This window comes from Pseudopipra pipra, chromosome 2, assembly GCF_036250125.1.
Source record: "Pseudopipra pipra isolate bDixPip1 chromosome 2, bDixPip1.hap1, whole genome shotgun sequence".
Lineage (NCBI taxonomy): Eukaryota > Metazoa > Chordata > Aves > Passeriformes > Pipridae > Pseudopipra > Pseudopipra pipra.
In genome coordinates this window covers 6,290,674-6,537,527 of record NC_087550.1, presented here as the reverse complement: position 1 = coordinate 6,537,527, position 246,854 = coordinate 6,290,674, and the positions used below count along the sequence as shown (strand labels likewise).

General features: G+C 39.5%; 5 long non-coding RNA genes across 5 annotated transcripts; 4 read left to right on the top strand and 1 right to left on the bottom strand.

Moving 5' to 3' along the window:
• The first annotated feature begins 3,550 nt into the window (after window positions 1-3,550).
• LOC135408651 (uncharacterized) lies at window positions 3,551-126,856 on the top strand. The gene is made up of 3 exons (XR_010427758.1): window positions 3,551-5,454; window positions 7,415-7,522; window positions 125,656-126,856. It is a non-coding gene; the product is annotated as an uncharacterized LOC135408651 (long non-coding RNA).
• Window positions 30,360-33,823, top strand: LOC135408661 (uncharacterized). Its single transcript, XR_010427766.1, has 2 exons — window positions 30,360-32,550; window positions 32,639-33,823. It is a non-coding gene; the product is annotated as an uncharacterized LOC135408661 (long non-coding RNA).
• LOC135408655 (uncharacterized) lies at window positions 61,654-112,443 on the top strand. Its single transcript, XR_010427764.1, has 4 exons — window positions 61,654-61,670; window positions 104,757-105,300; window positions 106,554-106,659; window positions 110,285-112,443. It is a non-coding gene; the product is annotated as an uncharacterized LOC135408655 (long non-coding RNA).
• Window positions 126,857-137,269: 10,413 nt separating the features above from the next.
• LOC135408643 (uncharacterized) lies at window positions 137,270-145,265 on the top strand. Its single transcript, XR_010427752.1, has 2 exons — window positions 137,270-137,495; window positions 139,686-145,265. It is a non-coding gene; the product is annotated as an uncharacterized LOC135408643 (long non-coding RNA).
• A 91-nt stretch (window positions 145,266-145,356) lies between these two features.
• Window positions 145,357-148,481, bottom strand: LOC135408635 (uncharacterized). Its single transcript, XR_010427741.1, has 3 exons — window positions 148,378-148,481; window positions 147,949-148,047; window positions 145,357-147,110 (listed from the first exon to the last, which is right to left on the bottom strand). It is a non-coding gene; the product is annotated as an uncharacterized LOC135408635 (long non-coding RNA).
• Between the last annotated feature and the right edge of the window lie 98,373 nt (window positions 148,482-246,854).

The window sequence follows — 246,854 nt, the reverse complement described above, 5'->3', positions numbered from 1 at the left end:
GCCTGTTCCAGTGCCTAACAAACCTTTCCATGAAGAAATTCTTCCTAATACCCAATCTAAACCATCCCTGGAGAAACATGATACTCAGAATTTCATCTCATTTGGCATTTAGAGAAAATACAAGCTGAATGCTCAGACTTGCAAGAATCCCTTGGGGTTTTTCACTGAACATGAGGCTTTTTTTCCCCCATAGTATTTTTCCCAATTAAACTGCCTTTGGCCCCTGACTGCCATACCAAAGTACTACACTAATTTGTGGAGCCAGATCAAGCTCTGTGTTCTTGCTTCAGATTAACCGTAAACTTTACTTCTGTTTTAGATCTGGTGTTTGTGTTGGAGCCTAATGCATCTGGATGCATTTGATTTTGATGGCAGATATGCCACTTCAGATAGAATATGATGACTGGGTAAAGCAGAAGTACTTCCTGAAAGGTTAGTTCAGTTGGAAATGATGCAGAGCAGAAGAAAAGTTCAGGTACACATGTCCTTGCAGGGCAGAAAGTGGAGTGCTGAAGTCAGAAAAAGCACTGAAGCTTTAATGTGAAAGAAACATCCACACAACAAAGAAAGTCTGTGGTCTCTAGGAAGTGCCTCATGAAATCTTTCAGTCTTAATCTGCTGGATGGCTGAGGAATCAGAGAGTCTGCTACAGAGCTCAGTATTTTTTTTCCCAGAGGAATGTGCTTGAATTAGATGTTCTCTCCCGATGTCCCCTCCGGCAAGGCAGTTCTGTCACTGCCACTGAGTTGCAAGTCAGGAAGGTCTCAGGATCACACTGAGAAGAACCCAAAATCAACACCCCATGTCTCCAAGTGCCAGCTGCCTACAAAATCTCACTAGCTACTGTGGCAGGAGTCACTATGTCCCTTTTGGCTTAGGTATGTGGCACTAGGTCCAGGGGGACACAAGTACTCTGTCCCCAGTGTTTCACTCCTGGCAATGCCAGACAGGTGGCCTATACCAGCCTTAGAAGTGCCCTGCAAACAAGTTTTGGAGCTGCAGACTAACCCATAGATGCAGCCAATAAGTACAGTAATTTGGACTAAGTTGTTGAGTTCCAGTTTGACTGCAGCTATTGAGTGATCTTCCTTCAATTCAGATTGTTCCCAAGATCCCTTTTCCTTTCATACCCTTAAAAAGTGATCACATTATTCTTGGGCTGTTGCATATGGGCTTGAATGGAATTTAAACTACCTGCCTGACAATGATGAATGAATCAACTCCAAATCCCTTGATATGGATCAGCTATATAGCATAACAATAATATTGTTGTTTAACATTTATATTGAAGTAATACCATGAGGAATCTCAGCCATTCAGGGACCTATTTCACTAGAAACTGAATAAAGCAAACAGCAAAATAACAAGACAAGACTGTCTAAAAGACAAGCTGTACCAGTTGAAGGAGACAAACAAAAAAGACAAGGAGCACAATGATATAAATGACAGTTGCGTCTTTACAGAGCTTTAAAAAAACCTGTGTGCTGCTTAATTTTCTTGCATAGTTGATCTGCCATGTTGTTTCTAGATCTTGCTCAGCTCTTTCCACTTTCATCTTCTTTACCTGTACTGTCAAATAAACTCTTAAAACTCAGTTTTTGCTAGCAAAGTTTAGAAAACATCGCAAAAAAGAAACTGCCCAGGAAATTCCCCATGACACTTTTCTATCACCTTTGGACCATACCCTTTAGTAGCTTTTCTGTACATATCCAAGCCTAGTTGAATGAATTTATCTATGCAAGATGTTTGTGAAGCTGTCTGTCAGATTCTTTACTTAGATCTAACTGTACTGAATCTGTTACATTTCCTCCCATTTCTCACTTTGTAATGCTTTGTAAATTGTAATTGGGCTTGTCTGGAAATATATATATAAATATTCATTTATTTTTAAACAGATCCATCCTTGCTGTTGTTTGTGGTCCCCTGTGTCCTACAGAGGAAAGATTTGAAATTGTTCATTAAAGTTGGTCTAATTAATTTCTCTGGAGACCAGTGCCACAAAGTTTAGTAAAAGAAAACTTAGTCCTCTTATTTCAAGAGAGTAGAGTATTCTCTTGACAGTTTCTGAAAGTCCCATTCTTCTAGTCCGGATGACTTGTAAATAATTATCTAACGTAATTTCTGTTACTTTGTGGGCCTCTGTTAAAATAAACAGGTCCATGTGCTAAATTTAAATGCCAAGGGAAACTGAGGCATATATGCTATAAATTGTAAGTTGTGATAATAAGTGTAGTGGTTTGAACTTTGTTTTCCCCCAGAGGCTAAGAAAAGTGGTAGACCCCAAGGGGTGGAAACCCCTGGAAGTTTTGAAGTTCTGCCCAATGGCCGCTCCTGCAAAAATGTAAACATATCACAAGCTCACCGGAAGAGATGAGTTGTACTTTGTTGTTGAAGAGAGGTGGCCATGTTGTAGAGCCACGAGGAAGGGGCTCTGAGCCCCACAGGGGGGCTTTGGCCCCCAGCCCCCAGCGGGGGCCTGCGGGGACCTGGAACAGCATAAAGCTGGGCTAGGTGCCTGTAGTTATGCCGGGAGATGTTTTCTCCATGGGCGCAGAGCAGCAGCCGGCACTGACCAGAGAAACGGTGGCAGAGAGCCAGAGATAAGACCTGAACCGGAGGAGCAGCAGAAACAACATGCAGCACCGCAGAGATGACTCCTGGAAAGGGAAAAAGAGAGCCAGCAGCTGAGAGACAGAGTTCTGGCGGTAAGACTGTACCAGCCCCCCAAAACTCCTTTGAGATCCCTCTGAGAAAAGAGGGAGATGGACTCCTATTTTGGAGAAAAGTTTTAGACATGCAGCACCGGAGAGAGAGAGAGGAGCTAAGAAGCTCAGAGCATCCCGGAGCTGGACCGGGACGGCCAGATGGAATGCGGGGGGAGTTGACCTTGGCTCCCCCCCCTCGCACTGCTGCCACGGTGGCAGCCTGAAGGCAGGGCACAGAGGCCCTGCAAGAAGGAGCTTGAGTCTCCTGGAGATACCAGACCGTCACGAAGACCCCCCTGTGTCTTCGTGATATGACGTGGTGATACGACCTTGTCTGGGGTTACGAAGCCCACAGAAGGCCCCCTCGTGAGTGCTGGCAGAAAGCCAGCTATCAGCTGCTGCATGTGGAGAAGACAGACAGAACCTGCTGCCTTAGAAGATGCTGCTGCTTAAGGACTGGAAGGGATCTGTCCTTCTTTCCCTCCTGGACTTTTATTTGGAGGAGAGAAGAGATCTGATCCTTGTAAATACTATATGTCATGGTAGAGATAGTTGTGATCGTGTGTATAATGTGATGTTATATTTATTTGTACAGTCATTGTAATATATTCCCTTTCCCCCACTTTGAGTCTGGTGTGTTTTGTCTGGAAAAACCCATCTCACATTAGGTTGAGATGTGGGAAGGGGGATGGAGCTAGGGAATTGGATTTTGGGGCTATCTCAAACCATGACAATAAGATAATTCCAAATGATAAATTATATGCTTTTAATCTTATTTTGATATGAAGAGGCTGAAACAAGACTGTACCTTGCCCAGAAATGGCACAGTAATTGGGGTAAGTACAGAATTACCTCATTTGTCCTGACTTAACATTATATCAAATTAGACAGAATTAATTTAAATCAGGGCAATGTTTGTCAAGGGGCTCAGAATAGCTGTCCTGGACTGCACAACAGGTACATCCTTGGCCATTTTAGCATCTCCCTGCAGGTAGGCTTCTGCAAACCACATTTCACACTTCTTTGGATATCCATCATCTTCCCGAGTCAGAATGATTTCTGGATTAGCTGGGGAAGAGTGCTGTGTCTCTGTCAAGTAACTGTAGGGTTGCTGCACAGCCAATTGTGTTCCTGTGCAATTCAAACAAAATTTTTATGGGAATGGAAAGAAGGATATTATGGTGCTGGATTACAGTGAGAGGAAAAAGCAAAAAAAAACTGGAAAAAAACTGAGCAGAGGAACACAAGCAAATAGTGAGAAAAATATATACATGTGCCTGTAAATTGCTAAAACTGGTTGCTGTTATTTTTTGATCAATATGTCAGAATGCATTTTGAAAAATCATGATATATGCTATTCTTGTGAAGACTGCAGTGTGGAAGAAAAACGAAATAATGGGAGAGGGGCATAAACTCCAAGAACAATTTTGTCTTTTAAAGCACATACCATATCCTACATGTCCAAGTCTGACAGTGTAGGCTTCTCAGAGATGCCTTTTGGCCATCATAAGCCTTAGACAGGAAAACAGGCAGTGGAGTTTGACAGAATGTGCAGAAAGGGGAAATTCTGTTATAGTTTATTGAGTGATTGATGATAATTTAAATCCAGTTCAGAAAAGCTGTTATGTTCTTGAATAATTTCTTGGCTAGTCTGTTAATAAAAATGCATTGTATAATGTTATTGCTGAATTTCAAATAAATTTAATAACAAACCTGCTTACTGAGGAAGAATAGAGGCTCCTCCAGAAGACGGATATATGATAGTAATTTTTATGGTAATGGACTAAGCCTTGCTAATATTTGCAAAAGAGAAAGAAACACTGCAAAATCTTTACTAATTTCAGGAGTGAGTTAAGAATTTAGGAGGCACTGTCCCAGGTTTGAAAAGAGATGACCAACTTTTCCCCAATGCCTCCCCCGCATCTGTTTTTTCCGGGGTGGGGGGCGGGACGGCGCGAAGCCGCAGGCGCTGGGCAGCGCCGGAGCAGGGGTGGGGGGAGCGCTCTCCGGACACGCGGCTGCCGCGGGGGACAGCAGGGGGAGTTCTTTGTTCAGGGGCATTTGGGGCTGGTCCGCGGGGAGCCCGATTTCGGCCGCCTCCTTTTCTTTTCCTGAGAGGAAGTTTTTTCCCCCCCACAGGACACCTCGCGGAGGACGACTGAGAGAGAGAGACTGACCCATCTCAGAGCGAGGTATTCTGTTTTCGGGACTGCCTGTGGGAGAAAGGACTCCTTCATGGCTGGCTGTGACACCATCGGCTGCTGGCTGCTGCGGGCGCACGGGGCTGCGAGCAGCTGTTGAACTGCCGGGACAGTCCTGCCTTCCCCCCTCCCCCACGCTCCGGATTGCTGCGGTTTTCTTCCCCCCCACCTGGGGAATTGGGACTTTGTTTTGTTTCCTCTGAAAGTTTTTGATTGCACTATTTCTTGTTTGTTCAGATTTTGTTAATAAAAAGCTGGTTTTTTCTTTTTTCACACTTCCACCTGAAGTTTTCTTAATTTCTAAGTTTCCCTGTTGATGCCTTCGTGGCAAAAGGCATTTGAGGTTAAGGACTGATGAAAATATATATCTGTGTGTATATTCTATGTGCATCTGTGTTTATGTGCTCCCATGCACATATATATGTATATAGACACATATATGTTTAAAAGGACAACCCTAAAAGGCTGGAGTCATGTGTTGGTGAACTCTCTGGCTAGGGTATAGTCTGTAATAGGAGGAACTACAAGGGAATAACCTGCATACTCAGGTAATATCATTTACTTGGTTTCTGCGGATGTGTTTTTAAGGGCACTGCTGTGCTTATGATAATTTTGGTTGTTTTTGCTTTGACAATGAATTTGTGGAACATGAATCTGTCTTGTCTGTCTTTCATCTCCCTTATTTTACCAATGTGCTGAAATATCCATAATATAAAAGTAATCAGAGAACCACAGGATCTGCAAGATAAAGTGGATGCTTACGTGTTTGTTTTGCCATCTGCTTTACTTTGGACAAAATACCTGTGTATTCAATCCAAAACAACAGTATGCATTTCTTTTATTATATGTGCATGCTGCCTTTCTCATATTTAATCACATCTTTGTTATTTTATTACAACTCTACAGATACGAATTAGGAAAAGTCCTCTAGGAAATTTTTAACACCTGTCTGCTGCCTTAAGTATTGTTTACAAAACTCAGAAAGCTGTGAAACTTTATTTTGTTGAAGAGATCTTTATTATTTTAAAGTGCTATACTGTCTTTGTGCTTCGATTTTTTGAGGAAGGTGTTGAAATCAAAGGGAATTCTGGCTGCTACTGCATCTAATTACTACAAGTTAAGTGACAGTTGTTGCAGCAACAGACAGGGAATTTTTTTTTTTTTAATTTTTTTTTTTTATGAAAATGTTTCCCTGTTGAAACCCAGTTGCTAGTGGCTAGTTTTAAAACTGATAATTTCATTTGGCTACAGTCCATCAACAACAAGGAAAACACCTGGCAAGCTGCTTCATCCCCACCAACTCTTGTTGAACTTCAGGCCTTCTCAGTAACTATCAGCAGGTATCAAGTCAGTGCTACCAATAAACTGGCATTAGAACTTCCACCTGCTAATAGCAGCTTATTGCTTTTCAGAGTTACATAAAAGGAAATGATCTGTTTAATTACAGTTGAAGAAATTTTGCAGTTCTGTGCTGCCTTGGATGGTGACAGTAATACTGGAATGTATTTAAGGACATGGCTACATGAACTGGTTGCTGTAGGAGTAAGTCAGAATGGCAGCTATTGTATCCTAACCTTTTGCTTGGAATAAGTGTGATACATCTTATTCTTAAGTGAAGGCAAGATAAAATTCAAAAATATGTGTAGGCAGTTGTAAGCATGGTTGTATCTATGGAATTTTTTCTTCTCATCGATCATTCCTTTCTCCCCTCAATCATTCCACTTTCTTGGGAATTCTTTGCTTGTTTGCTTCCCTCCCTGTGAGCGAACAGGCAGTGTATGCATCAGTTATCTTTTCCTAAATGAAGTTGTGTCAGGCCAATTAAGACTTTAATAAACACTACAAAGCCAGGGGAGGTTCAGCTGAAATTTTCCTTTCTTGAAGTGGTAGGACATTCAACTAATTTTCAAAGTGTTGTTCTGCCTTCTTCTGCCCTTGCTGTTGAAGAAGGCTGGTCCCTCACATCCAAGTCCCCCACCAGCTCTTGCACATACTGACCAAGGCCTTTCTTTATGACTGTAATATATCATTGCATCTGTGTTCTATAGACTGAAGAGCTGTAAGAGGGCCTGATACCACTTTCCAGAAGAAGAAGCATCTGGGTAAAACATTGCTGAACCCCCTGAGATGTCTGCAGACAAAAGAGCAAAGGAAGACCCTTTAATATTTGTTTCTCACTCCCTGTACCAGCCATTATAACACTGCTTTTTACTGTAACTGTGTAGTATACTTTTTTTACAATGGGTACTGTGGAGGTCTTATTGATTTTAACACCTGCCTAAACAACTGTTCATCTGGAGTTTTTCTTACATTAAGGAATGTTTATTCCAGAGATTTCCAGAGCGCTTTAAGCAAAATAAAAAGCTCAATTCAGCTTCAAATTTCCTTCATGTCATAGGAACATAAGAAGTTTCTTTCCCCATGCCTCCCTCCTTTTTTTTTCCCTTTTACTTAAGTAACTGGAACACACAGCAGGTGACCTGTCCTACTAAGTATATTTTCTTCTAGGTCAAAGAGGAAGTCTGTGGCAGACCTGAAAAAAGACTGAAGAGGTGCTTTTAGCAACAAATCAATCCTGTTCTGCTGTTCTTTGTGCAGCAATGAAGCTGGGGAAAGGTATGGCCAAGTAGCTGGCATTTTTATTTTATTAAGAGTGTGTTCTTCTGTTCTGATTTTTTTGTCTAACTTTTCAGGAACATATGGAACAAAAAAACCTGGGGGAGCAAAAGCCTTGCCTGGAATTCCCTTATGTGGGAAATGGGCTGCGTTAGTATTTCTGTCTTTCAGTCATGGATGTTTCTTTGTTTCATTTTCCAATTCTAACCCAGATACCTTGAATATTTTAGGAAATATTAGCTGGATTATGAAGCATCAGTAATGTACTATAGCCCCTGTGGAGATCTGTTTTGGATTTTTGGAGTATTTTGGAACAAGGAGTACAAATACCATGTCCTTAATTTTATTGTAAATGGAAGAAGTAATGCCCTACTGGAAGTTGATCTGGTTCCAATGCAACCACCACTTTCAGCAGAAAGGGATTTCATATCAATATGACAAGCTGCCTGAACTCCAATAGTTTTAATAGCTTGAAACATAAATATCTATCAAAATTAAGATTATCATTTTAAAAAGAAGTGTACTGCAGCAGCACTTTGCCTTTAATTACCTAGTGGAATGTTTAATGTGTGTGAATGTTTGGACCAGCAAGCTCATGAATGGCGTTGTAAGTAGAACAAGGAGATATATTATAGCCCTTGAACTGGGCACAGGTCAGTGAGTTAACAGTTCCCACAACAGGCTTCACCACATCATTACTTCCAGGTGGAGAAATGAGGACTCAAAGGGAGGAACTGTAAACTCAATTCATGTCAACTCTGTTTCAAGAACTCTCATTATTTATTTCTCCTCCAAACCTTGGCTGTGTTGGCAGCATTATGCAGCATTACTGTGGTGAACTGTTGAGAGGCAGTATCTCCTAAGACAATAAATCTTTAAGGGAAAAAGCAAAGCATTAATGCTATACATGCTGTTTGAGTGTGTGAAGCTTTGCTCTTTTTTATTCTGTTTTGCAGAAAACCTCTTGTTGGGAATGCTTATACAACTGGCATCCTGCTTTTAAAAAGAAAAGGCTTTTCTTAGCCCCTTTTTTGATGAAAAATAGGCAGAGTATGTTTCTGGTAGGGGACCAGAAGGAATGGTGTGGACAGAGGAATAAAAGGCCACAATAAACTTCATGATATCTTATGTTACGTTGTTTGTATGGCAACAGTTTCTAGTGAAACAGATTCAACACAAAACCATTACATGGTGCACATTTGCCTTTCTGAAGGTCATCAGGTTATGACAAATGAGATAAATAGTCTCAAATTTGCAGGGGTAGCTGTGTGCCTATAGCCTAATGAAGATTTTAATTGTTTTAGTCAGTATCAGCAGAACTAAGATATGCTATTCTGAAAAGTATCTGTATGAGTCATCTCTTGGATTGATGTTTTAGTACAAGCAGTTACGGAACTGCAAGTTTGCACATTCTGATGTGACTCATGTTGGGAAATCAGTTTTGTAACTCTTAATTTTTCATAGCATGTCCTCTCTCATATTAATGTTTCTTTTGTGGGGAAATTTCTAATTTTTCTTCATGGCCACATGCCCTCCCTCCTGATTCTGGAAGCAGCTTATAGCACACAGATACAAAACCTGAAGTCAGTCTTTGCGAGACTGTATCTGTTGAGCTTGACTCCTTACCTTTCTCTTTGAGTCTTGTGTGCCTTCATCCCAGTTGGGACATAACTCTTTCTTCAAGAGATTCAAGGAGAGAAAACTTGTTTATTCTGTTTGGATATTTTTGCCCTGCTATTACTGAAAATAGGGCAAGACTTTGGAGAAAACAGTATAGTACAAATCCAACTGGAGATTAAAGGAAATGAAGTGTCTGCCTGTCACTGTTGGTATAAAAATCCTACAGGTGTAAATTTGGAGCCTGCAGAAAACAAAGGCATGATATTTCCGGTACAGTTGGCATCTCCCACGTATTGTAGACACCTCCTATTGTGGCATTCTTTATGGCATAACTCACTGGTACAGACTTTGTTCTTCTTTTTGAGAATAGCTAAGACAGTTCTATTTAGTGTCAGTATCAGATAGACTAAAAAACAACTGGCATGGAAGAAAAAGCCCAGGATCCAGGGAAACAACAACAAAAAAAAGCTGCACTTTGATGCTGTTGACTCTTACACTGAGAGTTTTCTGCTTTCCTTTTTCTGTAAGGAAGAAAATAATAGCTGGGACTGTGTGGGATTTAGGGTTTAAACATGTTTTTCGGTGGAAATCATTTATTTTACCAAGCTAAAACTTGGGTACTCCAGGCTTGGCAGACAAATCCCACAAAGCCCCTGCCCACAGTCTGGGGACTGACCAGGGATCAGGATTTGGTCAAAGCCTCCAACCAGAGAGCTTCTGTTTGAAAAGATGAGTGGGAACCTCTCCTTAAAAACTTTTCTCTTAATGTATTTTTTAACCCCTCAGTAATTAGAAACAAAAACTCTTGCTGAAAGAAACCAACTGTCTCTGGAATTCACACTTTTAACAGCAGTTCCATTACTGAAGAACTCTTTTGGTGGTACCTTCGGTGTTGTGTTCCTCTCTGTGTGTGATGGGAAATGCCAATGGCCTGTTGTGACATGGGTCCTGATCTCCTTCGAAAGTGCTCCTGTTTGAAAAACTGGTGGAGAGACCAGCCTTTTTTTTCCAGAGGTTACTGGGATGCACTGAAAATTAATAAGGGAATATATGTGGGATTTATCAGGTAACTGATGCCTTAGAGTTTGCTATGCCACAGTGTGCTCTAGCTAGCATTTGCCTTGTACATTAAAATGTGAATATATTTAATGAGAACCAGCTGTCTGGAAAGCTCACTGTCAGAGAAGTCCTTTGTTCTGAGTGGTGTCACTGAACTCCATGGTCATCTTGCTTTCTGGTAGATTTTTCAGTATTAGCAATCTTTTGCCAATCTTATCTTTTATTGACTTTTATCTTGCATTCAGGTGTGTAGATTTTTCAGCACATATCTAGAACAGACTTCTTAGTGCATAGTTAGCATACTGGACTGTGCAGAGCACAGGTGGTTCTACAAGGAATCAAATTTAAAAGTTTGTAGTGCCTGGGACTTTAGAAACCCTGAAGAACAGTTTTTACTAATGGTGTCTGGGAGGCAAATGCACTTGCACTTTTTCTGTATTTTTTTGTTTCCAGCTTTGATAAAGGGACAGCAATGAAGGCAGGAAGGCTACCAAGAGTCTGAAGTGAACATGTACAGGGATGCTGGTGCATTACAATGTATTTTGGACACATGATTTCTCTTGCACACGGGAACATCTCTCTGCAAGGAGTGATAAGCCCTGGGTTTCTTTTCTGCGACACCGCCTGTAATTGCTAGGGAAAAAATAAGCTTAAATTTAAAGTTCCTAGAGCACCATTCAGTATCCACAGAGTGGATTTTCAGGACTGTTTTTAGCCTATTGCTTGCTGGGTTAGAATGCAAATAGCTGCGTGCACTCTGAAGATGCAGAAGTCCATACAGACAGAAGGCAGTCACGTACCAGGAGAAAAACTATGCCAACCCTCTGGTGCCTGTCCTCACTGAAGAGTTTTAAATTTTTTTTCCATCCTTACTTCCCAATGTTCAACCTATTTGCTGTTAAAGGTATTTCAAGCACATGGGCTTTTGGCTACTGCTGAGATTTTTATATTAATACAGTTAGATAATCTCCTTGTAAACACTGGTCCATCCAAAGTGAAACTAATGGGACTGGTGCTACTGTTTGCCAACAGACAGATTATCCCTCAAGTAAAGATCGATCTGAAGCAGTGGGGTAAAACTGACACACTTTTTCATAACAGAATAACCAGTTATTGGCTGGAGAGCAGCTCTGAAGTGAAATGCTCTCCTAAATTGTTTTTCCAAACCAGCTTATATTTCTTTTAATAATATTGACGAATGACATAATGAATTGGCAAAATGAGAAGAGCCCTGTTACTTGGCACTCTATCCTAAAGAGTAAGTTTGCAGCAACCTTCTGCACTATACTTGCCTGAAGAGATATATAGGAAAATCTTTACTTACCTTTTTCATTGTGAGAAGGATATGAGAGATTCCTTTTGTAAATTTCATGTTGGGACATAACTCTTTTTCAAGAGATTCGACGAGAGACAGCTTGTTTATTCTCTTTCAAAATTTTTGCCCTCCTATTACTAAAAGTAGGGCATATTTTAAAAGCTTTGTAATATTGGGTTGAGAATTATGGGGAGGCTGCCTCCCAGCTGCTCTATAGCATAATCTATACCTATGTGTCTAAACAAAGCAGGTCACTGACAAAATGCATCCTTTTGCACTCCTGATTTCACCTCTGCTATAAGTCTTCTTGGTAGGGCTAAAAAAATGATGTGACTATGTAACAACCCTAATACCAGTAAGTGCAGCAGTATTAGTGGGACTGAGCAGACATTCTGTTGTGTGGCCTGCAATCATATGAGATCTTGTAGCACTTGGGATATCAGTCTGGCACCTTTTGATTCCCACTGATCTTGCTCAGAACCTCCAGGTAGCACCAAGAGCCTCATTTCTTACAGACTGCCTCTCAAATTTGTTTTTATTTCGGCTTGACTACAGCCTTCTTATTACAAACAAACTCTTCAAATCTCTAGACTGAAATAATGCTGGGAAGAACAACTGCAAGAGAGTTTAGAGGTGGCAGTAGGGGGCCACATAAAGGCTCGGAGATCTATAAAAACAAGGTGAGGCCTTCAGATACCAAGAAAGTGGCAATCATACATCCTATGTGCTGGATTGCACCTAAATATGCAGCTCCTTGGTTTAGATTTCCTGCCATTAACCAGCTGCTTCAGTTCTGGCAGAAGAATTTTAGGTGTATTTTCTGCTGCAGACACAATGGGAAAGACTATCCCAAGGGAACACTGGCTTATCTCAGAGCAGGTAGAGGGCAATGTGAAGAGAACATCTGGAAATAATTCAGGATATTCCAGCTGTACTGGTGATTGTAACTAAAGCCCATCAATGTGCTTCCAGTTTGGTGCTGAAACATGAAATGCTTGTCTGGTTTTTGCAGCAGATTTAATTTCCTTTGCAGCTGAAGTGTAAGCATTATCTGAGGAAGCAATTATTTCTTTTTTTTTTTTTTAATGTTTCAGTTATAGTACAAGAATCAGTTTATATAAAAACTTTCCAGCTCATGTGAATTTATCTACAGAGTGATATTTATCTACAGGGTGATAATTCAGTCTTGGGGAGGAAAAATAATTGTGCTCTAAAATGTACAGTACTGACTTTAGGACACAGCATCAAAGACTTCATTAGTATTATGTACTGTTTCACAGCCTTTGGAGAGGATTGCATGGTTTTACAACATGTTTCCATATTTTTCAGGAGTTTAATACCAAATAGTTCTGCTCACTTTCTGCTTTAATATTCTGTGAGCTCACGCTTTAGACAACATTTATCCACCACCTCCCCTGTGTGTTTTGGCCCCTGCATACATCTAGATAATAAAACTCTTTTGAATAAGTTTCAAAGTCTGCTTTGAGAAAAAAACACACAACCTTTTGCAACCTCTGGACTATATGAAAAAGGAAGGAACTTTGACAAGTTATAATAGTCAAGATTAATTTTGAAGCAGTATGTGTGTTTACTGTCTCTTAAGGGAGCCTCTTGCTGCTTTGCATGCTACTTACTTGTTTCTGGAGCTGACGAAACACTGCTTAAAAGGATTAATTTGGCAGGCACTCTTGAGACTTTAAAAGGTAAACAACTGTTTCTTTTTTGTCATATGGCAATTAGGGTCCGGGAGATTAAAGAAGAGAAAGTAAATGCAGTTTTGACTTCTTCTGTAGACTGATGCCTTTGTGATCCTTTGAATGCTTAATGAGGTGCGTTGATGGTTCTGGAGTAGCAAAATCCAGATCAGATGAGATGTGAAAAATTAAAGAACAGTGAACTGCAAAGTAGGAGTTATGTGATGCCCAGAATTAGGTGTGTAAGGTTTCTTATGCTCAAGATTGATGTCCAGACTCTTTTGGCAAATTGTGTGTCCTTCAAATGCAGGGGATATACTGAAGGTGTCCAGATTACCTGGAGGTTTCTGCACTTGGCCTCTTCTAATACCATCTTTACCAAAACTTCTGTCTAATTCTGAGTTTTGGGCTAAAAAAGAGAGTCTTCCCAATAAAGTTGGCAAAATTGGTAAAAATAGCATTACCATGAATAGAATTGTGAATTTAGAGACATTGAAACAGGCAGAAGTGATATTAAAAGAAAAAAAATGTAATCTTTTAGCAGCCATTAAAGCCGATGGGACAGTTTCATTCTTAACTCAGATGACAAAAAGTAGCCACAAAGTAGGCTTTGTGTATGTTTTCCGCTAGTCTCCCATTTGGACAGAACATATATTACCTATCCTTAAGGGGGTGGCTCTCATGTCGCTTCAAATACATCTTCAGGGAATTAATTAAATTGTCTTTCTTTAAGTGGGTGGGAATTTAGAGGAGGTTTAATTTGAAATCAGAAATTAAAAATGTCTGAATTTAATTCAAAATGCTGTTTATGTGATATTATAGTTGAAGAAGCTGTCAGAGTGTTACCTGTGTGTAGTGGGAGGACAGCTCTTATTTTAATAATTTTCTTCCCCATTTTTCCTACTGCCCCAGTGCTGTTCCTACTGTTTTCAATCCCAAATCTATTGTTTTTTTTGGAGATTGGAGAGGGAAAGAGATAAATCTTTGAAGAAGCAGAGCAACAGAAATCCCTGTTTTGAACAAGACCCTGATATATTCCATAGGGAGCTCTTCATGCCTTTATTCTGGCACACCAATGTTTCTAAAGTGGCAGCCCTGGCTTTGGGTCCTGTAGATCCTCTTCATGACAAATTCAGGGAAAAATAAATGTGATTGCTTTTCTGACTAAGTTAAGAATTTTATCTATTCTGAATTGCTTCCTGTCCTGCTATATCAAACTGAACAAATTGAAGAGCAATTTAAAGACAGCCATACTTCACTTCCCAGACAGCTCATTTGTTTTCCAGAATGGCCAGTGGGGGAACATTAGCTCGTGCTGCAGACCCCTCTTGCTCTGGAGGTGCGCTGTCCCAATAGGGATACTTGTGGTGAGAATACTGGACATAGAGAAGTGCCTGGGCAAAAAGGGGGTGTATTTAGGATTACTGAGGGAGCAGCGGTGCTGCATATTATCTTGGGATGGTCCTGGTGATTGGGAGTTTGCTCAAGGCAAGAAAACTTCCCACCTGTTGACAGGAAGAGAAAGGAGGATCTGGGGAGCTAGAGAGTGTTTATCCTCTCTTCAGGAACTGGGAAGACTGTGGAGCAAATCTTGGAAGCCATTTCCAAACACATAAGCAGTGAGAAGGTGACTAGAAACAGCCAGTACAGGTTTGCCTTGGTAAATCAAGTCTGCCCTTAGTACCTCTTGCAATGAAGTGAGTTGTTCTCCAGTGGTTCCTAATTTGGTGAGATATGGGCTATTAGTTTTTTGCTTTTGTTTCTGCTTGACAGACCAAGCAACTGAGTTTAGAAATGAATGTTCATTTGCTTATTTATGTATGGTCTACACAGACTGATTTATCTCTACATTTGTAATTTTCCAATTATTAAGATTTACTTAGACCTCAATTTTCCTGTTGTCCCTTGTCCCCCCGCCCCTCCCAGTGACATTTGTTCTATATCATTGTGCTCTCTTAAAGGCAGGGGGGCACTGTTTTAAGCTGGTCTTTTTAACGTTATTGTGGGATTTTTTGGCTGTAGTGGTTTTGGGTTTGTTTGTTTGTTTGTGTTTTGTTTAGTTTGTTTGTTTTGGGGTTTGTGTGTGTGTTTTGCTTTGGTTTTTTTGTTTTTTACATAACAGAAGTGCTTTTGAAACAGCAACTTACAGAAGCAAATCTCAAAGTAAGAATGAAATGGCCACACACAACCTTCCTTATGTTCATCCATAAGGTTTTGGGTTTTTTTTTAATTCATTGTATTTTAAAGGAAAAAATTTGAAACCAAGTGTACAGCCATAATCTTACTGCTGGCTACATAAAAATGTCGTTGTACTGGATGAATGCTCTTGAGATTTCAGTGGCTGAAAGGTGAAATAAATAAATAAATAATAAATAATAAATAATAAATAATAAATAATAATAAATAAATAAATCCCCGCTTTATTATAGTGTCTCTTGAATGTCCACAAACTCAGTTATGTAAAATGTAAAAGACAAACACTTAATGAAAGAGGTTGCACCAAGTGTGAAGTTTCTTAGACCAAAGGAAATAGGCACTTGTAGAAACAGTTTTTGTTGTGCTCTGAAAAGAAATTTGAACGAATTCATAGCAAAGTTATTGTAAAGCTTGTGTGCGTGAAACTGTTTATTTTTCTCCTTGGCTGAACTTTCCTGGTTGAGTTATTCCTGGTTCTTTCAATTTACTTGCTCTTTCAGCACGTGAAGCCAGGGTTTGCTATTAGCACTTGTGACCCATGCAAAAATACAATGTTCCCCATTTCCCTGTACTTGAGCTGTGTAAGAACAACTGTGTCTGTGCTCTGAAATAAAAATGTAGAAGAGAAAAAGACAATGCAGCAGAGAAAAAAAAAAAGTCCACCTTTGCCTCTACCAAAGCATTGAGTGCTTTCTCCTGTCTTCCCATGATATGCTTTGCTTTAACTACCTTTCCCATTAATGTTTTCTGCATTACCTATTGGGAAAGTACACCAAAGGAAAGTCTTTCACACAGTGTGTGAAGCTCCAGAAACTCATTACAGGAGCAGCCCTGCAAGGCAGTGCTGGGAATCAAACTGTGAAATTGCAGTTCCTGAGGGGAGGTTTTACGCGGCAACGTGTTGCTGTAGTTTTCCAATGGACTGAGCCACCCAGTCATCACAAAAAATGATGCTAAATCCCAGCAACTGCCCTGTATTTATTTTGTTATTTATGCTCCAGGGGATGTAATCACAGAAGAAAATTCCTTAAGAGAAGTTTTACTGCAAAATTCAGCCTTAAGAGAGCAAGAACCTTTATTTCTGTGAACGGTAAATACAGAGATGTAGAAAGGATGGTTTGGGGTTGGTTTTTTTTCCCTTGTGGTTTCCTTGCCCCTGCTTTCCTTCCCCTAAATCTTTAGGAGTTTTTCAGACCAATGAAGAAAATAGTTCAAGTACATTGCAATTGAAGAAATTGTTACTTGGCTGCAATAAGTACAGGAACAGATTCTGCAAGTGATATACAGAGTTGAGGGGATTCTACTCCTACATGTTGTGTGGCAATCCAGGCAGGGTCATATAAAATATTGCAGATATGTGAAGATGAATCATGAACCGAACATGTAGAGCACATATTTCAAATTAGTTTATATATTAATTTTCAAAAAGTTGGCAAAAAATATGTATAATTCAGAAAATGCTGACTTCCAGATCATCCCATTGTGACTTTACCTTGGATCTGCAGCTTAATTCTGGGTGGATCTGCTGGTTTCAGTGGTGCTGTTAAGGAAAGCACAAAATTACTGGATAGTTTCGTATTTTTGTGTCCATCTCCTAGCAACAAAATGGCCACAATTGCAAAAATAGTCCATCTGAGGAGGCTTTAAACAGCATCCCAGGAAAAATGTTGAAGAATGGACATAGAATGTGAATAATGTTTATGAAATATTTGTGTTTGTGTCACTGTTTTTGAGTGGCCATGTATTTTTTTTCATTGATTTGGGTAAGCAACCCCAGTTGCATCTTTCATATAAGCATGTGTCAAAAAATTCTTCTTTTTCTAATTAATTTCACTACACTAGGGAATCTCAAATAAATGCTATATAGTTATTTTCTAGGACATCTGATGCTGTATTTGGAATTGTGAGCCTGAAGCAAAAAAAAACAGGGAAATTTTGATTTACCAATTCCTTCCATGTTGCAACAGGGATTACAAACCAATTGTCCAAATTTTTTGGATGCAGTCATGGTTAGGCAATCAATCTAATTTCTCTGTGTGTGTAAGTGTAATTGTGAATATATTCGGCAAAATGTTAATTGAATAATTGTTATTCATTGTACATGGAATAAAATAAACATGCAAAATAATGGAAAGGGGACTAAAGCTTCCTGAGAAATTGTACCTTCAAATATGAGGGTGTTTTAAAGAGATCCATAAAAGTATTTTCACAGAAGGAAGGGGAAGCAAAGTCGGTGAGGCTGTAAAAAAAAGCTTCTGTCTTCAGAGGCCAGTTGGATGACAAGGGCATTATAGGATTCTGGCAATGCAATTAAGACAGTTGTAAAAATCAAAATAGGAGACTTTTATTTGTAAATGTAATTAACTACCAGAGCTCACCAGTCCGGGGATGTGGCAGAGCTGGTGTCATTTGTCATCTTTAAATTCATCCATTTTGTGCAGAGAATAAGATTGTAATGACCTCTTCTGGTTTTGCGATCTGTAAGTTCCAGCTTAATACCATTGAAACACAGTGTGAAGGTGACAGGAGACCCCTGACAGGCTGTGGTCAAATATGGATTTTAAAAGTTGAATCTTTAAGAGAGGAAAATCTTTTTAATGGAATCCACATTACAGTGTTTGTGGTGAAAAGTAAAATTGCAAAGTGTTTTAATTTAGTTTAAATGTTACTATTTCCATGTATTTGAATTTATCTTGCAGATAGCTTTAACATGGAAATTGCAGTTATTAGTTTCAGAACCACAGGATGCAGTGAAATGTACTATATGTTCCACTGGTGACTGGGAAGCATTATTTAGGATGTGTTGCTAATGAATTATTTATGGGCTTTTGGGCCAAAACTGAATTAGTAGGAATGGCACGATGTGGACTAGTTTGGAAAGATGCTGTTTTGTGAATAAACCTGTAAGATGCAGGTATTTTGTTTCTGTCAGCTGGAAATGAAGCAGCTTGAAAGATTAATTAGGATTGTAGAAGATAAGGGGTTCTCTGCAGGAAGTGCATAACAGGCTTCCTTTTGGATATCAGGTGCTTTTGAAGTTCTTGATCGGAAGTAGATTTAAGCCTGTAATTGCTCGGGTTTTGAGGAGTTTCTTGGCTCGAGATTTCCTGCGTTTGTAGTGTTGGGGTGTGAAGATATTTTACCTCAGTTATTAGCCCAGTAAGACTGTGTTTAACAGTAGTTGCCAGGGATCTTCACCTTTAGGAATATGCACTGCAAGTACCAAATAGTTAGGTTTCCTCTGATTGTGCTCTTATACCACTGATGAGAGTAAAGAGAGAAGAAATAATGACTTAGAATCAAAGCCATGGTTTGCTTTTCTGTTATAGTTTGATTCCTGTGAAACTTCTCTTTCATTTCAAGAAGGGATGAAGCTGAACATTGCTTTGAGAAATGCAACCACTTAGTATTTTTTTATTTTCCTTTTAAGGGTTTGATTTTTTTTTTTCATACTAACTTTAGAGACCTGCATACTGTAAGGAAATTTGTAAGGAAATTACTGCAGACATGGCCCAAATCCTTGGAGGGAGGGGTTGACTGTGTCTGTCTTTCAGATGCCCACCCAGCTGTTTTCTGATTTCCTCTCCTCAGTAGGACAGGGAAAGAAAATAAGATTAAAAACTTGTGTGTTGAGACAAGATAGGGAGTTTACTTAGGAAGTAACATGTCAGTAGCAAAAGCAGTGTCAGCTTGGGGAAGTTTATTTTGTTTATAATCAAAAATAGATATGGGTGGTGAGAAACAAAGACAAACATAAACCATGTTACCCCATTCTCCTTCTTTCTAGGCTCAACTCCATGACTTCCAGACTCATCTCTCTAGGATTACATGGGGATTTGAACCCAAGTACTGGATCACATGCTCCCCTCTGTCCACTCTCTCCTTGCAGGACTCTTCCTCAGAGATTTTCTATTCTCACTGTAGTACGCACTTACTTTTCCTAAGTACACTTTCACAGAGTGCAACACCCTCTGACCAATTCCTTTTAGCTATTCCATATATGGAGGGTGTCACATTTAATACCAAATTCACTTATTTGAAGACAGCTGATGTTACACGGGATTTCTGATTTAGCAGAGTGATACAAAATGTATTGCCCAACAGCACATAAATGTGATTTACCCTTAGCAAAATACAGCAATTGCAATGTAGATTTCACTCATGCCACCAGTGCAATTTCCATTCCTGGTGTCCAGAATTTGTTCACTGTCAGGACAGAGGGCACCCCAGACACTTGCCTGTGCCTGTAGCTCTGCCTGTGTTAACTTCATAATACTTGTTTCATGAAAGCCTTGAATTTGTATGACATATTTTTTCAAACTTCTGTTTTGAAAAATATATATATTTAAAAAGGAAAACAGTAATGGATATAAGGCATAGATGTTCTATTAATTGCATTTTGAAAGTGTGTACAGTCTCTTAAGTGCTTGTTCCCTGTCTCACCTTCACTGCTAGTGATGCATCCCATGTGGATATGTGCTTTTTAGGCTGCTTTTCATATCTGCCAAAAAGGTTGTCAGGCCCTTTACTCCACTGCTGTCCCCCTGGGAGATCAGCAGAGTTTGTTTGCTCTGCTTCCTGGGAATATTCAGGCACTGTATTGCAGACATTGTTTTAACCTTGTAAATTGTCATGCTATAAATTGTATATGCCATGAAGTTACCTCTTGCTTGTCCAATGTCCAACACATATGATAAGGTTTTTATTTGGAAAGAATGTGCAAAGTCACCTGAGCTCTGGGTAACATCTATAAAAAGAGGGCATAGAGAGCTTCCTTTGTCAGTGCAGAAATGCCTGAAGGTGAACACACCAGCCTTTAAATAAAATGAAGGGGCCTTCATGCCTAAAGGGGCTGAAGAAAACACACCAGTTGCCTGACAGTCCTAAATGTGATGAAAATTTTCCACTGCAGGGGATATTATTGTAAATCTTTGCCTGACAGATTTACCTCCTGTAGCTTCCATAAAATCCACTGTTAATGGCACAACACCTATTAAGCTGAGGTATTTCTAGGTATACTATATCATCATATTTTACTGGAGAGTTTACATTATTTCTAGTATTTCAGTGCTTATATTCTGAGGTGATCCAGACTGAAAATATAGTAACTTTTTCTTCCTTCTCAAGGACAAGCTTTTATTTCTGAGCAACCATTCAGAAATGACATGCAAAATGTTGAAAATAATGAGGCTGAAAAATACTGTGCTCCAGAATGGATGAGATTTATTGAGATGTGTATGGCTACTTGAAGGAGGCATTAATAAGGTGCCAGGCAGGTTCTTATGTTTTGTTAGTTGCTTTTCTGCAGCCTTTTCTGTGGTTTTTTTTCCCCTCCCTTTGCATGTCTAAATAACTATTGGAGAATTGAGAGATTTTTATATGGACCACGTGATGAACATTTACATCAAACTAATGTGAGCAGTGAAGAGCTTGGAGGAACAAGAATCGTTTAGGATGATTAAGGTCATCTACATTATATGTGAAGAGAATCTGTGGCATCAGTCACCTGTGGAATTGGTGGTTAAACTGATCAAGCTTTTGCCTGAATTTAGCAGAAGAAGTAGTGGAATTCAAGTGATAATCTTGCAAGAAGTGAAGTCAGTGTCCTGGAGGCTGCTTCCCCAGAACTTTAGTGAGGAAACATCAGTGCTACTGAAAGAGTGACGTGACAGTGTCTTTCTTCAGAAGTTCCTAAACATCATGTGATAGAGTGGGAGTTTGGAAAAGCTTTTTTTATTTCTTTAGTACCAGACTTATAATGCAGCATTTCTTTCTAAGACTGCCAATATGATCCTAGATTTTCTTGTGATACTAATCCTGCATCCTGTGCCATATTCTGGTCCTACTGTACCAGAAAACTCTACTAGACAGAAATGGATCAACCATATGCCAACCAATTGCCACATGCTAACTGAGCTTGGTTGTTTCTCTCTGTTAAATAAAGTGTTATTCGGTGAATTAGCTTAAAATTAAATGTAACTTCCCTGGATTTGGTCTGGATTACCATTAAAGTGAAAAATACTATGACCTGTATCTGTATTTTTCACCCTCTCTTTTCCCTCAAATGGACTTTGTCCCATCCGAATTTGATTCATAAAAATTAGATCACAAAATATTTATTATAGTTTATTTCTTTTTCCTCATCTCTTCAGACTTGGAAAGAAAAGTTCTCCTGTACCATTTTAGCTGATCAGCTTTTTTTCTTGTTAAACAGCATTTGTTACTCTTTGTTGTTTTGTGGTTTTTCTTTCATTTTTTCAGACACAGTTCAGTTATCCTTCCAGTAGAATATGGAAAGAAACCCCATAAGAAAATGAGTGGATGTTGGAGAGCAGCAACAGCAACTTGGGGCAAAAGGAATTTTGTATTTAAAGAGCACAACAACCTTTTCCCAAATGCTCCAGTATAAAAAGTAAATGTTATCTTTTCTTTTCACAAAAACTGAGGTACACAGGCAACTTCTGTCATAAGGTTTCACTTCTCGATTCGAAAGGGAAAGCTCAGTGAGTGTAAAGAGTGTGTGTTCTGCAACAAGAGAAGCTTAAAGGTCAGCCTCAAGATGAATGTGGTATTCTCACCTGAGCATCAAGTGGCTTCTGCACAATTTAAGGTAAAAATCACATCCCACAGTGTTATGCAACAGCAGAGTGGGCTCTTGCTGGCCTCCAGAAGAAGCTGCTGGCAAAGGCAGTGAAGAAGAATTGACACCAAGATGTCACATCAAGGGAGAGATTTGCCAAATTTGGGTCTGAATTGGTCACCTGCCGAGTCTGGAGTTCTTGGAACATATGGAGACAGGGAGCACATTCCACAGTGCCAGCTAATGAAAATATGTAGTGTGAAATGAGCTAACATGGATGTCCCATATACTGGAGAGATTTATGTTATTCCCTTGGGGAATTTAATCATTCTAACAAATTGCAAGTTTAATTTGTAGCAATGACCTTGGGAAAGATTATTTGCTCTGCTCTTCTAATAAGGCAAATCTAGATACTTATGTGTTGCGGACGACGGGAAAGTATCACACGATCACAGTATTGATCATGACTAATCCAACTTTATTGCTGTAAACTCCATGCTTATAAAGGTTAATAATTAGGCTCATTAATATTCCAAATACAAGCTCATCATTGGCTCCTAATTACCTAAGTTACATTTGCGCAAATGCTGCCTCTTTCTCATGGCTATAGTTACTTTATTTACTATTTGCTACTTTCTCTACCTTTCCCATCCTGTTGCTCTAATTTTTCTATCACGTATGCAGTTTCTTAAACAATACAGCTTCACAGCAGACAATGCAGCCTTGCAGTTTCTTAAACAAAGCAGTTTCACAAACACACTGATCAGTGACCTTCTAATAGTTTTCTTGTTTTAGCGTGAGACCAGCGGTATAGAATCTTTAATGTGTCCTCTCTCTACCAACCAGGTTTCTGCAATATCTTCCACACTTATGGGGGTGTGTTTTAGGATTTCTTAATTTTTAAATCTATTGTTGATGGATTCCTTGATTCTGTGAGCTATTTCAAACCCATTCACAAAAGAGTATAGCAAATCAGGCAATTTTTTTTTTAAGAGAAATGTTATATTTCCTACTCTGATTTCCTACCTCCAATGGTAAATTTTTGGAAATTTGAAAATTGCTGACATAAAGTGGGGTAGGCAATAACTCTATTTCAACTGGTTTTAGGAGTGTACTGCACAGTATATGTCAAGAAAGTTAAAGGTAGTTAAGGACCAGTGACTAGAGCTGTCATCAATAGGTTGTCACTGTGTGAGGTGCTCCTAAACTAGAGAACAACATCTAATATTTACAATAACACAGTAAAACATCTAAACATCTAAAGTCAGACCTTTTACCTTATTTTGCTGTAAGAGATGTTTTCACCTCTTACTCTTTTTGTTGTTTTCACAGTGACTGGTTTGGTGAACAAAATGGCGGACTCTGTCTTGAACTCCTGGCGGGGCTGTCTTCATCGTCCTGAGAGGACATTTTTAGACTACTTGCCAGCCCCCCTGGAGAGTCTACAGCAAAGAAAAGTTACATTTCCCCACCTAGGCAGAGCCAGCCTGCCCAGATACCGATGGTCTGACCAATCGGCAGCGTGGAGGAGTCTGCCCAGAGGCAAGTCGGCCAATGAGCATCGACCAAGGGGTATTTAAGACCATGCCCAGCATCGCCAGGAGAGAGTTTTTTGTTGGTGGTCTTTTGTTTTGGTGGTCCAAGACAGCCAGAGTTCAGTTTTGTTTGGGCCCAGGACACGTGGTGTTCAAGATCCAGTCCACCAAGTTCCAGTGTTCCAGTCTGCTCTGGTCTTGGCCCCACTCCTCGCTCCATCGTGCCTGACTCCATCTCGCCTGCATCCGTTCCACCTCTCCCGCTTGCCTCCAGCTTGGTTGGGTTCAACTCAGGGTCCAGTGTTGGCTGCTGACCCCCGTACCCGCTTTCATCCATCTCTGGCCTGCCACTGTCCCGCCTGCCCATCCGCCCTGCTCACCACTTGCCTCCGTTCGACAGTCCTCCTGCTGACTGCCTGAGGTCATATGCACTGAGTTTTTTCCCCTCACTTGTGGTGGCAGTCCTTTTGTAATTTAATTTGGTAGCTTTTCACTTTCCTTATTTTTCCCCCTTCTCCTCCCCCCTTCCCTCTTTTTTAGCATTTACTTATTAATAAAAATAAAGTTCATTTTCTGTTTGAGACCTTAACATTTGGATTTAATGCCTTAATCTGGTCTTCGTAGTATCCATTTAAAGAACCTTATTGCAGCTGGTAACTGGACTGTAACAGTTGCTGAACTGGTCATTCTCTCTTTTGAATGAGTCAGGCAATTTTGTACATGCCCTCTGTGTTGTGGCAACTGAAATGGCTTCAGAAAAATGTGTGACACCCAGTAAGACACAATTTTCTTTGCTTCCTGACACCACTGATGGGGAAGCTGGAGCACAGGCTGCAGCTTTCTGACCCCATAGCCAATTCTTTGACCAGTTGCCTTATTGATTAGAGCATAAATACTGAGCAATAGCAGCTGCCCCTGAAGGGGCCTTCTGTCAAAAGGCAGTTGGCTGAGTGAAGCTGGATTGTGGCTGTAGCCTTGCCAGTTTATGACAAGCCTGGGATCTCGAGCTGGTTTTGAGCTGCACCTGCTCTGCTGTGGGGCTGGTGTCCAGAAACTCCCTTCCTAGGGAGGGTCTGCATAAAACCAACATCTGGTGCTGCAGCAGAACCTTGCTGCCTTTGTGGTGTTAGGATATACAAGAGCAGGAACACTAATTATGCAGCATTGAAGGGGAAGTCACTGCTTTTCTTATTTTTCAACCAATTTTTTTTGAGTGATATTTAAGATGCCAAGAGATATTCCTTCATAAGGAATAATGATTAGCTTTTTTTTGTCTGACAGAACTCCAAGTGCTCCCCAGCACGGAGGTCCACAGCCATGCCATCATTGTTATTTTGTGATTGCATTGGCAACAATTCTGCTGAATTTTACAAGGAGGGAGAGCGAAGTGTGGGTGGGAAACAATGTGTTCAGAATAGCTAGAAAGACATTGGCAAACTAGCACATAGTCTAGAGCTCCTCAGCTCAAATTGATGCTTTATTCACTAACTCATATTTCCCCTTTGCTCTCCATGCTCCTTTTACAGCCATTTTTGTGCAAGTTGCCTATTCTTTATGGCACTTATAATGCAAATTACTTGCTTAATATTGTATGTGTCTTTTGGTACCAAAAGACTGATTCAGTTCTAACCTTTCAGTAAATTAACTTCCCTGATCTCTGTATGAGTTTGCCTTCCCTGTGACACATACCTGGTTTGCTTTTCAATTAGGTTCTTTGTCATTCACATTATCTTTCCTTAAAATGTGTAGTTCAAATGTTTCCCAGAATCCTCTCAGTCCTTGTGATGAGAGATTCTTCTGAGGAGAGGTTAGCTCTGAGCAAAGCATGTCCTAGCAGCTCCAGAGCTGGGCTTACCTATTTGAACTTGAAATATTTTTAGTCTTAGCTGTACCATCCTTAGGGAAATAGTAAAAATGCCTATACTATCAATTAACTGGGAAACAGGTACCTATAACTTCACTGCTATGACTTATCTTCTTTAATGAAAGGAAGAGGAGAAGCAAGGAGAGGGAAAATGAAATATGTGTAAAGAGAAAAGGAAAGAGAGGAAATCCTTTTTCTTTCCAGTATGTGAGGCATGCTGTGTTTTATCTTTTTGTTTATGCTGCACTGCTGTCACCAAGAAGTTTATATTTTGAAAGAAGAAAATACTGCCTCTATGAAGTAGAAAAGCGTTTTCGGTTTTGTTTGTATTTTGTGTAGAATATCTCAGGTCAGATTCTTTTTCCTAGCTTATTTTTGATTTGTGCAATTTGCCTAATTTCTTTTTACTACAAATCAAAAGTTTATGGCAATTAAAAGGCAAATACTGATTGTCCTTTCAGGTAGAATTGCTGGTACCAGTAAGGAGACAACACTAGTGGATCGTGCTGTCAAAGGACTCAGCAAATCTGGGATTTAGTGCTTATACTGAAACAGATTTCTCTGTGACCTTGAATAGGTTGTTTACTTTCTCTGTGCTTCAGATCCCCACTTGTCAAACTGCTATAATAGTGTTTTCCTTTTTGGAAGGTTGTTGTGAGGATAAATGCAATTAGATAATGCAGGATGTCTGGGTGCTATTGAAGCGATGCCCCTAAAGAAAGCAAACAAAATTAGATTCAGGATTAATTCTTTCCACAGTTACCTATGTTTAAATTGATAGTTGCATTGCTGAATTTATTAAGATTAATAGTGCTTGACAGAAAATCAACACTTCCAAGATTTGCTTGCCCCAAAACTGAGGTAAAGAGCCTTGTCTATCCCTTCTCTATTTAACTACGGATATGATGCTGTACATCTTGTTCCTTCAGGAGCCAGGATGAATTTGGGATATGCAGTGGAAAAAACCAGCCTGGGCAGGAGAACCAACCTGCTACAACTTGCCACAGTTTGGTGGAACTTGACCATTGCTGTCTGACAGACTGTAAGTATTGAAAAAATAGTTTACTTTGCTTTTGAGGAAAATTATTCTATAGTGGGGCAAATGATTTATTTCTACTGTGGAATGTTTACTTGCATCTGTTAGAAAATAACAAGATTTATTTGCAGAGTTGGAATCCCTCAGGTATAGTATAAATATGAGAACATATAAATATATTTATGCTATTCTATCAGGATTTTAGCACCAAAAATCTTATTTCCTTGACTGTGAAAATAAGTGTTTTGGAAGAGAAATAAATCATTAATTTCTACTCTTGAGTCAAGAGTCAAAATATGTAGGATATTGGCCTAAGAGACAACTGATTCACTGTCCTTTGACATACCAATGCAATGGGACATCTCAAATGATATAGAAATATCTGATTTTGCAGAAAATACTGATTTTGCTGAATTCAGCCTTTGAGATGGCTGAAGATAAGACTTCTGACAGTTTAGGATTATAGTTAAAAAGATACTGCTGAAGCAATATTTTAAGTTCAGTTAATTCTACTGGTTAATATGTTGGACATGGGTTTTCCAAAACTCATGAGGCTCAAAAATTGTAGAACTCTGTTATGAGGAGTTTGGGGGTGTTTTTTAATATTTTGTATTTTAAGTTGTCCAGATAGTAAAGTTAATGCATGTAAAATATTTCAGCATTGTCAGATGAATTCTAGGAAAGCTTCTGAAAGGTGATATCTGGAATGTCATTTCATCTACTGCACATAGACCAAAAACCTGAGTTTAAGGGAATTCTTTTTATGTATGTACTGTGTGTAGCATGTATTGGTTTGCTCTTTGCTGTGCAGGTCAGGCTTTGATACAAAAGAGATGTTGAAGGTTCTGTTGTCCTTGCACAGCATTGATCCCACCAACCACAACCTAAGGTTGTCTAATTAGTTCTCACAAAATAAGAGGTAATATGACACCAGTGTTAACACTGGATTGATTCATATTTTGGGACAGACCAGATTTTTGGGAAAGCTAAGACTCACCTTGATCAAAGTCATCTCTCCTCTTTGTGCATCTTTCTACCTGCAGCATGAAACCTTTTTTATCCATGGAGACTTTAAGTTGTTTGAAACAGGGACTTTCTTCCCAAGGTGTCTGCAGATTCCCAGGTGTGGGTCTGCTCTTGTCTGGGAGTCTGTCACCGTAAGCAGAATACACAGACAGTGGATTGGTAGGTTTATAAATTTTAAGTTTTCCAAAACCAACTGGTCTGGCTTTCCTTAACAACTGAAGTCACAGAAGTCTCACAGCCTGCTTTGAGTCTAGGAACTGTGGAAAGGTGATCTTTAAAAAGAAACCAAGAAAAACCTCCTCAAAAAGCCCACAACAAAAGAGAACAAAACTTCCTTAAAACCTAAAAAAACCACTGATATTGATTCCAGAATTTGTAAAGAAAGAGAAGCAGCTTTAAACAGTAATTTGTTGTGATTGATTGTACTTACATCTTGAGATTTGAGTCTTATTTCTCATCTACATTTATCTGGTTTCAACTCAAAGCCTTGAACATTGTTCAGCCTTTTGTCTTTTAGACTGAAGATGACTGTGCTATCAGTTGAGGTAATAGTAACATAAAAGTTACCACAAGCATCTCTGCTTCTTTCTCTTTGAAAAGAAAAATAAATTGAATTAACCTATCCTCATTTTTTTAATGAATCTTTCTTTGCATGGCTCTCTGAACCTCTTCCAACTGTTCATCATCCTCTTGAAGGCTTGATGCCAACTGACCAATATGTAGGAAGCATAGGAACATAGGAACATAGGAAGCAGAGCATTAGAACCACTAGGTCACTAGGTATCCCGAATTTCTCCTTTGCCAGCTGTGTTAGCAGTGGCCCAGAAGAAAATTAAATAAAAAAGAATAAATAAAAAAAGAAAAGAAAACATTGTTACAGTTAATTAGAGCCACTGCAGAGATTTCCCTGGAAACACAACTGTTTGATTTTGTTTTTTAAAAGACTTAAAGAGGGTGTGAGTGTCAGCATCTTGCCAAAGCTACCAAAAAGTTGTAGCTGGGTTTCTTAGGCACAGAGAACAATTGTCTAAAGTTGTAGCTACAGGGTTTGCCTCTTTGTAAGAGTTATTCCACACAGCCTGGTTGCTTACAGAGTATTCTGAAGTCTGTGCAAACTGTTGCTTCCAAGTACAGCTGGATTAATGAACTGGGACAAGTGTATCCAAGTGAAATGAGAACTGATCCATCTACTCCCAGTTTATGTTTCACAGCAGTTAGAAAATGTTTGATTATAGCGATTCAATTGTTATATGCATATCTGGGTATTACAACTTAGCAACAGGATTGACACGAGCAGATGCTTGTTCAATTTTCAGGAGTGTAATTTCTCATTGCCCAGCTCTAGTTTTATATTTATTTAGATACAGCAACAGAAAATTAATTGTTGAATATCACTATTTCTTACTGCTATAAGGTCACAATGAGGATGATGATTGTTATTATTATTGCTACTACTACTATTACTATTATGAATACTACTATTATTATTACTACTACTATTATTATTACTACTACTATTATTATTATTATTACCCTGTTGAGCAAAAGTTTTCAATTGATTTCTTGTTTTCAAAGGATCAATTGATTAAAGCAGGTGTTTAAATCTCACTGATTTTGGAAATTTCAGTGGAATCTCAACATTTGGTAAATGTTCTTCTCGATGAAAGCACTTCCAGAAATCAGTTTTAAGTGTACATTTGTATTTTTTTTGTTCACAACACAGCCCAAATTACCTGCTGATGGAAATGAGTGAAAATTGTTAGGTTAAGCCCACTTATACCAGCAGGAAATCTGGTCTGGGATTTGCTACGATGAGCAAATATGTGTATTTGCTGGAGTTAATTTTACAAAGGGGGCCCCCTGGTGGTCTAGTGGTTAGGATGTGGCGCTCTCACCGCCGCGGCCCAGGTTCGATTCCCGGTCAGGGAACCCCTCCGGGCAGATGGAGCTCATCAGCCCTGTAAGGCCATCCATCTAAGAGAAGGTCACTCTAAACAAACCTACGTCCTGAGGACCTCGCTGCCACTGTCCGACCTCGCTCGACCCCAGCAGATGAACCTTAGGATTAAAGGGTGAGCTCAGTTCAGCACACACTGTGTCTCACCTAAAAAATCCACTGCACAGGCTCGAAGGATAATGACCTTTCCCAAATCTTCGTTCGTGAAGACTGGCCATACTACTACTTTTACAAAGCTGGCTGAGCATTGCTGCCCAAGGGTAGGGAAGCATAAATACCTCAACAGGGGTAGAGATGTTATTTGACCAGGCTCGTTCTTTCAAAAAAAATCCTCCAGAGGAAAGAGCATAAATTGAACAAATCTATGTATTTTGATATGGTATGCTTATTTTATAATCACACAGCTAATTTTGAGGATTGCATGTCAGGTAGCAAACACCACTGTTCAACACCTTGTGTATAGTCAACAGATAAGTCTGTTTGCTTGCAATTTTCTTCATGTATTTCCAAGAAGATGTGCAAATAATGAGCATGTTCTGTCATTACTTCACAACACAGGAGCACACCCATTTTTACCAGAATCAGTGTTTGGGAAATACTATTTGGCTAGCTCTAAAAATCAGTTTTACTATTTGAACAAAAATATAGCTTTTAGAAAAGATATACTGTATCATAAGGTAAGCATTTAGATTTTGTGTACATTTAGATTTAGGTATACTATATAGTATATCATTTGGAATTAGATATACTGTATAGTTTTCCACTTATGCAGCTTTGGCTTGAATATTCTTTTTTTTAAAGTTGATTCCTTCAAAGTACATGCCAGCAAGCAAAGATTTTCTTTCTGGCTCATCTGCCAATAAGCACATGGAACTATTTACAAAATGAAGGATCTGGATAAACAGTAGTTTCGTGGTAGCTACATAATTGTAATATCAGCTGCAAACAGTTAAAGGCAAGAATTTTGCTGGAAGTCTGTTTAGGAGATCCATGTGGTCATGTTGTGTTAGATTTTGGCCAGTTTCCTAGAAATCTATCACATGTAGATTTTAAACCTCAGCCATCCCTGGGTATGTCTGGTGCATGTACAAAAGAGAAATGCTTCTGTCTTCAGCAGCATTGAATTTTTTACTTATACATTGTAAAACTTTATGAAGCAGAGCTGTAGTACAACCCTGCAAGTGCACAGCCCATTGGTACTGTTGTAATCATTCAATTGAGAGGCCTGTATGGGCATTCAATAGGTAATGGACTGGATCAGTTCAGCTTGACTGTTGGGATTTTATTGTTCTCCCCACCTTGCTGACAGCTGCTTATTAGTGTGCAGAGCTTTGGGGAAGCCAGGAAATGATCTCTCCACTCTTTCCCTCATTGTGTGGATCAGTATTTTAGTGGATAGTGGAGGTCTTTACCCAACCTCTGAGGAGGATCACAGAACTGACTGGGAATGATTCAAGGCCTGGAGGGACGTGTATGGGGCCTGAAAAGATAATTACTCCACGGACTTTCCTGTTATCCCCCAGTTTTATACCAAGTTTAATGTACTCCCATGTTAATTCCCCTTGGTTTGTATTGTTCAGGGCTTGCCTGGACTTGCCCTCATGTTTTTCCCGCCAAAAGTTGTTTACTCCCTTGTTCTCCTCTGGTTTTCCCGCTCATCTCTCACTGATTGGCTGATGGATGCCGCAGTGCAGAGTGAGCTCCCATTGGTCCTTTCCCCTGGATACTCCAAAGTTCCACCCATCTTTCTCCTATTCCCCAATCCCATTCTGCCCTGAGTTGTCAATCCCATGCTCCGCCCCAGTTGTGGAACCTCCCCTTGCCCAAACCTTATATAAGTCCTTGTTTCCCCCAATAAACTGGCCATTGCACCCTGACCTTCTACTGTGTCAGAACCCTCTGTGCAGTGTCTCGTCCCTATTCCTTTTACCCTCGGACCGTGGCGATCCTCCATTGCCCTCCCTGCTCTGTGAAGTTCCAATTCTCGGGATTTTGCAGGTTCTGTCTCCCAGACCAAAGGTGTTGGAAAGCCCATCCTCTCACTTTGATTAATGCTGATAGGATTTGTGACTGTAGAGCACCATGCAGTGAGTTGAGATTCTATGCCAATGTGATTTTTTTATTCTTTCTTTTGTTGTTCTATATATTATCTTTCATAAGCAGAAAACAGAATTCATTCTGCATAGTTGAAGGAATCAACATCAGCAGGGGGGAAGAAGGTGTCTTCATCAAATTAAAGTCATTTACTGTCACATGCATATATAACCACTGCTCTGCACCATGAAATATGTTAATGGATGCATAGTCTGTCAGCTCTAGGCCATCAAATTAAATCAGGCCCAAGCTGGCAAAGATCAACAGTCTTTATTCTCTGTTGGTTGTACAGGACATGGTGTGGAACTAAATTATCAAGTTCATCCCTCTGTCTGCTGAGTGTGGTGCAGGCCACCGATTTAAGAGCATCAGGTTGGTTTACTTTCTGCACACGTCTTAATTGAGATGAAAAGCTTAAAGTCTGATCCCAAACCAAATGAGATCTCTTGAAGGATGATTTCTTTCATAGACTTTGAAGCAGCTGCAAGAAATGGGTGCAATCTGAGTAACCCTGTGAGTTGTATCCAGAGGGTGGCTCAGTCCTGATATTAAAGGGTGCTGATGTTGAAAACCTTTCATGTTTTTCTGTCAAAAACACTGAGGCACTTGATATGGATGATTGTACCATACTGTTACAGATTAGGAATTCAGGGGAATTTTTTTTCCCCTTCTCCACTCCAAGGGAAAGCTGAGTGAGCAGGGGGGGAAGGGAGGTCATTAGCTTTACAAAGGATGTACCCTGGCCCTGCTGATGGGCCATTTGGAGATGCTGGGGAGAGAGGAGGGGCTGGCTCTGTTCTGGGGGGAGAGGGGCAGACTGCATTGTTGGCTCTCGGAGTGAGACGGGGGTCTGCGTGCACGCGGGCATTTGGGGAGGGGGACTGGAGGTCTGGTTTTTCTGGCTGCTCATCCTGGTCAGCTCGACTTCTCATCCTGCTGGCTTCGACCTGGCTGGCTGTCCCGCTCCCCAAATCTGCTGTGTTTCATCGAAGAATTGTGTTGCCCACAGGAGAGAAGGGAGGAGTTTTGAGACGCTGTCACCTGGGATAGCGGTGAGTCCCGTGGGAGTGAACTGCCTTCTTCTCCTTTCTTCCCCACTGAAAGAAAGATCCCCCATTTCCTTTTTGGCCCCTCCCGCAGGCTGGGACCGCTCCCGCCGGACCCCTCTCCCCGCGTGGCGACCGCCGGAGCCCAATAGCGCCCCCTGCTGACCACGACTGGGTACTGCAGGTTCTACACCTTTCAGCGATCTAACAGTGCCCCCTGCAGGCAAGGCTGGGGTACAGCAAGCCCAACACCTCTAGCGATCCAACAGCGCCACCTGCAGGCAACAATTAGGACTGTGCTAAAGGACGGAGAAGTATTCCTTCAGACCTTCTTTGTTTTCCTAGGACTACTGTCTAATTTTTTTTGTGTTCTGTTACTGTTTTTTTGCCAACATACATATACCTTTTAATCAAGGGTTGTTATTTCTTCTGTTTTTCCACATTTTCCTCGAGTAAAGCCCCTTAATTTTGAATTTACAATTGCTGAGAGAGAGGAGTTTGGTCTACCTCATAACTCATCCTCTTTAGCAAACATTCCAGTCTCATCAGACTGAGACACATGCTCAAAGCCCTGCTCTACTGATAGTAAGCTTTTGTCCAGTGGTATGGTTTTTGGTTTTTTTTCTTCATTAGTAATAAGATACTTACCCTTGAAACAAAACATTATTCAAGAATAATTAAAAAGTTTTTGCTCTAGGCATGTGTTCAATTAAAAGTAATTTATCATTTCTTGCTAGAAAATGAGGAAATTCCAACCAATTATTAGACATTTCATAAGTTCTTACTTTATTGTACTCCCCTTAAATTGTCTTTACATGCAGAAAAGTAAATTGAAGCTAAAAAATATCCCAAAGCCTTTTCATTTCAAAGACTGGTCTTCCATGTCGGTTGTGATGTGCTGCTGTTATTCAAGAGGTAGATTAGGCAATCATCTTAATAAAGTGTGAATAAGATGAATGCAGAAATCTCACATGCTGCTGGGGCATACTTCACAAAGCAAAGTATTTGCTGTTACTATTAAGTAGGATATGAGTCAATAGAGTACCTGAACAGAAGGTGCTGTATATCATTGTTAGAAAATTTGGAGTAATTGCCTTTATTATTAAAATGGATGGCTTCCTCTATACCTAAATGCTCACTTCTTCTTTGCCTTTCTCATTCCCAGTGGTAAATGCAATCTGATTTATCGTTGTATACAAACACTGCAGAATTACATGGTCATGCAGGATATATTTACTGTGAAAGGGTGTAAATGATAGTAAAGGAGGAGGGAATTTGTCCTGTGGTTTTTGTTTTGTTCTTGAGGTTTTTTTGACATGTATTTCTTTCTAGATATATCAAATAACTGGGTAGTGTATGGGAGGGGCTAAGAGAACTTGTAAAATATCCATTATCCCACATTTTACTCCCTTTGGGAAGTAGGTACATTAAATAACTCTTCAAACTCAAATTCACTGGTACCTTACAACTGTTAGTGACTATTTTGGTCAGGTAGTCATACATGCAGCATCTGCAGCCTTCGGGGGACTGTGATACCTGGCTTCTGACCTGAAACTAGGAGTATTCAAGATAAAGAAAGTAAGCATCTACAGTCTCATTGTATCCTGAGTGAGATTTTCTCTTTTTAAGTATAATATGCTGTCTCACAGGTACACAGTGTCCTCAAGTTGGGTGTGCCACCCTGACTTTGTTACCAAGTGTGGAAAGTAAGACATTGCTGCACTTAAAACACGTTCAAGAGCGGTGTGTGTTTTGTAGGTGTCTGGCAGTGGCTGAAGCCCCAGTTCTCTGCAATTATCAACCAGAGAAGGTGTGATCTGTAGCAAATCAATCTCCAGAATGATGCAAGTCAGGCAGACAGTTTTTTTTAAGTTAGTTGAAAATGGATGTTAAAAGACATGGCTGACTCTAGTATTCTGTCCATTTTCCTAAGGCACGTTGCTTTTAACTTCAGCAAAATTCCTAGAAGTACAACCTATTAGTGTGACTTGTTATTTTGTTATAAAACTGCTCTTTTTGTTCTTTCTAGTAAAGTTTAAATTAATTCAATTAATTCAATTAATTATCTGGGAAATTTTGAGTATCCTTTCAGCAAATTTGTCATAGTGGTTTTTGTGCATGTATATATATATATATGTTTACATTTTGTCCTACATGTTTAACCTATTAAAATTTGCCTTTTAGAACAAGTGATGACAATCTTCCCTTTTGCATTATTCCTTCAGAATGGAAGCTCTACACAGGAATGGAAACTGTTTACATTCAGACTTGTTCTATGAGAAGTAAGAAAGAACATCCCATTGTGATCTGTAATTACTGCCTATAGCAATTTTTCCCCCTACTATTTTGCTTTTAAAAGAGCTGTTTCAATTTTTTTTTTCTCTTCAGTTTTTCTCTGCTTATTCCTTCCGTAATGTTCCCCAGTAGCCATTCCTGTTGTGCTAGGGAGGAAATGAAATCATGATGTGATGTTTCATCTGCTGCAGTGATGAAATTTTAACTCATTGCTTGTTAAAGTTTACATTTGATGTCTAGATTGCTTGTGTGAGGCTGTTATGTTCATATAGTATTTAGGGCATATTTTAGGTAGTTGTTGTATGGAATGGTCACATTTGAGAAAAAGTTTACTTTTATTCCAAGAGGGCATCTCATAAGTGATTGGAGGCTAAGAATCCTTGTACTTATCTCCCTTCTGTTTCACCTTTTCCAGCACTCTTCATATCAAACTCTGAGCTTGTATGGTTAGGCAAAACACTTGTATTGAACCAACCACCCAATTTTTTAGGATTTAGAATGAATTTCAATTCTGGTTATATCTGGTCACACCTGAAGAAACTTTATCAAATGGCTTTTATTTATTTGCAAAAATTCAGTATTGCTCAAGGTTTTAATATCAGACTAATGTTTGACTGGCCCAAGTAAAAATAGTGTGCTCATTTTTACTTCTGGGGCCTCTCTCCATGTCCACATGTTTATGGCAGGTGGAACAATCTTCTGTTTAAGACATCCATCTTCAGGACTTTTCTGACAAAATTGTTGGGAGGAAAAAGTTTATTGCCCACTGCTGTGTGTGGTTCTGAGACTACAACAACTTTGCAGAATTATTTCTGGTTTTGCTGAGGAGTCACAGGTCTTTCTGAGAAACATTAATGGCTGAGAGCTTTATTTCAGAGAATAGAAGAAATATGGAGCATAACATTCAGAGCCCACAAGAGCACTGGGTTGGATCACTGAAATCAATAATACTGCACAAGTCCAGTCATGAATCAGCATCAGATTCATCCCTGAGCCACAGTGCATGTGACTGATAGCACTTGCTTTCTCCCTTCCCTTTGCATCTTCCCTCCTTCCTACTATCTGTTCACCTCACATGAAGTAGCTGTAGGACTGACAATGAGAAATACATCACCATATATCATCTCTGAGATCTGATCATTAAACGTGTTAAGCCACTTGCATAGAACAAGTGCAGGGGATTGAAATTTTCCTTGTAATTTGATTTGATTTTTTTTTTGTCTGTCAAATCCCTGTAGTGCTTCCAATCTGTCTAAACTCAAGTGTGTGTCTCAACTTAAAATACTTTATTCACAGCTTTGTGCAGCAGTATAACTCAATATAACTCACCTACTGGAATGAGTTCAGCAGACAGCCACTAAAGTGTCTGGAGCAATTCTCCTGTTGGACTTGTGAAGCAGAGGGAGGGATGATTTTGGGGTCCATACAGTGGCAGCCCATATATCTCCATATAGTCTCCTACCTATATGGAGACTATAGAAAAGATGGAGCCAGGCTTCACAGTGGTGCCTGGTGGATACAGGAGAGGCAATGGATTTGACTTGAAACAAGAAGTTCAGAGAGGATATAAGGAGAAACTTTTTCCCCAGGAGGACAAAGAGGTGTTGGAGCAGTTGCCCAGAGTACTTGTGCAGTCTTCAGATCAAAATAAAGAAAGCCCTGAGCCACCTGGTCTGACCCTACGGCTGACCATGGTCTCAGCAGGAGTTTGGACTAGAGATCTCCAATCTGAATTATCCTATAAATCACTTCCCACTAGAAGAAAATAGCAGATTTATGCACTCAGCCTTGATTAAAAGGTTGAAATCTGGAATTAACGGATGGATGCTAAATAGGAGATAAAGTTTTATTGTTTAAATCACTTTATCTGACAATTCACAATTGCAACAAGCAACTATAATGATGTTGAAACAAAATAAACTTCTGTAGACAGTGTCTGCTTGACAGAGTAAGTAATATCTTTCTTGCTCTGTAGTCCCTGCAAATGTTCTCTGTCATTTGACCTTTCCACCAGTGCTTCTGTTTTCACCTCGTGCACCTCTCTCTGTGCCTTTAACACTTAAAGAACGGTACTTGCTTGTTGAACTTAATGCAGTCCAGCAACAATCTCTTCTCTGCAGAGTGCAAGTCACGAAATGTTAAAGCAGGGTGGAAAGGATGCAGCACAACAGTAGATGCCACAACAGCTTGACAGACTTCAAACCTTGAGGGCCTTGCTCCTCAAAGATTTTTTCCTTTTTAATTGGTAACAAGACTCAGTTAAAATGATATTAATTAAGAGCAGAGCAGGAATATGTTAATCTCTTGTAATCCTCATTACAGTCTCTATAGTGGAGATGAGGAGAGGAATGATGGCTGAATAATGGATGCTTTAGACTAAGATTCAGTTATGCATGGAGCTTGTAGATAAAACTTTCAAAATGGGAAATGCTTTCAAAGCTGTGTTCTCTTTGAAACCTGGCCTTCTGCTTAACTAGTCAAGCTACAGGAGAACAGTGCTAGTAACTCAAAATGGTATGTTCTAATTTAATTTTAATGATAAATCAGTGAAGAGCATTAACTCCTTAGAAATTCTGCTGGATCTTGTGCCATTAAAAGTTGATAAGGACTCTTAACTCTTCAAAGATGAAAAAATGCTGTGTGCAAAAGTGTATTCAGTGTTAAAAATAAAATAAGGAAGAAACTGTTATGTCATAGATAGCTCCGTATTGCTTTCCATGAAAGCAATCACTTTCTCAAACATACCTGGGCACATGGCTTAAAGACTGACCAATGTATTCATCCTTGGGAGGATGGACCTTTGCATTTATATACAAATTCTGGTTTGGATATCTGATATAGAATATGTTTTTGGTTAAACTCTTTAATAACAAAAGACATGTACAGAAAAGAAAGGAAATACCAAAGCCAGTTCATCTGGTACACATCTTTAATGCAATCAGTCAAAAAATATTTAACATTTACAAGCATTTTTGATAGAATGTTTTTTTGCCTCTCAATCTGAATTTACCTAAAAATACTGTTTGGAAGAAATGTCTCCATAGCAATGTTTTCTAAAGTGTTCAACAACAGTTGTGCAGTGTTTAATAACAGGAGGGAGCAGCATACTTTTATTTTAATGGCAACCTCATTCAAGCCTGAGGTTTTTAAGTGCTCCCACATAAAAAAATGTTAAATAACAGCACCAAAGAAGGCACTAATATTAGCAGGATTACTGGCAGTCTCCCCTTTTGCAGCAGAAATGTGTGCTGTTTTTCTTACTATCTGGTTGATTTTCCTCCCTAGCTTGTTTTGGAATAGTTCTTCCTCCTCATTGGTTACTAAGAAACTATGTGTTTTTATCACCCAGTAATAATTCATCTGAAAGAGGATTTCATTGTCACAGTGGTTGAAAGGATTCTTAATGGAGAACCTCTTCTTGGGCCAGCACTGAGACCAGCGGGAACATCAGTTTCTGCTGCTTCTAAATTTTGTTGCTGTGGGTACATCTTAGGAAACTTCTTTGCATGAGGACAACGTGTATGATAGACACAGCAGCATTCTGCTGGTGGTAGCTATCAGAGAGAGCTGTGCTTTTGCTTCACACTAGGACAGCTTTGCTTAAGCCTCACTGATGTTGTCTCATGTTAGGACAGACGATATCAGAACTACTCCTTTTAATCTCCCCTCACAGGTGGCAGATGTGACTGGGCTCTGCCAGAGAAACACAAGCACACAGGATGTTAAATTCTTTCTGTACCTCTAGTTATCCTTGCTGGTAGTACCTTCCAAAGGCAAGCTGTTGTGCTATGATGTGTGTAGCCATGGTTATTGGAAACAACTGTGACTGACTGACTGACACTGCTGAAGAAGGAGCTGTCTCTAAACACCTTCAGTTCAAAGGTTTAGGAAGAGGACTGGATCTGTGTCCTGGCCATTGCTTCTGTGAAGAAGGGTTTGGGACAATTTGGTTGTAAGAAACACAACCCAGAATTAAAATATAGACTCTGAAAATCCCCACTGCCCATTTGCCTCAATATTCTTGAATTAGAAGTGGTGATGTTCTGTTTGCAAATTAACTTCATATGTTTTTTTAAAAAGACTGTCAGATTTTGGTATTGGAGGCAGAACAACTTTTACAGCTGTGAACTATTCTGTCATGGTCTTGCCTTGGTGACACTTGTATCCTACAGTAAAACATGATGGGATACTGCATCTCTGGAGAGAGGGCCTGCCCTTCATAGGATGTAGTATTATGCTGGAAAATATGTCTACATTTCAGTTTTCATGTGAATCAGCCCACTTAAGCATATGTCTCAGTTTAAAGAGATTGGAGTGTTTTGCTAAGGAAGTTATGAGGTAGACCAAACTCTTCTCTCAGCAATTGTAAATCCGAAATTAAGAGGCTCCAATCAAGGAAGTATGGAAAAAGGCAGAAATAACAACCCTTTATTAAAGGATATATGTATATTGGCAAAACCAGTAACAGAACACAAAAACAACTAAGCAATAATACTGTACCCAAAAGTCCCCTTCAAAAAGGAAGCAGTCTGATACTTCTCTGTCCTCCAGCGTGATTCTAACCACGGCCAGCAGGGGGCGCTGTTGGATGACGGGAGGAGCAGAGCCTGCAGTGCTCGGTGTTGGCCAGCAGGGGGCGCTGTTGGGCTCTGGCGGTCACTGTGTGGGGGCCCGGGGTTGCAGGAGAAGCCGAAATGGAGGTTTCCCCCCCATCAAGGAGGGGAAGGGGAAGAAAGGAGAAAGAAAGGTGGTTTCTTTCCCACTAAACTCATGCTCTCTGCGGCTGGCTGTGGTCAGGACTCCCCCTTTGTTTGTGTGAGCACAAACTCTACGATGAAATCTGAGCAGATTTGGCTGGCGACAGAGCAGACCGTAGACAAACCGAGGCTGGAGAACAGACAGGTGACCAGATTGTGAGCAAAACGGCCTCAGAGCTTTTCCAACACACCTTGCCCCCGTTAAGGCACAAAGTGAAGTGTTCTCTGTTTATAAAGAGGAGAAGAAAAGCTCCTCCCCCTCCCAGCAGTTTTTAGATAGGCTATTAGCCGGGAATGCAGGTCTGCCAGCTATTTTTTTTTTATAGTCAATTACCCTTCCCCCTCCTCGTTCAACCTCCTTCTGTTATAGTGGGACAGGGGAAAGGAAAATTTCTGCTTGGATTTTTAGAACAAGTAAACCTATGACAGCATAATTGCAGTGTTTCAGCAGTCCCCATTATGGAAATGAAGAGCTTGCACAAGGTCACTGTATTCTCTTGCTGTACAAAAATTGGAGATTTTTTTTACAAGGCTTTCACTTTCATCTTGAATGTTCTTTGGAAATTTGGGATCAGGGAATAGTTGTCTTTATCTTCTAGGCTACAGAAATGTGACAGGCAGCATTAGAAGGGCATCAGCTGTGTCTTCAACTTTTCCAGCACCTATAAAACTTCGAAACAGATCTTAAATTCTAAGTGGTATAGCATAAAAGTGGAAAATGGTTTCATCACTGCTCTGGGTTTTGCTGATTGCCTGTCAGTGATTTTTGCTGCTGTTTTGATATCTGAATATTAAAGTTGCCATGAGAGAGGCACATGGTGTCTTATCTACTTAGCTGTTCTTGCATGCTGATCTCAGTATTTGTAATGGCAAGGAGCCAAAACTTTCAGATTTGATTTGGTCTTTGCTTTCTACTGCAGCAAACAAGTGGGTGGCTCTGATGAAGTGTCATGTTTTTAAAACTTGAGTGGGCAGCCAAAGAACAAGGTCCTAGGTATGCACATCAGAATAGATGATTTATATCCATATCTATCTATCTATACATGGATAAAATTTAACCTGTTATCTTCTTGGGGTAAATTCAACCAAGGCAACCTGAGGATATGACTTGGAACTGAAAGACACTGCATTGGAGCTGTGCTGTCTCCAGTCATGTGTCATTTAGCATTGGCTATTTCTGCAGGCTTCAAGAAAAGCTGTAAGTTTCCTGCCACAGGTAAAAACCAGATATACTGACAAGAGAACATTATACATCTAAACACACAGTAGATTACTTACATTTGAATGAAGCGGTTTAATAGCCACCATTTCCCTTTCCTTCTGGCTTGCCTCCTTCCACACAGAAGTCAGTGGCAAAGCTTATAAAGTAAATAGGGCCAGAATTTTGTCATGACTTCCAGACATATGCTCATGCTATAGAGTTTCAAGAACAAAAAATCTAAACCTTTCCCTTTTCTATATGAATTTTTACCTTCTAGAATTAGTCAGATGTAGCTTTCTCAGAAATCCCTGTTCAGTAGGAGAAAAAGGAGTGTAATGTCTGCCTGCTGCTTAAATTTCTGTAAGAATCTAATGTTTTTAAGCATCTATTGCCTTTGACATTATATTTTATAGATATTTTTCATGTGCAACTCCTGTTCTTTAACCCCTTCTTCCCCACTACTCCTACCCCAAAGGAGAGATTATGCATAACTCTTCTGCAGCAATCCAACAAAAGATTACATGCTCACAGAACAGCTTAGCAAAGCTCTGTTCTGAATTCCAGCTGTGGCCATGCCAGTAAAACGTGCTTTAAAACACTTCGTTAATAGTAGATGATGTCCTTAAAGTTTAAGTTAGTCAGTTGTGCTTCACTTAACAGTTGCATCTCATTAAATGATTTCATGGAATCAATCTTGTAAGGAAAGGGAGAGAGAGATCAGTGCAATTTTTGGAGAAGTAATTATCCTCTTTAAGTTGCAAAAAAAAAAGAGAGGTGGGGTGGATTAAGATCTCTATATGCTGCTGTGAGTCTGTGGTTCCTTTGAAGTAGCTGGAGTTGCAGCACTTCGGTTATAATTTCTGCTCTAAAAATCTATTTCAGCATTGGGGCTGCTCTGTTTCCACATGAGGATAAAACTTATTTCAGTTCCCTGAAGGTGATTTCCACTGTCTGGTGAATCTTGTGTGTGAGAATCTGCTCATTTATGTTGGTGTGCCCAACCTCACACATCCTTGTTGTTGTGTTTTCTCTTGTAGGAACCATGTGAACTCTGACTTGATGACATCAGAGATAAGACAAAAAAAAGACCCATCTTTGCTTTTCTGGAATACTGAGGAGTCTAACATTATTAAATAAAATAGGGAGTGGTTCTCTCATGTCATGGGGGAGCTTGACTTGGCCACAAAACCAAGGTCTCAGCACTCAGTGACATATAACCTAAAATTTAACTGCTAATAAAAGTGAGTGTAGGGGATAGCAGTTTCTATTTTATGACATAGATCACACACTCATACCAATGTAGGCTCCTGCACTCCACTCCAATTTAGATGGAGGGCAGGGGCTTGTGAAGTGAGATGCTGGCTCTGTTTGCACAGCTGCCATGCAGGGTCCCAGCTGCCAACCTGGCTCCTACACCTTGGCGAAGTACAGCCTTTTACACAGTGACAGATACCTGGGTTTAGACTTCCCCCACCAAAGATTGTCTCTTTTTGGCTTCTGGTCTCCCAACAACTGTGTGTTACAAAATGCCAGTATTTTGCAACAGGTAGATACGCTGATCACAGAATCACAGACTATTCTGCATTAGAAGGGACCCACAAGTCCAACCCTCAGCCCTGCACAGGCCCATCCCCAAGAGTCACACCATGTGCTTGAGGACATCATCCAAACACTCCTTGATCTCTGTCAGCCTTGGTGCTGTGCCCACTGCCCTGGGGAGCCTGGTCAGTGCCCAACCACCCCCTGGGGGAAGAATCTTTTTCTAATATCCAACCTACACCTCCACTGACACAACTTCAGGCCATTCCCTGGAGTCCTGTCCCTGGTCCCCACAGAGCAGAGCTCAGGGCCTGCCCTTCCTCTGCCCCTCCCCAGGAAGTTGTAACTACAGTGAGGTCTCCCCTCCAGTCTCCTCCAGCTGAACTCACCAAGTGCCCTCAGTGTCCTCCCACAGCTTCCCCTCAAGGCTCTTTCCCATCTTCATTGCCCTCCTTTGGACACTCTCTAATGGCTTCATATCTTTTTTTATATTGTGACTTCCAAAACCACCCTAATATTGCAGGTCAGGCCACCCCAGTGCAGAGCAGAGTGGGGCAATCCACTTTCTTGCCTGGCCAGTGATGCTGGGCCTGATGCCTCCCAGAACTCCCTTTCTTCTTTTCCAGTACACAGAGTATTATCAGAGCCAGGTAAATGCAGCCAAGATTTCATTTATTTGAGTGGTGCTTTTAGGTAGGCTTCACACTGTGATCTGCAAAATCTGAACACAAGTTGTGGTGATTTTTTTTTCTTTTTTTTTTTCTACTTGCTGACATTCCAGGCACAATTTTTGGCAGAGGGTGCTGCAGGAAAGCTTTCAGAGCAGGCAGGCCATTGGTAGCAATGGGAATCAGCTGCTGAGGCAAGAGGGGGCAGAGAGATTTTAATATGATGCTCATTTTCTCAGGACTAAATTGGCAGCTGTCTTTACTTTTGAAGTTTGTCTGATGTCTTCGAGAATCTAGGATTTTTTTTCCCTTCCTGTGGATGCTTTCCAAGGTATGTGCATGGAAGTCGTTATGTATCTTAAGTTTGATGAATTTGTGTCTCTGTAATTGATAGCTTCCCATTTTGAGGGCCCAAGGGCAATACAATAGTACAAAGATACCAAGTTTCTCTAAATAAAAGAAAATAAACTCAAATCATATCAAATCAGTGTTGGATTTTATATCTTCTTGTGTGCAGGTGGGAAATGTACATTTACATGTCTTGCTTGTATGACAACACTAATAATGTTTCCAAGACTGCTAAGAATGAACACTGATGTTAAAAACTAGGATTTTTAGGTGGTCAGTGTACTGTGTTCATTGTTCAGGTTCCATTGACATTTCATTTTTAGATTTTTAGGGGACTGTTGAGTTTTGGGCAAGTTTATTTTTCACTCTCTATTCAGAGTGTGGTGGACACTTTGTTCAGTGTTCTCCTTTCTTTATTTTTCCAATTTTTTTAAATATTCCTGCACGCACAAAGTAGCTGTTCATTTTAATACTTCACCTCGTATGTTTGTCATCTTATAGCAGTCATTTGTTTTGTAGAGCTGGAAACTGTGTTGGGGAAAGACATGACATGCTGACACTGTTTGGTTTGATCCCTGCAGTGCTGTGTGATGGAAGGACAATTCATGCTGCTTGGATTGGAAGAGTGACAAGAGCAGAACATCCTCTCTGTATATCAATTAGCAAAGGGAATACTCAGTCAGATAACAGCCCTGTCTCAAAGACTTGCTTTTCTGTTTGAGGTGGGATTTGTTTTACATAATCGCTGACATTATTTGAAACACAAAATTTCGCCACCTGTTAGCTTTTGCCTTGCAAGTGTGAGCTTGAAAACAGTTTGGCTGGATTTCTGACTCCTGGACCTTTGCTTTGTCTTGTATTTACACATAGGAGTTAAGATCTTTGGTCTGTAAAGCCTTCCCCGGTGAGATGAGTTAACTGCATCCCTGTAAGGACTTAAAAATTCACTTGGCAGTGCATTTTCTGTCCAGGTCATTCAGAGGAGAGACTACTTAGAATGTAGTGCCACCCACCCTGGGATTTCTCTGGGATGCTAAGCATGCTCTATAGAGCTTGTCTTTGAACCACAGGTGTTTGGTATGTGGCCTGTGTTTTGGCAGGTCAGAGCCAGAGGGATTTCTGAATCTTCTGCTGTTGAGAATTAATGGCATAATCCTTGCTTTTTAAGAAGGTGGAATTTACAGTCTTGTCAAGGCAGGGCACATAGAAGATGACTGCCTCCGTATAAGACCATGGTGTGCCAGGTTGGGATAAAAGGGTATTTGGGTGCATGACTGAGTGGTTTGCTTGCCATTGATACCTGGGCTCGGTAAGACCTGAGAGTCTTTCACTTCTGAACAGCACCAAGCCCTCACTGGAAGCAGCATCTTTTTATTTTAGAGGTTACTCTTTTTTCTGCTATTCCTATGCTCCTCTGTTGACCATAGAGAACTTGCACAACTATGTTATCCCCAAGGTCTGATCAGACTTTCCAAAAATGATTGGAGTAAGATTGCATGTCTCTAACAACCTGCTACCTGCTCTCTCTGTATCCCACTCCAGGGGTGCAGATAGAAGCCCTGCACCTTCTCAGTGGGCTTTAGGTGAGTGTCAAGAGTATCTAAATATATTTTGCTTTTAAAATACAGAGTTCTATTGGGAGTGTCATCTGTGTAGAGGGCAAGTAGAGACCAGAGCTGGTGGTAACTTATGGCCTAATATTCTCTTAAGAGAATTTTAGTTTTGACTAGACAGTGGGATGTGACTGAATCATTAGTAAGGGTTCTTGCTGGCAGTGAAAGCCTTTTATTTTGTAATGTTGTTGCTCCATTTTAGCTTTCCATCTAACCCACTGGAAAGCCTGTGTTCTTTGTTTCTTGGAGAGGCTTTTTCAGTTTGTCTTGTGTAATATGTTTATATAACCTGAGTAGCTGTGGCTGCTTCTGTATCTCACAGTCTTCAGTAAGGGAAAACATCCTGACAGTGTTTCTTGCACCATTGACTTAGTGTGTCACTGTCCAAGTCTTAAAAGAATTATTTTTCTCAGAAGAATTGTGAAAGAAATATAAGGAAAACAGATCCTCAGGTAGGGCTGGACTGTGTCTGTGGTGGCGAATCAGGACATCTGGGCTTTTTCAGCCTGGAGAAGAAATGACCTAGAGAGGACCCAAGAGCATCCTGCCCATACTGATAGGGAGGTTTTTAAAGGAGATGGAGCCAGACTCTTCACAGCAGCACATGGCAGGAGGGTGAGAGATGGGCAGAATTTGAAATGAGTGGTTCAGATATGAGAAAAAGCTATTCTGCCCTCAAGGACAGTGAGGTGGAGCACTTACCCAGAGTGTTTGTGCAGCCTTGGAGGGTTTAGACCTCTTTAGGTCAAGCCCTGAGCAATGTGATCTGATCCTACAGCTGACCCTTTTCTGATTGCTGTTGGTACCTCTTGAGGTCCCTCACAAAGTGAATTATCCAATGCTCTTCTTAGCCACAGACTTTCTAAAGGCAGCATAAAGAGGCCCATGCTTTATCTTGTGGTTTATCTGTCATATTTTTTATATTGATTCTGAATATATAGTTCTCTGCTTCCCAGTTAATTAAATGTTGTTAATAAATCAATAAGCCACTTGGATCCTGATTCGATTCAAGTCACATGAGCTGAGCTTTTCCTTTTTCTTGCAACAGTCACTTTCATCTTTATCACTGCATTTTTACTGAGTGATGGGACCCCAAGCGGTTTAGTACTTTTTGATGTTTCTATTCACACAGTTTTTTACAGTGAACATCCCCAAAACAGTACGAGGATGATAAGTTTTGGAAGATAAACTAGACTACTGAACTTTTAATGACAGGAAGGCTTGCACAGAATAGGAACAGTAGATGTCTGCAAACAAATCCACTTTTTTCCCCATTTTTGTCCTCATAGGAGGGAATCTTTCTCTCGGTTCAATTACCTAGTAGTGGCTCTCAAGTGCTGCAAATGTTACAATGTGAGGGCACAAGGGGACAGAACTTTCTTCCTGTTCTTCATAGGATTGTCCCAGTATAGATTGATGCTGTAGAGTCCAATTTAATGACTGTGTCTGATTCTGTTTTCTGCTTCTGTTGTCTCTCCTCTGGGCAAGTTTGACCCATCCCTTGAGCCAATTTACAAGTAAAAAAGAGACCTTTTTTCTGTGATGATCAGCTGTATTTCTCCTAAAGGACTATGACACCGAGATATATAATTCCTATACCATCTATCACAGCAGTGTTTCAGTTTTTATGAAACAGTTTTTTCTCAGGTTAGTTTTTTCCAAGAAAAAAACCCCACCTATTTTATTTTTAAGGGCATTTTAGAATGAAAAAATTTGTTCATAAAGATGTCTCCAATCCCCCACTAGGGAATTTTGAAAAGTTGAGTTTGCTGTTATTGCCCTGTGGTGAGGCTTTTTCATGCTATTTTAACTCTTTCACTTTAATTTTTGTGTGTCAATTTTTCTATTGGTTAGTGCAATGTGGGTTTTATTGCTTTGAAACTAGACTTTTGCTACAGTCTGAAACAGTTGATGTAAACTGAAATTATGTCCCCACTCAGTTAACAGCTGTAATTTTATTTTAGACTTTATATTACAAAATCTTTGCAGGGTTGCATAGGGAATGTTTATCTTCCAGGAGCTATGTTTTCATATGGATATGCCTTATATACTTGTAGTCAAAATAGTCCTTCATGAAGTCAAAATTAACGTAACATTTGGAGTAGTTTGTTTAGGCATTCACAGCTATAACATTTGCACAATACTCATATTCCAAAGTGAGGAATAGTGTAACTTCCTCTTGACCAAAATAACTTTTCTGATTTTTTCAATCTGAGTTGAGGGGCTTGCATAACTATCATCCACTAACATATAGTTGTACTTTAATACTTTCCTATTTTTAGTGGGTGAAATCACAGGTTAAAAGATTTACTGAATTTTTAATGGTGTTGAAAATCACAACACTGGTCTGCAAAAAGGGGTGAGCCTCAGGTTTGTTACTGCCATGGCTTCTGATTTTCAAGCCTTTAGGGCTAAAACATTTTCCATACTGAAACTGAGATTCCTGCATGGTCTGTACATGAGGAGAAAGAAAAACACTAAATTTTGTGAGTCTTTCAGTGAATACCTGAGTTGGTAGTGTTCTGTTCAGTGCAGATCATCTGTGCCAGCCTATTTAGCCTGAGGGTCAAACATACCATTTCAAAAAAGGGCACAGGGCTCTCAGTCAATACCTCATGGCCAACTGGCTGCCCTGCTATGCTCCCTGGGTCTGATCTTTCTCCCATTCATGTCACTAAGAAAATTCCCAACGACTTGAAGGTCAACCCCCTTATGTGGAGTTCTTTCTCATTCTAGCTAGAACACATATTGAGCCTCTTAAAAGTTTGAAAAGGATTTTGTTGGGGTTTGTTGATTTGTTTTGTCTGTGGTTGTGTTTTTTTTTTATTTTATTTTTATTTTTTTTTTTATTTTATTCCAACAACCGTGGTTAAGCAGGAATTCTTATATGCAAATCCATCAAAAGGGATTAATTTCCCTTTCAAGAGTGGAATACAAGAGATCTGCTCTGAATGCATCCTTTTCATAGGAAGGGCAAAACTGTAGCACAGGCCACTGCTCTGAAGTTAGAAGAACACAATACTGCAATTTTTTCATCTGTAAATGAATAACGGAGCTGAAAACATTTCACAGTAAGGTTTAGGAATGTAGATGACTAGAAAAAGATGTAAATATAAGATCATCAAGAAGTCTCCTTTGAGAGGTTGTCTCTGCAGTTTGCTAGGGATGTACATTCAGTCTGGTGGCCATGACTGTATCTTGCTGCCATTACACTTAAAAGTCTTCTTGCATAGTATAAAGAGGAGCCCTGCCTAAGGAGGAGCCCTGCCTAACCCTGCAGGGCCTGTTTTAATTCCTGAGCCAAGCAGCTACTTGTTTTTGGCTGTGGAGCTGCTTAGTGCGGAGGTGTTTCAGTCCGGGTTAACAGGGTGAGCATTTTCCATGGGCAGTTTGACAGCTCCCTATATCCCTATGTTCTGCTGTCTTTGCCCAGTTACTCTTCCCTCCTCCATACATTCTGCTTGAAAGTATTTTTATTATTTGTACCAATCCACCACTTTACTCACGTTATTGCACGTTGCCAACAAGCAGCACGCTGCCAAATGAGCTAGCTGCAAAGGAAAACATATGGAAAACCACATGAAAACAGGGGGAATAATCTGCAGACCACAGCTTTAACAACAGTACTGACAACATGTACTGTCACAAAGATTTTGTGAAGTAGCTGCTTTTACTGGGGAGTGATCAGCTTGGAATAAATTAAATTCTTGGAGCAGTGACCAGGCTCTTAGCATGCAGATGCCTTAATTTGCTCCTTTGTTTAGCTGAACAAAGCATAATGCCTGTCTACAGTTCACAAATCAGCAAGTTCATTGTATTAGGCTTTGAAGGAATTAGAAGAATTTCTTAATTCTTTTAGTATTAACATGCATTCTACTTAACAGAAAATGCCCTTTGAATATTCAGTTGATCTATCTTGAGATAGAACCCAGGTGATCACTGGAAATGCAGGAGTTAGAAAACTTAAGGTCCAAAGTACTCATATCCATATTTACTTTTCTTTTTCGGTGGAAAATAAATACCCAACTCATGGCAATCTGTAATGGCTTGAGAGCCCCAAAATCAATTCCCGAGTCCAAGCCCCCCTCCCACATCTCAGCCCAGTGTGAGATGGGTTTTCCAGACACCACACAAGACTCAAAATGGGGGGAAAGGTTTATATTACAATGACTGTACTCTGTACAAATGAATATTATAATACATTACACACACAATCTCAACTATCTCTACTATGATAAAGCAGTATTTACAATGGATCAAATCTCTTCTCTCTCCAAATAAAAGTCCAGGAGGGAAGAAGGAAGAGATCCTTTCCACTCTCAGAGCAGCAGTGTCTCTAGAGCAGCAGGCTATCTCTCTCTCTCTCCCATGCAGCAGCTGTAGCTGGATCTCTGCCAGTACACACGAGGGAGGCCTCCAAGCCCCTCTCGGCCCTTCAACTCCAGGTGAGGGTCTTTTCTTCCATGGGCTGCATTTACCAGGACAAAGGTCGCTTCACCACATCATATCAATGAAGTGCAGAAGCCTTTGTGACGGTCCTTATCTTCAGGGGATTCAAGCCCCCTTTGCAGAGCTCCCGTGCTCTGTCTCAAAGCAGTGGGGGGGTGAAGCCCTCCTCTGCGTTCCTTCGGCCGTCCCAGTCCAGCTCCAGGATGCCTGAGCTTCTCAGCTCTCTCTCTGCAGTGCATGCTGCATTTTAGGACTTCCATCCAGTAGGAGTCCACCCCCTCCACTTTAGGAGGGATCTCAAAAGGAGTTTGGGGATTTTGGTTTCAGTTCTTACCCAAACTCTGCCTCTGTAGAGCTTCATTCTGCTCTCTCTCTCTCCATTAGAGATCTCTGTGTCTTCCTTGGCTGCATGTTGTCTCTGCTGCTTCTCTCTTATCTCTTGGCTCTCTGCCCTCCGTACACTGCTGTTTCTGCTGCTCACAGTGAAGGAAAAAAAACCTCCCAATTTCTCAGCTACAGATACTTAGTCCAGTCTAACACTGTTCCAAGTCCCTGTAGCCCCCCAGCCGGGGACTGGGGGAACCCAGTCCCCAGTGGGCTCTGGGCCCCTCAGCTCGTGGCTTTCACAACATGGCCACTCTCCAACAACAACTACCACTACAACTATCCTTCTTTTCTGGTCTGGGTGATATGTTTATATTTTGCAGAAGTGCTCATTGGCTCAACCCCAAGGGAAACCCCCCCCTGGGGGTTTACCATTTTATAACTTCAGGGGGAAAACTTCCCCCCCCCCCCACAATCCCAGTTTTAGAAAGTCATGCAGCCTGCAGGCTGTTTAAATAAAAATCAATCTCTTTGTAGTCAAATTTAATGAGTTTCCAATTTATTCCTCTCTCCTCTTCTTCAACTGACATGGTCATTTAGAGATACACAGAAAGTGATGAAAATGCAATTCATGGCAGCTAAGTATTAGGTGGATTTTATTATTTTTTTTCTTTTTTTGCCTTTTTTTTTTTAAATGTTTGTTTGTCAGTCTATTTTTTTTTTGTTTCACTTTTTGATTGGAATTAGGATGCCCTGGATGTGACTTCTGTATAATAGCTTCAAAAATGTCTTTTCCATGACTACATTGGTACAAAGTATTGCTTACTGGCATCTATTCCCCTATTTTTAAATTAAAATTTAATTAAATAACCTCAGAAATTCTATTTCTGGTTTCTCTCCACCTATTAAGCTTGCTTAAAAGTTAGGTAAATGTAGCTGTGGGAAACACTATTACAGGTACTTTGTTGGCAAGATCAATTTACTAGAAACTGTCCAAGGCTGAATGGTCAATTTTATTTTTTTTTAAAGATCTATTAATCTTTTTTTTTTCTTCTTTTTTTATATTGATAAACAAAGAGTAGAAAAAACATCAACTTGCAATGCTTTTTTTTAATAATGGATGAAGAGTGAGCTAGGAATGTTGGAGTATATAACCTATCAACTGGTGGTTAATCAATGAATATCTTGTAGCCAAGTTTATTTTGTTTGCTCCACAAACCTGTAGGAGATGATGCTGTCAGAGACTGAAATGTTTGATGATTTATGCATTCTAGGAGACTTTTGCAGGCTTTTGACTTGCATTATACCTCTGATGAGCAATCCGGCCCCTCCCTCCAGTGCTGAAGGTGTGAAGCCCTGAAAAGGCAAGAGCTGAGCTTGCAGGCTTTTGACCTTTGATGAGCAATTGAAGGGGCAGGACCTCTGATGGCCCATAGGAGCCCATCCCCACCCCTGGCAGTCGGGAAAAGGGCGGGAACCAGGGCAGACACAGCAGCTCTTGTGCAGGGCCCAAGGAGAGATCGGAGGCTTGAGGCATGGCCCGTGGCACTGACCATGGATATAATAATTCATAACTTGTTGGAGTGTGGGGGCTTCCCTCCTTCACCTCCGGCGGATCAAGGCCACCACTTCAAGTGACAGACATGGAAGTTGCAACTACTAAGTTTCATCGCTGGACCCCGTGGGCGGTGACTATATACATCTGTCCACTCTCAGCTTTTCTTTCCCTTACTCTCCCTTGCTCTTATCCTGCCTTTCTCTCCCCTATGCATTTTCTTCCCCCCCCAAAGGTTATCTCTGTGTCACACTGTTGTATGACAGTACCCAAACTGCTAGCATGCCTGTTGATACAGAATTGTTAAAATAAACCTTGCCAGTATATGTTTTCAGACACCGATTATCCAGTGTCGTTTCACTCTAATCCACCCCAAGGGAATTATTGATAAAAACATGGGTTACCCCTCTCCCTTTTTCTGGGGCGGGTTGTAACAGATGCCTACTAAATTTTTCAGAAAGGAAAAATTTAAGTTGGACAACTTAGTGGCTAGGATGTTTTTTTTCAAATCCATCTTCAGCTAGACCTTCCTTAATGGCATGTTGGGACCTCCAACCATCTTCCCTGTAGTTTGTGTAATGCCTCTGTTTTACTCTGGAATTTCAGAACGAGAAAGACTTGTCTCTGAATTAACCAAATTAAAAATTATTTAGGAATTAATGCTTTAGCAAACGTTTTATTATGATTGAAGCCCAAATAAATTTACAACTTAGTGTTTCTTTAGTCATGTTTTTAGATAAAAGGTAATGCACTCAATAGAAGTTGAAATCATGAGGCTGCTCTTAAGCTTTGTACCTGCAGAAACTCAGTTGACTGGGGGTGTGGAGAGTGGATGGGAATGGAAAAATGGTGTGATGCAAAAAGGTAACAAAAGAAAATCTCTGATGTGCCAGTCATGGTGCCAGCTCAAAAAAAAGAAACAGCTTTAGTTGTCAAGTTGCTTTTCAATGCAAAGTTCAAACATTGGAGATAGCTGATAAAAATGGCTAAAACCCAATTATACAAGAGAAAATGGAGAAGTCATATTTGGCTGGCACTGAGAGTTTCATGCAGGTCAGTGCTCTGACCTTTCCAGTTTCCAGTGAACATCAGCAACCTAGATGTGGGAAATAAACTAATTGAATTTGCTGATGCCACCAAATAAAAAATTGAGGTCACTGCTGAACAGCAGGTAAAATTCAAAACTAATTTAGGTCTGCTGTTTAAGGGGTCTTAAAGAAAACAAATGAAATTGTGTGTCTACAAGTGGAATGCAATACACATTTAGCTTCAAAATAAATTCATGAATACGAATTAACGGGATTGAACTAGAGTGGGAGAAAATTGAAAATGACTTTGGAGTAATAGCTCATGCACAGTGCTGTCAGGCCATATGACAGGGTGGTGGTAAGCCTTGGAATGTCAAAGAGAAGATCTCTTAAACTTCTTTAGCATTTAAATAAGAGCATCAAGAGAATGAGTAAGATGCAGCACAGTGCAATGGTGACTAACCTTTCCTTCCTTGTCTGCTGGAAAGACTCTGTGAGCAGGACGTTGTCTAAGAACCTAAAGAATAAAGGAAAACCACCCTAGATATTCATTACTGGGGAAAAAGGAAAACCCCTGTATTTAATACACGGAGTTATGTGGAGGACAGTTCCTCCATGAGTCACTATTGGAGACACTCATGGAGGGACGGAGTGAAATTTATTCTCCCATTTATAAAGGTCCTAAACCGTGGAAACTGATTGCTTTAATTGAAGCCATCATCATTCTGCTCATACAGAAACCCTAGATTTTCAGTAATTTTCTATGAACAGTCATCTGAAAAATATTCTGTTTCTTGGAGACCTGAATGCTGCAGCACATCTGGTTTTATGCACCTAATATTTCCTTTATCTGCATTTTGTTGTGCAGTATCACAGCAGAGCAGAACTCTTGAGTTGAGTTCTGTTCTAAACAAGAGAAAACAACGTTCCTCTGCTCCTACTGCACTCTGACAACCTGTTTCTGTCAGAGCATGGCATGGCACGGCACTGGCACTTCTTAATATATGGTTGCTTGATTTGGGGGATTTTTTTGCAATAATGTGCTACAGTTTATAAAATTCACAAAACTTCTTTGGTTGCCTATCACTATGCCTTGCTCTCCTCATCAACACAATGACCTTTGCCATTGAATTAATTTTCATGTTAAAAGTAATTTAGATTTTTGCCCCTACTGCTTCAATTAGAAAGTTTTACCAGAATATAATTTCTCTAGGAGCTAGAAGTTTTCTTCAAGTGCTAGTGCAATTCTGGTAGCTTATTCTATTGTCAGAAATGTCTCAAGCTTATCTATTAAGTCAAACATTTATTTCTTCTTTTCCTTTCTATTTGCTTGTCCAGTGATATTTGCTTTAGTGCCTTTATCATCACAGCAGATACAAACTGCTCCCTTAACCTTCGTTATGGGAGTAAAGTTATAGGAGTAACTCCCTTATGGGAGTAAAAGAGAGATTAAATCTCCTTTCCACTCTGTTTCTTTGCACCTTTCTGGTTTCTTCTGTGAGCATGAGAGGTTGGGTGGCTGGAACTTCAGGCACTGCTGCAGGTGGGGTTCCCCAGTGTATTGTGCAACAGGCAATTTCTTTTCCTATCTCTGAGATAACCATGAGATAGTTGACAAGATGTCATTTGTTTGTCATCACTGCAGCAGATCAAACACTACAGGAAGAGCTGTGAAATGCTGAATCTTTTTCCATTTGACAAGTTACTGCTGTTTTGCTGAAGTTTGTGGTGACATCATGACCTTAAATAATTCTGTTTCAGTCCTTGTGATAATCCTGTCTGTTGTGTGCAATGTTGATCACGCAGCTTCATCTCACAAAATGCTTCTTGTTTTGGTGCCCAGGTCCCATGTTAGTGGAAAAATTAAAAAATACAATCTCTCCATCTCTCTCTCTGATGTTCACCACCTCTTACAGGTCTGGAATTCCTGGTATTCAGCATACAGGGTTTCTGAGCTTCCTGTATTTCTGGGGCAGATTTGCATCAATGGTTTAGGCTTACCAAGGATCACTTTTCCATGTGGTCTGCAAGCATTAAGACACAGTGGCTGTCTTTTGCCATTGTATCATAAAGAAGGAGGATGCAGGTCACTGAGCTTTAAGAAAGGAGGGAACTGATATCTATCATATCCTGTAGTACCTGCCAGCAATGCACTTTACAAACTGTCAGATTCAAAGATTATGTGGTGTTGTGAGAGGTAGCTGTGAATTTTCAGCATTGTTGTTTCCATGCAGAGCTTCAGAAGTATTTCAGTTGGAGCTTTTAGCAGAAGAAATATCACCGGCTGTACATCTTGTTCCTCACATCCCCAAATTTTCTTAATCTGAACAGTTTAAACTCAGATTGTGTATGCAATGTTCATCTCTTACCACAGTGAATGGAATCAAATGTTTGTGTTGCTGATGAACAACTCAGACGTGGCTGTTTTGAAATAAATTCTGTGGATCAAAGACATATAGAATAAGTAACAGGCTCTTAAACTCTGGTAATTCGTTAGCCCTTTGGGGTATGGTAGGGCTAATGAATTAACTGCCAGTAATTACCTTTGGCAAGCACAAAAGATTGGAGATGTTGTTCCGAAGTCTCACAGTTGAACCTTGGCTCCAGTCAGTGGCTCAGGGTCTTCTGTTTAATATGCGTCAGAATTGTCGCTGGGTATCTGTCGAAGGGGTCCCGGTCCAAGGGGGGAAGAAGACACACAACACACACGAGGATGGTGAGACAAAGGGATGTCTGCCTGCTCAACGCAGCAAGCAGCTTTTTTATTCAGTTCTCCCACCTCTACTTTCTCATACACAACACAAACATATTCTTACAACAACATCCAGGAATGCAGCACCTGCACTTAGCCACACAGCTCAAGGCTGTGTCCATGGGAACTATCTAATAGCTCCACTGCTCTCATGGGAAATGGCCCAACACTCTGCAACACTCCAAATCCTTCAAACTTCATTTGTGGGGCTGTGACTTTACCCCACACAGAATAATACATTACATTTTGGAAGCCTTTGCAGAATATCCTTTCCAGCTCTTAATTGCTTGTTTTATTTTAACCCCAGCTATGGAAAGGGTTTCATTGCTATTTCCTGAAACTACCTTAGGTTTCACCATTGTTTACATGATAGTTTAACCTTTACTTGAATTTTAAATGCCAGTGGTTCCATCTGACATGATCTCCAATGGCAATCTTTAAAGCGCAGTCTAGTCTTGCAGATATGAGGAAAAATTCTAATTTATAAACAAGAAAGTGTCTTTTGGTCATATAGGAGAATGAAAGTCAGTTATGTAGAGGAAGTAATTAAACTCAGCATGTCAGAGAAAATCTAGTTGCTCTCTGTCTGGTCTTTGCCAAAAATATTTCTCTTTATGATGCTTACTTGCTCTTTCCCCTCCATCTCCAGGTATTTCTATTTAGAGAGGCAAATCCGGAGGCTGACTGGCTTTTCCATCTCCAGAGTGAACAGTAAATTAATCCAAGTTTGTGTGTAACATGATAAGAGCCATTCACCAGCTATCTCTGATACATGATTTGTAAAATTAACTGTTCAGTCATATTTTATGAACTTTTACTTTGGACATTTGTCATGTTTATCCATAATAAGGGAATAATAGTAGGGAAGGCCTATCTTTCTACTCCTGTCCCATCTTCTCTATGCTCATTTGCAGTTGTGAACTGGGGAAACCCTCTCCTGGAGAAATGAGGGAGAGTTGCAGCAGGTACTGTGAAGCGAAATGAAACCAGAAACATCTTGCTCCTTTAGAAATAAAAAATTCAAACCCACCTAGGAGATGTAAAACCTAGGATGGAAAACCTAGAATGCTAGTTGCTATTGAGGGATTAAAGGCTTAAGAATCTTTCCTGTTGAATCAGTACATGGCATAGACATATGATTATAAAACAATCTAGGTAAAGCTGCTTTGATCTGTAACGAACTCTGGGATTATTTTACACGTGCCTTTCAATTTCTGCATCCTCCATTACCTCACTAATATATTATATAGATGTATTCAGTAATTTTGTTGACATAGTAAACCTGACCAAGATTGAGATGGGTAATGCAACACCCTCTACCTGTGCAGCCCTTCCTCTGCCCCAGGGCACAAGGAATTAGTGGATTCTCTATTTATATTATTCTTCGAGATACTTTGTGAGTTTGAAATGGACTGCTGGGTCAGCAAACTATGAGCCTGCAATAATACTTCCACGTAGAAGAGTATTAACTTTTCCAGGAATCTAAGAGTTGGTATTTTTTTCATTAAAACTACTTGGTTTGCTCTCTTTGACTGCTGACACTGCAGTGTTTACTCTATCCATTAAGTACAAGGGGAAGCTCAGCTGGTGTTTGTTAATATAATAAAGGGAAATAGTGCAACTATCCCTATCCATCACTCCTCCTCCTGGGACGGATCCACTAAGCATGAGTTTTATGAGTGATAATTTCTCTCTTGCAGGTAATTGTGTTCTAAAGTACCACTCACATGTAAGTTCCTGTAGTTCTTTTTCTGTGGATTATTATTCTTTTTTCTTAAGTGAAGTGTGCCATGCCCAGAGGTGTGAAATATGCAGTATGAAAGCAAATTAATGCTTAAACTGAGTGTTAAGATTAAAGTACCTCTTGCATTATGAACTGTTTTTTAATTCACCTCGGAACAGCTGCAAATGTAGTTTTACACAAATGCATTTGTTTTTTGCTGTAGAGCCAGTAAAAGTAATTTCATTCCAAATGTTCTTGGGCTACTATTAGGGAATGCTGCTTGCAAAGAATACTTTGAAGTACTAATAAAAAAAATGAGAGATGATAGTTTAAAGGATTAGATTGTGTGTGTGTTTATAGGTATTAATTCAGATTTGCTGCTGGGTGTAAATGTATTCCTTGCTAACCTTATGAGAACTGCATAAATTCCCTTTAAAATACATGGGCATTGCAAGATGAAAGATGTTTGCTGCTCAATATTTCCTTCTTGGAGAAGGTTCAGAACCTTTCAGTCAGAGTGGAATTTCTCAGGACTGTGTCCTATGCCTGTGCATAAACAGGGACACTTGGAGCCAGCAAAAATTCTACATCTGTATCTTAAGTGCAAAATATGTCCTTAGTGTTTGGGTTTTTCATTTGACCTACATAACTCTGAATTCTGAGATTCTAGACTGACATTTTTTGAGATAAAACCTGCCTTTTGTCTATAATAATGATCCAAGGCTTGTTCTCCATGAAGTTGCTTACACTGTCTCTATGACCTAAATGTCTACCTCGTATTAGCCTTATTAGCCACCAGTGTGCTTGTAACAAATATGGATAGAGCCTTTCCCAAATCTTCGTTCACGAAGCCTAGCTATGATGACCTAAATAGAGGCTCTGCAGATGGTCTCAAATCTGTGAGCTCACCCACACCCCTGCCCTGAGAAAATTGCTTAAAAACAATTGAAATAATTCTATGTGTTCAGTTCATGAGGAATTATGGAGTGGGGGAACCACATATAAGTGTATTCTATACATATAGTGTATACAATATAAGTGTATTCTATACATATAGAATACATATATGTATTCTATACATATAAGTGTATTCTATACTATTCTATTCTATTTTAGCTTTAACAGCTCATTTGGTTGGATTTTAGTTTTATTTTTCTTTATACTCGTCACTTTTTAAACTTTCTTCTGGCACTTTGTTCAATTGCTACTTTATACACACCAATTTATATATTAAGAAATTTTACATTCTTTGTCCAATTTCTGTGAGCAAATAAATGCTGTTGAGTTGATGCTTAAACCATTCTGGATGAGGCATTTGTCAAAGCTTTAATTATTTCAAGAATAACCTCTTTTGGCTCCATACACTCCAAAAGGCAAAGAGAGCTTGGGAAAAGCAGCTGTTTTTTCTCTTATATACCTCAAGATATAAGGGTAACAAAACTCAGCCTCAGTAGAAATCCTGTTTCTGAGGTCCAAGATAAAACCATGGGCAACAGAGTAGCTGTTAGTTTTGTATAGTGGTTGTTGTATAGTTTATTCTGTGAAAGCTGCACTGTTGCTGCTCCTCAGAAGTTTTCCAGGAGTTTCTTTGAAATTTTCTGTATTTCGTTCCTGCTATTTTTATCACTGATAATTGTGTAAAAGGCTACTAACAGGTTACACATGGCAGTTGCCTTTTTTTTTTTTTTTTAGGAATCTAGGGGTTTTATCCACTAAAAATGCTACATATGAATTTCCCCCCCTTTTTTTTCTCCAGTCTTATACGTGATATCTTTTATTTCAAATGCAGCTGAGCATGATCTTTTATTTTGAATCTACTCTGAGGAAGAATTTACTTTTAACAGGTCTAGCAAAGAAAATGATGAGGCATTCATTCAGCAAGCAGAGTATAAAATAGACATATTTCAACTCAAACCATTCTTTTTCAAGTCCAGTGTCAAAATTGAAACAGTGGTTTCTCTTACAGCAACCCATGTTTTCTTTTGCAGTCATAAATACCATTGCTTTGGAACCTTTTCAATTCTCCAACTCCATAAAAATGAAGAAAGGGGACAAGAGAAGAATTTTCCATTTAAACTGGTGTTGTATTCATAAAACAAATATGAATTGTAGTGCTCCTGGGTTATCTTATCAGTAATGTATCTCCTTCACACATTACAAAGCTCAAAAATATTTTAACTGTGTTCAAATAGATGTGAAAATGTTTCTAGATAAACAGAAAGGCCAATGTCAAATGTCCTCCTGCAGGTTGTAAATAATGAGTGAAAACATTATTTGCAAAATAAATATACAAAGTATGTAAAGTTTTCTCCTTGGCCTGTTTGAGGTGTTACCAAGAAAAATCAGAAATACTTACCAGGGAAAGTTATTTGATGTAACTGATGTTATTAAAACTTCAAGAATTCTTCTGATAACAATTATTCAAGTACTGGGGGATATGTAGTTTTTAAAATGTGGTATGGAGTAGGGTTTTTAGGAATGGTACTCTATTTTCAAGGGAATTTTGAGTTGTTGGTAGTTCTCCTGAAAAGAAACCAGTCAAACTGGATAGTACCAAGCCTTTGTAGGTCTAGACTGAAAAATTGTCTGAATATCTGTCAAAAATATGGTGGGTCTGTGTGTTAAGACATAGCAGTTATCTGCCCCTGGTGGAGTTCTCTAAGCAAGGTATCCAGTACATGATATTAGTGATGTTGTGTGATTAAAATTTAGTAACTCTAGATTTGCTTTGTTCTCTGAAAAAAATATAAACCTGATGAAGAAAGTTGGTAGGGCAAAATAATGTCTGCTTCAGGTTTTCTATAGTATTATGAATAGAATTATCTGCCTATAATTTTAGAATTGAACTGATGACACCAATTTAGTTCACTAGTCTAAATCAAATTCTTTCTCTGAAACACAAAAACAGTTTTTCAAAACAAAGATCAATCCAGATAGGTTAACTTTGTGTAAAATTCCACTTCAGAATCTTTCAGAATGTTTCATTGGTTCTTCCATTAAAATAAATAATACTGGTTTACAATTACACAGTTGCCTCTTCAGTTCAAAATAATCCTTTTGTTAAGAAGCATCTATTGGAATTACTAAAGAGGAATTTTAATTTAAGAAGATGCAGTTATTTAACCTATTTGCCTTGTGATCAGCCCTCCAAAGTCAAAGAGGCGAAAACAAAGGCCTGGGGATAGTGTATTTTTCTTCTTCCTTTAAAAATGTTTCAATTCTTTAGATACAATTTTGGTGTCTGTCAAAAGTCTTACAGGCAATGAACGTGATAAAAAATATATTTTTTTCCTATCTATATCCATTTTACCTCACTCTCAATTTGACTTAAGAATCAGCATGTCTAAAAAAACTGTGAAGGCACATATTTAAGTGTGGGCTGGTGACCCAGTGTCACCAGCTTTGCTCTGTTCTTCACTGGGATTCCAGGAAGCTGCTGTTTAATTAGGATGCTGGCTACAGAGTGAATCATAAATTAAGCTAATTCATTTCTGCAATGGTTTAAATTTCATGGAGTTTAAGGTTCTGCAAACCTTTCAGACTGTTTTTCAGATCTGAGAATTATTAAAGTAGTCTTTAAGCTTATGTTGGCTTTTTGTTTGTTGTTTGTGTGGGTTTTTTTCCTTTAATTCTTCCTTGGAATTAAAGCAGCTGTGAAGATGGATTTATATGCAGAAGGTGAGAATGACACACATGAGTGACCTTCCCTATATCAGAGAGATACTGTGGCTCATATTTGTTGCTGTCCCTCCAAAGGAACCTTAGACAAATTGCTGGGAACTCTTATTTCCAGACTGAAAATCAAGGGTCTGGTGCCATCTCTGCTCCCAGCATATCAAGCCTACCCTGCCCTGATGGTGGTGTGATCCTGTCACATCCTGCAAGCACAGAGAAATCGTTAGGAAAAGCAGACTGATTTAAGCCCAAAAGAGGATGAAATTAAGTCTATTTTCCCCCACCATAGTATGAATCCATCAATTCTTCCTTACCTATAAATTTATTTATACAATGACTAAAAACATGTGTTTCCAGGTGGTGAGCAGACTCATCTGTTTCCAATAAAAATATTCACAGGACTATTTGTCATGATAATATTCTGTGTCTTGTCACAACTGAGAGCTGCTAAGCTGAAGTTCTAGTTAGCTGTTAGACTCGTTCTTAGTAGGCAACTTCCTAGATGAAGGATCCAGGTCACTGCTTCTCAGTAACCCCACACTGGATGAAATGCATAGCTGGGCTATTTAAATGATGGGAATTGTTCTGTCTGTCAGTGATTTACAAGCCTGAAACAGTTGTCTGTCAACATAAATTTCCCAGAGTGAAAGTCTTTAATCTCTGTGCTTTTCCTCCACCACCTTTAAGCATTGAGGTCTATGGCCATACTTTTTATGCTTTTCAGTGTATTAACCTTCCCCTGTTCTTAATCTATCAGCAAATGGACTATAACTTCTGATAGGTGATGTACCTTACCTAGTACTTACTCATTAACTAATTTTATTTTCTTTTAATTATTTTTTTTCTTGATACTAATTTCTTTTTGTATGTACCATGCTCTTGTGACAATAATAAAGCTCTTTTACAGCTGGAGGAAATGTGAGGCACAGTTACCACGTTGCCTCTCTGTGAGAACACTTTGGGAAAAAGTATCTGGCTTATCTTTGAACCCTAAGATAGACTCCATTTCTTGTTTTGCTCCATGACAAGGAAGAAAACTTTTATTTAGGATTTTTGCCAACAGTTGGCTATTCAAAAGCAGAACTCCTGTGTGTCTGCCATGTGGGAGAGTTGCACTCCTGTGCACAACTTCTTTTTTTACTTGGTGTTAAGAGCTACACAAGCACAGATTTCCCTGGGTAAGAACCAAAACTAGAGAGGTGAAACTATCAGTTGGAGCAGTAACTACAGCCATGAGGTAGAAGGCATGATTGTCAGTCAGCAGTAGCTCTCTAATTACCAGGACTTCAATAAACTTGAGATAAATAACCTTGTGCTTCTGTAAGTTTATTCTGTCTTTTGTAAGGATAATAAAGGTGGTCAAATAATGATGTCCTTAACAACAGAGCTGGAGTACAAGAAGGTTGGCTTATTTGCCCAGAAGTTATTCAGATGAAAATGGTGAAGCGTAAGAGGTACTGATTGCAAATATATACACAGCCTTTGAACAGCTTTACATTTCAGTTCATCTGTAGGGTAAGAAACTTGGAAGATGCCAATGCTCTAGAAGTCAGTCCCCTGGCTGAACAGTGCTCTGAACAAAATAAAAAATAGCTTTTTCAGAAAGGATGTGCAAAACCATGTCTGTCAGTCTTTAAAGCATCTGTTAACCTGAGTAGCCCAAGTTCAGAGATGATGTAAAAATACAGCCTTTAACTGTTAAGGTACGAAGCAAAAGGATGAATGGCTTTGTAAAGATCTGTTCATACTTAGAAGATGATTTCAGTATGTCCTTATAAAAGTGCAAATGTATTCCCATATGGCAGCAGAAATTGCCTGTGCCCTGAGAAGTCTCCAAGCCTGCAAGTTCAAGCAAGCACAAGTTCTGTGACCTCAAAGGAGCAACTTTACTATCAAATCAAAAGTTTGAATCAGCTTGACCATAGAATAAAAACAGTTTACTGAGTCTTCTTTATTTCATCAGTGTGTGCTGTTTCTCAATTAATAAACTGAGATAGAAAGAAATATATTTAAGATAAGGCGCTTGCTATGATCAACATGCCATGTTGATCTTAGACATTGACATTAGCTCAAATTAAGTTCCAAAAATCAAAGTCATCATCTCCTGAAAGCATGTTTTAGCCTGCAGCATTCAATCCTGCAAGAGGTCACACGGAGAAAAGTTACTCAATTTTTCAAGGGCTGATAAAATTATGATCACTGATAATGCTTCTTGTTAGGTGAGATAAAATCAGATCTTGTGCTTTGGGATAAACTGAGTTTGAAATTCAATCCTGATAACCAGAGAGCTCACTGTGAGGCTCTGTGGGACTAACTGTGGGGTCTTAAGAGGTACAATATTTTTCTCTAGTTTTGTTGCTTGTATTTGATACTATTTATAAGGACTGGCAGCTCTTTAAGTGCCTCACCACTTGTATCTGTGACTTCAATTTGTGGTATGAATTAATCATTAGTGACAAATATATTTTACTCTATCATACATGGATATACCACTTGAAAATTCCAGTCACCCTCAGAAGTGGTTGGTTATTCCAGTGCAGGTTTTTCCTCCTTTTGTTTGTTATTTTGGGGTTTGTTTGTTTATTATTTTGGGGTTTGTTTTGTTTGCTTGTTTTTCTCAGCTTGTTTTACTTCAGCTTTCTGTGGATACCAACAATCATGTCTCCAAACATTCTTCACTGTCAACAAACTGCCATGGTTATTGAGAAATGAAGTGTTGAAAACAAGGGATGTGCATTGCAGGGTTTGAGACAGGGATCCTGATCTTAGAAATCAAACTTTAATTAGGCCAACTATGGAGGAATCCAGCTGGTCCCGGACTTCTCTGTAAAATGGATATAACACAGATACCTCTATATCCCTCAGACAGCTGGGGAAGGAAGTGAGAAGAAGGAAGCTGGAACTGCAAGGCCGGACTTCCTGAACTTTTGCAATATCATCATGATCCTGCAGGAGCCAAGTCACTAGGACTTTGCAGATGCTGAATCATCATGAGTGTGCTATGAGGCAGCCAGTCGTGATGTATGTTTATGTAGAATCACCAATGGTGGTATAACATGTATGTTATGTATTTTGTTGCAATAAAGGTCCTGTCCTATTCTTCTGGAAGTAGACCTTGGCTCCTACTGACAATGTTTTAATAAAGAATTCTAATTTGAAAACATTCAAAAACTTTCTAAAATATAGTCTGCTTGTTTTAAAAGTTCTGATTTCAAAGAGCAAGTATTTTGAACATTTTTCTTGATGAATTTTGCCAACAAAAATTTTACTCCTCACAAATGTAATGCCTTTTGCAATGAAACATTCACACTTTCTCTCTCCACCACCCACTTTATATGGTGAGAGAACTACACCAATAAGTTGCATCAAATCATGACAAGTCTATATCTGAATACAGAATAGTACTTTTCAGACAGAATTTTTTCAGGTGCATAGTTTAATTATGCATTTGGGCCTCTCAAAGTGATTATTGACAAGATTTTATGATTGATAGTTGCTGCTTTGAGGTTTGTTGATTAGCTGTGATGGGTTGAGCAAGTCATGTGAGAAGTTTTGTTTGTTCCTTGATCAGATGACTGCTCAAGTACTTCTAAAAAATACTGAATCATCGGTCTTTGAAATTAGCTTTCACAGATTTGTGCCAGCAGATACAAATTTATCACAGGGGCCAAAAGAGCTATTTCTTCCATTAATGCCTGGAGAGGAAGGGACTCTCATGGCTTTGTGATTAATTTCATGGCTTCTTCTACTCCTGGTCAGAAAAGCATAGTTGCTCAAATGCTGTTATGAGTAAACAGAAACCCATGTTTGAGATTTATTAGGATGACTTAGTGAAAATAGTGAAATTATTGTTAACAACAATGGTTGTACTGGCTCAGCTGGTAAATATGAATGTGAGGCACATTTCTTGTATTTACAACATATGGACTTCCATTGCATTTTCAGATGTAAATAAGTATGACTTTGATGTGTAATTCTTCATAGACTTTAAGTTCTGACAGCCAGAGCTGAGAAGTTTTTCAGCTACAGTTTTATTTCTTGTCTCTCACAGTTTTAAAATATTTTTGAGAAAGTGTTAATATTCTCTTCCCCTTGCCCCCTTTGAAAGCATGGACAAAATAAGGCTTAGTGTAGAGGATCAGGGTTTTGTTTTGTTTTTTAATATAAGATTTGATCTCTATTAATTCAAGCAGTGAGCAACCATTGGATCTTGCCTGTTATCTTCTCATGCAGATAATCTAATTCATCTGAAGCAGCTAAAAAGCACCAGGTTCAGAATGAAAAATAATCACTAACTGTGGCTATTAAATCTGTGAAACTCTTTGCCTCGTGATGTTTTCAGTGCTAAAGTTTCACATGAATTTAAGGAGAGACTAGACAAATTCATAACAAAAAAAATCCTCTAATATCAATGAAAAATGCCTAACCACAAATTGGTGGAGAAGTATTTTAAAGAAATATTGATATGTATTTTGCCCTTTCCTTAAGTCTTTTAGTATCCACTTTTGGCTACTGTCAAATGCAGGATATTGGGATAGTGGACTTGGTTTTACACACTAGTGCTGCTCTTGTAATCCATCAAGACTGCAGCCTGCTTTTTTTGTAGGCTATATTAAAAATATTGTGGTCTTGCAACCAGAAACTTTACTTCAGGGAAGAAAAAAAAAAGTAGAGTTCCACTCTTTAAACATGCCGATATTGATTTTGTTTGTGTGCTTTTATTGTTCCTGCTTATTCCATAATAACCACGTTTTAATTTATTCCTTGTAGCTGCTATGTTGGGCATTTCCCAAAATGACCATTTTCAGTTGTCTCCAAATGCTTATAAATCAAACATATATTTTTATAGTATTCTTCAGGTTCTACTTTTTCTCCAGTATAATTGTAAATACAGGATAGTCTTTGTAATATTGTTTTCTTTCAATGGTAAAATGGAAGAAGTCCAAAATTGATTTGGGATTTTTTTTTTAATGGGGTGATCTACATTGTTTTTGTGGGGTTTGGTTTGACCAAAAAAATTGAAAAAAAATATATGTATAAATTTCCACTCAGCTCACATCTCTTGAACACCTATTCAATGTTGGCCCATGCAGGAAAAAACAGAATGAATTATGCATAAATATTAAAAATATCTACAGGGTTTTCATGACCTATACATGATATGTTTAGCCAAGTATTTTGCTTTTAAAGGCTTTCTGATAGGAATTATCCAGAAATCTAAATAAAGAAGTAAATTAAGAAGGTTGTGCCTTTCCCTTGGAAACACTGTTTGCTGAACAGAAACATTCCTGCTATCAGGGAAGTTGGCACATAATGTTTAAGTAGCAGCTTAATGATAATAAAAATGGACTATTAAAGGAGCGGATTTTCAACTAAACCACAGTATTTCACTCAGTTTTATGAGTTTTATACCCTTCCCCTGGCCTCTTTCTATCTTTGTAACTGGAAGGTGCCACAGTGTGGGTGCTTTGTTCCCCCTCTACCCCAAATCTGGCCCTAAACATCAATCTCCTGTGGGTGAAATGTCTGCCTTGAGCTCTGGGAAATTAAAAAATAGGCCTCCCTGCTGAAGACTCGGAAAGATTTTTTAAGTTACAGGAATGTCTCTCCTCTGAAAGTTTACAGCCAGATTGACAGGAGAAAAAAATGCAGTGCGGTTTTGCTCACTTGTGCCTGCCTGATGCTCTTGCTAAAAAAGTTGTTTTTCCCTCCTTACAGACCCTAGCAATCAGTGAGACCTATACTCTAATTTTTGGCAACTAAACACTGTATTTTCTTTGAGTTTGCTGCAGTGATGTAAGGCTTTATCTCATAAATAATGCATGGGTTTAGCTCAATTATTTGCTATATCGTTGCCAACATACTTTAGGAGTTGTAATTTATATATATGTTTTAAATAAAGTCTTTGAAAGCAGCCATTAAGTTTTAGCATTTGCCTTTAGCATGAACGGTTGGGAGGTTTATATCAGAAGCTGCAATTCATGTGTTATAAAGACTTATTTAATAACCTTACAGGGCCTTTCTCTTTCCTGGGAACTGCATAATATAACTTGGATGCAGAAAACAGCAGAATCTGCTTTGACTTAAAAAAAGGCATGCACAATACCCATGCTGCAAATTTTATCCAAAAAAGATATTAAAATTTTTCTGTTGTATTTACAAGCAAAACAACCACCATCAGAAGGGAAAGCGTTGTGCTGAATACTGTATGTAGAATAATTTTTTTCCCCTGAGATGATCTTGCAAAAATCATCCTTGAAAAAGAGGCAACTGCCTGACCCAGAATGAGTGGGACTGAGTCCACTGTTAGCAAATTTGCAGATGATACCAAGTTGGGGGGGGGAGTGTCAATATGCTGGAGCATAGGAGGGCTCTTCAGAGGGACCTGGACAGGCTGGAGAGTTGGGCTGATTCCAACAGTAAGACATTTAACAAGGCCAGGTACCGGGTCCTGCACTTTGGTCACAACAACCCCCTACAGCACTACAGGCTGGGGACAGAGTGGCTGGAGAGCAGCCAGGAAGGAAGGGACCTGGGAGTTTGGATTGACAGGAAGCTGAACATGAGCCAGAGTGTGCCCAGGTGGCCAAGAAGGCCAATGGACCCTGGCCTGTACCAGGAATAGTGTGGCAGCAGGACCAGGGAAATGACTGTCGTACTCGGCACTGGTGAGGCCACCCCTTGAGTGCTGTGTCCAGCTCTGGGCTCCTCAGTTCAGGAAGGACATGGAGGTGCTGGAGCAGGTACAGAGAAGGGCAAGGAGGCTGGTGAAGGGTCTGGAGCACAAGTGGTGTGAGGAGAGGCTGAGGGAGCTGGGGTTGTTTAGCCTGGAGAGGAGGAGGCTCAGGGGAGACCTCCTCACTCTCTACAACTCCCTGACAGGAGGGGGGAGCCAGGTGGGGTGTCAGGCTCTTCTCCCAGGCAAACAGCAGTAGGACAAGAGGGCGTGGTCTTAAGCTGCACAAGGGGAGGTTTAGGTTGGACATTAGGAAGAAGTTCTTTACAGAGAGAGTGATCAGACATTGGAATGGGCTGCCTAAAGAGGTGGCCCCTGGAGGTGTTTAAGAAGAGACTGGATGTGGCACTTAGGGCCATGGTGTGGGTGACAAGGTGGTGTTGGGACAAAGGTTGGACTAGCTGATCTCAGAGGTCTTTTCCAACCTGGTTGATTCTGTGATTCTGTGAGTGTACAGAGGTCTAATGCCCCGACTGATTAAGGCAGATGTCAGAAAAGTTAGCCTGTGTGGCAAATGCTAAATTTGTATTGTATGAGACAAGTTTCTGCACTTCATGAACTTAAATTTGGGAGTTATAAGAAAGTGGCAGTGACAAGAAAATGGTAATTTTTCCAGCAAGGTTAGTTACAGACAACTTTCTAAAAGTTGAAAGAATCCCAGGGTGAATTTAGAATAACCTGGAAATTTTCCGCGAAGTTTTTTCTTACAAGTCCAAATTCTCTTCTAAGTTACTGCCAGTCTGAGACAGATCGCAGCATCTCTTGCACTCTTTCTTTACTTTGCAATGCAGGAAGTTAGAAAGTAGTTATTTTAGAATTTGAAGACTAGCCTTTATCTTCATATTATTATGTTATAATTTCAAAATGTTATACATTTTGAAAAATCTTTTTTGTTTCAGCCTTCTTTGGGAAGTCTGGAACTTTGCATGGAGCTTAGTTTAAGTTTCTCTGTTATGATTACTCAAGCAAAGTAAAGGTGAACTAAAAATCAAACCTGACATTCTGAATCTACATTTTGGCATCAAAAGAAATGGGTTTATTTATTGCATTTAATAGAACAACATAAATTGGAGTTTCTGAAAAATCTATTTATTTTTTCTTCAGATGTCAGAAAACAAAGTGAGATGGTTTCTGTCACCAAACTTCATGAATTTGTGTTTTTTTTTTCAGTATAGTCTCCTACACAAAGATGATGGTACAAACCAGAAGGGTAATAAAAAGCAATTTACTGTATTGTCCAAGTTGTTCTTCTCTGAGGAATTAAAGCACTCTCAAACTTTCCCCATCTATTTATATGATGCTATTTTAATTGCATGTCAGTGGCTTGGAAAAGGGTGGGTGACGAATTGCACCCACAGGAACTTTTGCACATAATTTTTTTGGACTTTCAATTTGATGCAGCTGACTCAGGGCAATAAACATGACATCTCTGGAAAATGAGTGTATTACAGTCAACTTGATGTCATGATTATTAATTTCCAATCAATCATGGGACTTTCTGTGACAAACTAAATTAAAAAATAATAATAATAACAATTAAAAAAAAAAAACCAGGCATTTGGTCTCATCACTCTTTTCTCACACAGCTTAGTATAGTGCAGTTTCGGGTGTTAAACAATCTGGGTAAAGATATTACAGGTATAATTATGGTTTATTGATCTCTTTATGAGAACGTAATATGTTGTAAAAGACAGTGTTTATTTGAGAAATGTTCTCAAGGGACAAGGAAACATCATGACTGAATGACAGGAATGATCTTTTTGAAAACAGAGAATAGTAAATAGTTATAGCAAAGGATAAGAAATCCGGGAATTTTTTAGCCTGTTCTCCTGGTTTATTATACTTTACAAGTCACTTGTGAAATACCTGCTACAAAATTTAGCCAAGTAGCCAATTTTGTAGGCTAACACACCTGCAGTCTGACCAGGCTTCAAATTAAATTCAACATATCTTCACTGGCAGTTGGAGTTGATAAAACAAAAGTGATTTATTTTTTTATGAGTCTCTGTAATCTTAGCTTTTTTTTTTTTTTTTTTTTTTTTACTTATTTTCTGTTAGGAAAAAAATAACTGAAGTTTTTCATGAAAAAAAATGTAGGGAAAAGAAAACCATTCTGGTCATCTAACTTCTGATTTAATCTGTTGAATAATTAGAAAAAAACCCTGACAGTGACTAGGATGAGGGATTTTTTAACAAAAAAAGTGCATTTTCTTTCTAGCTGCTCTATACATGTCAAAATTTTGAACAGTGCTTATGATGATAAAATAGCATTGGCATTGCTGATTCAGGACCTCTGCTTTTTCATATAAATATCCAAACTGTAATAAGTGAGCAATGATAAAATAATTTGCTCATCAAAATATATATATTGTATTTTCTGTATATTATAGCTAATGTTTGGTTGGGACTAGAGAGTTGTAAGCTGCGGAATAGTTAACTGCTGTATTATTATTATAAGTTGACTGTCCTGTAACTGGCAATTCCTTACCTAGTTGGCAAATATAGAGTATCTTGCTTTACTGAGCACGTATACCATATCCTGCTTTTCTAAAAATATTGTCTAAGTTACTCATTAGAAAAGAAGAAGAGAACGAGGATCAGAGGGTCAAGGATGGACATGATAGAGAAGAGCCAAGGAGAACATCTGGACCATCTGGACACCTTCCCATATTCAGCTCCAAGGACATTGGGCTAATTAAAGCTATTGAATGGAAAGTACTGATTGAAAGTCCCTGACAACCAAAATGGGCCTACAACAGAACCAACCAGGAGGAAGCCCGCAAACCCAAGCCCAATCAAGAGCTAACAAGTGACTATGGGAGGGGGAGTTGGAAAAGTATAAAAGTTGCTGTTTGTTTTTATTGGGCTTGTGGGCCGGTGGGGAGCAGGGGTCTCTCCAGGCCACCCAGCATGCTGATTTGCTTATCTGCACTTTATATAAATCTCACAATAAATTTTGCTGCTAAATTTTGATTTGGTTTATTTACCTATAACAAAACTTTTGGTTGCTGATTTGTATCTGACTCTTTTTGATGGCTGATCTTCATTTATACACCCCTCCTTAGAGGGAAGACGAAGATTAGGGAATTTTCACTTCTGGAATGAGTGAAGACCATATCAGTCAATGATCTTATGGTTTTTAGGCAGAAGCTTTGGATTGTTCATTTCTTATGCCACATTCAAACTCCGAACCTGGTGATAAAATTGTGAGCCTATTCATCTCAGAAGTGCTCATCTCAGGAGAGCTACCCAAGCAGTTTACTGTGTTTTCCCTGACAAGGCAAAACAACTGATATTTATGATTTCCCTACAAGTGATCCACAGCAGTCAGTTTTGAAGTACAATTAAAAAAAAATAATTCTCTACTTTCTTGGGTAGCCGGAAGGTGGGCTGAATGACTCTTGCTTTGTCTTTGTAGGGAGTGATCTCAGGAAAGGTGATTGACCTTTCTGATCCAATTATTAGATATCTGGTCAAACCTCAGCCAGATAAGCAAGCTCTAGACAGATAGAGTTTGTAATTATATAGAAATGTGCTGAAATGAAAACCTTTCAGTTAGAGTACAAGGGTACTGTACTGACCCATGGCTGTACACTTAATTCTCACTTGTCCAAATAATTAGGTTTGATTAAGCACTAAAAAGCTGAGCACACTTTGAGACAAAACAGAATGGACAATCCCCACCTTGCACTGAATAGCTGAGATGTGCAGAAAGTGCACAAGAGATGGGGAAATATGCTTAAGGCAGAAGAACATTTTACATTTCGTGGTTTTCATATGAGATTCCTGTTGCTGATGCTCAGGCATGAGCTCCAGAGAAACCAAGGCTTTAGGAAGATTTACATGAAGACAGTAATTTCCCAGGCTGTGCTAGAACAGCTAGCCTGAGGAGCAAAGGCATGTGCAGCTGCATGCAGAGAATGGAGGCAAGAAGCCAGAGTATTATTTGGAATAATTCGGAAAGTAGAATTTGGAATAAGAATTTTGAAGCAAGCAAAAGCTTAGGCCAACATGGTCCTTACAGCTCCTGCCCAACCAAATTTTGAGATGTAAAGCCTGATATGGAGGAATTCAAACTATTTCAGGTATATTTGCCTGCTGAGGCAGCCCTGGTTTTGCACACTGATTGTGTTGTAGTGGATTTTATATTCTATAACCCTACAACTTTGTACTTTGGGTAAAGATAAGTAGCAAGTCTGGAATTGATGAAGAGTAAGAAATATTTCCCATTTCTATTTCTTGTCTGTAACAGAAATCTTCTTTGGGAGAGATCTGCTATTTCTGCGGGGTCATGTTGCTTGTTTTATATTGTTGACTTGCAGCCATGTTATTGACAATAAACCGCATTTCAAAGTGAGGATTTTCTCGAAGATATTTTATAGGTCTTAAAATCAGCACTGTCAAGAAGGATGACCTGGAAAAGAAAATTGTCTTTTTCTAACTTCAGTGGTGGGAGTTTCTGTTTTAGGGCAAGAAGACAAAACAGGGTCCAGAAATGGAGCTGTCATTTCCCACTAGTGCAAAGGAAGAGATGACCTGAGTCACCATATGTCATAGGTTTGAAAAGAGATGATGGAATTTCCCCCCCCCCCTCTCCCGTCCCCCCCTAGGGTCCCGTCACCGTCCCCCATCCCCCGTCCCCACCCCAATCTGTTTCTTGGGGGGATGGGGGGGAGCGGGGCCGCAGCGCGGGAGCAGGAAGAGCAGGAGCTGTCTCGGGGAAGCTGGGGAGTCCTGTGTTCGGGGGTTTACGGGTTTGGACCACGGACTGGACAGAGCAGGAGCCCGGTTTTCGGCCGCCTTTTCTTTTCCTGAGAGGAAGTTCTTTTTTTTCCCCACGGGACATCTTGCGGAGGATGACTGAGAGAGAGAGAGACCAACCCATCTCAGAGCGAGGTATTCTGCTTTAGGGATTGCCTGTGGGAAAAAGCATTTTTTCATTGCTGGCCGCGAGCACATGTGGCTGCGAGCAGCTTTTGAACTACCAGGACAGTCCTGCCTCACAGCCCCCCTCCCCCCCGGGTTGCCACGGGTTTCCTCCCCCCACCTGGGGAATTGGGACTTTGTTTTGTTTCTTCTGAAAGTTTTTGATTGCACCATTTGTTGTTTATTCAGATTTTGTTAATAAAAAGCTGTTTTTTTCCTTTTCCACCCTTCCACCTGAAGTTTCTTAATTTCTGAGTTGTAATCTTGTTAAACTAAGTCACCATACAAAGATAAGTAGTTTTCTTCTTACCTTGGCAAGGTTGGTGATTGAAAGTCAAACTTGACTTTTAGGTAGGGAGTCAGTGTAATGCAGAGGCATGTTCTGTGAAATTCAATGCACAAGGCAAATGAGGCTGAAGGGGAGGGAAGGAAAAGGAGCAAGCAGAAATCCCTGTCACCCACTTATGTCTCTCACTTTTATTACTGGTTCCTTCTCACTGCTGTACTTTGATAAGTAAGTACTATGGTAAAATCAAAACACACAACAATGGCAAAAAACCCCCACCTAAACCCCAAACCAACTCCAGACCCTCTCAAAACACCCCTTTGCTCCTCACAGTGTGGCAAAGGTTCTGGTGATGTGACCTTGCGAGGTTCTCAGGTGAGGGGGAATTACTTCAATTTGGAAATGAAAAATATGGGTTGACTTGTCCTTAACTGCTGCTGGATATTAGACTGTTACTCTTCGTGTTCATTCAGCCCATGTTTTCAGTGAGGCACAGAATGTCACAACTAAGTGATGATCTATCCAAAATACCAAAAGTGCCTTGACCAAGTAACACCCTTAACGGTAAATGAGGAGGGTCGTAATCTGACCTTCCTTACATTGATTTTATAGGTCCTTTGCATCCTGTGGGGGCACTTCTCATTTATATTGTGAGAACAGAGTCAGACACTTCTCTTCAGAGGATAGTAATACCATTATAGCATTTTGGCACCTTTTTTTTTGTTGTTGTTCTTTAATAAAAATAGTAAATTAACAGTTCTATATTTCGTAATCCCCTTCAGGTTTAATTCAGTCTTCATAGGTAACTTTATGGATCCATAGGTGATTGTACAATCCAGAGGTGATTGTAATCAAGTGTTAGTACAATTCCTACAGTGGTTGTACCTCCGCGCTCAAGCCTTGCAGTACATCCAGGGCAAAGATTCATACAGCAGCTCTCTCTGATATACCAAATATCTTTCCTGGTTAAATCATTGGTCTCATTCATGTATTTGTGGAGATTTTCCTCATGAGTTTGGGATTTGAATATACACCAGTGTAGTCTTTTGTTTATACCTAGCACTTGACCAAAAACTAGTCCCAGATACCCTGGCAGGAAAGCAGGCTGGTTCCTGTTCTAAAGAGCTCACTTATTGATTCTAACTTGTGCATCTGTATTGAAATCCAGGGCGAAAGTGATCAAACAGTGCATTCTGTGGATACGGAGCCTGGGAAGAGTGTAATTTAGGATAACATTTGGTCATCTGAATTTGGAAGCAAAAGAGTGGGGAAGAAACACAGTAGCTCTTCACGAGGGAGGAAATTGTGGGAGTAAAATCTTATCTGTTCACATGTATTGCTCTGAAAAAAACCCCAACTTCAGAGATAAACAGAGCCAATTTTTATGACTGGCTATATGGAATGTTATCTTGATCTTGCCAGCCCTCTGCATGCCCTGCATTGGGAGTTCCACACAATCCCCGATTTTCTTTCAGGATGCAAATACTGCTGGAGTATATAGCTGATGTATTACCCTTCCCCAATGCAAGTCTTAAATTATTTCCCCCTCCCTGTGTGAATTCTTTCTTTTAATGTTTTATTCCATAAAAGCTTTTACTTAACAGCAGAAATCGGCTGTGTAATCTCCCCTCTCTCTCACACACACATTGTTTTTTCTCCTGTTGTTTTGTAACAAATCTGTTCTTTGCATATCACCTTGTAAACTGATGACAGCAATGTCTTTGATAACAAAATCCAGGAGATATTAATTTCTGCTGAATATTCTCACTAATCCTGCAGACATGGTAATTTTTTTTCTGGCATTAGAAAGCATCTCTCTGATCTTCAGATGTTCAAAATAGTTGTCATCTGAATACTTTCTTAATGATATTCTTTTGGGGTTGGGATTTTTTTTCAATTTTATTCTATTCAGTAATTTCTTTAAATTCTGTGAGCAATAAATTGAGTTTTAAGAACTGTAGCCTTCAGCTAGTGTGTGAAATGATGCTATTGGGTTGGACTGAACTGCTTGTTTCATTGCCTAGATAAATGTTTGGCTACTGCTGGTACCTAATGCAGGACCTACTGCTGCTGATAGTACACAAAATGCTGTTTCCTTAGTCCCTCTGAATACATTCGTTTCTGCTAAAACAAAGGTTACAAAATTTCTAGAACTCAATTGTTTTACTAGAAGACAGCAACTTTCATAAGACCATAAGAAGTGGATAGGTCTAAAAACATAGAGGATTTTGATTTTTTTGACTGGAATATCTGTGATTTACAATGGGTGGTAATTTATTTATGGGTGCTGAAGCTGCATGATTTGACAAGAAAATAAAAATATAGCCTCTAGAGTGTTTTTTCTTAATTTTTTTTGTGGTTTATGGTTTTTGTTTGTTTGATTTTTCTTTTTGGGATTTGTTTTTGGTCGTTGTTTTTGTTTTTGTTTGTTTGTTTGTTTGTTTTTGTGAATGATTGTTCTATATTTTAAAGCAGTAACCTAAACTCTGTGGAGTCTTGTTAAAAAAGGCTTCTCTGTTGGTCTGCTCATGTATTTAACTCTACAGTAACTTGAAGGCAGAACTATACAACTTAGCATTGACTAAGCATTATTGGAAGTCTTCCTTGGGCTTTGAAGGAGCCATCATTTCATATACAAAGTTCAATGAAAGTTATAAAACACTTAAATTCTCTTAGGCAGAGAGTTCTCTCTTCAGTGATGAAAACCTTCATTAAAACAGGATGAAAGTCACGACTCCTTCTTCCAGTCCTTACAGAACTTCAGCATCAGCAAAATTCGGTTAGCTGCCAGGTCGCCGGCCTCAGTCTCCAGCTGAATATGGTTTTCAATATAAATATGAATTGATCGTATGAGGTATGCCTGCATTGCATGAATGAGAGATTAAGTGGAACAAAGGGTTCATTGAGTAAAAGTTGCTGTTTGAGGTGACCAGACTGTCAGGTGATGGAGACTTTGGAGTATGATCGCAATTGTTGTGACTGCCCTGACAGTGTGTTTTACTGCATCATTCTGTTGGATGGTAAAGTTTGCATGCAATCAAGCTGGATTGTAAGATCAGGGATGCATGTATTTGGCATGGATAACCAAAAATTTTAGAGGATAACATTGCCATAGTTGGGAAATTAACAACCTGTTGTAAAGTCAAGGTTTTTTCCAGGGTAAGACTAGATAATTATTGATGGTTGTGGTTTCAGATAATGATCATATTTCATATTTTGATCATATATTCACTGGAGCATTGCTCAAAGCAATGCTGCACTTTGATCTGGGACATCTAGATCAGTTAACTCTGAAATCAGCTATAAATGTCACTTATCCACCTAGAGAATAACCAAGACCTCTTGTTGAAGTTAGTAACCTATCCTTTATTTAGTTGCAATTTCTTGTAGGCTTGCAGTTGTACTATTATGTACAAATGAAGAACATATCTGATTTCCTCCTTCCTATTCCTACCTTAAAAGATAAAACCAGAGATTATGGTCATTCACTGATAGTTGTAAAAATAAGAGATTCTCAGATATATAATTTCAATGCATGGCTGTTTGAATTTGTGGTTGTTTTGGTAGTTTTAAGCCTTACATCTCAAACAGTATTTTCAACTTCAATCATTTTCAGTAAGAGTGAACTCTGAGGAGTGGCTTTGGAATGGAAACACTCCTTGATGTCTGAAAAGTGCCTGTTTGCTGAAAATGGACAAGGACTTGAAGCTGCTATTTCCAAGTTTCCAGGCAAATGAAGAAAAGCTCCACAAGAAGCTCATCTGTGTGTTGAGGCAGCACCAGGAGCTGAGTTTCAGACATGTCTCTTGTAAAAGTTCCTCAGGTCTCTGTAAACAATAAGAAAAAGGGCCCAGATTCAGTTTGTTTGGAGGGCATTGGAGCAGAGAGCATGATGCATCTCACAGACAGGTTCCCGCTGAGCCCTGAGCATTAACTTTGAGATTGCCAGATGGTGCCTGGTTGTTGTTTTATGGTGGACTGCTCTCCTGTGGGACTATTTGCTGAGGTTAATACAGAGTGAAGAAGACTACCTCTTCTTCCTTTCTTTTCTGCAGCTTTTTGTTTATCCAAATAGCTGGGAAAAAACTTTGCAGGGTTTTGTGGACAGTGGGGAAGGATGACCAGTTACCAGTGATCAGAGGAATGATGAAATCTAGCACTGACCATACTGAACAAGGCAGAAAGAGCAGATCTTGGGAGATTAGGAAGGAAGGTCAGACTGAAGCAAAGCCTACAGGTAGAAAGAGATGGTGACCTGAAAAATTTATGCTCCCTCTCCCCTCCCAATTCTTGCGTAGCTATGCTTCGAAAATTTCTTCAATTTCTTCAAATTGCAGTTCTTCTGGAAAAAAACCACTGATTTTTCAGTTTGAGCAGGTTCAGTTAAGTCAGCTCAGTGAAGTATAGAGACTTGTTCAGTTATCACAATTTATTTACAATTAAAAATATACTTGAAATTAAAAAACTGTGGTTATTCAGAACTGAGGATATTGATGAAAATGGCTGTGGAAAATTCTGTGCCTTGCATAGTAACAGACTAATCAATGAGTCAAGGCCTTGTGCTGTTATTTTGGTTGGGGAATAACTAGGTGGTACTTTTTTATAGCCAATATCCCTGGCCTTTGACATTTTGTGTGTATAATTTGTGAGTAACCGAATGAATGAGCAAGAGGTGCACTTGTGCTTCTAGAATGACTTGAAACCTTGGCTGAGAGTTACAGGTTAAGTTACAGATTAAGGGTGCAAAATTTGTGTGAGACTGTGCCTTTTGTCCCTTTGAAATTTAGTTTTAGATATCTTGTAATTGTACCTCACCTACTAACCTATGCAGGAAGCTGGTTAATTTCCAAACTTTTTATTTTGTCCCGTTTGCTTTCATGGAACTTCTAGTGGAGCCTGTCATCAGGCTGAATGTGTGAGTCAGACTCTTGCATCAGATCACACATTGGTGTCATAATTTTTTTTTTTTAGCATATATATATATGAAAGGCAGCTTGGAAATCCTACAGTTTGTCTTAATAGAGCTGTTCCTCCCCAAGTCAAACTGATTAAAGCTATGAAACTCATACTTTCTGAACGCTCAAGAAAACTAATATTAAGGAAATAATTTGTTGCATGCAATCTTTAGATTTTCTTCTGTCTTAAGGGAGAATGAAAAAAAAAATCAACATTCACCAGCCAATATATCCTATAACCTTAGTTTGGAGTTGAGAAATTGAGAAAGATACTTCCTCAGCTTTGAACTGAGCGGGATAATTTGTCTGTTTCTTCCTATAACATTTCTTACTCATTTTCTGCCTCTGTCTTTAACCTAGGCCTATCTGTGATTGCTCAGGTGTAATGAGACCAGATTATCAAATCTTACAAATAGCAGAAATAAACAAACCCTAAAACTAGAATTAAGGTTTTCCTCTTCAAGTAAAATGCAAACACTATATATTGCTTGCAACATGTTGTCTGGAGCATTGCAAACACCACACCTGCAAGCTGTGACTGGAGTCCTAATGGAAGGACTGCAATTCCAGCTGCTCGTGTAGGAAATCACGTTCCAGTCTCCAACAGCTTGGAGGTTTTGGCCAACAGCCCCAAAATCGGTACAATAAAATTCCTAAGCACTACAAGTATGCTGTTAGCAGTCTTTTGTTTAGAAGGTGCTCTCTCTGTTGGTTAACCCAGAATACATCTCTATTTTTAAGCATAATTTTAAAACTCTGGTATCCATGTAGTACAGTTACTTTCTTTTAGAGTTGGCAAATCACATCAGCTTACTGAAATGGCTTTTGAAGCCATCCCAGAGTCTACTGTGCATAATCAAATTCATTTTAATTAAAGCTCAGTTTCAGTTGATAGCCTCAATCTTAAGCTCCAAAACTCAATTCTTCTCTCAACCACGTTGAACAGACTCCTGCTGAATTTTGAGCTTAGTATAAATCTGCACAGAGATTTTTCTGAAGCTGTTCAAGGATGTTTATTTGCAGCACTACTGGCTAGTGCCATTTAAAAATGGAAGGTGCAATAAGATGCTCTTATATGGCTGAAACAACAACTTTGCTAAAAAAAGTATTTTGATACACATAACGTGTTCATGGCCCCATCAATGTTGTACCTTTTCATAGAGGAAAAACACATAATCCTCTGTCAGTGGACAGATGAGGCTGAGTTATTATTTATTGTCAGTCATGGATGCAGTGACCATGTTTACCTATAGGCTTAGGCATCATGTAGAATTTACAGTGAAAAAGCATGCCTTGATGGAAAACAAAAAGCTAAAGATCAAAGAAGCATACTCTATGTTGCTTTTACAATAGTGAAGAAACAGCGGGGTAACCGTTTCCAGGAACACAAAGGAAAAGGCATTTGGGACAAACCAGCCTGGATTTATCAAGGGCATGTATTGCCTGACCAACCTCATTTCCTTCTGTAATGAGATGAGTGGTGTTTTAGAATCATAGAATCATAGAATCGATTGGGTTGGAAAAGACCTCCGAGATCATCGAGTCCAACCCTTGGTCCAAATCCAGTCCATTTACTAGATCATGGCACTCAGTGCCACATCCAATCTGTGTTTAAAAATCTCCAGGGATGGTGAATCCACCACCTCTCTGGGCAGCCCATTCCAATGCCTGATCACTCTCTCTGTAAAGAATTTTCTCCTGATATCCAACTTAAATTTCCCCTGGCGGAGCTTAAGCCCGTGTCCCCTTGTCCTATTGCTGAGTGCCTGAGAGAAGAGACCAACCCCCACCTGGCTAGAACTTCCCTTCAGGTAGTTATAGACGGTGATGAGGTCACCTCTGAGCCTCCTCTTCTCCAGGCTAAACAACCCCAGCTCCCTCAGCCTCTCCCCATAGGACTTATGCTCCAGTCCCTTCACCAGCCTTGTTGCTCTTCTCTGGACCCGCTCCAGCACCTCAATATCCTTTCTGAACTGAGGGGCCCAGAACTGGACACAGTACTCAAGGTGTGGCCTCACCAATGCAGAGTACAGGGGAAGGATCACTTCCCTGCTCCTGCTGGCCACGCTATTTTTGATACAGGACAAGATCCCATTGGCCTTCTTGGCCACCTGGGCACACTGTTGGCTCATGTTGAGCTTCCTGTCAATTAGTACCCCCAGGTCCCTTTCTGCCTGGCTGCTCTTCAGCCACTCTTTGCCCAGCCTGTAGCACTGCATGGGGTTGTTGTGGCCAAAGTGCAGGACCCGGCACTTGGCTTTATTGAACTTCATCCCATTGGAATCAGCCCATCTCTCAAGTCTATCCAGATCCCTCTGCAGAGCCCTCCTGCCTTCCAGCAGGTCGACACTCCCTCCCAATTTAGTGTCATCAGCAAATTTGCTGATGATACACTCAATCCCCTCATCTAAATCATCTATAAAGATGTTAAACAGGACTGGGCCCAACACTGATCCCTGGGGAACACCACTGGTGACCGGCCGCCAGCTGGATGCAGCTCCATTCACCAGCACTCTCTGGGCCCGACCCTCCAGCCAGTTCCTAATCCAGGAGAGGGTATACTTGTCCAAGCCATGGGCTACCAGCTTTTCCAGGAGTATATTATGGGAGACAGTGTCAAAGGCCTTGCTGAAGTCTAGATAGACCACATCCACAGCCTTCCCCTCATCCACCAGGTGGGTCACCTGATCGTAAAAAGAGATCAGGTTGGTCAGACAGGACCTGCCCCTCCTAAACCCATGCTGGCTGGGTCTAATCCCTTGTCCATCCTGAAGGTGCTGTGTGATTGCACTCAGGATGATCTGTTCCATAACCCTGCCAGGCACCGAGGTCAGGCTGACAGGCCTATAGTTGCCAGGGTCCTGCTTGCAGCCTTTTTTGTGGATTGGGGTGACATTCGCCAACCTCCAATCATTTGGGACCTTCCCAGAGAGCCAGGACTGTTGGAAGATGATGGAGAGCGGTTTGGCAAGCTCTTCTGCCAGCTCTCTCATCACCCTGGGATGGATCCCGTCTGGTCCCATAGACTTGTTGGGATCCAGCTGGCTCAGTAAGTCGCTAACTACATCCTCCTGGAATACAGGAGGGCTATTCAGGTCTCTGTCTCTGTCTATCTGCTCTAGAGGCCAGTTGTCCTGAGGGCCACCTGTCTTACTGCTAAAAACTGAGGCAAAGTAGGTGTTAAGTACCTCAGCCTTCTCCTCATCTTTGTTAACTATATTTCCCTCAAAGTCCAACAGAGAACTGAGGTTTTCCTTGCCTCTCCTTTTGCTATTAATGTATTTATAAAAGGACTTTTTGTTATCCCTAACTGAATTAGCCAAATTAACTTCAAATTCCACTTTTCTTTCCCTAATTTTTTTCCTGCATGACCTAGCTCTCTTCGTAAATTCTTCATAAGTAACCAGCCCTTTTTTCCACAGTCTGTAAACTTTCTTTTTATCCCTGATTTCTTTTAGAACCTCCCTATTTAACCAAGTCGGCCGTCTTCCCCTCCGACTGGCCTTTCGGCACACTGGTATAGCCTGTTCCTGTGCGCTCAAAATTGCCTGCTTGAAGCATGTCCATCCCTCCTGGACCCCCCTGCCTTTAAGGGTTGTTTCCCAGGGTATGCCTTGAATTAGTTTTTTGAATAGGCCAAAATCTGCCCTCCGGAAGTCCAGATTAGAGGTTTTAATGATGGCTCTCCTTACATCCCTGAGGATTGAAAATTCAATTATTTCGTGGTCACTATGCCCCAGGCGGCCTCCAACCACTACATCATCCACCAGCCCCTCTCTGTTTGTAAACAGTAGGTCTAGTGGGGCCTTACCCCTGGTAGGCTCATTTACCAGTTGATGAAGGAAATTATCCTCTATACACTCCAGGAACCTCCTTGACTGCCTCTTCTCTGCAGTATGAAGCTCCCAGCAGATATCCGGCAGGTTAAAGTCACCCACAAGCACAAGGGCTGGAGATTTTGAGACATCTGCCAGCTGCTTGTAGAATAATTCATCTCCTTCATCATCCTGGTTGGGCGGTCTGTAACAGACACTCACAAGGATGTCAGCCTTGTTGGCCTTCCCCCTGATTCTGGTCCACAGGCACTCAACCTTGTCACTGCTGACCTCAACTTCAACAGAGTCAAGAGACTCTCTAACATATAAAGCCACCCCTCCACCTCTTCTTCCCTGCCTGTCCTTTCTGAAGAGCTTGTAGCCCCCCATAGCAGCACTCCAGTCGTGTGCGTCATCCCACCACGTTTCTGTGACAGCAACTATGTCATAGTTTTGCTGCTGCACGATGGCTTCCAGCTCCTCTTGTTTGTTTCCCATACTGCGTGCATTGGTGTACATGCACTTCAGCTGGGCCATTGATTTTATTCTCAACTCAGGCTCTACACCCTTAGGCTTTTTTCTGGAGAGCCCAGTTGCCGCCCCTTCCCCCTTCAAACCTAGTTTAAAGCCCTCCTAACTAACCCTGCCAACTTACGGGCTACAGTTCTTTTGCCCTTCCCAGATAGATGAAGCCCATCTGGTTTGACCAGACTAGGCAACATGGAGTTTGCCCCATGATCAAAAAACCCAAAATTTTGACGATAGCACCATCCTCTAAGCCACCTATTGGTAAGCTGTGCTTTCCTAAACCTCTCCTCATTTATCTCTTCATTCATTCCAGCTAGCACAGGAACTGAGCCAATTACTACCTGTGCTCCTGTCCCATGAAGTGATCGGGTCAGAGCCTTAAAATCTTTTTTAATTACCCTGGTACTCCTATTATTGATGTCATCACTTCCAACCTGGACAACCAACAGCGGGTAATAGTCTGAGGGTTGAATAAGCTTAGGAAGTGTTTTTGTAATATCCCTCACCCTGGCCCCAGGAAGACAGCAAACTTCCCTGTGGGATGGGTCTGGCCGACATATAGGGCCCTCGGTTCCCCTCAAAATGGAGTCACCAACTACAATAACCCTTTTGACAAGGGAAGAACAATGTATGTTGTTCACTTTGTCTTTAGCAAGGCCTTTGGCATGGTTTCCCACATTACTCTTGTAGCCAGATTGATGAGATATGGACTGAGTGGATAAGAAAGTGGATGGAAACTGCCTGGACTGTGAGACAAACTGATGGCTGATCACTGGTGTCAACTCCCAGAGGTAGGCACTGATGCCAAGGCTTTATGATGTCTCCATTAACAACCTGAATGACAAGGTAGAGGTGCACTCACAGAAAATTCATAGTAGCTGCTAAACTAGGGCCTGCTTTTGAAGTGCTGGAGGGCAGGCTGCTCTTATTGGGACCCATAGCAGGAAAAAAAAAACACCTGGAAAAGGACACAAGGTCTCTGGGGACAGCAAGCTGAATGCAAGTCAGCAGCAGTGTTCCTGACAGCAATGACAGCCAGCTGAATGCTTGGATGCGTTACAGTTTTCCCCCTGTATTTGGCACTTGTGAGACTGCACCTGCTCTGGTGAATCTGTGCAGGCTGTTCCAAATCTCCTTCTAGTCCTTCATGTGCTTGGAAAGAGCTCTGGGGAGGAGTTACTTCATTGCTGTCCCAGTCGCAGGAGTTGGGTTTACATGGGACTCTCCACTGAATGACATGGGATGGGGTGAACAACTATTGTGTGAGACAGTGTAGAATATCAGTAAAAGTAGCTGGCTGATTTCATTTGGTCTACTATAGACTGGAAGCATGTGGTGTCTGATTGTGACACCATGATGAAGCTGATTTACCCATTAACAATCTGCATTCTAACTCATTTGAGCAGAAAAGGGAATTCTCATTCAGGATAAATGCTACCAGTGTAGCCTATTGTTTGAATCTAGAATATTTGTATCTTTGAGAGTTTTGACTCCACTGTTAACCTTTCCAAACACAAGCATAAGGATAATAACAGTTTCTAAAACATTGCTTTCTATCTAGAAAAGCACATGATCAGGATGGCAACTGGTAAAATATATGTACATTAGTTCTTTAGTTTGTGGAATGGAGCAAGTTAGATTTTGGAAATAAATGTACCTACATAGCCAATTTCTGCCAAGGTTACTCACACACCAGTTACTGTGCTGATTCATTCTACAGAATGATTCTTATCATGCTAGAACTAAAAATAAAATTGGGGTTTTCTTCTTCAAGTAGAAGAAATGATAAACTAATGAGAATTGTTTTATACCGTTTTTATGGAATAAGTTTAGGGACTAATTCTGATTATTGCTGCACTTCTGTCCTTTTTTTTGAGCATTTTGAGAATGCTAAAATTTAATATTTTATGTTTAATTCTTATTAAATAGATAGAAGAAAGCTGTGAACTATTACCTCATTAAGGTAAGAAAATACCTTAGACCTGTATTTGATGGAAGATATTTACCTCTGTCATAACCATGTGCATTCTATCAACATTTTTAATATTTGTTTTAAATCTATTGTTGAACTACTCTTGGTCAATTAATTGTTATATCTAGGTTGATGTCAAAGGAGAGAACTTGAGGTATGAATCTTTCAGTGTAAACTGTAGAAGTTCATGTAGTTTGCCCTGTCTGAAGTTTAAAATTGTAGGTTTATATTACCAATACTGTAGGACAGGTATAGGGAGCTGGAGCACTGGAACTAATCCTTTCTGACAAGCCTGTCTTTTCTGTCTCATATGGAAAGTGTTTCCCAAAAAAACAGATACAGTCTGAAATTTCTTTTTCATTAGGTTTGATAGACCACAGTTGGCAGTGTTCGTCAATAAATGTTGCCTTGTTAGAAAAGCATCACAAGCAGCACAAGCAAGTTTGTATCTTTAAAGAATGATTTTGTACTGTGTGAAAATGAAGAGCTACTCTCTGGAAACCTGATCAACAAGACCTGTGTTGCATCACGCTGGCAGAATCGTTTTTACTTTTTCTTCTTCCACCAGTTTTTTTTATCATTCACCTCAGGGAAAGTGTAGGTACTAAACAGAGAGGTATTGTAGGTGTGTAAGCAGGAAGGAAATGATATCCACAGTCTGCTGTCTCATCCTCAGCTGCACTCAGTGACCCACATAATTTTCTATTTTTTTCTTCTTTTCCCAGTTAAAATAGTAGCTCTCTCTCAGCCTATCAGTAACAGCACTTGCCAAAATTCAGTTAGCCTACATAACACTTGTGTTTCCCTTCATGAGCTCTATTCAACTCTTGATAAAGGCCGAGATGCATCTCTGGGTGCAGCCCAGGCAGTTTGCAGCTCTATTTTGTCCATGAATATACCATTTTTAAACTATGTGTTCCTGTTTTTTCTCCCAGTCCGTTTTGCTCAAATGCTTATAAACATGATTTTTAGACCTGCTTCCGACAGCAAGTGGGAATAATTTGCAAACTATTTCACTTTATTTTTCTTGTGCCAGGACATCTTGGTTTGAAATGTTGCTGCAAGCAGAATTCTAAACAGAAGGACTAAAGGGGCATTTTTGTCTCACGACAGCTTCTGTGAACAAGGCACTATTACGCATTAACAGCATTTCAGCATTGTGTTATCACAGAGGCACCAACTTGGCCCTGTTATAGGTAAATAAACCAAATCAAAATATAGCAGCAAAATTTATTGTAAGATTTATATAAAGTGCGGATAAGCAAATCAGCACTCTGGGTGGCCTGGAGAGACCCCTGCTCTCCAACGGCCCACAAGCTCAATAAAAACAAACTAACTTTTATACTTTTTCAACTCCCCTCCCATAGTCACTTGTTAGCTCTTGATTGGGCTTGAGTTCGCGGGCTTCGTTCTGGTTGGTTCTGTTGTAGGCCTATTTTAATTGCCAGGGACTTTCCATTCAATAGTTTTAATTAGCCCAATGTCCTTGGAGCTGAATATGGGAATGGTATCCAGATGATCCAGATGTTCTCCCTGGCTCTTCATCATCTTTATCCTTGACCCTCTGATCCTCGTTCTCTTCTTCTTTTCTAATGAGTAACTTAAACAATATTTTTAGAAAAACAGGATATAGTATATGTGCTCAGTAAAGGAAAATACTTTATCTTTGCCAACTAGAGAACTGCCAGTTGCGGGGTAGTCAACTTATAATAGTAACACAGCAGTTAACTGTTCCGCAGCTTACAACTCCCCAGTCCCAACCAAGCATTAGCTATAATATACAGAAGGTACAATATATAGATTTTGACGAGCAAATTATTTTATCATTGCTTACTTATTACAGCCCAAACAAATGCAGTGCAAAGTGTAGTAACCTCATAGTTAAATGTGCACATCAACAGAATCTCTCTTGAGAAGAGTAGTCAGAAGTAGCCTCTCAGGGCACAGCCCAGTGGAGCACAATCAATCCCTTTCTTCCCTGGAGCTTTTCCTTGTGTCTCACAGTGCTTGAGGTACTTGGTGACCTCTCTAAGCAGAAAAAGTTTTGAGGAGCTAAAAACTGTCCCCACCTGGAGACAGGTTTACAGGAAAATAATTAAAAAGCTCATGTTTAAAACATGCTTTCCTTGGAAAGAAGGGAGTTACAGATAATAAACTTATGTGTAGATATAGTTTCATAAACATAAATGTGTTTTCTAGTCTTTTACTTCTGACAGTTGTTCTTCAGCAATGAAAATATAAATACTTCAAAAAGCTGACAGCTGCTGGTGTCTTAGTTATTTAGGATTGTTATTCAGGATTAAATGCATCATTCTTTCGTTATCAGGTTAAGGTTCCTCCCAAATTTTCATATTTATTTTTCTGTTGCTGTTGTCAGATGGTCTTAAAAATGAGCCAAGTCACTCCAAATCATGAGAAAACAAACACGAAAACTTCAAGGTTTTTTCTGCATGGTTAGCAAAGGCAACTCATTTTAGACTTTTGCAGAAGTCCTGAGACCAAGAATCATAGAATCATAGAATGGTGTGGAATGGAAGGGGCCTTAAATATCATCCAGTTCCCAACCCCCTGCTGTGGTCAGAGACACCTTCCACTACACCAGGTTGCTCATCCAACTTGGCTTTGAACACTTCCAGAGATGGAGTATCTACAAGAGAATTTGTTCGGGTGACAAGAAACTTGTTCAGAAAAATATATTGCATGGACTTTTGGGTTCAGAAGCTGCAGTTATTAGGTAGGAAAGCCATCTGAAGCTGAGACTGGCATTGTTGTACTGCTGGTACTACTGTCTTTGTAAAGCACAAGAAGAAATCACTGATGGAGAACTGTGGTCCCATTAAAGTTGTGCATTGTTAATCCCAACTTCTGCCACACTAATTCTTCTCAGAACTACTGTGATGAATGAAAATTTAGGATTTATCATGTCCAAAGTTATTTTTCAGATCCCGATCTTCGTGCCTGCTGCCTGTAAGAGGAAAAACGAAATCCATAGTTACTGGCAGAAGGTGTATTTTTCAGGTTTTAGGCTAAAGACACCTCTCTGGTAGGATGAAAATTAATGTTAGAGTTAAATAAATAAAATTTGCTACTTATTCTTATCAGATTATCACAGACTTCCTAAATGTTGGCCATGCCTAAACGGGGAGATAATCAAGGGAGTTTAAAATTAAGCCACTAAAGAGTACTGTAACTGTAGGGTCCAAGGGCCCTACAGTTTTTGGTATTTGGGGGCAGTTATGAATTGATTTCTATTAGTGCAACCATATTTTTTTGTATTTTCTAAAATCTGTGTCTGACTTTTCTCTAACTCAATAATAGCACTTACTAGTTTTTATTTACATTTACAGCCTTTCAAAATGTTTTCTCTCAAGCTTCTTTCAATGTCCTTCATTCCTACAGAGAATTTTCCCATTTAATATAAAGATGAAGAAATTAGTGCTGTTTTGAGCTGGAATTCTCCCCTTTCATGGTTTGTGCTTTTCTCTCTTCTTCACTGACAAAACTCCACTGCTTTTCATGGTTTTTGCTTATGAGCTTTCCTCCAATAAAATAACTTCTTTTTGATTCAATCTAACTGAAAAGGTTCTATATGGATTCAGTGAGTTCAAGACTCCTCTCAAATAGCAAGTTAATAATAATCACTGTGATTAATGTCAGTATGTCTCAAGATATGTAGTTAATATATAATGTAGCACATTTGTTGCATGATCTGAACAATGTGTCATTCTTATATCTCACAAGTTTCTTGCAATCTGAATTTACAGCAAAATAGAACTCTGTATATATTGCTATAATAAATTTAATTATTATTCAAAACAATACATTGTTTCCTGAATGTGAGAAAACAAAAATCTTCCAATGTTGTTACATATTTCTCAGTAAAACCTGTGGTGTATTGAATGGTTAAAAGTAGCATGTGCTGCATCAGGGAGGTCAGTCTTGGGCACTGATCAGCTCAGCGCAACTAGAACTGTCTTAATTTCCTTTGTATTAATTGTTTTAAGGCCAAAAGTTTGAATAGTTTTCCCAGAGTGATCTGAATTCTCGAAGAGGCAGATAGGTCTATAGGTTTGCCAAGTATGATTTATTTTCATATTTGTGGCACTTAATGATTTCTGTAAATTTCAATTTGTGTTAGATAATCTATATCAGCTTCAATTTACATCAAATTTGCTGGTACATGGTTGTCTCTTTACGGTTAGGGGAATTAATAATCTGAAATTACCAGACACTAATGACTCTAATTATCATACATACAAGATAAAAGAAATGCTAATTGCCTTGGTTTGGAGCAATTATTCAGTAGTTATCTAGACAATGACAGTATAGGCACTGTTATAGCTTCTTTATCATTCAGGTAATACTGTTCATGGGAGCTGCTCTTCTTGTCTAAACTGGGATTACTCCAGATAGTTTTGTACTTTAAATATTTTACTAATTTTAGTAACATCTATCTCTTAGTGTGTGTGCATGCACACCAATTATGTACATAATGTAGGAAACTATGAGTTTCTATAACTTATAAAAGCATTTTCTTGAATATCTTGAACAATCTATGTAGATTTTTTTTAGTTAGATAATAAATCAAAACATAATCTAATGTATTTTTAATGTTTTCAACTTTATTTTTGTGTTTCTAAGACAGTAGCATTTTTTTTATAATATTTCTCCTTTTTCATTAGCAATGGTGTACTACTGAAAAATAACAAATTATAGTTCAAATTAGATGGTCTGTTGTGTGTTTACTCCTCTAGATTATTGTTTTCTATCCCACATGAACTGTGATCATTATATTTAGTTTTTTTCAGATAAAAGACCTGGATTATGTTACTAAGGATGCAACTTGCATCTCTTCTGAAAACAGAACCCCCCAATTTTCTATAAGGGACTCTGGTAATGCAGTATAGCAACCATTTTCTATGTTAAAATCAACTATAAATTGAACAGTTTATAGTGGTTTGCTGCATTATCTGGATAAATCATAATGGAAATACTTTCAGTATTGGTAGTTACAAAATGCAACATATTTGTTCTGTTCTCGGTCAATCCTCTTTTATAATAAATGGCAAAGTTTTCTTTTGTTTTCTCTCTTTTATTCCTTAAAGATAGGGAAAAAAGAAAGGAGGTCATGAAAGGGAACAAATGTGTCCCTCAAATTATGTAATTTATTTCTTTAAACAAAAATTGAACATTCTTTTTCCAAAAATACAACAAGCAAGTTTGATGAGTCCAGACAATAAGTGTGATTGTATGTGATTTTCTGAAGCACAACCTTGTGTTGTGCTATGATTTTATGTCTTCAAAAAGGCATTTTAAAAACATTCCAGATATTTCCATGTAACTTTTCCTAATATATTTCCCTGCGAAATAATTTCTAACATAACTGATCAATCTGTGTATTAAATAGTTAAGTCTAATACCCTGTAGTTTGAAAGTTTCTGATATTTTCGTGTGTACTGTTGTCATTATACTGCCTTGTCCTTGGAAGAAGGAACCAATTGGGAAATCCTGAATCATTAACTAGAACTCAGGTCAAGATAGCAAAAGAAAATATTAATATTTGTACTATTCACTTTTTAAAAAAATATTTTGGTTTAATATTTTTTCAGTCCAAAAGTCAGAGTTTCTAAAAGATTGGATTACATGTTTTGATAATGTAAGAAATCAGGATCTTGGGACATTTCTCCCTCCTCTTACTCCTCTATTCATCACTTTTTTCAAAACTGTTCATGTATTTTGGAGCTTGGTAAATGGTTCACTCTGTCCAGTGCTCATTTAGAGCTTTTCTTTGCTGTCTTGTTTCAGTCAAATTGTTCATTGCTATTTTAAAATAGTACATCAAGCTTCTGACTCTAGTGTTGAATAAGTAAGGTTTTTATATTTTTGCTTAATGTCTTGGATTAGAATAATCTAAATGGTCCTGAAGATTGCAATGACTTTGCTACTCATGGAAATATCAGGTTAGAAATTATGCTTTTAATACTGAAACAGAAGTTGTGGGCACAAGCAACTCCTATTTGATGTTTCTCTAGGTCATCACCAAATATATCCAATGTCACAGTCTCCTTGAATATTCCACTCCAATATATGGTTGCCCCTTGAAATTAGGTAAAGTGCATTTACCTTTTTGTTTTTTTTTTTCCCCCAAAAAATTAATTCTTAATTTTTTTATTATTTATCATTAAGTTTGGAAGCATCTTTCCTGTTAACAGCTTCTTAAACTCTTCAGTCTTACCAGTCCTGCCTTGTCCCTGCTCTCCTGTATCTCCTTTTTTGTAGAACAAATAAAATCACTTCTTTCAACCTTCCTGCCGAGGTCGCATTTTTCCAAACCTCTTAATTTTTTGGTTCTCCTCCAAAACCAGTCAGATTTATGTTTGTCTGTCCTGAAGCTGTGTTCCAGATTTATCTTTGTCTGTCCTGAAAATGCTCCAGGTGAGGACCTTTCTTATTGTGTCCAGAAGATGGAATAAAATTTGTGCTGCATGCTGACAAAATCTCAATGTTATTGAATATTTTGCTTGGTCAGCTGCAGTTCCTAGGTTTTTCTCATTTGTTTGGTTTTGGATTTTTTTTGGTAATGTCATTGATCTACAATAATGTTGTTTAATTCTATCTTAGTGATTTTCTTCAAATTCCTCAAAATCTGCAGAACCCAATTTAAAATGCCCTGGACTGAAGCACTGATGCTTATTTTTTGTGCTATATGTGCCTTACAAATACCTTAAATTCCACCAGTAGTTTTCAAACATTTTAATTTTTACATACCTTAGAACACAAGAAAACAAACGGGGTGAAAAAAGGTACCATGGTGGGGCGTGTTCTTATGTTCCTCTAAGCCTTGCAACTTAGGGTGTGCACTCCTTTATATTCAGAGACTTTCTGAATCTACTCCATGCTCCCTGAGAGGCTGCAGGTCACCAGCTGCATACCATGTACTGAGATAGTTATGAAATAATTGTGACACAGTGCCTGTGTCAAAGCTTTGCAGAAGTTCTTTCTACCCTCTGAACTATTCAATCAACCTTTTCAAAAGGAGAATGAGATTGACATATTAAGTGGATAGAAAACTTCCTTTAGTATCAGAAGCAAGGTTTTTGTTTTTTTTTCTTCTTTTGTCTTTCCCTATTTTGTCCTTTTGCCTCATGAATAGATGTTTGTTTCAATTCCCTGAGTACTTATCCTTGCATAATTCTTCAGAATTCAAAGATTCACTTTTATCAGCTTCATCACTTGCCGACTTAGATGCATTAACTTGCCTAAATATTCTTTCACCTATCTGTTGCCCATTTTGCATTTCTTGATCCTTTCTGCTAACTGTAACTGTGCCTGGCATTTGTTCCAAATTCAACTTTTTAGCAAAAATTAAAGGAAAAAAAGGCATTAAATGTTTCAGGTTTCCATTATTTGCTCTCCTTGTGTGGTAAGTAACAGGCCTGTGCCTTCTTGTGTTTTTCTCTTATGCCAAGGGTGTTTATAGAACCTTTTCTTTCTGCCTTTGTCCCTTGATAGTTGTGATTCATCTAAAGCCTGAGTCATCCTGTTTCTGTGTCTATGCCCTCCTACTGTCCTTTTCTACTCATCATTAGCAACATGTCCCAGTTCCAACTCTTTGTACCATCTCTCTCAGTTTTTCAGATCATTGAAGAGCCACAGCACAGTGACCATCTGAAATAAATCTTCTTTCTGACACATATGAAGAACTTTAGGGCTGTTTTGGACTCACGTATGCATCTTCTAGTAGTTTGGGTGATGCCTTTTGTTGCTGCAGTTGCTGAATATTTCTTACAGTTCTTATTTATGGAGAATTCAGACTGTTTTCCCCTAAAATATAACCCCAGATAATTATCCAGATCTCACCTGGTCATCAAGAGGGTGGCAGTAGGTTTGTTGTCACTCATGAAGTCGTAAACTAGCCTAAAACATCAACTAAAGGAACTCTAGCTTTATACAAATTATTTGTGATGTTATGTATTCTGATTGTTAGAAGATAGAGGTTGGTATTTTCTAAAAATTCGGTTCTTTAGAAGTGCTTCAAAATAGAAAGCTGAAGCCTTCAAAGAAAATTCTGAATTACAAACACTGGATAATTCTGAGCTTTTTTATTTTGGTTTTTTTTCATGCTCCTTAGAAGTGAGCTTTGGACTCTGCTCTTTATTGAAATGATGCAGTCTATGAAATCTATGCATTTTACTGATTTTAAATAAATGCATAGCAGTGCAAAAAGACAATGCATAAAAGCACATGTACTGTTTTTTGCTGATTCATTAATATAAAGGTGCGGTAAGATGTGCAATCACAAAGTAGTTTTATACCAGTCTCTAGATGCCTTATGTGGCCAGTCTTCGCAAGCGAAGATTTGGGAAAGGTCATAAACCCTTCAAGCCTGCGCAGTGGATTTTTTAGGTGAGACACAGCGTGCGCTGAACTGAGCCCACCCTTTAATCCTGAGGTTCATCTGCCGGGGCCGAGCAAAGCTTGGACAGTGGCAGTGAGGTCCTGCAGGACGTAGGTTTGTTTAGAGTGACCTTCTCTTAGCTGGATTGCCTTCCACGGCTGATGAGCTCCAACTGCCCGGGGGGCCGGGAATCGAACCCGGGTCGCAGCGGTAAGAGTCCTGCACTCTAACCACTAGACCACCAGAGGCCCAGATGCCTTATAGTTTTCTTTCTATTGATGCCTTAATAGTTTTCTTTCTATTGATGCCTTAAGCCCCTAATGTTTTTTTATTTTTCTAATATTGGTAAGCCTTATGAGTTTTATACGTAGATTTTAAAAGCAGCAACTCTCCCTCCTTTGTCCCTTGTCCCTTTCCCTTTCTCTCCAGCACCCTTGTTTACACATTCCTTAACCCTCTTACCCCATTCTATGCTCCCTATATCAATCCTACTCCTGAAACCAGTAGAAATGTTTAGTCTTTTGTCAAGGCAAGGCCTAGATTGTTGGCAGAACAGCATATCAGGGCCTAAACCACAGAACATGGTCAAAAACTGGGTTACTATGTACCCTTTGTGCTCTGAGGGAGATGAAGATGGGATGAACAGAGGGTCCCGAAATGCACCCCAGACCCATTTTCAGGGAATGGACCTGGGGCGGACCAGAGTAAAGGCCACAGGGTGGACACATCTGGGATTGGATGGAGGGTATTATAAAATGTAACCTCTTGGGCACAGGGGCGTGCATCTTGTAACATCTTAGCCTTGGCAAAATAAACCCTTTCTTATCTCACTCCTAATTAACTGCTCTGGGAGATTTTTCAGCACATAAATCCCACGGCAACACTATTAATTAAGCCTTTTTTTTTTTTCCAAGAACACACCTAATTTTAAAAGTGATCTTGTAAAGTTTCCAGCTAAAACATGTCTTTCATTTTTAAACAGGAAGGGACAAATTATTTCTCATGTGTGTCCATGAAATTGCTGAAGATATTTCTAAGAGACCTGTGAGGGCTGTTTTCTGCCAGCAGAGCTGTGTAAGGTATGGAGAGCCATATGGATCTGAATCCTTTGGGCATCCCATTTCAAGGCTAATTTGGAGCAAATCCTGTGAAATGCAAGGATAAGATATTTTTGCTTTCTTATAGTGAATGTAACTTGGTAAAGACTTAAGACTTACACAAACTTGATCACAAGCAAATCAGCTGAGCTGTGGCAGTTTTTTTATGTATGTGCTCAGCCTGCAGGAAGACATCCTTATTTAGGAGCAGGTGAGGAGAGGTCAGATATATGCACATGAACAATTGAAGTTGAAATGATGTATGTCAACTTGCTAAATGTTGCAAGAGTGCTGATACTGATGGAATCAAACCATAAAATAGTCCCCATCCCCTTCAGCTGTCTCTAATGTCCTTCAATTTTCAACATTTGAAGGGGATAGATTGCAAATATTTTCCATATTTTGAATTTCCTTGCACCTGTATAAATCAACAATCCAGAGCTGCTTTTTGTTTTCTCGTAGGTCAGAGACAATATTTTCCTCAGACTCCGCAAACGATTTTTAAGTCAAACCCAAGCATTCAGTCTTTGATTTTTTCTGTTTCTGGCCTACTAAAACAGCTGTTGATTGAATTTGGAAAAGAATTTTGTTTAGAGGAACCAATATCAATAAAACCCCTTATGGGAAGGGGGAGGGAGAAAGCTTAAATTGGTTAGAGGACAAGCACTGGGCCCTATCAGGTAGTGTGATACATTAGCCAGTAATGCTTGGTGATAGACCCAGAGTGCACAGAGCTAAACTGTCAGCCCTCCTTGAAGGGACACTTGAAGGGTGGCTGCATTTGCCATGTTCCATCTGACAAAATGTATTTGCTGTTTAATATAGAACTCTGCTCTAGTAGCAGAAAAGGACCTTTAATACTACATTAGTGAGAAGGCACTGAGCATCCAGTTCAATAAAATGGATTTTTTCCTACTTTACAAATAAGATGAGAAAGTAGATAATGTGTCACTTGCAACTTTTGTTGTGTGACTAGAAAAATCTTCCTTTTTTAAAAATGAATAAGAGGACTGAGGACTTTTTGTTATTTTAAAGATTCTTCCCAAAGTGTTTTCATGGTGAAAATTATTCCAAATTATTCTGAAGCTTCCGGGTTCTCTTTCCCTAACAAGTACTGCCTGTAATGACAGATCATGAGATCAGCAGGTAGTCACAGCCAGTCATTCTTCTCCTGATGCAATAGGAGGGAATGATCTTGTAGTGCAGGATAACAAGGGAGGAATGAAGGACTTCAAAGCTGAGCACCTGTTTGCCACAAGAAGAAAGCTGTCGAAAACTGAGCTGCTTTTTAAGCAGATGTGTGATATGTTTGCAGCTATATTTTGACTGTAATTGTATCATTGTAGGTTCCACCTCCATCACTTTTCTGAGCCAAAACTACTAAAGTTAACAAGATTATTTTCAGCTGACACCAACATGAATTGGTGCAGTTCATCATGCAGAGAAGTGCACTGTTAAATCAAGAGCAAAGCACCCAGAAACTTATTTTGATGTTTTATATATATCATCATGGCTGGGCTTCGCGAACGAAGATTTGGGAAGGGCTCTACCCACATTTGTTACAAGCACGCTGGTGGCTAAAGAGGCCAATACAAGATAGACACGTCTGATTGCAAAAGGCACAGCAGAAAGACTCCTTAGCTGGTATATTCTGCAAGGCATGATTCTTTCTATGTTGTCTTATCTCCTCAAGAGTGATCCTGTGTGCTTTCTCAAAAGCATCAGCAGTGTTATAGATGGTGTGTCTCCAGACCTCCTGATTGGAGGCCAGAGTAGACCAGTTATGTTGATCAATATGCCCAAGGCTGAGATGTTGTTTCAGGGAGTCCTTGTATCTTCTCTTTGGGACTCCTCTCTTGTGGCAGCCGGTGGCAAGTTCACCATAAAGCAAGATCCTGGGGAGGTGGTGGTCCTTCATCCTGGAGATATGTCCTGCCCAACACAGCCGAGTTCTCAGCAACATGGCCTCAATACTTGTGATTGCTGCATGTTCTAGAACAGATGTATTGGTCACATAATCTGACCAGGGGATGTTTAGGATTGTACGGAGGCAGTGTTGATGGAAGCGTTCTAGGAGTTGCAGGTGGTGGCGGTAGATGACCCATGATTTGGATCCATATAAGACAGTAGACAGCACTATGGCTCTGTAAACACTGATCTTTGTACTTTTCCTCAGGCGTTTATTTCGCCAAACTCTTTTATGAAGCTTTCCGAAGGCACTGTATGCCTTTGCTAACTTGTCTTCTCCGCATCAATCTTATCATCTGAGGAGATGAGGCTACCTCGGTAATTAAACTGTTGTACTGATTTGAGCTCTGATTGGCCAATGGTGATATGGGGTTGAAGGAAGACTTCTTGAGGTGCTGGTTGATGGAGAACCTCTGTCTTCTTTAAGCTGACTTCCAGCCCAAAGAGCTCAGCAGCGTCTGCAAAGCAGGATGTTAAACGCTTCAGAGCTGCTTCTGTGTGGGCAACAAGGGCGGCGTCATCAGCATAAAGCAGCTCCCGGACCAGATGGTTTAAGGTCTTAGTGTGAGCCTTCAGTCGCCTTAGGTTGGATAGGCTTCTATCAGTACGGTATCGGATGTAGATACCGTCCTGATCATCAAGGTCTGCCATGGCCCTTTGGAGCATCCTGCTGGAAAAGATTGTGAAAAGGGTTGGTGCGAGTACGCAGCCTTGTTTCACACCATTAGTTATTAGAAAGGGCTCAGAAAGTGTGTTGCCATATCTGATTTGGCCATGCCAATCCTCATGGAGCGAGATGATCATTTTAAGGAACTTGGGGGGACAACCTAAAGGTTCCAAAATCTGCCATAGACCTTTTCTGCTCACAGTATTGAAAGCCTTGGTGAGGTCAACAAAGGTTACATAGAGACCTTTGTTCTGTTCCCTACACTTCTCTTGCGGTTGTCTGAGAACGAACACCATGTCTGTGGTGCTCCTGTTGGCTCTGAAACCACACTGACTTTCAGGTAGAATTCCTTCTGCTATAGTGGGTATTAGTCTGTTCAAGAGTATTCTTGCCAGGATTTTGCCAGCAATGGAGAGCAGAGTAATACCACGGTAACTTGAGCAATCAGATTTAATTCCTTTCTTCTTATACAAAGTGATAATGACTGCATCACGAAGGTCTGATGGGAGTTTGCCTAGTTCCCAACAGCGCACCACAAACTCATGAAATTTAGCATGGAGTGCAAGGCCCCCATGTTTCCAGACTTCAGGTGAAATTCCATCAACCCCAGCTGCCTTGCTGATTTTCACCTGCTATATGGCCTTGAAGGTTTCTCCTAAAGTGGGGGCAGTATCCAATTCGTATTTCACTATATATATATATACACATATATATCTCATGTATATGGAAGGTAGGCTTATAAATGAATGTCTACCACATGAACACACCACGCAAGAACATGTGAAAATCCCTACCAAAGAGTTAACATAATTGTTTAAAACTGTGCACAATTTCATGACAGATTATAATTTCTCTGCAAATACTGTTTGAATCACCTGGAGCCCTTAATTCTATGGTTTCGTAAGTTTAGTAGAGATTAAGCTATGGTATTATATGTGGGTATAATCTCATGGGATGATTTATTTATAAGCAAAAGACGTGTCCCCCATTTGGAAAACATTCACATTTATGGTGATTCCCTTGGATCAGAGACCTTTTCTGTGGAGAGTTTCTCCCTCTCCAGTCAGGGACCATAATCACAGAAAATTAATGTCGAGTTCTGTGAGGTCTTCTTGGAGATGAAAAATAAAAGGCTTTGCACCTTCTGGGAAACAAAAAATATTCAAATTTTAACACCCTTTATAAGCTCCTTCTTGTCAGGAACTGCAAAAATATTTTTGTCTGTTGAATCAGAAAGCCTGGAAAAATCCAGGCAGTGTCTTGTGATAACAGAAGTTATTAACTGCAGCAGTGCAGAATAAAATGTATGACTGAACAGTGTTCATATGTGCAGATACTTTATACAAGCTTCATTTTCTTACTTTTGATTCTTATACCAGTCCTATATTAAAGCAGAGTATGTTTTTGGGAGCATGAGTAGTATTTAGATTTCCAATCTCATGTTTGAGCCTGTCCTGCCTTTTTTTAAATTTGCATACTCCTTTTGTAATTTTTCCCTCTGTTGCACACACACATAGATACCTTATTTTGCTTCTAATTTCTTGTTTGACATTAATTTTAATATTATAGGTAACTTGGAAAAGATCTTTTGCTTAAATTTTTCAACTGCTTCATTCCAAATAAAAAGGCAGGTAAAGATTTGTGATGCAGAAACTACAGATGATGTTTTTGTGTAGGGGACTCCTATAGATGGGCATAACTCAGCATCTACTATTCAAAACATCAAAGCAGAAGCCAGAAGTTTGTAGAGATGGGTATTAATGGCCAGACCTGACCATTTATTGCAGGATATTCCGTGGTCATTCCATCCTTAGCCCCCGTCACTGTGGTGACTGTGATTTGGATATCAGAAGTAGAAGGTTTTAATTAATCTTTGTGTTTAGCAACCATTTCTCTTCTGTTTTTTTTTGACTAGGAAGACAATGTAATTGAGATTCAGCAAAGGAAACAAAGATGAGGTGTTAAAAAAGATTCTGAACATTAGAAGTGGCACATTTGCACCTTTTAGGATAATTAATTACTTGCTTATTAGCTTTTTTCTTCCTGATAGCTGTGGGAAATTCAGTGAACTCATGGAACTCCTTACTACATTTTTCGGTTATTCCTTAGAAATTGTGCTTTTATCCACCAAGTGTTAGATGTTTTCTCTCCTGCACTCCATTATCTGTGTTTACAAGCAGATGCTGCAGTTCAGAGCAGCCTGAGGTGTAATTTCCTCGCAAAAAACCCACCTGTGTTGTCCTTTAAAGACTGGTAAACAGTGCTGTACAAAGCTACTGCCAGTTTTCCTGCCTGAATTAACGTCTTAGAATCATAAAGCAAAGACATAAATATCCACCAATGGGACACATAATATTCATGAAATTATTACTGTCATAGTGAGGTTCTTCACAGGCTCATAGGGAGAGGCAGCACTCCCTGAATGCTCTCTTGCTTGTTATTTGTCGTGAAGTTGATGTATTTCAGGATCACTTAAGTTGTCCTTTCCAAAACAAGTTGCCAGGTACATCAATATAACTATACTTGGTTATAATTTTTTTTCACACTGTATATTGATTACAAGCTTTTTCAATTTATGAACAGTGGATTTTTGACAAAACTTCTTCATGTTTTTTTCCATGTGTTCATAGGAAAATTCATATTTTCCTGTTATGTTGTTAAAAATGGTATCTGAAGGAGGTGACTGATGTTTGTGCCAGACATTTTGCAATGTATATCCAGTCTATAAGGGTTGATCTTTCACACACACAAATACATAGGCAGACACTTGTGATTTTTTTCTTGAACAACATTTAATTTTTTTAAATAATAATTAACTCTAATGCTGAAACCTGAGAATATTTCTTTTTAAAAGTGACATTTTCCCCAAAAAATTTATGATCTAAAATGATTAAGCAGCCTGAGCTCCGTTTTCCTTCTTTTCCATTCTTCTTTCATTTCCTTTTTACTGCTCAATCTAAGGGCAACAATTTTTAAATATTTATGTAATCTTACGTTCTTGGGTTTGGGGTGAGGTTTTTTATTGGCTGTTGACAAAAATGACAAGTAGCAAGTTAAAGAAGTGGAAGAACAGTAAGAAACAAAACAAGTCACCTCTTCCAGACACCATTTCTGCAGCAGCGTGAGTCCCAGTGTCCACAACTGGGACCTTGGAAAGCACTTGGCCCATTGTTGTGAGTAGAAGGGCAGAAATTTGGGCTTTGTTTTGGAGACCTCCATCATCCTTGTGCACTCCCATTTTGTCCTCCATAAAAAGGAATCAAGTAGCTGACTGTCCTCAAGTAGCACTACAGACCCAAAAGACAATTTTAGTATTATAAGAAGTTTGGAAAAGATCTTTTGCTTAAGTTTTTCAACTTCTTCATTCCAAATAAAAAGACGAGTAAAGATTTGTGATGCAGAAACTATAGATGATGTTTTGTGTAGGGGACTCCTCTGGGTAGATATAACTTAGCATCTAATGTTCAAAACATCAAGGCAGAAGCCAGAAGTTTGTAGAGATGAGGACCACACTCCCAAGAATGAAACAGGGAGATGCAGATGATGTGTTAAAATTGGAATTTCACAAGGACAAACTTCTGGAGAGCAGAGTCCCTGTTTGCTGCAGAGACCACAAATTCCTCACAGCGCTGTGTTTTGTGTGGGCTCATGAGAGGGAGATGGGTCCCCCAAGGCCTCTCAGCTCAGACAGATGGCAAAAGGAAGGGATTTTCTGGTTGATTGCTTCTTAATTTCCTCTCTGTTGTTTCAGACCCTATGCCTGTAGATCCAGGCATGCAGAGCCTCTACTCTTCCACTCCTCAGGACACACTTTGCTTTTCTCCTTGAGGGGATGATCAGAGAGCGCTCTGAGAGCTTCCACCTCCAACAATCTTAGACTTTAAAAAACTCTGCAATATCACCTCATGTTTCTCCCATTTGTTCAAGGTGGAATGGAACATAAATCATAATGTGTCTTTCTTTCCTTAACCCTTTGTAGTTATTTCCAAGCATCACAGGTGGGCCTGCTCAGCTTTGTGAGATCTTTTTGTGGAGGGGTTAGTTATAAATCTTATACCACCTGGCAAGAGAAATTAGTGTGTTTTGCAAATGCAGTGGTGTCTAAAATGATCCAGGGGAGTCTGAATGTAGTCTCAGTATTACCAGACTCCTGGCATTGATGGTATCTAGAATAGACTCAATATTCAGATCCTTTTTCACAGTTGTTTGATTTGTAGTCTTATCCACACTTAAGTGCTCTTATGACCCCTAAATTCATGAAATGTTCACAGTCAAAATAGTCTTTGTGAAATTATTCCATCCACAGTTGGGATGATTCCAGGCAAGCAAGCAGTGTAGTCACACATTTGAAAATTATTCTGATTCATTCTTTCTCTTTTTTAGATGCCTCTTTTTAAACCCTTTTTTTCATTGTGTTGAATTAAATTGTGCACACCATACTAATTGCATGGTGCATAAAATGATGTGAGTGAAGCCAAGGCTCTGTTCTCAGTTGGTGCTGTTGTCACCTTGAACGAGGATCTTCTCCTTGGTTCCACAATTTCCACAATTTTCCCTTGAAATGTTGACCTGAAATTTGTCTGGAGCTTTGATGCTGTTGTAAGTAGGAGTGATTTCCAAACTTCTTTATGCTAATGCTTTGGTATATGAATAATGGAGGTCTTCATTATTCCCCTTTCTATGTTCTGAAAGAAACATATTTGTTGGCCATTCTTGAAGCCTCCAGTGTAGGATTTGATCAAGGCACTTGGACACACACTACCAGCCTTGTTTTTGGCAATGCTAGAACAGACATGGTGTGGTGTGTCTTCACTATAGAGTTAACTTGGTTTAAATGATTGTTTTCCATAACTGGAATACTTTTTCCTATGGCCAGGCTTAAAATTTTCCCACTTGCAGGACAGATTGATATTGCAATTATTTTATAATTGGATTAAAGCACATAGATGCTTTCTAGTGCACTTTTGGGCAGGGAAGTAGAGTGAGATTGAAGTTAATTGAAACATTTATTCTAACAATACTGAAATGCTTTTTTCCTCCTTTAAATCTTACATGTTTAAGACAAACCATTGTCAAACACTTCCTTCTTTCACAAAGGAAGGTCTCCTAAAGCAAACACAGCCCTGGCTATTTTAGTTGAAAGTGTATTCATGGTGATTTCCTGTCTCAGATACTGTGAATCACTGGATTTTTTTTTAATTTATAGAGTCTCCAAGTAAAAGCAAATGGGAGGCCATAGCCTAAGAAGTGGATTATATCAGGCTATACAGCTGCAGACAGCCAATCATGGAATGTGGGAACTTTATCTGGAATATTAATTTTCCTTTTGATCAGTAAGAACATTTGAACAAGTCCAGTCAAAATGAGATTCTGTGAAGGGGTGATTGTGTGTTCAGCAGTGAGACTTGCACCAGAGGTAGTCTAAAAGATCATGGTTTTCAGACTGAAGACAAATAAACTACCAGAAATGTAAATATGACGATAGAGGGGCAGAATCACAACTGATACAAATCTATATAACTTTATTGATTTTTTTCCCCCCAGCTTAGGAAGTGGACCACTATATTTAACTTCCATTAGTGGTGTATTTAAACAAAACTAAATAAAAGATCACAAGTGTGATTACAGTTTCTAAAATTTCAGACCCCTCAGCACTTTCTAATTTTTATGCATTTGAGGCACCTCTGTTTTATTGATGCCATTCTTGTGGTATTTTAATACACTTCAGAGTACTGTTGAAGAAGAACACAGCTGCCTTTTAAAAGTATTCTAAAAAATCAAAGCAGATGTAAGGCTCCACTAAAAGCAGCATCCCTGCTGTGTAACCCAAAGGTGCAGATTTTTCAGATGTATTATGATATATGTTAACACTGAAATGCTTTCTGGTCTTTTTTAAGCTAATTAAAGTTCATGTGTCTGCACAGCAAAGGCTGACAGCAAAGCTTAGACAGACCTGTCTCTTTGGATCAGCTTAAGTGTTGAACTTTTTGTGCTCTTACCCAGAACATGCACACCTGGCACTGCCACAAACTGGATTCAATATTAGCACTTCACTTTTCCGTTACAGTTGAACTAGAGTTTTGAAACTTATCCATAAATTTAGCTACCAAACCCATACTTAGCCACACAAATAAAGGTGAGCTCATGTTCAGGATGGGAAGAGACGGTTGAAAATCAGATTGGTTTTACATATACTTTACAATCTATGAGTTTTTATTAGCATTTTGATGTAACTTAATCAATCAATGCTTAGCAGTTAGTATATACTTTTAGGCACAACCAGAAGGGTGAGTTACAGTTCTTCCAAGTCAGTCCCATGTTTCCTTTCAGAGGAGAATATCAGGAGAAAGGATCTGGATGCAACCTATGAAAAAGCCGATTTTTCTTATCTCTAGGAAGAGACTTTGCAGACTGAAAAATCTTCAAAAGAAAAAAAACCTATGAAGTACTGGTTTGTTGGCTTAAGGAGTGGCAAAAGTGAAAAGGGAGCAGAATGAATGCTGATAATGGACACACTGAAGAGCAAGAAAGGAGAATTATTTGATAGCTGAAGCGGTGATTTAGCTCTAGGGACATCCAAGGATGAAAAAATTATGGGCAGAAAAAACTGCATTGGAAAAGAAACCATGAACAGAATGAAGAAACCTAAACTAATAAGATAGGTTTGCTCTAAGTGAAAAAGATAGGACTGCCAAAGAAATTGAGGCAGATCACAGTAAAAGAAGATTTTATTTCATTCCCACTATATTAATGTATTTCTTGTACTGTGTATGGCAGTGACTAGTTTTTGGAACCTTTGCAGCCCTTGCATCACTTTGTGTCAAATATTATGGGCTTCCAAACAGGACTGAAAACTTAGACTGCCAGCAGATCTTGTTTGAGGAAAAATATGCTTAAATAAGAGGGTGGACCTGGGATTCAGCAGAGGTCCTGAAGCTTCTGACAGATGGAATTTCAGCTACAGTTTCCAAATCTCTCAGCAGCTGAGGATTTATGTTCATAAAGTGATGTAGAAAATGGAGGTGGTGCTGTAGGAGACTTGGGGACACACAAACCCAGAGGATGATCTTCAGCTTCAGAATGTGCACTCAGCCATGTAACCCATCAGAAAGTTATATAGTGGTGCTCAGATATGAGTATCAGGGCAAGACTAGTTCATTTCTGTGTGATGTTTGGCTTTTATTTTTTTCTGCTTATTAATAACCTATTTGTACTTTCATGAGTTACTTAAATGCTGTCAAATGACTGTCAATAAAATCTCCCCACAGTTCTATATTTTTGTATAAAATACATACAAATTCTTTAAGTGCCACTTGGTAGATGCTGTGCATTGTGAAAGACCCCAAAGCTCAGCCATGTAGTTCACTCAAGCAAAGGTCCCATTATTTGTCCTGGTTTCTTCAGAGACTCATTGTAGGTTTCAGGCTATAATTTAGTGGCTCATTCATCTTCTCCATTGCATAAATACTTTTCTTTATTCTTATGCAATTAATATGGAGCTTAATAATTTTAATTTAATTTGTGAAGCTTAAAATTAATTACTGTGTGTCATTTATTTTTGCACCATCACACTTTTCTTCAAGTAAGTGTTTAGATTTAGGAAATGGCAATATACAAAATTTATGTGAAAGCAATGAGTACATATTGATATATGACAGACAAACCACTAAAATTATAACCACAAGTATTGTCATTTATTGCTAGTTCTTTATGAGATTTCTCATTTTCCTCTTCCTCTGGAGGGGAATTCTCTATATATACTTCTCTGCTTGGAGAAGTTGACCCTCACGGCACAATAAATGCCTAGAATAAATTCCTGCCTGAATTCTGATGCATTAGTAACATTATTTTGCAGTAGTTATCTTGAAATTGCATTGCTTTACTTGTGAGAATCTACCCACGAGGGTGAAAAATTCCAATATAGCTGAAGTAATTTTGGAAGTACATCTCCTTGGGAGATAACATGCATGGAGTACCTATTTTGCAACAGTTGCTGTAGGAGACAGCAGTGACCAAGATAGGTGATTTCATGGCAGTAGATTTTGAAAGCAGAACACCAAATGATTATTGTGCCTGGTTTTGTTTTTTACCATTGTGAGAAACAGAGCACTGACAGTAATTACTGCCATAATTGTTATACAGTGGAAACCTTGCCTCAGAATTTAAAAAAAAGAAAAGAAAAACTTCTGTTTTCTAAGTTGGTTTTTTTTTGTTGTCTAACTACCTATCTACTTGCAATACCTATCTCCCTCATTAATATAAAATTTACATTACCTTGATCTGTAGCAGCTATATTTTTAAACCCTAAATATCCTGATTTTTCAAACAGGCTATTCACACTGATTTTTCAGCACATGTTGCTTTCTCACTTATCATGGTAAAATCACAGCAGTTAAAATTTGAATGGCAAACAGAAGCAACAGTGCTCCAAAATGCCATTGGAGAATATTCTGCTTAGTTCTGAATAGGTCTTAATTTTGGACTTGTTTAATAATTGTTCGGCTTCCTTTTACATACTTTAGTGACATTTTGTTTATACATTTATTTGATGACTTGTCAAACAGTCATAGAAGGTTCTTCATTCATCCATTACATATTGCTCACACCCAAACTAGAAACATACTTTTAATGAAATTTCACTCATTTCCTCAAATGATAAAATCAGGATTGCACACACTACATGGTTTTCTCCAAAAAAAGCATGTTTTCCTGATTTCTTCATGTTCAGAAAAAATTCTTATAAAGGAAAGTGCTCATCAAAACTTCAGTCTGGACAATGTCCCATGAACAACCTTGTGAAATACTGATTATCCACTAGGTCTGATATGGTTTGAAGCTGGCTCCCTGCCAAGTCTCCAAACCTTACCACAAGGAGTCATCCCCCCCAAACCTCAGGGAGAAGAGGGAAAAAAAACCCAAGAAAAACCGAAACAAGAGAGAGACAGCTAAAGCAATATATATAAATATATTTACACTTATGTTACAGTTATATACAATTGAAATATATATATAATTTCACAAGGAAAAGGGAAAGGGAAAGGGGGAAGGGAAAAAAGGAACAAAACCAAAATAAAATATATATATATCCTGATCAGTAGCCCAAGATCTAGCAACTAAAAGAATTAGCAAAAGAATATCTTACTACTCTCCTTGGGACAACAGAAAGTCACTCTGGAACGATCGCCGGCAACCTCCGTCTCCCAAGGTTGGCAAGGCCTTACCAGGCCTCGTTTCCCAACACGACAGACTCAACAACAGGGAACCTGCACCTCCAAAGCCGCTGGAAGGAAAGAGAGCGAAGGCCTCTCCTCCTTTCTTCTTATACCCTGGCTTACGTAAAAATCATAGGGAATACTGGGTAAATCTGGGCACTTCCTTGGCTACAAACTGGTCACCAAGGAAGGCCTAGACCAAACTACCACAATGTCCTTGAGGGAAGCCTGGAAGCCCTGTAGACTGATCAGTGTTTGTAGACTCCCAGGTCTGGAATTTGCTGAGCTCTGCAGGTTTTTTTTCCCCTCCTGCCTTGCACTGTATGAAGTCTTATTTGATAGCAAAGCCTGGGTGAAGCATTGCTGGGCTGCTCTCACAGTAAATTATTTCCCAAGGTTCAGGGCATGGGAGAATCAGGCTCACCCTTTATAATTGTTTCTCACTAATTGCTTCTCTAACACACTGTTGTTTTCAGTTCTCAATTTGTCTCTCCCTTTTATAGTGTCTAATTTGCCATTTTTCTTCCTATTCACCAACATGTGATCACAGACATGCTGTTGCCTTGCTGCAAAACAAAATGCTGCCTTAAAACAAGGGTTATCTGAGGTGACTCTCACATATCTTTATCTGTAAAGCACATCACGGACTAAGTGGTTCTGCTGCCAGTGCCTGCTATGTTATTAATGCTGCTCTAATTAGGCCAATCAGTTTTAATTAGTATACTGTCATGTAACATTCTCATAAAATACTTTGTGTAAGAAAATTGATCTGGCTTTAATGCTAATTAGTTTGCTAGACTCCCTACCTTATAAATGGGAATTGATTGCTTCCCTTCAACCTCTTCTTCTTTCCTATTCAGTAATTCTCCTATAAATTCTGTTTCTCTTGGTTTTTCTGACATGATTATTTTTTTGGGTGTCCCTGTGTCTCCCTCAATTAATTCTGACCATAACCCCATCTCTAGTGAAACCTGAAAAGAACAGGGCTTTATCACTTGACAGAGAGAGCCTTCCTCAGTTAATTTCTTTTCCTCTCAGGAATTTGCCAGATTAGAGACCCGTAATCCTAAGGACTGTCTCATAGCTAAAGCTGACAGGGTTAGGCCCAGGTCAGCCCACTCATAAATCACAGCCAGTAAGGACGTAATGCTGTGCCTGGAATTGAAGATTTATAAAGACAGTAGCATTAGCATTACAAAAGAAGTATTTTATTGGGTTTCACATGGGATTTGTTTACTGCTAGTAAACTGCAGAAGTGTAACAACGAGGTTAATAAATGGGAAAGTGAGTAACAGATAAATCAACTACTCCTGACTGTTCTTAAAAGCTCCTTAAAATTGGGATTAATTTGGCTAATTGTGAACACAACAATAATGTGTAAAAAGTCTGAAAATTCCAGCTCTGTAAATTTACAGCGTTGTTCTGGTTCAGTTATGCTGTCTGGTTTTTAATAGAAAGTGAATTAATAGGCAGAGACAGAGCTGACTGCTAAAATTTTGCTCTCTTTTGTTCTTCCTTTCAGTAATAAGGGACAAGTTACTGTATTTAAAGGGTGACTAAGATGGAGACTGCCTTTTTACAAGGAGCCACGGGGAAAACATGAGGAGTACATGTACGAGTTACTACTGGTGAGATTCCAATTATAAAAGGAAAATTTTTCACAATGAAAACAAACACCAATTGGAATAATCTCCCGGCCGTATTCCACTGTTGGACACTTTTAAGACAGCTGGACAGGGGGCTGGGCCTTCTTTTTCAGACCAGGAAAGAATGGACCAGGTGATCCTTAGGTCCCCTTCTAACCTGGTATTCTATGAATATAATTTATTTGGGATATTTAAAAGATAAAAACCAAAACCAAACCACAGACAAACAAACAAGAAAAACTAACAAAAAAAAATCAAAGCCCTGAAGGATTAAATTAAAATTTTATCTTTTTCATTTGCCTTGATGTTGTTTTGACAAGTCACGACTCACGTCTTTTCCTGGACAGTTCAATATTTGTTTCTGCTGTTGCAATACAGATGATGGGAATGAAGCAGGAGAAGAATCTCTCTTATTGAGCTATCAGTCATTGTCCATTTTTGCTTTTGGTGACATTAGTCATGTTCAAAGGTGAAGTTTTTCTCCTACTTCTTAATAAAATAAAAATTAAAAGGCTGCTATAATTTGATGAATGTATCTGTGTCAAAGAAATACTCAGAGACATTATGTATGATGTCAAATTACATTTTGGTGCAATTTATTAATTTAGGGAACAGATACTTCCTTAGTATTCAGCTAATTCTTGTTTTATTAGCAGTAAATTTTTTTTCTTTTTAACCTGTGGCTACCTGCTAAGAAATGCTACAGATGTTTTAAGCTCTTAGACATAATGTCAAATATCAGTGTATGCATGAATTTGTGTTTCCTAACTTGGGTTCCTGAAATGTTTTCATCTATTTAAAAAGAAGGAATTCTTAATTTACTTTTAGTAGAGATATTTCTAAAATGTGTGCTACCTGGAAGCTGAAAATAGAGGAGCCATTTGAACTTGGATAAAATAGATTATTATAATTTTTAGTAACAGACTGGGCCATGAGAGTATGTCTTACTAATTACTACCTGATAAGCATCATGTTTCTGTTCATGTTCTAACAAAATTGCTGAAGGAGCAATTAGGATTATACCTTGTTAGTGTACGGTGTGTCCAAACCAGTTTTTTACTGAGATGATTTGGTTGCATCAAAGTCTTGATTTCCCTCCGATCAGGACACATCTTAATTTCCTACAAGGTCCGAGGAGTGGTTGTCAATTCCCAGCATACTCCTCCTCTGGATGTTAAAATCCCTAAGGGAGATGTTAAAAATATCCGTTTTATATCAGTCTGCAAATTAAGCAGTGACACTAAGGATGAGAGATATAATATCTCCAGTTGTAAAACGGAAGTGCCACACTGAGAATCTCCTTATTCATTTCAGTTTATGACTAAAGTTTCCCACACCTGGTTTGTCCCACAGGAAAAGCCTAAATTCTCTAACCAAATCTCTAAATACTGACAAATTTGCCAAAACAGACACATACATGAAACTTCTAAGCAATTATCTTCAGCTTCTAATGTTAAACTTATCCATATTTTGACATAGATGAAGTCTTGGCTCCTTAATAAGCTGTATTTCTAAACCTTTGAATATAGGTTATGTTAAGGACATCTCTTTGCTTCTTGTAGATCTTGTGAGATATGATTAAAACAGGTCAGGTTTTTCCAAGTGTTGATAAACTTAACTCTTCCATGTCTATGAAAAAAACAGTATTAAACTTGGGCACTGCTGTGAGGTAACTGTCAGGAAATTTTGATTTTCACCACAGGATATCATTAAAAATATTTTCCCTGCTGTGCCACATGAGGTTTAATTAAATATTTGCTCAAACAGCCTGAGTTTCCCCAAATGAAAGGATGTGATGTTAATATATTAGTATAATTTGGATACATGAACCCCTTAAATTTTCTAGTTATCAGAAGTCAAAAAAGAATCGGCCTTTTGAGGCATTTTTTGTCTGGTTTGGAGCTCTGTGTCATGGACCCATCTCCCATCATCAGGGAATAAGATTGTTCTCTTAATGGCCTTTCTCTTCTCTTAATCCAGAAGGATTTTCATTGTGTGACCCTGTAGTGTCACTAACAAATTTTTTCCCCACATACACCACATACCCATGAGATTCACAGTGTAGGGCCAAAGTCATGGATTCATGTTATCTCTCACTCAAAAAGAGTAAAATAAGAAAGTACTGGCCAGCCTACAGATGCATTCAAATATATATGTTTAAAATATAAATATATGCCCACACACAATTTTAAAATAAAAATAAATCAGGAGGCTTCAGGAATTGTTTTGTTTTGGTTTTGGTTTTGAAAAATACTGTGCTGCTATTCTGAATTTTAAGGTGCTCAGAGCTGTTGAGGTTTGTGGTTGGTGGTTCAATGTTTTAATTTGCTTTAGTGTGTGATTTTTCATAAGTATTTTATTTGAAAATGTGTCTTATAGCAAAACAAGTTAATTTCTCCCTTGCAATAATGTACAATTTTGGTTGTTTGGTTTTTTTTCTCTAAAACGTCTTATTCACAAAGATTCTTTTAAAACAAGGAATGAGCTCATGATGAAGTGAAATGGAGATTTTATTGATCCTAAGGCATGTTTGCTTAGAACAAGGCAGAAGAATAAGAAGAGAAAAAGAAAAAAAAGACACTTGGGCAAATGTTCAACAATGCTGATGCTGCAACAAAAATGTGACTGACTCTTTGAATATAGATTTAGATTGAGGAGGATATTAAATTCTGTTAGCTTGAAAATAACCTGAGTGTCAAGTGTCTAAGGCTCCCTTTAGCTGTCTCCTTATCAGTGTTTTATATATAGTTTTTTCTGTGTATACTCCCCAAAATCTAACTAATCTGTCTAATGTACATAGCAAAAATTACGCTGTCAGCTGGCAAAAAATGTTGTGTCTCCTGAGTGAAATGTCATTAAGGGATCACATTTAGAGTTATGATATAGTTGTGAACTATGATTTTTCAAAGTGTGAAAGATCTTGTACAGAATCTTAACAGAACAGCTGAGTGCAAATTAATTTTCTTCATTTGTGATGTCTGGCTGGGTGACTGCTGATGTCATAATTCTACCATTCAATCAAGTATTTATAAGTTTTTAGATCAAACAAGGAATAGAGAAGAACAATCACACATTTGGGAATTCAGATTGGTTCTTGGATATGTTAATGCTGGAGGGGAAAGGGCAGAGGCTCTTCCATGCCTAGAGCTAATGCACTGCCCAGAGGCTGAATCCATCAGCAGCCTGTGCCAGGGCGCTGCATGTGCCCAAGAAAGGCATGAGAATGTCAATTTTATAAAAGAAAGATAGAGGAGGCAAAAGAAAATTGGTTTAAAACCAGCATCTGAAGAAATTGGAATAAGGTGACTGCTTCATTCTGGAGAAAATTGGGTTGTAGTCTCTCCAAATGCAGGAGGGAGCTGAGTCACTCAAAAATGGAGGAGAGCAGCTTACAGAAGAAAGGGGCAAGTGGGATTGAATTGCCGCTTTGGAAAGTGCAAAACATTTGTGTTGTTACTGCAGCAGGGAGGCCAGGGAGCAAGCACATTGCTCTGCTCTGTTGCTGATTTTATTTCATCTTTTTTTTTCAATAAGGAAGGATTTGCTGTTAGGAGCAGTATCAGTAGTCGCTTTAGCTGACACATAAAATGTCTTTTTTTTTTTCCAGTGTTGACACAAGATGAGCTGGGCTAGAGGTAATTCTGATAAAGGCCTTGAGAAAAGGAAATGCGAAACTTTGGAGGCACTTTGAGTCCATATCTTGCTGGGAACTGACCTCCAGGCTTTGCGGAAATTGTACTGTACAGATGGCATTTTCCATCTGAAACCACCTATTGTGGAGGCAAGAATCTGGAGACATGCTCTGTAGCTTCCAGCTCATGCCTGAAATCAGTTAATCTCTCTTCTTGGTTTTCCAGAGCATGAAGAATTTATATTTAGTAAGTTTAGACAGACACTGATTTAATGAGGGAGAATCTTAGGTTGTGACTCTATGCTACAGAATTTTTTTTCTCATGGTTTTAGTATATTTTATTTCCTTCTCCTGGCAGCATATTCTGGTCTTTAGGAAGTAACATGGCCGAGGTCAATCAAATTAGATTCTTGTTGGCTGTCTTATTGAATATATTAAAAAAATATCTTTGATCAAAACAAAAAAATCCTGCCTAAAGTGTTGTTTTTCAGCCTGGGTTTTTTAATTAACCTCGTATAAAACAGGTTGTAGCAGTGAAAGTCGGGAGGTGATAAAGTGCTGAACAGGGACAGGAATAAGTAGCCAGGACACATTAGTCTTAATTAAAGCTAATTAATGCTTAAAAGTAGTCTTTTTACAATAGCTCCTATGCAATGAAACATCAGTCTCAAAGGTCACATTTTTGAACAGCTGAAAAAGTTCCAATGTAACAATGGGGGTTAGTTTAGGTAATTGCATTGCTTCATAAAAATAGAAAACTCTCTTTTGAAGAGGTAACTCAGTATTCTTGAATGACAACTGGCATTAAAGAGCTTTTTTTCACTCCATCATGGGATCCACTGAACTGAGGTTGTATGATAGTGATGCAGTGGCATGATGTGTGGTAAATGGGTCACTGGAAGTTTCTGTAACTTTGACCATGAACTGACTGAAGAAGATTTTACTCTCAAATTCTGCATGTCCAGGACCCTCCATGAACACTGAGCTCACTCAGTTGTACAGCTCAGTGAACCTCAGACCAACAGCATTCTCTGAGCATGTTCAAAATTCTCTCCAGGTCTCTAGTCAGACTGAGAAAGTGAGCAGAGTGGTACTTTTTTCTCCATGCTTGCCTAATTTATTCTCATCCAGCATGCCCTTTTTTATTCATATCTCTTTCATTGTACATTCTGAGTTTATTCAATTCAGTTTTTATTTAATCAGGTGCACTAACCCTTGGAGGTTTTTCTTTTTGCATCAATGTAGTCTCACATTGAAATCAGCTTTCATTGAATTTGACATTTGCTGAATGTTAGAACTAAAAATTACTGAAATCCTGGTATAATTATTTAATTATTTTAGCTAAAAATTCATCTGTCACTTTTGTCATTGTATTTAGGGCATGGATGTATAACCAATAGTTAACTGGATTCCTGTATATTTGTATTTTACGGTAAGGAAAAAACTCAAAATTTTCATATATATTGTATAGTTCTTCCCCAATACAGATACATTTAAATGTTTGTTACAGGCCTGCTGACTGATGGCAGTATCAGTCCCAAAAATGATAAATGTCCAGAGGTAGTGGCAATAAAATGCCAAAGTGTAAAGGAAATTATTCTTAAGAAAACATGTTTGGGAGAGTAGAATAAAATGTATCCTTGTGTTTATAATTGGAAAAAGAGGCTGCATGTATTATTATTTTAAAATACAATCTTTGTTTTAATATTTGCCAGAAGATCTGTGGTTTTGCTGCCTACTGAGATAGAACATTAAAAACAACTCTGTTATCAATGAGTGAAGTTATTTCTTACTATACATTTTCCATAGGCCAGTGAGAGGTACACATGTGAGAGGTGCAGTACAAAACCATACCTATGTGCCATGATATACATGGCTATGTATAAAGAGAGGAAAAGTGAGAGCACCTAGACTAAAACATGTATGATGAGGCTCACATTCCTTTCAGCTGCATTGGAATGTGAATTAGGCCTTTTGACATGGCCTCACAGCTTTTCTGATGTCTAAAATAGCACCGCTTTAGTGCTTCACATGTGGCCATCATTAGACAGGAAAGAATTCTGTGAACTTCACTGGTGTCATCTCCCCACCCTCTTTATACCTTTGACTTGCTGAAATAAAAGTATGTACACCTTAATTTTTTTCGTATGTTCCTTTCTAGGTCATCTTGCAAAAGGGAGTCTCAAAGCCTGGGAAGGGTTCCACCGCAGATGGTCAGTGTATAAGGCCAGGGAGAATTGTTCCTTAGCCAGGGAGAAGGCTTCAGATTTTACAATGAGATTGGGATCCATGAACATCCAAGTGTAGCTCACACTCCTCCCCAGCTCCAGGACTGTGGCAGCGGGAAATGAGATGCACCCTTTGGTTGCAGAACTGCTGTGAATATGGATTTTCTCAACATATCAGATAAAACTGATTGCTTCTTGCATCAACTTTCTTATGTTTGACCAAAAAAAGCCTAAAAATCCTGTTGTTTGGCACTGCGGGGTAAGGTTTATCTCTTTCCCTCATAAGAGGGAGATTAAAGTGTTTGCTTTACTTTATATCTCTCTCTATTTCCCTCCACCATCTTTAGATTTATGAGGCATTGTAAGCTTTTCTGACTGCTTCTGAAAAGGATTCCTGGTCACTGTTGCTCAGAGCATCAAACAAATCACTCATTTCACAATGTCCCCTTTCTTTCATTAGATGGTACTCTTCATTTTTTGTACATCCCTCACACTTCACTACAGTAATTTGAAGGATTTTGCATTCCAGTCTCAAGCAAGAGAAAAATATTTTATTTGTTGTTGTTTTGAGATGTGGATTCAATCAGTTCTGGTCCTCTTTTCTTTGTCACCACATTAAAATCTAAGCTAACTTACAGCTTCCGTATTTTAGAATAGTTGATTTTTACCTTGAAAAAGGAGGACAGACTAACTGACCTAATGATGTCCCTTGTGGCACTGTTTTCTTGCTTCTGTGGTTACCTGAATGTTCATGGGGAAAAATGCATTTTATTTTTGTATAAGATGTTTGGCATTCAGCAATTTTTTTTTCATATTCTTCGCAGTTTAGCCAAATGACATCTATTTTGTTTCAAGGTGAAGGTTTTCCTTTGATGTAAGCTTTGATTGTGAGTCACTGGTGTTTCAGCAATGCCAAATAATAGTGGAAAATAGGTGCATTTAAAATATTACTTACGTAGAGACAATCTGCTCAAAAAAAAAAGTATTTTTTCTTGAGAAAAACAGAGCAGATATTTTATTTATGCATTGGGCTCCTCTCTGTCTAGATCTGGGAAGACCACAGCCTTTTCTGTGTCAACCTTGTGTGGGAGGTGGGATACCCTCAGAGAGATACAAGTCTTGTAATACTCTAAAATATTTAATATTCCTCCTGATCTCCAAGTTAGAAACCAGATAATATTAGCTTGCATTTTTTTTGAAGCAGTCACATAATTTTTCTCTTCAGTCTCTTGGGTGTGACTGGATTTCTCAGCTTGGTGTATCCTTTCTCTAGGACAAATGACATTTGCAGTGGTGGGTGAAAGTCCAATCTAACTGAGTTTCTGATCCGCACCAATGGCCTGAGGAGTGGATGCAAGAAATTGGTCATGACTTACCCCTGATGACTCCATGTCACAGGGTAGTTGTCGTAGTTGTTAGGTTTTGCCAATATAGAAAAGCACACACATACACATACACACACTGCACAAGTGCTGTCTGCGGCCTCCGCACAGCAGAATCCTTTATTAGGAAAGCTAGCCCATATTTTTTCACACACTTTTTTGTAAATAATATAATTTCTACAAAATACTATTATCATGCACCTGCACCATGAACATAGCCAACATTTTTGTCCTTGCACATCTCTATCCTCCCTAAATCTACTTATCAACTTGTCAATTAAATCCCCGCTTCTCAAGGCTGTACTGCTCATGGGAATGGTTAATTAGCTTCTCTGCTTCTCATGGGAACGGTCTTATACAATCCAGTATACTGTACTCCTCTAAGGATTCAACTTCTAGGGGCTCAATGGGCCTGCTGCTTCCTCCCACAACTCCATTTCCCCCAGACAACAGAAATGATTGGTACATCCCTGTTTTCTTCCAACAACCCATGGTAAAAGGCAGATCAGGTGGTCATTGTGCATCTGTTTGTGATCTTATGTTGCAAACACTCCCTTAAGACGCTGGATTTTTGACTTCTAGCTGCATCCTTCATGTTTGTTAGTTTGGGAGTGTAAGTGCCAGGACCCTGGAACAGTAAAACAAGAGAGATCGTGTATCTCAGCCCTCAACAGCACTACATTATTTTCTGTTATACACTCCTCAGGCATGGTGTCTCAGTCTGAAGAGACTAGACTGTTTGCTAAAGAGGTTGAGTTGTGAGGTAGACCAAACTCCTCTCTCTCTGCAATTGTAATGTCAAATTAAGGGGCTTTACTCGAGGAAAATGTGGAAAAACAGAAGAAATAACAACCCTTTATTAAAAGATATATGAATGTTGGCAAAAAAGACAGTAACACAAAACAAAACAACAACAGCAACAACAACCACAACAACAAGTCTAGAGGAATGCTTCTCTATCCTTTAGCACAGTCCTAATTGCGGTCTGCAGGGGGCGCTGTTGGGCCGCTGAAGCTGTAGGACCTGCAGTACCTGGTCGTGGTCAGCAGGGGTGCTGTGGGCTCTAGCAGTCACCTGCGGGAAGAGGGGGATTGGAGAGAGCGGTCCCGGACCGCGCGGGGGAAGCCAAGGAGATGGGGGGTCCTCTCCTCCGTGGGGACAAAAAGGAAGGCAGGCAGCACGCTCCCACGGGAACTCACCGCTGTCAATAGTGGCGAGGACTCACTGCAGTCTCAGGTGGTGGTGTCTCAAAAAAAACTCCTCCTCCTCTCCCGCGGGCAAGCAAAGCTCTCCGATGAAACACAGCAGCTCCGGCAGGCGGGACAGTCAGGCAGGTCGAAACCAGCAGGACAAGAGGTCGAGCTCCCCAGGATTAACAGCCAAAAAGAAAGCTAGACCTCCGATCCCCCTCCCCAACAAAATGCCTGTCTGCACCCCAGGAGCCAGCCACGCACTCTGCCTCTCACCTTCCCGGGCAGAACCCAGCCCCCTGCCTACCTCTCTTCTTTCTCCAAATTGCCCATTAAACCTAGCCTGGCTACATCTTTTGTAATGCTAATAACCTCCCTTCCCCCCCCCCCCCTCCCCCCACTCCGTTTCTTTCCCTTGGAGTGGGGCAGGGGAAAGAAAAATTCCCCTGATTTCCTAATCTATAACATTATCCACCCCTAATTTTTCTTTCCCATGCTGCCACACTTTATCAGATTAAATCTTTGATCCTCATACGTACATGCAGTATTCCAACTATGTACACATCCACTAATAGGTAGATACAAATACTGATACAGGAGCAGAGTTACATACAGATAGAAGTATACAGTTACAGCCAGCTCACCCCAGAGTAAGGTTTCCCTGAGGTATGCACCAAGTTTCTCCATTTTCCTGCATCACCCACCATGTGCAGCTGGGCCCTTGGGCAAAAACAATCCACGAATGGGTTTGTCTTTGCTCGAGGTAGGGTCAACCCAAACCTTTTTCCCTAACACACCCCTCGCGTGAATCACGGGGACCTTATCTCCATCCACGGTGTGGAGGGACTCTGACTGGGCAGGGCCGGCTCGGTTGATGGAACCTCTGGTGTTAACTAACCATGTAGCCTTTGCTAGATGCTGGTCCCAGTTCTTGTCTGTCCCTCCACCCAACGCCTTCAGGGTGGTTTTCAACAGTCCATTATGTCGTTCAACTTTCCCTGCGGATGCTGCATGGTATGGGATGTGGTACACCCACTTGATGCCATGTTCCTCTGCCCAGGTGGCAACTAAGCTGCTTTTGAAATGAGTTCCGTTATCTGATTCAATGCGCTCTGGGGTACCATGTCGCCACAGGACTTGCTTTTCAAGGCCCAGGATGGTATTTTGGGCAGTAGCGTGAGGCACCGGGTACGTCTCCAGCCATCCAGTGGTGGCTTCCACCATAGTAAGCACATAGCGCTTACCTTGGGGGGTTCGTGACAGTGTGATGTAATCGACTTGCCAGGCCTCCCCATACCTGTACTTACTCCAACATCCACCATACCATAGGGGCTTGAGTCTCTTAGCCTGTTTAATGGCAGCGCAGGTCTCACAGTCATGGATAACCTGGGAAATAATGTCCTTGGTTAAGTCCACCCCTCGGTCTCGTGCCCATCTATGGGTGGCATCTCTGCCCTGATGGCCTGAGGCATCATGGGCCCACCGTGCTAGGAACAACTCTCCTTTGTGCTGCCAGTCCAAGTCCACCTGTGACACCTTGACTTGTGCAGCTCGGTCTGCCTGTTCATTGTTGCGATGCTCCTCATTGGCTCGGCCTTTGCGCACATGGGCATCTACGTGGCGGACCCTCATAGTGAGCTTCTCTGTTCGGGTAGCGATGTCTTGCCACGTATCAGCAGCCCAGATGGGTTTTCCCCTGCGTTTCCAATTGGCCTTCTTCCATCTGTCCAACCATCCCCACAGAGCATTGGCTACCATCCACGAGTCAGTGTAGATGTAAAGCTTTGGCCACTTCTCCCGTTCAGCAATGTCCAATGCCAGCTGGACAGCTTTGAGCTCTGCGAATTGACTCGATTCTCCTTCCCCTTCAGTAGCCTCTGAAACTTGTCGGGCAGGGCTCCATACAGCTGCTTTCCATTTGCGCTTCATTCCTACAAGGCGACAGGAGCCGTCAGTGAAGAGGGCGTAGCGTGCTTCTTCTTTCAGTAGTTTATCGAATTCTGGAGCTTCCTCAGCCCGTACCGCCTGCTCTTCTGCTTCCTCATCTGCTAGACCAAAACTCTCACCTTCCAGCCAATTTGTGATGACTTCTAGGATCCCAGGGCGATTCAGATTTCCAATACGGGCACGCTGTGTGAGCAGAGCGATCCACTTACTCCATGTAGCATCAGTGGCATGGTGTGTGGTGGGTGCTTTTCCCTTAAACATCCAGTTCAGCACTGGTAGTCGAGGTGCCAAGAGCAGCTGTTTTTCTGTGCTAATCACCTCAGAGGCAGCTTGTACTCCTTCATAAGCTGCTAGGATCTCCTTCTCTGTTGGAGTGTAGTTGGTTTCAGATCCCCTGTAGCTTCGGCTCCAGAACCCAAGTGGGCGGCCTCGAGTCTCACCAGACACCTTTTGCCAGAGGCTCCAGGAGAGACCTTTATTCCCAGCTGCAGAATAGAGTACATTTTTCACATCTGTCCCCGTCCTGACTGGCCCGAGGGCTACAGCATGTGCAATCTCTCGTTTAATCTGTTCGAATGCCTGTTGCTGTTCAGGGCCCCACTGGAAATCATTCTTTTTTCGGGTAACCAGATAGAGAGGGCTTACGATTTGACTGTACTCCGGGATATGCATCCTCCAGAAACCTATGGTACCCAAAAAAGCTTGCGTTTCCTTCTTACTGGTTGGTGGGGCCATGGCTGTGATCTTATCGATGACTTCTGTCGGGATCTGATGACGCCCATCTTGCCATTTCACTCCCAGGAACTGGATTTCTCGGGCAGGTCCCTTAACTTTACTCTTCTTTATGGCGAAACCGGCTCCCAGGAGGATCTGAATGATTTCCTTTCCTTTCTTGGGAACCTCCTCTGCTGTGTCCCCCCATATGATGATGTCATCAATGTATTGCAGGTGTTCTGGAGCTTCACCCTTCTCTAATGTGGTCTGGATCAGTCCGTGGCAGATGGTGGGGCTGTGTTTCCACCCCTGGGGCAGTCGGTTCCAAGTGTACTGCATGCCCCTCCAGGTGAAAGCGAACTGTGGCCTACACTCTGCTGCTAAGGGAATGGAGAAGAATGCGTTTGCGATGTCAATAGTGGCATACCACTTTGCTGTCTTGGACTCCAGCTCATACTGGAGCTCCAACATGTCTGGATCAGCAGTGCTCAGCGGTGGTGTCTCAAAAAAAACTCCTCCTCCTCTCCCGCGGGCAAGCAAAGCTCTCCGATGAAACACAGCAGCTCCGGCAGGCGGGACAGTCAGGCAGGTCGAAACCAGCAGGACAAGAGGTCGAGCTCCCCAGGATTAACAGCCAAAAAGAAAGCTAGACCTCCGATCCCCCTCCCCAACAAAATGCCTGTCTGCACCCCAGGAGCCAGCCACGCACTCTGCCTCTCACCTTCCCGGGCAGAACCCAGCCCCCTGCCTACCTCTCTTCTTTCTCCAAATCGCCCATTAAACCTAGCCTGGCTACATCTTTTGTAATGCTAATAACCTCCCTTCCCCCCCCCCTCCCCCCACTCCGTTTCTTTCCCTTGGAGTGGGGCAGGGGAAAGAAAAATTCCCCTGATTTCCTAATCTATAACACATGGGGATTTTCTTTTTAAGAAGAGTTCCTTGAGGGGGTCTGCACCATTTCTACTGACAGACTTCTCTGCATCTCGCTGTTACAAATTTCCCAGTGCTAATCTTGTGGGTTTTTTTCTTTTGCTTTTATTTCATTTAATTGATCTTGATTCATTGCAGCCTTTTCCTTTTTCAGCGCTCTGCTGGTGAACAGCTGTCATATAACCCAACAGGTTTACTTTATTTTTGTTTTTCTTCTAAATTGTCTTTTCAAGCCCTTGTTAATGGCACACTGGGCTTCTGGTTTTTGGGACTTTTTTTCTACGTATTTCAGGTCTCCTATACAGAAGGACCCAAAATTCAATGTAGTGTCTTACACCTGCATCACCAGTGTCTCTTAAACAGCTCAGGAGTGCTGTACCTTCACAAGCAGTACTGGGGTGCTCAGGGCTTGTCCAGCTACTGCTTCCTGAGTTGTGTGGGGTAGGAAGCTCCTACTTTTTCTCTTTGTGTTAATGACTGCTTAATTGCAAGCTTATTTTAAATTTGTTCTCTACCACTGTCTTAGATCATATTTATTATTATTTTTTAAGCTACAAATACTGCCGTCGTTTAAAGTATCACCTGGGAATGTAATTAATGTGATTTTTGCACTCTTTCTGTGTCCTTCAAGTGATGTTTTAAAGCTATTTCTGCAGGGAGAGTCAGTGAGTGCATTCTTGAATTTTAATTTCTTACTGGTTTACAGTTACTTAATGTTCTTAGGGAATTTTTCAGTTCTTAGACTGAGGTTGGTTTGGAATAACCTTTCAGTAAAGGTTCTGTGATGCATTAGTGAGAGGGTGGGTAATTATATACTCTTTGCTTCTTTTCCAGCTAGTTTTGCCACTCCCTTCACCAGGTCCTCCCTATTATGTTCAGACTAGCTGCCCCTCTCGTCTCCAAAACCATCCACAGCTGAGTCTTTACATCTCTGATCTGCGCAGATCTTCACACTGTGGTCCACTGTAAGGCCAAAGAAATAGAGGAAGAAGAGGAATAGCTGTTCTAAGATTTGACAGTGCTAATTTCATTCATATTCCTGAGACTAATGACCTTGTGAAGGTTGCCTGTGTTTTTATTTGGGTGACTGTTTGATACTAAATGAGCCAGTAAAGCTCCTTTCGTTCAGGGAGCCTTTGTAAGCTCTATTAATCCTGCTTTTAGAAACAGAAATTTCTAAAGCTTCCAGGCCATATGTTAGCTTACAACCTCATTTGTTATCAGTCACATCAGGTCTACTTAATATTCTTTTACTATGTGGCACATATGTGCACACTGCTATTGCTGGAAAGATAAGATGGTGTTATATGCCAACCGTGCTTCATTTTTATAGGAGATCTCTAACTATTGTGCAGTGACCAGTGTACGAGGAAGTTTAGACTTAAAATCATGTATCCGTGAAGTTTAATTGAAATCTTTTCCTCCATATGCAGATTTACCAGGAATTTTGTTTGGTGGACATGGTTGTATTGTATTTCCATTAAGAAGGAGTTGCTGAGTCAAACATTTCTGAGATTTTTGTAATTAGATTAATCTTATGCCATAATTAATCTGCCAGTTTTTTTGCAGATATTACACTAATGTTTCTGAGATATGTTTCGTTAATCTGTTGCTGAATCACATTCTTACACACTTCCAGGTGTGCTGCTGCACTGATGCTTTTAATTTGCATTTTATTTCCTGTGCTCCAGAATGATCATTTTGCTTTCATCAGCACTTATGGGTAATTTAATACATGAGAAATAAATTTGTTAAGATCAAAGCACTAAGTGTGGTGCTTGTTCCATGCCTTCATTTCTATGGCAGTTAAAACCTTTAGGTTAAACATATGTTGACATAACTTCTGGGTGTATCTTCTGGAGGAAAATGATGTCTTTCCCTTATTGGTAGGTTTGCAATATATTTCGTTTCTCTGTACCTGAGAAGTAGAAAATTAAGACAATGGTATTTACAATGAGTAAAGATCATAGGAGGTGACATAGGAAGCAGCTATGGAAATGGATCCTGTCCCTTTGCTATATAATCTTAAAACTAGTTTGTCTTCATAGTGCAGTATGTCTAGTTTAACTGGATGATTATTAACTAGATGATCATTAACTAGTGGTGGTACTTAAGGTAGAAAGCACTAGAATAAGCAGAAAAGGAAGCAAAATTGCCTAACTGAAACACTGATAAAAGTTAGATGGGATGCAGCAAAAACACAATGTTCTTGTGCCAGTATTATAATACTGAAAATTTAAAGTGTCTCTGTTTTGCCCTCCTGCATTGAATGCTGACTTGTGAATGAAAGTGAATTAAACTCTACTACATGCAAGGGGTTCCTCTTTCCCAGCTATTTGTCATATGCTTGATGCAGTTGTCCTTGCTGAAGAAGTGGCTACTTAAAGGAGGTGTTGGATTTTGCTCCTGAGACTAATCCAGGTTGAAACTCAGAAATTTTGGCTACTTGAGAGTTGATGGCCATATTGAAAGCTATATGATTTTGGATGTCCTGGAAAAATAATTTAGTGAAAGACAAGTCCAGAGCAATGGCACTGTGTATGAGCAGTCAGCTAGGAAAAAGAGAGCCTGGTTATGGGAATTATAAATGCAAGCAACTGTTTGACTTGGGGAGAACCAAATGAGCTAAAAAAACCAGGCCAGAAATAAATGGTCAGAAACAAAGGGAGCCAGTTTGGACTTGCTAAGAGTTTTGTCTTCAGCAAACAACCTTAAGATCATGGACCCAAAAGAGAGAAAATAATACAAAGGTAAAATCTAAACCAGGAGAGCCACTCATCCATTTTGAATGGATAGCAAACTGCTGTAGCTGCCTGGGGAGGAGAGAAGATAAAAAGGAGCCCCTGGGGAGGTTCAGTATCTTGGCTGCCAAGGGCAAAACAGAGGTAGCTGTTCTCTTGATACAACAGATGAGGTTCCTACTGCACATAGAGCAAATGAACCTAACAAAGACACAGGCCTGTAGATAAGAGGGAGAGCTGCCAGGACAATGAAAGAAGGCAGCTATTGGCTGTGGTACAAGTTTCCTTTTGATTGTCATGGAAAAACATCCCCTGACTGGCACGGAACATAAGTCCTTTCTGTGAAGACATTGACACATTTGCTGGAAAACTTGGAGAGCTGAGTGCTATCCATACTTACCAGCTGTGCTTCAAAGGGAGCAGTGCCATGTCTTTTACATAAGACTGCCCAGTGCCCAGGTTGGTATTAGGAGGGAAGATATGTTGTCTTTGGCTGGTGCTGAACAAGGTTTGAGAGGCCTTGGACAAATTGAACATTATTTGAAACGGTGCCTTCATCTGCTGGCTGCTGCTCCTCATGTCTGTTTCTCTTGTGTTCATTGAAGTCCATCTTATAAACTTCTTGCCAGTGGTCATAACTTGCCCTTTCCTGTTTGTGGTTTGTTACTGTATCAGGCTGGAGCAGTTGAATACCTGCAGTGAGATTTTACAAACACTGCAATTCAGTTACAAAAGTCATAACTGGTGAAGTCCCTCACAGTCAAGTTCTTGGAAAATATTTTTAATCCAATTTAATTGAATTAGCAATATGTACACAAAGCAGCAGGTGATGTGCTGGCTGTAATGGGGTATTGATTTGCTGCTTCTCAGGTTCACATGGACCTCCTGAGGTTCCTTTCAACCTGATTGAAGGAGCCTTTCTGTCTCCACAAAGCTCCATTCAGTAGAGCATGTTGGCTCCGCTGCAGGCTAAGTACTGCAAAAGACTGTCTCCATTCTTGTCCATTGAGGGTTTGGATTTATTGGGAAGCTGTTTGCCTGGCTTTTGCAGCACAGATAGTGTTTTTCTGAAGTGAGGATGTCTTGTTATGGATGAAATAGAACCAACTGGGGTGATGTTTAGTTCTCTGGCACCAGGGGAGTTCCATATTGATGCAGACCTGTCTCCTCAGAACAAGCCAGCATCAGCTCTCAGTTGCAGACTTTGGTTGACATGGGTAGTTGTCAGTGTCTATGAAGGCTGAGGTCAGAACAATATCACCAAAACCAGAGCTTTGTATTTGCCAGTGCCAACTGAAAAGCTAGAGAATAATTGACTTAGGAACACCATTAATGCTCAGTTTTCTTACAGCTTATTTCTGGGTTCAGCTTTGTGATTGGAAGGATTTAGTGGCATAACTATGTCAGCCGGTAGATTTTAAATTTTTTTTGTAACTAGCTGACTTAACTACGTCAGTAAAAGCCACAAATGCAGCTGCAGGTAAAAACATAGAAAACATGCATTCTACTGTAATAGCTCATTTCACTTTCTATATTACCTTGTGTTGATGTAGGAGTATTTGCATCATTTTGAGTTTGCCCTATTGGAGGGCAGCAGAAGAGACAAGCAGGAACATTGCTTTAACTCTGATAGCTTAAAGTGAATCTTCCTCCTATCCCTCGAACTGTCTCATCTTCCTAAAAGCAATACTGCCTGTACTGAATGAGAAACTCATCAGCATAGCCACATTAAAACCAAACCCAAACAGCTGGGGAATTGATTATTTTTTGGGACATCTCCCACCAAGTTGAGCAACTCCTATAACTCATCCTGCTGACAAGTCTTGTTGACCTCATTTAGGAAACATAAACCAATTTCACCCAAGCACTGCCAAAGGACTTACCAAATAACCTGCTAGTAACATCTACCTGGAATTAAATATGGTGGTAAAGACAAAAAAGCTGTACAAATGCTACAAAAGCCTGATGGCAAAACCAGCATAAAGCCCTTGAATAATTGCTTCTGTGCTGAGTATTTGTTCTATAAAAAATGTTGAGCACATGTGCTTGCAGCCACACAAATACTCACAATCTTATCCAGTAGGATGATATGAACACAAACCAAGCCCCTATATGAGTGCAGAGCAGGTGAAGATCATTACAACAGCCTGAATCATTTGTGCTGCCTTCCTTTATAAGGAACACAAAGGCAATTAATCCATTCAGGCTGCTAGTGGACACCAGCAGAGAGAAAGGTAACAGCATAATCTGTTAGGGCCTTGGTATGGCAGATGGTGGATTGTGTTTCCACCTGGAGACTGCCAAGTCCTGAGTGAGTCCAGATTTCAGGCTTCAGTCTCTGCCACTGACAGCAAAGGAAGATGATTGCCAAGGGCCAGACACTGTGCCAAGAGCATCTCTTATATGTCTGTCGTTAAAGCTCCTGGGTGTTACGAGACAAACATTGTATGGCAAATATTGAATGGAATATAGAAATTTTTTTAAGTAATTGTTTAGCATTTAAAATAATTGCTTCTCTCTCCCTTGAAAACAAAACAAACAAAAAAATCACCACAACAAAACCTCAATTACAGAAAACAAAAAAAGCAAAGAAACCTGAGAAGCTTCCTTAGGAGACTTAGTTGCCAAACTGAAGCAAGAATATTGGGGCCGTGCTTGGCTGGAAACAGCTTGCTTGCTTGGATCAGAGGATGAGCAGGAAAAGAAGGAAGTGAGGTAATTCCATACAGTTGTACTTCTATCTGAGCAGGTGATCGAGATGTGAATGACATTTAAAATCCATGTTGCTGTATTTCCCTGATAACTTGTTCCAGGAATTGGATGCTGTTCTTGATTGTTGATGTTTGTGCATTGACTATACTCTGTTGTGCCACCTTGTGTCTTTAAGAGACCCAGAGCCATGAGACAGTTCAGCCAGAAGAGTCCTGGCTTTATCAGAATTACAGAGAATTTGCTCTGGATATGTCTGTCCCTACAGTCTTGACTTCTGTAAAGTAGACCTAATGCAGGACCCTGTTTTTCTGAGAACAGAAAGCAGAGCTCATGTATTGATATTGTATTAATATGATACTTAACATAAACCCATTTCCATTTGGGTTTTGTTATTCCTGCCACAATTAGTGACCACTGAAACATCACTGTAAAGACCTAGTTTCTATGAGTAGAATCTTGTTTGCTTTCCACATCTCAGTGGCTGTGAAAAGTTTGAATCAAGTCATCACCCTTTTAACAAAATCTACCACAAAACAATATCCAAAATGTAAAGTCAGTACTGGAAGCAAACATGTACACACACCCCACCTCCAGACCTTGGTATTGCTTAGGGTTAATTACATTAACATATGAGCAATAATTGATTCCCACTTCACTCAAGATAAAAAACATGCGTGGCCTTTTAAATAACAGTGCGTCACTTCCATCACTCACCTGAAAACATGGGATGCCTCATTCCAGACTGTCCAGGCCAAAGGACATGAAAACCTTCCTGTTTCATTTATCTTGCTTTAGTTACTTCATATATTTAGCATGCAGGTGGCTTTTATATTGCTCAGAAGATTTGGATTTGTGGCAGCAGGGGTGGGAGGGCAGGCTGTGCTGTGAGATTTCAAGCACAGACTGGAGTTAAGTAGAAAGATTAGTAGTGGCTCTCATACTCATCTGGGATGTTTGAAGTGGAAACCAGGGAGAGGACAGGTGCATTTCTGGCTTCAGGAGGGTGTCCCAACCACTGGGATACTGGAATGGTGAAGGGAAGAGAAGATGATGAGGGATTTGCAACTTGCTGTCTGTCCTGTAGAGACTGGTGGTAAATAAAAGGCTTGCAAATAATTTTGATCCAAAGAGAGAAATTTGAGATTAAGCAACAACAACAACAACAAAGTAAACACCACATAAATACCTCAAAAAATCTTTTCCTCAGTCTCTTGCTTGGAGAATGAAGGTGATAGGGCCTGTGTGGAAGTACTGAAGGGATACATCTCTATCTCCAGAACAATTCTGTCACAGTAGAAAGCAGTGCTAGAGTTAAACTTTCACAGAGACATTTGCCTCCTGTTTTCCTTCCAGACAGTCAATGCTTGTTGATCCACTTCTGCTGGCACCCTGTTTTAATGATCCCTGGAGCAGTAGAAGAGTAGCCATATGGCTTGCAGTAGCTTGAATTTCAGCATAAAATTGAAAAAGAGAGACTAATTTCCTTTTTTCTTTTTTTCCTAGATAATGCTTTGAACCCTTTTTTTACACGATCTAAGAAAAAAATATGGAAGCTCCCAGGCATTTTCAACACTGTGAAACACCATCTTGAGAGAGGTCAGCACAGGAGGTGTGCCTGGAGGACAGTCCCTTACAGCTGCCCCTGGAGAAGCCTCGATGGGTAGCAAAGCAGATGGCTCAGCTCTGTCAAAGAAAGTCTCCTAAAAACACCAGATTATTGAGGCAATGAGGTTCTGGCTTGCTAACTACATCTGAGATGCTGATGGGCATGGCTCTCTTTCAGCCCTGCCCTTTCTGCAAGACAAAATAGAATTTTAATCCTCCCAAGAAAATTTTATAGTGGAAGTATGTGAAAATGAGGACAGCAACACAGATGGATGTTTGCTAATAGCTGTTTGGATTTGGCAATGTAGGAGGGCTTTTCTAGCTTTACAGTCCCTTAGTATTTGTAAAATTACTTTATATAAAAAGAAAAAAAACAACGCCCTGTGGGTGGTATGCAGGGGTTGTGCTAAAAATGAATAATTTAAAATAATGAATGATTAACCCCTAATTTGCCAGTAGGTAATTTAAATTTCAGGTGTGCACTAAAAAAATGTGAAAATATTACAATTTGGGATTGCAATTTGTGTTCTTCAAGTGAGTCCAAATCTGAACTGGCACTATGTGCCACTAAGAACAGCAAATCTCAAAACAGTATGAATATGTGCATTGGACTTAATGGACTTTCTTTTCAAAGAAGACAAAGTGACTTTAAAATGGGAACTGCAAGTGCACTCTACCTCCTGGGAAAACAGCTCTTACTTTCCCTTTATATAAAGGTCATTGTAAATTGGGAAGTTTAATTCTTGTCCTGCATGTTTTGTGCCACCAGTCATGGTCCCTGGCTGATAAATAAGAAAAGTGAACTAGTTCTTGAAGAGAGGGAGTGAACAGTATAAAATTGGCCAGGTGTTTCTCAGGAGGAGAAACACCTGGCTGCAGTGGGCTTTTTATCTATTTTGAAGTAGATATATTTCTAAGCTACTCGTTACTTTAGTACAAAGAATGACAAATCGTATATTCAGTGAGGGATCAAAGGGATGACACAGGAAAAGAGAGCCTAGATGCAGGATTGCCATTTCTGGGTTAATGGATTACCTGAAAACACAGGCTGCTAAGTTTGGATGTAGCACCTCAAGAAATAAAATTGTTGTTGCCCAAATGAAGTGAATGAGTCTGATTTGTTTCTACAGCTCAAGCACAATAGTACCTGATTTTGCATCAAAAAGTCAGAAACGAATGAAATTAATATAAAAGATCCATGTTTGCAAGTTATCAACTAAGAAAAGTGGAAGAGAGGGACAGTGTCATTGTAAAGAAAAAGGTGTTCAGAAATCTCCATCATACATGAACAACAGATTTTCTTTCAGAAACTCTAGTCCTGCATGCAGTATTTGTTTGGGAAGGAGAGTATCTGAGAAGTTGCTACAATGTCTGTGTGCTAGAGAGCAGTAAGTGAAGCTTTAGTATGTTTTCTAGTACTGCTGTTTGCTTTTACACGTAGCATTACACATGGCATTTTTTTTTCTTCCTGTAGTGTGAACTTCATATATTATAAACAGAAACACGCATGAGTAAGAGGGTTTGTGAAGAGAAGAAGTAAGAATTTACTTGTGTAATGATGTTTAGGTAAAAGATACTTAAGTTAGTTGTTGTTTGGGGTTTTCCATTAATTCTTATTTTTTTCATTGCAGTGATAGCAGCTATCTTGTCTTCTAACAAGAAGAAATCCTCCAGCACAGGGCAGAGTTATCACTCCTTTCTGAATTTAAAAGCTCATAAGCTGTATCATGTTTGTTACATGTACTGTTGCTTTGGGATTTATTTCTGGGATATAACCTCAGTTATATTTGCCCTATAGAAGTACTTTCACTGAGGTGCCCCTTTATGTTTCAGCTACAGAGATCAAAAGATTTACTGGAACTTATTTGCCACTTCCATGTCTTTCTTCTCAATGTCTCACAAACAGGAGAGGAATGTGGGAAGTGTCTGTGTCTTAGAGATCTGTAGTGAATGAGAATCTGAGTTAATACTGATAAACATAAAGAACAACTAAAACACAAGGAGAAAGAATAACTCATCTTCTATTCTCTGCTTTATAATTTGCTTATTAAGTAAATGTGCCTCCAGCTATATTTCCCTTTTCTCACAACTAAGAATTGTAGGAGAACTCGCACAGTTCTGTCTCCCTAAAATTTCTAAACTAACCTGTCTAAAATAGCAGGTCAGGACTGTAAAAGAATAGGATTTTGAATGGAATTCTGAATGAAACTGAAGGGAAATTTCTGAAGAAACATGATTCATGCTTACATTTTTTTTTTTTACGTTTATCTTGAATTAAAGGCCAGGTTTCAGAATGTTTTCACTAGGCTGAAAAAATTGATGAGAACTACATTTGAAATGATACTTTCTGTTAGTTTCAGTTCTTTATTATTTTCTTTGCTTTATTAATGTCTGCAAGTTAAAAGAAGTTATAGGTCAGGCTTAGAATAAAACGGGATGTTGTCTATATAAAAAAAATTTATTTCTTCAGTATGTCTCCCATTTGTCTTACAGTGACAGATTGGTTTAGAAGACCATTTCCCAGAAGGAGTCAAGGAGTCCTTTCCATAGTTATGGCTCAATAAACTATGATGGTATCAACTTAAGTTCTTTTCTCAGAAGCCAAATTGAAGACTCAGAAAGGCACAAGCCTGAGCTTTTCAGGGATACACTGAACAGTTAAGGACCGCAAATCTGAGGTCTTCCTCTGCTTTGAAGAGTTAAAAGCATGGAGCTTTCACAGTGTGGTTCATTTGTCCTGGGTTCCCTGGTGGTCTGGTGGTTAGGATGCGGCGCTCTCACCGCTGCAGCCCGGGTTCGATTCCCGGTCAGGGAACCCCTCCGGGCAGATGGATCTCGTCAGCCCTGTAAGGCCATCCATCTAAGAGAAGGTCACTCTAAACAAACCTATGTCCTGAGGACCTCGCTGCCACCATCCAAGCTCGCTTGGCCCCGGCAGATGAACCTTAGGATTAAAGGGTGGGCTCAGTTCAGTGCACACTGTGTCTCACCTAAAAAATCCACTGCACAGGCTCGAAGGGTAAAGACCTTTCCCAAATCTTCGTTCGCGAAGACTGGCCATGAATCATCTGTCCTGTACAGGCTGATAAGGAATAGTTGAGCTTTACTCTGTTGTTGTCTGGAGTGAAAATCGATCTCTGTGTTGGAGAAATGTACATAAAGCAATAATGATTTTTGTGAGCATTCAGCTCAATGCTCTCTCCAAGTGGTTTCCTAAGGAAGGCTTTATTTCCTTTCTTCTTTTCCTTGCTTTTCAAGGAAAGAAAGTCCCCAGACCTTCACACTGTGAATCCCCAGATTCCCTTCTCTGTGTGCTGGAGAAGGGACCATATCCCCATCTCACTTATGAAGGACCCATGCCTTGTGCTCCTCCAAACCTTTCCCAGGGAGTTGACAAACATACCTCTGCCAGACTGGTACATCAAACTTGAAACATCTTTGCTGCTGTAATCCCTTGATCTGTGTGGTTTTTCCACAAATCCCCTTGGCAGCAGCTCCCTGTTTGCCTCCTTACCTGCAATAGAAGAAGAGGAGGGGAGAGGTGCCTCACAGCCTCCTGCCTTCTCCCCAAACCCAGCAGATATAACAGTCCAGATATGGTCTCAAATTTGAGATGCTGTTTAGAGGAATCTGGTACCAGATTCCACAGGGAACAAACAGCTTGACTTGCTGTGTTTTGCATGCCTTTCTGGGACTTTCATCTCATCAGATCTTTTACTGTAATATCAACTTGTCAGAATGGATTTGGGAGTCCATCCCCTCACCACCAATTAAAATGGAAGTAATTTAGCAAAAGAAGGCCTTGCAGAATTAAACATGGCAGCTTTCATGCAGCTTATGCTAAAGTTTGAGATACTATCTATTTAAACATAAAAAGTCTATAAAATGTCCACTTCTCTCCCTCACCATGATGTACTGCAGCTCCCTAGACTGCATTTAATATGCAGCACAAATCAAATTCCTAACCAACCAGATCTGTGCTCCTACGTCACTTGCTATAAGGCAGTAATTCATTTTCAATTAATTTTCACACAGATTATACTTTCTTGAATATTAACTAGAAAGGAGTTAGAATCAAAAGCTAATTCAGAATTTGCAGCAAATAAAAATAACAGCTTTTTGTCTTTCTTAGTGCCATTGATCTTTTGAGCCAATACCATTCATAAAATATATATATCTGGCAGGATTAATTTCATGTAACTTTGGGCATCTACAGTAGATGTATCACTACACTTGATTTTCTCACCTCTTTCTGCACTGTTAGTGACAAGAAATGAGCAATAGGGAATGTCTCATCTGAACTTCTTCCAGCAACAAATTAAGCTATAATTTAGGGTGACACAATGGGCACAGAAAAGCCTATTTCTTCCCAGTGGGAATCGTGGCAGCCCAAGCTGAAACCCTCAGGGAGAGCGAGTCATTCCCCATCAGCCTGACCTCAGTGCCTGGCAGGGTTATGGAGCAGATCATCCTAAGTGCAATACACAGCACCTACAGGATGGACAAGGGATCAGACCCAGCCAGCACGGGTTTAGGAAGGGCAGGTCCTGTCTGACCAACCTGATCTCCTTTTATGAGCAGGTGACCCGCCTGGTGGATGAGGGGAAGGCTGTGGATGAAGTCTACTTGGACTTCAGCGAAGCCTTTGACACCATCTCCCACAGCATTCTCCTGAAAAAGCTGCAGCCCATGGCTTGGACAGGGGCACCCTGTGCTGGGTCAGGAACTGGCTGATGGCCAGGCCCAGAGAGTGGTGGGGAACGGTGCTGCATCCAGTTGGGATCCAGTCACCAGTGGTGTCCCCCAGGGATCAGTGTTGGGCCCAGTTCTGTTTAATGTCTTTACTGATGATCTGGATGAGGGGATTGAGTCCAATATTAGCAAATTTGCAGATGACATCAACCTAGGAGGGAGTCGATCCGCTGGAAGGCAGGAGGGCTCTGCAGAGGGACCTGGACAGACTGGAGAGATAGTCTAGTTCCAACAGGATGAGGTTCAACAAGGCCAAGTGCCGGGTCCTGCACTTTGGCCACAACAACCCCCTACAACTCCCAGCTGGGGACAGAGTGGCTGGAGAGCAGCCAGGCAGGAAGGGACCTGGGAGTTTGGATTGACAGGAAGCTGAACATGAGCCAGCAGTGTGCCCAGGTGGCCAAGAAGGCCAATGGATCCTGACCTGGATCAGGAATAGTGTGGCAGCAGGACCAGGGAAATGACTGTCGTACTCAGCACTGGTAAGGCCACCCCTTGAGTGCTGTGTCCGGTTCTGGGCCTCTCAGTTCAGGAAGGACATGGAGGTGCTGGAGCAGGTGCAGAGAAGGGCAAGGAGGCTGGTGAAGGGTCTGGAGCACAAGTCCTATGAGGAGAGGCTGAGGGAGCTGGGGTTGTTTAGCCTGGAGAGGAGGAGGCTCAGGGGAGACCTCCTCACTCTCTACAGCTCCCTGACAGGAGGGGGGAGCCAGGTGAGTGTCAGGCTCTTCTCCCAGGCAACTATCAGGAAGACAAGAGGGCATGGTTTTAAGCTCTACCGGGGAGTCTTAGGAAGACATTCTTTACAGAGATGGTGTCATACGTTTACTTGTTCTAAAAATCCAAGTAGAAATTTTCCTTTTCCAGTCCCACTGTAAGAGGAGGTTGAACAAGGAGGGGGAAGGGTAATTGACTATACAAAAAATCTAGCTGGCAGACCTGCATTGACGCTAATAGTCCTTCCAAAAGTGCAGGGAGGGAGGAGGAGTTTTTCTTCTCTTCTCCTTGTAAACGGGGGACACTTTACTTTTTGCCTTAACAGGGGCAAGGTGTGTGTTGAAAAAAGCTCTGAGGCTGTTTTTGCTCTCAACCTGGTCATCTCTCTGTTCTCCGGTTTGTCTATGGTCTGCTCTGTCGCCAGCCGGATCTGCTCAGTTTTCATCGTAGAGTTTGTGCTTGATGAGGAAAGGGGGGAGTCCTGACCACAGCCAGCCGCAGAGAGCATGAGTTTAGGGGGAAAGAAACCACCCTTCTTTCCCCTTTTCCCCTTCCCCTCCTTGATGGGGGGGAAACCTCTATTTTGGCTTCTCCTGCAATCCCGGGCCCCCACACAGTGACCGCCAGAGCCCAACAGCGCCCCCTGCTGGCCAACACCGAGCAGTAGCAAAGAGCAGCAAGGTGTTTGCCAATAATGTAATGCAAAGCTTGTATCCTACTGAACAAAGGTTGGGATTACTGGCATTTGAAACACATCCATCACCACTATCTAGGTGGGGGCAGATGACATCAATAGGACTTACCCTTGCTTGGTTTACAGTCTTCTGTGACTTGAGCTTGACTACCAAGTTCCATGGTGACTACTTTCTCTCCTGGCTGAATTGTAATGCCTATGTGCAGCTCAGTTACAAGATTCTGTGCAATCTCTCCAATTTAATGAGGATCCTGCCTCAATTTGGAAAAAAAAAAAAGTCTCTTTGGAACTTGCTATGTTATCAAAACTTCTCAGTTGAACATTTCTGTTTTTCCTCTGAAATGCAACAGTGTTCATCAAATGTACCTGCTTTTTTATTGCTTAGATATGAATACACATTTTCCTGACTTTTTTCTTTTCATTTATTGAAAGATGACTGTACAGAAAAAATTGCATACTTTTTTTTTAGTCAAGATACACAGACGTGGAGGAATTAATTTCTTTTCTTATATGGGAAAGCTGTCTGCTACCTTGTATCTTTGACTTATTTTTTAAAAGCACAATGGCAGCATACCATCAATGAGCAGGTCTAGACTTTCCACTTTTCCTTGTCCTCTGGGTTAGAAACTGGGACTTAATTCCACCCCACAGCAAAGTCTTGAAATCAAGTAAAAGTAACAAGCACAATGATTTACTTTTAATGGCATTTGTATCTCTAAGTTGCCAAGGCTATTTTGAAAATAGACATGAATACATTCTGTGTTACTGCTGGTCTGGGAGTGTGGCAGGATAGCCCACCCTGATAAGACCAAAAATCCAATCAGAGAATGCACACTGTGCAAGCCATTGTGCAAACCATCATGCCAGCTATCATGCAAGTTCAACCACTGATGCCAGAGTGCTGTCTTGGTGTTGAATTATGCTAAATCCATCCTGGTTCACCAGACTTCCAATACACACCCTGCTTTTTGACAGAGAAGCTGCTCACTGTCCTGTAAATCTGTGACTATCAGTTCATCACTTTATAACTATACGAGCCCAGTCCAACTTCCTTATTGGCAGACTGTTACACAGACTGCCTTGAAGTGTGGAGCTTCTCCCATGATCACTCTCTAGAGGTTAAGAGAAAGAGATCTGCCTGCTTTCTCATCTGATGAGTTATATCAGTCTCTACTCAGTTTCTTTTGCCAGCTTTAATATAATTGCTTTAATAAAATTGCTTTGTTATATAATAATACCCTGCTAGTAGATTTTTAGCTTTTACACTATGTAGCAAATAATTCTGATTAAGATCTTTCATCATTTCGCCTCTTTGTTGATTTGTCATAATAAATAATTCATTTACATAAATATATCAGTTTTTCCATCATTAAAACCTGTTGGACAAAGTGATTTCAACACACCTCTGTAATTCCTTTAAATTTAAACCGAATGACACACAGGCCGAGTCTAAGCTGGGATTCAGCTGCACCCTTCTCTGAGAAGGAGTTTAGAAAGCAAGGGAGTCCTTTCTGCACCTCATGACTCAAAGGCAAGGCTTTTTAATAACTTTTTCTAAGCCTTCCACTCTCTTGTGACAGGGAGAGAGGCTCTAAGGGCAATGCTCATTGCCTTCTCCAGGCATCCAGCAGCCCTGCTGGAGCTTTCCAGATTTTACCAAAAACTGCAGAATTTTTTTGTTAAATCTGGAACAGGTCTGCACCTATCAGGCACCAGTGCTGCTTCAGTTGTGCTCACTAAGCTGTGTCCTGCACCAAACCTGTTTAGATGTTATGCATCTAAATGGGAGATGTGGGGCCAGGCTTGCTGTGAACAGGGCCTGAACTACTTCTGGATGGGTCTGTGCAGCTTCTACCTGTTGAAATCCCACAGTATCTCCTGGAAAGCCTTCCCTCACCCTGAGAGATGCCTACACTGGGCCCGTGCTGAGCAAAACTCTGTGGGTGTGCAGCTCCCACCTGCACCTGTCCACCTGTTCTAATATTAAGTGATCTAATAACAGCAATTGTGTGCTTCTCTCTGCCTCACCCTAACATCTGCCTGAATGTTTCTAGCACAGCATGGAAGAGCATTATCTTGCTTTGCAGTTTATCTTGCTCAACAGCATCAGAAATAACATAATATGCTCACTCTTGAGAGAAAACCCATGGCAGGTGTGTCAGCTGGCTGCACTCACAGCCACAGGCTCATGCTCATCTTGTGTCAGCTCATCATAACTGCAAATCTGTGTGGTTTGAAAATTATTTATTGCCATAATCAGTCTGGGTTTTATGATTCATGTGAAGAATAGTAACTGGTGTTAGTCAGAAAAGAAACATCTGAGGCTTTGAGCAAATTTCCGTTAAAATACATTTTTCATATCATGACATTTATTTTGTGAAACATTAACTTCGTTTCTGCATACTATTTTAACATTTAGAGTTGAAAGTTTTCTCTCACATTTGCATTACTAGATAACTATAATAATGTAGAACATATCATGAAGTTTACAGAGAGGTGTAAGTCTGAAACAATGTTACAGCTCAAAAATAGAAATGAAACAAAGTCCAAAGAGAAAACTGTCAATGGAAATTGGTAGAAATTGGATATGTATGTAAATTACAAAAACTAATCTACTGAGATTCATAGGGCAAATAACTCTAGCTACTATTACTTGGCACCAAACAGAAACATTTCATTGAAAGTGCAGCTGCTAGAGAAATGAACTGATAAACATAAATTGAACATAAATGACTGCAGGCAAACTGGAGTATCAAACAGAAAACAGGGAAACAAATGGTGTTTGTATACATGTGTGTGCCTGTGTACAGTGTGTTATATACATATAAACATCTGAAAGCCTCAGAAATAGAGGGGATTGCCAAGGACCCTCAAACCAACAAGTTTCCCAGGTGAAAAACCTTCAGCCACTCTCCCCAGGGATGGAGCCAGTCCTGGGCTGCAGGGTAGTGGAGCCTGTCCAGAACAGGGCCCTGCTGCTGCTCAGGATGGGATGCTAGCTACGATCAGAGATAAAAGGGATGGAAGGTTGAAATCAGGCTCTGAATTTCATGCTCTGCTAATTGATTAATTTGATACATTAGGCTCTTATATAAAAGCTTAAGTCTTAGGCCAAAATCTGATATAATTTTTATGACGTTAAATTTGGAATTACTCCATTGCTCCTAATAGTATGGGGGAAAACTGAGGTTATACCTTATCCCTCTTCTGCTCCCATTCTCTGCTCAGAATCCCAGCTAGATGTGTCTTTCAATTAAACCCTTTCTCTAAGGACACTCGTTACTAAACACTAAAAATACAAATAAAGCCATGTATATACATATGCACAAATAAACACCACTCCTCCTACCACACACATAAATCATTCTCTGTAGTTTCCTAGAAACCATACCACGATGTGGTATTTAAGAGTGAATGTGGCTAAGGTTTATTAGACTTGAACTGTATGGTGGGTAATTGTCCAGTAATAACCTTTGGTAAGTATATGAAGCCTGTATTTTACTTAACAGGGAATGCAGGCTCCCAAAACTCTAATATTATCATCATTCAAGATAATGAGCAACACAAACCATTCTATTACCAATATAAAAGCAATAAATGTCAAAGTAAAGAACTATGCAATATTCTGGCCTGGAAGAACAAAGGACAAAAGTAATGATAATGCCTTTTTATATTTGCAGTCTATTATATCATGCATAACAAATGACCCAGTAATTGTAGACAGTGTTATTTTAACAGATTGTAAAGAGAAAATGTTGTGGGTGGAAAGGGAGTTTTTGAACACTGCCTGAAAAATGCTGTAGGGCTAGTAAATGGGAATACATGGTGATTTATTTGAATTTTATCCTGGTGGTTATGCTGGATTACTCTGAAGCCGTTCTGTTTATCACCATGATCATCTGCAGCTATGCCATATGACACCAAGATCCTTGCTTGCCATGTTGATGGTTTTACTTATCACTTGGTGATAGCCCCAGTTCTCCTCTGACACAAGCATAAGCAAGAACAAAAATACCTTCTAAAACACAGGTCATTGATTTATGGAAATTTCTTATTTTGGGCATTTATAGGCCATTCAGAGTTCACATAGCATTTGGGTATTCATTCATTCATTGTGAGCCCAAGGGTTACAAGTAACCGGTGCTCTGTCAGGTCCTCATGGATTCAGGTGCTCATGGATTTGCAGAATGACTTCACTTTGAGCTATCTTGATTAATTTTTTTTTTTTTTTTTGGTAAACAAAAGCAGAACATAGTAGGCTATTTGGTCAGCATTTAGAGCAATTTTTTTTCGAGTTAGAGGGGAAGGAAATTGCCTGAAACTCAGGAAGCCAGTGCCTCAGCTACCCCTTTGTTAAAAGTAGGGTAATTCTTTCTTGCACCTTGCATTCATTGCTTATTTTGAGAGAAACTTTTTACTCAATGAATGCTGTCTCTTAGTTTGCATGTGCTTCATGTCAAAGTACAAATGTCTGCAAAGCAAGACATTTACTAAAACAAATATTTAAGTGGCACTATTCTCTGTGGTTGAAAGAATTAATTCATGCAGCTTTGGTGTACTGTGGAGGCAATTAGCACACATGGCAATTATCCTTTAGATCTCATTCACCAATATGCACCGTCAAATTCTGTACCCAGGTCTGAAATAAATCCATCCATCTTGCTCTTTCTATACTTGTGGATATGAGAGTAAGATTTACCTGTAAGGGGGAAGGTTGAGAGTACTTTGTCGAGAAATGACCCCTTTGCTGCCAATATATTGCCTTGTAGCTCATGTCATTCTTTATGCCTTCACCCCTTGGCCAACACAAAACATTCCAAAAGATTCTGCACCCTGTAGAGGTCAAGCCCTGTATGTTTCATCAGGTGAAGTTCTATTTTGTCTTGCTTCAGTGATTTGTTGTCAACTGGCATATAGACCATAAATCAGAGAATTATAGAACAGCTTGGTTTGGAAGGGATCTCAAAGATCCTCTAGTTCCAACACTCCTGCCATGGGTGGGGACGTCTTTCATTAGACCAGGTTGCTAGAGCCCCATCCAACCTGGCCTTGAACACTTCCAGGGATGGAGCAGCCACAGCTTCTCTGGGTAACATGCAAAATATGGTATTAAATGGAACTAACCTTGCTGGTATTATCTTTATTAAATTCTTTTAACAAGTTGCCTTCATCATGTGTTTTTTGTTCATAAGGTCATGTTATTTCACCGCCTGAAAAAGGAACCACAGTGTTTGTCAGAGAGAACATAGGCCCTCAGAACACAGCTATAAAATCCAGGGCTTTATTTGTGCTGCTGCTTAATAGAAGTGACAGAAAAAAAGTAGCAAGCAGTTATTTTACATATCTCTTTCTTTTTCAGGGAAAACAAATGATTAAACTTCTCAATATTTGCATTTTCCCATCAGCATGCATCCCAAGTCTGCCAAGGGAATGGCAGGGGGTGGCACTGCCTGTCGTATCTCTGCTTTTTGAAAAGATCAGAACCCAAGCCTCCTGATGGCACAGCCATACTGCAGTTTCCACAGCAGATCTCAGAAAAGATGTTCCCCATGAGAGTTATTTATACAGCCATTTTCAGGTAAGTTCCAGAATAATGAACACAGCTTGTGTTGGATTTTATTTTTGCTCCTTCTTCCTGATATCTAAATGTGTGCTACACCTTTATCTATATGTTCATCTGTTTCTGTTTGTCTGTCGTTTTATGTGGCAGCATCTGTCAGTGGTAGTTTTGTATAATAACATGTATATAAGTGAAATCAACAGTTGGGTTTAAGGACTGTGTTCAGTAAACAGAGGAGTTTTGGATGACTTACTATGGGTTGACTGCTACATAGCTGGTGTGTGAAGAGGGATTTAGTTAAATAATTTGTATGGATGTCAAGATTATTGCCCTCTTTTCTGCAGAAAAGAAATCTAGCTCCTTTCAGTCTGAAAAAGAAAATCATCATATATACAACAGAATTTTTTTTTGGCTCACTGACTCCCCATCCCAAATGGCATTTGGTTGCTTATCAGACTTTTTCAGGCTCAGAAATAGTTTAGGAAAGAACATATGTGAATCCATCCTCAGACAAAAGTGTAAATGTTAATGCTGCCACTGAGCTGGGACCAAGATAAGTGACAACATCCAAGATAGTTAGGAGAAAATAATTAGGGAAATTGTTTTGGAATTGCTTATATATTTAGTTTTAATTTCAAAACTGAGTGGGAGGCCACAAGAATGTTCCAAGTATCAGTCTGAAGGCAGAGTGTAAGACTTCAAATGTTACATTGAAGGTACAAGAATTTATTTTATATGTTAGAATACAGCTTTTATTGACTAAGCAAATAGTTTTTATCAAGCTGAAGAAAAGCACCATATCTTTAATTTTTACTGTTAGCCAAAAAGAGGGTTGATTTAATTCTTTTGAATAGCAGGTTATGTCCTGTATATGAATATCCTGAAGTTCATTTATGCCAAGCAAACTTACCTGTACTTCTGTAAGGCTTAAAAATCTTCTGTAGAGTCAACAGCTATATATTAAATTTTTGCATCTAATGCATAATTGTGATGAATAGAGCCTGAAGATGACAAAAGTTCAACTTAATTGACTGTATCTTTTCCTAAACCTTTTCAGTTACTGTCTAACATTAGTAATAATAAGAAGATATTGGGGAAAAAATCAACAATACCAAACAAGAGAACCAATTTTTTTAATAATTTTTTCTTATTTCTATTGTTATAGGGCAACAGGCTTAGAGCTTCTTATGTTTCTTTTAGGAGAGTTTTCCTAGAAAAAAAAAAAGTCATCTCCCAAGATATTCTGTAAATGAACATTTGGGATTGAAGACACTTGAACCATTTCAACATGAAAAAGTTTTGGAGTTATAGGAAAGCAATATATTTGTGCAATGTTTTGTACCATGTGCACCTGTAGTAGCTGTTGCAATATATGAAAGGTCAATATTTCATCCTATATTGAAATAAACATGTTGCCACACAATGCTTACTTTTCAAATAAGGGCATTTTTTTAATTAAAGAAAGCCTACTTCATCAGTTTTTCAAGTATGTCTCCCAAGCATATAAAAAAGGGGGTACAGCTCTTCTAGACTTCCTTATTTTTAGTGACAATAACTGACATATTCTTATCTGCAGAACATCCTCAAGCTCCGTGTGCCCTCATTTTGTGATTATGACTGAGGGGTTTAATTGTGCTTCTGTTATAGAAAAGCTAAAATTAAGAGTATAATATTCTGTCCAACTAAATGTTTATTAATTTTATAATTATTAGTGTAATAATTAAGTTAAGGCACTTAATAGGAAGTGCTAGTACATTTCGAGTGCTAATAAGGGCTGGTGAAAAAAGAGTCAGAAAGATATTTTGTCTCATTTTTTACCCCTGAAAAGAGTCTCTTTCCTTACACAAACTCATAGGTGAGGTTCATGTCATCCCTCTCAGCAGGAGTTTCTCAGTTCCAGGCTCCACTGTGAGTTTGACTCCAGGCAAATTCAGACAAGGTTTGAGGATTCAGCATAATTAAACAAAGGCTTCCTAGGGTCAGGTCCTCCAGCTTTTCCTAAATGCAGAGCAATTTCTTTTCTCTATATTAGATGGATTTAAAAGATATTATGTGTGTTTGGGTTTAATTTTACTTCTTTCTTTAGTTTTTTAACCTAGGAGGGATCCTGGTGTACATTTTAATCCACATGAAACAGTCCCCTTACTATCAGTCAGACTGGTCACGGTGATAGTTTTGACTGAGGCATTTCATGGTCTTGTTTTACAGGGATGGTTTGTTCTGGTTTAACCCCTTCTGGTATCTCAGTCTCCCTCAGTAACTCACTCAATCCCACCTGGTGAGATGGGAGAGAAAAAGTTGAAAAAACAACAGTGAGAAAACTTGAGGGTTGAGGTAGTTTAATGGGAAAACAAAAAGTCATGAGCACAAGCAATGCAAAACAAGGAATTCATTCAGTGCTTCCCATCGGCAGGCAGCTGTTCAGCCATCCGCCAGGAGAGCGGGGATCCATCACGTGTAATGGTGACTTGGGAAGATAAACTCTATCACTCAAAATGTCCTCCCCTTCCTCTTTTTACCCCAGTTTTATATGCTCAGCATGATGCTATATGGTGTGGAATATCCCTGTGGTCAGCTGGGGTCACCTGTCCTGGCTGTGTCCCCTCTCAACTTGTGGTGAGAAGCAGAAAGGGCCTTGACTCCATTCAAGAACTGCTTAGCAATAACTAAAATATTCCTGTGTTATCGACACTGATTCCAGCACAAACCCAAACCAGAGACATATACCAGCTACTGTGAAGAAAATTAACTCTCCTCCAGTCTAAACCAACACACTAGTCTATGATACAACCACAAAGACTTATTTCAAATTGATGAAATATGCTGGCATGGTTGAGAAATTAGATCTATCTAAATGAGGTGGAGGCTGGCACATACGTACCAAATCTAGTGCCTGTGAGCTCAGAATGTGCTATGAAATGTTCAGTGTGCTATGAAATGTTCAACGTGCTATGATATGTTCAGTACTGTTGGCTGAAAAGACTTGAGAAAGCACAAAGAGCTGCTCTGCCTGTCTTATCCACAGGCAAATGGCAATGCATTTTGCACATTAATAGAGGATTCCTGAGTTTGATCATGCATCCTGAAGGTGGAGAACTCGTGTTAGCAGGGAATTGTGTGGAATGATAGTACCAGTGTCTTGTGGGACTTCCACAATTTCAAATAATCTCATCACACGTATGTCGGAAGGAAGTGCTAATTAAAGTGTAAAAGAGCATATGTGGTATTTGTGAAGCTGTTATCCAAAGCTGTATTGCTGTATCTATTATGCATTGCAATTAGTCATAGTTTAATGAGAAAATAAGATATCTGAAGTCTGCTCATCTAAAACTACACACCCACCCCCCCAAAAAAAAGAAAACAGTCACAGTGCATCTGTAATGCAGTAATGGGAAAAGTATCACTTCAGCAGGTGATTTTGCTGTTGTGATTTTGCTTTGATCCAGATAAAGAGTCAAACTGATTTTCAAGCTTTTAAAACTGGAAGTGGCAATTGAGTTGTTGGTGTGGAAGACGGGAGGAGGTGGGATCAGATGTTATATATAGATGTTCTTTGCGTGGCCCACATTAATATGCTTCTTCATGTGCCATAGGTACTTATCCCACTGGGATTTTTTGTTAGTAAAATTGAAGGAAAAGAATGAAACGTGCATCTTTAATTGACATATATGTATGATATCGTGCTGGGATAAAGAATTAATTCACTGAAAAATTTCTAGATTTAACAACAAAAAAGTATTTATAATGGCCTTATCTTTCCTTAAATGTTTTATATGATTGTATAACTTCAGCTGTATGATTAGATCTCTTCTATTAAATGTTATCTAATAGTTATGATTCCCTGGCTTTGCAGTGTAGTGAGGATTGTAGGGTTTTTCTTTGTTCACACCCCATCCCTCCCCAGTGCATATAGGATTTAAACTGGCTAATAAAAATGTGATGTTAATATTAGGAAAAAGTAGAAGAAAATAAAGGGTATTTTAGAACTAACTTATGGTGGTACAATGATTTTTGCAGCATCCAAAATCAGCACTCTCCACTGTTCTATCCACAGAATCCACAGCAGTAAAAAATGAGGTGAAAAGCAATATTGGTACAGCATTTTCTTAATGGTTGTTTCACAGCCTATGAAAGACAACATATTTCAGGAAAAAAATGGTTTAAACCCCTGATTTATAATGACTTACCTTAGTGATGCTAATTTTTTAAATTTTAACCATCTACTTACTCTATACTTACTGTGAGTTTGACAACATTTCTTGGTGCTTACTTTTATCTGTAGGATCCCCTCTTTCTGCATCTTCTTCTCTTTTATTTATGAAAAATTTTCCTTTCTAAGTCAGCGAAACAGGGAATTCTATCACAGATAGACCTCAGGAAAAACAGGTGACGTTCCCAGAAAGTGTCTAAATTTCCTGTACCCAGTACATTTTATTAGTAGATAGTCTTCCATTTCCATGTGTTTAAAATACACTGTAGAACTCCTAAATAGATAGATTGGAAAGTACCTCTCTTATTTTATTTTTTTATTAATGCAGGATTTAGCACTAAATATACCAGATACTATTTTCTTTTTTCACCTGTTATTGGAGGCTTCTGGGGTACTTGTTCCTCAATAATATTCCAGAGCCCTGAACTCATAATTAGAGCTGGGTGAATTATTCATCCCAAACAATAGTGAATTTATGCTCCCCATTTCCTACAAGAACACTAGTTGTTATTATGGTTACTGAGTAGGGCAGCATGCTGCTTTCCAAGGGTTCTCAATTTCTGGGTTACAAGGTGCATCTATGAATTCTGTATTCTGAATCTTTTGTTTTCTCCTCAGAGGGGATGGGGTATGTTGTTCCCTCAGGAACAGCACTAAGGAGTTACTCCTCATTATTTGCCTGGTAACGCTGAGGCAAAGAAGAGGTTTCTGAAGGTGTGACCTTTCCCTACAGGCTGTGGCTTCCAGAGTGTTTGTAAACCCATCTGAACTGATCTGACCTGAGCTGGAGGTGTTGATGTGGTCTGGCAGCTTGCTTGCTGAGTTCCATGGGGTGGCTTTCCCTGGATCAACTCACTTGTGCACATAGTTTGTCATGATTTACCCCTGAAGGGCAGCTCAGCTTCCCTCAGCCACTCACTTCTCAGTGAAGTGGGCTAGAGAATCATCAGGGTAAAAGTGACTCATGGGTTGAGATAAAGACAGTTTAATAGGTAAAGCAAAAGCCGTGCACATAAGCAAAGCAAAACTAGGAATTCATTCACCACATTGGCAAGCAGTAGTTCAGCCATCTCCAGGAGAGCAGGGATCCATCATCCCTAATGGTGTCTTGGGATCACAAATGCCATAACTCTGAACATTCTCCCTCCCATCTTCTTCCTCCATCCTTTTTTGGTAAGCATGACCCTAACAGAGGTTGAGAGGAGAGAATGGCTCCCTCACTCCTATTCTCTGGAGATGGGGCAGATAGTGCAAGCCCTGGTGCTGGTGTCAGAGATCACACTATGCATGCTCCGAGGTTTGGTGGTGAAAAAGCAGTTTATTCAAATCGGCAGAGGGTTTTTAAGGGTTTTGGAGGAGGGCTTAGGAAGGGGGCTGTGATTGGGTACAGGCTCGGGGGGAAGGGGGTGGTTTGGGGACTCAGCTAGCCAACGGTGGAAACAGGAGGATAAGAATCCAATAGAAACCCAGGAATTGGGGACAGACAGGTGAAACGACCAGTGGGGTTAAAACAGGGGTGGGGACTGGCTCAGTAAAGAAGACAGCGTGGTACTGGGTGAGAGAATAACAAAGCCAAAGGGGAAACCGTACAATAAAACCGCAAATAAACTGTAAGTGTTTCCAAGTCGCCTAATTCTGGAGAGCCACTGCCATGGTGGTCCTGTTCCTAAAGGCGTTCTTTCCATGATTCATAGTCCGTACGTCTCCCACATGACCCCACAAGGTGTGGGATATCCCTGTGTTCAGTTGGGATCAGTTGTCCTGACTCCTTGTGCCCCCCCAGACCACTCCCTGGTGTGAGAAACAGAAAAACCCTCGTTGCTGTGTAAGCAATAACTGGAACATCCCTATGTTATCAACACAGTTTTAACCCCAAATCCAGACCATAGGCCCACACAAGCTGCTATGAAGAGAATTAATCCTATCCCAGCCTGAACCAGAGCATCATTTTACCTTACTACGTATTCAATCACATGTCTTTGAGTCTGACTGCTGTGACTGCATGGGAGAAGGGCTGATGCCAGAGCAGCCCAGCATGGAAAACAGCAACAGGGTTTTGCCTCTTCCGATGGTCCTCTGTATGCAGAGTCAGTGCTGTTTATGGAAAACACTCCTCTTTCACTCTTGTTTTGCTCAGTAGTGCTCATCTCTAACACTGTGATGCTGTTTAAGTAATTTGTCATTGTCTTTTCTCCTTTTTGGTGTTCAAACGGGAGAAAATTTTGGGGATTAGTTCGATGGTGCCTGCAGGAAAGTTACTCTTGCACTCAAACTGTGAATCTCAAGTGTTCCCTCAGATATAAGGAAAATAAGTTTTCCTTAAAGAAAAGATGAAATTCCCAGCTTTCGTGTTTGCAGACATAAATTTACAGTGAGAGGAGTGTACAGTCTAAAGAACTGAAATACAAAAAGTGTTGAAAAAAGGATAGAAAGAACCAAGTCTCTAAGAAAATTGCTGTATTTTGGGTGCTTATTGTATTCACATGATTTATGAATATATTTTTCTTGCAACTACCTTCACAGAATGTAACAAAATAAATTTGAAATGGTTTTTGGTGCTAACACAACGATGGTTATTCTCTATAATTTTATTTATTTATTTTTTAAATCCTATATAAAATCAATATGAATTTGGGGATTCTACTTCTTTCCCAATCATCTACTTCTTGCATCCAGACTCTCAAATGCCAGCAATGAACAATGCCTGATGTTTTAATTTATGCATACATTTTGTTTTATTCAAACAGATCAATTTTTGTAGCAATTATTCTGTATTAAAGTTAAATCTCTGTGTTTTGTTTGGCTGATTTTGTTTTAGTTTTTTTCCCCTTATCATTGCTAATAATTGATTTAGCAAAGATCAAAAGTGTTAAATGAAGGGTAAGCAGATCCTTTGTCCTAGTTAGAGCAGCCGGGACCTGTTCATCACTTTGTGTGTAACCCAAAATGTGTATTCTACACCCTCTATGTCATTTCCCAGGAACTGTTAACAACAGACCACTTGCAGCAGCTGCCCAGAGCACATCTGACCCCTCAGGTTATAGGCTGGGTGTTGGGAAGCCTGTGAGATAGGAGGATGTTCCTATCCTCACACCAATGACTCAGGGACTCAGATGTGATACCTCCCCTCTGGGGAGTCATTAGCACCTCCACACCCAGCCTGAGGGGTCATGTCTGCTAATGGGACACCAAGGATTCCCAAAATATCTCACGACTCACAATCACCCATTGTGGAATTCCTCGCCCTGGGGGAGGTATTGGGCATTCCCACTTGAACCTGAGTGTATTTAATCTTGGGATCTTGGGACTTCTGGGCCCGCCCACTTGTCAGATCCAGAAGAGGACCAGAACCTCGACCAGATTGCAACCAACATTCTCACCAACAGGTTTTCCCTCTCCTTTTACGTTGGACTCAGGGGGACCACGTGAGGCTCAGCTCAGGGGCCAGTGAACACCATTCTGTTCGTGCCCGAGGGTGTTGGGTTATACATCTGGATTTTGTGGGTTAAAACCAATTTTTTGTCTGTAAAATTGTATTTATTGTATTATTTTTATTAAATTGTAACTCTGACTTATAATCTTTTTTTGAGTTGGGTTTATTTCTCCTGCCAGTTTACCTTTAAACCACCACATCCTTAAAATAAAAAAGAAATAAAAAGGCAAATTTATCTGATTATTTAAAGCACTACTATATTACTGATATTTTGAGTAAAACTGATAAAATGAATAGCCACAGCATTTCTGGAGATGTTGCCAGATGAATGTGGAGTAAATATTCTCCTAGACACTATAAAAATGTTGTACCTGAAGATGATTTCACCTCTGTCTGTGAACAACTGTAGTTACAGTAATACCGTGTCTGCATTTTTTAGCCAAATCTGAACTTACAGGTTCCATTTCTTACAAGAACTACAGATAACCAGGAAAAGAGTAGGAAGAGAGAGGAGGAATTCTGAGGGGCAGGATGGGAAATAAAATTTTTCTTTATACAGGAGATAAGTGATTTTCAAAAATCTGAAAGATGGGGGGAAAATAAGTTTTCTATCCATTCCATGTCTCCAGAATGAGTTACAAAGTGGTGCGTGGGCAGCTTCTTGTGAAAGGATGCATAAGATGTTCCCTTTGGTCATCATTGAAAAGTTAAAGCTGCAGCATTAAGAAATCAAGGTTCCTTTGTTATTTAATTGTAGTGGAGATGACACTGAGCTGCAATACAGAAAACGTAAATTTTTTCTGGCTTCTTCCCCCAACCTACCACTGAGAGATCTTATGTGATCTCTTTCTCCACTTTGCTACCTCTGTCTTGTTTAATTAGTATCCTGGAAAATTCCATCTCCTGTGATCTTACTGAGAGATTTTGATTTCAGTTGATGCCTCTACATATAAACAATAAGGAAAATAATGATAATCCCAAAATCACAGTCATCTGTCCCCTGGCTCACAATGACTCTGTGGAGCCCAGTCTACATTCAGGGTTTGGTAAAACTGTGGATGACACAAAGCAAATACTCTGTGGGAAAGATGGGAGGAAAATGACATAATGAAAGCAGGACTAAATGGCTTCACATCCCTGCAGGTGTTTCAAATGAGGCAAAATATTTCAGCAAATAGCCCTCTCTGGACACATTACTGCTAAAACTACTGTAATAGGTACAGGGCAGTATGGCTCTGCTTATGTCATTTGGTGTTTTTTTGGTATTTGTGGATTTTTTCTTTTTTTGTTGTTTTTGGTTAGTTGGTTAGTTTTTTTGTGTTTGGTTTTTGTGGGGTTTTATTTTTTTTTCTGACTCTTTTTGTATGTTTGTTTTTTGTGGGTTTTTATTTGGGTTTTTTGTTTGTTTATTTGTTTTTCTTCATTAAAGACATGCCTCAGTGTCTCTACCTGCACTCTGTGAAGTTAACAAAATCCCTTATGTGTCAGAATTCAAGTAAAATCATCTATCTTCCAAACTCGTTTTCTCTTCGGATTCTCTCCTTCTGTCCTTCATCCCAGCTCCTTCCTTTGTGTTAAGACAAAATCCTCTCAAGTGCTGAAGGAACTATATTTTCTCAGAAATTAAAGACTTTTCTTGGTTCTTGCTTCTGTTTTCTTTATTAAACTACTTAAAATAAATATTTTATTTGAAATGAGGAACAAGAAACAGGAAGGATGTGACCTGGTTTTCTTCTTATTATTATGAGATATTTTCAGTAATTCTTAAGAGGATTTCCTCAAATGTCCTTTCAAATATTCCACTTTCCTTCCCATGATCTCCTTTGTTTTAATATTCATGAGGACCTGAAGCTGGGTGAGAGGTAGCTGTGGCACTTCATAAGATGATACAAACTCAGCATGAGGAAGTGTGTTCTCTCAGAAAGCAGAAATAGAGTGTGTGTGTGTGAGGATTAAATGAGTGTTTTAGAGACAGTAAAAGCTTGTATTTCTAGAAAAAAACCCCCAAAAATTAGATATTATGAAGTAGAATACTTACAATTCAGATTTTTTTCCCCCTGAAGCTCCCCTCCAACAGTTTTGGAATTTTACTGAAATAATTCTGATTTTTTTTTCTTTTTAAGTGGAAATTGAAGTTTGAAACAGAGTTAGTAAACACACATTTACATTTTAACTGAGATCTAGTGATTTCAATCATCGCTCAATTAAACTCAGGCATCCACCTGACCAAGTGTACTCTTATCCACAGGACAATTGTATTAGTCTATGGACAGACATTTCATTTGTTTCTCATGTGGATTTTATCTTCTTAGGATCCAAATCTGAAAGTATTGAAGTTATCTACGAAATACTAAATTCTTCCTATGGAACAGTAATTTTGATCATCATTACCTAAATGGTTTTTTATTTCTTTCAAGTTTGTTAAACTCTTAAGGATATTGTAAATGCCTTAACTGAATCTAAGTCACAAGTTATAAAAGGACTTGGGGATCCAAACCTCTTAAAGCAGTTTATCTTTCGTTGTAACAAGCACAATAACATTTAAATGATTGACATTTTCATGTTTGACTGATGACCTACACCTTTTTTTTTAATACAGTAGTTACTTTATTAAAGACACAAAATATTGTTCTCTTTTTCACTTCTTCTCCTTCCCTCTTGCCTTTATCTGCTACTTTATTCTTGCTCTAGTCCCTGGGTCTTCTTCTCTCTTTCATTCTATAACCTCAGTCTTTTATCCTTTGCAACGGCTAGGACCTGTTTTGTTCCTTGGGCAGTTCCTGTGTGCTGAAAATGTTGACCTTTCTCTCAGTAATTCCCAGCTTTACCTGCTCATTTCAGCTGCACATGAGGGGTCTCATTGCTAAAATCAGGTTTTCTCCCTTCTCAACCACAGGTGACTTCACCCCTCCCTCTGGGAAACAGGCCTAGGGGGAACAGGGAATAGGGAAAGTCACTTGTGGCTGTGTCTAAGTTTTGATTTGGCTCCCCGCCAAGTCCCCAAGACCCAGCATGAAACCTCCGGCAAAGAGCAAAAGAAAAAAAAAACAACTATAAAAAGATACAGACTAGCTGAACTATATTAAAATATATGTATTTACATATAGTACAGTTGCATACAGTTAAAATACTATATACAATCCCAAAAGGGAAAGGGAAAAGGAAGGGAAAAAAAAAAAGGACAAAACCAAAATAGATATGCACAATCAAAAACTCAGGATCTAGCAAACTAAAGAATTAGCAAAAGAATATCTTACAGAAATCACACTGAATGATGCCAGCACCCTCTGCCTCTCAAGGTCCACAAGGCAAGGCCTCACCAGGCCTCACTCCCCCACACGGCAGAACCGACAGCAGGGCACCCACGCCTCCAGAGCCACCGGAAGGGAAGAGAGGAAGAGGCTTCTCTCTCCATCTATTTATGTGTTGGATTACGTAAAGGAATAGGATGGAATACTTCCTTCCTTCCTTCTTGGAAACCAGGAAGGAAGGTCTAAACTCAAAACCATTACAGGCTGGCAAAGGACTCCCCTTTCAGGGGGTGGTTTGCCTGGGGAATTTTGTCTGGAAAGACCCTAGGAATTCTAGCTAGGCCTACTGGCATCTTGCTGCTTTGCAAAGGTAGTTCTTGTAGCTGCTGTTAAATTGTAGAGGACTATTTCTGGCAAAATGAGAGTGCTTGGAAGCTTAGTTGTAAATATAGGTATTTCCTCTGGAGGAGAGATAATTTTTTCATAATAAGAGTCAGAACAGAGACAAAATGAGACCTTTGAAGGCAGAATTTCTCACAAAATGTTCCTCATTTCTTTTCTGCTTTGGTGCATGTGTCAGGACAAAACCCTAGTGGCACTAAAGAACTTGAATCTGAGAAAAGCTAGATTTCACCTTAGCAGAAAACAGACAATAGTTCTGATAAAATGTAGAATTTGTATTTAATTTAATTTTTCTGCTTCACAAAAACATGAATGAAAATAACTTACTAACTTACTTAATTTGCTACCTTAGAGCCTGGCCTTGAAAATAATTAACTAAGCGTTGCCTTGGGAGATTTTCTTTAAAATGGAAGCAAAATGGAAGTGATGTAAGGATTTTGTTGCTCTCCTAGAGCTTCCCCACCTTTCAGTGTTTCAATCATAGAAAGACCGTTTCCTGCAGGCTCAGTATTCACATAAAAAATGAGATGTGCTGACAAACAGAGCATCTCTCTAGACAGTGATAAGCTCTGTTTGAAGCCAGCAGCATTTGGGACTTTTTTTTTCTCCTTTTAAACACAACTACTGAAATTTACCATATTGCTGAGGGAAATCTGAGAGATGACACACATGTTGGCATTTCTGCTGTGTGAAGGATTAACTCTTAGTCCACTGTCTCTGCCAGACTATCATTAGTACATGGAAAAGTGGGTATAAGAGTTAACAAGGCTTACTTTGTCACTGAGACTGTATTTACACTTAAGAAATCCAAGTTCTTTGTTAAAGAGGAGATTTCTGAGCCTCCCATAAATAAAGCACTGATGAAATGGTCAGCTTCTGATCACTGGTGTACAGTGAAACCTGTTTATTTTTTTACTTAAGCATTGTCTGGAACCTGATTGATTTTGATATTGTGCTTTGCTGCCAGAACATGGGTTCCATCTTCCCAGATGAAAACCTGATACCCTTTCTTCATGGAACACTGGACACATCATGACATTTGAAAAGAAAATGTCATTTTGTGCCTTCTGAAGATGGGATGAGATGTGCTGCCCTGGCAGGTCTGAAAGCTGGCCCATGATCAGAGAAACTAAGGTTAAACTGCAGCATAAGTGTTGATTAATTCAGTAATCTCATGGATACTATTTGTTGCAATTGTCATCTTGATTGGGTTGGTGTCCCCCTTTGTGGAAAGGTGTGCTTTCAGGAATTGCATTGTTTCACATGGAATTACCCTATATAAAGAAAACTAGGAGTGATCCTGTCTTTGAAATGAGAAAGGAAATGGAAAGTGGTTGTTCTTAGCACACAGTGGAGGATGTAGTGGAATCTGTCCCTCTGTATGCAGTACTGAGCACTTAGTCCTAGGAGAAATAAACCGAGGACTTGGGTGAATTGAAAAAACACAAGTTGAAAAATGCTGACTTTGGTGTGAGCTACATAGGATGAGTTAAAAAGTTTAGCTCCATCTCACATAAAGTTTGCACTGTCTGCACTACCCTCAATAACCTTGCTAGAATGATGATTTTTTTTTAACCTTCTGTCTATAAAGGCCTTAATGAGATATAAAATAAACACTAGAAATAGCCTTCACTGCATTTTCCAGAGGTTATTTTGTCACAAACTTTTTTGCCCGTGTTTTCTTGCAGCAGTTGAATTCTCGTGTATTTTCAAGCTGGCATGTGACTTTTTTGGCTTCTGTGGGTCACCTATTTGCCTCCAAATTGAAGTGGCTGTTTCCACATTTCTTCTCATGTCCTGATACAGAGGAGGAAACAGGATGTCTGGGCAAAGTGTCAGTCAATTGGACAAATGCCTGTTGGCTCAGCTCCAGGCTGTTAAGAGCCAAGCAAGCTGATGGCATTCAGTTTGAGACAGTAATCCCTGCTCTTCTGAATGTGAGATTAGAAGAAATGTATATGTATATAGTGCAGTGTCTATATCTATATGTATATGTTAGTCTACAAACCTATATATATATATATATATATATATATATATATATATATATATATTTAAGCAAAAGAAAAATGACACCTGGAAAATACTTTATTATTACAAAATAATGTACAAACTATTTAGTGTTGATAGGCTTTCATGTCTGACTTTTTCTGGAGGGATATTTTGTAAAAATCATACCAGGTCCCTGGACATTATAGAATATAAACATGTAAAAAAATTAGGCTGATGCCAAAGTTGTATTAACCAAACAATTCAGAATGCAAAAGCTGAACTCTCTTTTTACAGGCCTACTCTACTTTGGTAGAAAAAGTAAAAAGGAGATGATCAGAAACAGTTGACAGCTGGCTAAATGTCATGCTTATCTCTTGAACCTAGATTTACATTTAGAAACATTATTAATAACCAGAGAAGAGAACAACATAATTTCAAATATTAAAAATTAATTAAAGTGTTACAAGGCTGAAAACAAGGTCCAAACCACGACAACACTCCACCCCTCGCTCCTGCGAAATTGTCAACATATCACAACAACTTAAAAAAAACTCTAATCAACATGCAATCTTCAACAAACTAAAATATAACCAAAATCTCTGTACTACACATCAATAAAACATTATCACAAACTTAACTTACATTACTATAGCCTTACACTTACTCTACAATGGTACAGTCTGTGTTTTGTCTGGAAAACTCTTTCTGCTACCACAGGCATCATGGCTCTTATCTCTTTCCCCCGATGGTTCGCAACCATCCTCTGCTACCATTTATGTCATGGTTTGAGATAGTCCCAAAATCCAATTCCCTAGCTCCATCCCCCCTCCCACATCTCAACCCAGTGTGAGATGGGTTTTTTCCAGACAAAAACACACCAGACTCAAAGTGGGGGAAAGGGAATATATTACAATGACTGTACAAATAAATACCATATCACATTATACACATGATCACAACTATCTCTACCATGACATATAGTATTTACAATGGATCAGATCTCTTCTCCCCTCCAAATAAAAGTCCAGGAGGGAAAGAAGGACAGATCCCTTCCAGTCCTTAAGCAGCAGCATCTTCTGAGGCAGCAGTCTGTCTGTCTTCTCCACATGCAGCAGCTGATAGCTGGCTTTCTGCCAGCACTCAACGAGGGAGATATCCAACCTCCCTCGGCCCCCTTGACACAGGCAAAGGGGTCTTCCGTGGGCTTCGTAACCCCAGACAAGGTCGTATCACCACGTCATATCACGAAGACACAGGGGGGTCTTTGTGACGGTCTGGTATCTTGCAGGAGACTCAAGCTCCTTGCTTGCAGGGCCTCTGTGCCCTGCCTTCAGGCTGCCACCGTGGCAGCAGTGCAAGGGGGGGGAGCCAAGGTCAACTCCCCCCGCATTCCATCTGGCCGTCCCGGTCCAGCTCCGGGACGTCTCTTGAGCTTCTCAGCTTCTCTCTCTCTCCGGCGCTGCATGTCTAAAACTCTTCTCCTAAATAGGAGTCCATCTCCCTCTTTTCTCAGAGGGATCTCAAAGGAGTTTTGGGGGGCTCTGGTACAGTCTTACCCCAAACTCTGTCTCTCAGCTGCTGGCTCTCTTTCTCCCGGCTCTGTCTTCCAGGAGTCTTCTCTGCAGTGCTGCATGTTGCTTCTGCTGCTCCTCCAGTTCAGGTCCTTATCTCTGGCTCTCTGCCACCGTTTCTCTGGTCAGTCCCGGCTGCTGCTCTGTGCCCATGGAGAAAAACATCTCCCGGCATAACTACAGGCACCTAGCCCAGCTTTATGCTGTTCCAGGTCCCTGCAGCCCCCCCCAGCCGGGGGCTGGGAGGCCCCAGAGGGCCCAAGGGCTTAGAGCCCCTTCCTCGTGGCCCTACAACATGGCCACCTCTCCTCCACAATCCCAACTACAACTCATCTCTTCCGGTCTGGTTGTGATATGTTTACATTTCTGCAGGAGCGCCCATTGGACAAAATTTCAAAACTTCTAGGGGTTTCCACCCCTTGGGGTCTACCACTTTTCTCAGCCTCTGGGGGAAAACAAGGTCCAAACCACGACAGTAGTTTTGTTTGATTCAGTTCTAATAGCGTTAACAGCCTTTTTGTTTAATTCTGGTTCTTTTACTATGTCTTTCTTGTATCCAAAAGACACCGATATTTTATCTCAGTTTTTCATCAATAGAAAACAATACAGAGAAGAAAATGAGTGTTTCCCTCAGAATGAGACTCTAAATCCCTCAAAATATGACCCTGAGAATGTAGGAAGGCTCTCGAGTCTCTATGTTAAAAGAAACACATAATTTTAACCTTACCCACTGTAATAACTTTATTCCCATGAGCACTAACTTTAAGAGATTAAGAAAAAAACCCCTTGAGAATTTAAAGAAGTAGGAGAGGAAACATCTCCTGTCCAAAATAGCCACAGTGAATACAAGGGGGGATGTTTTGAGTAGTGCATTTCACTGGGGAAGGCAGGACTGTGAAGGTAGTTTGGAATGTACTTATTCTTTTAAGGTAGAGCTGACAAAAGGAAAAAGAGGTTGAGATAGTGGATGTAGTAATGCTCATTTATAACTGTTTTTAAACATCTGCCGCAATTGTACTTTATTATCATATAGTATTTGCCTAATCAGTTAAATGATTAATTTATTCATAACCTTTATTGAAGCCTGTTTCTGAAATGAACTGCCTTTGGACTAGTAAATAATGATCACCACCAGCAGTGCACCCAGCAGGAGGTTAGTTGGTTCTCCTTTAACCAGTTTCTTTTAGTTTTTTTTGTTGAGAGTGCAGAAAAGAAATATTTCAAATGGAGCTAGTTTGATGTTTCTAGAAGAGCAGCCCTTTGTGAGATGTTTTGACTACATGGCAGAACAGCTTCTATAAAGAGCTATTTGGCTAACTACAGCTTCTTAACTCCAAACAGGGGGAAAAAATTACAAAAAGTCTACTCAAGTGAGTATAACAAGAACAAGAAAGATAATCTTAACAAGCCCTGGGAGACAGACCATTAGCTGAAATTCCCATGTCAGTATATGTGTATAACACACAGCTTCAGCATTACTGAGGTTCTGTGCAAGCCCTGAAAAGGTTCTCATGGTTTGGTTTTGGGGTGGGTTTTTGTCTTTGTTTTTTTTTTTTTGTTTTTGTTTTTTTTTTTTTTTGGTGTGGTTTTTTTTGTTTATTTGTTGGTTGATTGGTTTTTTGTATGTGTTTTTGTTTGGTTTTGCTGGGGTTTTGTTTGTTTGTGGGGATTTGTTGTTTTTATTTCTTTTTTAAAATTATACAAACATTATGCAGTTCTCCTGCTGCTGCTGAATTTGTGCAGGGGTACACTTCCCCCTAATAAGTATTACTTTTTTTAGAATTAAAAAGAGAGTGACAGTTGTGAAGAGGTACAAGGGACACCAGATATTTATGCATGTTTCCTCGTGGACTTCCATGATCTTCCATTCCATACCAGTAAATTAGAGGCCTCTATCTTCTTGGCACCCTCCCTTCACGTAATTAACCTTAAATTGGTGTGTCTGGTCTTTGTTTTCTGTTCCATAAAAAGCATCTCTGTCTTGCGAGAGAGTATTTAAGTATTTAAGAGGAAAAACAAATGTCTCATTAGCTTCAGAGGAAGGACTGTCTGAATATTTTCCCTTTTCCAAATACTTCAATCATGCTGGTAGGAACAGTGCTGAAAGAGGCAATGGTTTGAATGATTTTTTGGAATGTGATTTGAATTCTACTTTGGATTTTGTCTTGTGGTCATCAGCTCAGAAAATGAAATCTAAGAAAGCGTAGCTACCAACTTATTTCCAAATTACTGTAGAGGTTGAAGACAGATAGATTCATGACATCCTGTAGCAACTAGACATTTTATTCTGTAGTACTGCTAAAAGGAGAGAATAGTAGGAGTTCTGGACAAAGGTCATTTCAACTTTCTTAGATGTAAATAGCTACAATACCTCATGGAGTGTGTGTAACTTCAGACATTGAGAGTTAATATATATTTATCCACTTAAAATATAGGGTTTTTTAAAAAAATCATACCTCCATGAGCTCTCTTCTGTATTTCCTCTTTCAGGTTGAAAATGGAAGAGAAGTAGACTTCCAGCTTTGCAGTATTTTAAAAAAAAAACCAAACAGACTGAATAAAATAACCTAACGACCCCCCAAGAACACCAATTAGTAATTGTTAATTCAGCATTCAGTTAATATTCCTGGATATTCAAAAGGGTCATCCTGGCTCAGAAAAACAGTCCTTCTGTGTCAGGATTCTGTTTCTGATAGGTAAAAAGCAGATGCCAAGGGAAGAATATAAGAATGTGATTAATAGGAGGTGTTACTGGGCTATTGCTGTGTATGGAGCAGAGTCCATAGTCCATAAGTTCCCACCACCTTAATTTTTGGCAGAAAACGATTTATAGATCCATATGATTTATGGCAGTGTATATATAAATATATGCGTTCATGTGTATGTTTATAATTATTTCTATGTCTTAAAAAAAGATAAAAAGTTGCATCTTTTAGTCACATTATTCTTTGTTTCTTGCAAATTTTTTCTTAACTCTGCTTCCTTGCACTAAAGCACTATTGCAGTATTCTTCTGGTGTTCTCTTTTCCATCTTTCAAAGTACTAAAGGTAGAAAGCAGGGAGAAGAAATTGAGAGTTGGTGAGGTGAAGGAGGAGCCCTCAGAAAATTAATTTGCTTTTCCATTTAATCTTTTATCCTGTGTGAAGAGTGTCGGTGTTGCACAGTAAAACAACATTTGAGTCACAGATTGCTTTTTATTTTGTGGATTTTTCCAGTAAGAGAGTTCTTACTGCCAATATATCTCATGCAGGCTGACTGCTGTAAAATTTGACTTTTCAAGCATTGTAAGCATTAAAAATATTTTTAAGGGATTTTTGTTTTGTTTTGTTTTGGCTTTTTTTAAAGGTAATTTTTATTTGATCGAGTTTGATCTCAGGCTGCCCCTTGGAAACTGTAGTTCAGTTTTTTATTTAATTTCTTAGCTGTTTTATTGGTTTTCTCTTTCCTCATCAGTAAAAATAGCCCCCTTAAGATAAAATGAGACTGTAAACAAAGTCCACCAGATATTCCAAATGTTATTTCCCACTTACCATTTAGATTAGATTTTTTTTTGTGTAATGCGAAAAATACTAAAGCATATAGGCAAAAAATTAAATATATGAGAAAAAGCCACATAGAGGATTCATATATGGAAAGTCTTACACAGCATTCTAACATGCACAGCTGTGGAGTTATGATCAATAAAAATCTCTTTTCAAAGTATCTGAAGTTAACATCAGTTCTTATTCCTCAATAAAATACCAAAAGAATGAAACAAAACGAGCAAATTGCTTCCCAGGTGCTGTTTTGATATCCCACTTGTGAGCACCTCCTTGATAATACCATCCAAATTAGATAGGAACAACCCAAATCTATATGAACTTGATAAATGCTACAATTATGTATCGATTTTTTCAGCAGGCCTTTTACACATTGTTAATGGCTGTGGTTGAAAGAGGCTTAACTCACAATCTCTGGTCAACTGTAATTCATGCTCCAGCATTTCTCTGGAGCTGATTAACTCTTGCCTGTAATTATGGTTTACATCCTTCTTTTCCACCCCTGGTTTAACATGTGCCTGCATGACCTAGTTACACGGTGGCAGGCAAGCTCAGAGCCAGAAATTCCTCCTTTACAGCTGTGCAGCCTGATGTGCCTCACATGCACTTCCATAATTTCCTGGATACCTTGGCACTCTCACAGGGAGGCAGTTGCCTCACTCTACATCATGTTGCAAAAGATGAATTCTGCCTTCTGAATTTGCTTATTGTAGATATAGGAGCAGGAATTTGAGAAAGATGGGAATGTTGTGTTCATTGACTTCAGCATTCTGAAATCCTTCTGCATCTGACCTAAGCTGATCATCTGGGCTTTTCCCAGATGGGATGATGGTCAAGGTACTCCTTATTCTTTTTCAGTGGTGAAGAGATCCTAACTGAAGACATTTCACCAAACAGAGATCCTGGATGAGTCTTTTGCAGAAAAATATTGATGGGGAGAAACTGGGAGATAACCAGATGTGAAGACCTAGAAGAAATGTTTATGGTACAGTGTCCTTTCACTGTTTCTCATTGCACATCATGCTGAAGAGGGTCTTTCCATCAGCATCCTGTTGTAAATATCCCAGGTTTGTTGAACTGGTCCCAGGCTCAGTCAGAGGGAGGTTTTGTTTTTCTGTGTGTGCAAAAATGGAAGCTTTTGCCTCTGTAATAGAAACTGGTGCATTGAGCTCCTTTACATCATCCCTAATACACTTCTGCCAAAAGTGAAGCTTGAAGAATCATTCCAAACCAGAACCCAGAATAGGAGTTTGCCACCCGGAAGGATAATACGGAGAGTAACCTGTATGTTCACAGGTGAAAAATAGCACCTTACAAATGAAGCTCAGGAGATTTTGAGTAAATGAGCTCTGAAAATTTCTGACTCCCAGTTCATGCAGACCCGACCTCTTAATAGCACAGGACACGTAGATTTTCAGTGCTTCAGATTTCTCACCAGATTCTTGTCATTTCAAGGAACTGCATAAAATTATGTTGATCAATATTTTGGGTTTTGTAAGATAATTACACAATAAGAAACTCAGTGTATATGTGCCTTTTAAGAAGAGTCATTTCCTGGAAACAAGGTTGTAGATCTATAAAATGTGAGACACAATAACTATCTTTAAAAAATGATTGAAAAAAGAAAATAGCAAGAGTACAGAAACATTTAAGAGCTTAGTTTCAGGGATAATGGAGAATAAAGGAACAAGATGAAACAGTAGGAACTCCGGAATTCATGAGTCATTCTTTTTTTTTTTTTCACTTTAGGGGGTGCTTATGAAGAAAATAATTGCAAAGTACACAAGTACAGCAGTCAATAGTCTGTACTGTCAGTACTGTCACAGATGTAGTTTTCATGACAGAAATTAATCAAAAGACTGTGTGGAAACTGTAAAGAGTAGGAAAAAATCCATCCTGAATGGAGGAATTAGATGAAATTATAATGCACTTCATATCACTGGTTGTTAGACCTTGGTACTTATAAACTTGTATACCTTGTTCTGCAGCAAAACTTCTCGAAGGAAAACATAGATTTTGTGTCTGTTTGGTAGAGATTTCACCTAAAAGGGACAAGAATACACTCAGGCTTTGATAAAATTAAGAAACATGTTGGATAAAGTTTCTTTTATTACTTATTGTTTTATTTATTTTATTTTATTTATTTAATTTATTAATTTATTATTTTTATTATTAATAATTATTTATTATTTGTTTTATTATTTATTTTATTATTTATTATTATTTTATTACTTAATGTTTACAATTACAGTTTTATCATCTGTTGGTCTGAAAATGTTAAGTACGAGCAAGAGAATCACAAATTCAAATACTTACAGTTTAAATTATCAAAAAGAGATATAAAAGAAACATTCATAATCTTTTCTTATTTACAAAGCAGGGGTTTACCATATAAATGTGATGTGCTCTGTAAAATTTGGAAACACTTTGTGATATATTGATCTAACACTGGAACTGCTTTGAGATGCATTCTCAAAAAATGAAAAATTCATTCCACTTGTAGTGCATCTACCTTATACAGTTGAAGGAAGAGTCTTTTAGGTATAATATTATTTGTATTGGGATCATATTTGCACCTGGTGTGTCTGCTTCATCTTTGTAAATGACACAGAACATGTAACAATCCATCTTCTCAGATAAAGGTGAGAATATAACCTTTTCAGATATAGCAGGATACCACAGCATGGAACAGGAATATGAGATCAGAGAATAGGTGGGTGACACATAACAGAAAACAGTAACTACTGTACAAATACCTAACTTCTTTTACTTTGTGTGCTGTTCATGCATGTATATTTTGCTCTTAGTAGGTCTAACAGCAATATCCCTTGAAGTCAGTATTTAGTACTTAATTAACAAAAAACTGACATATAGCTCTGTCAAAAGCATCACCCAGCTTTGATGTCCCTACAATGAAAGTTTGGTAAGATACGTATTGATTTCCATGGAGAAAACATGCAATTGTCTGAACTGATAATTCTTTTAAGAGAAAGCTATTGGGAAAGTGCTTGGTTCCCTTTCTGAGGTGTAGGTTCAATACCATCCATCTTATGGCAGGACTTGGAACTGCCAGGGCTTGAAGTTGTAATGCATTGACCCTTCATTCTCTCAGTGATTGCTGCAGAAAAAATTGTAGGAGGTTTCATAGGTTTAGCTTGTTACAGGTTAAAGATCAATGTTCGATGAAGATAAAAGGCAGAGAGACCAGCTTCTCTTATTTTCCCATTAATTTTAAAAGAGGGTTGTCTGCAAGTAAATTGTTTGAGAGCCTGCAACACAGTGAAGCAGAATTCCAGAATTCCATAAGGAGTAGAGAGCTCATTTAATAGATTGGTTTCTGGAGGGTTTTTTTTTTAGGTAATCAAACCCCACCTGAATTTGTTTCTTTCAGTGCTGTCAGCAAGCTTTACCAGTGTTATGTGCCACTTTCACTGCTGTCAATATTCCCACAGGTCCCATGGGGTGCTTGTATCTCAGGTTTGCATGAACTGCTGTGTTCTGCAACACTTGTTTTCTGGTGTGTTGTACAATCATCCCGCAACACAGCTGGAAGTTGCATGCTCCACCTACAAACAGACCAAAAAAGATCACAGCTCTGAGTGAGGAGAGAAACTTTGACTTGCATCTGAAGTGTATGAACTGAACTGAATTCTCTCTGTTAGCTGTAGCTATGATTCACCTTTCAATCTTAATAGTCACTTGATTTTTTTGGTGTTGTTTGGTTTGGTTTTTTCCCCCTCATACACAACACCTACCTTGCTCATTTTCAATCCTTTGCAAAGTTAAAAGCTTTGTCTGCATTTTTCTTCTAAAACAGTAGCTCCAATTCCTGCATGTGTCCCTTTTTTTGTCTCTGATGTAATTTTTCTTACATTACTTCTCATAAACTCTTTCAGATAGATCCTAATCGGTTTTTGTTTCTAGCTCAAGTTTAAAACTAGTCCAACAATTGTAGCTCTAGTGAGCAAAGCACAAACTTTTCCTCAAACATTGTAAAAATGCATTGCACTATTTCGCAAAAAGTAGGAAATCAAGTTTCATATTTCTGCATTTTTTTCCAGATTTATATTGAAAAGAATTTGATTCTATGAGGGTAAACTGTAGGCCTGTGTTTTGGGTGATTTTACTTTACAAAATTTTCTCTCATTTCTAGCTATCTGATTTAGTACATGTAAGATGTAATTGCAAAGTTAGAGGGCTTAGTTCTTTTTCGTTTGCTTTTTTCTACAACTGCTTTTAATGACAGGCAGGAAAAAATGTGTCAGCCTTATGTTCAGCTTGGGAAAAGAGAAGAGCTACATTTTCTAACCATCACAGTGATGAGAGTTTGGTGATACACAGCTCAGTTAGCCAGAAGCAAAATATTATTACCAGTGGAAACTGAGAGAGAGAGGTACAAAAAAAAGAGAGATGCTGGGATCTCGAGTAAATTATTTAGTTTGCCTCTAGGCCCCTGAAAGAAACACCAGTGCCAATTCACGGACACTGCCCTGAAGTCAGTGAAACAAGTTTTGATCTACAATCATCTTGATCATTTGAGAAATACAGAATACTGATGCTATTTCAGTTGCCTTGAAGTCTGCCAAACTGTTTCCAGCTTGCAGATTTACGTTGAACAGAATTTCATCCTCCAAGGATAACTCATAGTCCCACAACATTGCTGGATTTAGGTTATAATTACTTGCTTGTTTATAGATACCTTCTATGATCCTGTTATATATAATTGTGTAGCTGGTTGGGGGGAGGATTCCACACATCTCAACCAACTCACGATGTATCACCTGTTTGCCTGAACATCTCTCAAATTAGTTATTACCTTCAGCTTATCTAGTTTATTTTTTAAGTGTTCTGGTATGTCAATAAATTATTTGCTAATTAAGTAATGTGTTCCATCAAAAATGGTGTTTTTCAGAAAATTGAGAAGCTCCTAACACTTGGTGATAGCACTGGGAAAAGTGCTTTGATGGAAGTAATATGTTACATTAATATTTTTGTGGCAGTCCAGCAGGGATCATCATGTGGAGGTGGCTTTTTTACTCCACCCTGAGATTTTTCTCAATCTCAATCTCTTCCTTCTTCTGAGGTTTGTGTCCCTGGTGCTGACACAGCCGCTCTAGGTCAAGCAGCTTGCTTTGCAGTGTCTGAAGTAACACAGAGAAGAAGATGAAGTATTTCACTAATTGGGTGTGCTGTTACACGGTAATTTACACCTTCCCCTTCAAAGTGTTTCTCATATGCCAAGAGGAGAGAGAGACCAGTTGAATTACTGACATCTAGTGAATTAATAGCTGCAGGATTAACAGCAGATGGTTATTGAAGCCCCTCTGTGTTTGTGCTTTAGAGAGCTGTAAATGCCCTGCAGGACAATACTAATGTGTAACACTGTACCCTGATAAGGGCCAATTTTGCTCTTGGCACACCTCTTCAGTCTCTTCAGAGCTTCATTAAAATGAATCTGTTCTGGTAGGGCAGTTTTTAAAATAGACCCCATAGTAGGCGCCACCTTCTTCAAGACATTTCTCTTTGGTGAACTCATAAATCCAAATGGAATTAAATTAATCAGTGCATGAGCTGTATAGGTTTGTCTTTAGGAGCTGAACACAAAACTTTGAGATCATTTTTTTATCATCGAGATAATTTTATTGTGTCAGTGTTACACAGATACCTCTGTGGATGAACAGCAGTAGCACAGTACTGCATTTCCCACCCAGCACAAAATTAACTAGGTTGGGTTTTGTGCCAGATACCTTTTCTGACTTTTTAATTTATAAAATAATATTTCTGAGCATATAACACCTCTTTTACTAGCAGATGCTCCCTTACTTTCTGAGAAAGTTTCAAAACAAGGTCAATATTTTCACATCCATTCAACATAAAAATTTCTTCCCTGTTTTTCCCCCTCGGCAGTGAGAATTTTTGCACACTATTCTGGCCAGCAGGAGCCTGGGTTATCAAAGTGAAGCCTTCCATAAAAAAGCACAAAAATATTTGTGCTGCAGTATGAAGCCAACGGAAGTCTGTGTTATTTTCAGAAAGCATTCTCAAAACTAAGCAGTTCACCTCAGGCAGGTGCCATTTTTCTCCTGTCAGCCTCTGTGGAACGAAAACTATGGAATCTGACAAAACCAAAGTTTTGCTGTTTGACAGATGCTAACTTTAGTTTAGTTTCTTCTTCTAATTTAATTTTTTTTCCTCATGTCCCTAGTCTGTTCCTCTATGACTTTATCTTGTTTTGATTTTTCTTTCCTTGGTCATTCATTCTTTTCTATCAGATGGGACAGAATGAAAAAGGATCTTCAGTTGTCTGTTCTTTCTTTACTTATTGCTTGTCTTAAAAGATCAAGACCATGTGGCCACTTCCTAAACAAGAATGAAGCTGATTTTATAGAGCTGTAAGACCTGCAAACCAAAAGCTTTGTTTTGACCAGTTCCAGGGGTTTTCTTAAAGCTCGTATCTTAGCATGATCATCCACTCAGCTGATGGAGAACTGGATCTTCAGTGAACAGAAGAATGCAATTTTAACTTCTTAATATAAGACTTCACTTACTTTCTCCTAGTTGGACTTTACCAGTGCTTTTTTTCACTTGCAAATGTCTTTTCCATTCATTTCAGTTGCTCTCAGTTTTCCCTAGACACCACTCTACTTGTGCAGATCTTGACTACATCACTGCACCTCTGCCACTCTGGTTTAGCAACAGCCTGTAGTGTAAAGGTAGCATAAGGTGAAAGATTTTACTAATGTTTATATGTTTTCTCACAGAACAATACAAGTTAACTCAGTAGAGGTTTTTGGTGGTCAAGCCTGACTCAGAACTTTCATTTATTTTATTGGCCATGTTCATTAGAGGACTAATTTCCTCAGTGAAATTTTGGGGTATATTTCTGGTCTCAGGCCTTCAGGCCTGACTATTCTCCTTCTCATCTCTGCTTGTGCCCTCCTTTTTCTTTCCCCTTCTTTTCCTCCCATTATCCCTAGCTGTTCCGCAGAAGTGTTGGGGATGTTTAGAAACCCACCTCTCACACTGTGGATTCCTTCCCCCTTTTTGACCTTCTCCGATCTCTCCTTATCTCCATATTCATTTGTCAACATTTTTCTACCTTCAATGTCCAATCTGCACTATGATTTTTCTTTCCTGCCTACGTTTTCCTCCTCTGCCCATTCTTATCTCAAACAGGTCTTGATGTGAGCATTTCTTCCTCCTCCAAGTAGGTTCCCAGCATTCCCTCATTCATGCTACACTTAATAATGTGCCTTAGAGGGTTTGTGTAGGTTGAAGTTCTGTTTGCTTTTAGGCATGCTAGCAGATGTGGCCTTCTTCACAAGAGGCAGGTTTGCTTCTATTTTCACTGTTGGCAAAATAAATTCAATGATTTTGGTGCTTCCAGTTATATCAGAGATGGCTGCTTTTCAACCTTTCAACTTGCACTGCTGGTTCACCTAACTTTTTGATTTTTTGCATTTACTTTTCTAGTGTTTCACTCTTATTATATCTTATATCTCTTTTACTGATTCTTCTCTTCAGTCTGTCCACTAAAGACTCCAGCGAGGTCTCCTCTCACAGTCTGCTCTTCTTCAGGCTGAACAAATCAAGTGACCTCAGTAAAAGCGTAGATGTTATTCTAAAAAGAAACTTGTCAAAGGCTTATGAAATGTGCAGATATCCTGGTTTAATATATTCTGATTGTGTTCTTTGTTATTGCAACAGTGTTTTCTTCTCAACTATTAAGTATTATGAAAAAAATTAAAAAAAATGCAAATATTGTGCTTGAATATGAGTTTGTGTGTGTGCTCACGAGTCTAGTTGATAAACTAGGACTGATTTCTGTAATTGCAGAGGGGTGTTTTACAAAAGAAAAGTCTTGATAGTATATTTCTGCAGTCATACAAAGCTCTAAAAGAGAGAAAATTTTACTCTAATATTTTTTTAAATAATTAAGGCATTAAATTGCTCTTTTGTTTCTTGCCGAAGGCTAATGTAGATTAGAGAGACAAAACAGTATGGAGCAAGAAATCCTCTCTAACTACTAAAAGACAAGGGTATGTTGTGTATTGTAAGGGCTTATTTTGTGATTATAGTATATATTTTTTTACTGGGGCTGTTTCTGACTTTTGTCTCCCATAAGAGCTTGCAATTGGATTAGTAAACCAGTGTCTGATGCCATCCGATGTTTTTATCTCTACTGTCTACATTCTATTGGCAGTTAAAACATCCTTGTGAGGGAAATGTGACAAATTATATGTCAGCTTTTGAATGTGGTATTCTGTATTTGGCTGCAAGCCAAAGATATGCTTATAAATCTCATCAGTAGTTGAAACACATTGATGGTACAGTTTCTTGTTCTGCTTTATTTCTTTAAGTATTTAAAATAAAATTCAGCTCAATGCATCTTTGAAGAAAGATCATGATTTTTCTTTTTGGAATAGACCTCCTTTTGAAAATGCAGAGTTTCTAAATCTTTAGCCCTTAATTTCAGCACATATCTCACTTTCATACAGTCTATATGGAGCTGATGTCCATGAGGAGCTTCCCTGACTTTTAAAAATAAAGTTAGCAGAATGTGTATTTTCACAGGGCTAATTAGTCCTTACACTGAAGAGCTATCAAGTAAAAATTTTTCATAAATAGTAGAAGGATGATACAATTTTATATAAATATTATTGAATGCAACACATGTAATAATGTCAGTGATTGTAATAAGTAAATAAACTTTTTTTATCTTTTGGTGTATTGTTATTTTTTGTTGATTCCCTAGTAAATTTAAAGTTCATGGTTAAGTGATATCTGAAATCCAATAGTAAGCCATTGACTTATCACTCCAGTCATACCCTTTGGTGGTCATTGCCATTGCCAGGGACAGATGTTTTACAAAAGCTGTAGCACGACAACAATGGGAATCTGAGGCCAATTTGCATATTGGGAAGTCCCTTTTACATGACAGAATTGCAAAAACCTGGTGTCCTAAGACATGCAGCTTAAAAAGATTTAAATCCTGTAATATGACCTGCTCCATCTATAGAAGCAGATCAGGCATATTCATGTAAAGGGTGCAGGAAGGTGTTTTCTTGGAAACGCAGTGTTGATGTGAATGTACCTTATGAAACTCTTTCCCTTTTCTCTTCCTCTCAAAATATGCAGAGCTAGGGCAGGATATTCATGTCATGAAATGTAAAGGCAAACCTTGCTTCTTCAGTGGTATAAACATTCTCTTGACCCACAAAACCTTTCCTTCTCTCTGTAGTGTCAGCTGTGTTTTGGCCAAGGAATGAAATTGCTCTTAGACCACAAACATCTTGATTGTATCAGAGTATCTTTCTTACAGCGTATACTCCTTCCTTCATATACATCCCTGTTTATTGTAGGAGATAGCAGTTATTAGACTATTTGTGTGTGCTTTCTTTTTATTCATTATACACTGTTTAAAAGGATATTTTTCTGACAATCTCAAAAAGAAATTTTCATTTTAGTAGAGGATATCAAAGCTAATTTGTCTTACTTATTCTAACAGTTTATCGCAGACTGTTTTTCAGTTGGGTGTTGTCTGTCTTTTAGTTCACCTAAAAGAGATTCTTTTCTGTTAAAAAAACCCTATAATGTTTAGGTACTCATGGTTTGTAATGAAGTCATACATAACCTTAGCTTTGATAAATTTGCATTTTGCTTCTTAATCTTCTTTCTCTGCTTTAGTGATTAAAAAAACATGATGAAATTTTGCTGTTTGGAAAATTCCAGCCTCACAACCCAAGTGCTGTAGTTTGCAGTTCAGTACTTAATGACGACATTAAATGTTTTCCTATAAGTAGAACTTTGCAAGTCTGTCTACACAACAACTCTGTGTATTTTTGAATATTCAAATTTATTCTATAAATATTTGTTTTTAAGGGAAATGTCAGCAATATTTAAGCAGTCCTAAAATGTAACATTAAGTAGAGAACATATGAATAGTGAATGCACCCTTTAGATTCAAAGTTCTTTTGTGTTTATTACTAGTTAAAAACTGGTCACCTGTGTAATATGAAGCACAAATCTTATGTTTTCTCTGAAGGTTAATTAGTTTTGTGGCATATTAATCAAACAAATTGCAGAGCAAAGTCAGAATGCATATTCCTGTGTGGTTTTCAGACATCTCATCTGTTTAATGGAGCCATTTGGAGAATTAAGATCAGTACAAGTAATTTAGCTAAAGTACAATCTACAGGAGAGATTATCTAGCAATTTACTTGTGTTTGTCTCAGGTTTGGTTTTTTTTTTTTTTTGCCTTGTTTTTCTCCCTAGTTATTTATATATATACCTTGGTAGTTTAAAAAAATTCTCTTCTGTAGCAGAGGAAATATCTCTTTGTATTGATAAAACTCTCGTAGATTGATTGCATTCAAGAAGGCCCCACAAAACAAGTAGTTAAGAGAAGGTCCTATTCCCTGAGAAACTTCCTTGTTAGACAATCTCCCTTTGCATCTCATGCATTCATTCCCGAGGAGAAGCTATCCACACTAAGATTGTATCCATAGATTTCAGCAGTATTGTTCATGGACTGAAATGCATTTGATTCACAAAAAATTCCCGGTAACAAGCTATCCTGTATTTCAGAGGTAAACTCAGTAATGGGAGGTACTGTGCATTTTTTGCATTTAAAAAAACTAAAATAAAAATAATTCTGCAGCAAATTCAGTTAAGTGAAATTACTTTCATTACTTGTGGAAATGTAGTTTTGTAAACTTGCTATTTCCAGCCAAAAGACTGTGCCTGACTAATATTAGTAGCTTTGAAAACCATGTGAAAATGTTCTATGTGAATTGAACATTAAAATGAAATAAAAATGTGTGATTTGACTACTTGATGAAATACAAATGCAATCAACAGTATAATAATTAATATCTTAGAAATATTTGTACTAAGCATCTTTGACACTTAAAGAGACGATTGAAAAAGCCCCTGCTGTTTGAAATATGGCACATTAATAAATGGGAGGAGGGAATAAAAAGTATTGCAGTTCATATAACTCACTATTCAGGCACACTCTGATATTACATTACTAACTTCATCTTTCAAAATTAGGAAACACATCTTACAAGGTACAAATTTGAGGCAACATATGCAAATCTGTTATTCCAGTTCAAAAATTCAACAGCTATTCGGCCTAATGGTTGCATAAAAACTATTACCTTGAGGCTTGCTGCTGCAATTCTGACTGCTTGAACAGAACTATTTTTAGTGGTCTATTATTAAATATATTGTACACAGCTGTTTGTTTGCCTTGCCAAGGTGTAGAAGTTGTTTACATGGCTGCAAAGAAGAAAATTGCTCACACAGTTCTTGTAGGCAAATTGGCATGCTCTGTCTGAAGCTAATATTCCTAGATATTATGTATCTGTTAAATATCTGATTGTGCAATCTTTACCCCAATACTACTTAATAATTTAGTGATTTAGTGATCGCCATGAGTGCTGGCAATGTGTCTATTCTGGGTAGATTTCTTGTGGGACTTTTATTCATGGCAGTCAGTTCTTTCACAAGCAACAATAAGTTCTGGCAAGATTAGAGCTTTATATTTTAAGCTTAATCAGAGTCAGATGGGACACTGGGCAGCTCTTAGTGCTTCCAGAATGCTGTTCATTTGATGTTTTTCAAAGAAAGCCTCTTGCCTAGAGCTCACATATCAAGCCTTGCAAGCATGAGGCAATAACAGAAAACCCAACTAGTGGCCAGGGATGTACATTTGGGCTGTTAAATGAAGGGAAAAAAGAGATCAAGCCTGGCTCTGGGGGTGTATTTTTGGGCTACAAAGCATCAGTCACTGTAGAAGTAATAAAGATATAACTGACCCTAGTTTTCTCTCTCTCCATGAGGGCATATGTTTAAGACTGGACAATGACAAAAGTGGGGTGTTATTACAGCTGTGACATTCATGCTGTTTTGGTGAAAATGTCACTACTTCTGTTCAAAACCACTATATTTGCAAGTTTTTAACTCAGTAAGATAAAATAGTAGGAGCTTCTCTTTAATAAAGTTAAACCAAGGTTTTACATGATAGCCATAATTCACTTCCCTCATCCCCAACTGCATTGTCCTTCAGCCTGTATTGATTTGGATGCCTTAACAAATAAAATTCAAGTTTTAAACTGTTTTATTTGGGTATCTTTTGCTTTTAAGGTATCTCAACAGCGTTTTTCAAGCAAAAGTAAAAATGTAAATAAGAAGAATAACAGCATTTTAGAAGTCAAGCTATTGTTTCACTTTATTTTATCCATTTAAAAATGTTATGTCTAGCATTGGATATACTTGTTCAACAAAGTTTTGATCTCTTTTTAAGAACCTCTCACTATTGCAATATTAAGTGCCTTGTAGTGTTGCTACATTATGCAGATTTTAAGCATAACTTGAACAGAATGCAATGTGATTTCTGTACTAACTACTGTGACTGTTAAATTTGGTTCTTTCTTTTACCTTTTCTCATCTGATATGCTCTACCATCTTTAATTTGTTTTTGTTTTAGTGCTTAGATATCTATGTCATTCCTTCCTTTCTACAGTGTTCCTTGAATTATAAAAGGAAGTTGTCTTGACTTTTTGTTTTCAGCAATACAATTTTATCAGATAACTGGAAATGTAGAACATTTAAACAATATCTGTATCATAAGCAGTCAAAGAGTCAGATGAGTGTGGGAATGCCCAAATTAGGTGATGTGTGCCTTCAAGAAAAAGTAGATATCAGATAAACATTTAAGTTCTGTCAGTAAAAATTAGTTCTGAAATAAAAATTACTTGCACAGCGCTTTGGATATCCACTTCCAGCTGTTTTCAGCTGGAATTGGGAACTATCAAGAAGACAGTTAGAGAATAACTCAGACTTAGAGTAAAGGTTCAGAGAACAACAGGGCCTACAGGTCCTGTTCAGGGCCAGGACTTGGATTTCAATGATGCTTGTGTGTCTCTTCCAACTCAGGATACACTAGAATTGTAAGGTCTATTCTGATAATTTCAGCACTGTATTCCATGGAAGAATAAACCATTTTATCTAAGCAGATCATTGCTCTCTCAGAGCCTTTCAGAGCACCTTTGAGACTTAGTGGGTTATACCTGGATTTCTCTTTCCTTCCTGTACTTGCACACTGAACCTGTTGCAGAGCTCAAATGACACTGAGATGCAAACAGGATATTTTATTAAGAACAAAAATATTAAACAAGAACACTGTTCTGTACTTATAAACATGATGTGGAGTTCCTCCAAGATCAGCACTTGACCTCAGGTTACTCTTGCATTTTAAATTATTAAGTCAAAGCACAAGGTGGTTTTAGTACCAAGGAGACCTTCTTGGTTGAAAGGGATAATTAAAAAGGATGGACTTTGATGAGACAGGTGTCCTTAGGCTTTCCATTTGAATCATAGAGGGAGCCTTGACTCTCCTGAGAGAAGATTCAAAGAAGTGGAAGTATCAGTATGCCTGAGAGGAGAAGAAGGAATTGTGTCTCTCTTCTGACTGCACAGAAAAGGAGCCTATGAGTTGACTAATTGTGAGCACCCTGAAGTGTTTCAGTGGCCCTTGCTGCTTTTAATAAGCCTGAATGATTGAAACTTAGGTGCCATCCTGATACCTCTCAGCTGATAGAGAAATTGCAACTATGGCAATTCCACTTTCATCAGAGTGGAAAACTTCATTTATTTCTTAACCAAAGACAAGGTTTCTTTTCAGATTTCCTTAGAAAGAAAGTCAATATCCTTTCCCAGTGCTTAATCCATTTCATATTGGAAGCATTATACTATGTTAGTTTTGCACAAATCACATTGTGGTTTTGGTAGAAAAGAGTTTATATGGTTACTGTGAGAAATATAAATGCAAATAAGAGTCTGTGTTTTGCTGATGGTTATTAATTCCTGTGCCTTTCAGTGGCATAGCTGGAGAATTGGGTTAAGCTTCCGGGCATGAGCACAGTAGGTTTCTGTATTTATGCTGTATAATCTATATTTTTCCTTTCTTTTTAACCTTTGTTTACTTGCCAGGCTTTCCTTTGTGGCCTCCTTTTCACTACTACACTCTGGGCTCTGCTCTCTCGTGTTGTTTACTGAAGCTTAGACATGAAAGGACAGTGAAATGGACATTTTAATCAATTAACTGTAGCCTGATCAAAGATTCATTCCTCCTTATTATTGTTGTTGTTGTTTAAAGTGTTTTTATTTGCAACAGCACCCAGTCGGGCTTTTGATTCATATGCTGTGACAAAGTCACTCTCTTGCATAGAATAGCAAGCTGGAAGTCTAAAAACTGCTTTTGATCAAGGCCTTGCTTTAATCACAGATCGTGTCAGAATTCTGAGCAAGAGCTCAGCTTTCCTTGTGGACAATAAAGCTGGAGGCAGAAAGGGACTGTACTGGTAGAGCAAAACACACACCAAGCAAAAGACACAAAGAAAGAGGTTGAATATCTACACATTATCTCTTTACTCAATTCCTTTTCCTTTCAGAGGCAATTCTCAGCCTCCATTCTTGTCAAGGGTTTATTTATCCTCTCTGATTCATGGGAGGTAACTAACTGTTAGAGATAGGTACAAAAGAGGGTATTGTTCACATGAAGTCATTATGACTTGTTTGTGGTTGCTTAAGACTTGGAATTTTTAAGTTCTGGGGTAATTTCTTTTCAATGTTTTTTTTTCTTCATTTAAGGGTGCAATTTCTCTCTGTTTCCTTTTCTACCTTTTGAGTATTATGCACAACAAATAAAGAAAAATGTGGATCCTACAGTCCACCCAAACAATTTTGTTGACAAATTTTGCTGGCTTTTTAAAATTCCTGTTAATTTGTAATTTGCAGAAGGGACATGAGATCTTGGAACACATACGTCTTCAGATCAGGGTACATACCTTTAAAAATCTGAGTATGGATAAGTTGCACAAGTTCGGGAAAAACTACTGCTCTCATGTAACTTGGAGAGCCTTTTGTAATGTAATGGCTCCACTCCTGTATTCTGATGTTATTTAGGAAACTTGACCTACACATGTAGCATTAGTAATAACCACATATTCATTGTGAACTATAATTTTTGGAGACAAAAAATTCACTTTCTTTTCAGATGTCTATGTTTGTGTAAATGCATGTGAGTAAGAAATGCGTCTGGTTTTTTTCTGCATGTTTTTTCCTATCTCTCTTCCCCAGTGGCAGTGGTTAATGAAAAAGATTATTTTATTAATTAAACATTCAAAACAATGCAGTTTGTTGCTGGCAGCCATTTGTTTGGAATAATCTTCCATGCATCATAACTTTCCATCTTTGTATTTAATTGCTTTTTTCCCCCCTTTTTCTTCCTCTGCAGCATCCTTTGAAAAATCTCTCCTGACCTTTCGTGCTGCTTTTGCGTTTAATGTAATTTCAGTTAAGAAACACTTAATTACTAAAATAATCACTTCTGCTTTTAATCTGGTTATGTTTTTCTGCCTGGCTCTTGTTCTTCCACTCTAATTCCTGCTAATTGCAATGATGCCTGTGTTAACGGAAAAAATGATCTCTCCCAGCTCTTAGGAGGACTGTTTCATAGGTCACCCTTTAGTCTAACAGGAGTTTCAGTGAAGCACCTACCCAGGCAAATCCATTTTATTAAGAGAGGTGTCAGGTTTGGGGTTATAGAAGCTTAAATATAGGTCAGATACAAGAGATTTTTCCTAGCTTCAAGTGAATGACCCCATTTGAAACATCAGTGAAGACTACACCTTGCTATCAAGAGAGGTATCATGTCATCATCATCATGGCTAGGCTTTGCGAACGAAGATTTGAGAAGGGCTCTACCCACGTTTGTTACAGGTGTGCTGGTGGTTAAAAAGGCCAATACGAGATAGACACGTCCAGTTGCAAAAGGCACAGCAGAAAGGCTCCTTAGGTGGAATATTCTGCAAGACACGATTCTTTCTGCGTTGCGTTTTCTCCTCAAGAGTGATCCTGTGTGCGTTCTCTAAAGAAGTAGCAGCGTTAAAGATAGTGTGTCTCCAAACCTCCCGATTTGAGGCCAGAGTAGACCAGTTATGGTGATCAATATGGCCAAGGCTGAGATGTTGTTTCAGGGAGTCCTCGTATCTCCTCTTCAGGGCTCCTCTCTTGCGGCAGCTGGTGGCAAGTTCACCATAAAGCAAGATCCTGGGGAGGTGGTGGTCCTTCATCCTTGAGACATGTCCTGCCCAGCGCAGCTGAGTTCTCAGCAACATGGCCTCAATACTTGTGACTGCTGCTTGCTCTAGAACAGATGTATTGGTCACATAATCTGACCAGGGGACGTTTAGGATTATACGGAGACAGTGTTGATGGAAGCGTTCTAGGAGTCGCAGGTGGTGGTGGTAGATGACCCATGATTTGGATCCATATAAGAGAGTAGACAGCACTATGGCTCTGTAAACACTGATCTTTGTACTTTTCTTCAGGCGTTTATTTTGCCAAACTCTTTTATGAAGCTTTCTGAAGGCACTGTATGCCTTTGCTAACCTGTTGTCTATCTTTCCGTCAATCTTACCATCCAAGGAGATGAGGCTACCTAGGTAATTAAACTGCTGAACTAATTTGAGCTCTGATTGGCCAATGGTGATATGGGGATGATGGAAGATGTCCTGAGGTGCTGGTTGACAGAGAACTTCTGTCTTCTTTAAGCTGACTTCCAGCCCAAAGAGCTCAGCAGCGTCTGCAAAGCAGGATGTTAAACACTGCAGAGCTGCTTCTGTGTGGGCAACAAGGGCGGCGCCATCAGCATAAAGCAGCTCAAGGGGATTTAAGGTCTTGGTGTGGGCCTTCAATCGCCTTAGGTTGAATAGACTTCCATCAGTACGATATTGAATGTAGATACCATCGTGATCATCAAGGTCTGCCTTGGCCGGGGCAGGGGGGGGGGAGAGGGGGGATGGGATGGGCAGGGGGGTGGATGGGAGGGGGGGAAAAGGGGGGAGCGAGGCGGCCCCGCATTTTGCTTTTGCTTTTGGCTCACCTGAGGCTACTGCCCAGAAACTATTTGCTTTGAAACTTCAGCATCCTGAAAGGTGCTCAGGGCAAGGGAACGTCTCTGGGAATATCCCTGAGTCTGAGTATAGGTGGCTGGGAGAAAAGTAGGGAGTGAAGGGCTTGCCCTAACCATTTTAGTGGGGAAGTAGCTTCTGTGCCCCTCTGAGGTTACGAGCTATGCTGGTGATGGTACATGTCTTTGGCAGGGTCTCTCATGCCAGACAGGTCAAAACTGAAGGGTCAGAGGCATCATGTATGGATGTGATAAACCTGTAGGGAAAAGCAGTGGTTTAACACCAGCTGGCTACTAAGTGCCAAGCAGCCACTCACCACACCCATTCCAGGTGGGACAGGGAGGAGAATTAGGGGGAAAAGGTAAAGCCCACAGGCTGAGAAAAGAACAGTTTAATAATTGAAGTAAAAAAAGACAATATAGCAATATAATTATAATTAATAATATTTAACAATAATTATAATAATAGTAATGAAAATTGAGACAGCAAAAAGAGAAATAAACACCAATCAAAGCAGGTGATGCACAACATAATTGCCTATCAACCAGTGACCCAAAACCGAAGCAGTGATCATCCCCTCACAGTCAACTGTCCCTAGTTTATATATTAGGCATGACATTCTATGACGTGAAATATCTCTTTGGTGAGATTGGATCAGCTGTCCCAGCCACCCTTTCTCCTGGCTCCTTGTGGACCTGCTCACTGGCAGAGCCAGGGACAGTGAAAAGCCCTTTATTTAGAGTAAGCACTGCTTAGCAAGAACTAAAATATCAGTGTGTTATTAACATTATTTTCATACTAAATCCAAACCACAGCTACTAAGAAGAAATTGAATTCTATCCTAGCTGCAACCAGGACAAGTGGACAGATTTACACCATGCAGGTTGTAGGACCTAAATAAGGTGGCTGGTTTAACACATCTGCCAGGGTTCCCTGTTTCACAAAAGGAAAGGTAGATGTTCGTAGAATGGCTGAGGCCACCTAAGTCAGGCATTCTGCTCATGAAGTGGTTGTTCTGCTCATGAAACAAGCCTAGGGAAAGTGGCTGCAGCTCCAGCTGCAGTATGTGATGCAAATACTAATCCAACTATTTTTGGGGGGCATTGCATTACTGCTTCTGAGAGCAGTCGCTCATGTGGAGCCTGATCTAAACCCTCTGGAGAGAATCTTTATACAGCTCCACATATGCATGGGGCTTGAAACAAAATAACTGGGACAAATCCCATGTGTCTCTGAACTAATCTCTGGTGAACAGGCTCACCTCAGATTTACAGCTTTGTCACTGTCAGCAGAAAGTGCCTCCCTGACATTAATGTACTGGGGACAAAGGAGCTCAGAGAGTCAAGTCTATCAGACTAGATAGATGTAAAAGAGATTATTTATATATGACACAGTTGCCATATCTGAAATAAGATAGAAGTAAATTGCACTTATCTATATTTACTGTGGCTACACATGTGACTAAGTGCTACTGAGCCTGAACAGTCAAAGACAAATCAGGTTTTCAATTATGCCATTTTTTTTCATCTTCATGAATGATCAAATACTGATATTTTGTCTTGCAAAACTAGTTACAGGCAACTGAAGATATATAAACTGGCTATAACTAAAAACCAGTGGCAGAAAAATTCCTAAATAGATAATGGAAAAATGGTGAGAAAACTGAGATTACTTCCTCTCTATCTGCTTCTCTGATCAAGAACTCTGCTGGTCCCACCAACATTAGTTATAAGTCTTTAGGAATCATCAGTGTAATGCTTTTTCTGTGCACCCAATTTTAGAGGCAAGGAAATAACATTCTCAGCGTTAGACTACAGCAGCTGTGAACTTCTTAATCATTTGAATTTCCTCCCTTTTCCCTCACCCCACTGCTGCTGAGACAGCATTTGCACAAACCACCTCTCCAGTTCTTGCTCCATGTTTCCCTCAGCAGCAGGAGAAGGAGAAGACTACTGCTCCCAACCTTGAACAGTGAAGATCTATGCTACTTTGCTACAAAGCTAATAGCAGAGCTGCCAGGGTTTAGATAAACATAATTCATGGCCAGATTTTTACATTTGAACAAGATTCATTTACACATCTGCTATCTCTGCTAGTTCTTCTTTTTTTTTTTTAAAGCCAATTTGGTATTTTTGTTGTGAGTTTATTGAGAACCTAATATGTTATATTCGCAGATTTTTAGTCCCAAGATGACTACAATTTACAGAAGTTAAAAAGAGGCATGTTTACAGATCTAGACTTCAAAACCTTCAAATTCCCAAACATCAAATAACCTCTGACTTGATGGGTTTTCTGCAGATGTATATACATCACCTTCATTTTTCTATCTATTTACTGAGAAAGCAAGGAGGTTTTATGGCAATCTGAGAGAGATAATCACAGAAAGAAATGGGGAAATTTGGGCTGCTGTTCCCCTCCTCTGTTTTGCAATCACTGGTCTGACCCTGGTATAGAGACACTGTGGTGAATCTTTTAATGAGCTTCAGCTAATTGATCACCTCTTGAGTACAACTACAGAACAGTGTAGCAGGGAAATTTGGGTCCTTCAGCGAAGATGATTCTTTACACCTTTGTCACGGTTGTGGCTAAACATGACAAATTAGTTCTCAGTTTTGTAGTTCATTTACAGATTTACTTAATCACAGACAGATTTTTTGAGAGATTTTTATTTACTCACACGAGCTACAACGTAAATAGGCAAAATTTCTGCTAGTATGTTATGCTTACCAAGGTTATTCTCTCACACTAAAAAAATAGAGGCTTGAAAATAAAGTTTGTCAGGAGGCAAAATAAACTAGTTGGCCTTAGCAAAAAAAGAAGTCATGATCCCCTTGTGAAGTTATTAGCTTTCTGTAAGTTAGCTTGTAGAAATGTATTTTCATAAAGTGTAGTGCTACTGAACATTTAGTGTATCTTTGTTTACCACAGAGGATGGTCTACATTCTGTTGGAGATCACATCTTAGGCAGCCTAAATGTGATTATGGAACAGTAATACAGCAGCAGCCTGATGAGTAGCTTTTGGTTTGTAGAGTCTTGATGATCTTGGTCCTGCTCATTTCCCCATTGGAAGACCTGCCTACTTCTGAGTGCAGACTTAATTAAAAAGGTACGGGCTGAAAATCATCATCAGCAGATAAAACAGAGAAAAAGCGCTGGTGAAGGAAAATCCTCCAGATCTGTGAAGTTTCAGGCACTTTAGTGGTGGATATTTGTGAGGCACCAGCCAGGCAGACACACAGGAGATTACTAGGTAGCACGGGGACATGCAACTGTCTTTTGTGTCCCCAGAGCTTTTCTAAACTGTTGAACTGAATTGAACTCAGTAGAAATAAAGTCCAGTGGGGAGGATTAGTTTATATTAGAATAAGTTTATGTTAGAGATGAAGGAGAATCCAAGTTTCTACACCACATGGAGATCAGGGATCTTGCACAGCCACTCCAGCAGTGCTTAGTGATTTGGACTGACTTGCTTGATTTGGACTGATTGGAAGGTGCAGTACAGCAAGAGACTGGACCAAGGGACAATTTTATTTCCATGTCCAGTCAAGTCATTAAATTTAGTCCCTTTTATATTTTATGTCAGGATATAAAGCATTGTGTGGCACGGTCCGAAGGGGGAGGGGAATGGGGCCGTGACGGACAGGTCGGGACTGAAGGCAGAGGTACAAATGGAATGCTTTATTGAGGTGTGCAGGGGTTTTATGAGTTCAGGTGGGGAAAGGGCTAGAACATGGGGTGGAGCATGAGACAGACAATCAAGGGAACAAATCGGGGTAGGGACACAGGCGAAGGGGGAGGAACGTGGGAGGAACCAGGGAAGAGAAAGGGCGAATGGTAACTGTCTCATCTCTGCAGGTTCTTCAGCCTATCAGAGGGAGGAGCGGGGAAGCAGGGAGCAGGCAAAACTCATGGCAAGCCCAGGCATGTCCAGGCTGTGCACTGTGTAGTGTGGATACAATGCAATACACATATTTGAAACCACATAATAACAGTAAAGTCCATATAATAAAGTCCTGTCAATTGCTGTATGTCTTTCTCCACGCCTGGAACCGCTCCCATCCTGAATCTTGCTCCTTCACAATGTGCTAATTGTGAGTGGTATATTCAGTGGGAACTGCATTAAATCTGAAGGGCTCCATTTGCATGGGAAAGATTCTCTGTTTATTGGTCACTTACATAGTTAATGTAGGACTGGTTTGATTTGTGAAAATCTGTTTCTATCATTCTTTTTGGGACTGGAGTTAAGTCTACAAAGAGAATATCTGTGGTTTTTTTTTTTTTTTTTTTTTTTTTTTTTTGTCATTTTCATCTGGTTTTGTGTACTCCAAGTGATTTTTTACCCCCACAGAGGAAATGCCAGAATCTTCTGAGTCCATCTAGCACACTGAAGTATTCAATCTATTTTTTAGCCAAAAAAAGTTATTGAGAAGCATGCAGATCATAATATAGTATTTTTCAAACATGGTCAGTTTAGATTCACTTGTCCATCCTTGATGAGTGGCTTATGGTTTTTTATGGTTAAAATTGTGAGTATTCCACACAAGATGGGTAAGCCTTTGCACCACTGGTTAGTTGTTCAGCTTGCTAGCTCTCAGCCTAATTTTTGTATAGGATTTGTCTTGTAGTGAAGAATTTAAATTAGATATGTAATTCACACTTTGTATGTTCAATTGACTATTTAGGTAAAAAATGGGGCAATAAACCCCCTGGTGTGTTTAAATAAACTTGTCCTTTGTCCAGTGTTGTCAAAAAGGAGAACACTTCCACAGAAAAAAAAAAAGAGGTCACTATATCACTTAGCAGGATTTCCCAAGCTTCTGCAAATCCAGGACACCCAATTTGTTAGCGAAGGACTCATATTCTTTTAAAGATTTACAGTGATTTATTTTCAGTGTCAGCGACAGCATCATCATTACTGTGAGATCCAACTGTACCAAATGTTACTTTAATAAATCATCAACCCTGAAAATCAATACTCCAATGAATTGAATCAAATGAAATTCTTTCTTTTGCACAGTTTCACTCACAAAGTCAAAACCTGTGCTGTCCAAGTTCATAAAATTTCCATCAGCTGGTTAGGCCAGAGCCATCAGACACAGTTCCCCAGACTCAATGTCAAACAAGCCTTATCTGTTGATGGATTCATTTTTTGTATGTCAGCCCATCAATGTGTCTGTGATGTTATATTAAAGCATTTGCTTCCTGTGAAGTGACATGAACTGCTGCTTTATTTCATAGCCTGAAAAGATACTGAAGGTTAGGTCTGACCTGCCTTTTTCTCCTTGTGGAGTCCTGGCTTTCCATCCTGAAGAACCTGTCTCCTCCTCCACCTCCTTTTAAATCTCCTCTTGCAGAAAAAATAACAGCTCTATTTGTTTTGTTTTTTTTTTCAAGTTTGCTTATTGGTCAAGTACATGACACAAAATGAAAAATATATATATCTGTAGAGACATGTTTGTCATCTGTGTCAGGATGTTTATGTTGACATGTTTGAGTTGTTGGTAGATTTTTTTGGTGTTAACTACATTTGCCTACACCACTGGTAGAATATTTTTTTGTTCACTGGATTTATTATTGCTGTCTGGAAGTCTAGCGGAATTGGTGGTACTTTCTTTTAGTGTTGGCATTACTTCCTACTAGTGATAAGAAAAAAAATCTCTTGTGACTGAGAAACTTGCACATTTATACACCTTCTGTCACAACTATCAATAAAGATGGAGGAAAAATTAGTTATTTACAGAATCACAGAACGGATAATGTTGGAAGGGACCACAGTGGGTCATCTGGTCCAATCTCTCTGCTCAAGCAGGATCATCATAGAGCACATGGCACAGGATTGTGTACAGATGGTTCTTGAATAATAAGATTTATATAATAAACATAATATAATCTAATATAATGACAATTAATCAAATAATCCAATGTCTCACATTGTCTTATTGCTTATGTCTTATTATTTATGAAATTTGATGCTGGCTAGTCGAAGTCTAGCACTAAGGCTGAATGTAAATAAACTACCTATACCAGAATGAAAGCAGATTACTTCTCTAATATGAGAATAGAGTGTCTTTTCCTGCTTTCCATCATTACTAAATACAGTCTAAATCTTTATGTGTGTATATATTTATGCACATATATTTTATATGTTCTAGAACTATTCTAGAACAAGCAGCTATCACAAGTATTGAGGCCATGTTGCTGAGAACACAGCTGCGTTGGGTAGGACACATCTCCAGGATGAAGGATCACCGCCTCCCTAAGATCTTGCTTTCTGGTGAACTTGCCACCTTCTGCCGCAAGAGAGGCAAGAGAAGATACAAGGACTCCCTGAAACAACATCTCAGCCTTGGCCATATTGATCACCATAACTGGTCTACTCTGGCCTCCAATCAGGAGGTCTGGAGACACACCATCTATAACGCTGCTGATGCTTTTGAGAAAGCACGCAGGATCACCCTTGAGGAGATAAGGCAATGCAGAAAGAACCGTGTATTGCAGAATATACCAGCTAAGGAGTCTTTCTGCTGTGCCTTTTGCAACCGGACGTGCCTATCTCATATTGGCCTCTTTAGCCACCAGCGCACTTGTAACAAACATGGGTAGAGCCCTTCCCAAATCTTCATTCACGAAGCCTAGACATGAGATATATTATATATACTGCCTTATATATTATATATTATTTTATATATTATATATAACACATATAATATATATTTGTACATAAAACTTTTTGCATATTTTTATATGTTACTCAAAGAGTTTCTACAACAGCAGTAACTGGAAACTCTTAATGTTTTAAAGCAAATCCAGTGATCCAATGAATTTCTTAATGTGAATATGCTGTAAATCTTCATGTTGCTTTGGCATCAATGCAGTGATGCCATAATTTTAGTGATCAAGGCTGTTAAACCTCATGAAGAAAATCCAGACACCATTTCCTTTATAAACTCCATGTCTTCTTCTTTTCTTATATCTAAATGTTCCATTTTCATCTACTATTGTTTTCAACAAGAGCATTTAACTGACCCTGAAGATGGAGCCACAGGCAGAAAGATTATTTTTTTTTTGTTCTCATGTAGTCAATTTTCCAGCTTCAGTTTTAATTTGACAGGAAATACCAAAAATCTTGGGTAGTAGTTTGCACTAATTCAGCTGTATCAGAAATACTGATTTTTGGCTGACTTCAATGTTTCTATGCTCAAACAGCTGAAAGGAGGCTGATTTTGTCAGCTGAGGATGATAACTTTATTTTAGGATCTTCTGCTTTCTTGTATTCAGCTGTCGTCTCTTGCAACACCTTTAAATACAAAAGCTTGAAAGCTCTGGTGTTACCTGGGTGAGTTCACTGCCACCGGGGAGAGGCAGGAAAAATCCTTCACTCCCTGTGCTGTGGTGATGTTGATCATACATGACATTTGGGGCTTTCTTCTCTTCTCTGTGTTTTGCCTCGTGACTTCTGCATGTCAGATGAACTGCAAGAGCATCAAATTTTAAGTTCATATCCATTTTTCTAATTGCTTTGACATTTGGAATTGAGTTGCATCCTTTCACGTTGCAGTTATTATCCTGCTTATAGTGAGAAGGGTGGGTAAGCTCTTCCTGTCTTGCACACAGGTAGGGAACAGCAAGCCGTCTTGATGTCAACATTAGAATCAGATGGTCTGTTTTGTGTTTGTATCACAGATTAAATATCTGCTTGCCAGGACAGGGGTGCCTGGAGCATCTGCAAACTCCATAGGGCAGGTAGACCAGCTCTTTGCTGCCTGCTCCCATCTCCAATGCCTAGCTTTCCTGATCTGGAGCAGTGAATTCTTCCTCTGTCTGTCACACAGCCTGCTCCTACTTGTCTTTATGCCCCCTGGCCATGCTGTGATGGAAAGGGCTGCCTCAGGACTATATAAACTTTAAAGGGATATCGTGAAGTGTTAGAGCCTTGCAGATTTATAGGGTTGTTGCTGGACATCAGAAGTCTGTGAACTTAATAGAATTTGCCTCAGGGCTGTGTTGGTTTAAGGGCACTGAAGGATTTTGGGATGTAAAAATGCTTTTAATAACTAGGTAACTCACCTTCAGATCTTACAAAAAACCCCCCTATTTAAAAATCATCATGCTGACCAACTACAATAGATTAAGACAAAATTAGAAATGCTTTCCCAAAGCTTTATTTGAAATGTGGCAAGTCACTCTCCCCACATTTCCAAGCAAGATGTAGATTATTCCATGTAATACAGAATTACAGTTGAGAGTATAGAACTAGTTTATCTAGAACTGGACAAGAGTGATGCATATTAAAAATTATTTTGGGAAAAATCCTGAGACCTTAAAAAGTTAGACATGCTGTATTTACTCTTTTAAAGCAGTACCTGGAATACTTATTTCAGCTCTGATATTCCCCAGGGTAGAAACTGATCACAGCTACTGTCCAGTGACCAGTCAGAGAAGAAATCACTGAATTATCCTTGGTGTTAATTGAGTTTACAGGTTAGTTCAACAGTTCAGCTCGAGCCAAGGAGATGAAAAACATAAATTGCTAATGTATCTGAGGACTGGGGTCCTCTTCAAATCAGCACTTGATGGATATGTTATGTTTGAATAAGGCAGTGGCTCAATGTGACCTGCTGTGGGCACTGAATCACAGTGGCACAAACACATATCACAGCTTCCTGCATTTCTTGGTCTGTGCTCATGCTCCTGAAATCTTCTTATGAGGAAAGATTTGATTTAGAAAGTGAGTCATTATTCTAAAATGCCGTAAAGTTGAGGGCATGAAGGAACAGAGGTCATTTAGATGTTATTAGTTACATGCTATTAGTTACAAGATTATCTTTTGCCCATTACAAACTGAACAAAGCAGTCCTGCCTCTTTCTTCCAGGTGTATTGGGCAAGGGAAACAAATACAATCAAAGGAAATCAGTTGTTAGTGATTAATTATGAGAATTGTGTTAAGACTGCATTTATGAGTGTAGTGTCTCGAAACTCAGTCAAAGAAATGAGCTTTGTCACTCGGGACAAACAAAGGCAGGAATTGAGTTTCAGTTTTTGACAACAATGCTTTCATAGGTAAAAGGGATCCTGTTTGGTAATATGGTGTTTTAATAGCAATCTGAAGAAGTTTCATTTGTTACCTCAGTAGTTCCAAAGAAAAAAACAACAAAACAAACAGGACACAAAATGATGTTAAAAAACCCCTACCATCAAAACCCAAAGCCTCACATTCATAGTCTTACTTAAAAAAAAACCGCAACACTTTGTGATTTTTTTTCACACACTGAGAAGAAAAACATGTAGTGAATTATGATCAAAGGGATCTCAGATCTTCTCTAGCTCTCTCCAGTAAGTAGCTGACTTCATTTACCTACTCCTATTCCAGCACAGGCTGTAGCAATACAAAGCTACACTTGAGGGTTGTATCACACATAGCCTTCATTTCCTACTTCATGAGCAGTTATCAATTTATAAGCTTTCCATATTATCTCAAGACAGATTGGTTTCTGTAAGAGCCTGTGATGAGGGACTTTGTCAAAAAGCTTGCTGAAATCCAGATTCATTTTACCTAATATGTTTGGATTTCAGTGGGTTATAAAAATCAGTTGCAACACAAACATTCCTGTAACTCTATAAATGAATTTAAAATTCAGGTCTTGTTTTTGGGGAGAGAAGCAGGGAGGAAAACAAGAGGAAGGGTGATGTTCAGAAGATGTTTGACAAACCAGGTGCACTACAGCAACTTTATCTTTCAAAACTTTAAAAATACATATTCATAGAATCATAGAATCAGCTGGGTTGGAAGGGACCTCCGAGATCATCAAGTCCAACCCTTGATCCACTACCGCTGCAGTTGCTAGACCATGGCACTAAGTGCCACATCCAGTCTCTTCTTAAAAACCTCCAGGGATGGAGAATCCATTACTTCCCTGGGCAGCCCATTCCAATGGCTGATCACCCTCTCTGTAAAGAAATTCTTTCTAATATCTAACCTAAACCTCCCCTGGCACAACTTGAGACCATACCCTCTTGTCTTGCTGATAGTTGCCCGGGAAAAGAGACCAACCCCCACCTGGCTCCCCCTTCCTTTCAGGTAGTTGTAGAGAGTGAAGAGGTCTCCCCTGAGCCTCCTCTTCTCCAGGCTGAACAGCCCCAGCTCTCTCAGCCTCTCCTCACACCACTTGTGCTTGAGTCCATTCACCAGCCTCGTTGCTCTCCTCTGGACCTGCTCCAGGACCTCAGTATCCTTCCTGAACTGAGGGGCCCAGAACTGGACACAGTACTTGAGGTGTGGCCTCACCAGCTCTGAGTAAAGGGGAAGAATCACTTCCCTGGACCTGTTGGCCACGCTGTTCGTGATACAGGCCAGGATGCCATTGGCCTTCTTGGCCACCTGGGCACACTGCTGGCTCATGTTCAGCTTCCTGTCAATCCAAACTCCCAGGTCCCTTCCTCCCTGGCTGCTCTCCAGCCACTCTGTCCCCAGCCTGTATCACTGCATAGGGTTGTTGTGGCCAAAGTGCAGGACCTGGCACTTGGCCTTGTTGAACCTCATCCCGTTGGAATCAGCCCAACTCTCCAACCTATCCAGGTCCCTCTGCAGAGCCCTCCTGCCTTCCAGCAGATCAACACTCCCCCCCCAGCTTGGTGTTATCTGCAAATTTGCTGATGATGGACTCAATCCCCTCATCTAAATCATAAATAAAGATATTAAACAGAACTGGGCCCAACACTGATCCCTGGGGGACACCACTAGTGACTGGCTGCCAACTGAACGCAGCACCGTTCCCCACCACTCTCTGAGCCCAGCCCTCCAGCCAGTTCCTGACCCAGCACAGGGTGCCCCTGTCCAAGCCATGGGCTGCCAGCTTTTTCAGGAGTATGCTGTGGGAGATGGTGTCCAAGGCTTTGCTGAAGTTCAGATAGACACATCCATAGCCTTCCCCTCATCCACCAGGCGGGTCACCTGATTGTAAAAGGAGATCAGGTTGGTCAGACAGGACCTGCCCTTCCCAAACCCGTGCTGGCTGGGTCTGATCCCTTGTCCATCCTGTAGGTGCTGTGGGACTGCACTTAGGATGATCTGCAGTGGTGGTCTGAAAAATAAAAGCTAGACACGATCCCAGTATGGGGAAACTGGAATAGTTTATTGAACACGAGAACACTATTTTAAAGGCATCTGGGGCTGTATGTTAATGAAGGGGACAACCTATGTTAATTGGGGAGTTACACAAATTTTTACTGCAATTTCTAAATAGTTAATTTTTCTTCTAGTAGGATTACATGGGGGATGGAGGGATTACAGGGGTTTAGACATGGTTTGATACAATCATCTCAAAAGTCCTTTCTGATTTCTGCTGGAGCCAGGTTTGATCCATGAGGTAGAACTTTAACAGGTCTTGTGAGAAGGGTCCAGCTCCTTCAGATCACGAGGTTTTTGTCAGCCCTTGTTTTCCTTTGCTGAAAGCTGGGTTTGGGCTCCCACAATATGCTCCATAACCTTGCCAGGCACTGAGGTCAGGCTGACGGGCCTGTAGTTTCCAAGGTCCTTCTTCCAGCCCTTTTTGTGGATGGGCGTGACATTCACCAACTTCCAATCATCTAGGACCTCCCCAGTGAGCCAGGACTGTTGGTAGATGATGGAGAGAGGCTTGGCGAGCTCTTCTGCCAGCTCCTTCATCACCCTTGGGTGGATCCCATCTGGTCCCATAGACTTGTGGGGATCCAAGCAGCTCAGTAGGTCCCTAACTGTTTCCTTCTGGATTACAGGGGGGCTGTTCAGATTCGTATCTCTTTCTACAAGCTCCAGAAGCCAGCTGTCCTCAGGACAACCTGTCTTACTGTTGAAGACTGAGACAAAGAAGGTGTTAAATACCTCAGCCTTTTCCTCACCTTTGGTAACTATATTCCCGCCCGTGTTCAGTAAAGAATGGAGGTTTTCCTTGCCCCTCCTTTTGCTATTGATGTATTTGTAGAAGGACTTTTTGTTATCCTTCACAGAGGTGGCAAGATTCAGTTCAAGTTGTGCCTTCGTCTCTCTAATTTTCTTTCTACATGACCTAACTATATTCCTAAATTCTTCCTGAGTAGCCAGCCCTTTCTTCCATAATCGGTAAGCTCTCTTCTTTACCCTAATTTCTTTCAAAATCTCCCTGTTCAGCCAGACTGGTCGTCTTCCCCGCCGGCTCGCCTTTCGGCACACTGGGACAGCCTGCTCCTGTGCTTTTAAAACTTGATTCTTGAAATGTGTCCATCCCTCCTGGACCCCTTTGTTTTCAAGGTTTTTTTCCCAGGGTACACTCTGGACTAGTCTTCTGAATAGGCTGAAATCTGCCCTCTGGAAGTCCAATATAGAGGTTTTATTGATGGCCCTCCTTGCATCCTTGAGTATTGAAAACTCTATTATTTCATGATCACTGTGTCCCAGACGTCCACCGACCACCACATCTCCCATCAGCCCCTCTCTGTGAACAGGAGGTCTAGCGAGGCTTCACCCCTGGTAGGCTCATTTACCAGCTGGAGCAGGAAATTATCCTCTATACACTCTAGGAATCTCCTAGACTGCCTCTTCTCTGCTGTGTGCAGTTCCCAGCAGACATCCGACAGGTTAAAGTCACCCATGAGAACAAGGGCTGGCAATTTTGAGACATCCGCCAGCTGCTTGTAGAATAATTCATCACCCTCATCATCCTGGTTGGGTGGTCTGTAACAGACTCCTACCAGGATGTCAGCCTTCTTGGCCTTCCCCCTGATTCTGATCCACAGGCACTCAACCTTATTGTTACTGACTTCAACTTCTACAGAGTCAAGAGACTCTCTAACATATAGGGCCACCCCTCCGCCTCTCTAACCCTGCCTGTCCCTTCTGAAGAGCCTGTAGCCACCCATGGCAGCACTCCAGTCATGTGAGTCATCCCACCACGTTTCTGTGATAGCAACTACATCATAGCTTTCCTGCTGCACGATGGCTTCCAGCTCCTCTTGTTTGTTACCCATGCTGGGTGCATTGGTGTACATGCACTTCAGCTGGGCTGCTGATTTGACTCTTAACTTGGGCTGTTCACCCTTGGGCTCCTTACTGGAGAGCCCGGTTCCAACCCCTTACCCCTTCAAACCTAGTTTAAAGCCCTCCTTATCAGCCCCACCAACTTATGGGCTAGAGTCCTTTTGCCCTTGCTAGATAGATGAAGCCCATCTGGTTTGAAGAGACTAGGTATGATGGAATTTGCCCCATGGTCAAAAAACCCAAAGTTCCACCGGTGGCACCAATCCCTTAGCCTCCTACTCCTCTCCTCATTCATCCCTGCTACTGCAGGAACTGAGGCGAACACCACCTGTACTGCTGTCTCATGAACTAATCGACCCAGTGCCTTGAAGTCCTTTTTAATTGCCTTGGTACTTTGTCCATTAATGTCATCACTGCCAGCCTGGACTACCAATAGTGGGTAATAATCTGAGGGCTGAATTAGCTGAGGGAGTCTCCTACTAATATCCCTCACCTGGGCCCCAGGAAGGCAGCAGACCTCCGCGTGGGATGAGTCCGGTCAACATACAGGGCCCTCAGTTCCCCTCCGAAGGGAGTCACCAACTACAACTACCCTTCTTTTTTACTTTGTAGCTGTAGTTGTAACCCATCTGGTAGATGGAGCGGGAACAGGAGACCTTCCAGACAGATCTTCCTCTGGTCTGTCCTCTGCCTGATTCTCTGAGTCCAGGGCCTCATATCTGTTCTATAAGGGCACCTGGGGGGATGGTGGGGGTTGGGAGGGGATTCTTTTACCTCTGGTGAGGGACCTGTTTCCATTCCCGCCCATCCACCTGGTTTGCTCCAACTGCCTGATGGCAGTAGGGGCAGGGCTTCACCGTCTCCTTCTGGACTTCTTTTGGGGTTGAAAGGGTGTGACTCCACCAGTCAATTTCCCTTTCACTGTCCCTGATACTTCTTAGTCTCCCTATCTCTTCCTTGAGCTCTGCCACCAGGCATAGCAAGTCATTCACCTGCTCGCATCGCACACAGACCCCACTCACACTGTCCTCTGGTGCTAACACCAGGCTCAGACAGTCTGCGCAGCCAGAGGCCTGAATAGCTGCATCCATCTTGGTGTCCCTCTTAAGGGGTTCCGTCTGTGTGGACACACCCTTTGTCTTAACAGCAACAGCTTTTGCCTTTTTGGAAACCATTGCTGGCTTAAGCTGAGTTATGACAAAAAAAAAAAAAAAAAAAAGCTCCTCCAAGAGAGCTGGGAGGTGACTGTGCCCCTCCTGCTTGCCCTGCCTGCGCAAACTGCCTCACTAAGTGCCGTGCCACATTCCTGTTTGCCACGCTCCAGGTCACTGCCGGTCCCAGCAGCCATTTAAATCCCTCCTGGCTGTGCTGGGTGCTGCCCCCTAATCAGCTGATTGGCCTCACCTGAGACCACCAGAAAAAGACATGTTTCTTTGTATGACATGGAGTTAATGGCTCTCTGAAAAAGGGCTGCAAGGGGTTGTCTGCTTTCAACTAGCAGTTCTTAAGATGGCAAAATATTAAAGCTTTTCACAAACTAGAAGTTAAACATACCATAAAGTAAAGAAATAATGAATATTCAAGTATTTCTAATGTCACACCAGGTAAATGGTATAGAATATTATAAGAAAATTAACATTTATGCCAGCCTGTTCCTCAGTCTACTAGTGAAACCTGTAGGTAAGCTCAGACTTATGAAACAGGAGAAAGCCATTTTGCATGGCCAGGGAAGCTCTGATAGGAGAAGAATATAAATCTTTGTGAATAAAGAAATCAGAATTTTCTGCTCCCATCCCTCAGTTTTAGAGGCATTCCTCTCTCAGGGCTTTGTTTTCATCTCCTCTGGCTTCCTTCAGACAGTGGCAAGAAGAAAAATAAATAAACTAAAAGGCCCTCATAAAGCACAAAAACTACTCTTGAGATGGCAGGGAAATGGGAGATAAATACAAGCTGGGATTGACTATAGGAATGGAAGTGTTTGGAAGTCCAGAAGAAAGAAGTAGAGGACTGATTTTTGCTCATAACACTTCATTTGGTATTACATTGGCAGATTTCTGTGGAGGACAAAGGCTTATTAAATAAATTAGATATATCTAGATGTAGATTCCAAACTACAAACAAGTGCAGAAACAGCAGATCCAGAATTTTGTGTCTCAAGGACTCATTTAGTAACATTGCCAAGTGCTGTCTTTGAGGATCAGCACTTGTTACACAGGATTCCTCTGCCAAGAAGTGGTTTTTGGAGCTGAATGGAAAGGAGATTCTTCCAGGTGCCCAGAAAACTACCTCTACCACTGCTCCCCACTTTTTTTTTCTTAAGAAGACATGTGTCCAAATAAAGAGGAAACAATTTAGCATGCAGTATTCCTCCTTTAGGAAGCAGAGAGAATCACAATAGTGTTTTTTCAACACTTGTGCAACTTTCACAGAATATTCTGAGTTTGAAGGGACCCCTAAAGATCATCAGGTCTAGCTCTTAAACGAATGGCCCATACCAGGATCGAACCTAACGTGGATTAGGCTTGAACTGGAGAGTGTATGTTATGGAGGCAGGCTCAGAAAATTCCTTTTTATAACTCTTGTAGTCAGTAGGCAAATTAATTTCAAGTTTTGCTATAGATATTACAGCTCTTCAAAGTGTAGTATTTTTGCAGTGGCATTTATTCATTAAACTGTATCTTGTAGACCAAACAGTTATGACTAATTTGAAAAACTTTTCTGTGTGCACTTGAAATGTATGAGTTCATCCACTGTCAGCACTTGTCAAATTCCAGGGTGTACTTATCATGTAATGAAGTCTGGCTTTATTAGAAAAATCAGGTTGATGACATGAACAGGGAAAAAAAAAATACTGGTACAGAAATCTTCAGGGTGGCTGATTTGACACTGCAGGGGACCCCAAAAGGTGTTTCCCCTTTACAGTTTCTGCCTCTCCCCATTTCTGATGTCCAGAGTATCCACAGGAGGTTCTCATATTTTCACATCCTCTATAAATCATTTTTAATTACTTGCACATATGCAGAAACAGCAATTTGAGTCTTGCGAAATCTAATCTGTTGCACCAGGTTTAGCTAGTTTGTTGCAATGTTGATACTCCTAATTTATACATGGGTGAGCTCTGAAACAAACACATTTTTTTTGTAGAAAAGGAGATTTTGCAAATAGGAAGAAATTTAGTTCACTACAGTAGTATTTCATGATAATTTGAAAAAGAATGGGTTTGGGTTTGAACCAGGTTTTCCTTCTGAAGGTAAGAAAAAATGGTAAAACCCCAGGAGGTGGTAACCCCTGGAAGTTTTGAAGTTTTGTCCAATCTGCGCTCCTGCGAAATGTAAACATACCACAAGCAAACGGAGGAGACGAGTTGTAGTTTGGTTGTAGAAGGGGTAGCCATGTTCTGAGGCCAAGAGGAGCAAAGGGCAGAGCCCCTGGGGGGCTCTGGCCCCCCCTCCCACCCCCAGCTGGGGGGACTGCAGAGACTTGGAACGATGTTAGACTGAGCTAAGTGTCTGTAGTTATGCTGGGAGATGTCTTCTCCACTGTGGGCAGCGGCAGGAGTAGCAACAGACCAACACTGATCGGAGAATGGTGGCACAGGGCCAGAAGAGATAAGACGAAGCAACAGAGGCATGCAGCACCAGAGAGGACTCTTGGAAGGAGAGCCGAGAAAAGAGAGTCAGCAGCACAACTACAGAGTTTTAGGGGTAAGAACTGAACCAGACCCCCCAAACTCCTTTGAGACCTCCGAGAAAGGAGGGAGATGGACTCCTATTAAGGAGAGGAGTCTTGGACATGCAGCACTAGAGAGAGAGAGGAGCTGAGAAACTCAAAAGCATCCTGAAGCTGGACCGGGACAGAGAGGAATGCAGAGGGGGGTGACCTTGGCTTTCCCCCCCCTCGCCACTGCTGCCAAGGTGGCAGCCTGAAACAGAGCACAGGAGCTCTGCAAAGGGGAATTTGAATTCCCTGGAGATACCGGACTGTCACGAAGATGCCCCTGCATTTTGTGATATGACCGTGGTGTCACGATCTTTGTCTGGGGTGAATGTAGCCCACGGAAGACCCCTCGCTTGGAAACGACGGGGGCCGAGGGGGCTTGGATACCCCCTCGTGAGTGCTGGCAGAAATCCAGCTATCAGCTGCTGCATTGTGAAGAAGACAGATTGCTGCTGTAGAAGATACTCCTGCTTAGAGACTGGAAGGGATCTGTCCTTCTTCCCTCCTGGACTTTTATTTGGAGGGGAGAAGAGATCTGATCCATTGTAAATACTTATGTCATGGTAGAGATAGTTGTGATCGTGTGTATAATGTATTATAATATTTATTTGTACAGTCATTGTAATATATTCCCTTTCCCCCATTTGGAGTCTGGTGTGTTTTGTCTGGAAAAAACCCATCTCACATTGAATTGAGATGTGACAGGGGACTACGACTAGGGAAATTAGAATTTTGGGGATCTCAAACCATGACAGATTACCATTTATATGTGCATTAATTTGCAATAGTTCAAGAGACACTACTCTCATCAATTGGTATTTTTAAATTTTCATGGCAAAGATCTACATACTAAGTGAAAAAATGTGAGCAAGTCAGGCCTTTAGGTCTCAGAAAAGCACTAAGCTGCAGTATGTATGTATCTAATGCACGTCTGCTTTAATAATGCTTTAATCACATGTTAATTATTTATTGATTAAATTGTTTATCCTCATATTTCATCAAAAGTCTCAGGTGTCCCTGTCTAGGAGCTGCAGTTCTTTCAGTGGCTGACAAAACTTCTGGCAGTATATGATTACATTTAAGCCAAAGTTGATAACACTTTTAGGTAGAGGAGGAGGTCTTTGGAATTTCCCAGCATCCAAATTTGTCAATTTTAAAACTTCTTTGACACTGTAACTGTAAAGCCAGTACATCTCTAAGCATTAAGTACTGAATTGTAAATATAGCACTGCAGTTGTCTTCATCACATCATAGTTAATTTCGAAGTATTCAAAACAAAGAATGTCTCTCAGAGATATCTCCTCCCCACCTTTGGACGAGTCCTCCTATTGAATGAACTGGCAGTTTTTCCTGAGTTTTTTTCCTTAATATGTGCAGAGTAAGCTCATCCTCAAAGTTCTCTGGAGTGTTAGAAACAGTGCTGTGCCTCAGCACTGTTAATAAATGGGTTTTGTTCTGAGATTTGGTGAACACCTGAACATGTGAGCCGTGAGTGGGTTTTATATCATTGACCAAATCAAGCTCTGTTCATTCAGTTGCATTTTCTTTTCCTCTTTCCTGTATTGCTTTCTCTTTTAAAATTATAATATGCAAAAGATGAGGTGTCACTATCATTGTAGCTTGCCCCATTTTTCTGTACAGTCAGCACCTAAACCAGTGTATTTTGTAATATCACTAATTCTCAGAGTTTAATACTGTATAATGATTTTACCGCTTTTATGGTTAACATACAATATTCAAGTCTTCAGGCTGCCTTTTTTTATGCAGGTTATTAAGAAAGAAAGACAATAAATGTTTGGATACTGAACTTTATTCCAAAAGCTACTTTTTTAGAGTTTTCCTCCATTATTACTTATGTTTATTCTCTGCCATATCAGGTTCATACAAATCAGAATTGTCACAAAATCTTGTACAGCATAAAATAACAAGAAGGCACTTTAGATTATAATCAGGAGTTGAAACTCTTGAAAAGAGTTTTTTGATTCCAGATTTTCAGAGTGGGAAATCCCTGGCAATAAAATCTATTTATTCTGTTGATCAATAGGCAAACAAGCCTTTTCATGAACATGGTGAGAAAATTCCCAGGCATAAAACTGAGAGATCTTTACACAGCTTGTAAAAAAGCACCTGTGTCTTGCAGAGACCTGGTGGGTCCACAGTAAAACTGTTCATTTATTCTCTACTGGGCCCTCTTACAGATTTAACATTTCCACTGTACCATAGCTACCATTTACTTCCTTTCTCCTTCTGGAAGAGGCCTGGAGTGATTTTTTTCCATGTTATTAAGCAGACAAATCTTTAAGATGTAGAGATCAGTGCCAGTGAGATTCTGTCCATGTGGGTGTGACCTATCCTCTGATCCACAGTTTCAGGGACAATTTTGAGTCCCAGGTAAACCGAGCCATCTCTTCTGCATCCTTCCTTGTCAAGATTTGTTTGCAGGCATTCTCCTCATCTCCATTTTAAGATGGACAGATGGATGTTTATGGAAGTTTTCAGATCTGCACAGTTTCTTCTACGTCAAGTTTTATAAACATCTGCTTAATTGCTTGACAAGCAAGATGTTGTAAACAACACATATTTTATGCGTGTATGAAATGTAATCATGAGTTTTATGATTCTATTGATTGATGGCCTTCAAAACTTGAGCAGAGAGGGTTGGAGGATTTGAGACTTAGCAAGAATGGATGGCTGCTTTGTGCTACTTGGTATTTGTGCATTATGCTTTATGTGTCCACAGTGATTTCTGAAAATAAAGTGGTTTGGCTCCTCAATAACCCCTAAGTTGCCAGTGAACATATAAGCAGACTCAACTTTCCAAGATGGGCCTCCTAAGAGAGGTATCAAACAGAGCAAGTTTTCAGCCCCTTTTGCCACATTTTATCATATGATTATTGTTCTCTATGCTTTTCTTTAGAAGGCTACATAGCTACCAAAATTTTATTGACTGCTATGGACTTGACCTGTTTAAGAGAAGTCCAGAAGAGTTTTTCCACATCATAGAGGATGGTAAAAATTCAGTCCCAAAAAACACAGTTCCCTAAAGGGTCAGATGCAAGTTAATTTTTGCAACAGCCTGCACTGTTTATAAATCACAGGATGGAAGTTCACTTTTTGTATAGATAATTCACAGGCTCTGTATCTGAAAAATCTGATAATTGAGGCTGGTCATATAAACAACTTCGTGGCGGCTTAGAATGAGACCTGGTTTGAAATACTTGAAAATTCCATTTATTTTACCCTTTAAAGAGCAAGGTAAAACAATTACTAACTGTTTTTATACTATGATCAGTTTTGGCAAATATAGATGGAAGAGGGAGGTAAACAGTGTCTTTTCATCTGCTGTTGAGCAAAAACATGCACAGCTCCCTGTTCTTCCTCCCTCTCTCTCCCTGTCTCCCAGTTAAGTCCTTCCACCTGAAGGGAGCCTATAAGAAAGACTGACAGGGACTATTTACAAGAGCATGTAGTGACGGGACAACGGATTCAAACTAAGAGAGAGTAAGTTTAGATTAGATATTAGGAGGATGTTCTTTACTGTGAGGGTGGAGAGGCCCTGGCACAGGTTGCCCAGAGAAGCTGTGGCTGCCTCATCTGTGGAAGTGTCCAAGGCCAGGTTGGAGCAACCTCGTCTAGTGGAAGGTGTCCCTGTCTGCAAGGGGTTGGAACTGCATGATCTTTAATGTCTCTTCCAACCCAAACCATTCTATGATTCTGTATTTCTATGATCCTCTTTTTAATTTCCACAGAGAGGCACATTTGCTTGTGCTGAAAACTGAGAACCAAGTCCATCTGAAGTTCACCCCAGGGCCTGGTTACTCTGGAAATGTCTTAAATTCCCAAGTGGGCTTTCTGAGGCTGGGTCGTCAGATGCACTGAAATGCAAGAAGTGTGATGGAATCTTTTTGTAAACCTCTCTGCCCTTTCTGACATTTGAGTGGGGGTGTGTATGGGGTGGTTATGTATTTTTTTTTTGTTTGTTTTGTTTTGTTGGGGTTTTTTGTTTTTTAATCAGTCCTGTGTAGAACTATTTAATGTTGAATGCAGTTCGTTTTGTGAACTCAGTCTATTTTTTAAAGTGTAGTGAGAGTGCCTACAGGCATTGTGGTTATGCTCCTCTCTTGTAAATAGTGTTGTTCTACTGTTCAAGTGACTCTTCATATTTATATAAATGTATTTCAATAGAGAGGGAAGCAGTGCTGAATTCACTCACCTCAGGGCAACTAAAGAGATGCATTTAGGGTGGCAGAGTGGGTACTACTAATATAGTAGTTGAATCAACATCACATTCTCCTCTCAGCTGAAGTATAACAAGCTGACATTTTTTCCTCCCTAATTACTTTCCTACATTACCTCAACGTGTAACCAGAGCAATCATTCTTTTTCAGAGTTTCTAGTTTTGCAGTGGACACCCTTTTTAAAGTGCTTTTACTGGGGGTGGGGTGGAAAGAAAGTTCAAGCTGGCCTATGAGTAAAACTGCTTCCTCAAAAAACGCTTTTATTCTATGGCAAAGCCTATAGGAGAACTTTACTAACTTCAAAAAGAAGTTGTGGGGAACTGCAGGTGTTCTTTTTCACTTTGTCATATATAGAAGGATTCTCATTGCAAAGGAGGCTTATTTATTATTAAGTTGCTTTAGTATTTTCCTATTTAGTACACTTGAAAATAAATAGGAGTACAAGTGTACCTTCAAGATTAGATGAACAAAAGCAGTGAAAATGGTCTTTAACTGAGCACCTATTTGGCTACTTTGGAATGTAAATGATAGCAGATTAAAAACATTGAATCCTAGTGCCCTTTTCATTCCATTAAGAACTAACGTGTATAATTATGAAAGCAAATGTGCAGAAGGCAATCATGTAAATACCAATACAGGTTTCTTAGTAGCAAAGCTGATTTCATGTAAATAACTCATCCTAATCTGTTTTAATTAAAAAACAAGTCTAATTACAGAGAGCAGCTTATATTGATCAGCATGTTCAAATGAATGCTGGTATAGGTCAGTCAGAAATAAATAAAGGAAATAATCTAGATAAAGAAATTTAAAAGATAGTGTCAGATAATAAGAATTGGTTTAGAATGTTGTCACTGAATAGGTATTTCTGGATTTATCCCAGCTGATTAGAAAGTGATGGATAGTTGAAAATTCTTCAATTAAAAAAAACCCCAAACAACAAAACAAAACACAAAACTCCCCCAAAAAATCCCAAAAGGCTTCCCTCCCTCTCTTTCTCCATTCCTTCCCCAAAAGTATCTATCATGTGTTCACATACCTCTTGCCACCGAGGACATTAAGCAAAGGCATAGTCTGGGTAACACAGATTTCCAGATATTTTAAAAAAAATAACAGTGACTAAGTGGTAAATAGTGATTTGATCATTATCTAGAAAAATAATGGAAAAACCTGCATTTTCCTATTACTCAGACACCAAAAATAAAGTTTCAAAAGAATTGTTACAGTAGAATGGATAAATACTATTTAAGTGAATTTTCTAATTTCTACTCTTCTTATAATAATTCAAGTATTTTAAAAATGAAAATCAAAGATTAGCAGAACCATCAACAATAAGGAAAAACAATACAGAATTAATAGATCAAACTAGTTTTTTTTTCTCAGAACATGAACTTAAGACAGATAAGAATTGGCTTTTAAATTTTAAATGGCATGATTTTCCTGCTGTCCTTTGACAATAAGATTTATGTGATTACATTGTTCATCTCCTGCTCCAATAAACTTTTGATCTTTCAAGCGATTTTAAGTGAAATTCAGCAAAGGATTAGAGAACTCAAACTAATGTTCTTTAAAAAATTATCAAACAAGGATGGCAAGGAAGAAGGGAGAAGCTGATGGTAAGCTATGAATTTGATGCCATTGTTAAACATGAGAGTCTGATGTGACTATTGATCTTTTTTAACTATACATACTGTAAAGGGAAGAAGAAATAAAAGAGTCTATTCCAAAAAAACACTAAAGCACATATATTTACAGTGGAACTCTATCACAAAACTTTCAAGAAAGTCCATTTAAGAAGGTTTTGGTGTAGCAATTTTTCATATTAGTTTATTCCTATAAAGAAGGAACAACTTCAGCAGATCTAATGAGCTGAAAGCTTCTCAGTGCACTTCTAACTATCTCAAAGGTGAAAAGGTATAGAAATTTCATGTTCAAATTCCAGCTTTATTTTTGTTCAAATTAGGAATTTTTCCATCATTTCCTAGCTGTCTAGGCTGTCTCATTAGCACCAATGAGCATTTAATTTTCATTGAGGGTAGAATAGTTTGAACTGTAAAGCACAAAACTTCCTCTGTAGTTCCATGAATAGCACATTACAGGGAAGATGTAAATGAAATTACTGACATAATATCACCAAAGAAAATTGGGCTTTATTCTAGTGTTAAAAAAATGAAGTTTAGCATTCCACAGGAGAAGGAAATAATTTCCTAAAAACCTGGCAATTCAAAATTCAGCTGTGTGTCAAGACCTACAGACTATACCAAACGTCAGAGAAGAAAAACAATTGTTGATTTGCACGGTCCAGCAAGAAGTTTTGTTAATAAGTTTTATTTCTCATTAACCTACTCTGATTTGATTGGTAAGAAATTAAATTAATTAATTTATTGTAACCCAAGTTGAGCCTGTTTTACCCGTGACTGTAACTGGTGAGTGATCTCTCCTTTTTCTTATCTTGACCCATAAGCCTTTTTTTATATTTTCTCTCACCTGTCCAGCTGAGGAGGGGAGTGATAGAGTGGCTTTAGTGGGTACCTGGTGTCCAGACAGGGTCACCCCACCACATCTAGAAGGCCATAACAGAAGCTGTGTTGTTCAAATTATTGTCAGTTAGACAGGAAACCGAAAAAAAAGCTTTCAGTCAAGGCCACTCTTTTAGTGACGGAAGATGAAACAGTTTGCTGTTTCATATCTTTTCCCCAGATATTATTATCTGCAGCCATACATCATTCTGCTATATTTCCACAAAAGGCAATCGATTTAAACATGACTTGGGAGGCAGAGGGATATTCAGCAGAGTCATTGCTCTTGTAGAACTGTAGGAGCTGTGGGAAAACATACAACTTATTAAACATATTATAGATTTAGTCTCATGTGCATATGTCACTAGCAGTGACAGCTGTGACTTCTGAGTTTAGACATTATTTTCTCTTAAAGATTTCTTCTCCTACCCAAATAGATTCTGGTGCATTGGGATTTGTATTTGTGATCAAGTGCACGTGTACCCACAATACTTCCACCCACATGAAATAAAAAGGTAAGCTTTCTTGTAGTCCCTCTGATTCTGAGAGACACTTCAGTGGGAGAGATTGAGGGTTAAACTCCACTGCATGGTGTGATCAATTGGTTTTCTTTTTGAAAATGAAGTCATACAAAAGCACAGCAGGGTAGTCCTTCTATACTTCATATTTTTGCTTTACTTTCAGCAGAATCCTATTTACAGCAAGCAATGGATTGAAAAGATTATCTAGCTGAGATCAGCACCTTCAGTGCTTCCTAGCAGACTGGCCTACTGGCTGATGAATAGAGTACAAGTTTTCCTTAGAGGTTCAATAAGGAGGGCTGAAATTGATGTGGTACCTGCTGGGATGTTCAGCTGAAAAAATAGAATATGGCTCCCTATTCTAGAAAGCATACAAAGTATACACAGCTGCCACAGGCTTCAGTAGCAGCATTTTATTTATGCAGCTGCAAAGGTTACCAATGTCTTTAAGTGTATCATTTGGAAGAGTAACCACAAATATTTGGAAAATACTGGGAGTTTGCTGAAGAGTTAGACCTAAAATGGTTGGAAGCAATACTACCCTAAAATTCAGGGTTTATCAGGCTTTTGCTTTTGGGGAGAGGTATAGCTCAAGGAGAGAGAGAGGATGATAGGATAATATTTTATCTCGTTGGCAGAATTGTCCCATCAGCTTTGCCCTGAATTCTTTGCAAGAAATGTTGTGTCTTTCTAGAAGTCTTGAGTTAGCAAGTCAGTGTATTGTGGGTCTCAGTGAAATGAGACTTTTGAATAAGGGTATTAGCTCTTACTTATAATAGCATCACTGTAATGCCATTGGAGGGGGAAAATAACAGCTGAGTCTCAAGAAAAAAGCGAGCCATCAGCAGGTTCTGCAAACAGAGATGAGAAATGTTCATTCTAAGAACTATAAACATCCTGTGCATATATAGCGTTGCAATACCAGCAAAACAGTGCAAATGCTAAAACCCTGGTACAGATGAAAAAATCAATCTCAGTTTTCCCCCATGAGGATATTGCTGCACTGAGTGTTGTCTCTGGGCACATATCACCTTTCAGAGCTGCTTTGTGTGGGGAATGGCAGATGAGGCACATGCTTTGCCAGTAAGCAGCACATTATGGGCATTTAACGTGCCAAGGATGGGATTTAGCTCGTTCATCTGTGGGTAAAAAACCAATTCTATTTTTATGTTTTACAAATGGGACATTGTAAGAGCTGATAACCACTCGCCTGCCTAAAAAAAACTTTTGGCATTCAGTTTGTTCTCAAAAGTACACAAAAAACAAACTCTTTATGAACAAAACGTAGAGAAAAGTATGTTTAAGAGAACACACTTCTGAAAAGCATCACTCTGCTCCAATCCCTGGCACTTTATTATACCACATACACCTGTAAATACATGAGATATATGTAATGATGCAGGACTTTACTGTTTGTGCAAAAAACAATATTTCAGCAACTAGCTGAAATTGAGCAAAAGATATCAAGGCACCTCTGAGACAAACATATCTCTACCCAAAGGGCTTTTTATTGACCCCAGACACTAGAACATGACCAAGCAGTAAAGGGCTGTGAGTCCCGTACCAACAACTCAAAGTTTTGCCCATATTGAACAGATTTTAAATAAAATCAGATTTAGTCTCCGGTTCTCCCTTTTTAGAAGGTCTATGTACATCTCTTTCCTTTGGAGCTGATCACAGGCTTTATCTGTCTCCTCCTTGATTGATTGAAACTGTCTCTTATCCTGTTGGACTTTACTTAAAATCCTGTTCCCTATTTGTTTGCTCTTACTGGATAACTTTTATATCTATGTATTAGAAGGCAGAGGCTTCCCCAAACTCAGACTGGATCTTTTAGTCAGCCTAAAATTGTGGGAAGCCTGTTGTGCCATCAGACATGAAAGTACACCTGCCGTCCATTTTTCCAGCACAGAGCAGCACTGCTTTTCCTCTATTAGGAAGAATGTGTTCATTTGAAATTTTAGGAACAAACAGAATGAGAAAAATAAACTTGTCATTGGGATGTTCCATGACTTCCAAATATACTGGGTGCTTTATCAACAAAAATTATGTGTTGACCTTGATTGCCTATGAAGGAAGACTCTTTCAAAAACATAATCCTATGAAAAAAAGAGTTTTCTTGAATTTCCATTCAAACCAGAAAATGGCACTTACTGAATCACCTCTGTCCTGCAACTCATTACTCATTGCTATGTTTGATAGTGTTCATTCTTAATTTTAACTCTGGCTTGCAGTTTTCTATCTGCTGTGTGTGGACTTCTATGGTTACAGTCAGAATCATTCTAACAATGTTCCCCAATTTAGGAATAAAAAGAAAGGGAAATATTTTCCAGAAAATATTATATTGTCATTGGAAGTACAAGATGACTTCAACTTCAGTTCTGGGTTGTTTTTTTTTCTTCAACAAGATAAAAAAAAAACCCAAAACCACCAAAAAACCCAACCTGAAGCCCATGTCCTAAGTGCTCTTTCTCAAATTTAGAGAAAAAATGTTTCTAGACTAATGCCTTAGCTATTCTTTTAAATAGGATGTGTGAAACAATAATTTTAAAATAAGGTATATCAAATATAGGGAAGAAATGATGTTTTTTATTAAACCACTGAAGGTGAGTCCAGCCACAGTGTGTGTGTATAGACATATATATATGTATATATATAAAACTGGCCTGTTTCCTATAAGTTTCCTCTACAATGAATAGACAGAAACAAACACTTCCAGAATGTGATGTTTCTGATCAATTTTTACTTCAAGATAAGATGAATCATGTGTTATAAGCACTGATTTCTCCCCAGTGAGAAAGGGGTATATATATTCTCCATATAACAAAATAAGGATGAAATATTCAAATACAGATGTCTTCATAGAGCTAAATAGAATCCTATTCCCACATGCTTCAAAACCTGAAAAAATATATTTTCCTGTAGCCACGATTGCAAGTTTTTAGTATCTGCAAGTGTTGCCAGGTTTCAGCACAAGTACAAGCTAAATTTGAATGTCAAAGTCATGTATTTTATAGTCTGAATGGGAATGACAAGCTCCTCAAAATCTGTCCCTCTCTGCAGATCCTGAGCCCATCAGAAAACTTAATTGAACTGATACATCTGACAGGTCTGAGAGAAATGTGACTCTTCCACAACACAAAGAACAACTTTAAAGGAACAGCTGTGCTTGTGAAGTGCTGTGCTTGCTCTTGATTATAAATGGACTGATGAGATGAGAAGGAATGTCTTGGCTGAGCTCAACAATAAAAGTCTCTGTGTTAACTTGGATGGACAAGTTCTGGCAAGGTTCACTGTCTTGGTTCATTTTAAAAACTTCAGGAGGTTTTCAACCACGTCCTCAATTGATCATTGTTATGCTATTGAAATCAATGACTTGTTACCAGTTGCTCTCTGGTGATACATTACTTTTCCTCCATCTCAGTAAAAAGGTATTTCTTCTTGTTCAAAATCACTTCAAAAAGGCAATATAATTTATCTGGTTTTATTGCTTAAACATTTTTTACTCTTTTTTTTTGGAAAAGCCATGCTGGAAAAAATTCTCTCCTCTCAAAGTGATTCTTCACATTCATCTATGAATGTATTCCAGTCTTAAGATATGTTTTATATGGAGTCCCTTTTTTAACTGAAGCATGCATCACACACTAGAATAAAAATTCAAGAGCATGGGGGAAGCAATGAATAAAACCATAAAGGGCTCGTAACCGAACTGACACAGAAAGGTGGGAATACCAAGATGGTGGGGGTCTGGACTTGAAAGTCAATGACTGCTTGAGATTGCTCATTCTTAACCTTTACCATTTATATCTATTTTTCTTCCTGTTCTTGAAAAACTTCTGCAGCACAACATATCAAAAAGGCATTTTACATTACTTGTGTTATAAATTTGGTCCAGATCTTTTTTTTTCTTCAGGATGCCTGCACTTCATAAAGTGAAACAAATGAAGCATTGACCAGCACCAGTCAAATTCTGGTTTGATCTTCTTCTCAATTGTTAGTAAAATGGTGTTAGTTATTAGAAAACACGTAGTATTTACACTTTTCTTTTTGCTTTTACAGACTTTTCCAATCTCTGTTGAAGATTAAGGATATGCATATATCAAAATGTCCTATCAGAAACGCTTTCCATTAAATTTATTTATATAGATCTATCTGACCGGTCATTTTTTTTCTCTAATCTCACCCAGACCTTCCCACAGTTAGAATAATTGTTTTAAGATAGTTATGTGAATCTGAATAGAGGCATCTTCACCACTCCACCCAGATCAACCTGTGAATGTCTCTTTCAGATGTTTTAGCTGTTAAACTCAGTAATATCAGGTTCTTGTTTCTCTCTGAGTTGCTGTGTTTCTTCCAGGCAATCCTGGTTTCACTGGCTCATTCTTGATACCTTTTGAGAGCAACCAAAATGTTGTCCTACAACCCTAAAGAAAACATATCCAAGGAAGAAAACTGTAATTTTTTTCTAGTCTACATTTATTAAATACTGAAAATCCTAACTCTTCATAAAAAGAATCACCATGTGCTAGTTAGACACCAAGGTGCCAGAGTCCTCTGTTGAAATAAGTGAGGAAATAATTTCTCTAAATCATAGAATCATAGAATCATAGAATCGATTGGGTTGGAAAAGACCTCCGAGATCATCGAGTCCAACCCTTGGTCCAAATCCAGTCCATTTACTAGATCATGGCACTCAGTGCCACGTCCAATCTGCGTTTAAAAATCTCCAGGGATGGTGAATCCACCACCTCTCTGGGCAGCCCATTCCAATGCCTGATCACTCTCTCTGTAAAGAATTTTCTCCTGATATCCAACTTAAATTTCCCCTGGTGGAGCTTCAGCCCGTGTCCCCTTGTCCTATTGCTGAGTGCCTGAGAGAAGAGACCAACCCCCACCTGGCTGGAACTTCCCTTCAGGTAGTTATAGACGGTGATGAGGTCACCTCTGAGCCTCCTCTTCTCCAGGCTAAACAACCCCAGCTCCCTCAGCCTCTCCCCATAGGACTTATGCTCCAGTCCCTTCACCAGCCTCGTTGCTCTTCTCTGGACCCGCTCCAGCACCTCAATATCCTTTCTGAACTGAGGGGCCCAGAACTGAACACAGTACTCAAGGTGTGGCCTCACCAACGCAGAGTACAGGGGAAGGATCACTTCCCTGCTCCTGCTGGCCACGCTATTTTTGATACAGGACAAGATCCCATTGGCCTTCTTGGCCACCTGGGCACACTGTTGGCTCATGTTGAGCTTCCTGTCAATTAGTATCCCCAGGTCCCTTTCTGCCTGGCTGCTTTCCAGCCACTCTGTGCCCAGCCTGTAGCGCTGCATGGGGTTGTTGTGGCCAAAAAAATCATCCCTACTGCTAGTATTTCACTTATTTCTGGCTGCTACAGTAAATACATGTGGCTTCAGTCCCACTATTTCTACCTGATTTAAATATTTCCAATTCCAATAAAGTGAAAAATGTTGAAAGAATATTTTTCCCAATAAATGTTTATACTTATTTAATAAAATCTTTTGCATCTTTCTCTAAAAGGCAGAGAACTTTACCTTTCTTTTAACAGTTTAATGAACAGCTCCAGAATAAAAATTTAGGCTTAATATCTATGATATTCCTTCTGGTTCATTTAAAGATGCTGTTATGTGAGTGAGATCAGTGAAAGTCTCTCCTTACACTTTGTCAGGAGTAAATCAGCAAGGGCACACATCTTATTTCAAGATGGATTTGCAGAATACCCCAGTGAAGACAGTGTCTGCATTCCCAGAAACTTTATTTAAAAGCTTAAAGAGGGCTGACTGGAGTACTCTGTGAACACTTTTGAATAAGACAAAATATATAATTTATCAACATTCTTTGAACTTCTAGTGGCTTAAAACAATGTTATACTCAAGTTTTGCAAAAGACTTGTTTCCCCATTCCAAGAGGAAGTCAGAAGTATGTGCCTTATGATCTGTTTTCATAAAGATGTTGCTGTCTTAAGAGAGTGCGGAGAAAAAAACTCCAGGCCAGTTTAGTGGATAAGATAAGATAAAGAGAGGAGGTCCTTTAATCTCAGGCCTAAGGTCCAGGGAATACACATGATATGCACCTCTAGACAGTGGTTCTATGATTTTATAAGAGTCCATCCAATCTCAGGTCTGTCCATCCCCAGGTTCTGCCTAGTTCTGCCTCCCAACACGCCCCTTTTGGGAATTGGGTTTAGGGTCTTTGGGGCCCCTTCTACCTCATCTTCATCTTCTTTGCAGCATGTATAGTTTTTGGAGCTCCTCCAAAGTTCCGGGCTTGAAGGTTTCTGTGTCTGTGTGATATCTTCTGGTCCAGGCTTTTACTACAATTCTACCTTGAAAAGAAGACTAAACACGCTAACGGAATTTAGAGGGATTGATATGGAATGGGATAATAGTGTTCGGTATGCGTAAACATTATGCTACAGGGTAAGGGATATAATACAGCTACATTAAAATCTACATTCACTACACAACTACTTATAAAATCTACAAAAGTTAAAAAATCTAAAAAGCTCTGAGGCATCAATGTTTCAAAGATCTTTTATAGAGAAGAGTTACTATCTTAATCTGTGTTTGGCTAATTAAAATATGTCAAAATATGTCAGAGAGTTAGTCACAATCTAGCCAAATATAAATATTTAAAATCATTGGTCTGAGTTAGGAGCTCTGTGAGATTTGTAAAGATATTCCACTGTACAGTCACACTTTTGCTAAATATTTCACGTGTTTTGTGTGCAGACACGATTGCTTTGGTATCAAGTTAGAGACTGTATTCCCACTCACTGTTTTCTTAGTTATTCTTAGCAGTAATTTTTGTTTGTTTCTAATTTATTCTTATTTATTTTAATGTTGTGAAATGATCAACACTGGCTCTGCTATCAAAAGATTTCACTTGTATATGAATGTCTTGCTTTTCTTTCTTAAGTTTGATTTATGACTTGCCTTTGAACCTGTTCATTCTATCTTGTACTAAGTGTGGATTTGAGATAGAACTGTACTAAATTGTTATGTTTTGCTACTTGAAGTTTTCTGCTCCATGCTTCCCCTTCATTCATTGGGAAATGTATATCCTGCAAAGACTCTACCAGCTAATGACACCTAATGGCATCTAATGAATAGACGTGTGTGCAAATAAAACTCTACATCATACATCTTCATCATTAAAACTTACAGGGAATTCCTAAATGGGAAGAACTATAAAGAAACTTTTAGCAAGTCATGTGCTTGCTGGAAACACCATTTGCCAACTTTGCTTGGCTGGAAAGACACTCACATCTCAGAAGGACTGTGAGAACAAATTCACTCTAAAATCTGTGACTGGTTGTTTTTCCTTTATTATTTTTAATGTAAAAATTTATTAGAACTGTTTGAATAGAGTTAAAAATTTGGCCACCCTAAAGCCTTTTCCTGCCATTCACTCAAGAGTTGGACTCGATGATTACTGTGGGTTCCTTCCAACGCAGAATATTCTGTGATAATTGGGAAAATCAGCTACTAAGAAATAATTAATACAAAACCACGTGTTTGTCATAGCCCTGCTTATTATATCATAATGTAAATGTAGTCAAAAGTAGATGATTAGTAATTAGTTCAATTAAACAGAAATCTGAGTCTCTAGGCTGTGATGTAAAATATTGTTTATATCCTTATGATGTGCTGTAGAGGCAGTTACCTTTCTAAACCAAATTTCTTTCAAGAATGTGTTCCAGCCTCTGTCTTCAGCAGTTTTAAGCAAATTTATTGCATTATTTACTTTTTGATTACTTATTTGGATAGGTTTTCTGTGAGGCTTGTTACTTGGCTAATGAAGATATGAAGTTTAGTCATAGCCAGACATGAGAGCTGGACTGCAAGATTTACCAGGTTCGTATTACCTTTAATTCATTTAATTCAGCAAGGTTTTGCAGAAGTCAGTTTGGAACAATGTAGCTTTTATCATCAATTAAATTAAATTTAAAAAAAAAGCTCATTGACATGACCTTATCTTGCCCCAGAAAAGATGTTTGCTCAGGTGTTGGCTTCAGAAGCTGTATTACAGTTTGTTCTGCGGATCTAAATAATCCTTATATATATTCTGGAGAGTGAATGTAGTAAAGGATTGCCAAGAAATAGATGAGCAATGAAAAATAAAAATGGTCAGAGAGGGATATGAAGGGAAGTAGAAAGTGAGAAATTTTCCAGGACAGAAGACAGGAGGAAAAAGATTAAAAGACCAAAAATTAGCTGTTAAATCTTTGAAAGCTTTTGTGGAATAAAAAATTAAATATAACTGAAAGATATTGAAAGAGCTTTTTTTTATTAGGGTACTCTCCTGGTTTTATCTGGGATAGAGTTAATTTTCTTCTTAGTAAATGGTATATGGGCAATTCCATTACCCTGAAACAAATCTTTTGAAATGGACTCTGGACAGAAAATAAGAATTGTTTCGTTCATTTAAAAATGAGATATAATTATCAATATTTTATAACTTTGTACTCTGCTATAAAACATTTTCTAGAAATAGAAGTCCTTGAGAAAGCTTTGCATTATAAGCAGATAAGCAATTAAGGGAAAAGAGTTTGTTACCATAACAGCTTCTTATTGACCCTCTTATTGAACATAAGAATCTCAGAAGTACTGTATATTTTAATGATATTTTACAGAGTTATAAAGTGGACGGAGGAAATGCTACATAAAACCACTTTTCATATTTAGCTGGGGATGCTACACATTTAGTTTCTGAAAAATAGTTTTCATTTTTGCTATAATTAAGGTCTTCTTTACCTCTTTTGAACACCAGTAAATATTAAAAGAAAATAAAATTAAAGGATATTTATTTACAGCTTCCTGACTGTGTTCCAGTTTCCTTCTGGGCTGTATGAAGACAATAAGCAGATGTTCCTGCTACTGGTCAAAAACCATATTGCTAAAGTTGTGGGCTTTTGGTGAATTCTTCTTTTGTGCTTTCTGTACTTGAAAAGCATGGAGCTCTCTGGTTCTGACTCAGTAACCACATGCTGTTGTCCACCCACTGCTGAAGAACAAACATTTAAAAAAACTCTCAACAAATGATCTTTCAATAACTGATTCCTACTAAATTGTTCAGCACTTCATGGCAGCCTTCTCTGAAGCCTGACAAGGGTGTGCTTTTGGTGCCAGGCACCCCAAGGTAGGAAAGCTGTTTAATTGGGATGGGTTTTGTCCAGGTCTAACACAGACATGCTCATCATGTGTTTAGCTGAAATAACTGTGTTAGGTTATTCAGTTGCACCAGTGAAGCTTTCATGGAGCACAAAGGCATGTGTTTGTTTAGACACAAATTTCCACAAGGTAAGGGAACAAGGCTGATGGGATCTGACAGTGCCTGGTGGGAACAGGGTAAATTCACAAACAGAAGTGGAATTTGAAGTTTAGTCACAGCATAAGCAAAGACTCTGTCTTAAATCATCTATCTATCACTGTGACAGTTCCCTGGGGATGCTTCCCTTCACCTTTGCTAATTACATGCAAAGGATCAGAGTTAGACAAGCAGATAACCGATCGTTGTTGGCCACAAAATAATACCTTCAAGGTCTATGCTGCAGTTGCTTCTCCTGCAAATCTGTTAAGCTTATTCTCAGATTCCCTTTATTGGCATTGCTGCTATTTGTTGGATTATCCTTTTTTTTTTTTTTTTCCAGTTAAAGCAATCATTAAGGCTCTATGTTGGGTTTGAAGGGCATTAGGATATTTTTGCAGCCTGCAAAACATCTGGACAATACTAATTGTGAATGGCTCGGTTGCAGATGGGGATTTCTTTTTTCCTGTTTAAGATTTATCCTCTTTTAATTAAGGTCATGTATCTTACACATCTTGTAAATATGATAGGAAGGCTGTGCCAGTACTACTGCATCAGGACCACAGTAAAGGAGAGTTTAATGGTGACAGCAACAAGGAAAGAGATTCTGACCCTTCTCAAAATGTTGGCTGATCTCTCCCTGGTCCTGACAGCCAGTCTGCCCACAGTAGATTGCAGAGTTTTCTGAGAAAGACACCAGGACCTGATCCTGTTTCACCATTGCCTAAACCTTTACTCTCTTGAGAATAAAACGAGGAGATAGGTTGGATAATATCTAATTCAGGAGAGAGGAAGGGCTGTAACAAAAGTAGCATAGGAAAAATGCAAGAAGGACTTTGTACTGAAATCTTCTATCCTGTGATATTTGCCTCCTTAGTGTCTACATGTAACACTTGGTTCTGCTGAGGAGTCAAGCATGGACTGGTTTACCCTTCATGAACACATATTGGGATGCTGGAGGCACATGTATGTGTACAAGCACGCTATAAGAATATTAGCTTAGTATATGAAAGAATATGAATTCTGACAACAGTCTGACAACACAGAGCAAACTTTGTGCTGGATCTTTACTTTTCCTCTATTGAACCAATTCCCTTTTCCTGCACTCTTCCTTCTTGATAGCAGTGCCAAAAATTATACTGAGCTTCTACTTCCTTTAACTAAGAGGTGACAAACAGAGTATCTCCAAGGAAGACTCAAGTTAAAGACCTCATTAGTGTAGAGTCTTCAGCTACCCCTCTAGCAGGGGTGATGAGAGAGCAGGAGGGAGGGCATGAGGCTGTGCTGAAAAAGCTTTGGGAAGAGGGATGGATGTTTGTACTTGGTGTGCAGACTGGAAGGATCTGCACAAGGCCTGTGCTAGCGTTGTTCCAGCTTTGGTTCAGCAGATTCATATATTTTGGTGTTCTGTCACCATGGAGAGAGCTCTTATTGTCACTGACAAATCTTTAGTCATAACAGCAGTTCTCTCTCCTTAACTATTATTTCAGAAGATGATTTAAGAAAGCACTTAGTAGCCTTAATGAGGACAATAAATGATCCCAATAGAACTGATATGCAAATATTTTTTTTTAGTACCCTGCTGAATCAAGTTTGCAAGTCTTATTTCTAACCACAGTGGTAGAACCACACTTTTCCTGCTGCTCACCACTTTTCCTCACCAAAGAGATCTCGTTTGGGAACAACTAATGCTTTCCCGATAACCTACAGGGTACTCCAGTTGAACATTTCTGTGCTTAGTAAATATGCTATTCAGTTGCTAAGAGTAATGAATTCTTAAGTGTACATAGAAATGATTTATTGCATAATGTGAATTTACAGCCCATTACAGGAAATAATTACATTCCACTAATTACAAAATTTAATAGTCACTCCAGCTGAGGAAATAGCAGTATGAGCAAACACATCTGCAACCATGCATTCAGAAGTGTGAACTACATGAGAAGCGGTTAGCTGAAAATCAGTTTACCATTTAACCCCAGCTTATTTCAGAGATCTAATTCATGACAAAGTTGTTTTTCTGTGGTCAGCTTGGAGGAAATGGGATCACTAAAGAGATTGACTAGAAGAATATTAAGAAACTTCCTTCATCAGTCTTCATATTCATCATATTTCTGATGGAGTCCCTTAGGAGGGAAACCTAGACTTTTGCCCATAACGTGGATTTTTTTTTAATTGGTATGTAATAATATACTTAATTCTATGCAGTGCAAATACACTTCTCTGCCACATACTCTTGCTCACACTGGGCAACTCTAGTTTGATAGAATAGCATCTAATAGGAAGTGGAGCATGTTAATTGAAATAAAGAATATGATCCGGCTTGTGTTATACTTAGTAAACTGGATATGCTGCAAAAAGGAAAAGCCACCCATTAAGTGAAGTGTTTTGTTTAACCTTCAGAGTGACTCTTGTGGTTTTTAAGAACAACTGCTTGGCAGATTATTTGTTCTGTCTTGGACTCAGGAAAGTAAAACCAACTTTCACTGACCAAAAAAGTTCTGACTTAACAAGATTCAGATGGCAACAGCAAACTGTAAGCAAATTGTCAGTCAGTGGGCATATAATGAAAGTGTGTGGCAAAATTGTTATTTTTGGATGCAGGCATGTTCCAGAAGAGATGTTAAATGATAATACTGTCCAAAGCTGATGAATTTTCTTGGAGAACAAGATAACTTCAAGAGCACAATCAGTTACACAAGGACTAATTTAAACATAACTACAACTTTTGCTTCCAGGATTTTATAAATTCACAGCATTGTGATACTGGAAAAGCCAGCAATGGATACTAGATACTCTTCTCATATTCATAGGGTTGAAAATTATGCTCTTGATCTTATCAAGACATAGGAGAAGTAGAGTATTTTATATTTTTATGTACTTGGAGTCAGAAGCATTGTGTCAAAATATAAGCCCCTTGACTACTTTCATTGGTTTTGCAAACAAAATGATCTGGGATTAAGATTTTTTTCCTTTTCTTTTCAAATACACTGTAAATTTAAGATTTCACCAAATTTTTATTTGTTTTCCAACCTCAAACTGGAAAAGTAAACAAAGTGTTATTCCAGAATGAAAACATACATCGTTAAATAATATAATAGACATAAAATATGTATAAAATAGAAAATATGTATAAAAATATAATATGTATAAAAATATAATAGCTCTAGCTAAGCTGGTTGATCTAAATGACTTTCTTGGAGGCATATAGAATCATAGAATCGATTGGATTGGAAAAGGCCTCCGAGATCATCGAGTCCAACCCTTGGTCCAAATCCAGTCCATTTACTAGATCATGGCACTCAGTGCCACGTCCAATCTGCGTTTAAAAATCTCCAGGGATGGTGAATCCACCACCTCTCTGGGCAGCCCATTCCAATGCCTGATCACTCTCTCTGTAAAGAATTTTCTCCTGATATCCAACTTAAATTTCCCCTGGCGGAGCTTAAGCCCGTGTCCCCTTGTCCTATTGCTGAGTGCCTGAGAGAAGAGACCAACCCCCACCTGGCTAGAACTTCCCTTTAGGTAGTTATAGACGGTGATGAGGTCACCTCTGAGCCTCCTCTTCTCCAGGCTAAACAACCCCAGCTCCCTCAGCCTCTCCCCATAGGACTTATGCTCCAGTCCCTTCACCAGCCTCGTTGCTCTTCTCTGGACCTGCTCCAGCACCTCAATATCCTTTCTGAACTGAGGGGCCCAGAACTGAACACAATACTCAAGGTGTGGCCTCACCAACGCAGAGTACAGGGGAAGGATCACTTCCCTGCTCCTGCTGGCCACGCTATTTTTGATACAGGACAAGATCCCATTGGCCTTCTTGGCCACCTGGGCACACTGCTGGCTCATGTTGAGCTTCCTGTCAATTGGTACCCCCAGGTCCCTTTCTGCCTGGCTGCTCTTCAGCCACTCTGTGCCCAGCCTGTAGCACTGCATGGCGTTGTTGTGGCCAAAGTGCAGGACCCGGCACTTGGCTTTATTGAACTTCATCCCATTGGAATCAGCCCATCTCTCAAGTCTATCCAGATCCCTCTGCAGAGCCCTCCTGCCTTCCAGCAGGTCGACACTCCCTCCCAATTTAGTGTCATCAGCAAATTTGCTGATGATACACTCAATCCCCTCATCTAAATCATCTATAATGATGTTAAACAGGACTGGGCCCAACACTGATCCCTGGGGAACACCACTGGTGACCGACCGCCAGCTGGATGCAGCTCCATTCACCAGCACTCTCTGGGCCCGACCCTCCAGCCAGTTCCTAATCCAGGAGAGGGTATACTTGTCCAAGCCATGGGCTACCAGCTTTTCCAGGAGTATATTATGGGAGACAGTGTCAAAGGCCTTGCTGAAGTCTAGATAGACCACATCCACAGCCTTCCCCTCATCCACCAGGTGGGTCACCTGATTGTAAAAAGAGATCAGGTTGGTCAGACAGGACCTGCCCCTCCTAAACCCATGCTGGCTGGGTCTAATCCCTTGTCCATCCTGAAGGTGCTGTGTGATTGCACTCAGGATGATCTGTTCCATAACCCTGCCAGGCACCGAGGTCAGGCTGACAGGCCTATAGTTGCCAGGGTCCTGCTTGCAGCCTTTTTTGTGGATTGGGGTGACATTCACCAACCTCCAATCATTTGGGACCTTCCCAGAGAGCCAGGACTGTTGGAAGATGATGGAGAGCGGTTTGGCAAGCTCTTCTGCCAGCTCTCTCATCACCCTGGGATGGATCCCGTCTGGTCCCATAGACTTGTTGGGATCCAGCTGGCTCAGTAAGTCGCTAACTACATCCTCCTGGAATACAGGAGGGCTATTCAGCTCTCTGTCTCTGTCTATCTGGTCTAGAGGCCAGTTGTCCTGAGGGCCACCTGTCTTACTGCTAAAAACTGAGGCAAAGTAGGTGTTAAGTACCTCAGCCTTCTCCTCATCTTTGTTAACTATATTTCCCTCAAAGTCCAACAGAGAACTGAGGTTTTCCTTGCCTCTCCTTTTGCTATTAATGTATTTATAAAAGGACTTTTTGTTATCCCTAACTGAATTAGCCAAATTAACTTCAAATTCCACTTTTCTTCTTACTTATCATCTGCCATCTCAAAGTCTGATAGGCCACTTTCATTAAAATAAACATTGGCTTTTGGGAAAAAAACCTCAAATTATGCATCTATCATGGTGCAATATTGATTTGTGAATATGAATCTAATACTCTGGATTTACTTCATTTCCATTTGGAATTGTGTGATAAAGCAAGCTGAATAAAGGTGGGGGTAGGATCACCTTGATTTGCTAAGGAAACAATCAACAGCAGTTCAAGGGTTTTTTAAGTTGGGTTTGTTTTTCTGGTGCTGCTTTTTTGAACCACACCATGTGGGCATCATTATCCTTTCTTTATGTATCAGAAGGTTCTGGCTTGCTCCTTGGGAAATAAAAAAAAGAGAGATTACCTTTCAAGAAAGTCAACCAAATCTATTTTGTTCATGTCTATAAACTGCCTGGATGTACTGTCAGAGGATCTGTGAAAAGACTGAAAGCAGCAGCAGGTCCACAGTATAAATGTGGGTTAAACTTCCCTCCACAGCCCAGATGTCTTCTGGAAGTCAGCGTATTCTTTGATCTTGATTCATCTCTCTCTCTCTCATCTGGTGCTTTCCGAACTTGCTTACCACAAAACTATCTGTTAAGTAGGAATGCCAAAAATTATCCACCTCTAATTCTCTGTTAATTAATCCAATTCCATCAGGTCCTAGGACTTACAGATCCTACATACAAAATGCATTAGTTTTGTTTTCTACCTGCTAATCCACATGCAGATAGAGGTAGCTGCACTCTTTCTATGCAGTTTTGGTGTTGGCTAGTTATTTAAAAGACCCTTTAAAAATGAGTAAAGTAAAAAATGATACATAGAAACCAGGAGGGTATTCAGTTATATGATGGCACTTGAGCATCTGTTTTGTAAGTTAAAGTCTAAAGTTATCTTTTCCAATACAAATACCTTCCTAGGATTACAAACATGAGGCTGAAGTTGTTTGCAAACGGACTGCAGCAAATTGCAATATGTTTGAATAAATATGTGCATTGCTATTCATTTAAATAAATACTTTCAAAACAAAAAGGTCATATCCTGAGTTTTCTTAAGTAGTCAGCGTACAAATGAGTCCTGGCTTGTACCATCTGGTGGTATATTCAGCAGTTCAGGACTACTCAACACTTGATATTCACATCACTTGTAGTAACAAGCCTTGTTTCTGTGTCCTAAAGGTAGTCATCTCTTACATCAAGGTTTTTGGCATAAGTGGTTAAATTGGAAGATTGTTACAATATTAGGTAACCTTGCCACCAACTTTCTCTTAAAACTGAAAAATAGCTTTTACTCCAACTCTGGCATATGCCGCTTATCTTATTGATTGATGCACACAGCCACACAGTTGGGAAATGATACAGTGAAGCACCATTCAAATGATTCAGCTGATATATGAGCACTGGTCTGAAATTTATGGCTGAGAGAAAAAGGACTGACCAGACTCTGAGACAGCTGGGATTTAAACTCATGGTTTGTCTGTACCTATCACTGTACAATGGTGGTAATGTCAGACAAGTCTTCCACTCATGTTCTGTAGCCTTGGTACTCATATGTTTTGGTTTTTTTGGGCTTGTTCTTCTCCTATACCATCAGAACTGCAGAGATCACATGCCCTAAATATGGTCTTACTTTATTATGTAGACACTATATCTTCTCAGCAAGAGACTTGTCCTTAGAGGCTTTAACTTAATATTCACTTTACCTTATTTTTTACAGATTATCAAATATGAAAAACCAAGGAAACCTCTGTGTGAGTTATAAAAAAAATGTGTCCTGGAGTAAGCAAAGGGTGTCTTCATTCTTTAGGAAACTTAGTCAGGTTACTGCAACCTGTCTTGCGGACAGCACTGCTGCACAAAGACTACAGAAGTAACCTTCATTTTGGCATGTCAGACTTTTGAGTATTTCATATTAAACTCTTTGTATTCCTTTTAGTGCACTGTATAATAAACTCTATTTTCTACACACCCAAATAAAGACACCGAGTATATGTGTACATGTATTTGGGGTTAGAGAGTTAGAGTAATTTTGGCCAGTGACTTGGTTGGTATAGAGATTTCAGTTTTTAGTATTTATTAGAATACATAAAGGTTTAGCTGTGAAAGACATTAGCATAGTAATTTATTGTAAATCTGTAATAGATTTCAGATGGTCTCTCAACACTTTCAAAGGTAATGGCTCCTGAAAAAAAAAGAAAAATCGTCCTTACACAGCAAGCATCCATAAGTAACCAAGGTTAAAAAAGGAATGTTGGAGTATATGTAATTTACCAAGAAAGGGATTGTAGAGGGGCTTGGAGTTGAGCTCCCTTTCTATAGCTCATAAATTTGTTTGCCCCAAGAACCATCCTGTAACCTCTTCTTATTTATTAAACAATTATTTATTTGAAAATATGCTTTCTGCAAATCTCAGCAGATTTTCTTTTACCCAGTTCCTGAGGTCACAAACTCAATCAAATTGAACCTTCAGCAGACATGAGAAAGCTCATTCTTGGTGCTTCTTCATCCTTACTTTAGGAATGGATGTGAAATTATTAGCTGCTTTCATATATATTGCCAGTGGGCAAAGCTTTTTAAAGTTTACTAATGCACATAGTAGCTACCTATGAATAATGATTTACTGGGCTAAATATTAATATGCTCATCACAAATTGACTAAATGCCTGATGAGGCTTTACCAGCCAGGCAGTTGTCAATCAAATAGTGATGTGCCATTATCCTTTGCTTCTTAGAACAGGCTGATCCTCTTGTGTTGCTGAATTAACATTTTCTGTTAATGTTTTTTCTTATAGTTCTGTTTTCACATAAGTATTTTCCTCTTGAATTCTTGAGCTCTTCACTGCACTTGTCTCAAATATTAGATTACTTCTTCGTGTTTTCGCATACTTTATCTTGTGTAGCCTCACCATATGTACTTCCTTACAGCTTAATAATAATATTCTCACTAAAAAAGGGCAAAGAATGTGCAGCTCCCTTGCATGGCAGCAGATCTTGTATCACAGAGCCTGAACCACTGACTGATGATTTCCTTGCACTAAAGGAGGAGATCTGATGGAAAGCACCTGAGGATCAGTGTATTGCAGTCATTTTAAACCAATCTGTTTTGAAGCAGACAGCTATTTCTCTTGTAAATTGAAGCCCTTATTCTCCAGGATCCAGTATTTAACACAATTCCACACTGCAACATCTGTCCTTTACTCTGTTAAAGGAAAAGTGTTCATTTTACTCTGAGATTGAGAGAAATTTACTTATATTTGACACATGTCAACTTGTGTGCTGTTAAAACTGCAACTGGATTATTACTTCATAACATTTTCAAATTCTTCCTCCTGTCAGCTGAATCATTCATGTGCCATCATGTGTTTAGATGTCCTTTCCCAGATACCTTGCTCTTGCAGCCTGAAATGTATGTATCCAAGCTATTGATTGTCTCAAAAATCCATTATTACTGGATGCTATCTCAATAGCATTACAGCTGAAGTTGACAAGCAGATGATGGATTGTTCTCATTAAACATTGATTCTGATATTTTAAACAACGTTCCAAACTTTCAAGGATTAACATTAGGATTCAAAGTTGAAAGAATGGAAGGCATGGCCTAGGTAATGACTAAATCATGAATTCTTTACTAATGTTTTTGAAGACTTTGGGGCTCCTTGGTTTCAACTGCTCTAGTAAGGGAAATCCTCAGATGCATTTATTATTCTATGAAGTGTGTTTTCTACATATAGCAGCATAGAAGGAACTTGCAAGGGCAAGTTAACCAAGTTCCCTCCTACTGTTGATTAAATTCTCTTACTAGTTGGGCATTTTAATGTTACATTGCAGTTTTAATGTATATAGATTCTAAATTACCAACAGCAGTTTCTTTAGTGTGGGTCAGGAAACTTAAATCATTATTTTTACAGAAAAGGAAAAATGGTTCTAACCCTGAATGTAGTTTCAAGGTGTAAACTGATATTTTCCAAAATTCTTCTCACAATGGAAAGTCAGTTACAAGTCATATCCTCATGAAGCTGCCCAAATAGGAATAATGCTCTGGAGCTCATGGGAGACAAAATCTAGCTGGAGATCCCAGCTCCCTGGGGTGAGTTTCTTTGTGAAACCCTTCAAATAATACTCTGACTATGCATGACAGTGCCAGGAATTGGACCATAATAGTATCAAGTACCCTGTTTTTTACTGAAAATGTCAGTATTTCATCTGGCATCAAATATTTATTTTTTTTTAACAGCTGATAACCTGAGGGCTTTGAAAGGGCTTAATAATTTTATTTTTTTCTTCTGACATGGTGATCTGATACCACTTTCTTGCATTGTTTTGCTGCACTGTTCTTGAGGCATTTTTCCAAACTGCTGTAGCTGGACTGAAGACAGAGTAAGTTTTAATGAATGTTTATTTTAGACACAATGCCAAAAGAGGCGAAGAAAAAAGGCAATTTTCTCTCAGTCTTTGGAAGGAAATCCACTAACTGGATTTTTTTTTCCCTTTCTGGTTTACTGCTAAATTTAAATCTCTGTAAGTCATTATAGGACAGTTCTATTTCAAAAAGCAGCACTCGCTGCCGCTTTCCAGCCAGAGGGGCAAATAAGGCTTCTGATGTGGAACAAGAGAGTCTGTGTGCTCTGAGTGGCATGAGCTAAACACTTGCAATGACACATGCCATGGTCCTGATTAGAAAAAGAGTCTGTAAACCACCCAGTGCTGCCAAGGTGTTGATGTTTCAGTGGATGGATGACCATCTGCATACAGACTGTGCTTGGAGAACACCTGGGTCAAGGTGGAGTGTAATCAACCTGCCCTCAGTGGCTTAAACTCAAGGTTTTTCAGATTCAATCACTGAAGTTATCCCCAGCGTGGGCATAAACGTATCCTGATATCCTGACTAATGGAGGGATTGACAGCTCTGTGTTTAGAATCCAGTAAAATCTCTCACTTTATCCTCCTGAACACACCTCGTGAAAGACTTTTCATCTCTGTGCCATTACCTGCCAGGCAAGACACCATGACATTCCTCTTTTTCCCTTGAGGTTTGTTTTCCTCTTAGAAGGACATGAGGGAAGGGGTTTCAGAGGTGTGCTTTAAATGCCACACTTCATAAAGGCATTATTCTTTGATAATCTTTTTTTCCCAGCACCTTTTTCAACTGAAATGGTGCATCAGGCTCCTGTCAGAAAGGCTCTCTTCATCACAAGTCCCTCAGCAGGCAGTCCAGCCGTGACAAAGAGGAAATAACAGCTTGCCACCTATTCAGAGGGAGAGTCACCTTGGAGGATCTGTGCTACCTTTATTCTTCTCCCCTGAAAATACTATTTAGTGTACATAAGCCTGTTATATATTTTTTTTTCCCGAATGACAGGCAAAGTACAATTTGGTTTTGCTTTACATTGCTGTCAAAAAATGGAAATACTTTGGATGCAAATCTTGACCTTAAATTGACTTGAAATGAGATGAAACAGTACAAAAGAGTATCAGCAAGCACAGTAAACCACCCCCCTAAACAACTAGTCTCTTTTTATCTTAAAGACTGTCCTATAGTTGCATGTGATAATTTATTCATAGTAGTTATATATTAGTAAATGCCATCTTCCATTTATTTAGTGAATTTTTCCATTCTACTTGTGATTTGTATCAAACTTTATCTGAAACTTTGACTTTAATCAGGAAAGCCTAAAAATAGAATTCCAAACTTGCAATTCAAGCTTACAATTTAACAAGGGTCTGTCTGACATTTTTTGTAGGTATAATATTGCTACAGAAAAAAAAAGAAGTTTATTCTATAAAAAGGAAGTGTAATTTTTAATTAGTGTGTTATCTTTCCAGAGTCCAAATTACCCTGGAATATGGGACTCCTAGTTCTTACTCCTCATTTACAGCCATACCATATGAGGAAAAAAATTTCCTCAGTTTTTCAATACCTCAGAAAACTCTCTTCTTTAAATTAATCTCTGAACTAGAATACTTTAATGAACTGACATAGGGGGGAAAAAAATCTGCCTTCAAAGTAAGTCTATCTGCAAAGAGGATATGGCTGTAAAAAGCTGGTTTTAACTCTCTGAACAGTTTAAACTATGTACTTATATTAGAAACATCTGCTTCTAGTACTTTACTGGTTCAAAAATTTTTAATGGTCAATGGATACTACCTCAATTATTTTATTTAAATTTTAGAAAATACAGTGAGTAACGGGTAAGGGGGCAAATGTTTTATTATTTTTTAAATTATGCTGATACATTTCTCTGAAGTAAAGGAAATTATTTTGTTAAATTAAATTAAATTAAAAGTTAAATTAAAAATCAATTAAAATATTAAATAAATATTTTCTATTAAAACTAAATGTTTCCTTAACAAAGCTTTCTTCAGAAATAGATCCCACATTGCACTTTTCAGATCAATATTGTGCCTTTACATGTTCTCTGTCTCCCAGAAACTTCATTATTTTCAGCGCAGGGGCATCCACTTATGAAGAATTTTGATTTTGAAGGATGATTGATCTTCCCCATTAGAAAAAAACAGTTTATTTAAAATAATAAAAAACCAAAAACTACTACTCTCTTTGAATTTAGTCTAAGTGTAGATCAAGGTACAAAAACACCATCTGAGAGGTGCTGAAGCTTTTATTTTAAATTCAGATGAACATTAAAATAATAATAATAATAATAATAATGGGATTAGCATTTCATAATTAAGTAGTAACATTTTGCGGTGTAACAGTATCATGGCCTCTCTAGTGAATGATTACTTGGAATGGTGTGTGCACTGGAAAGGTTATGACAATAAAATAAGGAGTCAGGAATTAGTGAGCTCTTCATTATTACCCTTCTAATGGCTCCCTGATGGGCAATGTGCACTAGCAAAAAACTTCAAACACTCTAAAAAGGAGTTAATATGAACACACTGCTACCTTTCCCTGAAGGTTAATAATTCATCTCTATACACATGAAGTACCAGAAGGCCCTAATCTATGCTAAACTAAGCAATTTCACTTTATATCTTCTTTTCTTTTCAGAAAACCTCTTGATAAAAACATACTAGCCAAACCCTAGGCTACATTCTTTTCTCACTTGACTCATTATGGTGAGACAAGGAGGAAGAAAAAATCCTAGAGGACTTCCTTGAAGGAGAAAAATATTTAAAGTGAAAATGACAGTCAGAGAAGCAAAGTTTAGAAAAAAAAAAGCCCCAAGGACCAACTTAATTTGTCATGACTGACCACACAACTTTGGCTGTTTGCAAGAACAGTTTAGGACCTTTCTGAGCTCTTCTGCAAGCTTAATTTAACAGCTTCTTTTGTAACTAAGGTAAAGAAAAAGAGGTCATGGATATGCTAAGAAAACTCCCTTGCATTAATTCTGCAGCTTTTATCTGGTGACATCCCTCTCAGTATTTTAGCCTCATCATCCCTGAGGCCTGCAGGACAGAGGACCATGAGTAAGCTCAAAATAAGTGGAATAATTCAATACCCTCAACCTTAAACATTCAAAAAGCATGACTTGTCTCCCTCCCCCTGTGCTCTCTGCATAGTGCAAACTAATGATCTTATTTTTTTTAATTTTCTTTTTTTAAATTTTTTTTTAGTGTAGTGATATTTTTTCTAACTGAATACATGAATCCCTGTATTTGCTCTGACAGAAATGTATTTCAAAAATATTCTCTGTTCATTGATCTGGAAACATTTTTTTAATTAAAAAATACCAGCAGAAATTCTCACAAGCATGTGAGAATTTCAGGAGGCATAGAACAATCTAACTATGAGACACTTTACCGCATCCTCCCTGGAGCAACTCCTACGTATCCCCTACAGCATCCTGAAACACCTAAGGGTTTGCCTTTATTTTATTTTTCTCTGGAATTTGTGAGCATCAGACCAAATGATTCTTGTGCTGAATTCTGGGTGCCTTTTCCCATCTATGGGAATGTGGAGGCTAATTTCTGTCCAGCCTTAGAAGGACTTTGCAAAGAAGAAGCTACTTTTACCAGGAATTTTAAAAACAGGAGGAAGATTTAGCCAGCTAAGCTCAGAAGAACATAACAACAGAGCAGCTGGTGGTTATCAAAGGATTTATAACAAGATTCAGTAGCAGCACTAAAGGTGTTCAGCACAAATTCCTGTTCCTCCCTCATCTGTCAGGTTTCCCCAGCCCCAGTAGCAAGCAGGCAAAAGGCAGAGAATTATATCCTTGTAAAGAAATCCCACAAACCAGGAAAAATATTTAGAATGAATCAGCAAAAAACAATCTAATCATCCATCAAAAACATTACTTCTCCTGTAATGGATATTGCACACATTTTTATCAGGCCCTTACTTGATATATTTTGTTATTACTAATGTCCATTATATCAGAAATGGAGCACTTTTAATTTTTTTTTAAGAATTATAAGTTTTAAAATGACTTAAATTTTTATTTAAAGCAATGTATCGGGGAAAAAGGTTCAAGAGATTCTGGAACATGGAAAACTAAACACCGTTGCTAGTTAACAATTTTATGAAAGGTGGCAAACAGGGAAAAAGGAAAAAAAAAACAGGCACCTAAGGAAAAAGGATTAGGGAGGAGAAAAAAGTGAACAAAAGACCCTAGAAAGAAGGCTCAACACCCTACTCACCCAGGTGTCACCTATAAGACAGTCTTACCTACCCTAACCAGTAATAAAGCCTCTCTGCAGCAGCTGCATGTTCCGAAGGGCTGGCAGGCTCCCACTTCAGCAGGCATCCCCACTAAAAGCAACTTGATCCTTTGTGAAGAACCCCCCCAACACTACAGAAAACGTGTCTGCTTTTGTACAGTTCATTGAGAACACCTGCCTCAGGGAGGTGTGGCCAGCACCGCCCCGTCAGGGGTTCTCAATCCTACCCCCTTGGTTAGGTAAGTGCCCCCCTTCTGCGCATGCTTGAGCACTTTGGAAATCCCCTCAGGCAGGTGCAGTAAGTCCTGAGGGGTCTTTCCCAATTGAGTCTGGGGGAGAACCTTCATCATGTCATCATCACTTTCTCCTCCAAATGCCCTTGACGAGCCATTGACCAATCACAAAAGACCAATTAAAACAGTTTATACAGAAGTTCTCCCTCCAAGGCCAAATTCACTGTTTTATCAGTGAACTTGGCAGGGAGAACTATAAACTTCTGCAGGTGGCTAAGGCCAAACACAGACCAAAAATATCATCCCAACTTCGTCCCAATACAAGCAATCAAAATGAAATAATTAATTTTCAAAGCTAAAGCAGCTGGGCAGTATATTCACACAGAACTCATGTTTCTTAGAGTTAAAGCATAGTAAATCCACTAGTAAAACACACAGAAGGTGGTAATCTGTTGTTGAGAATCAGATGTGGATTGGAGTCTCCTAAAAATCAAAAGAATGGATATTTCAACTTTGTTAGCACTGAAGTTGGAAATTATAATAGAATGCAGCAACAGTACAATAAAATCCCACACAACAAGTGGCCTCTTTCAACCCCAATAACCAGTGATTCCACTTTCATAAGCAGATGTTGGAAACTCTATAAAATATAGATTTTGTCCATACCTTACAAGGAAGCAGTCAACATTTGCTGACACACTCAATCATTCAAAATGTCTTTCTCAGAAATTTATGACAGTTACATTACCCAGACTATAAAAATTCTGAGATCAGAAATAACCTATAGAAACAGGAATAGTGTAAATGTCTCTTAAACTCTTTCTTCTTCAAAAACTCAGTTCTTATTTCTCAGAAGTGTACTGCAGTTTATAAGGTAATAAATTCAGTCTAAGGGACTGACTGATCTGCAATGTCCTTTCTCTTGCTATGGCTGAAGCCTAAAATGCAGCCATTTCTTTTCTAGTTAGGTGGTATCGCTTCATACCACTCATCATAGCTGCACTCATTATGCAGTATAATCAGAAATACAAGTTGGAAATCAGGGTCAATCACATCTGTTCATGTCCTGTTACAAATTCAAAACTTAAGGAAATTTACACCCAGCAGAGCTGCAGCTGAGCACTCCATAACCTCCTTTCATCTCTCAGGAAAGTTTATGGCTTGAAGGCTCCTGTTCCTTTCTCTCTGCAGGACTTTTCTGAAGAAGAATCCCTTTCTCCTTTCAGGGACTTTTCTATTACTGGTGTCATGGTTTGAGAGCTCCAAAAATCCAATTCCCTAGTCCAAAACCCCTCCCACATCTCAACCCAGTGAGAGACGGTTTTTCCAGACACTACACGAGCCTCAGAATGGGGGAAAGGGAATATGTTACAATGACTGTACAAATAAATACTACAATACATTATATACAATCTTAGCTATGTCTACCATGACATAAAAGTATTTACAATGGATCAAATCTCTTCTCCCCTCCAAATAAAAGTCCAGGAGGGAAGAAGGAAAAGATCTCTTTCCACTCAGAGCAGCAGTTTCTCTAGGGCAGCAGTCTCTCTGTTTCGCTCTTCTTCTCATGCAGCAGCTGTAGCTGGATCTCTGCCAGTACACATGAGAGGGGTATCCAAGCCCCTCGGCCACTGGTCTTCAAGCGAGGGTCTTCTTCCGTAGGCTGTGTTCACCGGGACAAGGGTCGCTTCGCTACGTCATATCACGAAGCTCAGGGGTCTTCGTGACAGTCTGTATCTTCAGGGGATTCAAATTCCCCTTTACAGAGCTCTGTGCTCTGTCTCAAGCAGCGGGGGAGGGGGGGGAGGGGGGGGCCCAAGGTCACCCCCTCCGCATTCCTTCTGAGCTTTACAGCTCTTTCTGCAGTGCTGTAGCACTTCAAGACTCTTTCAAGTAGAGTTCATCATCTTCCTCCTTTCTCGGAGGTCTCAGAGGGGTATGGGGTTTTATTTCAGTTCTTACCCCAACTTCCTCTCTCTCTGCTGCTGGCTCTCTCTCTCAGCTCTCTCAGACAACCCTGTGTCTTCTTTGGTTGCATGCTGTTTGCTGCTGCTTCTCTGGTTTAGTTCTTATCTCTTGGCTTTTAGTCATAGCCTCTGTTCACTGCTGTCTCTGCTGCTGCTTTTCAGTATCTCACTGTGAGCTGGGGCTCACAGTGGAGAAACATCCCCCAGCCCATAGCTACAGATACATAGTCCAGCTTAACACTGTTCCAAGTCTCTGTAGCCCCCCTGCTGGGGGCTCCTGCTGTTTCTCCTCGTGGCTTCACAACATGGCTACTTCTCCTACAACCACTACAACTACCTACTCTTCCGTTCTGCTTGTGATATGTTTATATTTTGCAGAAGTGCTCATTGGGTAAAACCTCAAAACTTCAAGGGTCACCGTCCCCTGGGGTTTTACCATTTTATAACTTCAGGGGGAAAACTGTTTCCCACCACCACAACCATGAATCCCATCTGTGGTGACTGCTGCCTACACAGACTTTTTCTGCAGTATCAGTTGTAGTCTTCATTTCTTGTTTTAACCTGTTGTGTTTAGCATGCTTTTGATAATATTAAGAATTGCTGCAATCCTCTCCAAATGTTTCTGCTTTCCACAAATTCATCTCTGTTTTCACCCTTATTTTTTCATCGAGTGTTAGGGAAGGCAGAGGGTCGCAGTTCTTTAATTTTTAGATTGTGTAGCGATGAGATACTATTTTATACATCCTGAAAAGCACCAAATGCTTTTTAGCATTTGATTCACATTCTGTGAATGTTTCTTGAGAGACTGGAAGTATTAAGGAAAGAGGCAGCTATGCAACATCCTGATGGAACTTGATGGAGGTCCATTTAGTTTCTTTTAAAATGTGTCTGTAGTAACTGGACTAATATTATCTTTTACTCACAAAGCTGTCTAATTTCAGTTTGAAAAACTCTTCTGTGTTCAGGCCTACCAAAAATAAATCTGCTGCTTGACTCAGTGGGAGATATCAGGCAAAGACAAAGCTGCCTGCTGATATTTAAAGCTCAGTGGTGAAGAGGAAGGCTTTCTTCAGAGAGAAATAGAAGTTGTAAATAGAAAACTGGCATGTATTTAAAAAAGTATAATACTGAATGCAGGAAAAGAACCATGACCATGAGATTTATTATGCTATGGAGCAGTCTCTCCTGGGGCAAGATGTGAAAGCCTCAGTCTTTTAGCACTTTTTGAAGCATAGTGAACAGAAGATGATGTATGGAAAAGCCCGACTGGCAGGAAGATAAAATGGATGGACTGATAGATCTTTACAAGTGCAAATATATGATTCTCTGACTTGGAGGTCCCTGTTGCTCTATTAGTGCCAATAGTTTCAGCTGAATTGCTATGATGTGGTAGTTATTGTGCAAAATAAAATCAATAGATGTGTATCTGTGCTGCACGGTATGGAGGAGGAATTCACAGCAATGTAAAATTGTCATATTAAAAAAAAAAGGGAAAATTTCTAAATTTTTAAAAGTAGCAAAATATCTCCTGTATAGCAGGTTTATACCAGAGAACATAAACCCCTACAGTTATGCTATTCAGCATCACTAAGGTCTGGTATTACTGCAGAGAAATTACAGTTGCAATAGTGGATATGGTAAATAGGACACCAATTGCTGACCACACGTTTCCAGGAAGGAAAATTAGGCAAGTGTATAAACAATTGTGGTTTTAATACAGAATAAACTACTATATGATATTTCTAATATATATAAATTAAGGTATAATGGTTGAGCAAGTTTATTAGTGTAGCAATTGTAGTACAGTAATCTAATGGCTTTATTTTTAAAAAAGTTAAAGCACCATACAATAGTAAATATTTATAGGTTTACTGTCAAATAAGAGCAGAATTTATTTACTGGAAAAAAGACAGTGATATTTTCCTAAAGAAATACAGTATTTAGTCCTATAATGTAGGAGCAGCTAAACAAGACACCACCAGCCATCTGGATGATACAAGAATAAAATACTAAAGCAAAAATATTGTGATCCTGAGCGAGCCAGATCTGAGGTTAGTGTGTGTGTGAAAAGGATCACAAGGTCAAGCTGGAAAGCCGCTTGAAGCGTGGCTGTTCTCTGTGGCTGAAGGCAGCCATGGTAGTGTCTGTGTGGAATGTGTGCAGGTAAGTAAAATCTGGCCTGGCTTGATAGCTCGGACCCTTATTCTGTATATAAATGGATTATTAAAGTTACAAGAGAGTTCTACCTGGACAAAGTCTGTCTCCTGTGAATTCATTCACCAAAAAGGGCATTGAATGAGGGACCTTCACCGCACTATAGATCTGGAGATCTGTTTAATATTCTAGACTACCTATTTCATTGCATATGCAATAGTTCTTTATGAGCATTGACAGAACAGCTGCATTTTGCTACTTCCACAGAAAGTAAAAGATAGAGAAATCAGTGCTATCTCTAATTTAGCCAAGAGCTGGTTTCTAGTTGGTTTCGTTTGCATGGAACTCTTGGTCAGACTTTGCTTGGTCTTCTGGTAAAGTTAATTTAATGGCTTCTGTGGAGTGATGATGTCGTGGTTTGGACCTTGTTTTCCCCCAGAGGCTGAGAAAAGTGGTAGACCCCAAGGGGTGGAAACCCCTAGAAGTTTTGAAATTCTACCCAATGGGCGCTCCTGCAGAAATGTCAACATCTCACAAACTCACCGGAAGAGAAGGGTTGTAGTTTGGTTGTTGTAGGAGAGGTGGCCATGTTGTGAGCCACGAGGAAGGGGCTCTAAGCCCCTCGGGCCCTCTGGGGCCTCCCAGCCTCTGGCTGGGGGCTGCAGGGACCTGGAACAGCATAAAGCTGGGCTAGGTGCCTGTAGTTATGCCGGGAGACGTTTTTCTCCATGGGTACAGACAGCAGCCGGGACTGACCAGAGGAACGGTGGCAGAAAGCCAGAGAGATAAGACCTGAACTGAAGAAGCAACAGAAACAACATGCAGCACTGGAGAGAAGACTCCTGGAAAGGGAGGAGAAGAAGAGAGCAGCAGAGAGACAGAGTTTGGGGTAAGAGACTGTACCAGATCCCCCAAAACTCCCTTGGAGACCCTCTTGGAGAAGAGGGACATGGACTCCTATTTTAGAGGAGCCTTGGAGTATGCAGCACCGGAGAGAGAGAGGAGCTGAGAAGCTCAGAGCGTCCCGGGAGCTGGACCGGGACGGCCAGATGGAATGCGGGGGGAGTTGACCTTGGCTTCCCCCCTTTGCACTGCTGCTGCGGTGGCAGCCTGAGAGACAGAGCACGGAGCTCTGCAAACGGGAACTTGAATCCCCTGAGGAAGGGACTTTCACGAAGATGCCTTGGCATTTCGTGATATGCCTGTGGTGATGCGAGTCTTGTCCCTGCTGGCAGTCCACAGGTGAGGCCTTCGCTTGGACCGAAGGAGAGCCGAGGGGCTTGGAGACCCCCTTGTGTATGTTGAACAGAGATCCAGCTACAACAACCCAGTTACTGCTGCATGGAGGACAGAAGAGGAGCTGCTGCTTAAGGACTGGAAGGGATCTGTCCTTCTTTCCCTCCTGGACTTTTATTTGGAGGGGAGAAGAGATCTAGTCCATTGTAAATACATATGTCATGGTAGAGATAGTTGTGATCATGTGTATAATGTGATATGGTATTTATTTGTACAGTCATTGTAATATATTCCCTTTCCCCCACTTTGAGTCTGGTGTGTTTTGTCTGGAAAAACCCATCTCACATTAGGTTGAGATGTGGGAGGGGGGAATGGAGCTAGGGAATTGGATTTTGGGGCTATCTCAAACCATGACATAAATGGTAGCAGAGGATGGTTACGATCCATCGACCTCTGGGTTATGGGCCCAGCACGCTCCCGCTGCGCCACTCTGCTGGAGAGCAGTTTTAGATATGCAGCACGAGAGAGAGAGGAGCTAAGAAGCTCAAAAGACGTCCTGGAGCTGGACCGGGATGGCCAGATGGAATGCGGGGGGAGTTGACCTTGGTTCTTCCCCCCCTTGCACTGCTGCCGCGGTGGCAGCCTGAGAGACAGTGGCACAGAAGCCCTGCAAGAAGGAGCCGAGTCTCCTGGAGATACCAGACCTTCACGAAGACGCCCCTGTGTCTTCGTGATATGACGTGGTGATACGACCTTGTCTGGGGTTACGAAGCCCACGGAAGACCCCTCGGTTGAGGCGATGGGGCCGAGGGAATTTGATATCTCCCTCGTTGAGTGCTGGAAGAAAGCCAGCTATCAGCTGCTGCATGTGGAGAAGACAGACAGACTGCTGCCTCAGAAGATGCTGCTGCTTAAGGAATGGAGCTAGGGAATTGGATTTCGGGACTATCTCAAACCATGACAGATGAGTTTCCCGGACTTTTTCTTGAAAACTACCTAGAATTCTTGCATTAAGAAAATTCAGAGAATTGTGTTATGTTGGCCAATATCAAGGCTTAGTCACCCACTTAGACTTAGAGTATTGTCTGAGCATAGCTCAACTGAATTGCAGGTCATAAATTCTTACTCTGCCATATAATTTGTTTATTGATGCTTGTGTTTAAAAAGGTGACTTAGATAAATAATCCAGTAAGTAATATGAAAAACAAGAAGTAAGCTTTCCTCAGATTACCAATTTTGCTGGTCTTTCTCTTAGGAAAAATTTATTTCATTTGAGTCCAAAAAAAATTGCTCAGATAAATAATCCAGTAAGTAACGTGAAGAGCAAGAAAGCTAGCTTTCCTCAGACTACCAATTTTACTACTCCTTTTCTTGGGAAACATTTATTTTGTTTGCCCATTTGTAAATCAGGATAATAATTGAAAAGTACTTTCAAATTTTTAAAAGCGTCTGTTTAAAACATGGATTTTCACCCATGCATTCCTATCACATTTAACAATTTTATGAATGTAAGTTGTTTTTTCTTAATTGCACAGATGATTTTGATGTTTCAAGGCAATATTTGAACAGCTGTGAAAAAAAATTTGCATGTCCACAGAGGGCAATATTGTATCCAGTATGGCATCTGCAGGGAAAGCCAGCCCAGCTGAATGTACTTACAGCTCTTCTCAATTAAATAGTGTGTATCTATTCTGCAAAAATATGCTATTCCACAAATAACTTTAACAACTTTCCAAGATGGAGGAGTATGGAAAGACATGATCTGCTTGCATATCTTTGGGTTTCATGCCAAAGAGATTTGAATATAGCAAACCATCCGATAACTTTTACAGTGCTTGTAAGAATGCCATCCAATTTGAGAAGTTGTTCGGAGAGAGGCGCCAAATTTTGTCTCAATGACATGAAATACCTTAACATGGAGAAAGAACAATAAAACTGCAAGAGAAAGAGATAAACTGAGGCCCATATTCACAGAAAAAAGGTGACATCTCTTTCTATGTAAATAAACAAGTGCTGTGTTTGACAACACAAACTCTGGAAGATGTTCTTTTTAAGGTTATTTTTTTCTAACCTTAATTAGGTAAGTTCTGGATACATATATTTAATTTCATTAGTATGCCGAGCACAGGCCAGATGTTTTTAATAGGAGACAACACAGAAATATAAAATGAACCACAGCTTTACACTCAAGTCTACTTCTAGCAGGCTGTCCTGTAAAATGAAGGTGCCCTGGATTGAACTGCTGAACAGTGACTAGCCCAAGGAAACATAAATGATTTGACCAAAACCACACCCTGTGGCAGGCACAGTGACAGTAAGAAAGTAGACATTTCACCCCTTTGCTTGTAACATTATTTTTGTTGACTTCAAATTTCATTAAACTCCTAGAAATTATTTCACATGAACCCTATTGAGACACAAACAGTAATTATTTTGAACTACTAATTTTATTTTATTCTTTTAGCTGAAAAGTCAGCTTACATTCACTTGCAATAGTTCCAGCTTTGCTCCACTTTTATTACTTCTGTTTTATACGGTCTGACCATGTTTTTTATAACAACAGAATGCCCCAAAATTTTGTGAAGTTAGTCTGAAGATGTATTTGTCTTTATTTTGTTTTAATATTAGAGTTTTGGATTCTGCTAGTTCCTTAATATTAGTTCATTATTGAAAGTATGAGGAAATATTTTGAAACCACTATTGAAACACTATTTGAAAACACAAATCCTTAATTGCTATTCTTCTTTCAGTACTTATTATGCAATAATATTTAATAATGGGCACTGATTTTTATGATGGGAAACATTTTCCAGAAAGTGGCTTTTCTGTTTATCCTTTTAATTTCTTGAGAAAGCAAACTGAAACCTATGTGAAATGGAGACCCAAATTTCAGTGTAAATTCCTTGTGGTCTTTTCCTTGCTAAGAAAGTGAATTAATTTTCTTTCAGAACATCATTTTGAAAAACAGCTTTTAAATATCCAACTCATTAAAAATAGAGAATGAAAATAACCTTTACAATCACTGTTGTCTTTACACTTCACTGGTTATATCTCCAAAGATCCTTGGGTTCTTCTGCGTTCATCATGTTCTAGACAGAGTATTATTCAGTGTATTTCAGTCTCATTCTGCTAAATAACTCCACCAGTGAAAAAAAAATTAAGATGGTGATTTTGCTACTCATTGGGGTAGTAAGTGTGCTGAAGAATAGAAGCTCTGCCCTTTTGACTTTGAGTAAGAGTTCTGTTTGCAGAATGGTGACAACAAAGCCAGAAAGTAGGAATAACATAGCAAAAAATGTTAATAAAAATGAATGAAAGTGTGTCCAAGTAAAATTTATAACTATCATCTAAAGCTTCTTGAAAAAAAAAAGGCATGATACACTAATTACACTGGAAGTAGTAATAAAAATATTAATCCTGTGAAATATGACCTCTGAAAATTGTTTATAGAATGCTTAGTGAGTAGTGAATACTGGTCACTATGTCAGCAAGTCATTTTATTGTGCAAAGCAATTGATCAAGCTGGAAATATTCTGAATCATATTTACTTTTGTATGAAAAAAATTATCATATATAAATCTGTGTGATACCATGTCCAAAATGCTTTCAACTTTTACCCAATCTTGTACATCTGCATTCTACACTGCAATTTAAAAGATAGATCATCCTTCTGACTCATCCATACTGGGTTTGTTTATTATCCAGAACTTTGCAAGTTCCAGTTCTTTTTCCAAGACATTTCCGTGACACTACTATAAAGAAAAGAGAAAATAAAATATGTGCGCTCATTAACTGTCAGCCTACAAATTAAATTTCTGCCATTTAGTTATGTGAAAAACAAAATAAAATTCAAGACTGTAGAGGAAATTAAGAACTTCTTCTTCTCTTGACAAACACATTACTGCATACTTATATGAATTTTTTCATTATTAGGTACTGTAACAAAGGAACCATTGGAAAAGTTTGCTGTGCTAACAGTTTCAGACTACTTTTTTCTAACTTTAAAAGTTCCATAAAGCTTGAGGTATAAATTATAAAGAGGTGGTAAATGATTCAAAGCAGTTAAGGTAATTATTGCTCATGTATCATAGAATAGTTAGTAACACACAACATTACTTTGAGTATTATCATGTATCATAATTGCCTAATCTCTTGTACTTTTTCTTTTTCTCCTTTACATAAACTACTTGTGTACTTCCTTATAAACTCTATCAGCTGACAATTAACACACAGTAGGAATATTGATCATATTTTGTGTTAAAGTTCCATTTCCATGAAATTTAATTTCTTATTTGTCATGAAGCAAGTATAACTGTCCACCACGTGGACAGTTATATATGCAATATATCTTTTTATTCCAACCAGCATGATACCTTTGATTACAGGAAGTCAAACACACAGACTCTATGTCAAAAATTAATAGGCCCTTCTCTTTCATTTTCTCAAGAAGTTATTTTGCCTTCAAGTGAATGGGAACTTTGCATATTTGCACAAAGTACAAGAAAGGAAGCAAAGAGAAAAAATAAATCTTTGTATCCAGGCAAAACGTCTTTCATCCAGAAGAGTTGCTCAAATGCCTCTTCAGCATTTACCTTTAAGGAGAACAGATTGGAAATGCCAGTGAAGTAAACAGATGGTACCAATAATGACTGATACCCATTGGAGTTGTATAAACACAGGCACACTCATCTCCTGTCAAGCAGCTCATACTGTAAAAAATCAACTTGTGCAAGTTACCTGCTGGAATAAAAAGTGGGAAAAGGACCAAGCTGTTTTAGAGGTGGAGTACCTAAAACTGGTCACTTCATTGCACGCTCTTCTAATGTACCTTGTTCTACAGAATTGAGAGGGACAAGTTGATAGGGATTGTTTTCAATGCTTGTAATAATCTTTTAACAGAAAGGAAGTGTACTAACTGGACATTCTCTGAATATTTGGAAGCCTTTGAAGACTACCCCTTCCAAACCAGTCATGTGAAAATTGATGGACTAGTGGATTAGAAGAAATTATGCATTAGTATCACTGCTTCATACTTAATCAATATCATGCTTCCAATAAACAGGAGGGTACTTAAAAAGCACGGATGTTATTTGGCCCATTCTCTTTACAGCTCGTTTGCCTCAGACTCTAAATATCAGATTTTCATATAGAAATCAAGTAGTCTCTTCTAATTGAAACTTTTTAAGACCATGCAATGAGTGAATTCTTGGAAAGCCATTCCAGATGATAGTAGTGGAGATAAGTTCATGCATGTCACTGAAAAACTGCTCTTTAATAAGGCAGTAGTTATTGAACTTATACACTGCAGTAATTTGAAAGTAGGTTTGGAAGGGCAACTGCTGAGTGGAACTAACTTAAAAATTGATCCACTGAGGATGTTTTTAAATGTATTATCTCATATCCCTCTGATATATTGACTGATGCAACAAGTTTGATAGCTAGACAAGATCTCCTCTCCTGTCACAAGTTTGTAGAAAAACTACATGCTATTTTGAAACAATTAATGATTACATGAAAGCCTATTAAAAAATAAAGTATGTGCAGTGATTTCCATTGTTAACACAATTCTCTAAAACTAACATATACCTGGTTTCCCAGCACCACAAGCAGTCTTGCTGCTGACTATTTCAGAAAAGTGACCTGTCAGCAGACAGACACACAGAGCAGCACAAGATTATGATATATCCTAAGGCAGGATATAGGACAGTGTGTATGTGCATATGCATCTGTTGAAGCTCTACTGCAATCAGGATGTAGCTGAGCTCAGATTTTCATGCAGAAGTAATACAGTGGGATATACCTTGGTAGCACAGTTGGAAGTGGAGACAGAATTTTCTTTGCTAATGGATAATTTCTTACTGTTGAGTGCCTTCTATTTAATAAATGCACAAGCCAGGAGACTATGGACTAAATCCTTCAGTATTCCTGGCTTCGTGAAAGTTTGAGAAACTCTACAAAATGAAATACTACAAAATGAAACTCAGTAGTTAAGTCCTAGTTCCCATTTTTAAAAGCCATCAATGATTTCACAACAGACCAGACAACAGGATATTTCAGACATTCAGGTCAATTTACTTCCACAGTGAATATGCTAAGAAGAGTTGAATTTGACACTGTTTGTATTCATGTATTTAAATAAATATTACTTTATTTTGAGCAGGCTCAGTGATTGTATCTGCTGATTGCCAAAATAATCTGATTTATCTTAGAGAAAAAAATTGACTAAAATACATTATTGTAAAAACTTGCAACACTGCTCCTATCTCTTCTTTAACACTTCAGAAATAAAAAGTCTTACTGCTACTTGGTTATATAAACTTTATGCTATATGAATAACTTCATGTTATTTACTTTTATTTGACAGAACACAAGACTGTGGGAGCCCAAACCCAGCTTTCAGCAAAGGAAAACAAGGGCTGACAAAAACCTCGTGATCTGAAGGAGCTGGACCCTTCTCACAAGACCTGTTAAAGTTCTACCTCATGGATCAAACCTGGCTCCAGCAGAAATCAGAAAGGACTTTTGAGATGATTGTATCAAACCACGTCTAAACCCCTGTAATCCCTCTATCCCCCATGTAATCCTACTAGAAGAAAAATTAACTATTTAGAAATTGCAGTACAAATTTGTGTAACTCCCCAATTAACATAGGTTGTCCCCTTCATTAACATACAGCCCCAGATGCCTTTAAAATAGTGTTCTCGTGTTCAATAAACTATTCCAGTTTCCCCATACTGGGATCGTGTCTAGCTTTTATTTTTCAGACTGCCACTCAAGACAGTTCAAATACTATAAAAGTTTTCAAGATATTTGAACAACATGCTACTCTGGAAAAAAGTTCATTCATTAATAATAGGAATACAAATATGGAGTTTGAAAATGATCAGACCTTTCTCTGTTTTCTTCTCTGCTTCCTGATAGTATGAATTAGGTTTTATATAGAAATTAATCTCCTTTATTTTTTATAGTAATGAAGAATTAAACAGGGAAAATATTCATGTCAATAAATAACAGGTATCCTCTGCCTTATCATTCCTCCACGTATTTAAACACTATGTTTCTTTGAGGATCTCAAATTCAAAAATTTTCAGAAGTTTTGCTTGTCCTTTTCTAGCATATTCCTCAGTCTTTTTTGGGGAAGGAAGGCAAGTTGGGGAAGGAGGCTTAGAGGCTTGGTTGTATTTATTCACTATTCTCTGCATTGCAATTTAAGCTCTACCCTAAGAACATAAATTCTCAATATTCAGTAAAAACTCCCTGCAGCTAATGAGTCAAATCTCTGTCAGCTGGAATTTTTAATCCATAGATAATGTGAGTTTTGTCCTTCTGTTTGAACAGAACCTTGGGGTTTTTATTCTAAGGTTATGACAGTTGGCTCTCAAGTGTCAGTCATCATTACAGTGATGACTGAAGAACCCAGGTAGCAGAACAGGTGCTGATGAGCTGGGCAAATGTGGGATATGAATCTGAACACAGGCTTGCAATGGAAATTGATAATTTAAATTTATTTTTCTTAAATTTGACTTTATATTTTTTCTTTATAATATAGTAAAAGGCAAACATTTTTCAGATTTGATGCATTTTCAGTATCAGTGGCACATTGGGTTCTACTGATTATGCACTGTACTTCCTCCTTTTTCTTCCAAGGCATAAATAAGAGAATTCAGAATGTATACAATTCCCACCTATGTGCCTAATATTTTCATTGAATCACAGAATATTAAGTATTTACTGATATGTCATTGGATAGTACTAGATACTCAAAAATGTCATATGTATTATGGTTTTCTACTCCAGCTAAATGAAATACTCAAAAAACAGAAAAACACTAAGTAAGTTCTCATGGATATCACTGGAGATTTGATATTTCCCAAAACATAAATTTGGTTTAGTAAACATTAGGAAACAAGGATTTATTATGAGGATCTCATCAGTAATTGAATAGTCCTTGAGAAGGAAGTAGAATCATCAGTCTCCAATTAAAATAACACAATAGACCAATGCAGTAATAATCTAAAGGACCAAGAAAAATTATTTGGAGTTACTAAATGTATATATTAATATACACAAAATCTGCAAATGTGACACAGTTATCCACAATACTCTAGAGGCTGACAAGGAATTTGAAAAACAAAGCCCTGCTATCACGTGCCAGTTAAATTCAAATGACAGACCAGATATCATGTGAAATGGTGGTTCAGCTAGATAATTTTAGTCATCTGCACAAAATGATTTGGGCTCAGTGCAATCAATGAGGAATCACAGAACTTGCACACTGAGGTGCTTGTTTCTACTTGTAGCAAGTGCTGCACAGGTCACTGAGAATTATAAGCACAAGGTTCATACTGCCTTCAAAATAATTCAATATTAATTCAAGAGAAGTTTCATTACATTTGACATGTCTCTGGCTGGGATGGACCCTCTTCCCTTTGCTTTCAAGCAAAAGATTGACATTCATCCATTTGGTTAAGATCTTCCTACCCACTGCTTTTCTTTCTACTTTTTTTGTCTCTGAGACTGCCAAAACCTGCCCTAGCAGAGACAGTGGAGCAGCAAGTATTAAATATGCGACACTCTTCTTGCTTTCAAGGTTTTGTCTGTTCCCTGTCACCTTTACCACTGTGAGCGATGACATAATTCATAGCTGTCCTCACGCACTGCCATTTCTTTCCTCCCATACCTTTCCTGATTAACATTTGGGTTTATGTATGCCATTGGAAATTAGTTCACTGTGGTTACTAGACCACATTTAATTTGATGCACAGTAAGTGTTACAGCTTTCTTTGTTTTAATACTGGAGTTTGATTACTTTTATTTTTTCCCTTCAAGCTTTTCACTGTGCACAGCAGCATCTTCTAAGGCAGCAGGTTCTGTCTGTCTTCTCCACATGCATGCAGCAGCTGTTAGCTGGCTTTCTGCCAGCACTCACGAGGGAGGCATCCAAACTCTCCCTCGGCCCCCTTGACACAGGCAAAGGGGTCTTCCGTGGGCTTCGTAAACCCAGACAAGGTCGTTTCACCACGTCATATCATGAAGACACAGGGGGGGTCTTCGTGACGGTCTGGTATCTCTAGGAGACTCAGCTCCTTGCTTGCAGGGCCTCTGTGCCCTGTCTCTCAGGCTGCCACCGTGGCAGCAGTGCAAGGGGGGGAGCCAAGGTCAACTCCCCCCGCATTCCATCTGGCCATCCCGGTCCAGCTCCGGGATGCTCTGAGCTTCTCAGCTCCTCTCTCTCTCCGGTGCTGCATGTCTAAAACTCTTCTCCTAAATAGGAGTCCATGTCCCTCTTCTCCAAGAGGGTCTCCAAGGGAGTTTTGGGGGATCTGGTACAGTCTTACCCCAAACTCTGTCTCTCAGCTGCTGGCTCTCTTTCTCCTCCCTTTCCAGGAGTCTTCTCTCTGGTGCTGCATGTTGTTTCTGCTGCTCCTCCAGTTCAGGTTCTTATCTCTGGCTCTCTGCCACCGTTTCTCTGGTCAGCGTCGGCTGCTGCTCTGTGCCCATGGAGAAAAAACATCTCCCAGCATAACTACAGGCACCTAGCCCAGCTTTATGCTGTTCCAGGTCCCCGCAGCCCCCCAGCCAGGGGCTGGGAGGGCCTAGAGGGCCCAAGGGGCTTAGAGCCCCTTCCTCGTGGCTCTACAACATGGTCACCTCTCCTCAACCAAAAAAAACTACAACTCATCTTTTCCGGTCTGGTTGTGATATGTTTACATTTTTGCAGGAACGCTCATTGGGCAGAACTTCAAAACTTCCAGGGGTTTCCACCCCTTGGGGTCTACCACTTTTCTTAGCCTCTGGGGGAAAACAAAATCCAAACCACTACTTCCCAGGAAAGCTTGTGTCTCCTTCTTGTTGGTGGGTGGAGCCATGGCTACAATCTTATTGATGACATCTGTTGGTATCGGACGTCGTCCATCTTGCTACTTCACCCCTAGGAACTGGATCTCTCTGGCGGGTCCCTTGACCTTATTTTTCTTAATGGCGAAACTGGCATCAAGGAGAATCTGGATGATTTCCTCTCCTTTCTCGAAAACTTCTTCCGCTGTGTCTCCCCATACAATGATGTCATCGATGTACTGGATATGTTCTGGGGCCTTGCCCTTCTCCAGTGTGGCCTGAATCAGTCCATGGCAGATGGTTGGACTGTGCTTCCACCCCTGGGGCAGTCGGTTCCACGTGTACTGTACACCTCTCCACATGAAAGCAAACTGCGGCCTGCACTCCGCTGCTAAGGGAATGGAGAAAAATGCATTGGCGATGTCGATGGTAGCATACCACTTTGCTGTCTTGGACTCCAGCTCGTATTGGAGCTCCAACATGTCTGGTACAGCAGCACTCAATGGTGGCGTGACTTCATTCAAGCAACGATAGTCCACCGTCAGTCTCCATTCGCCATCGGACTTGCGTACAGGCCAAATGGGGCTATTGAAGGGTGAGTGTGTTCTACTAACCACCCCTTGGCTTTCCAGCTTACGGATCATCTTATGGATGGGAATCACAGCATCTCGATTCGTCCAGTACTGTCGCCTTTGCACTGTCTTAGTGGCTGTTGGCACCCGCTGGTCCTCGACTCGCAGTAATCCTACAACAGAAGGATCTTCTGAAAGGCCAGGCAGGGCAGATAATCGTTTGGATTCCTCTTCAGTCACCACGGCTATACCAAAAGCCCAGTGGTACCCCTTCGGGTCTTTGAAGTATCCTCTCCTGAGGTAATCCATGCCAAGAATGCAAGGGGCTTCTGGCCCTGTCACAATGGAATGTTTCATAAGAATTTTCAGAATTTTGTTTTGAACCTTGGTATTTGGATAGCTCTTTATTCTGTCAGCAATGACTGTAATAGGACAGTACTCGGGGGAAAGGGAGCGATGTACCACTACAAAGCCAGTATTTTTTCCAAGATCCCTTATGCTGGGGTTATGTCTGTCTCTGAAAAGACTTGTCTAACCACACTCTCTGTCAATCACTCAAAAGAAAAGATCTACATTCAGTCTTCATTCAGTCCCTGGGAGAAACCAGACAAGACATCCTAACAAAATAAATGTAGGGATTGGCATCTATTCTGCCACTTACACCTGAAAAAGATGGAAAATCTATATATTTCAATTGTTTTTCTTCTTTATGTGCAGAGCTGCACTTTCTGCATGCAATAAGATAGATGCTTTCCGTTTTTCCAAGATGCTGTTGGTGAATTTTGTCCTTGGTGCAAGCCCAACAAGGAATGGAGACACACCTGGAAATTCTGTGTTCCATTATCACTTAGGAAAGGTAGAAGTGTCCCGTAATGAGATCAGACTGTTTCTGCAACTAGGGAGTCAGGAGTATATGGTAAATATAAAATGTCAAAGATTAATTTCCATCACCAAATAGAAAAGGAGCCATTGGTGCACCAGAGGACTGGCAGCAAGAGTGGTTTTACTAAAAGCTATTATGAAGTAACTTTTGTCCATCTTATTCTCACTATATACTGACTATAGTAGGCTGAGAGATTTTATGGCATCTAGTCCTACACAGCAAATGATCACTGCAGTTGGACTATACATAAGGCCAGGATGCTCCACAGCTTGCTGGTCCAGCATATACAACTGATCTGAGTCCTCAATTCTTTGTGTTTTAGCCTCTGACAAATGATTACTTTATTTTGTTGCATGCATACACATGCAGAGCACCCCTTTCTTCCTCAAACATGGATAATTAGGTAATTATTAATTAATGTATAACCAAAATAAGATTTAAGCATATTTATAGTTGCTATCTCATGGCAGAAAAATAGTAATGTTCCCCAGGTACCTACAGGTGACCCAAATCCATCTGAAGATCTGAGTGACTTCAAATTAGCTGTACAGAACCAGCTCCTGCAAAAAGAACATCAGATCATATTACCATTATAATTTTCTGTACACTGAGCAGGTAATGCTTTTTTTAAAGCAACCTTTGAATGGGCTTGCAAGTGCCAGAGGACACTGGAAAGTTATTGCTTTGATCATGTTTGACTGGGGCTGTTTTTCTTTTTATCCTTTCTGGAAACTCTCACAGGCTTATTCTATAAAACTCTTTTCCTCTATAGCATTCCAGGGGAAGCAGGGATGTCTTCTGCCTATTGTCTTTTTGTCTCAGTCCCTCTTCTTAAAGGTTTCTCTCAGTGAAAACCGTATCAATAGATGTCTTATTATTTCTATATCTATTTCAAATCTGACCTGTATTTATGAATCCATGCAAATAAATTGCAAAATCCCGGAGCTAGCAAGAGTCAGGAATGGAAAGGATGTGGGAAACAAACAAACAAACAATGCAAACCAAAGTTTATTTGAGATAGAAGTGACCTTCATATTAAAGAGAAGAAATAAAGTATGCACTTTCAAATAGTATGTCAGGAATCAAAAGCTCCAGACTGTCATATGAATGAGCAGAAGAGTAGAAACCTGGAGGTTGTTGTGCTGAGGGAAGGGTGAATTCTGCTCCCACCTTCACTATCCCACGCTGTGTGCAAGGCACTGACCCTGTTTCTCTGCTGGCTGAATGCTCTAAAATGAGTAAGTGCAGAGGAGCAGCAGGACAAAATCAAGACTCCTAGACCTGCTCCTTGGAAGCTCCCAGAGGACAAATTTGTCTGAAACCTGTGCCCTGTGCAGGGCAGCACCGGACTGTGCGATCTGCCACAACTGAGAGACCCACTTTGGAACAGCGAGTTGAGGCAAGTCATCACAGTTTATCTTCAATCTGTAAACTAAGTTGGATAAAATGTCATTGTCTTCAAAACAGTCACAGTTTGGTGACTCCCATCCATTTCTAACAGTAAAAACAAGGTTAAGAGGCTAATATTTTGAAATTCAGAGGATGCTACATATTTTCTGCAGAGAGTGATGGATGTTAACATGATAACTTTCTGTTTTTTTTCAGCTTACGTGTTGAGAAGTCTCTGAATACAAAATAAAGACATACTGTATATTTATCCATACTTAACAAACAGTTGTTTTAGCCCCTGGCTGTCTGTGTGCATGATCCCTATTTCACACAATCTCATTTTTCTTAGCTACTCCCTCCTCCAGAACTTCAGACCTGCTTTAACAGTGCTGCTAACCCCTGCCTTCTGTAAAGGCAGCATCTCCCAGAGGAATTTGAATTACAGGAAGAAGTAAATACTGCTACTTGGAAAACTCTACAGATAAGTAGAGTGATTTTTAAAATAATTACTAGTGATATAAAGTGTTGAATAACTGCACTGTTTATCATCTAAATTACTTTTATCATATACTCCAGGTCATTCACGAAGTCTAAATCTAATACTGCTTTGCCTTTTATGTCTCAAACCTGTAACTTCAAGAATGTGGTACTTTAATGTTATTGATCTAACCTGTTCTGCCTGTTGAAAGAAGTGGCTTTTATCATAGGAAGTGAGTTTCTTAAAAAGCAAAACAATATTTTGGTTCTTAGACAATTAGACCATTTTCAAACTCCAGTGTCATGATGCTGTGCGCTTGCAATTAGACATTTTTAATCTGTCTAAACTCTGTGATTCTCAAAATTTCAAGTTTCAAGACATGACCTTCATCAAGTTCAATGTGAATGGAACACAGTTTGCGTAATACTCCTATCAAATATGCACAAGACTTCTGCTTGATAGAGATATGGTACCCCCCACATTTCTGTTCCAATGAAAGTCACTCAATCAGCTGTGTTTGGCAACATTTTCAATGAAAAGAAATCACTTTTTCAAACATAAGCTTTCTCCAATATTTTTGCATTTTAAAATGATGAGTTCATCTGAGTTAATTATATTTTTACTAATCAGGTTGGTTTATTTCTCCTTACCTTTTAAGAGCCATAGTGCTGTCTACTCTCTTGTATGGTTCCGAGTCATGGGTCATCTACCGCCACCACCTGCGTCTCCTAGAACGCTTCCATCAACGCTGCCTCCGAACAATCTTAAACATCCACTGGTCAGATTATGTGACCAATACATCTGTTCTAGAGCAAGCAGCAGTCACAAGTATTGAGGCCATGTTGATGAGAACACAGCTGCAATGGGCAGGGCACGTCTCCAGGATGAAGGACCACCGCCTCCCAAAGATCTTGCCATATGGTGAACTTGCCACTGGCTGCCGCAAGAGAGGAGCCCCGAAGAAAAGATACAAGGACTCCCTGAAACAACATCTCAACCTTGGCCATATTGATCACCATAACTGATCTACTCTGGCCTCCAATCGGGAGGTCTGGAGACACACCATCTATAACGCAGCTATGTCCTTTGAGAACACACGCAGGATCACTCTCGAGGAGAAAAGGCAACGCAGAAAGAACTGTGTTTTGCAGAATATACCATCTAAGGAGTCTTTCTGCTGTGCCTTTTGCAATCGGACATGTCTGTCTCGTATTGGCCTCATAAGTCACCAATGTGCCTGTAACAAATGTGGTTAGAGCCTTCCCAAATCTTCGTTCGCGAAGCCCAGCCATGACCTTTTAAGAACAACCAGAAGAGAAATGTTCTACTTTTGCTTGTAGTAAGTGCCTCAATCAACAGCATTATCCCATTCTCATGGAAGGCACCAATCAGGCATTTTTTCTGTGTTGAAGTTAGTTGCTAGCAGAATTTAATATCTTTTTTCAAGATAGTGGCTTTAAACAGCAGAGAGAGAGACAGAGAGTCTGCAAAACAGCAAAAGGCTGTCTTGCCATACAAAGTGACCTTCACGTGTAGGCTGTATGAGTAATTTGGCTGCACAGTGTTGTGAAACTTTTCTGTTGTACTTGCAAAATCAGTGAATAGAAGGAGATGCAGAAAGTAGATAACCAAAATCTACTTTAAAAATCTTAGTTTAACACTGAAATACCTTTTTTAATTTCATACTAACATAACTAAGTGGGAGAGGAGAGAATGGAAAAACCCAAGATCACAGTGAAGCCTAGAGCATATTACATGGTAGTTTAAAGCAGTTCCCTGAGCAAGACTAGTTAATAGATCTGCCATGTTTTATTGCTAATAAGAATTCGTAATCAGATTTGATCTCAGAATGTCACGTGGTGTTTTGTGGACTCCTGGCTCTTAAAGGTGGACTATCAATAATTTTGTCTAATTAGAGAGTGAAAGGACCACCAACACAGTGATCAAAAGTTTCTTTTCTGTAAACTAAGAATTGCAGTCACTGACTTGTATGCCAACTATGCATATTACTCTCTGTCATTTACCCAAACATACTTTTAAAATAATCTCCTTTTATAAGCATGCATGGTACACAAATTTTAACTCAAATTGCTGTAATTGCATCTAATCTAGTCAAATTCATTTTTATTAAAGTTCACACTGTGAGACTAATGACCCTAAAGTGCTGAAATCATTCTCATCACACAGAGTTAGATCTGTTTACTGAATCTGTATTGTTTCAGGCCCAGAAGGTAAAAAAAAAAAAAAAAGAACAAAAACCCACACCACCAAGATGCAAAACACATCATCTCAATCATTTCCCCTACATGAAATAGTTTAAACTAACTGTGTTTTAACAGATAGGGGAATGTAGGTAATGTTTCCCTTACTGAGTTTTAATTTGAAAGAATGAATGACTGATGAAGAGTGGTTTAAAGGATAATGAAAGTAGAAGGAGAAAAGTCCGCTGCTGGTGATGGACAGCTCGATGATATAGTTACAGAGAGCTGACATACTTACAAAATTGATATATCCAGAAGCTTAAGAAATGATACAGTCATTCTATCTGACAGAAAACTGTCCTTTCAGATTTTTTCCCTATCTTGTAGGTGGGAAATTATCTTCTACATTCACAAGGTTGCTCTCACCCTGTTCGTCCAGTTCCTCCTTCAAAACATGTTCTTCCTCGGCACATGCAAATAACTGGCCAATAAGAAATAAAAAAGTCTGAGTGAGATGCATATGTGGTAAGGAAAATGGGTGCGTTTTGATTTGTACTAGTCTTCACAACATAATGAACCTGTACTTTGAAGGAATGTCAGATATATTACTAAGTAAAGCAAAATAAAACCACACTTTTTTCCAACACATGAGTTTCATCATGGTCTCTTTGCTCAAAAGCCCAAGTAAATAGATCTTCCTATGTGATCTTGAAGAAACATTTTGACATTCACTCAACTGTTTTGCTTTTCACTCCAAAGAAAACAAAGACAGAGTAGACTGCAAAACTGTAAATCGCTGTCAAAACACCACCCGATCCCCCAAGCAGGGATTGCCTATTTACCCCACTTCAGTTCCAGAGTTCTTTCTTAAAAAGGGAGCACAGACAAGACTCAAAGTGCCAGAATTTTCAAATAAAAGCTCCTCCACAGGTAACAAAACATATTTTGACACAAAACCAACAAGAAGCGATTCCTTCATGTGCTAATGACATTTCTACACCTGGTAAAGGAAGACCTTTTCTCACTCTGTCTTCTTGGTGCCTCCACTACAATATCAATTTTTTTCGTGGCTTTAAACTTATAAGAGCTACAAAATAGGTTATCTCCTCACCTGCCTGAAGCAAATGGCTTTTATATATCACATTTAAAGTTGAGCAAAATACAGAACTACTTTTCCATCAATATTTTCATTGACTTTTTCTTGGTAGATTTTCAGTTGGTTTTGGCCACTGATTATGGACTATTCATCACATAATTATGGATTATGCAACACAAATTCATTGATAAAGTATTGCAGATGATTCCTTGGTAATGAGAATACAGAAATTCCCTGCTAAATAGTTTATGCAATCAGTTCACCACTTGGGGAATAAAAAACCCAAAAAACAAAACAACACAAAAACCCCAAAACCAACATTTGAGGTACTGCAATCTCTGTGATAATTCATTTAAAGTGGAATTTGTTAATGTTGGATGAGATCTTTGACTGCAGTAAATCAGCAGAGCCTCCATGACTCAATGGAATGACACTGAAACTGAAGCAGATGAAAGTCAGTCTGCAGCTTTTTGTAAATAAGGGTTCCTTTGTTATCATTGTAACCATTCTAAATTTACTTAAACACATTTTTTTCTGAAGAAAAGTTTACATAGGTTTGTTTTAAATGTTGAAATATTACACCTCTATTTACAGAATATGAAATAAGAAAGGTTTTGCATAAGCAGTTGACATTATTCAGTTTCTCCTTCCTATTTGGTAGCAGTGGATAAGATAATCATGGCTCTGCTAAACTGATCAGAGGATCCTCTGTTCTCCCAGACAGGGAGATGCTGGATTTCCTTCCCATGGAAACTATGGTGAAGAAGAGTCTTGTAGAGTCAAAAGACTGATTTCAGCTGAGAACACTTGAAGATTTTGCAGCTTATGTGCAACTTTTGTGCTGTGTCAGACCTTCCTACCCCTCTGCCAGTGACAGTGCTCAGTGTCACTTGACTTTGTTGCACTCTTAGTGGTCTCACTTTTGAGAAATATGAGGCATTTTTTCAGCAGACATTTTATGTGTTACACACATTTCAGAGCTGCAAGTACAGACCAGGATAGAAATTCATGAAGTCTCCAAACATGCTAAAACCATTAATCTAATATTCATGGGAGAAGAGTGAGAAAACTAGAACAATTTAGTGAAGACTTTAATTTCTTATTTTTTGTAATTAAACCTGAGAGAGACATTGAGCAGAAGAAAAGAGCCTGGAGTGTTGTTGCTCAGCTTTCTACCTCTAACATTTCCATGTGCTAATGAACGGCACGTAACAAGAACCTGTTTAGGTAAGAAAAAAGAGTGGTGAATATTTGATATTAATATTTTTACAAATATTCTGGTTTCAAATACACTATATCTCAAATTACATCACAGTATACATAGCACAAATAATTAATAACATCCTCCTTTCTTTTTTAGCCTTCTATGTTCTGAGGGCTACAAAACTGCCTTCTGTATGTGTGCTTTCAATTAAAGCTTCCAATTTCCAGGTCCAGTGCTTTTTCTCCAAAAGTACAGAAGACAGCCAAAACCAGGGAGAAATTCCTCCATGGAGTTGGACCTCTGTACTAATTATGAGCTGGTTGGGAAGCACCTGCTATTCACCAGCTTAGAAAACAACTTGAAATTCAAGTAAATCTCAGCAAGAACCTAACAGAGAACATCAGGAATCCAAGCAGCTATCCAATTTCATATGCCTCACCTCTCAAAGTTTTTCTTGCACTGATGCTCTCCCCCAGCATCAATTTCTTTTTCTGCTTTTCTTTCTATATTTGAAGTGGAAATACGTTACTGTTTAAATATCTCCTCTACATTTTCTAAAATGCCTCATAATGACAAAAATTATCTAGCAAAATATGACGTAGGAATAAAAGACCATGTTAATATAGAAAGCCAAACCAGATTTTCTCTCAGAGGAGTAAACACATCAGTGTTAGTGAAAAATTTGTGAGGGCTAAATTAAGTTGAAAACCTGGCCCATGATATAAGAAATCTGAGCACATAATTTCCAGCTTTTCTTAGGTATTTATTGTAGCAACAATATGAAATTAACTTCAGTTGTGCAGCAATTTGAGAGATGCTTTATAATGATGGTGATCTATTCAGCATTTCTTACTTAGACAATTTTTTGGGCAGTTTACAATTTCTGTTTTCTAATAATAGTGCTCAAGAGAAAGATCAGGTAAATCTGATGAAAATTTATATTTTTTGACAATCTCAATTATGGATGTGCTAGAAGAAGGAGAGATGCCGTCTGAGTTCATGAATGTGGATGGAAACCACATTCCACACTGGTTTAGAAACAATGTTGAAGCAGGCTCAGGTCAAGCATCCTAATGTCCCTGGATATATAAGGCAAATATTTTTTCAGGTTCAGCTGAGATTTTCATCATTCCTATGGCTAACATGCACACAGTTTCAAACCTTGGGACCTGTCATCCCAAACTAAGTGACCTGATTTTCACTGACACATTTCTGTAGTCAGTGTTAGGTTTTCACACCTTTAAGTCTGGTTTCCTCTTTGGCTGCAAGCAGCGTGGCTTGGATACCCTTGGGTTAGTGATGGTTTGAAATGTTTAATTTTTAAGTCAACTTGAAAGTTTACCTGTTACAGGGCTTTTTTTTTTGGCTCTGGGCTCATAAAAAATAGGAATCTATTATTTTTCTCCACAACTTTTCATATAGTTGGTTTACGTAAAATTTCCACCTCCTCAATACTTTTGTACAGCCTCTACTTCTTTGCTTTCATCATCATCTTCTACCACGGCAGAACTGAGTGCATGATTCTGTTCTGATGACATGCAGAAACCAAATTAAATGAGACCAGTAATCACAACTATGTGAATATCCATTCAGAAGGAGGTCTAAAGCAATATACTGAAAACACATACAAGAAGAAAAATAAAATCTGATGCTCTGAGTGTAGATTGAAAGGCAGTGGGAAGTTTTAACTTCATGATGTGTACTGATGTGGGAAATTAAATTGGTCAGGGTAGCTCCAGGGAGCAAACAATATTTTTCCTTAAGGGTATGTAAAATGTCATATTTTCATTCAAAAATGCTTATACTTTGCTACTCTCTTTACATTTTGTATTTGATATCAGCTTGCAATTCATTGCAGGGGAAAAAGAAAAAGTGTTTATTTATTTTATTACAAAAAAATATACTGCACTCTTTAACACATGCAGAAAATTGAGACTTTTGACTATATCTGAATAAACACAGGACTGAACCTCCTTATTGATTGAAATACTGGAGCTACTCCAAATAATCTGAAATTTTCAGGCCCTACACTCCCTTCCTTGTTGTAAGGACAGCAGACAACAAGTACAACCACACAGTGGGTCTGCACAGCCACAGTAGGTGGCTGTGTGTGATGCGGAGTTTCTGGAGAAGTCAAATGTAGGCACAAGCTAGAAAGTATTTTTTCTTAATCCTTTAAATTACAGTTTGTCACCTCAGGTTGTAGGGTTTACCTTAGTCTGACACATTTGTGCTGTGTTCATCCATACAAGACAAAAAACAACTACTGGATTTGAGGATGGCAGAGAATTTCAACTCCTTATCAGTTTGGACATGCTGGTTATGTGATGTCCTGGTCTGCTTAGGGACATTCAGGGTAATTTCATTAATGTGCTCTCCCAAGAGCACAGAAGAATCATCCTTCCTCTTCTCCTGAGGTGCACGACATTTGAAATTTTTCCCTTTTGCTACACATTGATTGGGTATTTGGAAGTCTTCTGTGACTTGCAGTGTACCACTGTGCATGAAGTTACTCCTGAATTAGGTGTCTATATATAGCATATATGGCCCCATGTGTTAACAGGCAACCAGAAGCTCCCTGTACTCCAAGTAAATCAGAGCTTTTTGATGTTTTGCACAGTTCTCAGAGCAATCTCAAGGAATGATGAAACAACTCCTATTGCTGTTTCTCAGGCTTTTCTGGTGCCACAGCAACTGCTTATGTTGACTATTTAACCACCTCACTATTACAGATCCCAATTTACTGATGTTCTGTCAACTTTATCTTTCACCCTTTTATCGCTCAAGGTGTAAGACACACAAGAGAAAGTGTGGGAACAAAGTCAGTCAGCATGCATTATGAACCCACAGAAGTACAGAATGAAGGAATAAGGAAAATATGCAAAGCATGCTTGACTCCGTGCTGCTGGCATGGAAGCCAGAGTGAAAACAACCAGAAGTTCTCTAAACTGAATGAGAGAATATGTGTGAGGACTGTGGCTGATCGACTGAAAGGGAGGCATTTAGTGAGGTCTTTAGCTAGTGTTACGACCCACTCCAGAAAGGGGGGGTAACCTAGGTTCTTACTAAGAAGTTCCTTGGGGTGGATTAGAGTGAAACAACACTAATAAATTGGTGTTTGAAAACATATATATGTAGGGTTTATTTTAGAACAATTTGTTTCAAAGGTAAACAGGTATGTTGCCATTTTGGGTGTTATCATCTATAAAGACAACCCTTAGGGAAAAATGCATAAGGGAGAGAAAGGAAAGGCAGGATAAGGGTAAGGGAGAGTAAGAGAAAGCAAAGCTGAGACTGGACAGATGTATATAGTCACTGCCCATGGGGTCCAGCGATGGAACTTGGTAGTTGCAGCTTCCATGTCTGTCAGTTGAAGTGGTGGCCTTGATCCGTTGGGGGTGGGGGAGGGAAGCCTGCACACTCAAGGAAGTTATGAGTTATTATATTCATGGTCAGTGTCCCAGGCCATGCTGAGAGCCTCCAATGTCTCCTGGGCCTGCACGGAGTTCCTGTGAGGGGCACCGGAAAAGGGTTTTTCTTGCCTTTCAGGACTGGGAGGGGGATGGGCTTTGATGGGCCAACAGGCGCCTCTTCGAAGCCTCCAAAAGTCCCCTGGCAACCCTAGAGTGCATAAATCATTAACTGTTTCAGTCTCTGACAGCTAGTTACCCTTATTTTGTGAAAATACCTGTGTATTTTTAAGACCTATTTTCAGTCCACCATTCTGAGTGCATAATTGTGTTTT